The sequence below is a fragment of the Molossus molossus genome, unplaced genomic scaffold (genome assembly GCF_014108415.1).
Source record: "Molossus molossus isolate mMolMol1 unplaced genomic scaffold, mMolMol1.p scaffold_m16_p_8, whole genome shotgun sequence".
NCBI lineage: Eukaryota > Metazoa > Chordata > Mammalia > Chiroptera > Molossidae > Molossus > Molossus molossus.
Genome location: NW_023425402.1, coordinates 59,797,283 through 60,085,640, shown reverse-complemented (window position 1 = coordinate 60,085,640; position 288,358 = coordinate 59,797,283). Strand labels below are relative to the sequence as shown.

Sequence of the window (288,358 nt, the reverse complement as noted above, 5' to 3'; positions counted from 1 at the left end):
TTTTCAATGAAAGTACAGCATACTTTCCAAAAAAACATGAGAAACCTAAAAGGAGACAGAGTCCAAATTTCATTTTTGTTCTCATGTGACTCTTTAATAAAGATGGATTGAAATACTTTTTGGAAGGTATCATATGTATGTGTTGAAATGTGTAATCTTATTATTACAGACTTTGCAACAGTAAAGTATCCTTTTTAGTTTATGTTCTGACTTGTTAGTATTTGAATAGGGACACTGTAAAAAGAAATATTTAAACTATCAGAGTAGAGTTATAGGAAAACAATAAAGGCCTGCAGACACTGTTGTAGCTTGAATTTTCACCCCCTCTCCAAAGTGGGCAGCTGGAGATGAGGGTGCTTCTCAGAACACACTCATTCTGAGAAAGCCAGGACAGAAATATCCTTAAGAAGATGCCTTTGACCCACAACAAAGGAAAAGGTTTGGATATGGAGTCGATGGCTTGATCTTGAGACGTTATATTTTGGAAACTCTTTTTATCTTGTAATATCACCACCTTCTCACCTGCCAGTGAAAATGCACTTTCCCAAATGTGGCATAGTCTCTCAACCCAAGGGACATCTATCATGTTTATTTTCACTATTTGCCAAGACCTACCTCTTCTTCTCCACTTTTCTTTTTCTTCACACTTACTTCATTATTTATTATCTCAGTACAGAGACTTTCTTGACCTTAGGATACCTTTCCAAAACTGGGTTCTCTATGTTACATCCTACTTACTAAACCACATTACCTTTATATGCTTGCCTAAATTCTCAAATTCTTTTGGTGTTATAGGTATGGTAAAATTTTGCTGATTGTCGTAAGATAAACTTTCCTGGAAGTTTTCCATCCTGGTCCACAAGTGAATTCTTTCTATTGAATCACTCCAGTTTGCTAATGGATCTTTTAGGATCAGCGACAAGTAGAGACTGGGTGTGTCTACATATTGAATATATTGGTTTTTTTCAAGACCCCTATTGACATGAAAAGTCCACAAAGTACAGTCACCATCCAATAGGTAGTGGTTCTCAACCTGGGGGTCGTGACCCCTTTAGGGGTCAAATGACCCTTTCACAGGGGTCGCCTAAGACACAACAGTAGCAAAATTATAGTTATGAAGTAGCAACAAAAATAAGTTTATGGTTGGGGGTCACCACAACATGATGAACTGTTTTGAAAGGTTGCGGCCTTAGGAAGGTTGAGGCCTTAGGAAGGTTGAGAACCACTGCAATAAGGTGTTAATAGGTATGGTGAAAAACAATTAAGTGTGTGACTTTAATTTAACATTGTTTTGTTGTCCTATGTTTTCTTCCAATGTTTTTATGTATATGTTAATAGAGGTGGAGGTAAAGATGGTAGCTCCGAAGGCAGTTGTATTCTTTTGTGACAAAAACCAATATTAACGTTATCCGGATTTTACTTCAAAAATTTCCCTTCAGTATTCTTGTGTATCTAAGAACCCAAATGGGAAGAAAGAATTTTGCAAAACAAGTTAAAAATGATTTCCCTAAGTACAATACTGTGCTATTCAATGTATGGACAACCTGGGAATGTTTGGTACATATTTTCCCTAGTTCTTCACTCTAAAGAGCACTGCTGACACTGGAGAGTGAGTGAGTGGATGGAGATGAGCAGGAGATAAAATAGGATAGCTTGGAAAACACTAGATCATGCAGGACCTTGTAGAACACGGCAAGTAGTTTTCTTATACTCAAAATACAATGAAAAACTAGTAAAGGCTCTGTAGAGAAGGATGCAATCATATTTGAACCTTAAAATGAATACTTGAGCCGCTGCAAACAGCATGCGTAGAAGTGCAGGGAACAGTTAGGAGGTTATTATAGTACAGGAGGAACCTAGGGCAAGGGTGAGCAAAATGGCAGTAGAGATAGATGGCGTGGCGGATGAATTTAAGATCTCTGTTGGAGCAGTTAGAATAATTAATGTGTGGGATTAAGAAAGGAAAGGTGCCCTGGCCGGTTTGGCTCAGTGGTTAGGGCATCAGCCTGCGGTCCTGAGAGACCCAGGTTGGGTTCCCGCTAAGGGCATGTACTTCGGTTGCAGTTTGTCCCCGGCCCTGGTTGGTTGTGCGGGTGGCACCCATTCGATGTGTCCCTTTCACGTCGATGTTTCTCTTTCTCTCTCTTCCTCTCTCTCCCTCCCACTCTATCTGTACAAAAAATGGAAAAATGTCCTCAGGTGAGATAAAAAAAAAAGAAATAAAGAAAGAAAAGGAATCAAGGTTTCTAGCTTGAACAACTAAATAAATAGTGACACCATGTTCTGATAAGGAGAAGACTGAGAAGAAACAAATTTGAGCGAGAAAATCACAGATCACATTATTTACTGGACAGTATACATTTGAACTCTCTATGAGAAATCTAAATGAAATTGTCAGATAGGTCATGACATGTCTGGCTTGCACTAGAGATCTACAGGAGAAACATCAGCTCTTCTAAAATATCATCTAAGACCATGAGAATGGGATAATATCACAGAGAGATAGAGAAGAAAAGTCCTAGAACCGAAAACCAAGGTTCTTAAAAATATATGCTAAATCCAAACACTTTTCCCACCTAATCTTTGCTGCCCCAGTCATCTCTCACCTTGCCTATTCGAAGCTACTATATCTCTCACCTCCTACAATCTATTTTGAAACATAGGAGCAAGATGTCCTGGGGAAAATTAAGTTAGAAGTGCTCTAAACCCTCCTCAAGTCAGAAAACGAGTTATTGACATGGACCAGTGAGAACCTGCCTGATCTGGCCAACAGTTACATCTTGGACTTACTCTCCTTCCGTCTCAGCCAGCCATAGTGCTCACCTTACCATTGCTTATCTCCGCCAGATGGCCTCCTGCCTGACTGCATTTGAGCTACTGTCCTGTCTGGAACACTGTTCCCCTGTTCATGTGTGTGTCTCAACCTTTTGCCTTCTTCTAGTTTCCACTCAAATAGTACCTCAGTGATGATTTCTGCAAATCCCAAGGCCCCTCACTATAGGCCTGTGACCTATTCAGTTGTGCAGGACCCCAACCTTAAAAAGACCCACTGCCTCACTGGCATCTCTGCTGCTGTCTCACAATTCAATAATATTTATACAAGGGGCTCTGAATTTTTATTTTGCACTGGGCTCCAGAATTTATGTAGCCGTTTCTGGGACCACAAGTGTTAATCTACTCCTTCCTCCCTACTCTGTTTTATTTTTCTCCACAATATATCTTAACATTTAATCCACTGTGTTCTATTATTTGATTATTGTATCCCTCTATCAAAACTTCACAGGAGCAGGACAACGAAAATATTGTTCATTGTTGTGTCTCCAGTGCTTTTATGACTGGCACACTGTAGATGTACAATCAGGGTTTTCAAATGAAAGAATGAATAAATGATTGAATAAACTCTGATGCCAGGGGTTTAGAGAAGAAAGAACAAGCGAAGGCCACTGTGATGGAGCAGTCAAAAGTGGGAGACATGTCAGGAGTGTTTCCAATCAAAATGTAGAGAATACTATTCCAAAAGGAAGTATAGTCAAATGTGGTGAAAACTACTGAGGGGCCAAGCCACCAATGCAGCCAACATGGTATTTGCTATCGATCTTGAAAAAAGCAATTTATGTAAGCATAGTGGTGGGGATCAAAGACAAATGGGTATACACGGGTGAGAGCAAATAGAAGCTAAGGAAGAATTGTTTTTTAATAAATTAGAAGAATCTCTATGGTGTTGATTTATTTATCATGTATATTCCATGGATCTGTCTATCCAAATAGAGAACATCATTGTAGTTATGTAAAACTGACCTCCACAACATTTATTTTTACCCTACACCTATAAAACTCCAATTAATACAGTATTCTTTCTAGACTTTATTTCAATCTCTGCTATTTTTAAACACTTCTGGGGAAAGAGATGAAAAAGTATAAACCTTTTCTCTGTACTCTGGAGCTTTCAATGTAATTATGAAAATACGACAAACATCAAGTCAAAAACCTACATCTAAATAACATTTCAAGGCAACCTACAAGAAATATCACAAATGCTATACACAATAAATTATTTGTAACCAACCATAATTACAGTTAAGGTAGCAGAGGAGAAAAAGACTGGGGTGGTTAATCAAAATTTTAAAATATAGGTAGATTTTAAAAGTAATTTGAAAGAATTAATATTATATTTGTAGTCAAAAAATGTTAAAAAATATTCCACAATTTTGGGGGAATCAGGATTCTGAAAAATTAGATCGGAAAGTGCAAGGTTGATTGAGGGAGCCAGATTCTGAACTACGTTCATTTGGAATGGAGAGTTTAGGAAGATGAGAACTTGAATAGATTGGGAACTTGCATGTGACACTACGAACAACATGGTGTCATGAAAATAATATTTACATTTGAGTCACATTGACGAATATTTTTAAAATTTTTTTTCTTTATTGATTTTAGAGACAGAGGAAGGAAGAGGGAGAGAGAGATGGAAACATCAATGAGAAAGAACATCGATTGGTCGCCTCCTGCATGCCCCGCACTGAGGATTTGGCCCACAACCTGGGCATGTGCCCTCACTAAGAATCAAACTGGCAACTCCTTGGTGCATGGGTCAGTGCTCAATCACTGAGCCACACTGGCCAGGCCCATCGGTGAATATTTTCATCCTGTTGCTGCTCCCATTAACAGAGTAATGTCAGACTATAGAAATGCACCATCTTCCAGCTAGAACACATTAAAGGTGGCATAATGTTATTTAACTTAATGGTTTGATGTCAAGATTAAATTCACTAAAGCAAGTAGTTTAATGCACCTGATATATAACTGGTTTCAGTATATATTGGTTAATTCCCACACACATCCAGCATCATGTTACAGATACTTTAAATGTTTAAGATTGGTTGTTTATAATCTAGGTAGAGGGGAATAATTAAAGATTTCTGAATAGGCAGGCAATAAGCTCAAAAGTGAGCCTTTTTTGAGATTAATCTACTTTTGTTGTGCAGAAAATTAGAAGACTGAAAGAGCAGCTCTTACATGTACAATGTGATGAATTTTTTCCAAATGTATAGTACACACTACCTAGATTTAGACATTGAACATTTATCAGCCACACAGATCTCTTCTCAATGTTTTCCCTCAGCACTAACCTGCACTTCTCCACAAGGTAGCCAGTATTCAGTAATTATCATCCGAATGTTTTGCTTAGTTTCGAATTTTACATAAATAAAATCACACAGCATTCACTCTTTTTTGTACGGATTTTTTCACTTTATAGCTATAAGGTTCACCCACGTTGATGAATGTGGCAGTAGTGATACCATTGTAACTAGCTAGTCATTAATAATAGGAAAGGAGCAAAAGAGAGGCCAAGCAGTTATAATAAGCATGGCCATTTGGGCAGCTTCACCATACAGCTGCAACTTTACACTCCCTAGGGAACCACTGGTCTGTTTCCCACAGATCACTGAGGGAAGGAACTGGACAAAGAGGAAGATGGACACATGCGCAGTGAGTTGGGATGAAGCAGGAAGAGTGCTTTCCAATCAAACCTGGAAACAGAGATCATTGGTAGAGGAGACAGGGCCAATACACACCCATAAAAATCTGAGAATACGTGATCTTCTAGACAAAGGCATTCTCACTGTCCTGGCTCTTGGCTCTCTGGTTCCTTTGGCTTTGCTTCTGCCCGTGTTCCCTCCTTAGCCATGTGGCCATAAGGATACCACATGCAATAGACTGATGCACTGAAGCTGGAAACACAGATGAAGTTAGGCTGATACTGGACTGGACCCTGTTCTAACATGGACCCAAAACTCCAGGTAATGCTTTAATCCTAGTTGGGCTGAAGTCACAGCTACACTGATTCCATGGTGGGCCAGAGGGAAATGAAACTTTGGAAACAGGAATTTAATTCCATAGAAATAAAGCTTTCTACTATATCTCATCCTCCTGTGCTAGTCTCAGGAAATCCTTTTTCTTGTTATGTTATAAGAAGCCCACTCCTACTAGCTACCACTGGGGATGAGGAGAGCTCCTCACCAATAACAGAAGTTAATTTTTTCCTTGCAGTTTACGATCCCATTGTACAAATACATCACAATCTGTTTATAACTAAGAAATAAGTGCTTCCAATTTTTAGCCACTATGAATAGTACTGCTGTAAACATTCTTGTGCATCTTATTTGGTGTACAAATGTGCACTTCTATTGGGTATATATATTGAAACTGAATTACTTGAATTATATGTAGTATGTGTTGAGTATTCACTAAATCAATCCAGCTATTTTATAAGTAAAGCTTCTAGAAGATAAAAAAGGAACATATTTTAATAACCTTATAGGAAGCAAATAGTTCCTTAATTTTTTTTAAATACACCACTAACTACAAAGGGAAAGATTGAAAAATTGATCTTTACTAAAATTAAGACTTTCAGTTTATTAAAAGTCACCTTTAATAGAGTGAAAAGCAAGACATAATGGCCAAACATGATTTGAGTTCATTTATTTAACAAAAGACTCATATCCAGAATATCTAAAAAACTCATTAATACATAAAACATAATAAAAACAAAACCAGACAACCCAACTTAAAAAAAAGTAGGCCAAAAGAAAAAAAAATAAAATAGGCTCCTCACGACAGGAGCTATCCCATGGCTGAGAACCCCTAAAAAGGCATTTCACTTTACTAGTCATCAGTAAATTAGATCCATGATAAAATATGACTGCTAACGCACCAAAATATTTAGAATAAAAAAGGTTGAGAATATCCCTCATTGGAAGGAGACAGAGTAACTGCGACTCACATGCCCTGCTGATAGGTGCGTAAGTTGATACAACAATTTTATTCATTTTTTTTTTTTTATATCTTGTGGGTCATGCAAAACATATCTTCATGCTGAATCTAGCTAGGACTGCTGATTTTCAATCTCTGCGAACTCCTTCATGTAACAGATACGGACCCTGAGGCACAAAGAAGTTAATTGAAGTTTAATTCAAGGTCAAATAGCTGGAACACGTGTCTCCTGCCTGCTCAATCGGTGTTTTTTCTGCCACACAGTGTGGCTTTCTCTAAGTGAGCAGACAGGAAGTAAAGAGTAAAGTACAATGCTTTGAAATTTAACATATTTCTCATTGTGCAAGTAAAATCCATTTCATGCAATCTTAAATGAATGAAAGGAATTTAAATCAAATGTATTACAATTCTGCTAAGGAAGTTTTAGGATTAAAATAGTAATAATAGTAAGCCTAGAACCACCTATTAGAGATTAGAATTTTGAAGGTTCAAACACAAAAGCCTTTCATAAAAAGATATCTGGGTATTAGTCTCTATTGTTTTCATACATTTGAAAGAACTTAATAACCCACTTAATTATTTTTTTTTTTCTGGAGTACAAATGAACTCTTCCAAAAAGATCAATTAAATAATAGAAGAGGCATCTTTTTATTATAGGGGTTTCTTGAGAATTTACTGCATTAGAGTTAATTCCCTTGCCATTATTGAGGAAATAGTATGGTTGTGTTAGAGTTTCAAAATTTCTACTAATGTAGGAACAGAATTTCTTGGCAGATTAAACAATAGACTTTTTGGAAACACTGAAGTAGTCTTAAAAAAATAAAGATGATATTTAAAATTGGTCCATCTTTAACCAGAAAGTTTTTTTTTCTTACTGCAAGAAAGCTTTTAATTTCACATTTAGTGAGATGAATTATTGTTTTCTTTTGCATAGGAATTTTATCTATAAAGGCTTGAATAAATTAGTTATATTTTTAAAGGCATAGACAGAACTACTACTTCTTCAGTAATTTTCTAGTTAAATGTCTCTTCCACTTATTGTGTTAAATTTTTGTGTTAAATTAAAATAAAATAGATAATCTGAAGCTAGTAAATCAGAAAGACCATCTAAAAGGCTTTAAAATGTCCAGTGAGCTTCTCTAAATTTCTAAGAGAATGTTTAAGTATTTCAATGATACTAAAAATTTTCAGTTCACTGATGAAATTCTACCAATCACTGAAACAATAAATGCAAATCATGTACAATTAGTTGGAGCCATCATTTTGAAAAAAAAAAAGAACAAGTGATCATAGAGTATTCTTCCTGTGGGACAATAAAAGAGCTCACACTTTCCCACAAATATTAGTTCACATATAAAATGACCTACTGGGCTTTTCCCAGTTAACAAAACTACATGTGTTGGCTGTATAAAGGGCAAGGAGCCAAAACATCAGAAAGAGCTAAAAGAAGAAGGAAATGAATTTTCGAAGCACATTGTGTAAAACTTTGTAGAAAACTTTTATTCACTGCTATTAATCCTTCACTTTGATGAGAAATGTATTCAATCATGATTCCTTTTTAAGAAAATGTTCTCAGCTTTTTAATACACTAATTGTAAGACTTTTTTTAGACTTTAAATATCTGCTTTAAAGTACTTAGAACAACTAGTTACATTCATTTGAACCCATCTATTTGCCAAAGAGTGGAAGAAAAGAGAAAGTATTCTGACAGAGTTAGATTAAATAATTTATTTCCTTGGAATAGCTAACAAACAAACACAGAATAGACCTTTAGTTTTTTAATCCTCCCCTGAGGATATTTTTCTCTTTATTATAAGATAGAGTAAGAGGGAGGAAGAGAGAGAGAGAATGAGAGAGAGAGAGAGAGAGAGGAGAGAGAGAAAGAGAGAGAGGGGGAGAGAGAGAGAGAGAGAGAGAGAGAGAGAGAGAGAGAGAGAGAGAGAGAGAAACATTGTCTCCTACACAACACAGGCCCTTGATCAGAATCAAACCCAGGACTCTTTGGTCCTCAGGCTGACATTCTAACCACTGAGCCAAACTGGCCAGGGCTTGACCTTTAGTTTTTTCCCCAAGGTTTTCAACATACTAATGTTTCTATAATATCATTTACATGGTTTCAAATATCTATAATTGATCAGCATACTAGAAGGAGCATTGCAATTTCACCATGACCTGAGAATCTGATCCTTTTCTTTTCCTCTTTTTCCATTCCTCCTTTCTTCCTCAAGAACTACACAAATACACAGCGAGAAAGAGATCAAGGCACATATTCAAGACAGGACTCAGTATATTATCAGTTTATTTCCTAATAAACAGATATGTGTACTTTCATCAATGGTTTCTTACCAGTTCATAAACCAGATTTATAAACTGGTTTTTGGACAAAACTAAGTAGACTGAAAATAATCTTGTCGTTCTCTTTGTTTTGTTTTTGAGTTATAATTTATTCAATAGAAATTTAAAGTTTTAACTGGGAGTGACTTATTTAGAAGAGCCATACCCAAAAATGGAGAGGAGAAACAAGTAAGTTTACGTGCACATAAAATTTTCCCTAATATTTGGAGCAAACCCTTAAAGCTGGGGATAAAGTCAAACCAATTTATCATGGATTTGACTTGAAAAAATTCCCCACAACTTTATATACTATAAGAGTCAAATAGACCTAAACATAGAGTTTAGGTCTTAAAATTAGTAATCCCAGGTTGAGAATCCCTAGGATTCTCTTAACCTGTTTCAAAGGAAAACAAAAATTAAGGGGATGCTGATACGATGCGCTCACTCAACCCCTTGAAAGTTCTCCAATAAGCTTGATCAGACCCTCAGAAGAAACCTGGGTTGCTACTGTCTTCCTGAACACCTACTGAGTTTCTAAAAGCAGGGGAGAACCCTTACAACCAACCTCTTCCCACTGAATCACTCCCTATTCTGGGCTATCTTCTACGTCGATTACTGGTACGCCCTCTGTTCCACTCAAGGTGATAAAAATCAGCCCTATGTGTCATTTATCCTTATGTTCTCTACAGAGCTTCTGGTATTTGGCGAGAGAGGCATACACAGGACCTTATAGGTATTTGGGGTAATATAATTGGGTGATATACTTTTTTTATTGAATAGTTTATAAATGTTTATTAAATGTCAGTAATCTTTACAAAGCAAATATTAACAGCAAAAGGCAAAAATTTTGATATAATTTTTAAAAATATTTTTTTCTCTATTGATTTTTTGGGGGGAGGGAAGAAGAGAGAGATAGAAACATCAATGAGAGAGAACATTGACTGGCTACCTCCTGCATGGCCCCCACTGGTGATAAGGCCCACAACCTGGGCATGTGCCCTGACAAAGAATCGAACCGGTAACCTCTTGGTGCATGGGTCGATACTCAACCACTGAGCCACACTGGCCAGGCTTGATATACTTTTGATTCAAGTTATATTCTACTCTTCATACTTCTGCTGAATATATTTCTGTTACACAAGCTACTTAAATTCTTGATATTTTTTTTTTGAGCAACACATACAATAATGCCATGTAATTGCTACATTACAAATATTTTAGTTACTTTCACTTTATACTAATAGCAGTAGTAAATCTGACCCTCCCAGCATTTTCTCACTGCTTTTGTCAAGCAGTGAGTGTAGGAAAAAACGTGATGCAGTAAAAATATCTGGAGCTATTCTGGTTCCTGTTCTGCCATGATATAACTCTGGGCCCTTAAACCCATCTACTGACATCTCAAAAGGTGTTTGTTCATAAAGGACAGATAATATTTCACAGGACGGATATTAATCCCACAAGAGTACGTATGTAGTTTGTAATGAGTAGTGAGTAATGAAACTATACAAAACTGTTAAATACTAAAATTGCAGCTGGGTGGTCTTGGGAAAATCATTTGACCCTCTGTATTCCCATTTTCTTATTTATAAAATATGAACTGGTTGATCCCTAAGGTACTTTTTGATGCCAGCTTTAAATTTGTACTTATTTATACTTCATAATTTGATTAAAAATGAAACTGAAGGGCAGAGAAAGGAGCATATGGTTGGTCATCGCCATGGGTGACATAGTTCAGGTCCCATGAATAAAAGCGGAGGTTTCAGCAGACTGGAAAAGTAAGAGAGATTTCTGAGAGCATGTGCAGACAGCAGTCTGGGCTGACACTAAGCAAGGATTAAGAGACATCTTACCTTTGAATCTAGCCATCTACTCACATTACCCATCATTTCATCCTGTTCTTTTAATATGCAATGCATTTGCCTGAGCCCTTTGGCAAAATGTTTTTGTCTTTGATTATTCAAGAAGAATGTTTCCACACCAGCTGGCAACTATGGTTCCTTATGCAAAATCCAAATTGTTTTTCAAGATCTATTCTTCTACCTCTCCAAGACAACAGAGCCTCTCATACTTTCCTTCTCAGGTCATTTTTTCACATCTTCAGACAGTTCTTTTTCATTAACATTCAAAATTCATAGAAATCTTTTCTCATACATCCCAAACAACATAAAAGAACCAGCAATTCCACATTAAATGTTTTATTAGTCACAAGTCAATGCGTTATCCGTTGGTAGATAAAAATTGACAACGGGATACAAAAACACAGAGAGAAGATGTTCTTAACCTTCGTTCTTTCAACACAAAGTCAGACCTGATTAGATAACTAATGTAAAATCACCTGGTATAAGAAAGAAGACAAAATACAATAGGAAAAGAGGAGTGGACAATTACTTTTTAAAGATTAGGTTAATTAAAATAAATATGTGAGACCATATTCTCTTATGCTACATATTATTGCTGATCTACTAAATACTAGTTTGGGAGGTCTGGGAAGGATCTAAGTACCTTTGGACTAGAAAGAGAGGAATATGAAGTACTGAAATTTACAATAGAAAATTAGAAACCTAACTGACCAGTGAGTTGTTGTACAGATTCTAGTTCCTCCTCTCAAAAGTTAAGTTTGCTTGATAAAAAATTCATATTCTTGCAATGAAATTATTTGTAATTGTAATCGTGTCTTTCACAATATTTGCTTGATAAAAAATTCATATTCTTGCAATGAAATTATTTGTATTTGTAATCGTGTCTTTCACAATATTTTGCTGTCTTGTGTAGCATCAAACAAATTTTGAGAGAGTGGGAGCATCAACAAGCTATTTTGACAAACTTCTTGTCAGGCGTTGGCATTGCAAGTATTGTGCAGGACCCACCCATGATGACAACGGGCAGGGAGGGAACTTCCCTCACAATTAGCTCACATGGAACCTTACATAGTAAACTGGCCAGGACACTGGTTCAGAAGTTAGTGAAGGAAGAAAAATAGCCACAGCCTCTATCACCTTCCTCTGTGCCTTGACAACCTTGACTTTTGTCATGGACTCGTCAACATAGAACCGTCAAACTGATGCTGCCTGTTTGGCCCCACAAAGTTCTTGCTGAGAGATATCAAATGAAGCAGTTTGGCTCTAAGTTTAAGAGCTGACGTAGGTAGCAGGTAGTCCAGGTCAGCAGACTCTTAACATGGAGCCAGCCGGATGATCGCGGGCACTTTTCCAGTGGCTCAATTACTAGAAAATACGTCAGGTGTACTGGGGAACTTGAGTCTTTCTGCTTCCATCATGGCTCTTCTACCTGGAATGCTGTAGGAGTTTTAATTTGAAATTGTCTAGCATTATATCTATTAAGTGAGTCATAGCTTTTTATTATTCATTAGGTACCATAAATATACAAAATTAGGCATCCATTTTTAATGAAAGATAATGTTTTGAAAGGTAATAATGAGTCAAGAAAATGCATACATATTAACTGCCTTTTTAAAAATCAAATTTTGTCTTTTTCTCCATTTGAAATATCTCCACCTTTCTCCAAAGGTTAGCATGTCAGTCAGGTAGGATGAAAGAATGTAGAGGTGATGATACAATGAAGTAAGTTTTCTAGGCATTTGCACAAAGCCACTTAAAACAGGATGTATCTGGAGGGAAAAATTCTCAATAACTTCACTCTTGCGTGCATGTTTACTTTATACATAATGCAAATCGTGATGGAAGCATGCTTATTGTTATCCATTTACTTCATCAGAATGGTGTCATTTATATTAAAGCTAATGTGCCTTATGGAATCTTTAAGTCATTTAGATGTATTTTTGTAAAAGCAGAACTGTCTTGCACATGAGACATCGTACTAAGAATCAAGGGATTTGCTACATAGTCCCAGAGGATTTTTCTGGATACCGCCTCAATGTCTTAGTTCCTGGGTGAACAAAATTACAGACCTACATTTAAAATTAATGGTTAATATAAAAGAGTATTTCTTTTGGTTAAGATTCATTCTCTTCTTAACTTCCTCCATGGTAGTGACTGCTTCCTATGTAACTTTCTTGCTCGCACTGTATGAACATAGTCCTACAAGTTATTGAATGAATAGTAAGCAGGAGGTAATCAGCAATTTCTTCCTTGAACTGAAGGGTTAACTATAGTTTTCTAAGGTGTACAATATATTTATGTGATACATTTATGTTACAACATGTTTACTACTTTCTTTTATCTTATAACCATATTTTTAAGAGCAAGCAAACAAAAGTAATCCCATAAAAGAGAAAAAGAGCAAAGTAGGCGAAGAGTATAGTAATAGTTTTAAAATATTTTAATGTAGGATAAAAAATTTTTAAAATACAAAATATTTTAATTTAGGGTAGTAGATTATAGTATCTATGTTTACATACAAATGCAAGGATTTAAATCACATTATGTTAGAAAAGGTCTATGATCAGTGATTTCAGCTAAGTATAAAAATTAAAAGTTACATATATCTTTGAGATTTAAAAACACTCAGATTCTGCATCTTTTGATTAGTGTTGGTGATTTTTTTTTAAGTTAGAGTTTTTTGCTTAAAAGCCCGTGTCCTCTAAAATCTAAGGCATGTGCACAGTAGCAGATGCTTCTCTCGATAATGCAAATCAGTTGCTGTGGTCTGCTTTAGTAAATGCAGTGATTTCTGACTGGCCTCAGCCCCATGTCAGCCAGTGGTGCGAGTCACACATAGGATACCACACACTTGTTTCTTTTCTCCTAATTAAATTACAAAAAAAAAAAAAAGATGTAGAAATTTTATTTCCACTGAACTGACTACTCTGTTTCAAAATGAGCAAATTTAGAGAGAAAAATAAAACTCCGAGGAAGAAGAATATGAGTAATGTTTAAAAATTGAAATTTATAAAGACGTAGGAGGTAGTATAAGGAAAAATTCTCTCCAAAATTTATTTGTAACATTTACTGTGTGCTAACACATTACTTAAGTCTACCTACGAGATGTATGGTTTTGGTAAACCCAACAGTCTATCTTAATAATGAAGACTACCAAAACTACCAAAACTTACTGCCTATCATTGTTAAAAGTATTTAACTTAAAAGTTCTTTACACTTGTCAAGAACTCCCATTAGATTTAAATTTAAAAATCTGAATATAACAGAGCCATATGTTTATAAAAAAATTATTATATAGAGAGCTGAATACAGGGACATCATAGTTATAAAATATAAAATTATATCTGTTTTTCACTGTCTGCATAAATGAGACTCTTTTAGTGTAAGAGCAATAATTCAAACATAATTAATGTAGTTCTCTAATTTAAAAACTTGTTTTTAAATGTGACATTGAACAAGTATCTCATGTCTTAAAAATATTTTACATCTTTATTTTGTAACATTCAAGCATATCCCAAATTTTACATGAACCTCCTGACTGCCAAACTATGCTTCCCTATTTTTCATCAAAGAGACTGAAGACAAACTACAAATAAGCAGCTATTCAACCCGCTTGATGTACTTCAATGCATCTCAGGGAATCATAACGTCTAAAACATTTATATTAGTCAGCTGTTCTTAGGCCTTTATTTTCTTTTTTTCAATTTTTTAATTTTATAATTTGTTGAGAGAAATTTAAATTAAAACAAATGGAGAATAACCTTTTTATTTTCTCTTTGCAGTGTTAATTTGGCATTTACTCTCTTCTCTGCAGGCTCTCACTAGTGCATGTTGTTACTCTGTCCTTGGGGATCCTTTCTATATGTAGACAGGTCAGGGCTCAGACTTTATTAGTGATTTCTTTGATGAGCAAGAGATCCTAAACATGTAAAACAGGTAAAAAATGGAATTTGTTGATCAAAATGGGAGTTGAAACCACTGAGATTTTTCACAAAGACATTATGAAGGATAAAAAAATTAGGCTTGCTTGAAAACTCTTAAAATTAGAAATAGTGTAAAACTGAATGGATCTAGGTACTGAACAGATGCTCTCTCATATATATTTAGTGGGTTACATATCACCTAGGTTATTGGAAATCTGTTGATCTGCATACATAAATAACAAACTTAAAGTCCTCAAATATATGTTCTATGTATACACCATTTTATTTCACATATGCTATACCTGCAGTTATAGAGAGCAAAAGATACCTTCCTTGGGAGAAGATATAATAACTACATTGTCAACAATGTAAAGAGACTAAAGAAAGTCTATTAACTGCTAATAAGGAAAACATAATATATAACACTGTACCAGTTAGCTATCCTACCAACATCTTCCCAATCTATAACCTTATCTTCCATTACCAGACTCAATATTAACCATTTTTTACATTTTTACAAAAGGAACTCTACACATACATGGGGAAAGTTTTTAGTTATTATTTCCTTCTTTTTGTGGGGAGAGTGAAGAGAGAATGTTTGTTCAAATAATGTTAGCTGGCTCTAAACACCAATAGGCACCTTCCACAAACAGAAAATTTCTATTAATTCATATGTTCATTCTTAATTTCTATTGTCTATATTAAGTATAGATAATAAAGCTTAAGCAAATTTTTGGAATAAAGCTGATTTAGTGTCTGTTTGTTGTCTATTTTTAAAAGGCTTTAGAGACTTTACACCTTATTTTCTTAATAGATAATCAAGGTTTTCAGTCTATTAAATGATTAGCTTTCCCATTAGATGGCCAAGGTTTATTAATTTACATCAAACTATAGCTACCATTTTACCACTCATATATATCACATATTCTGTTCCTAACTATTTTCCTTTTCTATCAAAGTATCCAAAAGCTGAAATAGAACATTCATACTTTGGGGATAATCAGCTTACCTTTCAACTTGGAATTTCTGAGATTTTCAGTGAGATGAATCCACACAAATATCCCTGACCTTGTCTCTTAGAATTATATTCCACTAATCATGAATCTAAGTTGGCACTTTGTTAGCAGAACTAATAAAAATACATAAAGAAATAAATGGTTAAAGAAGAAAGTAGGTCTGTGTCTGAAGCATCAAATAAGTTTTTAAAAGTCAAATTATCTTCCAATTAGTGCCATTCATTTGTCCCAACACATTTATTGTACTACATGTATACAGTCAGGTAGTTAAACAGCAAAAACCAAGCTGTAAATAAGGTACATTTTATAGATTATTTGTTCATAATTAAAACATACAAGCAGCTTTTAGCTATATTACTATTTAAGAAAATACTGAGCGTCATTATTAAAAGTGTTTCCAAGGTAGAATATTTGATGTTGCTTGTAACCACATAGCTGATTTTATTCCTATTATGAATGCACACTCAACATGTTTTCAATAAGTTAGCATTTGGGGTTTTCTGGGCACATAGCATTGTACTTACCACACTACCTCTGAATCCAACCTCACATTTGAAATATTAATCTCTCCGAAGAGTGGTTTATTCCTGCTGTTGAGGTCATTTTTTATTTATTCTTTTTAATAACCTCATGAATAGTTTCACTTGGCCTTCGCTTCATATCTTGCTAACTTGGCTTTGGGCTTTCTTTTCTGACACACTAATGGAATAACCATCTTGGTTTTTTTCTGTTTTGTTTTTTTTCCCCCTATTCTCTATTGTCCAAACAACAAAAACCACAGGAAAAGATAAAAGTTAGAAGACAAAAATTTTGAGAGGCCTAAGAAGAATCATACATTTGCAAACATGTAAATTACACATTTGGAAACATGCAAGGCTTCGGTCAGTACACATATGTTTGAACTACTTAGTCAGATGAGAATTTTGCTTTAAGAATTTAAAAATTAATGGGAAAAAAAATGATTACACAGATTTTTATTCCTGGTACTGTTAGGCATGCGTTCCTCTTGCCCTAGAATTGCTTAAGTCTTAAACACAAGATACTATGTCATGTTCTCGTTGCCTTCTCTGATCTCTCCTGGAATTACATATGGGTTGATAACTGTACAGCTGTTCATTTAACAGTGTGGCCAGCTTCTGATCAATGGACCTATGCATACAGCTGAAATGATCAGTAAGTCTGAATGTGTAATCACAGAAAATGTCTTCTTTTACAAATCATCTATTTCTTTGTGTTTCAACAATGTTTACTACCACAAAAATTATATTGTTTGAAAATAAATGAAATAGGAAAATCAAAACTGTCTATTCACCAGATCACCTTTAACCTTTAATTATCAAGATTGAAATTGCAAGCTTGTTAACAAAACTGTCTTGTAAATAGCACATTCTATTAAGGGACTATATTTTTAGGAAACAGTCCAAATTTTCTTCAGCTGCCATATATTATCTTCAGATATTCTTCATAATAAATTTACAAAATATCAAGTTTACAAAATATCAAGAGGGAGAATATCAGTGGGGTCATCTAGAGGAACTGGAGCACAGCTGCTCTAAAAAAATTCAAAAGCTGCCCATTATTTTTTACCAGCTTAGTTCAAATTCCCAGCAAAACATAGGAAGTTTGTTTTTTTTGTTGTTGTTGTTAGTTTTATTTTTGTTTTGTTTGTTTGCTTTTAATTTATTTATTAATTTATTTTTGTTACAGATGTTTCTCCTTTTTCCCCCCAGACACCCTCCTCCCCATCCTGCCCTCCGTCAAGCATTGTTGTCTATGTCCATTGGTTATGTATACATGCATAAAAGTTCTTTGGTTTCCTTACTGATTATAGAGAGAGAGGAAGTAAGAGGGAGAGAAAGATAGAAACATCGAGGAGAGAGAACATCGATTGGCTACCTCCTGCGTGCCCCTCACTGGGGATTTGGTCCACAACCTGGGCATGTGTCTTGATCGGGAATCAAACTATCGACTTCTTGGTGCATGGGTTGATGCTCAACCACTGAGCCACACTGGCTGGACTAATTGGTACTTATTCTAATATGAACTTCAATAAAGTCATCTATAGAGGGTTCTCTTATTGAGCCTACTCTTATTTAGTAAACCCGTTAATTTGTTAATATACTAACTTTGGACCAAAGATTTCTTTAATTTTCTTTAGCTATCGATTCTACTTTTACCACAATTTTGCAAACAAACCACAAAATAATTTTTAGTTTTAATTCACACAAAAATAAATAAAATTACATATATATGTTCTGGAAATATGTGTTTTTGGTAAAAATAAACAGCTCAGTGCCATGTTCCTTCTATATTACTGGATGTTTTCATAGACTCTGAAGATTTTTATTGCTATCTATAAACTAATGTTAATCACAGTTTATCTCTAATTTTGACCTTATCTCCAACTGAGAACTCATATCTAACTGTCTCCTGGATGTCCTAACATCTAGTGCTGTGCGCATCATCTTTGCACCTAAAGTAGATCCTGCCCCATCAGATCTAAAGTCTGCAAATTAGACGCTTATAAGTCAACTCTGACTATTGTTCCTTTTCTCTTTTTAAAAGCCAATTTTTATATTATTGCATGTTATCTCTTAATTATGTTTTACAATTTATTATTATTTGTGTTCATAATAGTTGTCATTATTGTTACATTGTATAGTTCTACTTATACAAGTCATTCCCTGTCTTCATGCACTTGAAGAATGTACTTCCTCTGACTAAAATGCTATCCCCAACTTGCTTCAACTGATTGTTAAAGAACACTGGCTTGAAGTCAAAGCCAATTTCAACTCTGCCACTGATTAACTATACGTCGCTTGATATCTTGTTCATTCTCTTTTAGCCTAATAGGCACATATGTTAAATCGGCATTTAAAAATGGAATATCTATACACTTTATGAAGATTTTATAAGTATCAAATGAACTAGTATATACAGTGCACAGCAAAATAATCAATATGTAGTAAGCAATCAGAAAGTCTATTTTATTAATATTATTGGCACAATCTAAGTATTATCTCCTCTATGGATATTTCCATGAATCTTCAATCTCTGTTACTGCTTCTCCATAGGCTCCCATACTCATTTATGCCCATTTCTTAAATTGCTTGCTAGAATGTGTTGAAATTTTCTCTTCACGTGCTACTGTACTATAAGTTCTTCAGGAACAGAGATTCCTTTTTAATCATCTTTATATGCACTTAACATAACTCCTGGTACAAAGTGAGCATTCAGTAAATATTTGTTGAACCTGATTGCATAACCACAAAGTAATCAAAAGACTCTGAGAATTCTTATTAATATGTCAAAAATTAATAAATGAATGAACAAATGAATGAACATTTATTAAATATCTTTGTGATAGGTACTCTGCTAGATACATACCAAAGGAAATACAGTAATCTAGTGAGATAATTATTATCATCTCCAATTTACAAGTAATATAATTAAGATTGAGTTTATGCCCAGATCATATTGCCAGTAAGAGTTATAAATCAAATTGCAATTTTCAGCTCCAAATTGAAATATTATTTATGAAAAATATAGCTCTATATTAAAATCAAATTATTGGTAAAATTGATAATTTCTGCTTTTCTCTGGATTAGAATTTTTAACTGAAAGTCTGAGGATAGCCTATGAAGGGTCCATAAATCTACAAAACCACGTGTAATTGTGTGTATGCATTATTTGCTGGAAATAGCATCTGTGGCTTTTATCGTATTTCTCAAAGTAGTTCATGACTTGAAAAAGGTTATGAAGCAATGTTTTAGATGATAGTTTTCATTTACTCAAAATATTTTATTAAACCAGTACACTTTATTTCTTACTACAATTTATTTGCCATTGACTTACATGTAAAACCAGTGTCCAATGCTAAAAATGTATGAACAATACAACTTAATTTTATGTTTCATAATTACAGTAAAACTACTTATTTCTACACCAATTTTTGAAAGTGATTATTAAGTCATAAATGTGACTTGGCCCACTAAGTAATCATGACTTTCAAAGTAAAACCTTATTTCACTTAAGCCAACAAATTTTCAAGAATCACCCATTTACATTAAAAAGTTATGCTGATGTCGTGGAGACATTTTGGTTGTCACAACTGTGGGTTTGGGAGATTTCCACTGGCATCAATAGGTATAACACCCATGGAGTGTTTGCTGGGCTCTCCTAACAAAGTGCCACAGACTGTGTGGCTTAAACAAGAGGAATCGTTTCCCCTCACAGTTCTGGAGGGTAGCTGTCCAAGATCAAGTCGTCAGTAGGTTGGTTTCCTCCGAGAGCTCTCTCCTTGGCTTGCAGTTGGCCACCCTCTCAATGTGTTCTCTTTGTTCTCACATCTGTGTGCTAACCTCCATTTATAGGGACACCAGGTACACTGGATCAGGGCCCATCCACGTGGCCTCATTTTATCCCAGTTACCACTTTAAAGACTCTATGTCCAAATACATTCACATCTGAGGTTCTGGGGCTTAGGACTTCAACATATACCTGATGTTGGGTGGACCCACAACTTAGCCCATAACATCCCACAATAAAGAATTATCCAGTTTATTAAAAAGTTGTGGTGCTTATATACAATGGAATATTACTCAGCCATAGAAAATAATGTAATATTACCATTTGCAACAACATGGATGGACCTAGAGAGTATTTATGCTAAGTGAAATAAGTCAGACAGAGAAAGACAAATACCATATGATTTCACTTATGTGGAATCTAAATAACTAAATAAAAGAACAAACAAAATAGAAACATATTCATAGATGCAACTGGTGGTTGCCAGAAGAGAGAGGGGAGAGGGAGCTAGGTGAAAAAAGGTGAAGGGAGTCCTGGCCAGCTTGGCTCAGTGGTTAGGGCATCGGCCCTCGGACCAAAGGGTTGATGGTTTGATTCCCAGTCAAAGGCACAAACCTGGGTTTCAGGTTAAATCCCCGGCCCCAGTTGGGGTCATGCAGGAAGCAACCTGTTGATGCATCTCTCTCACATCTATGTTTCTCTCTCTCTCTCCCCCTCCTTCCACTCAATCTAAAAATCAATAGAAAAATATCCTCAGGTGAAGATTAATAACAACAACAATAAAAGGTGAAGGGACTAAGAAGTACAAATTGGTAGCTATAAAATGGTCACAGGGATGTAAAATACAGCATAGGGAATATAGTTAATAATACTGTAATAACTATAGATGGTGTCAGGTAGGTACTTGAATTATCAGGGGGATTACTGTGTAAGTAATATAATTGTCTAACCAGAATACTATATATCTAAAGCTAATATAAAAGAATATTAAATATCAACTGTAATAAAAGTTTTTAATGAAAAAAATATGCTAATTACATAGCATATTATTTACAAAGAGATGTCCCAAAGAAATATATTTCACAATGTTTTGTTAGTGGTATATATATATATATATATATATATATATATATACACACACACACACACACACACACACACATATATGTAAACATTATCATTATCTATTTCAAAAAATATTTTAATGGAGAAGATTATAGTAGCTGGCCTTAAAAGTCCCTTTCAATATGGTACTATACTTTAATTTCTGATTCATGTGGATAATTCAGACTTTCTATTTTTTTAAAAACAACTATTACTCAAATAACTCATAAGTGTGCTCCTAAGAAATCTATGAAAATACCATCACATGCTTCTTCTGGGGCTGAGATGCCACATATATATTTATTCACCATCTTCTCACCTCTACCAGTTATTTACATAGCTCTGCCCCTTCCTATGTCTGAGACATCAGCAATAACACTGGTTGTCCATTAATGTCATTTATCTGCTTTCAATATTTCCTTGCCTTGGATTGGTCACTGTATAGGTAGTGTGTTTCATGGTCCTACCCATTTTCAATCTCCTTCTAACTTGTCATGGTATAGGTGCTAAAAAGCCCTAAAAATTATTTTTTTCAAACTCCCTTGAAGATTAAGGCCTGGGAACTCATTCAGTTTTCCCAAGAAAAACCCATACAGAAGAATTAGAAGCAGAAAGAAGCCTGGGAGCTTGTGTATCTCAAAAATAGATTGCATCTTCTGGCAAGTAAGGTGATGAAATCATTTGGTTCTTCTGGGGTTGCCGTGGCGGAGTGTTTTGGTCTTCACTTTGCAGAATCATGGGTGTCCTGTGGCAGGTGGTGAAGGCAGTGGCTCACCTTCAAAACAGAGTCACGTACTGCCCTCATCTCAGACAATAAGAGCTTGCACCTGAATGCAGATTAACACACTACTTCCTTATTGAGAAGACCTCACTATGAAACATTGTCAACCAAGCTAAACAGTTAGGGACACAGTTCATTTGCAATATGATACACTATCTGGGCTAGTAACAGGATGCAGATGAGCAGCTGGTCCACAGGCCACACCTTGAAGAGCACTACCCTAGGTGGTTGGGTATTTTTCCTAGTTGTGTTTACTCTGAGCTGCAATAGTGTCTAAACCTGATCCTTTGAGTTTTCAAAAGATTCTGTTTATTGTATAGTCTCTTTCTTCTTAAATTAGCTGCAAAGAAATCTGTTGTCTGTAACTAATACAGCTCTTACATGGGAATTTGTCCCTGATAATATTATGCAATGGTCAGAAAATATCAGACTGTAAGTCACACTATTATTTTAAATGCAGGCTTCAACTTGCATGTTATTTGCACTTTTAGGCCTTCACTTGCTTTTCAACAAATCTCACACTTCCTGCAGTGGTTACCACAACCTAACATTTCTTCTGTTCATGTAAATAATCCCTTAAAGAATATTGAGTTCTCAAATTGCCTCCATGATTTTTTTTACCTTCAGTATATCCTTTCTTGCCTGATTTGATATACGTTTTTTAAAGTTTAGGAGTGGCGATTGTTTAACAACTGTATTATACCTAAAATAACTATAGTTACATAACACTTGTTAAAATTTACATTCGTATAACCCTATTCACATCTAAAAAAACTCATATGTGTTTAAAAGCACAACAAATTCTGCACCTTTAAAGTGATCTAGGGGAGCATAAGAGCCCAGAGAAGGTCATACACTCCTAGATTAGCCAAATACAAACTGGGAACTTCCTGAAACTATTTGCCAATCAAATACATAGGCTCTCTCTGTCCTACCATGACTTCCCAGGGCTTTGTTCAATGTACACGATTTTAGATTCTGACTCTCTCAATCACATTAAATAGAAAAAGTATCTGAAGTGTTTGTCATTGGAAACACTCCCGTGGCTACAGGTCACTGTCTCTGATGGAACTCCTCTGGGATTCACGGAGGACTGACTAGACAAGTCCGCCTTCTGGTTATTTTACTAAGGACTGAGGAGCAAATTGGACATTGAAAATCATTGACCTCTGGAAACAAAGCTCAGAACATTTTTGTTATAAGATGAGAATTGATGGCATTACAAAAATGTGAAGTAGGAAAGAAAACCAAATGTCACTTCAGATGCTGAACTCACCACAGCCTTTCTACAAAGTAAGAAAAAGAAAGTTCCCCTGCTTGGCCAGGAGTGATTATAGGAATTTATAAGATTTAAAATATATTTTAATTTTAAACAGAACACAGAATTGTTTTAAAAAATAATTGGCATTTGAATAAATAAGAAGCGGCCATCCCTTGACACTTTCTATCCACTACCCGAATTATCTACTCTCAACAATTAGGCACGTCTCCTTTTCACCTTTTCTTTTTTTAATGGAAATAAAGGATACTCAATTTCCCAGGTACTCCCCGATGTTTCTCAGCCCTCCTTGCAGTTAGGCAAGTCCATTTAACTGATTGTGTCTATAAATGAGCAGAAATAACTGTCCCATCCAAGCAAAGACTGTGCTGAACATCCGGTACTGTCCTCCAGTTTCTTTTCCTTCTGCCAGATCAACCAATCAACCTTTTGTTCAGGTGGCAGAGCAGAGGATTGAAGGGTCAGGATCCCTGGGTCCCTGGGGAACACAGTTGCCCTGTAGAGTCACCCACATTCACAATGAACTCACAACACAAAAACCACACATTCTTGTTGCTTTAAATCACTGAGATTTAAAGATTGTATCTTCCCATAGAAAAAACTTTCCTGTCCTGATAACTAAGCCTCATGCGTATAACATACATATATAGAAATGAACAAGAGCATATAAAATACTCTCATTGTTGGTCCTTCAAAGTTGAGATGGTAGTATAATACTAATTTACAATTTGCTTTCACAAACAACAGTATATTTTGGTTATCTATGCCTGAGAGAATTTAATATCTTTAGTATTAACAAAGCATGTAATGAGCAGCGGATTCTCAGAACAAATATTCACTTCAAAAATGGTTGAATATTTACAACCATACTATAATATCCATTCAATCAAATGATGATCTGTGATAATATTGATGATCAAAGCCTATTTTATAGTTCCTATAATTAATTATATTAAAATAAACATTGTAGCTCATAATACATTTGAAGTTCATTTAAAAGATTTGTTTTCATCATTTAAGATCACCATTAAAATGTTATTCTTCCGAGCATACGTGTTTTATAAAGAACAAGTAAAACTTGCAAAACATTGTTTTCTGTTTCTGTCAGGTGATAGTTAGAGTGAGTTTTGTTCCCAGGTTGTCTAATGGACACAGGTATCCAAGAGTAGCAGAGAGAGAGAGATGTCAGGATTTGGGGGCCCAAACACAAGAAAACCCTACCTGTCCCCAAATTTTAAAATCTAAAACTATGTATTAAGTTGTTATTGGTTCCTATTTCAGTTAAAATGATCATCAGAAGAGCACCAATAACTATTTGTATTCCTAAATCTTAGGCTGTCAATATGGTGAGAATCTGGAGATTGTTCAATTAAATGTGAATGGATTTTGTTTAATTCTGGGAGAATGTTTGATAGATTCATCTGCAAGTAACTGTCAGCTTTATGCTTCGTTGGGTTCATCCAGTAACTTGTTTTTCTTTCCACACAAGTGATTCTTTTAGCAAAAGTAAGGAAATTTACAAAGTCACCCAACCAACCAGTTTGGTTAAGTGGACGTCTTTAAACCTGCCATTCAAGTGACTTCAACAAACATTATTGCAGTTGCTAGTATGAACTTGACCTTAAAAAATAAGTGGCTGGAGGATTATCTGGTGTATTACTCAATAAACTGTATCATCGAGCCACCCAGACTTTGAAAGCCGTAGGATGTGGTAGTGTTGTTTTCATATCCTGTTTTTAGTATGATCAAATGTTTCATAGGCCCTGCTCAGAGAGTTCCTTTTCTTCTGCACATTATGTCCCAGTATGAGTACTTTATTCCAGAAGACTATATTTTATAGCTCTTGTCTGTTCCATAAGTTTGGATGGGTTACAGGTCTGCAAACACAAAACATTTACTTTCTGCACTCTCCAACAAAAGAAAATTTGGTTGGCTCTGCCAAGGCCTACCTTCTCTAAAAATGTCCTAAATAGAGAAGTCTTATTCAAAAATATAAAGGAAAACACCAAAAACAAACTTTTTAGTTTGTGGGAAGGAAAAGTGAGTGAGAACCTAAAGCATAAACCAGCTATTTTTATGGAAACATGGTGATGTTTTTCACTGAGCTCATCTGAGGAAATTCACATGTCCCAGCGGGAGTCGTCAATGGACTCCACTGACAGCAGTTCAGTCTGTTCCCCAGTCAGGACGTAGACCCCTCATTGGAAGAAAGAGCACACTTTCTTTGTGGCTCTATAATCACCCAAGTCCACGAAGTTCTACCCAGAAAAGGTTACAAAGAGAACTATGAGCTAACGCATGGCATTGTATTTTATTTACTGTACTATCCCCAGCATAGAATGCATTTGCCATTTTTTTATAATGTAATTAGTTGTCAGAGTCACAGTGTAAGAAGGGCCAAGGGCCAGTTTCAAGCAGAAGTGAGTAAATACCTTCACTGTTCAAACTATGGCTCAGATTCCAGCAACACTGGCATCACCTGAGAACTTATTAGAAATGTAGAATCTTGGGTCTGGCCCCAGACCTACTAAATTAGAGTCTGTGTTATAACAAGATCACCAGGTTGTTTACAAATCACACTGAAGTTTGGGCAGCCCAGGACTGAACCAGAACTTCCTGTTGATTTCTCCATAATGAACCTTCCCTTGTATTCATGGTTTAGGGGCTTAGGTTCTCATAGAAAACTACTCCAAATTGCATTTATTTACTCAGTCGAGACATGAACATTTATTATATGCCAGAGACACTTCTAGGCTTTTCTCAATACAGACAAAAATCCTTCTTTAGCATAGCCATAGAGCTTAAATCCAACAAATAAAGCATATGACTTCCACAGAAAAATGTTGATGCATCATCCTTGTTAATTCTTTGGTGAAGCAGCATAATTTAAACAAATAGTAGGTCCTAGCATCCAATAATTACTTATTGATAGGGTACATATTACATTCAATCTTTGCTCTTTACCTTTTCAGAGGGGGAGAAATGGTGGCATTATCTAAATAGCTATGAACAAATCAGTATTTTACGTAGAGTAATCTTTTTCTTTGGATATCTATTTCCAGGGTAATCCCTGGAGAAGAAGCATGAAAACATGTAATCAGTCACAGAGCACTAAATAAGAAAATAATTGCAAAATTACACTTCACAGAGAAAATGATTAGTTCTAAGGCAAAACATGTACTTCTATAAATTGTGAGTTAACTTATTTTTCACCTTTGGACATTGGTCTTACATTTCTAAAAGTAAGTCCCATTACACAGTTAAACCCATAAGAAAAACCAGAACAAATCAGTGATGCCATGTATTAACCTTAGCTACGTGGTACACAGAACTATGATGGCATTGTTAATATTTCAGTTAGTATTTCGGTATTCAGTAATGAGCTAACTCATTCATAAGTCTCAGTGTCAAACTTCAAGAAGAATAAAAATAACATAAGCTATATAAAAGATAAGCTGTTCCCCATCATTTTACATATTTTTACAAATCCACAACATGCACTTGCACATGCTGTCTTGGGCGAGACATTGGTGATTATGTTGGTAATGAATAGAAGAATAAAAACATTTAAAGTTATGCATCCCAGATGTAAAATTATTATATATAAATAAGAGCTTCTGGAAGAGCCTTCTTTTCCCCACATTTGCTAAGTATGCACATGGTTCTTGTTTTTATTCTTATTATGGAATTTTCGGGAATCCTACTTGTTTCAGAAACTCAAACGAATTTGAGATTTCAACAAAGGTGCATTGAGTGTCTTCTATGAATCCATGAGAAACTCTCTAAAAACAAGTGGATAGAGACTCATATGATTAGCTAAGTTCTGTCCTAGACTGGGTTATCAACTACACTTACAAAAATTAGGGACAGCGGCATGAAGAAGAGCATGGTTGAATTTGGTGGCAGTATGTTTATGACACACAAATATAGGTTTGATGATGAGAATAAAAGAGTTTCTACAAATGTAGAAAAAGACTGACTTTTCTGTAGTCATGGTAACAAGTAGCCACTAACTAAGCATCTACAGATGTCAACCCACTTGCACCTGAGAATTTGTCTGGGCCTGTCCTCCACATTTCCCCAGAACCCATGTGAAGTCAGCGCTCTGCTCTGCTCTACTCGGAGAGACTGTGCCTGAACAACATAGCTTTTGTGTGTCAATTCAGCTTTGCGCTTTTTATTGTAGGTATTGCATGATCGTCTTATCTCTTAGACTGTTCAGTGTCTTCCTAGGAGAGGATTCTGTGATGCCCTCCTACTGAACTGTAAATTCCCCTCAAATTGTGTGATCTGCAGCATCAAGCATTAACTGGGAGCTTGTTAGAAATGCAAATTCTTTAGCGGTTCCCAATCTTGTCAGACTAAAAATCTCTTTAACAAACCCTGCTGGCAATTTTTGTACTTGCTCAAGTTTGACAAACACCAATAGGAAGCACATAGCCCACAAGTTATTGAGCCAAAATTCAAATTCTATCTATTTGACCTTGGTAATTTACATAACTGTGTATTGGCTTCCTAAATAATTGGGGATAACATAGTACTTAACTTCTAAGGTTATGGTAAAGATTAAAGAACATAATGATTTTAAAGTGTTTAACCTGGCATGTCATAACTGCTGCATGATTGCTGGTTATTTCATTATATTTATTATTGTTATCCATTATAAAACCAACCATGTGTAACTTCATACATTTCCTGATAACTATATGGAGGTACATGCAAGTTATTTACAAAAATAGATTGCATTTTCTATAGCTACTTACTCTGATGGATAATCTATTTTGGCTGAGTTGATAAAGTTGCCATACATTTGCAAATTAATTTAGAGGTTCTACTCTAATTCTATTACCTAAGTAATTTCAGTCCCTCTCCTTTCTTTCATAATCAAACTATCAGACTTCACTGTTAGTTGTTCCTGGGTGTATTCTTTTCTTCCCACCACAGTCCTTTAATTTTATTCACTTCTCTTCCCAAATCCTCACAGGACAAGACTCTTGGCATCCATCTGGTTATCTCCCTCTCCCCTTGTCCTTTCCTGTACCCCACCATGAGACCATTATACCATCATCAGCCTCCTCTCTCACTCACAGCCATGTGGCCCCCCACACCTAGGCTTTCCTGGAATAATTTAGTGCTTATTGGAATTGCTTTTGCATTGAGTCCCTTAGGTTTCAAAAGTCCTCATTTCCTAACCTCCAGAATTCACACATTTTAAGTTTCATTGCTCACGACTATTTCCTCTTTCTATATCCTGTGGTCTCTCTTATGTCTTTGCTTGTCTTTGTTTATTGTCTTTCCTCAAGTGTTTTCTTTGGATAGCATACTTGCATGGCAAACAGTCTGAGTTTTTACATTAACAAGAAAATGACCGAGTATAGGATTTTTTGCATGCTGGTCCCTTATTCCCTGTAGAGTCATAAATGATTTCCTATTGTCTATTAGCTTCCAATGTCAAATAGCAAGGCTTATGCAAGTGTGATTATTTTTCCTTTGCTGATAACTTGTTCCCCTAAGTTAGAAACACATTATTATTCTTTATCCTTGGAGTTCACACCTTTTGCAAGGATTTACTGGGTTGTGTATCTCTTCTTTTTAAATCAGTCTGGAACTGCCCTTCCTGGTGTGGCTTGATGGTTACAGCATCATGCTGCACACTAAAGGGTTGCAGGTTTGATCCCCAGCCCCAGTGGGGGTGAGTGCGGGAGGCAACCAATCTATGTGTCCCTCTCATATCAATATTCCTCTCTTCCTCTCTCTCTCCCTTCTCCCTTCCTTCCCTTGCACTTCTCTAAGAAGAAAGAAAAAAAGAAAGAAAGAAAGAAAGAAAGAAAGAAAGAAAGAAAGAAAGAAAGAAAGAAAGAAAGAAAGAAAATGAAAGAAATATTCTCAAGTGAGGATTGACAAAAATAAGTAAATAAATCAGCCTGGAACTTAGTCAGATTTTTTCATTTCTGAACTCAACTCCTTCCTTGGTTCAGAAAAATTGATTTCTAAGGTTGTTTGGTAGTTACCTCTTTCCAATCCACTCCTTTTTCCTCCTTCTAAATCACCTTTGACTATTCTTTTTCCTACACTTATTCTCCCAGTTTCTTTTTCCTTTGTGATTTCTCTTTATTTTTCTTTTCTGTGGTTTGAGATATTTCCTATACTGAAATCATCCAATCTCAACAATGACTATTCTCCCTTTTAATATATTTAATTTGTTAGTTCCAAAATCAGGGACTTTTTTCTGTGTGTGTGTGTGTGTGTGTGTGTGTGTTTGATTTGTATCTTTCAATTCCTTCTTCCTTTCCTTTTTTTTTTTTTTTTTTTAATTCAGTTGCTCATTTTACCCATGTCACTGAGCATGCATTCTAAATTTCAAGCTGATCTTCACCTCTCTGGCTACTATCAGTTATTTTCTCAAACAGCTCACTGGACTCAGTTCTGGTGGCTGGAGTTTATTTAGAGCAGGAATTCTCTAGAGGATAAAAGGCCAAAGGGTCATCTCTCTCTCTCTCTCTTTAAACCTCAGCATGTCCTTAATGGCAGGCGATTAGCCTCTTCCTGAGAAAACAGAATGGCCTCTCTTTTTTCTGTTTTCCCTGAACTCTCACAGATGCAGGATTAGGGAAGACTCAATAAAATGAGTTCTAGCCTTTCCAGGGGCAAGCTGACTAGGGTCACTTGTACGGAGTAATCGTACACCTTCTTTGGAACAAGTGTCCACGCATCCCAACCCTGGGCTCCTATCAGGCCCACCACTCACCTGCCCATTCCTCTAGGCTTGATGCTGTTCCTTAGTCAACTGAGTAGCCAACGTGAGAGGAACCTAAGCAGAGCCAAGGACCCACCCACCCTTAGTCACTTACCAGTCTCAGTAGCTACCAGGCTCAGAAGTTCAAATATCTTGCAGTCGAGAGAAGGAGGAAAAAGGGATCCTTAAGTTGCTTTTTTGTTTTGTTGCTTAGCTTGGGAGCTATGAGCTAGGAAAGAAATACTGTGCCAAAAGAGCCAACAATGTATTAAATATATAATAAACTAAGGCGTTAGAGTTCAAATGAACATGGCACTTACATAAGGCAGAATAAGACAGAATGGGGGTCATTGTTAATTGCTTACTCAAGAAACACCACTTTCCCTCTCCTTCTTTACACCAAAACCGCCATTTTTCTCAGATGATCACCATCTCACAGGCTTGATGGAGAGGACCTCTCCTCCCCGAGTGAATCATGACCAATACAAGATCGTCATGGGGGTGTCAATACCTTTGTCAGTGTCTGGTTGAGGCATGCATGTGTGACTTCAGTCCTGGGGGAGGAAATCTCTTCAGTGGCTTCTGGAAAAGGTTTCATCATTAATAAAAATAGATACATATGGGGAAATGTTGCTCATTCATTAGATATCTTTGTGTTTCCTGCAACTAATTCCTGAATTTACCAACTTTGGTTGCATTCTTCTTTTGCAAACTGTCTAACTCTTTATTATTGGAACACTTTTTATGGGTCTTCTGACACTTGCTGCTAAAACAGTCTACATATTGTAAAAATAAATGTGTGTTGTAAAACAGAACTTTGGGGTCAGATTTAAATAAAAATGGAAACTGTAACTTATTTAATCACATGAAGTCAACTCTTTCATCAGAGGTTCACCTACTTCACTCATTTGTGATATTACACTTAACAGTTTATATAAAATCCTCATGGAGGCCTGCATGTATTAGTACTACCTGTAGTTGTCCCACACGGGTGAGAAAATCAACTCTTCACCCCAAATTTTGTCCAGATATTGAAACAGATTATACCATGCCTGCACTAAGAGGGTATGAAAAGGCTTATTACTCACACAATGAGGTCCTCTGGGAAAGAAAGGATGGTTTCCAAGCAAGTTTGACAATAATGTATGAGGGACAGGAGGGGCAATTGACTTGGGGATTAATAATGTTTAGTGTGTGTCTTTGGTGAGGGTTCCCAGGAAACAGACAGAGGTTTAGTAGTTCGAACCTCCCACTGGCACAAGATAGGGAGTGTGAGAGCCTTCTCGTGGATTTTCCAAGAAGTGGGGCAGAAATGGAAAAAAAGGGGTGGGGTTTGAAACCTGTCAGAGACCAAACCTCAAAAAGCAAAGTCAAAATCTATTACAGATGTGCATTTAATGTCCCCTCCCCCACTTTGTCATTTCCAGTGATACATCATGAAACAATGATTAGGGATTCCTTTTAGAGAGGTAGAGAAAAATGGGATCTTGATAAGAAAAATAATCTCTATTCCCATCAGTTTAAATATGTCATTTTTGCAAGGAACATAAAACACACGAATTCATTTACATATCGCCTAATACTGATGTTGGTGTCCTATCAGATCTCACTTTAATTCTTTTAAAATTTATCTTTATTGTTGAAAGTGTTACAGATGTCTCCCTCCCCCTCCTCCACCACTGAGCCACCCTGCCCCCACCCATCCTCCCCAGGCCTTCACTGCACTGCTGTCTCTGTCCGTGGGTTATGCATCTATGCATGTAAATTCTCTGGAATAAGAACAACGTGCGGATCACAGATAGATAGTAAACAGATGAATAAATGAAGAATGACTGAGCGAATGCTTTCCTGTTGGTCTGCATAGCTTCTACATTTAACTTCTAGCAGTCTGAACATGTTGTTAGGCAGATGCTAAAAGGAAACTTTCTTTTTTTACGATGTGCTTTTGTTTGAGATCTGTTTAGTCTTCCTCCATATTGACATTTAACCAAAATCTTTTGCAAACGTAAAACCAAAGTAAACAGCATGCTAAGAGCACTGGTGTTTCTTTCTCTTTTCTGGAAGTTTATTCCATGACATTCCAGCCAGTACTTGTGAGCACACAGCTCTGTGCTGCAGAGACCGGGGCTCGCTGCCTGAGTTCGCACGGAGGCAAGGGGGGAAGGCTCTGGTTTGCACATTCCTCTCCATTTGCTGTAAAGATCAAAAAGAAGCATGTGGCAATCTTGTACTTTAATGGCGCAAAGATGAGTGATTATGCGCTTTTGGCCTTCTGTTGCCTTTTAGACACAGCATGTAGATACCGGGTGTTTAAAATATTGGTGACTCAGTCAGTTATCCCTCACTCCGTTCAGAAGGGATGAGTGCTCATTAGAACCATCTCTGCCAAAATTGACTAGGTATGCTGTGCAAAGATTTTGCTATCTGCTTCTTTCCAAGCTGTCACACAATATTGTCAGCGCAATTTTTTATACGTTCTCCTTTTACTCTATCTCAAAATTAATGTATTTTTTCAGGTCACTGTCACAAGCTTTTGAAATAAAAAAGCAAGTGGAACAAGCTTCTTTGACTCACTATGCTCTTGACCTCAGGCAAGCCTTCACTGCCAACGCCACCGCCCCTCCCACCATGCTTTCCCTTCCCTGCTTCACAAACGATTCTAAACACCTGCACACCCGTCATGACCAACACACGCCCGCTATATTCTACTTACACAACACACCACAATCTGTTTCCTATTTCAGTAGGGATGAGCAAACATGAGTTTACTTTCCAAGCTAGTCTGCAGTCACTCAATCAGTTACCAATACTCCATAATTAGTCTGGTAGCCTGTGGTCCAAACTTTCTTTAGCTTATAAAGAATTATGAGACTAGACCACTGGGCTGGAGATTTGTCCTTAGCAGTGACAGGAAGAGGCAAAGCTCAGGGTTTTTTTAGAGCAAACAGTTTAAGCAAAATAGAGACAGAGTCATAGATAGAGAGGAGGCTGACACCTGTGGGGGGAGGGGCTGGGAAGAGGGAGATCCAGCAAAAAAGTAAGAGAGAAAACTCAGGGACACAGACAACGAGGTGGTGATTGCTGGGGCACGGAGGGTGGGGGGAAGTGGACGAGAGTATAGGAGGATAAATGATGGTGGACAGTACAGTGTACAGATGATGTGCTGTAGAACTGTGCACCTGAACCCTGTATAATATTGTTAACCAGTGTCACCCCAATAAGTTCAGTAAAAAAGAAAAAAAAAATTCTAACTATGCTTTACACCATGTGACTTTTCCCTCCCTTCCACATTAATTTGAAGTCGAAGCTAGGAAAAGGAAAACAAGTTCCATATTGGCCACTGGTTTGTCCTTGTGTTAGTATGGTTCAGTTACTGACAGACTATGCATCTCTGTTTCTTCAGTTGTAGTATCAGGTGTTGATTTCTAAAGTCCTTTTCAGCTCCCATCTTCAATCAAGGTGGCTGCATCTTTCTGTTCCCTTTCCTCCCAGGATGTCTCTTGAGCTTGGTTGTCTTTTTTTTTAGTCCTCTCCTCCATTTGAGGTTGTTCTTTAAGGTGATATCTCTCACAAACAAATGTGGGAGAGATTGAAAAAGGGAACCAGAGTCCCCAGAGAAACAGCCCTGTCTCCGTACCAGTGGACCAAACACTAACGTGAGATACCAAAGAAGTCTTAGCCTTTTAGATATCCCTGTTGAAAAACAGGAGAGAAAAAAAATAAACACAAGTACTTTCACTTTTGCTCCAGAGTATTCTAATATTTTTCACAGATTTAGAGAGGCTGGCAGAATTTATAGAAGGTTTGGACTTCTTTCCTCTGGAAAAAAAAACTAATAAAAACCCTAAAGCCAATACATTTTTTCTCAGCAAGCTTTAATACAGTAAACACCTCGAGTGAATATATGTGCATAAACCAGGAAACAAACAGCAAGTTTACATAGATATCTGGTGATTTCCATGTTTTCCTCAGGTGTTTGCTTACCTCAAACCACAATATGTGGTCATTTGGTTTTATTTCACTTTATGATTATCGCAACTTTACAAAACTGGGTACAAACACTTTAACAACAATCCCCCCCCTCTGTGGCCAATGCCAAAATTTTTACTACCATTCCTCTTGATATAAATATAGTTTTACAGCCCTCCTCTCTAAAAAACAAAATTACTAAAGAAGTGTCCAAGTAGAATTCTTTATATGATGTCAGGTACCTGGGGCAGCTGGTTTAAATCGTTCTGGCCATAAGGAAGTCATGTGCCCTAAACAAGCCCACAGCGCTTCTCCTCTACCTGGCTGTGCAGTCACTTGACCTATCAGAAAATCGATCTTTATGCTTTTTATTGCCACCTTTGTCAAACTCCTCTTGCAAACATGCATCATTCTTGAGCTTAAGCCCTCAGAGTGTCTCGTGGAGACCACCCCTGAGCAGCTGTCAACTGATATTCAGCTAAGATCTCCTCATTTCAGTCAATCGCCAAATATATATTGATAGCTTATGTCTATGGGCAAAGCACTAGTCTCAGTGCTAGGAAGATATGAAAGAATAAAAAGATGAATTCCTACTCTCAGGGAGATCAGAATTGATTTGGAAAGATAAAATTCACACATACATGGAACAGCTAAGGACTGGTATCAGATAATTTATAGCCAAGACCTAAATCATGTAGTTCAGATAATAATTATGCTAAGAAATTGGAAAAGTGAGAGATCAATAAAAAGCCTTTGTTTATTTATTTGAATATGTTTTTATTGATTTTTTTAGAGAGAGGAAGGGAGAGAGAGAAACATCAATCGCTGCTTCCTGCACGCCCCGTACTGGGGATCCGGCCTGCAACCCAGGGTAGGGGCCCTGAGTGGGAATCAGACCAGGACCGCTTAGTCCATGGGATGACACTCAATCCACTGAGCCACACCTGCCAGGCCAATAAAGAGCCTTTGACAATCCTTTCACGAATCCTAAGGAACCCAAGCTTGAGACAGAGAAACTGCAATGTAGGTAGTTGTGTGTACTATTTAATGGTAAATTCCTGTTTGACTTATTCACCTAGGTCATGTGTAATTGAATATTCAAATTCAATGCTTTCTTTTATAAACCAATTTCTCCTCTTCTTTCCTTTCATCTCCCACTCTTCCTTCCTTCCCTTATCTCTCTTATTTCTCTCTTTCATTCTCTCTCATCTGACAGAGATTTGTCCAGGGATATTTCAGTGACTTTTGCTGGGTGGGGTCATCAAGATAGCAATTCTTCTCAGAAAAATAATTTTAAAACTTCAAATGCTTAAATTTTCTCATATTAAGGCCAGATTTTTTCTTCCTTTACTTAAGGCTTTACTACAACACAGAGGATAAATGTTATTGTAAAACCATTTGAGGCATCATTGCTGTGAAGTCTGTGTGTAAAATGTTAACCAAGAAGGGTGATTTAAAAGAGGGATATCTGGGGTAGGAAAGCAGGGGAAGGGCATTAGAGGGGGGAAATGGTTTAGACAAGAAGAAAATGTGTTCCCTAAAAGATGATCCTCTGCAGTAGCAGAGTGAGAACGTTGATGCCCAAATAGGGTGGTCTTCTCTTAGAGAAAGAGAAGAGACAGAGAAGAGAGAAGATGGTGATTGCGCGTAGAGGTGCTACAGGGAAGTTATCTCATAAACAGACTCATACAAATTAAGGACAGTCTCTTAAGTTGTACAAATGGGACTTTATCACTCCTTCAGGCTTCATTTATTTTACCATTTTTGTTCTCCATTCTTGTGAAAAAACAGTGATTATCACCATCAAGAAGGCAGAGTATTCTGTTGTCACTTGTTTGTGTTGCATTTTGTTTGTGTTTTGATTTGTTCACATATTCAGTGAAGGAAAGTCTATCCAGCAGGACTCTGACACATGAGCTTATGAACTGCGTTTTGGAACATTCAAGAAGAGTTGAACAGGTTGAGATGAACATGCACACATACACAATCCTCAGTGCTACTTATTTTTCATTTTTGTGTATCAGAACCAAATAAGGCAGCCACAATTGCTATTTCCTTTTTTTATTATTATTAATTTATTTTTCTTACAGATGTTTCTCCTTTTTTTCCCCATTGATACCCTCCTCCCCATCCCCCCACCCCGTACCTGGCTCTGTTGTCTGTGTCCATCGGTTATGTGCACATGCATGTAAGTTCTGTGGTTTATCTCTTCCCTCCCTCCGCTATTTCTAAAATCAAAGCAACACAGACTTTCCACTCACAACATGATTTACTTGCGCTACAAAATAAAGACTGTTCTTGCTCTTTTCTTGAAAACTTCACTTCAGGGACAGAGAAGCAAACAATTTGGGAGCTCTGCTTAATTATTATTATGTATGTCCATACAGAACAATGAGTTTTATTATCATAGACCTGTAAGAAATACCAGCAAAAAAGTTCATCATATAGTCTATGGGTATCTGAGAAATTTGAAATTAATATCCAAAAACATGGGAGAGAAATAAACCAAGTACAGTTCACCCCTGAACACTGAAGGGTTCAGGGCGCTGACCTCTGCAAAGTCGAAAATCTGAGTATAACTTTGCCCAAAAACTTAACTAATAATAACCTACTATTGATCAGGAGCTCTACTGATAATATAACCAGTAGATTAAACATATTTTGTATGTTTAAGTATTATATACAGTATTCTTACAATAAAGTAAGCTAGAAAAGAGAAAATGTTATGAAGAAAAGCATAAGGGCCCCAGCTGGTTTGGCTCAGCGGTTAGAGCATCGGCCCACGGACCAATGAGTTGCAGGTTTGATTTCATTCAAGGGCAGGAACCTCAGTTGTGATTCCTCCCGACCCTGGAGCACTCACTCGATGTATCCCTTTCACATTGATCTCTCTCTCTCTCTCTCTCTCTCTCTCTCTCTCTCTTGCTCTCTCTCTCTCTCCCACTCTATCTAAACAAAAATGGAAAAATGGAAACGTGTCCTCAGATGAGGATAAAAAAAAAAAAATCATAAAGGAGAGAAAATACATTTATAGTATTTGTTTAAAAAAAAAACCACTCAGAAGTGGACCTGTGCAGTTCAAGCCTGTGTTGCACAAGGGTCAAGGGTAAAACAAAAACAACTATTTAAAAAGAATGTGCCTACTGAAAACTATAGAACAATGATGTGTACTACTTTGCTAGTGCCTTAATATTTATATTCAATTTGTGTGCTAATAAGTTAAATCTCATCTAAAATTCAATTTTAAGTAGTTCCTAGAAGAGCATAGATTTACTAATTGAGATTTTTTAAATATTGTGATACCTTAGAAGAGTAAGTTAGGAAAGTTTTCTAAATTCACATTTATAATAGCTTGCAGAAACAAGTCTTTTAAGATAAGTAACTTTCACCCTGGCGGTTTGGCTAAGCGGTTAGAGGATCAGCCAGTGGACCAGAGTCCTGGGTTGAGTTCTGACTAAGGGCACGTACCTCGGTTGCAGTTTGGTCCCAGTTGGGGTTGTGTGGGTGGCAACCAGTCGACGTGTTTCTCTCACATCAATGGTTCTCTCTTTCTTCCCTCCTCTCTCCCTCCCGCTCTATCTGAAGATAAATGCAAAAATGGCCTCGGGTGAGGATGAAAAAAAAAGATAAGTAACTTCCATATATGAGGGAATATGAGCATTTAATATTTAACTTAAAAGACAGACACCTTACACTTCTATAGAAGAATCGAGAGCCATTTGGAGAGCCACTTACTTAAGTGTTTTACACTGAAATATACTCAGAGGAAAAAGAATTACAGAAGTTATAAAGTCACACATTTTTCTTTTTCATCATTTCTGCCATTGGCGATAGCTTAAGGAAGAAAGCCTTTAACTAGGATTAAAAATATCAAATGTTCTATTAGGTGACATTAAGTGTAATGAAATCTCAAGGTTGAATTAATTTTGTAGCTTCCCTATCACTCCAAAGATTACTATCTCAATAACGAGCATCAATAGTCAACGCAAGAAGATTTGAATAATTGGTGATCAATCATGACAATTGGGTGACTTCATCCTTTCCAAGCCTTAAAACCTTAGAGATTTTGTTTAGGAAAAATAAATAGAAAAACCTAACTATAGCTAGGTATGAGTTTAATTCGACTCTTTGAAAGTAATGTCTAACCTTGCATTTCAAATTGTCATTATACCATGATAAGCACATGAGAATTTTATGGGCTTGGTAGTAACTCTTTTAAGAATGTTTCATATCACTGAAAGTAATACATTTAACTACTAGTTAAACAACCTCATAAAATTCTCAGAGATAAGATTTCATAAAACTTGGACAGCAGTAGAGATGAAAAAAATTTCATCTTAATGAAATTCCATGACAGCCATCATATTTCTGTGTGAAATAATTTCACACAGAAGACATGTGACATCGAAGTATCTAAATCAGGATGAGTGCGACTTGGAGCAGAAGCCCACCACTGAGAAGCGTTTTTACAAATTCTCTCCTCAAGACCAGCCCTCCACGAAAATAAAAATATTTACACATCTATTTAGTCAGTGGCAAACAGAGAGGAAACCATCTGGCCATTCGAATCAGTGTAAATTGCCCAACCACTCTTGTGAAAAGAGGAAGCTAGTCAAATTAAATGCTTATTTTGTTTTGCAGCTAAACAATTGTCCTGAACTGTAATCATAAAATCCACATTTGCAGTATCAAATAAACAAAAGCAAATCAGTGAAGAAAACTGGTTTTTGTGTAGTAATTGACAAGAGGATTAGCATTTCAGTGGATCCGATTTCCTAAACCTCCTCATTCCTGATAACAGCCTCAGCCGTGAGGTGACACACCAAAAAGCATAAATTATCTAAAGCTGGAGATAAGCAGAGGCCATTTGGGGGTTCTGAGTGCAATATAAATAGATGCAAAACAGTAGGAGAACCAGCCCATCCAAAACCTCAGGATTAGCTGTGAGCTCTGACTCCTTTGCCATTGTTAGCCGTGATTTATCATCAGACAGTAACAGAGACTCGGCCTTATCTGTGATAATTCAATGGCTTAATGGCAGTACCTTTATCTGGAGGTCATAATTAAGCTTGTTTGATCAGGCTCAGAACAAGCACCTATGCTGTGCTTTAGCCCTAACTATTGCTTTTGGTGTCGGGGGTATAACATAATAAGAACATCACTGGAAATGACATTAGTAATTTTGTTCAAGTGCTGGGGCAAGTTATTACTTATCTATAAAACGGAATCCCCCAAATGAAGAACAATGCATTCCAAATTTAGAAACTTCTGTGCAATTTAGAGTTTAAAAAAGTAGCTTTGGTCTCAAGTGCTTGGACCTAAAACCGATCTGAATATAAAACAAAATGAAGAAATACTGTAACATTATCTTCAACTAATAAAAGCAAATGCTAATTAAAAGGAAAAATGAACATTTATTGCATCCTACAATTGAAATATCTTAACAAACTTCAAATTTCTCTTCAAACGTAATAGAAATTATAGGCATTAATTCAAACAGACATAATAAAACCTCATTAAACCTGAAATTACTGGATGGAAGTTTCATTTGATTTTAAGAAATATCTGAGCTATTAAATATTTTTAAATAAATTATATTTTATTACTATAAAGTACTTAGCATAATTTGAACTAGCTGTTTTATATTTCTAAAAAGAGATTATGTCAGCTCTAAAATTAATAGGATATCTTGAATGTAGCAGTACCATTTGGTAGCAAATCATGAGTATATTAAAACACACAGAACAGATTTGTTCTTTAACTTGTTAGAAATGTACTTATAATTACTTTATGTACAATACGTTTTTTTCTTTAAAATAAGCGTGGGTAAATTTTATATTGGTTAAGTATAATTATTTACAAATTCTGACTTAAGGTATAATAAATCTACGATGTCTTTCAGCATTTGATTTTAGGTATTCATCACCTCTGAGTGTTTTATGAAATTAAATAAAAATTCCTTCATAAAATATTTTCTCACAAAACTTAATTGATTTGATGGATACTCAGTTCCATTTCTTTTTATATATAATACGAATTTTTTTTAAGTTCTCTCCTACCAATGTTTAACAAGTTCTGACAGACTAATATACCTACAGCAAAGTCAGATGCTTTAGGCTCCAGTGAAGGTTCTGTCACAGGCTATGTGACCTTCTGCAAATTAATTAATCTCTCTAAGCTTTCATTTTCTCCTCTGTTGAAGGAATCACAACACCCCATGGTGGTGCTGTGAGACTCCAATAAGAAAACCCATGGGAAGTGTTTTGCACAATGACCACACCACCACAGGTCACACTGGATGCTGACTCTTGGTTTGGTCCTCCTTCTCCACCTCCTTCTTATCTTCACCTAGCCAAGAACTTAAGCTTAATTTCTTTAAAAATGAAGATACTACCGTGGCCGGTTTGGCTCAGCGGTTAGAGCATTGGCCTGCGGTCCAGAGAGACCCGGGTTTGGTTCCCGCTAAGGACACGTACCTCGGTTGCAGTTTGTCCCCGGCCCTGGTTGGTTGTGCAGGTGGCAGCCACTCAATGTGTCCCTTTCATGTCGATATTTCTCTCTCTCTCTCTCTCTTTCTCTCTCTCTCCCCCCCCCCCACTCTATCTGAACAAAAAATGGAAGAATGTCCTCGGGTGAGGATAAAAATAAAAAAAAAGAGAGAGAGGATACTAGGAAATTTAAGAAAACTAGATGTTAAAAATGATCAAATAGATGAGAAAGTCAATACAATAGTCAAAAGTAACTAACTTAATCAATTTAACTGTCTCTTTTTCTGAATAATAACCGTTTCAAAAGCTTGAGTATTTTTCCTTTGGTAATCTCAGACACCTCAATCTCTTTCTTCTTCCCAGAATTATATTTATAACCTCTTGAGTAAGTTATCAGAAGAAAACATATATGCACAATGTATTATTATCATGCATATGTTAATGTAGATGCATATATGTGGGTCAGATATAACCTTCTTTTTACTAAATATGAGATTTTTTTTGTGCAGCCAGTGTGGCTCAGTGGTTAAGTATCAACACATGCATCAGGGCACATGCCCGAGTTGTGGGCTAAATCCTCAGTGGGGGGCATGCAGGTGGTGGTCAGTTGATGTTCTCTCTCATCAATGTTTCTATCTCTCTCTCTCCCTTACACTCTCTCTAAACTCAATCAAGAAAAAATAATTTTTTTAAAGAATTTTTCATGTTCTCAGTAAGAAGCTCATTATTGCATAGTAATTAAAATATATATTATAATTATATACTTATTTATTTTAATTACATACTTATATATAATCACATGTTTAAAATTATATATCAATATGTATTTATACATTATAATCACTATAATGTACATATCATGAAAAGGGGTTGTTTGAATGGTGATATATGATTATTTACCTTGAAAACTCTATTCTTGTCAGACCCTAAGTAAAAGTTTCAGTATACAGGATCAGAGGGTTTAGTCACCTTGGTTCTTAGAAAACAATTGAAGCATTAAAAATGTGGGCTTTCCTAGCTGATGTTGGAATCTCAAGTCCTATATGAGACCATGCATGCCCCGAAGTTCCAAAGCCTCTGAGCACTGGAGGGATCACCACAAATCAATCTCAGGAGCCCCATGTGATCCACAAAGGTGGAGGACAATCCCGCACTCTCTTCCCAGATGGTGAATATTTTGTTAAATGTACCCTGAAGAGTATTTTATTTTACATCTTACTCCTTAATTAGAAATACCAATAAAACCATGTAGGAATCAGAATTGAGAACGCACAGCCACTTTCTGGGTTACGCTGTTTTTTTGTTTTTTGTTTTTCTCTAGGAGAAAGTCCTTCACTCAAAAATTATTTTTCTTTTTTTAAATTAATTTATTTTTTGTTATAGATGTTTCTCCTTTTTTTCCCCATCGACACCTTTGCCCCATCCCCCTGACCCCATCCCCAGTTTTGTTGTCCGTGTCCATTGGTTATGCGTACATGCATGTAAGTTCTGTGGTTTCTCTCTTTCCTCCCCACACAATCCCCTTTTTTGAGTGTTGTCAGTCTGTACATTACTTCCACATCTCTGGGTCAACCCTATTCCTCAGACTGTTATGTTCATTATATTCCACAAATAAGTGAGATCATGTGATATTTGTCTTTCTCTGCTTGGCTTGTTTCACTTAGGATGATACTTTCAAGGTAGCTCCATGTTGTTTCAAAGGTTACGAGATCATTCTTTCTTACAGCTGTATAGTACTCCATTGTGTATATGTACCACTTATTTTGATCCATTTGTCTACTGATGGACACTTGGGCTGTTTCCAGATCTTAGCTATTGTAAATAGTGCTGCTACGAACATGGGGGTACATATATTCTTTCTGTTAGGTGTTTCAGGCTTCTTAGGGTATATTCCTAGAAGTGGGATCACTGGATCAAATGGAAGTTCAATTTTTAATTTTTTGAGGTAACACCTTATTGTTTTCCATAGTGGCTGCACCAATCTGCATTCCCACCATCAGTGTATTAGAGTCTCCTTTTCTCCACACCCTCGCCAACACTTGTTTGATGATTCGTTGATGGCGGCCATTCTGATAGGTGTGAGGTGATACCTCATTGTTGTTTTCACTCAAGAATTCTTAAGGGCAAAAAGAAGGTAAAAAGGAGATTCAGGTTGGATTGTTACCAGTTTTCCAAGTATCACATGTATATGGGTAAGTTAAAGGTCATCTGTTCCATCTACCAATCTAATAACCTGATTTTTTTCTCTTTAAACCCTAGTAAGTTGTTGGCACTGTGTGCTTGAACACATCCCCTGATATGGAGCTTTCTATCTCATAAAGCAGGTCCTTCTCTCTTTGAACTCTCTTGCTAAAAGTTGTTCTAATGTTTTCTGTAACCTCTATTTGTAAGTATCACTTGTTCTTCCACTAGATTTACATTAAGCAATCCAATTATCTATCTAAAAGGACTTTGAACACTTGAAATTATATAGCATATCTCACATGATATTTTTCTACAGGATGCTAATTCATAGCATGAGTTTGAAAGTCCATACCAAATAAATCAGAATTCTGGGGTGAGAGCCAGGCATTAGAATTTTTTAAAAACCTCCAAGTGATTCCAGTGTGTAGCAATGTTTGAGAATCTAACACTGAACTTGTCAACCCATTACTAATATCAGACATCACAATTTTTAAAAATCTGATAAATGAAAATGGTATTCTACTGGTGATTTTAAAATTGATATGTCTAATTATTACTGAGGTTGACCACAGTTTTATATGCTTATTGACACTCTGAAGTTGTTATCTGTGGTTGCCTCTTCATGTCACTGGACCATATTTTTCATGGGTTGCTTACTCTGTTTTATTTATTAGAAGTCTTATAGTCTATTGATATTGAGTTATCTACATTACAGATATTTTCTAGCTGTCACTTACCTTTAAATTTTTTTTTTAAATGGGACATTTTGTTTGGTATTGCAGAATTTTTATTGCATGTACTCTCGTGGTTTGCTTAAAAAGCTTTTTCTATTTCCAAAGAAAATTTACTTTTTGTAATGTCAAGTTGGCCAATTTATGAACATAATGTAATTCTTTATTTATTTAGGCTTTATATTGTATCTTTTAATAAAATGTTGTTTGATTAACTTCTACATATTTATTGAACATTTTCTACTGTATTATTTTTGGTTATTCCCAGTATAGAAGGCTAATGTGGATTTTTGGCTACTTTTTTTAATCCAGCAATTTTTCTGAGTCTTTTAATGGTTTTAATAGCTTTTCTGTTTATGAACAATGGTTTCTATAAAAATTACCAAATTATCTGGAAATAATGACAATATTATCTTTTTTATTTCATATAGCTTATCATGCTGTCTTTTCCAGGACCCTCCGTTATATTGCCTCCAACAGGGGCAATATCAAAAATCCATGTCTTCTTCTAAAACTTAAAGATAATATTTCTAAAATGTCTTATCTATTTGCTTTGGGTTTTGGGGAGACAACTTTTATTAGGTTAAGAAATTTCCTGTTTATTCTTGCTTTCTATAGTCCTTTATCATAAATAAGTACTGAAAAAATTTCAAATGACTTGACTGCATGTATGAAAAGGTATGCAATGTTTTTTTTATTAATATAGTATAAAATATTGAGAAATATACCCTTACCTTTTCATGAAAAATACTCAGTTATTGTATATCCTGCTCTTTTTGATCAATTAAAAATAATTTGTAATTTTGACTCTATATTCATTTGAAAATTGGCTGTAATTTTGTTTTCTTAGATAGTTTTACATCAAAGTTATACTTACATAATTAAATGAATTAGAGACACTTTTCCCAATTTAATATATGATTTAATTTCTGAAGCATCTTGACAAAGAGAAAGAGAATCTGTTTCATTGAACTTTTAATAGTATTTATCTGTAATACTCACTAGGCCTAGGAGTATTTGAAGAGAATGATTTTTTAATTAGATTCAGATTTCTGTATTGATTATCAATCTATTCATATTTGTTTTATTTCTTACACCAATTTGGGTCTTTTATTACCTTACCTAAGTTTACTCATATTTTCAAGTTTATTGACATGTAATTATACATAATATTCTTTATGATTTTATATACTTATTTTACCTAAGGTTATTTTTTCCTTTTTATTCGATATTTGGTCTATTAAATCTGGTTTATGAGGTGCTTAACATATTAATTCTGCTTCATGTGGCAGTCCATGGAATTTTTAATGTATTTTTCATGATACTGACCTCCTTCAGTGAGGCTGATGATTCTAGGTTATGGTGTAATGTTCTGCAACAGTGTTATCCTATTCTGGCCTTTGGCCAACACATATATGGCATGTTAAGAAGCATGCTCATTTTCTAGGATACTGGAATTCCTTTGCTTTGGCAGCTAGTTCTCAGGAACTCTGCTAAAAGTGCTTTTATCTGGTTTCTTAAAAGCTTCAGGAATACCAGGCAAGGACTTGACCTGCCAAGAAAGATGTCCATCGTCCCTGTCTGCCATGACCTGAGGTGCTGCTGGTCAGATTTTCTTAGCTTGGAGCCAGTGGCTTATAGACATGAGCAATTCCAGCTCCTCTCCCTCCTTTACTGGCTTCAGTGCCTAGGAGAAGTTGAGGATGAAAGTCCTTGTATTCAGTCAGGGAAAACTTAAAAACAGAATGGAACAACCTAGATCCTGTCAAGATTGTTAGAAATCAATAGATTTATATTATCTGCTATAAGCCTGTGGCCTCTAGACCAAAATTTCTAACTTCGGAAAGAATAGAGACACCTTATTACTTTCTTTTCCTTAATCAGCTTTCTGGTAAGTTTTTTGTACTTTTTACTAGAAACTTTTTTTGTTTGTTTATCTGGTATGCTCAAATGTGTTTTTTAAATTGATAAACTATTCATCCACAGTTACTAAATTACTATCTATTATATGAACTTATATTCTAAGGCTACTGCTCAAGTTATATTTCATTAGGTGGGACAAGTTTACATATTTGCCTTTGAGGAAACACCCCTACAATGTTTACTAAACTTCAAATTTCTCAATGTCAGGAGATTCCCTCTTAGAATATAATCTTTCTTTCCAAACTGTACATATATTTCACAAAGATTATCATTTCCATTATAGTATTAGCCTAGTCCAACTACTTAGCTCTGATGAAAGTCACAGGGTGTGTGTCAAGGCAATAGGGATGTTCATAATCCACAGAACTCTAACAACATTATCATGTAACATTACAGAGTTTAAATATTTTTAAAGGAATTTTCAATCTGGGCTATGGGCCTTTGCCTTACATGTCTATCTTTTTCTAGGTATGCTTTAGGAATAGCAGAAATTTTAACATCGTAGGAAAATTCTAACCAGTCTCTCTTCGGCCATATACTTACCACACTGGATATGTCCAAGTGTTCTGAAACATCTTGTTCACTTTCATACCATATCTATACTCATTACACTCATTATATTTCCAAATCCATAATTAGTTCTGACGATCTACACTTATTTTTGCACCATGAGCCTAGAAAAATCACAGCCAGTGTCCAGGGGTAATAATTGGGCATTAGCAAAAATATGCAGCCAAAGAGGGTTGTTAGCTAATCCCAAGCAGTTCCAACATGTAAGAGGTAGATTCTCAGTCCACAGACATAGGTGTGCACCAGAATGTATGCTCTGTGAGGTCAAATATGTTTGCCTGTTTTTCCTTCACTTCTGACCTAAGTCCCTAAAACTGTGCCTAGAACAAAGGAGATAATAAATAAATGTTTTTTTGAGTGGATAAAACATCATTTTATTTTTTAAACCTCATCTAAATTCTAATTTCAATTGAGATGGCTGAAATTTAATCTCAGTTATGCTTAGCACTTTTGTGACGCTGAGTTTGTGTCAAGGGGCTGAAATCTACTCAGATTCCAGGCATAAGATCTGTGCTGAGAAAAGGCATGGATTTTGTTTGTTTTATTTTGTTTCGCTGAACTAATATAAGAACAATTTCAAGACATGCACATGTTCACAATTCGACTAAAGATGAATACTTGTGGAGGTTAAATCTAGAAGGTATCTCTCTGCTCTCTACTTTTGAGTTCATGGGAAGCGTGTTGCAAACAGATTCAGGACATTGATGGGGCCTGGATGGGATGTTGAAATTGGAGAAATCTTGTTTCCATCCCCACTGAATAGGACAGAGAGGCTCCCTCCATGTAGCATAACAGGGATGCCTACCCAATTACTGTACTAGAAATGGGATTATCACACAGACGGTCACATATCATGTTCTTAAATGCTTGTCTATTTCTTTGCAATAGTCAGGACAAAGACTCTGTGTGGTAGTTAACTGTTTCTTGAAGTTGAAGGGTACAGTCCTGACCCAGTGAAAGTCAAAGAAAGTGATTTATGACAGCTCTTTTTCTTGGTGGTAAAATTTAGAAAGAAATAAGAACAAAGTGCTCTGACACCTCTGAGAGAGTAAAACACTCACAATTTACAAAATAAGTGCTTCAGGTGACCTATGACCAAACTGACAGCCTCTTTGAAAGCAGATATAAGTTGCCAAGATACAGAGAAAAGTTACAAGAGATGACATTTTTGACACCAGCCACATCAAAGGCATTGCCCTAAGAAAAGACCAATTAGTTCTCTGAGACATATCTAAATTCAAGTGGAATGATTGATGGGCATCACAACCTTTTTTTTTTTTTAACTCCTAGTAGTTTCTGATATTATATGGGTCAAAATGGAAAAAGTAAAGGCTGGGATATATGATTGAAGTTTCTGGGAACACTGACCTTGAGGATGATCTCTCCAAAGATTTCCTTGAGGAGAATGTTTAAAATTTTTTCATTGATGCTTATTTAATTAATATAGGTAACAGCCAAATCCGTTCTATGTATTCCGACTTGGTCACTAAATGAATGGATGAAGTGCTATTTGAAGAGCAAGAAGGAGGAAGGGGAGAGGGAGGAAGAGAAGGAGAAACAGGAGTGAAGGAGACCACCATGATCATAGTCAGCATTACAGCCGGAATCCCTTTGGTAAACATCAAAAGTAGAAGAAGATCTTTTACTCCTTTGGGGGGGGGGGGCACTAAATCTAGGCAAGTTAATTAACATAATAATGTCTAATTCATGTATCATCTTCTTTTATATTGTTGGATTAGATCTTTCCATGTGAATGGTTGCAAGAAAGAAACTATGGTAATTATATTTGCTGTTATTGATGTGTTTTTTTTTAAATAATTTTTCTATATTGATTTTAGAGGGATAGGAAGGGAGAAGGAGAAAGAGATAGAAACATTGGGGTGAGAGAACATCGATTGGTTTTCTCCTGCATGCCCCACTGGGAATTTGGCCCACAACCTGGGCATGTGCCCTGACCAGGAATCGAACTGGTGACCTCTTGGTGCATGGGTCGATGCTCAACCACTGAGCCACATCCGCTAGGGTATTTTTTATTTTTTTTAATTGATTTTGGAGACAGGAAGGGAGAAGGAAAGAAAGAAACATCAATGTGAGAGAGAAACATCAGTTGGGAGAGCCACAGGGGATCCAACCCGCAACCTGGGTATTTGTCTTGATCAGGGATCAAACCCACGACCCTTCAGTACATTAAATGATGCTCCAACCATTTGAGCCACACTGGCCAGAGATGTTCTTTAAAGAAGATTAATTGCAAGTGGTAAAATAGACAAATTAGACTTTCAAATAAAAATGTAATCATGAAAATATTATTTTACTATTCTCTTTAAACAAGGAATCACAGTTTGGATTTGAGTACTTAAATCTGGTTATCATTGTGCACTTTGAGGCTGGGCTTAAAACATGACTCTTCTCTTGACAATTATTCTGAGTGTTTGTCAATCTTCTACTTTAAATTCCTATAACTAATACTGGTGCTATTTTTTATTATTTATTATTTTTATACTAGAAATACATGCAAGCAATTTTTTTGTAAAGACTTGATTAATATAGAAATAACAAGAACAAAATATAAATGTTCCATTCACCCCTCTTACACTTATGCTGATTCCCTCTTTCCTCATTAGAAGTAACCACTAACAAAAGATTAAGTACCTTCTTTTAACCCCTATTCCTATGCATTCACACACACACTCACACGCACACACGCACACACACACACACGTCCTTTGTCCTTTTGTTTGTTACATTATTGGAAGTACATTGCATTATTTTAAGACTTTATTTTTTCTTCATTGTCTTAAGATCTCTCCATGTCAATATTTATAGGTACACGTTCTCATTGTTCACTGTTGCATATAATTTCTTTTTATAGATGTGCTATAATTTATATAACTGCTCACCTAAAAAGCACAATTTATTTCATTTTTCCTATTTCAAACAATGCTGCCAAGAGCAATTGTACATTTATCTTTATGAGGACATCATTCAGCTGTTAACATTCACATTAATGGAAATCAAGGATGTAGATTATGATGAGAACATGGTTAAGTATGCTATCAATTTTTCTTTCATAAGAAAATATAGGTATTTAAAGAAAGAGAAGCTTTTATAGTTTTAACCTCATTAAAAGGAATAATATTTATTATCAAATGTTTCGAAGTCATCTGTCTTTTAAAATAAGTTTATATCCAACATTTCGATGTAAATAATTTTATATAATATATTGTATGGAGTGTGGTTTTAGATAATTTCTTAAGCCAATAGAACGCCAGATATTATCAAAGTTTGAATTATACTGTTTTTATAGTATAATTTTGTTTTAATAGTGATGTTTAAGCATATCTTCAGGAATAGGCTGAAAGTAAACTTTTCGTTTTGAGCCAAGGAATGAGGGATTAAATTGATATTTATGGAGTTGCTATTATTTGGCAAACACATGAAATCTTAATTCCAATCCTCAAATAAACTTTATGAGGTAGATGTTTTTTACTTTGCTTCATACCTGTGCCTATGGTTCACAATTATAATATATATATATATATATATATATATATATATATATATATTTTTTTTTTTTAGTCAGGAGTTCCTGTTGTATTAGAAGAAGCCATTTTTATATCAGCTAAAATTTTAAACATTCCAACTTGGTATCAATCTAGAGTGTGTTTATTCAGCCTGCCCACACCCCTGTAACCAGTCCTCTGAGTGTATGACCATGCTATTAAAGGCCTTGCTGAAACCAAGGTGTACTTTGCACACAGAATTCTCCAATGTACCCGCCTAATAACTTAGCGACGAGAGGAAGCCAAGCACCGCTGCTCATCTGACTCAGAATAACTGGGCATGTGACCGTTTCTTTTTCTTGTTTTAGAAACTCAAGTCCATTTTCTGATGTTACCCAGTTTGTTACTGGCATAGGGTGTCCTAACTCTGCTTCTGCCATTTCTCTTGACTATTCAGAAGGAATTTGGCATCTCCCGTCATCTGGCAATTCCCCTTCCCTGCGATATTTCAGAGTGGAGACGAGGCTTTTGCGGTCACAATGACAAATAATAGCACTTCGAGGGCAGGATCTGTATGGTTTTTCTCCCTGCTGTAAGAACATATGCTTAAAAGAGTGCTGGCACCTGGTAGGTACTCAGAAAACATTTACTGAATCAAGGAATGAATTGCTACACGGACCTGGGATTGAATTGGCTTCTGCCTAAAGACCTGAATTTAAGATACTTAAGGGCCATCTTATTACCATGCATTTTTTTCTTTTCTGTTCTGAATTTAAATTTATTCTTAACACTATTTTACTATTTCTAGTGTGAAGAGTCTCCTTTGTAGAAAGACTTGATACAGATATTAAGACAGAATGAAATCACGTGAGAGAGCTTTCGGGATGACAACCCTGTTGCCTTGTCAGGCGCTTCTCTCCGGAAAGGTTGCTCGGTTCCACAGCTCCATGTGACTGCTTTTCCCAAGTAGGCTTTTATCCCTGCTGAGTTCAGTGTCAGAGACCCGGCCAGAGCCATTCATTTCACAACTGTCAGGAGAGTGCAAAGTTAAACGTCCCCTGCTGACACTTGCCTCACCTTTAAACCGGAGGGCTGTGGTGGCCACGGACACAGGTGCGCCTCTCTCAGGTAAGGTGACCCCAGGGGAAAATATACCGTGGTCCTTCAGGATCCCTGCCTTCCTGTGATGCCCCACAGAGACGCTTTCTGTCACTTCAGGTTTCCAGTTTCCTAAAAATACCTTCAGAACCACACAGAAAGATTGGAAGTCATCCAATCCTAAAGACTTTATCAATGTTTAAAGCTGTAAAAGATCTCAACACTCAGGAAACGAGGAACAGACAGGTCTGTTATTTGGCTGATTGTAAGTGATTAATTAAGCCTATTAATCTCCTAGGCCCAAAGGTATGTCATAAATATAAAAGAAAAGTTAGAGTATATATGTTCATAATCTTTCTTTCACAAAACACATGACCATACATACACAAACACACAGCATTTTATTATGAGGTTTTTATTTTTAAGTGCTTGAAGGCAGGCCTTTTTAATCTTATCTATGAGGTGAGTAAAGAAGAATTTGACAGAAGACCAGAAAATCTGTATTGATTTACATTAGAAAAGCAGAGACATCCAGCAATATAGGTGGGGAGAGAAAGAGACACTCTTACTCAGGCTGGGTCTGGAGAGAGTTCCAGGGTATCATTAGTGGTGGGGTCCAGCTGAAGGGGTATTTGGGGGAGATAAGTCAGTTATGAATGGAATTCCTGTCTGGTATATCCCATGTCTCTCTATAGAAATGCTCAAAATGATTTTTAACTCTCTTTTAAACACTGGTTAATATTAGGTTTATATTTTTTGTTTTCTTAATCTAAAACAGATAAATGAAACCTTGCCTGGACTGGATAAAGACGGGTACTATATTCTAACTTATAAAAGAAAATGCTAAGGCTTATACTTCCAGCCAAATGGAGCAATATGTAACAAACTTATGTTTTTAACTAAAGCAAACAAATAAACCAAAAAAGGTGGGGAGAGGATATAAGAAACTGTGGACCACAAAGAACAGTGATCTCTTGGAGACTGGAAACCAATAAGGGGAGCCCTACTACCACCTCAACTTTCTGCTTTAGAGGGTTTTCAGACTGCAGTTAGGGAAGGGACCCCTAGCAGAGCCTGGCAGACTTCCTGAGTTGAAGAGATCAAGCTGAGAGTCTGGGGAGACCAAAGTACTGGAGCAGGCAGAAAGCACCCAGTGAGATAACTAAAGAGCTAAAGAGAGTCCTTCTTGACTATTCTGCATAGTATTGATAAACACATCTGAGTAAGAAAATTACCCAATGCCAGGTAAAGAAATATGCCAACAGATTAGAGACATCAGTGCCTAGTGCTCATACAAACTGGGAATAGTTATATTTACAAGATGTTTTATATAAGCCTCATAGTAACCACAAAGGAAAAACACAGTAGATATACAAAAGATAAAGATGTTAAGACTTATTATAAAGAAAGCAACAGTAATTAAGACAGTGTAGTATTGGCATAGAGATGGACAAATAGGTCACTGGAACTGACTAAAGAGTTTAGATATAGACTCATACATGTGAACAACTGATATTTAACATGGTTCGAAAGATCGATGGAGAAAAGATAATCTTTTAAATAAATGTTATTAAAATAATTGAATATCCATATGCAAAAACTCAAGACATCATTAGAACCATATTAAAAATTAGTTCAAAATATATCACAATCTTCAATATAAAACCTTTACTATAAAACCTATAGAGAAAAACAAAAGAGAATATTTTATGAACTTGAGTTAAGCAATAATTTCTGAAATATAACAAAAAATATGACATATAAAAGATTTTATCAAATTGAACTTCAAAATTTAAAAGTTCTCTTCAAAAGATACTGTTAAGGGAGAATGATAAGACAAGCTACTGACTGGGAGAAAATATTTGCAAATTAAGTATCTGATAAAGAACTTTTATCCAGAATATATACAAATCCTTTATAAGTCAATAGTAAGAAAAACCCCCAATTAATAAAATGGATCAAAGATCTGAACAGATACTTCACCAAAATAAGCTTGTGGACTTGGTAAATAAGCCTAAGAAAGACATTCAACATCCTTCGTCATGGCGGAAAACTAAAATGACCTACTAATACTACTACGCACATATTAGAATGTCTAAAATTAAAATATCTGATCACATTAAGTGCTGGTGTGGATGAGAAGCAGCTGTACATTGCTGTTGGGAATAGGAAATTGTGCAACCACTTTGGAGAACAGTTTGTCACTTTCTTAGAAAGTTAAACATATTAAGACCATATGATCCAGCTATTCCACTCCTGCATGTAATCCCAAGAGAAATGAAGGTATTCACACAAATTTTCATACAAATTTTTGTATACAATTGTTCAGAGCAACTTTATCTCCAACGGTCAGAAAACAACTCAAATATCTTGAACAGCTGAAAGAATGAATAATTTGTGATGTATCTGTCCAGTGGAATGTTACTTAATAATAAAAATAAATGAACTATATATTTAAAACTGCAAATGATTATGCTGAGTGATAGAATCCATACAAAAAAAAAACCACAGTACATTCTACCTGTTTTTATATTTTATGAAATTCTAGAAAATGCAAATCAATCTTTAGTGACAGATGGAAGATCAGTGGTTGACTGGGGATGGGAAAAATGGTGGCCTTCTGGGAAGATTATAAAAGTACGTCAGGAAACTTTTTCCAGTGACACAATATTCATTATTTATATTGTGGGGATGTTTTCATAGATTTACACATCAGTCAAAATCTTCAAATTTTATATTTTAAATATGTGCATCTTATTGTATGTGAATTGAATGCTAATTTGGCTGTTTTTAAATAAAATTTAAAAATTTTTGAAAAATTTTATTAAATTTAAAAGAAGAAAGAAGAGGCCCAGCCCATGTGGCTCAGTAGTTGAGCATCGACCCAGGCACCAAGAGGTCATCGGTTTGATTCCTGGTCAGGGCACATGCCCAGGTTGTGGGCCTGATCCCCAGTCGGGGGCATGTAGGAGGCAGCCAATCGATGTTCTCTCTCATTGATGTTTCTGTGTCTCTCTCCCTCTCCCTTCCTCTCTCTCTAAAATTAATAAAGAAAAAAGTTTTAAAAAGAAACAAAGAAGAGGAGAACAGAAGAAGGATAAGGAGACCTAGAAAAATACTCCTAATTCAGTAGGATAATGGTAGAATGTCTGGCATTGTGTCTCTAAATCCCGGGTGCTCTCCACTTATGCTGTATACAAAAGAATCTGATCCCCTACTCCCGTATTGGTAGTGGCTCCTACAAGCTAATGAGTTACAATAACCTTGTCCTTAACTGGACCAAGGTAAAATTAGGTTTGCTTCTAGAATTTTTGCACATCGGTCTGGCATTTTTATGTATAAAATATTCTTCATTGTTCTTATTAATAAAAGCCACAATAGAAAAGCAAATTCCAATCAATACACTTTACATATTCTGATTTTCTTTAAATAACCTCAAAAATACAACTTTCAGAAGAACGTGGCCCAGAAGATTAAGTTATGAGAATAGTTGTTATAAAATAAGGAAAACTATATATATATATAATTTAGATACTGGAGCAAGAATGAACAAATCATGACCAATGGAGAAAAAAAAAAACAAAAGCTTATAAAAATTTTCTTTCATTCTTTGTTTGCCACAAAATGTTAGCAAAATATAGTTTAAACAGTGGGAAGTGTTAGCTTATTTGTGACCACTTCATAACTTCATAGTAACATCCTCTTTAAACCCAAATTTGTGTTTTGTTTCTATGGCAAGTTTATATCATTGTTTAAAGAAATTATTCTTAAAATTACAAGTTGAGAAAATGAAAAACCATGCTGTGAATTTACAGTGAGATATGTAGATATATGCTGGAGACTGTGCATTTCACAGATTACTTGGCAATCTTCTGATTGTTAACGTTTCTTCAGAAATAAATGCAGATGGCCAAATTTTATCAAAGAACTTGCAGATTTCTTTTTTGTACTGAGGTTTGTAAATATTTTTTTACATCTCACAATAATACTCTGTATATCTAAGGTTAAGAAAAGACCTGAACTCATGTCATTTAACCTACTAATCCTTGTGTTTCCTGATGTTCATTGCATGTGGGAGGAATTGCAGATGATCAAGTATTTGATGGGTCATGGAACCTACTTTTAACATCTAAATTTTGTTCTTAAAAATAAAATCTTAAGCTATAATAAAGTTTTGATTTGATATTGTTAATTGAGGTAAGATAATATCAGTTTTCCATAGGGCTTCAGATGGGGTAGACAGGTGAGGAGAGTGGCCATGAGCTACGGTGGAGGGAAAGTTCTGGAAGGAACACCAAAGAGAGTATAGATTGTACATGTACAGATGCTCACAACTCTGTCTCCCAATCCACATGCTCCTCCGCAATGACGCCTTGGTCTTCCCGACTAAAAAGTGCAGTCTATTCCTCCACTTCATACAAATGGTTGCAGAAATAATGGTATGTGTTTCCAGGCACTGACCTTATCCAGCCTGGGAGCATCTGCTTCCTTCTTCATGGAAGCTCTGTGCCTTGTCATCAGTGGGACTGCCTAGGAGCACCAGGCGGGAAAACACTCGATCATGTAGCGAGGCCCCTAGAGGATGAGACACTGTGGAGAGGGAGAGAGAGGCCAAGGCTCACTGAGATACCAGACATGTGAGCGAAGAAGCCACATTGGAAATGCATCTTGCAGCCCAGCTGCCCCAGATGACATCACACGGACCAGAAGCAAACCTCCTATCCACAGTTTTTCCAAGTTCATGACATACAACATTATGAGTAAAATAAAACGGTTGGTAGAAATCATGAAGTTTTAAAATAGTGTTTTTGTTTTCTAGCAATAAGTAATTAAAACAAAAATTATATTTTGAAATAAGGTTCTGCTGTAACAAAACCTGAACAAATAGCTTTTGCTTTGCAACCAGAAGTCGGGCAGATGCTAAAAGAGGCCTCAACAATAGAAATAAAATTTTTTTAAAATTTAAAAAGTAAGAAGAGACTTTAGTAGACTATTAATGAAGAATGAGGGCACTGTTATCATGAAGGAGAAAAGACACCCTCTGTTATATTATGGAACAAAATCTGACAATACTGCCACCTAGAATAACACAGAAAATAAAATGCACCTGCCTGGTTTGTTCTGCTAAGGAGGTTTCCAGGCACAACAATGAAAGTTATAACTTTTTATTTATTAATTTATTTATTTTGACAGCATGGTAAAGAGAGAGAGAAATGAAGTTAAAATGGAACTATAGAGGATCTAAGATAGTTTTTCTTTTCAGTCAGGTAAGAGTTTTTCAAAGTAAAAAAAAAAAAAAAAGGCCTCAGGGTAAAAGTAAAGTCAAGGGTGCAATGCTAAGATCCTTTTGCTGAGAACTCAGGAAGATTTAAAGGTCTGTTCAAAGCCTGAAAGAAATAAACAAGGAGGCCGCTCTGAGTGTTGAGGATATGCCTTTTAGACACCGGGCTAGACAAAGGATCTTTATGGATCCTGAGGAAGTTGTCCCACAGCACCTCGACTCTCAGGGTAGGGAACCTGTATCTAAGAGATTAACAGTTTTGGCTTTTGTCTAATAGAGTAAACCCCAATGTGATTTCTAAGAAGCTCATGAAGTTTGTAAGAGAATTTTACGTGTTAGCTCGGATTGAAAAAGACAGAGACAGGTCAAAATTTTAAAAAGAAGCCTGGGACCCCAGTCGCCCAGGGCAGGAGCAGGCTGAGAAAGCTACAGAACCGCAAATACAGCCCGAAGACCGCAGTCCAGAGAGCAGAGCCTGAACCACACAGAGCACGCCCAGGAAGCGGAGTCGGGCCTGCTTAAGGAAAAGGCAACAGGCACCTGGCAAGATTTCAGAAATGTCCGAGTCCAATGATACTCCGTATATCCCACTTCACATCCTTCACCTTTGGCCCTGGACCGTTTACTACATGCATCCTATTCAGGCGTCAGCATTGTGGGTTGAGTGTTCGGGAGGCAGACGACTCGACTCCTCAGTCTCAGGTCTCAGACCGAGAGCAGCTGCGCTTGAGAAACCCCTGCACACCGGGGCCTGCTTCCAACGGTGAGCTCCTGGACTCTGAGCCAATGCCACACTGGAACAAGAACACGCAGGTCTAGAGATGGGGCTGAGTGTGCTTTGCGTGTGGGAGAGATGTGCATTATAACAAGAGGCAGGCGGGTAGATAGACTCACTCCTCCCTGAACATTACTGCTTTTCAGATCAAGAGGGAGAGTCTAATGCCCTCCTCCACTTTGAACGGGATGGACGAATCCCAGTGACGTAACTGATAGAAGATAGTGGAAATGACATTTGGCCCTCCTGGGGCTCAATCATAGAAGGCTTTCGGTCCTATTGGAGCTTCTTGGAATCTGCCCTGATGACACCACATGAATCAGGGACAAACCTCCCATCTGAGTTCTACCCAAGTTCCCAACATTCAAAGCTGTGAGCAAAGTAAAATGGGTGTTGTAATATAGCATATAATACATTTACAATATAACTACGTATATATTATATGTTATAATATATAATTGTTGTTGTAACCTCTCTCAAAACCTAGGAGCCATGCAGTTGAAAACTCAAAAGTCACATCCAGTCACAGTCACATGTCAGCAACCCTGGAGGAGTGCTCAGCCCGCAGCAGCCTACCTGCCAGTCACAGGAGTAGCCATCCTGGGTGTTCAGCCCGGCAGACACTCGGGTGACCGTTCGCTGTAGTCACTATCTGCCTGCAACATGAGAGATGCTGTAAGAGATAATAAATTGTTGTTTTAAGTCATTAAGGCTTGGGAGAATTTGCTACGCAACAGTAGATAACCTACCAAAAGATTTGTTTTGTCAGAAAGGAATTGCTACTTCAGAGATGTGGCAGTTGACACCTGTTCACATCTCAAATTATAACAGACCCTGGAGATCACCCAACATCCTTTCTCTCCCTTTGCTAAACATCGTTGACTAAGGAGCCCAGTGCTTTGCAGTGTGGAAGATACCCGTCTCTCCAGTTGTGAAGAAAAAATGTGAATTATCCGCATGACTTGTGGTCTGGGTAGTGCAAATGTTTGCATATACAATGCTCCTCAAGATAACAATAATGGATTCTAAGGTTGCCTACCGTGAATTTTATTTTAAAGTGAGATGTGTATGGAAAGCACATGGGGAAAATAGTTTCAGTTTAAGTTGTTGGACGGGCAACACATTTTAAAAGAAACACTTCCCTTTATCTCTTTCTGGAATATGACAGATAAAGCATTTAGAATGTGTCCCAGTGGATGTTTCTGGCACATGAAAACTCCCCCCAAAGGATTGCCGTTCTTTAGGAGTGAAACCAAACCAGTCCTAGGTAAAGCATCTGTGGTCTTGGGGATTCTTGCCCCTAAAACCCCTGCTATATTGGTAGCCCGACTACACTGCTCTTCCCAGGATGCTGACAGGTGAGGAACCTGCTTCTTTGTCACCCTCCTGGAATCTGGCCTAGTGAAAGGCTCGAAACGGCTGCTCAGATGGCTGCTGGACGAGAGCGCATCTTCAGAAGGCAGAGAATGGAAAACCAGGCTGCACTGCATTTCTGCCTCGGGCGAGGTTCTTTAGGTGGGTTATACCTGTCAGTCTATAGTCCCAGAGGAACGTTCCACGTTAGCAAGCGTCATTGCTTTTCAGAAATCCCCAGCATGCATGACTGAGTGGAAGGAGAAGTGGCGGAAAGGTGGTTTTTCAGGGGAAAGATTGGTTTGGTTACTGAGTTTATTTAAAGTCACAACTTGCCATGAAAACACCTGGGAGGCCCTGGGAGGTGAAGATCATGAGAGCAGAGGTCCGGTTTTTTTAAAAACAGGCAGGAAATGAGAGGTTAAAAAAGCAGGAAGCCAGAGCCTGGAAAGTCAGCTGGAGCCAGAGGAGACATCAACAGTGACAGGGAACCAGTTACAGGGGGACAAGAAAGAACCAGCAGGAAACTAGCCAGGTAGGTCGTGAAAGCCAAGTGGGCAGCAAGGAGTCCCAGGTGGTCCTGCAGGGGTTTCTTGGCAGGTCTGGAAATAGTCTAACATGTGGGTAATGCCAATCACCCTGACAATGCAAATAGAAAGCTTTTCTTTTAGTCCATCTATTCATAAAATATAAGTATTTATCAACTGCCTATGATGAATTCAGTGCCAGAGTGCTGGGGATATGACACATCCAGGCAGACCTAGTCATTTTTTTCACAGAACTTATATTCTAGCTCGGCCAGTGTGGCTCAGTGGCTGAGCGTCAACCCATGCACCAAGAGGTCACTGGTTCAATTCCCGGTCAGGGCACATGCCCAGGTTGTGGGCCTGATCCCAATGGGGAGCATGCAGGAGGTGGCCAGTCAATGTTCTCTCTCATCGATGTTTCAATCTTTCTATCACTCTCTCTTCCCCTCTCTCTAAAATCAATAAAGAAAAACAATTTTTGAACTTATATTCTAGGGCAAATGGACTGAGTTGACTAGTCACACAAGAGCTGTGCAGCTCTTGGAAGGTTGGCAAAGAGAGTACTTCTGGGCCACTGATTTATTTCCCCCCAGCTCAGGGCCCATTTCACTGGCCTTTGTCCTGTCTAGAGATGACCACCCAGCAGTTTCCAAAAGGATGAGATTGGAATCCTCACCCACTGTGGCAGGAGCAAACTGGGGAGTGGAAGCCAACCAAGGATGGCCACTTCATGACGGCTGTCACCGCACAGCATGGGGAAGCTTCGCACATCTCAGCACAAAGGGTCCTCGCTGCTGGAGCAGAGCGACCGCTGCTCCGGGTGCTCCCACCAAGGAAGGCTGAGCCGGTGGTGGATGGCCGCTCTTATGAGGGTGTCAAAGCAGAACTTTCTCTAGGCATTTCTGAATGTGGAGTAGCAACACGGCAATTCTGAGTAATTTTGTTAAGAACAAATAGAGCAGAGCTTATTGCCCTCTGCGAAAGGTCACCTGTATCCCCCCCTGATTCGGAGGCTCAGTCTGTGGGCCTGGTATGCTCCCATATCTCTTTTAAGCTCTGTACTCTGACTTCAACCTCCCCAGACACCACCAATGCCCTCGGCAGGTTACCATGCCAGCAGAGGCTGCTTCTAAATGATGCCCATGTTTAAAAAACAGCAACAACCGTGAAAGAAAAGCCTATGAGCGACTGGCACTGACCAATGTTTCTCTCCTAAGCTCGGCGTCTAATGACAGCCTTGCCTCCTTTGGGCACACTGTTTCATAGCTTCCTCCGATTGTAACCTGAGTATGGATGAGAAACCTGTTCTCATATCACAGCAATAGAATTTGCGAAGTGTAAATAAGGAGTGGAAAGAATAGCTGACCATACATAGCGAGCAAGCTGAAGCAACAAGGTAGAAAAAAAATCACAATACAAAGAAAAACAAATGCCCATATCCTCATATCCTAGTATGGATCAAAAGTGATCCTCTTCTCTCCATTTTTTTTAAAATTATAGTTTGGGAAGCCTTGTAAGTTCTCATTCAGAGAAAGAAAAATAATCAGTGGTTTAAATTTAACATTTACAGTCAAACCTTGATTTGAATCTCAGTTCTGTCCCACGCTCGCCGTGTGGTTTTGAGAGAGAGATTTAATCACGATGTATATCTCCATTTTACCACCTACAAAATGGATGGAATAATCTTACTACTCTTATCAGGCAACATATAACTCATGAGAAGCTTCTGACGTATACGGAACCCTCAAAAAAATGGTCGTGAAATTGCTGTGTGACGAGCCACCTGCAGTGGTGTTAAGGCAGGTCTGCAAAGAGTGTGCATTCCTGACAGCAGCAGCTGGCGGGTGAGGCGGGCAGAGCCGCACCGTGTCCTGCCCCCAGAAGGCCTGCAGACGGTGCCTGCTCTTATGCCTCTCCTCCTTACATGGCATAGATCGGTCCCACTGTCTCTGGGCAGTAGTGTGTTTGTGTGCATCCTACTATGTCAGAGAAAGATGAAGAAAGAGGCTCTGTTAACATTACTGAAGATTTGAACCGGCCCCTCCCTGCACTAGTATGGAACAGCCACACACGATGGAGATTCTAGGAGGAATCCGAGAAAAGGGTATAGTGGGCGTGGGACACCCTGGTTGCTCAGTTTGCTTCATCAGTTTGCGGTATTTGCAGTTTACCTGTGGACGATGGTATGGATTTTTGAATTTACCAAAATCAACACTCACAAAATACTGGGCTTAAAAAAGATTTCTGCCAGGTGAGTCTGACTGGTGATAAAACTAATGATGCCAACACCAGGGAACAAAAAGAATGCCGCAGATGAGATCACTACCGTGAGTCTCCCGAAGGCCACCCAAATTGACATTGTGGCTACTTCTCCCATGAGAGTGGCAGGCATGGCGCGCACCTGTCTGTTCTCCCTGTGAGACCGAGCTGGCTGTGGGGCTGCGAGGAGCTGTTCGCTGACAGCCTCTGGGCATCTGTGCTGTCTGCCTCTGCTCTCTCCTGGCAGCCCCCAGCGATGACCAGCCCTGCAGAGCAGAGGGCCTGGACATTTCTGCACAATGCAGGACTCCTCCAAAGGTATTCTTTGCTCTGGTGCTTCCTTTTGGGGTGCTGCAGACATTTTCAGGTCTGCAAGTCAGTCAGAGATGCTCCCTGCCCCATCCATCCTGCTTCTCCCCACCTCTGCCCTCACCTCTGCCTTTCCTTTCACAGTGTCCGCTTTGCATGGCATTGTGGTCAAAGGCTTCTTTGCTCTTTGCTTCATTCTTTTTCTGCCTTTCACAAGTGTTATCCCCAGTAAAACATTGAACTCTTAACTCCATCTCAGCTGTGCTTCCCAGAGAACCCGCATCACAGGGAGTTTTTGCAAAATGACTAAGAACTGAAACTTGACACCTGGAAATTGGGTTTCCACAGGAACTGAATTAAATTAGTACTTGTTTCCTTTTCTTTTGCTTATTTAGTTGTCTACTTTTTGTTTCCTTTAATAACCAAAATTCTTATTGCTTATAGACTTTTTTCACAGTATTGTTCACATAGAATCTTGGCAGATTTACTATTGAAGCACATCTGTCCATTGCATTTTTATGATGCTTCCTTAACTTACCTCCAAACTAATTTTTCAATGGGTAAATAATTTTTTAAATATGAAATCAAGTATTTTAAAAATGTTTACTCAGTGCCAGGCACCACGAAGGTCCTGGGGCATCTGCATTAGCCCCACAGCCAAGGTTTCCTGCATCTGTGGTATCACATGCTCCTGAGAAAAGACAGGCCGCAAGCAAGCCAACGGCCTGTTCGGAGCACTGCTCCAACCTCCAACCATGTGATTCCGGTCTCTGTTCTAAGGACACCTTACACAGGCCGTCTATAAAAATTTCATCTCAAATAGCTTTTCTCCATTTATCTTGCTGACTGTTTCTTCTGTGCCCTTATTGCATTAGGGACTATATTTATTTGCTTATTGCTTTATGTATTGCCTGCTTGAAGGCAAACTTTGCCCCAATCCCCAGGTACTATACTGCAGAGTGATGTTCTCCTGGGCTGGACCTCATCTCCGGTCACATTATGAGGTAAAAACAATGATACTTTGACTAGAAGTTGTTCCCACTAAAGTTAAACAGACCAGGAGTTATTTGGAATATAAAGTTGTATTTGTTATTGATATGATAAACTTCTTTCTTGAGCATTTTTCTCCTCGAGAAGTTGGGTAATAATAGTATGAAGCTATGACAAAAGGAAACATTTAATGTATTTTATCTTGAGGTAATTATTTAAACTGTCCACACTCGTGTATGTTTTAGATGTCCCACTTTATAAATAAATGTATAAATATTGTGAGTAAGTATTTAAAAGATTTTCCCCCATAGGACATACATTCAAATACATTTGATGGGCACTGCTGTAAACATGAGTTTTAAATTGTTTAATATGATACGAAATGTGAAGACTTGAATTGTGTCCCCCACCCCAAATTCTTATGTTGAATTCTTAACCCCAGTACTTCAGAATATGACAGTATTTGGAGAGGACATATGGTCTCTAAAGAGGTGATTCAGTTCAAATAAGGTCACTAGTGTAGGCCCAATTCAATATGACTAATGTCCTTCTAAGAAGAAAAAAATTGGTCACAGAAAGACAGTAAAAGAAGACCATATGGAGACACTGGGAGAAGACAGCTATCTACAAACCAAGGAGAGAGGTCTCAGAGGAGACCAACCTTGTCAACACCTTGATCTCGGGCTCCCAGCCTACAAAATGGTGAGAAAATAAATTTCTGTAGTTTAAGCCACCCAGTCAGTCTGTGGTGTTTGTTATGGCAGCCCTAGCAAACTAATACAGATGATACAGATTTCTGTAAAATTCTACATGAATTTGCCCTTACTCTTCCCATATACTTGGTGACTTCCCTTTTTATACATAACTTGTTATAGATATTTAAGTTCTGATATTTAAAAATTATTATTTAATACAAATAATACATTATTTAAATTATCTATCCTTCCCAGCTGGTGTGGCTCAGTGGTTGAGCATCAACCCAGGGACCAAGAAGTCCCTGGTTCAATTCTTGGTCAGGGCACATGCCTAGGTTTTGGGTTTAATCACCAGGGGGGGGGGTGCAGGAGGCAGCTAATTGATGTGTCTCTCTCATCGATGTTTCTATCTCTCTCTAAAAATCAATAAAAACATATCTAAGCCCGGACGGTGTGGCTCAGTGGTTGAAAATGGACACATGCACGAAGAGGTTGCCGGTTCGATTCCCGGTCAGGGCACATGCCCAGGTTGTGGGCCAAATTCTCAGTAGGGGGCATGTAGGAGGCAGCCAATTGATGTTCTCTCTCATAGATGTTTCTATCTCTCTCTCCCTCTCCCTTCTTCTCTCTCTCTGAAATCAATAAAGAAAAAAAAAATATTTTTAACTATTTAAAAAATTATCTATCCCTGCATCTGTAAATCTTCAGAAATAAATGAGTTATTTTAAGTTTGAGACCCATATATATGTATGAATAGATAGAGCTATATAGAGATATATACAATTAAATATTTATGTTAAGTTTTTAAAACTTTTATAATTATAAAGTTGTCCATTTTTAGTAATTAGTGTAAATGGAAAAATCCACTGCTGAAATGAAATGGTTTGGGGAAAAAATGTAAATATTCTTTCCCAAATTGCAGAGTTTGTTTTGTGCATGCTATGGAAATCCATCTGCTTCTACTGGAATTGAAACTAAATAGATTGCTAGGGACATATCACTCAGAAAAGCCAACCTTTTTCGGTCTGTCTGGTGAGACACTGGGCTCAGGATTATGAATGTGTGTTATCAAAAATGCTGAAAAATGGCTCTGGCTCAGCTATGACCCAACATCAAGCATCTTGTAGACGCTGTTGAAACACTAGCATTGCCAAATGAAACCGATACCCAGAAACAAAGAAAAAGATTGGATTTTGTTCTACTTTCTGTGACAAACCAGTCACAAAATCTGTAAAACAATACAGCTCCAGAACTGATGGACTCTAGCCAGGATTTAATATGAAATATATATATATATACATATGGTTAGAAATTCTCCAGCTAAATTATTTGCAAATTCCTGGGTAAAAAGCAATTTACTACAGACGTTGAGATGAGCCAAGCCAGCATTAATACAAAAGAAAAATAAACCAGCTAAGGAATGTTCTTTTATACCCACCAATATCCTTAGGACCCAGTCCAAGGTTTTGGTTGACTTTTTGGCTCGCAGATTAGAAGGTTATTTAATGGTGTGAATCAAAGTGTGGACTCTTATTCAGAAGGATAACATTATTAATAATTTTATTGCATGCCATACATCTCAATCATCATAGTGGACAAAAAGGCACAGATGTTTCATTAGATGTTAAAAAGGAATTTATTAAGTTAATTGCCATGTAAGTTTAACATTTAGTAAAATGTCTAATAGTAAGTAAATCTTTCCAGAAGATTAAGATATAAACTTCAAGAGAGAAGCCTAACATCAATATTCACTATCTTTCATTTCTCTTCTCTCATTCTGCCTTGAACCTACTTCAATAAATATTTCGCTCCACCATTTCACAAACACTACCCTTACTGAGATTACCCTTGGTCAGTTCCCAGTCCTCATTTCATTTGACTTATCAGTGACATTTGATAGAGTTGATCACTCCTTCCTGCAGGAAGTCCCTTTGTTCTCTATCTCCCAGCACAATACTCTCTTGTGATTTTCTTCCTACCTCCTTGTTCTCCTTCGGCGGCTCCTCTTCCTCTCTCCGGCCTCAGAAGTGCCCCACATTCATCCTTGGCCCATTCTTGATCAACACTCATTCTTGACAATTGCAACCAGTTTTATAGCTTTCCTTGCCATCTTCATAGCTATGGAAATCCATCTGCTTCTACTGGAATTGAAACTAAATAGATTGCCTTCTGAACATATATGCCAGCCTCAGTGTCTGCCCTAAACCTCAGACCCACCTATCAAACTACTTCTTTCCACCTCCCACAGTATTCTGTGGATAGCAAATAGCTTCCCACAGTCAGCCTCTCCAAAAACACACTGACTTCTACCTAACCCCAAACAGTATTCCCCATGTGTTCATAGGGCCTTACTCTTTTCATTTGTTCAGTCCTGTGAGTCACCCGTTACTACTCTGCTTCTTTAGCTCACAGTCTACTTCAACCAGTGTAAATTAGGTGGTCTCTACCTTCAAAATATATCCATGATCTAATTCTTCTTACCATCTCCACCACTGCTACCTGCTTCAAGCTACCATCATCTCTCCCTTGAAACTTGTTTCATTAGGTGCTCAGGCTGTGCCACAGGATCGGATTGGATATAACAAGAATGCAGCCAAGGTCAAAGGCAGATAAGTATCACCCAGGGAGGAGACCAGTGCATGACTTGAGGTCACTGAGAACAGACCACATGCACACCAGGCTCAAGTGGTACAGCAAGAGGAGAGAGAACAAAAGGCCCCACTTCTTGCAAGGTGTCAGTCCTCCATGAACAGTGGACCCATTCCCCAGGCCAGGTGGGCATGCAACTCACTTCATGCTGCAGTAGAAAGACCTCAATCCCGGTCCTGAAATACGAAAATCTGGGGGCATATATGAGGGCCACTGAAATGGACATAGCCAAGCAGTTCCAAGGAAAGTTTACATGTGCCTGACTTGAAGGAACAGGGGTGTCTTGAGTGTGTTCTGAATGCTTTGCATGCAATTCAATTTATGAGCTTCCCAGGGCATCCTGTACAGAGCACAGAGAAGGCACACTATGCTACGATATTACTATTACCCTGCTCCTGCGCTGATAGTATTCTCCAGAGAGTAGACAGCGTAATCCTAAAACAGTGCATCAGGGTACAGCACTTCTCTGTTCAACCCCCAGTGCCTCACCACTTCACACCAGAAATCCAAAGCTGTCCCAGTGGCCAAGAAGATTCTACATCACCTATATCCCCTGTTACCTTTCAGATAATCTACTGATCTCTGTTTACTTACCCTTATCGTTCCTCAAATTTATCCAGCTTGTTCCCATGCTAAAGCTTTGCATTTGCTCTTCCTGCAATACCTCTGACTGGAATCTTCTTGCTCATTCACCTCCATTAAAATTTGCTTAAATACTGACTTCTCACAGGATTTTCCTGACCATCCTATTTAAAACTGACACACATTCTCAGGCCCTTCAACAAAGTCTATAATCCTTTTTCCCTTTTCTAATGTATTCTTCTTCACAGCATTTACCAACCTCTAACAAACAACATAGTTTATTTAACCCCTTTGTTTGTTCATTTGTTGCCTCTTTCAAGACCAGAAGGTAAAGAATACAAGTTTACGTGGACTTCAATTCACTGCTACGATCCAGCTTAGAACATTGCCTCTTGCACAGGGCAGGCTTTCAAAAACAGTTGTTGAATATATGCAAACGGAATGTATTCAGAATATGTGCCTCTATTATTGTATTCACTTCTGCCAGTTGGAAATATGTGTTATATCAGAAACCCCTTGTAATAATGGTTTGAAGGGCAATATTAGTAGTTACTTATTGATCACTAAATATGTTTTAAGATTATTCAGTTATTCATAAAATTTACTCATTTCATTCTTACAAAAGCCCGTGGAGGCAAATACCATCATCATCTCATTTTCTAGATGAGGAAACCAAGGGATAAATAAACTGGGTGTGCAGAGTTTCAGAATTAGTAGGTGCTATATATGGGATATGAATACTAAGTCTAGTTTTAGCATTTACATTCTTAAACACCGAGATACATTACCTCTTCACAGTAGGGTATTAAAAGTCATGTTAAATGTTAAGAACAATTTTATTTTCTAGTGACAACAATCCAAGCCAAATTAGTTGACAGACTAAAAGGAGATTATTGTCACTTTTTTTTTTTATCCTCACCCGAGGATATTTTTCCATTTTTTGTACAGATAGAGTGGGAGGGGGAGAGAGGAAGGGAGAGAGAGAGAGAAACATCGACGTGAAGGGACACATCGAGTGGCTGCCACCCGCACGACCAACCAGGGCCGGGGACAAACTGCAACCGAAGTACGTGCCCTTAGCGGGAACCGAACCTGGGTCTCTCCAGACCGCAGGCCGACGCTCTAACCGCTGAGCCAAACCGGCCAGGGCTATTGTCACTTTTAACAGAACTAGAACTGGTCTCCGTCACTCAAGGGACTCAAATTTTACCTTCAGGACTTTCTTGCCCCTTATGTAACCTCTGCTTTCCTGAACATGTTTCCTTCACTACTTTTTTTCCTTGCATGTAGATGTTTCTCACAAGGCAGCAGGTGAGAGGAGCTTGGCAATAGCATTTGAGTCATAAAATCCCAGTTTAACAACTCTTGATAAGGAAAGAGTTACTGTCGTCAACATTAGTGTGCAACATGCTGATTGTCCCTCTTCAGTGAGATGTCCTTGCTCCAGCGTGGTAGCCAGGTGGTGGTTTTCCATGGCTGGTCGGGCCTGGAGCCCATACCCATTCCTGTGGCTAATTGAGAGGGGTCTTTCAATTGGCCGACCACCAGAACCACACACAGTTTCCAAAGGAAGGTTGTGAGCGGTGAGAAAACAAAAGCTGTTTGTCCGTTGTCTCCTATTTATAGGGGGTCAGAGTGTTTGATCTTTGGAAAAATTAATATAAGAAATAATAACCAATATTATAACAGTTTCATAGTTAGACCACTGAGACATCATTCCATGGGTCCTCATGACAGTATTTAACTATTTGACTAAATAAATTAATATATCAAAGTGGGCCATGTTTAGTCCGATGGAATAAGTAGATCAAAGCCCCGGACCATTCATTCAAACCTGTGTACCTAAAGTACAAATCACAAATTCAATTAAAAACTTGTAGTAAGTAGATAAAAAACAATTTTAAAAAAAGTCACAAATTTTTAAAAATGTTGAAGAAAAAAATTACTCTCGGGGTGCCATGAGGATGAGGCAGTGACCAATACCTGGCAGAATATCACCAAGGGTTCTGCATGAGAAGAACTGAGGCAGTTATGGACAGAACCTGAAGTGTGCTCATGTTGGGTCTGTGTCTGTCGCGCTGACATGCTGTGTGTCACCGTGCTCGTGGCCTGTGCCGTTGCTCTCCAGAGGCTACTCAGGAGAGGACTAACAATGGGCCACAGACACCAATGTGCTGGGTAGCACCTTCTTTTGCCTTCTCCAACGTGCTTGGAATCATTAACCAAATTTGAAATGATAGACTGAGCACCTACGCCCTCTTAAATTAAATGTAAGAATATTCATGAAAGTATGGGAGGGAAATTTTTCAGATATGAATATTTTCTTAACACAGTAAAAATAATTTTAAAAACATGGATGAACACATGCATGTGCATATGGGACTAGACTTATCTTTGAATCCATAGGATAGAATAAATGTTTAGTAATTCTCCAACTAGTTCCGTCCAGACATTAAGGAGAATCTCTAAAGTCTCAAATTAGAAGATTCACTCTCTCAATTTTCTACTTAGTATTAACGTTCTCTATGTCCACCTTTATAATCAAGCCTGTTTATATTTTAAATAATAAAAAACATCTATTTATGTGCCTTGTGCAGGTACTCCATAAACTTTAACTTTCATTTCTCTCAACAACTTCGTGAGGTAGGTATTATTATTCCAGTTTTTAGATGACAACACTTTCTCTCAAGGGTGCCAAATGATTTCCCAAAGCCTCAGAGCTAGTTCGTGGTAGAGTTGAGATTTTAACTTTTCCTCTGCAAACACTATTTAAATGCTCATAAAGGAAGAACAACATATCTTGGGGTACTCCCAGGAGGAAGAGGGGTGTTTAGTGAAGAACTGGGAAGCGCTTTCACAGGACCAGTGTGTGCAGGACACAAGATAAACACCAAGGGGCCACTGGGCATCTGGTCCAAGGGCCCTTTGCAGGGAACGTGTTTGGCTAATGCACAGGCTGTGTAGTAAGGTGATATTTAGTCTCATTATGGAGAATTTTCATCACAAATGAGTTTATATGCCTACTTTGATGATCCTGGTGATTGACCCACTTATTAAACATTTGCTCCATGCCAGGCAATTACTATGTTTTCGCTCACATAGTGATAACCAGATGGGAGTATGTCTTGACACTGGGTGACTCCAATGGAACTGGCGTTACTCGGGCTCTCTGCTCTTCATGGCGCCACACTGAGCTCAGAGCCTACCGTAACCAAGGGACATTACAGACCTATGAGTCCCCCCTCACACACTCTATCCTGATGTCTGAAATTTCCAACAAGCATAACCATTCTTACTTTTAATTTTGTATGATTTATTATAACATTATTTATTATAAGAAATTCTACTAAATTGCCAAAAGACAATTCTTTGGCAAAGGCCAGATGAGAAACCGTGGATACAAAACTGTCAGATTAAAGGTCCAAACTAGTACTCAGGAGCCAGACTAGAGCACAGAAATGTTTGGTCAAGTGCAAGAACAGCATGAAGACTGGTGGCGTGAACCAGGCTTTCTTACTCTCTGACTTCCTGGGAGGCGGACGCGCCTCACCCCCTAGGCCAGCTCCCCGGGCCACCCCAGGATGAGAGACCAGACCCGTGGAAGTTTCACGGCTGCTTCAGGAAATTAAGAGACAAACAAGAATCTTGCCCAGAGGAAAAGGTGTCTTAACTTACACCTGTGTTCCCACACAGAAAAGGTCTGGTCTAAATCCAGACACCAGTAATTTGTGTAGATTATAAAAGGGGCAAAAGGTACAGTAATATGTTCATATTGACCTATGCATGTGAAAAAACTAATTTGGATCCACTGTGAGAACACTGACCGGCATGCAGAGCCCCATCGCTGTGCGGACAGAATAACCCTCTCCGTGAAGGCGTCTGCCCTTGGCTTCCTCCTCTGGCTCCTTGCTGACGACGATATGCTAAGTGCTGCAGTGAGCGCTGGGTGACAGGCGAGGGCTGGAGATAACAGGCAACTATATAACCTTGTCCCAGCCTCATGACTGCTAAAGAGCTCTTGTTGAACTTGTCTCTTTGAAAGGAGGAAAAAAAAAAAAAGGCATTTTGAAACTGATATGTATACCCAAAACTCATATCAAATCTGACACATCAGATACACATTCAAACTACTATGCTGGGCCACGATAATAATTATTCTGACTGTCGGTATCATTGTGTTCACACTATTACCCAGAAAAATTGCACCTTGAGATTGTTGTGTTGATTCAGATTTGAATCTATGCTTGTCTAGAGCATATAGAGATTCCAAAATAAATTCAGAATTCTTCCTCAGTAGAAGATACAATATCGGACATATCTCTAAAGCAAAATTAAACTAAAACATAATTTAGTGACTCAGGAGAACAGAACTTGAGTTAAACTTGGTGTTTTTTCACTAGCAGGGTTTTGAAAAAGTTATTTCATTTTTCTGCCTTTGTATCTGTTAATGTTAATAATAAGAGCAATAAACAAAAGACAATAGGTTGGGTATAGCATAGGTTTTATTTCCTTAAAAAAGTCTTAGCAAATACTAAGTCTATCTAAGAGTGCCAGTATGAGGATATGGTTATTCTATTATTTGTGTAATAAATATGCAGACAGGTCAGTATTATGATATTTTCAGAAGGAAAACTGGGGAGATAGTTTGAAATCCTCACATGGGAAAGTCAGAATATTAGACATAATCAGGAGCTCAGACCATGTAATTAGTGGTTCTCAAAATATGGTCTCAGCAGCATCAGCACCATTTGGGAACTTAGACATGTAAATCCCCCTACCTGATCTCAAACCCAGGGAATCAGAAACTCGGGTGGCGTCCAGCAGTCTGTCTGTATCTAACAGGCCCTCCTGGTGACTGTGATGTCCCTTTGAGACGACTGACCTAATTCCAGGTCTTCACTTGACAGATGAGGAAACTAAGACTCAGAGCCGTTAGCAGATTCATTGCTTTGGGCAAGGAAATGAGAAACCAAGTCTCTTTGCTCGTGCTGTGTCTTCCTTTCACACCTATGCTTTTCTTTAAAGAATCCGTGAGAAGTTAGAAGTGTGTCCGGGCTGCAGGGTGGAAGCCGGGGCAGACCCACAGTTTTGGGACCGTGTGTGTCTTGAGGATTTCAGCCTGGGATCATTCTCACAGTCCTGCCGCCCCAGCGTCCTGTTACAACTGGAAGGCACTAATAAAATTAGTTGCAGGCATCTGTATTTCATGACTAGAAAATTACTATAGACTTTTCTGCTCTCTAAAATTTTAAGTTGATTGCAATTTTTCTCATATTTTATGCCAGGTATGCTCTTTTCTGCCCAAAGTAACATAAATCATGCTTCTCGCATTTTACTATATACACTGAGAAGATAGTCATTTTATTGATTATTCACTTGTCACAATGTTTTCACGTTGCTTATTGAATTTTATTAAATTTTCTTTTAATATTTTAAAGCTGTAAGCTACTAACCTATCTTTATTTTTCTTTAATTGGAAGGTATTTAAAAAATAAACCCATCACTAAACAAGCATGAAATAAAGATAATTTGTAAATAAAGTATTTCTTAATTTACATTGAAATGTAAGATATTCACTTTCTGTGGCTCTGGAAATCTCTTATGACAACACTGTAGAGATGCATGCCTCTATTTCTCCCCCAGTCTGGCAGGGGGTCACTTAGAATCAGGAAAGCAGGAAAAAAGCAAATAATTTTAGTGAATTTATGCAGAGAGGAGTATGACGTTTCAGAGTGAAATACAGCCATCAGGGTTGTAAGCCCTTGAATGTGCTACTTAACTGCTCTAGAACTTGGTTTTCTCATTTGTGGACTGAGAATGATGATACTGTCTGCCTCCCAGAATTGTGATGATAAATATAAAAAAAAACCACATATTAAGCCTAGAAATCTACTTTCCTACAGATGGCTATGACATAATGCTCAGCAGTAAATATCTATTGAAATTTAGCTATTAGATGTATGTGCTTTTTTATCTCATCAAAACACTACATAATCCTACGTGTGTATTCCTCACTTTTGAGTATGTGTGTGTGAGTGTGTTTGTACGTTCAGCAACTTTTTTTTTCTTTCATTGATTTTAGAGAGACAAGAAGGGAGAGGGAGAGAGAGATAGAAACATCAATGAGAGAGAACATTGACTGACCACCCCCTGCATGCCCCCCACTGGGGATTGGGCCCACAACCTGGGCATATGCCCTGACTGGGAATCGAACTGGCAACCTCTTGGTGCACGGGTTGATGCTCAACCACTGAGCCACACCAGCCAGGCTTCAGCAACATCTCTTAATTGAGGATAGTTTTTATGCCATAATTCTGTTTATGTATAGTAATACTTCTGATATTGTTTTTAATTTGTACTTAAAATGCAGTATATTAATTTTTAAGTAGTAACTCTTTTTAGAGTTTATAGACAATTAACTTATTAGAGATGCCATCTAAAATGTATGCCAAGTTCTATCTGCAATTATGGAATGACAATAATTTACATGAGGAACTGGAGGAACTGGTGAGCTTTGGTGTTGCCTTAGCCTATCAGAATACATATCACCTGTGAATGTAGCTACTAGAAAAACCTAACAGCTGTTGGAGTTATTTATTGTCCTTGAAAGGAAACAGTTATGGGTTAAGCTGTTTGAGTTTGATGTACCGAAGAGCCTGGCCTCTCTCACTGGTGTGACTGTGAAAAAATAGGAAAATAAAGTAAGAATGTGGGGTTTAAACTTCAAATGAGCAATAAATATACTCCTATTATATTTATGAGTTCACATTCTTTGTTGTTGTTATTTGTTTTTTTGTTATTGTTAATCCTCACCTGAGGATATTTTTCCATTCATTTTTTAGAGAGAGGAAGGGAGGGAGAGAGAGAGAAAAAAACATCCATGTGTCTTCAATTGGTTGCCTCCCACAGGACCCCAACTGGGACTAAGGATCATACCTGCAACCCAGGTACATACCCTTGACTGGGAATCGAACTCACGTTCCTTCTCTCTGTAGGCCGTGGCTCTAACCGCTGAGCAAAACAGGCCAGGGCTGAGATCAAATACTTTTGAGAAAACAAAACCTCAATAATTTATATGCATATGGTAATTATTCAAAAAGAAACTTTAGTACTCAAAATGTCTATGTATTTATTGTGAAAAAAAATTGGGTTTTGTTAACTGTAATCCATTTATGTAAAAATAAAAACTGCATGTAAATGAAAGCAAGTATTTGGTTAAAAATAAAATTAACACACATTCATGTTTCTAAATATCTGGATCACATATTACATTGACCAATAACAGTGACTGGAATTTAATCTTTTCTTCGGCATGTTTAGATGTTACACACACGACTAACGTCTGGTCTTAATTACATTACAACGTATTGAGTCTGGTTTTTGGAGTTAATCTATCTAGCTTAACTTAGAAATCCTGGCTCACAGTGTTTTCTCTGTGTAAACTTGGGAAATCATTTGACCTCTCTAATCCTATTTCCATATCTAGAAAATGGGAATAACAAAATTCTTACCTTACTGAGTTTTAGGAGATATAGTTGAAATAATCCATGTACCATGTTTAGCAAATTCTTGACAAAATGTTAACTGTTACTATTAGCAGAACATTAATTATCATTATTTTTATTATTGAATATTAAATATATTTGAAAATAAGGAAAACAGATAAGCTCTAGAGTGTCTGATGTTAATAAATTACATTTGTAGTATTGATTATACATGTATATCTAAAGAAAACTTCTAATATTTATAATATTAGGTATCACAAAACAATTGCACAACTATGAAGTCTCTGGAAATTTCTGGCTCATTTTAGCCCATGTACTATGGTCCTAAACATATTTATTTACCTCACAGGTATCTAATAAAATTCCATCAAACTTTATAAGCATTTTCTGAAAATTTCTTATAAAGAAATTACAAAGCATTATTATTATATGAAGAGGCAAATTCATGATGACTATTATAAAGTTAAATTGGTAGACTTACACAGAATCATTTAGAATTCTGGAATAACCTTCGTGGGGGAAAAGTCATAGGCTCTGATAGTCTACATGGTATAGAGTTACCTGCAGGGAAATATATGTATTATATCATGAATCTTTTATAAACCTGAAGGTTGTAGTCAAATTACCGAAAACAATTTTATGACAATAATAAACATATTATCTGTTGATCCAGAGGGATGATCTCAACTTTCCATTTCTTGGCCGAGGAGGATTAACATAATTAAGATGAATGCACTTCTTCTTCCCCATGCATTCCTCCACTGTAGACATGTCTAAAGCTTTATGAAAAATCATGAGACAGAGGCAACTGTTTCATTTTTCCTGAGGTTATGAGGGGTGGGAGTGGAAAGAAGACTTGCTAGTGATCATCATTCATATAATTTCTTTTAAGTAAGGAAAGAGCTGGAAGAGTGTTACCCTGGCCCATCCCAAAGCCTGTAAATCCCAGGTCTAAGCCAGTGGTTTCCAAACTTTGCTGCACAATGAAATCACCTGGATTTAAGAAAAGAAAAATCCCATTGAGCAGATTGCACCCAGAGGAACTCTATCAAAATGCTGCGGGAGCGAGCAAGCCATCAATCAGTATTTTTAAAAGACGCTCCAGTGGATTTTTCTGTGTCCATGATGAGGAGTCAACTGGTTTAAATGTGAGCTTGGAGCCCTCAACTCTAGACACCACTCCTCTGTTCCTACGTATAGCATCAGTTTGCAAACTTAAAATTTCTTCATTAAAACAAACATTTAGGTAAGATCATTTGGAGTTGTCTCATTTCTACAAAATTTGGCTATTCTATGAAATGATATATAAGTGGGAAACACATGCAAATAATACTAGTATCTGGAACGATTTCAAATTTTCTGAGAAACACATCAGGGATGCTGAAGAAGAAGTGGGGTGCTAGCCCTTGTGGAACTGACGAGAGAATTAGAATATTTAATGTATAGCTTATTAGGTAGTGGGAACTTTGTTCCCAAATATAAACAAGAAAACTATTTTCCTACATAGATTATTTTTAAGTAAAATTATTTGTTTTAAATGTCAGCGTCCCTCCAGGATTTTGATAAATGATTCCTATCTGACCACAGCGTGAGAGATTGTTAGTCATCAGAGAGGTCTGACCAAACATGCTTCTCTTTATTTCCAGAGACTGATAAGGAATTCGCAAATGTTTCTTGATAGTGCAATCAAAATTGTTTTAGGTAAATATGGAAATTTTATTTTTCTCAAGATGATCTTAGACTATCTAATACTACCCAATTTGTTTGCTTTATGTAATTATTTTTGTTTGTTTTCTGTGATGGGTTTGTTTTTTTTTTTAATTTATATAGCAAGACTAACTTTTTTTTTTTTAGCTTTAAAATCTGTATGACGAAGTTACATCCATTTTACCTGAAAAAATAGTTAAGACATGAAAAGTTGTAAAAAAATGAAGTATTTCAAGCAAGTGAAAGAAAGACATTAGAAAACATTCAACATTGCAAGCTTGGTAATTAGGTGGAGATGCCTCCAAAAAAGTAGGGACTCGCCACTGGAGTTCTGCAGTATGGAAGTCAGGACAACACTGTTTCCCACGTCTTAGTAAAAGAAGGAAAGTCCAACTACTCGAAGTTGAAAGCCAATTTTAAAGCTTTTCCCAATATTTCAAATGTTGATTTTGCCTAGCATAGCATTAGTGCAGCAGGATAGTAAGGTCAATTACCGCTTGTGATCCAACTGAAGTTTGCAACTTCTATTGTAAAATAATCATAGAAGGATGGGGCATAGATACTTTATTTGCATTTTATTGTTTATCTGAAGCTCTTTGCATAGTTATTCAAATAGATTCTCTTTTATATGCTGAACTGTGCATGAAGGCAAGATATTTTTCCTACTGGTGACACAATATACAATGCTTATCAAGATAAAAGAGAGGAGGACAGTTGTGTTTTTCTATGATTTTTATGATTCTGCCCACAGGAAAGAAATGGGTTTTGTAAACCTATGCAGTTTTAGAAAGGCAGGCTATTGGTATACTTACTTAAAATTAACTTTCAGTCAGTTGTGGTGAAAGGAATGGGAATTTGGGCAAAATGGGAAATTGAGTTATAAAACCAATAATTAAGTTTTTCTCTTTCTTTAGCTTTCATCAAGTTTTGAAAGGCAGTTAAACTATTGTCATGTCCACACTACCTGGGCCATAGGTTTGTAAAAGGTCTGAGCTGGTAGGAGATCACATGCACAGCACAAGGCCAATGTAGAGCAAAGTAGCTTTATTGTATGTGCGTGGGTGCAGGTGGGCTGAGCCCAAAAGGGTTTGTCATTGAATAACAGTTGGGGTGTAGGTTATATACTCTACTTTTAGCTTCTGGCAGTTCCTGCTGATGTACTCTGCCTGGCCCATTGTCCAATTTGAGTTGGACTGATCTGGTATCTCGTCCTGTATCTGCTGGGTGATTTATTGTCTTGCAGATAATCCAGATAGTCCATACTCAACAAATGGCCGCCCAAAGGTCATGCAAGCAACACAATTTTTCATAGTTTACGCCTCTTGCAAGCTTTTACCTATACCCCTTAAAACATTACTAACCCTTTCAGTTTGGATTATGGTTATAAGCACCAGGCTATCATTTGCACTCACATTCACTTGATTCAATGAGCTTATTTCGTGTGTGTGTGTGTGTTATGCGTGTGGTTTCATCAATATACATCTGCGTCAACAACTAACTGGTTTTTTCCTATTTCACCTTGACTTTTTTTTTCTTTTTTTACTTAGATTCTATACATTTGTGTAATCAGCTGAGTTTTAGTAAATACTGTTAACTCTGAGTAATTGAAATATTTTTTATATATCTTTAAACACCTGGTATCCTGATTATATCATGGGTTTAGGGGCTACTGATGGAGACTAGATGTTTCATTTCGGTTTCCCTACAGAAAGACTTCTGCTGATCGTAACAAACATTAGATGTGGTAGTAATAAAGGACCTTGGCTGCCACACCCTGGTTGCTCCCTCCTGGAAAAGCAATTTTGGGTGGGGATAGACTAAAAAAATTTGCTCCTTCAGCTTGCTTGGGAAAAAGAGGCTAGCCAGGGTTGTCATGTACACTGTGGAGGAAGATATGGTCACGGCTACACCTTCCTGGGCTGCCACCATTTCTGTTTCTGAGGACAGAGACTGGTAAACCAAAGGAAAGGTGTGTTCTATACCCCAGAGTGTATTGTTGCGCCCTTGGTGCGTTCAAGGGGAGGAAAGAAACGGTGTGTTATTTTAGCAGACAATATACTGCTTTCTCTCTCTACCTCTTTTTCTCAAAAGCAGCACTTTGAAGCAGGTATTTTAGCTCTGTTTGGCTGGTGATGAAACAAGTTCAAAAAGTTTGAGGGGTTTTCTTAAAGTCACAGTTAGCAAGAGGTCCCACCTGCACTGTAAACACAATGGGTCTCACTCCACGATCTATGCAACTGTCTTGTCTGCCACTGCGCTGGATGGGATTTAAGAAACCCCCAGTTCACATTCATAGCCTGAGGCAGGGCCTAAGCTGGTTTTCTTCCTTTCTTTCTGGACTCCATGGTTTGCTCTGGAAATCTACATATTTGGGTATAGATCCTTCTTTCAAGTTTTCTGAAGCTGTTTTTGAATTTTCTACATATTTTATCATTAACTCTCCTATAATCACAGGGCTCTGTGGCCTAGCAAAATGCGTGGCATTTAAATTACCCTCAGCAAAGTCTTTTTGGATGTTTACAATGAGGTGTACCTTTCTCCCATAAGTCTCTACCCATTATTGTACAAATACTGAGGGGTCTCTAGTCACAGAGCTTAGTTAGTGGAAATAATAGCAACCAGGTAACCTTTTAAGATCTTTACATATGTTAATGTATTTAATTCCAAGAGCAACTGACAAAACAGAATCTATCATTCCCATTTAACAAAGGAGAAAACAAGGCAAAATGTAGCTATCAGTTAGCTCAAGGTCACGTCACTATCCCTAGTAATTGGTAGAACTGGGATTTGAAAGTAAAACCAAAATAGTTTCCTACCTTCTTGAGATACAAACATCACTAACCTCTGTCTCTAGCCACGCTCAAGTATTCGGAGGATGCCTGCCTTGCTCAGACTTGTTATAGTTTGACTAAGAATAGAAAAGACTTGGCATATCTCGGAATCCCATGAAGGTAACAATTTCACACATCTACTTCTGAAATGAAAACAGGGACTACTCTCACCTTTTGCCATCAGATTTTGAAAAGTCAAAATGAGAAAGAATGTTGCAAACTTGATAACCAAAGGTTTGGGTTTTGGGGAACAGAATTGCAGGAGAGTTAGAAAACAGAAAAAATGCAAATCAGTACATAATATGCCTTATATTATCAGAAGTTATATGAATACACATGATAACCGTTATAATTTTATTGTCAAAGCTGGAGAAACTACCAAGTGAGTCAAGTTTATTTCAATAACTTTTTGAATCATGTTTCTTTGGTCTCAATAGTGTTTATGTATTAATTTATTCAGCCACAATAATTGTGAAGTGGTTAGCTTTAAAGCATTGCTATTTATACATATGCATACATATCCCTACCTGTCTGAAATATATCAACATCAAAAGATAGTAATGCAGTCTATTTTATTTTAAATGGAGTGAGCTATTTGAAAATCCAGTAACAGACAAATGAACAAAATCTCAGAGATGCCAGTCATCTTCTTATCTGATGTTCAAATAATCTGAAACCTGGTGAGAAGGGTCAGAAAAGGCCTGCTGTGGTTGAGTTTGATGTGAATATTTACATCCATGTTGTAAACCTCTAAAATTATACAGTGCCTAAAAGCAATGTTGACCCAAACTTAGCCATGTTGTTCTGCTCTACTCCTATGGCTGACATTTCAAGATGAGCAAACCCTCGGTAATACCATTACCCAACACCCCACACAGTGCTAAACCTACAAGCGTAATTAGACATGTATACAGATGAGATTAAAATAAAGAAATCAAAATATACTGTGCCCTGGAGCACTACCAAACAAGCAAACTATTTATTCATGCAGCAGTTACAGTTGTTAAATCCAGGCAGTTTACACTTGTGCTGAGTAACACCCACCTCCTATCACCTAGGGGCCAACACACAGAATTCATGATGGCCAAGACACTCCAGGTGGGCTCTAAGAGCAGATAAATGGTATGTAGTTTAGAGAGTAGGGGATGTGATTTAGAGTTTATGGGATTAAGAGACCTTGCAGGTTACATGCTGCAAGGTCAAAGGAAGCTTTAGAAGCTAAAAAGAAAAACCTTGAATTTGAACCTGTGCTTGACTGGAAGCCACTGAACTGAAAGCAAAGTAGATGAATCCTCAGACCATATAATGTACAAGTTATAAGGCTTGAAAAGCCACAATGGAGTTAGGAAATACTAACCAGATCAGAAGAAAATATACCAAAAGCATTAATACATTAAAAACCCATCAATATCTTTTCCTAAACACATATATCTGAACTGACCAAGCTAAATTGAAACTACCAGAAAACATCTAGCAAGAAGATAGTATTCAAATTCAATTCAAATAAATAAAATCATCATAATGTTATTTTCAAGTTGTTCCATGTTATTTAAAGCTCATTTGTCTGCTTAATTTCATGTGTTCTTCAAAAAATTACTGTTAAAAATATAAAAAGCAAGGCTGATATGCCAAATGGATAACCTGAATTTCAAAGAATTTAATTGTCTGTCAATGTCAAGGAATCAGTAAATGATGGAACCAGGGCTAATACTTCTACATCTGAGTGCTTCTCTTTCCTCTACTTTGGTTATTCTTATTCTCATTAAAAGGGAAGGTATTAAGTTTATATGGAGTAACATATAATGATAGTTAAAATTTAGTGGTCAAAATAGAAATACTATGAAACAAGTTTGAAATGTATTTATTTAACCTCAATGGCAGCTACATGGTGATTCATTTAGACAAAATGATTATGTACCTGCCATGTGCAAGGCACTTTTTATTTAGCCTATGTGCAATTCTGGGTAAATATAAGGAAAGAAAGACCCCTTGCAACAGCTTCATGGCTATGGTTCACGCACAGAGAAACTTTGCACTGCTACAATAGAAAATTAAATCTTTACAGCAAGAAAGAAAGAAACGTGTGATATTTTTAGTTTTGAAAAAGGCAAAAGCATGTAATTGAATGTATGTCTCTAGTAACTTATTTTGGTTTTTATAATTAACTCATTGAATGTATGAAAGCAGTAGATACAAAACCTCTTCAACCCTATTCCCAAACACACTGCCCAAACAGGTCACAAGGTCTGCTGCTGCTTTTGGGAGCAGAAAACAGCAGTAGAGTGAGGATTATATAAGCACATGTTTAGTCTATTTAACTCAGCATACATACATAAATGAATGATAAGTCATGAAGATATGCATTTTAAGAATATTAAGTTTAAGAAAACAGGCTAATTGCTGAATGTGATGTTGCCTTGCACTAAGGCCATACAGATCTCTTGCCAAAGGAAAGAAGTAGCTATGAGGCTAGGGAAATACATGAGCTGGTTACTTGATTTATTTGGAAAAAGATGGGAAAGAGAAATATACAGATATTATGGCAATGGCCCTATTTTCAGTAGTCAGAATAGTATTTTGGAATAATGAATTTATAATTATGTATTTGTTTCCCAATAAAAAATGTGAGTAGTTAATTGAATATAAATATGATGCTTTTATACAACCAGAAATTAAGATGTGACCCTCAATTGCTGATGTCATTTGGATTATGTGTCCCTGTAAGGTGTGTAGGCCACTGTGGTCGTGAGACTCCAGATGGGGTCATGCATTTTCTCAGGTCAATGAAGAGCTACATGAGGAATGGCACAGCGCAGCATCTGGGAAACTTCTGTGACATTGAAAAGAGACATTACATCAGCAGAATGAAAGTGATTAAGAGGCTCAGCACTGTGGAATGGTCCTCATGCATTAAGTTAAGACTTATTGCTAGAGTATCAGTCCCTGGCTTGAGGGTCATGTGACTCTCAATCACTCAACACACTTGTTCTGAATCTGCAAGGCGCTAGGCACTCTCCCAGGTTTGAAATAAAAATATGAGTTAAATGAAACTTCTACTACCTATCTCTGAGGCAACAATAATTGAGAGACAAACAACATAAAATATTGTATAACTGGGTAATAAAAACTAGAGAAGGTTTTCTGACTTCTTGATGGAATAAAGCCGTGCAGAAATCTTTCCACTACTTTAACAACAGTAATGAAAAATAATTTAAAACATATATTTAGATGAGACAAAATGTAAATTAGCACATAAACATATACATATATTAGCCACAGCAATTAGATATGAAGAAAAAATAAAGGGGATCCAAACTGGAAAGGAGGAAGTAAAACTGTCATTATTTGCAGATGACATGATATTGTACATAGAAAACCCTAAAGACTCCATCAAAAATCTACGAGACTTAATAAATGAATTTGGGAAAGTAGCAGGATACAGAATTAACGTCAAAAATCAATGGCATTCTCATACACCAATGATGAAATCACAGAAAGAGAAACTAAAAAGATAATCCCATTTACCATCACAGCAAAAAAATTGATACCTAGGAATAAACTTAACCAAAGAAATAAAGAACCTCTTCACAGAAAACTACAGGTCATTTAAAAAAGAAATAGAAGAAGATATAAAAAAGTGAAACCACATACCCTGTTCATGGATTGGAAGAATTAACATTATTAAAATGTCCATACTACCCAAAGCAATCTATAGATTCAATGCAATCCCCATCAAAATAACAACGACATACTTCACAGAACTAGAACAAACACTCCGAAAGTTTTTATGGAACCAAAAAAGACCCCAGATAGCCACAGAACTCTTGAAAAAGAAGAACAAAGTAGAAGGGATCACATTACCAGATTTTAGGTTACACTACAAAACCACTGTAATCAAAACAGCCTGGTACTGGCACAAGAACAGGCAGATAGATCAATGGAACAGAATAGAGAACCCAGAAATTGACCCAAGACAATATGCTCAATTAATATTTGACAAAGTTAGCAAGAGCACACAGTGGAGTCAAGAGAGTCTCTTCAATAAATGGTGTCAGAAAAATTGTACAGCTACTTGCAAAAAATGAAGCTAGAACATAAATTTACATCATACATGAGAATAAACTCAAAATAGATAAAAGACTTAAATATAACTCATGAATCCATAAAAATTCTAGAAGAAAATGTAGGCAACAAAATCTCAGACATCACACGCAGCAGAATTTTTACTGATACATCACCTAAGGCAACAGAAACAAAGGAAAAAAATGAACACATGGGACTATATCAAACTAAAAAGCTTCTGCACAGCAAAAGAAACAACCATCAAAATAAAAAGGGATCCCACTATATGGGACCATAATCGCTAATGATGCATCAGATAAGAGGTTATTTCCAAAATATATAGAGTGCTCATACAACTCAACAAAAGGAAGACAAAGAACCCAATTAAAAAATGAGCAGAGGATCTAAATAGACATCTCTCCAAACAGGACATACAAATGGCCAAGAGATATATGAAGAAATGCTCAACATCACTAATCTCAGAGAGATGCAAATTAAGACAACTATGAGGTATCACCTCACACCTTCAGAAAGGCCACCATTAACAAATTATCAAATAACAAGTGTTGGTGAGGGTGTGGAGAAAAGGGGACTCTAGTGCACTGCTGGTGGGAATGCAGACTGGTGCAGCCACTGTGAAAAACACTATAACGTTACCTCAAAAAGTTCAAAATGGAACGGCCATTTGACCCAGTGATCCAACTTCTAGGAATATACCCTAAGAAACCTGAAACACCAATCAGAAAGAATATATGCACCCCTATGTTCATAGCAGCACTATTTACAATAGCTAAGATCTGGAAACAGCCCAAGTGTCCATCAGTAGATAAGTGGATTAAAAAGTTGTGGTGCATGTGCACAATGGAATACAATGCAGCTGTAAGAAAGAAAGATCTCTAATCCTTTGAGATGGCATGGAAGAACCTGGAGAGTATTATGCTAAGTGAAACAAGCCAAGCAGAGAAAGACAAATATCACATGATCTCACTTATTTGTGGAATATAATGAACTAAATAAACTGTTGAACAAAATAACCCAGAGACGTGGAAGTGGGGTACAGACTGACAAGCCTCAGAGGAGGGGGATTGATGGGGGAGATAAACCACGGAATTTACATGCATATATGCATGACCAATGAACCTAGACAACAAAGCTTGGGATGGGGTGGGAGTGAAGGGAGGATGATGTCAATGTGGGAAAAATGAGAAACATCTGTAACAAAAACAAATTAATAAATAGGAAAAGAAAAAAAAACATATACATATAATTTTTATAACTCAGAATGCAATGTTTATTAGCAAAAAGATGTTTTGTCATATAGTTTTCCAGAGGTATATTCAAGTCGTGGAAGAAGATGCATACAAAACAACAACAATAATAAAAAAGACATTGTAGACTGGCCAGTGTGGCTCAGGAGTAGCATCAACCCATACACCAAGAGCTCTCTGGTTCAATTCCTGGTCAGGGCACATGCCCAGGTTGTGGGCCAAATCCCCAGTGGGGGGCATGCAGGAGGCAGCCAAGGGGCGTTCTTTCTCATCCATGTTTCTATGTCTCTCTCCCTCTCCCTTCCTCGCTCTCTCAAATCAATTAAAAAAAGACATTGTAATATTAATTATAAATTGAGGAGGGTGGTGTACGTTTTTCCCCAAAAATAACTTTTTTTGTTCAGCATTTGTTTTAAAGATAATTACGTCTTCTTGTTTTGAGGTGTCGTAATAGAAGCTGTGCCAGCCTTTACATCTACGTTGGGCTCAGTAAATACTGGGAGAAATAAAATGTATTCACTGCTCCCCTCAGAGAACTGGTGATGAGAGGCGAGTGTAAAGGAGCTTTGGATGCCAAATACACAGGAGTCTGCGTCGGCAGGTGCTAATGGTGGCGATCACAGGAGAGGGTCCCAGTGGTGAATGCTAAGTCACAGGATTGAGTGCAGTGCTCTGATCAGTAAGGGGCCGTTACTCAGTCTTTTAAACTGGAGGGAAACATATTTTGTGTTGAAAAATGACTCTGAAAGTCATAATTAAAAAAAAAAAAATTAGTGGAAGAAAAGCATATTGGAGAGAGTGACTTTAATCAACGTGAGAGATGACCAAAGCCTAATTCGGGGCAGTGGCTGGGAGTGTGGTTGCAGATTACAGAGACATGGAGGGCCAGAGTCAGCTGTGAGCAACTGCTCACGGCCAGAATAAAGTCTGAGGTTTTGGGTACTGATTTAACAGCAACGTTTAATGATGATTAGAAAAATAAATAAATAACTGAGAAAAAGATTAGAATGAGATATGGGGCAAAAATATATAATTTATATTGAAAAATGCATTTGTAAGTTTATTCACAGTTCACAACAGTATGCTTAAAAGTGTTTATTAAATAGAACAAAATGCAGAGAAAAAATATTTCCCAAAGAAATTGTTGAGAGCTAACATATATTGAGCATTTAATATTGTTATAAGTATTTTCCAAGTATCAATTGACAGATTTAACAATGCTTGAAGTGAGTACTATTTATGCCCATTTTACAGTAAGAGAAGAGGAAAGATAGAGAAATGAAATCATTTTCTCTGGGTTTCTCATGTAGTGATAGGAATTAGTCCCACATGGTTTGGCTTCAAACTCTGAAGTCATCCAGGACTCTACATCTTCATGATAAAGATGCTAATCAGATTTACAGGCTGGCCCACAACAGTCGGCTTTATTATATTTTTACTTAACTGTAGAAACACTGATACTATCTTGAGGTTGAGCACTGGAATGAGGAAATTTTTCATTACAGACAAAGAAAAATATCACTTTCCCTTGTCTAGGCCTACTTTAAACATGGTCACGACTGCATCTCACATATTTTTGCAGAATACTGTTCCTTAAAAAAAAAAAACCATTCTCATTATGTCTTTGCTTCACCAAATAAGATATGGGTAAATAGCCCTTCATTGTTTTTCTCTCATCAGGTCCAATTCCTTCTACTTGATTTCAAATTTTTCTTTAATCTTGCTCTGTTATTTATAACCAGTGATACCTCTTAGGTTGAACATCTGGAAGGTACTGCTATTTGATGCATCCTCGTCTTGTTTACTAATCAGCTCCTCCTACCTCCCTGTCTCACAGGAGTCCACCTGTCTGAGCTCTCTGCTCAGTCCCTTGGGGCCTGCCTGCCGCCCCAGCCGATCACAGAAGCATTCATCCATGCTCTGAAATTACTTTTCTCCCTCCACACCGTTTTACTACCTCCTTCACTGCGCCCCATCCGTCCTTCAGAGCACCTGATCCTGGCTATCCTTTTAAGACAAAAAACAAATTGAATTAATTTGCATATCAAGGATTCTAAAATGTTTATAGAGTCTCTACTGAGTGCCAGAGACTGTCAAGTCCCAAAGGACATAATGCAAAGGTTTCCATTTGGCTTCTGCCCTCCAAGAGTACTTGATCTCGTGGAAGAGACACACACCGGTGGTCTGACACAGCCCAGTAGGATAACCACGGCACCAGCAGCGTAACACACACGGGGGGGGGGGGGGGGCAGCATTCTGGCTCCTGGGCGGCGGTGGAGACCTGGAGGAAGCCGTGAGGGAGTGTGAGAATGAAGAGCAGAGGTAGAAAAGCACGGAAGTGTATATTCTATTGCCCTGATCCAGAAATAAAGAGTAATTAATTCACATTTCCACCACGACCCTTTTTAGGTTAGAATTGCTAATAGCTCTATATTGCCTTTCCACTGAGACTCAGCTTCTCCTTTCTGACTGTAGATTTCCTGTAATTCATCTATGTCTTTTTTTAAAATTGAAAGGGGGAGAGTGAGAGAGAGAGAGAGAAACATAGATCGGTTGCCTCCTGCACACTGGCCAGGGTTATTTATGCCTTTTTTTTTTATCCTCACCCGAGGACATTTTCCCCTTGTTTTTTCAGATAGAGTGGGAGGAAGAGAAAGAGAGAGAAACATCGACATGAAAGGGACACATTGAGTGGTTGCCACCTGCATGACCCAACCAGGGCCGGGGACAAACTGCAACAGAGGTACATACCCTTAGAGGGAACTGAACCCGGGTCTCTCTGGACCGCAGGCCGATGCTCTAACCACCGAGCGACACCGGCCAGGGCTATTTATACCTTTTATATACAATATTATTTGGTGTTTGCTGGCTTTGTTTTGTGAATAGATCAGCAGATCTATTGCTCCTTGTTCTGCGGACTGCATGCTACAACTAACCTAACAGGTAGTCCTTTACCAGGAGAGGAACCATGGAAACAGCAGCAGTATGTGCATTGTGCATTTACTTCTGCCCATTTCTCAGGTAAAGCTAAGCAGGTCTGTTTGTAGCATCAGGTTCCTGTTGTTTGTGTGAAGCTGGGTTCTGGTGAATACACCTGGAGCTTGGGGTGCAACCTGAGAAGATCTAGTGAAAGCATGGAAGAACAATAAGGCATGGCCAACAAATCTTCTGCCCGGCAGGTCCCCTACAAACACTTGTGCCGATGTCAGAGCTGAAGAAAGGTATGGGTCTCTTTCATCTGGAGGGAGCACATTTTAGCCTCATATTTGTCCAGTTTTCAATGTTAACAGTGCATGTCTCCAGTAAATTGACAGAGGGATACCAGATTAAACTTAGAACTTTCTCTTGTAATTTGCTCTACAGTCTACCCATCAGTGTAATAAAAAGCATTCTTGAATCATTTGCCTCATATCTGTGAATTGTGAAATATTTTTACAAGCACGTGATTGATAGGAACACTAGTCCTGCAAATGTAGTTTAATTTTCTCTATTCATCTTTCTGGAGTTTGTTTTCCAGTCATTCACTTTATTTAGTTTTGGCTACACAGTGGAATGATGAGACCTGAGGAGTATATGTTTGTCCTATACTACGTCAGAGCCAACATCACTTAGAACAAATGTGCCCATTTCTTCCTATGAGTTTTAAGATCTATGATTAATGACACATTAAAAATATATTGTGGATTCTTATACATAAAATCTACAAATATACTTAATTAAAGGCTGTGAATTTCAAAAGGGGAAACAAACCTAATCTTCAGCAGTAGAAACCTGGGATATTTGAAATAATTACATTCACGTTGCAAGTTATATTTGATTGAGCTTTATTTGCTATTCATGAAGGTTTAGAACAGACACCACCTCACTTGTTACTGTTCCCAAATCATCAAATACTGGAATTTAGAAATCCTACTACTGTTACATACTTAAAGTGCCATTACTTACCTACACAGGATGATATAACACTAGACTACAGCTACATATTGCTACGTACCAAACTTGGTGCAATAGGCCTAATGCGATCAATTAATTACATTTAGTATTCTAACCTCAAGATCAATCAGAAGAGCCTTTTATTCTTTAATTATAGATTTAATTAGATTCAATCACTGAACTTGAAAAGAAAACACCCCATTACAAGACTTAAATTTAATGAGGCTCACAGGAGCATTCCATTGAAATATTTTATTCTCCTGTCCACATTCTTCAAATCATGTGGAGATGCATTGGACAGAACAGTGCCAACCACCAGGTAGGGGCTGCTGAAGGATCTGGCAGAAAGCCAAGAGGATGCTGTTGCCTTCTGAGCAGCTGGAAAGTTTGCCAGTCACCATGAACTCACTGTCATTTATCATTTGTTCCTATTAGTGGTTTGATCTTCTGCATTTAGAAATTTGATCACCTTTGCTTTATGTGTCTTGCTTTCAGCAATTTATCTCAAAATTGATATTGAATATTCAATGCAGTTAACATTATAATACAAAGGGTAACAAACAGTAGAAGATCAAAAGCCTTCAACAAAAAGTGGTTACTGATGATTACCATTAGGATTGAATCTCATTTTTACTTAGTGAGAGAACTTATATAGCCTTAATAATGGCTTTATCATTAAAAACATTATTTTTCTTTATTGATTTTTTTGTTTGTTTGTTTGAGAGAGAGAGGGAGAGATAGAAACATCTATAAGAGACAACCTCGATTGGCCACCTCCCGCATGATCCCCAATGGGGATCGGGCCCACAACCTGGGCGTGTGTCCTAACCAGGAATTGAACCAGCAACCTCTTGGTGCATGGGTCAATGCTCAACCACTGAGCCACACCAGCTGGGTAATGGCTTTATTATTTTGAAAGAAAAAGAGTGCTGGTAATACAGTGTATTTTTGTGCCACTTATGAATCCAGTACTTAGGAGATCATTTTGAGTGCCCTTCCTTGTTTCAGACTATACACTGTGTGAACGTAACAGGGGATTGCTTGTTGAATGGTCAGGGATAGCCAAGAATTTAAGATTATTTGCATTTCAGTTCCGCTTAGCCTGAGCCTCAGCATCACAGGTGTGACAACCAGCGACAACACTCCTCTGGTATTTGCCTGTTTGGTATTTGTTAAGAGCTTGTGGAGCTTACGATGGTGATGCTGTAAAAAAGGGAGTGTTTAGTTTTCTTTAGTTCCGGTGCAAGTTGAAATGATCACTGTGTCAGTGTCAATGGTCAACTCAGTTCTCAGTCAGACCATCAGAGAGCTCAATTTTTCCATTTGCTTTGGACCCTACTTTTGCATCCTGCAGAATCTGAAATGCAAAAACGCTCCAAGTTGCTGTATTACATCAAATGGATACACTATCATCTGGGCCCAATGATGAAATATTACCTTCCCCATGCAAATATTCTTGTTAGTTCCATGTAGTTGTAGTTCCAAAAAGAAACAAAAACAAGGTTTTAACTGAAGTATCCGACAGTACGGCTCTTTGAAGACATTTTCTTAACTTGCTATTCCGTAAAAAGTGGAATTAAGTTGTGTGCAAGAGGATGAGAAGATGCAGAAGATATTAATTCTCTTTATATTCTGAGGGGTCCACTAAAATATTTCAATAAAACCTTTACTCTAAACATCTCCCTTCAAGATATTGTGTAAGAAAATAAAGGTTGAGTAAGGGACATAAAGGAATCCGCCAATGATTGGAGACAGGATTTTCTTTACATTGTCTAATAGACTCGTTTATTATTTTAAGCTGGTAAAAAGAGACTTATGATTCGTGTTGAAGAAAGAGTTATTTGTGCTTGATACATTGAAGACACTGTTCAAAAGCAGTTTGTCCTTATAAAAGGATGACCCCTGTAGTAATTCTTAGGCAAGGAGGGACAAATTTCAACCAACAAAAAGCACATCTCGCCCCGAGTTCCCCATGATTCTCCACATATAGCAAAAAAATACACATCAGTAATTTATTTGAACATGCACATCTGTGAGTAGCACAGTTCTAGGCTACTCAGGAAACAAAAGGGAGAATATCAGCATTTCCTAAATAAAAAAAAATTAAAAAAAAAGAGGTGAATTACACCATTTTAATTGTCTTAAAAACACGGATAAGAGGAGCAATTAAAATATAGTCCTAAATAGTACTAGCTAATGTAGATTACATAAGTATACAATATGATTCAACTAATAGTGCTCTGACACGCATAAACCACCAGTTCTAGTAAACAAGGCCCAGATCAATTGCTGAGAAGATGCTAGATTCAGATGTCATCCACGTTACTTTTATTTCAGTACTGAACGCAAAGCACGAGTCAGGTGTGATGACTGTCCTAAAAAAGGCGGCTCTATCAAAGCAAGGAGGCCCTTTCCATTTGCATTTTTATAACCTTTGAAGTCTATTTTTGACATTTGCTTTCTCTACTTTTCCTCCCCTGAGCACTAATTTATCAAAAAAAAAAAAAAAAAAATTCAAGGTGCAAGTTGTACATTCTTATTGTTATACATTTCATCTCTTTCTGGAAGAGACTATTACAATCAGCATCACAAAGTTAATTCTTTTTCTCTGAATATGTTTCACACACATGTATTTCAAAATCATAATGTTGATTGGGAAAAGAAACCTACAAACGAGAATGATGTCATCATACATTTCCTATTGTGCTGTGTGTCTTTCCCATCCCTTCTCCCCTTTCCCTGTAAAGAGCTGTAAAAAATTTAAGGCAGATGAGGTATATTGCTGAAGAAAAAGTTATTTTTGAAAAAAAAAACTCAAAAAAAACTTTTATTCTGCCCTTCTACTCAAGAAAGACACTCAACTATAAATCTAGAAAAAAGCAGGAAAGACACCGTTTGCATGTACCATACTATGTCTTCTATTTCTAGAATGGCTTTTTGTTAATTTAATTTTAATAGAAAAAATAAGCACCTTAAGCTATGAACAAGAAAAGAACTTCATTATCAGTGAGTCTAGAATCCAAACGGAATTAAGAACACTCACTCAAACTCTTTCATTCATTCCCACAAAGGCCAATGCTACTGATTAGAATTGTAAAGTGCTGTACTTAGTATAAACACTTGTATACACTGCAGACACTGGAAAATAACCCTCAAGCACATTGTGTTATAGTTCCAAAAATATATTTACAGTCTATTACAAAGATTACAAATGGAAGTGTCTAGGTGACTATATTATGCTGATTAAAATTATTTTACAGATTATTTTTCTTTAGGGACAAAAAACATTTTAGTGAAATTAAAATGATTTTTCTAGTCAATAAAAAATAAATTAAAATATCAAATAACACTATACAGTGATTTAAAAGAGAGAGAGAGAGAGGAAAAAAAAAAAAAAAAGGTAGGGAGGGCTTGGGAAGCAATCCACTTGAATGTTTCTATAGCCATCTTTGGTCCTAAATGTGGGAAAACACATTATGTAGCACTGAAAATACCTGTTCTTTTGTGATGCTCTGCAAGTAAAATAGAAAAATATAGTGCATTTTCAATGTATTCAGAGCCCACTACAGAGAAATGTGTGTACAAAACAAGACAGTATAAATAAAATTTACAAGTTTTACAAAGGAACATTTACAGATTTTGTTTCTGTTGTTTGTTTGCTTGCTTGTGGATGCCCACATTACCAAACAAGACCAATTATGACCGATCCCTGGGATCTTCCACTAGTAAAATCATTATAAACAGCCCAATTCTCTTTGGAAGTACAACAGTTCAATTCCGGGGTAGTTCATGATTTTCATAACTTTTGAAAGCAGTACTCACAATATGTATACATTCCTGAAATAGCTATAAAGACACATTTAATTATTGCTTATGAAGTTCTAACATGTAATCAAATAATATGGAATAATAAATAAAACTTAAAAAAGGTCAGATCCTTCACCTCTTTCTTCTATGGTAAAAAGTGTTCTTTCACTTAAAGTTCTCATATTAGTGTTCACAAATGAAAGAATTTCTTCTTTCCTTTAACTGCATTGGTGATATCCTGTGCAGCAAATTTGTTTTGAAAGGTGAAAATTGTGAACTGCCCCTTGTATCATGCTTCAGAGTTCTAATGTAAAACTTAATTCTTTCTTCTTGTGTTTGGACTGCATTAAACAGAACAGGATATAAAATGTTTGCCAGCGATTTCTCCTAAATCTCCTAATGTCACGACATTGAAAAAATCTAGATGTGCTCACACTAAATTCAGATAACACTGGATAGTTCTTGTCTCAGACACTTGCCTTCACCGACATTCTTTAGATGAAGTGCCCCATACTTTTTTTTATTGTCAAAAACCTACAATTTGAATTTCTTTTTTAGTAAATTCTGTCTAGTAAAATCACTCTATAAACAATCAGTTAAAAGTGCCTTATAGTATTTATAGATCATTATTGCTTTTTTCATTGAAAAGATAGTGTTGTCTGCTCTTTACAAAAAATTTTCTTTTTAAAAAATATCAGTGCTCTTGGCAACTCGCCTTTTCTTGACTACCTGCCAGTTAGCAAACAATATCAAAACAGCACTGATCAAACAAAATAAAATGGCACAAAAAAGAATACCAATGTTCTGACAGAGATATCTTCTTCAATCATGCTGTTTTTTTTTTCTTCTTCAAATTGGAGATTCTTTCAAAAGTACCCAGTGTAGTAATGTGTCATAGATCAACACTAAAAAGGTCCAAAGCTATAAACAACTTTCTAAAACAAAGTCCTTATGAAGAACAAACAGATGATTTTTAAAAAGGAATAGTCTGAAATCACATATTTAAGGAAAATATTTCATTGATTTTTAACAATAAGATCATGATTTTATTTGACAAATATATTCTTTTTTAAATTCTTTATGTACATTTTTAAAAAGTCTATAAGATAAAAAGGAGGTTAGAGAGCTCAAGGTGTTTGGATGTTTTTCAGGTAGTACTTTGTTTATTGTCACTGCTGTTTTCCTGGCCACCAGTGGTGGATCCTAAATTCCCTTTTTATATATTCTGGTGGCACTTAGGAGTTCAAGTTTATAGGTGCTTCTTAAATCTTCTCTTCACTGGAGGAAGGACCCAGGACATCAACTGTCTTCTAGCAGCATTCTATGCGTATACTGAAGGCCAGACTGTGCTCTCCCAGTCAGTAAGCTCCCTCATAAGGGAGAAATGCTTATCACACTTGGATGCCAGTTCCATGTAAATGTAGCATCTGTGCTCTCATAGTCTGAATGCTGCTCATGATTTTCTTTTGATGGCCAACCAGTGTGATCCCTAAACTCATCACATCCCTGAAAAACACAAATGCATTTTTTATTAGTTACCTTACCAAGAATGTATTTGGTATTAAACTGTCACCAACTCTTTAATTAAATAGTCTGTGTATCTTATCTTAGAGCCTTTGGGTATTATGATCACATTCCCCTGGGCCAGATTCCCTGGGGCATCAACATTGTCCTTTGTGGAAACTTAACTGCCCAGGCTCTCATTTTGCCAAGATAAGTTACTTTGAAAGTGATTTGAAAGTTTATAAAAGAAATTATCAAAATCTTAAAATTATTATTTACTCAGGGTAAGATCAGGAAATGTTATTTGAAATGTTGTATTCTTGAACCTAAGTGAAGTTTAAAAATTTTAACTATTAAAATAAAACATAGAATGAATAGAAACACCTCTGGGCTCTCTCTAGTAGATCAAGCATCATCAATGACCATAAAACATTTTATACTCATTTTAATTACATGGCTTCTGAGCATATTATTGGTTGTATACTTACTTTCTGTTCAGTTTAAACATTTGGCTGCATTTCAGAAAAAACAATTTTTTTAAAGAGTACAATACCCTTACCCATGTTTAGCAGTTTCAATCTGACAGAAGCTAACTGGATCTGTGTATGTACTTTTACCTTTGCTAACAGCCATTGAGCCTCAGCTTAGGTATTCAATCAGCTAAAATACAGCAACAGAGCAGCACTGCACTAAGACCAGGAGAGACACAGTCTTCCAGGGAAGTAGATGGCTTTGGAGAGACAGGCATAATCATGCCAGCTCACCCACGTGGTGATGGGCAGAAAACGAAAGATAACGTGCACAATGCATGTGCTTAAATTCCTGTACGTGCCATTTCCTGACATGCCAGGATCCGACTGCTGGCCTTCATCTCCTCTGAAAAGTGGGAAATGCTCTCACAACAGCATGTAAAAGGGCCCCCACTCATAGAACCCTGATGACTGTTTCCCATTCCAAACACACTGACAGAGAGGAAATGCATCACCCAAAAGAGTTATTTATGTAGCAGCCGAGGAAGCCAAGGTTGAGATGTATATGGAATAGATTTCATAAGATCACATAATCAGTACTGGAGCCAAATAAAAAAATTAGTTTTAACTTCCAGTTCACAGCACTTTCCAAATTGTTTTATCAGGTGATTCTTAAGGTTAAAAAAATTTGACTCAATTAATCACACTTTTCAATAGGTAAGTTAAACTAAACTCTTAGTTACAGAGAATTAAATTAAGCTTCCTTTGATCTCTTCAGAAAATAATCATATTGAATGTCATTATGTATTCTGGTACTGGGTTTGAAACTGTGAGATTTTTAATGTTTGATACTAATGTGGTGAAAAAAATCCTCCTTTTCAATGAAGAAAGATTAGGAACCTAAATGATACAGTGGTTAGTAAAAAAAAAAGAAAGTCTCACTAAATGATGTTTAGAACACTGGCTATAGAGAAAATTAGTTAACACTTAACAGCTGAGTCAGTTTAGTGAAAATATTTAAATTCTCTGAGCCTCAGCCTTGTTGTGTGTGAAACTATTGACTAAATTTAAAAAAATTGTTGCTGTGAGGATTAAAAAAATATACAGTATGTTAAAAGGTCTATTTAGCATAATGCCTGGCACATAGTAGGCACTTATTACAGACATACTTTTGTCCCTGCCATTGTGGTTCATGCCTCTTTAATGTAATTCTACTATATAAAGCTTAGATTGTACCTGATACATTCCTAAATATAATTTTCAAAGTGTAAGCTTACTCAATAGTCATTCTGGCAACTGATTCAAGGGAGTTGTAGCCGGCTGCTGTGAAGTTATCTTTATATCTTTCCATCTTAATAGCTTGTAGCCATTCTCCAACGGAACAAAAGGCAGTGAAGTCAGGAGTGTTTTGATCCAGAAGAGGACTTATTGGCCTAGATAAGAAGAAAACAGAAAAATAAACTTTTTTCAATAACTACTAAGGAAAAATGTCCCATACAAAATAAAGTTATATAGAATAAAATCACATATTTTAACTGATGTTATAATAAAAATATACAGATATGCTAATAAAATATAATGTATAAAGGTCACCCAATAAGTGCAGACTCCAAAATTTATATTATATTTATAATTGATGACCACCAGATTGCATCTTCCATGCATTTTTAAAAGTACAGCCAACAATATTTGTGATCAGTAAATATTTGTTCATTTGCTTCTCCCAACATAACTGGGAGTAAAGGATGTGCATCTGGCTGTGGACTGACTTGTTCAGACCATGAGGGTACTATGAAGAACACAAGTATACACTGTACCGATGGCACCCTTATGAGCACCCTGTGAGTTTACACCTCCACAAGGGCCGGCCTCTCCGTACAGACCACAGTATCAGCTTTACCTGACAGCTGAAGCTGAGTCACTACCAATATGCACTCCAATGGAGGAAGTCAAGTGCAAAGAATGGAGTGCTTCAGACTCTTTAACTGTACCTCTTTAATCACATATTGAATTATTTTTATAAATGTTAATTCCAGAAAGTTATTTTACTAAGTAACTCACAGTAAACCAATAAAATAGAAAATATGTAACAAGTTAGGGCAATAGTACTACAAAGCCATAAAATAATAATAATAATAATAATAATAATGATAATAATGATTTGAAATGTAAAATGCCATCTAATCACAAAATCCAATTAAATTTTTTTTTCTAAATGTCAGCCACTGATATCTATCATAACTTTAAAGAAACAAAAACAATAATAATTGATAGGTCTTTTAAATGCTAATTCAATTGAGGTAAGCCATCTGAAACGAAAAAAAAATTAAAACTTTTATAGACACAAGAGATTTATAAGGATTTGTAATTTCACACAAATGTCACTTGGCCATGGGGTGGGGCTGAGGAGATGAATGCTTCATGCGAATATTTTAATTTCTCCCAGATTCCATCCCCTTGGGTAATTCTTACCTACTACAGGTCCCCAAGGGTGTTTTCAGACTGTTTGGGTTTCGAATCATTTTGTCTAGAATTCCAACGATCTGCTCAAACTTGGGCCTTTCTGAGCGCTCCTTCTGCCAACAGTCCAGCATCAGCTGGTGCAGGCCAGCCGGGCAGTCCATGGGTGCCGGCAAGCGGTAACCTTCTTCTATTGCTTTTATCACCTAATAGCAAAAGGACATTAAAAATATTACTGCCTGAGCTTCAATGATAATTTAATGAACTGCCCAGGAGGCACAGTGATTTATCCTGACAAAAGTGAAGCACACTGTTTTGCAACACTCTTTTTTTCCCCTGAAACATGAATATTAAGCATGTTATGAAGGGGTGCATGAAGCGTAGGATATGATGACATTTTCTAGCTAATTCAGCAATAGGCAGCAGCGGTTAAGTTCGCTCAGGGTACAATAGATGGACATCTTTTAATGTCATCTCAGAAGTTTTCAAAAGGAAATATGTTATGAAACTATAAGTTCAACGTATGTGAATGTACTATGAGAGAAAATATTACCAAGCACACTATTATTTTAAATAATCTGAAGCTTATATGCTTAAAAAGTGCAGTGCTATAAGATACAATGGTGTGCTGAAGCCAATTTGTGCAGGTTCATGGGGGTGATTCAATAACTCTGCAGCTCCAAGTTTAGGGTCCTCACTCACACTGGCAGGCTGAACTCAGCCTTGTGGGGGGAGAGGTGGAAAAGGATTACACTAGGAAACTGAGAAAGGTCATGAATCAGGCATTTCCCAATCAGAGTCCCGGTTGTTAAACTTTTATCAGCCTATCACTGCACGTTTATCTCTAATAACAGCCTAAAATGCTATTTAAAGCAAGCTTTGAATGTTAATGAAAAATAGGCTTTCATGAAAATTTGTATGTAGCAATTAGAAATTCTAGAATTTACTTATTCAGATATTTACAAATTATTTATACGAAAAGATAGATTTAAATATCAGAAGTTGTTACAAATCTGAGCAGCACAAACAAAATAATAGGAAGGGAAACAATACAAATAAGGACATGCAAAACATTATAATATTCAAGGGGGATTAACAAATCCTTTGATACTGACACAATAATAGTAGAAACAGAAGAAAAACTAACTGAAAAAAAAGGTGACCTTGAGTTTTTGAAGAAAATGGGCCAAAAGTAGGCAGACAATAAGCTAGCTTTATGAATTGTTGATAAACTTAGTATTTGTAGGGAATTACATCCTTAGATGCTTGTTGACATTCAAAAACAGGACATTCAAATGTAAAAGGTTGTAGGATGGAATGAATAAAGTAGCTGGCATCAACAATTTTTAGAGGAAATCCTTTGTAAAAGAAAAAAAGAGTCCACTTGAATTTAAGACAAATCTCTATATGCAAATTATTCAAGTTTAAAAGGTAAACAGGTTAACTTAATTACAGTAATTTTTCAGAAATATTGTACGTATAAAATCCTCAGCCCAAGTTCTCCCCTGATCACTATGACTTATACATTGGTTTACTAGACATCCTCATCTGGATTTTCCATAGGCATCTCATATGTCATACACAAATGGCAACTCTGTCAAGATCCCAAATACGTAACTATAGGAGGAATTAAATTTAGAGGCAAACAATTTCACATGGCTTTTGTACAACAATCCTGTGAAAGCACTATTCTTAAATTCAAAAGTGTTCTATGTTTAAACAGTTTAGATAAAAGTAAAAATATTGGAGGAGGGTCAATAAGGGAACAAAAGGAGGGACATCTTTAATACTTTCAACCATAAAGATACTATTTTAAAAAAGAAACTGATGGCATTTTTTAATTATTTATTTTTTTAATATTTTAATTGATTTTTTAGAGAGAAAGGAAGAGAAAAACATTGACGTAAGAGAGATACATCGATCAGATGGCCTTTTGCATGCCCCCGACCAGGAAGTGAGCCTGCAACCCGGGCATGTGCACTGACCGGGAGGAACCGGAACCTCTCAGTCTATGGGACAACACTGAATCCTCTGAGCCACACCAGATAGGCAAGATAATTTTTTTTTTTTTTTAAGTAAAAAGACTGTACTTTGGAAAGCTGGGTTAAGTTATTTAAACAAATTACATATAAGTAAATAAAAACTTCTAAAATTTTATGTATTCAAAATGACCAAATAATAAACAATTGGGGGCATTTTCCATTGCGAAAGGAGTGGCCTTCCTTGTATTTGAACACATGCAGGATGTTTCTGATTGGACAGGACTTCATTCCCATGCCCATGACATCGGTGCAGTCTTATTACCACCTCCTGGCCTGACTCCCTGCTTGTAGTTTGTGACCCTACAGATGTCCAGAAAGAAGCAATGCAGGTAGAATCAGCTTTCCATTTTTCTTTCCCTCTGAATAATCTTTTAAAATGTAAACCTAAATCTTATGATCCTCCTGACATAATACTCTTCAACAGCTAGCTCTCAGTAGGTTTCTTTAGTTCTGAACACAAGAAATTCTTGTCTTTGTGCAATGAACACAGTTTAGTACTATTAAAGACTCTTACAGGAATAAAATAGTTACTAAATCTCTGTACTTGTCTTATTGCATTATAGAAATTACATGATTCCTATCATTATAGCAGAGAAACAACATTTATCACAATCTAAAAAGAAACTTGTAGCTCTTGAAAATACAGTGGTTCACACATTTTTAAAAGAAGCATCAACAATATATAACAGTTAAAATAAAAGATACTCTGGGCTGGGAATCGATTTGGGACCCCACTACCCTTACCTATAGGAGCACCCTAGAGATACTTGCTGGGGACCTTGGCCTCTATGGAGCACAATTTGGTATACATACCATTTGAGGATAAACCAGCCAACAGTGGATCACTCAGGCACAAACTGAACCTAGAGGTTCTGCAGTTATTAATTTGGTTAGCTTCATTATATTTCCAATTGGGAAAATAAGGATTACTTTCTGCAGATTGTTACACATTCTTGGAAACAACAAGGTACACAGGTAAGACAGATGAACCTAGACTTATGAGCATTTTGTCATTATGCATGTAATCCATTTAAAAAATAATTTTGTGCAATCACCAGACACACCTTGGTTTTGCCTGTCCAGATCTAGCATTAGTGTTGTAACAAAAGTCAAAGAAAAAACATTCCTAAACAATTTCTAATTCTAGATCGTTCCCTGTGGAATAAGAAGCGACAAGGGTAAATGCCATCCGGAAAATCCACTGGGATACAATAGGGAGTACTTCGGTATATTCTGTAAAAAAACACTTAAGAATAAACACCCATGTTGTTTGTTGAAAAGTGTGGCAGTGTGGTTATAATATGACCACTGTAATGAAGAGAAAAAGCAGCACAGAATGGCCCACGGTAATGGGCCTGTATTAACTCAACATGGATGTAACATGATTGGCTTCTACTCTCTGCTCATGCCCATTTTCATTCCCTCACCTTCACATAGCATAACCCACATTCTATACAATCAAATATTTCCAACCCCACTTACAAGATTATGAAAGCTTTACCAAAAAAAAATCATACTTTTGTTTCTATCTTAATATAAAAACATACAAAGACATAAATGAGCAGTGGCTTTTTAAAAAAATTGAGGGCTCACAATTTAGATGAACACAAATTTAATAACAATGTATTATATTTTTGAAGCTCTTAAATGTCTTAAAATATGAACCACTTGAAGAATTTGTCCTTATTCCCATATTTTTAATTTATTATTATTATTTATTTCCTATGTCCCATATTTTTATAGAAACTTATTTTTAAACCATCATTATGACTTCTACTAGTAAAATTAAAATTTTACTGGCCTAACTCAAAGTGAGAAGAAATAACTTTTTTAAGTACTATATATAGAAAAAAATCTAATCTATACAATGAAGAATTTCAAACTTTGAGTAAAAATTTTATTTGAATTAAGACACACATTCAATGAAAATATAGCTGCTGTGAATGCCAATCAAGAGTATTTTTAATTTCTGTAATATTTATTATATTTGATTGTATTTTACATATGTAAAGATTTTTCTCCAGGTTTTGAAGAAGAATGAAAAGAAACTTACTTAGAATGCTCAGCCTTGATTTTAATAGCAAATTACTAGATTCTAACTGCTTCCACTTAGTTGAAATTTGAGAAAGTTATAAGCACATGAAAATACAATGAGCATTCATGCAAGTGTTAATCAAGTCATAAAGCATTTGGGTGTAGGTATAGTATACCTATGCATGTTATCTTTTCCCAAGGTTTTCTTGCTCATGGACATGTCTAGAGTGTAACTAAATCTTCCTGGCAACTAACTATTGACCTCACTGACTTTTACAATGCCCCTTTTCTATTTCTTCAGAGCGATCACAGAAACCTCCCTTTATTCAGCATTCGTCCTGGAATTTTGTGAACTTGCTTATAAACATAACCATCAATTTACTGCTTATTTTCATGGCATCTCATTAAAAGTCCTTTAAAATCTAAGGCATTTGATAGTTGGGGGCTTTCTACATTTCTAGCAACTACATTTAAACACTATAAAGTGAATTGATTCACTTAAATCAATCTAGGCTAATTAAAAAATATATCTGAAGATCTGATGAAAGCAAACTTTGCAGTAAAATGCAATAAACTCACTCATACACAAGATCTCCATATGCATGAGGGTGTTCAGAGATCTCAAGTCTTTACTAGAGACTCCAAGTAAAAAAAAAAAAATTATCTAGAGATTTTTTTCTATTCTTTTACCAGAATAAAATTGTTTTAAATTATCCAGGTTTTTTTTTTTTTTTACCATTTTAATATTGAAAATTATACGTATAAATGCTCAAATAGCAAGCACTTCAACAATACAAGTATGAAATAATAAATATTACACTATAAGAGGAACATTAACATCAATTTCATTACAAACACTGAACTTCATAGGTAATCTCTTACTATTACACAAACTTGTGGCTGAATTTAATAATTGAGACCTTCAAAATTAAAAAAAGATGGTTCTAAATGTTCTATGTCAGAATGAAACTTTCTTCTAGACATAATTTAATCAACAAAATATGAATTCTTGATATACTAATAATATTTTCATGATATTTAATTTTCAAAACACAAAAACAAACAAAGAATTAATACTTAGGAAATTCTAAAAATGGAAATTGGAGATATTTATTTTTTTCTTCTTAACTATTTCTATTACTTGTTTTTAGAAGTTAAGTGAACTTTGAATTTAAGTTATCTTATATTCCTGTCATTCCCTTTATGTTTGAATCTAGTACAGAAGGAGGGTGTCAAAAGAAATGAAACTCTACTGAGTGTCTAGGGAATATAAATATTTCTCTTTTCTCTGCCCCAAGGATTTGTTTGCTCTCATTTTGACAACCGTGAAATCTTTGACACTGAGAACTGTCAAATATTAACAACTTTGCCTCTGTCAAATGGATTCATCATTTACACTTTTATCTTTGAAAAATGGAAACAAAAAACAAAAATAATAAATTAAAATTAAAAAGTTTCATGTCATCTCTCAATTTAAAATACCAAAAGATTTAAATGAATAAAAACTTCACCTTTTCAGACTGTGAACATTGCAGGTAATGCAGAAATTTGTAGGGGAATATATTGAAGATAACTTTACCAACAATCTGACTTGACTTTAATTGTCTAAAAATAACTATATGTTTTAAGAATCATAGAAACTTGATATGGAAAATTCTAAAATCAAAACAAAGATATTGATTTAATATAGCAATGTTCATGATCTCTTTTTGAAAAATAACACAATTTTAACTTTAGACAGCTCCACTTATTTTTTACTCTACTCTCAAGAACATGCATTTATAACATTTTCAAATTCCTTCAAAAAAGCCTTCAATTGATTTTTTCCAACATAACCTTTATTTTGAATCACTACCAATGTGTGCATCTCTGTTACAGGAAAGTGAGTCTAACGTTGGTCCCCACACACCTTGCTACGCTTTTGTTTCTGAACTTGCCATTGTGTTCCCTTGGAGAATTTTCTCATCAACTATAAATCAAGGTCTTCAGATTTCTAGTTCCTAGGTTTACACTTTTTCTACTTTTACCTAAATTTCACTCACATTGTCAATAAGTTGAATGATATCACTCTGCCAGTATTTGAAAGTTTTCAACCTATAAAGATGTCAATTTAATAAAAAATTTTTTTTCAACCTAATAGAAGCAAAAATTCACATTCACTTATCTGATAAATGGTCTTTTTATAAATGATCTTTTGGTATGAGATGTATATCTCCCTAAAATACTATCAGCTTCTTCTATCAAAGAATAATAGCATATTTCATGTCTTAGTATGTAACAGGATACACATTAATGAACACTATGTTTTTTTAAGAAATTCCAAAATACTTCCATTGTGATTACATTCTAAAATATCACTATGAAACACTTACCAATATTAATCATAAAATCTAGATTGTCTCATGAAATGAAAATTAAATTAAGCCAATCAACAATACTTTAAACAGATTTTCTCAGAACACTAAAAAGAAAAATAAGCTTCAAAGACAAAACAAACAACAACCCTACAATCCCACAGTCTTCTTTCCCCTCCTCTCCACTAGCGATTCTTTTGCTCGTGTGACTCCCACGATAGCTGTGCAAGCAAAGCCTCCTTACCTTCAGTAAGGAGGAAATAGCCTGTGTAGGCTTCCAGTATATCCAGAGAATTTAAATTAAAATAAAACAAACACAATTCTTCAAAGTGAAAACCAAAATTAAACTGATTGAACCACTAACTTATTGTAATTATTGTGGTAATTTGTGGTATTAATTGTGTAAACTCAGCGATTGTATTTTTGTAATTTTATAGAAGTTTCTTCCTATGAGCCATTACCTACATGTTCCAATAATAATAAATACTAATGTATTAAATTCTTTTTGTTTAAATAGTGTAACACCTACATCTTGATTTGACATGTCCCAATAAGGCCTTTCTCCGTAAGACATCACTTCCCACATGACTATGCCATAGCTCCATACATCACTGGCGGATGTGAATTTCCGGTACTGGATGGCTTCAGGTGCTGTCCACCTTACTGGAATTTTCCCACCCTGTTATAAAAAGAAATCAACATTTTAAATATGTATAATAACTTATAAATCATTTATAGCAGAATCATAAAGCTACCATTAAACATCTGTATATTTGGTTGGCAATTCAGCAGTATCACGCCTATCCATCTTGAATCTCTCTCTAAGTGCGTCATTTAAAGTTACTAATCTGCTTTTTAAGATCATTACAAGATATTATTTTTAAGGCAACTCGATTTAATGAGCTTTATGTGGTCTCAGGAAAGAGTCTAGTCAAAAAACAATGACAAATTATGTAAAATAACTACTAAAGTGGAATAAAATATGGGGTATTAAGTAAATTTTCACATAGTTCCCTTGTATCTAATCTCACAAAAGTTATAAGGTTTAGCATATTTAATATTCTTTTAAAATATTTACTTAAAAATAGAATTCTATATATATTTTTGCTACAAATATAAGTGCTAGTAACTAGATGTTGTATGTAACTATATAGTATATTATTTGTATGAACAGTCCAATATGAGATAAACTGCTGTCATTCTTATCATTATTTCTTCTCTTATCCTATATGTAGATTGTAAAAACAACAACGATTCTCCCAAAAGGAAAAATCAGTAACAAAAAATAAGCTGTAATCAATTTGCCTCTTTTTTCTTGTTAATTTTGTACTAGTAAGCTTTGCTTTCTTGGTAGAAAAATCTCAGGAATATGAAGAGATGCAGTAATAGACTTTTTCTTACAGTCGTTGTATAGACAGCTTCTGGATCGTCCTCTATAACCCGGGAAAGGCCAAAATCTGACACTTTACAAACGAGATTGCTGTTGACAAGAATATTGCGAGCTGCGAGGTCCCTGTGAACATATCCCATATCGGCCAAATATCTCATTCCAGCAGCAATTCCTCTCAGCATTCCCACTAACTGAATGACTGTAAATTGCCCGTCGTGTTTCTACAGAAAGACAAAAATAAAAATCAAGTTAACTTTGCTGTCAAGAGAACGAAATCCCCACGAAAAAGTCTGCACACCAGTCATTACTATTCTATAATAGGAATTATTAAATAATTTTTTATATAATACAGACATTTGTGGAAAAGGTAACAAATGTTAGTTTAACCAATAATCAAATAATACAATATAGAGTTTTAGTAATTAGCTATTTATATTGATATGTTATGAAAATAATAGTTTCAGATTATACAAATCTAAAAGTATATGCTAGTTTTTAGGTGAAAATTAGTAAGTAGAAAATCCAAATGTATACCTGGCAGCTAAACATTTTTCCTATTAGCTAAATATTATATAAATAATCTAAAAATGTATAAAGACACATATATTAAAATATTTTCTCAAAAAAACAAAGGGGGAGAATTTTTTTGAATACAGATAAAGAGAAACGAAGTAGAAAAAGATTGTACTGGCTCCTTTGTTTTCATTTTATACTTTTCCTGGTTTTGTAATTAGTAGAAACATTACTTGCAACAAAGAGTCTCTAAAACAGATGTACTAGCAAACAGGATTGAACACTATATGCAACCGGACTGGCTATCACATATTGTTAATCTATTATAACCCACAGATTTCTCCAACATATTATAAATATGATGCATAAGGACACGTTTGAGTTAACTAGCTAGGCGACGCTTTCGTCCAGAGAGCTTAGCTATGCATATCATAAACACGCAGCAAGACAAATTTCTCTAAATCTTCTGAAGGCTTGTAAGTCTGAGTTGAATGTATCATTATAGTGCATGTATGATAACTCCGTGTGTCCTCGTATTGCTTAGATTATTTTCTGTTTGCTATTAAAAAAATGTTAACGTGTTCATACCTTTAGGTGAAAAGTTTCTGAGAATAAAAATATATATGTTTACATATTTAGAATTTATCATTCACAAAAATAATCAAACACTATTAATTTTAACCATGTTACTAATTCTACATTTTATACTCAGTATTCACATAACAGTATAATAGAAATGGTTCCACAGCGCAGAACCGGCATCATGGTGCCAACATTAAATGGTTATTTTACATTTTAGTCTTTTCTGTATTACTTTTGTATTTCATTTGTACTTGTACTAGAAAAGTAAAAGGCTACTCTACAACCTGTACTCAAATTACAAGGCTTCAGCTATCCTCTGTACTTGAGGTAGCATATTAATGAAAACTATTTTTTCAACTACACTGTATTACTTGAATGATCAAAAAGATTCCAGTTCAATCCAGTATAAAGACTCTGATTTTTAATCTGCTTTTCAAAGACAACTTTCTAACCTGTTAAAATTTATAATGTTCACACTTTACACTGAAAAAAAAAGTTCAGGAAGCTACAGCAGCCTTACCTGCACCAATTTTGGTAGCATGCATACAAGAGATTTAGAATGGGAGAATAATTTTGCTACTTACCCTGAGAAATGCATCTAGGGCTCCATTTTCCATGAATTCTATTACAATCATGACTGGTTTCCCTAAAATTAAAAATATGCATACGTTAAAAAAATAAAAATGTTGCTTCAGAAACTGCAACCTCAACTTCAGGATTATTTCCTTGCTCATCCCAGAGAAAACAAAAGGTGCTCTTTTGAAAGACTGAACAATGAGCTGTAAGTGTTTTGAATGTTTCTAGTGCCACTGCTAAGGTCAAATAGTCCTTATATGTCTGGAAGAGGGTCATAATTCATAAAATTAAACAACAAAAATCAGTATGTTCCTCTGACTTCTGCTCTGGGAACAAAACTCAGAGAAAATGACGCTTTGTATAAAATATTAAGACTAAACTGTATGACTCCTATTGCTTTTGAGCTAAATGAGAATATCTATCAGCTGCCCTATCAGATTTATTCTTTTTTTTTTTATCCTCACCTGAGGACATTTTTTCTATTTTTTGTTCAGATAGAGTGTGGGAGGGAGAGAGAGAGAGAAACATCGACGTGAAAGGGACATGTCGAGTGGTTGCCACCCACACGACCCAACCAGGGCCGGGGACAAACTGCAACTGAGGTACATGCCCTTAGCGGGAACCGAACCCGGGTCTCTCAGGACCGCAGGCCGACGCTCTAACCACTGAGCCAAACCGGCCAGGGCCAGATTTATTCTTTAATTCTAATCCTGCATTCATTGGATTGTTTTCCCCCTGAGGTGGTGGCACAACAGAATTGTTTACTCAGTCCATACCAAGAAAAACATTCATTTAGAATATCCAATATGTTCATAATTTGATTTTTTTATTATGTATGAAATGACACTCATTTCTGCCAGTCCACTTGATAAATAAAAGACATAATCAATACCTACCTCTTGTAACAACCCCTTCCAAATGTACAACATTTGGGTGGTCAAACTGCCCCATGATGCTTGCTTCACATAAGAAGTCTCGCCTTTGTTTTTCAGTGTAACCGACCTTCAGGGTTTTTATGGCCACTGCCACATCCCTTTTCCCTGGAAGTTTCAAGCGGCCACTGCAAACTTCTCCAAATTCTCCTGAAGTAACAGAACAGACAGATGTGTTTCAATTTCAGAAACATTTCCTCTGTCAAAGTAAATGCAAATAATTTTTTAAAAGCACTTTTAAGCTTTTCTAACCTATTTTACACAAGCTACTGTTTTTTTAACTGAATTAACAAAAATGCTTTCAGAAACAAAACTTAGATTTGAAATATGTTGTATAAGTTTCACTGGCCACTAAAGGGAAGGGCACATCAGCAAATGCTATACATTGCTACTCCTTTTACGGGTCAAGGGGCAAAGGTTCTTCAAGATTAGGAGTCTGGAATCCATATGCACTATGACTACTAGATTAAAGGGACTTGGAGTGAAAAATGTAAAATTATTATGAAAACACACTGATTGCATAGAGTATAATATTCTTTTTTAATAATTCATACATATTCATTTTCTACTTGAAATTAAATAGTACAAGGACTCCTTAGTACCTACAGATACAGGAAAAAAGTACAAAAATGCAAGTTTAGCAAGAAGATGATAAATCAAGTGAGAGGAAATGTATTCCAGCAAAATTTTAAAATATTTTAATTTTTAAAAATATCAAGTCATTTCTTGAACTACAGGCCAAAACTTAAAAAATAGCTTACAAAAAAAACCAAAAAAACAGTATCTTAAAAATCCAACAGGAGACAAAAGATACACAGATTCTCTGTGCCACGTGCTTCTTTTCAACTTTTTTTTTTTCCTTAAGATTTCATAAACAAGCACAGCCTCATTGCTTCCAACAGTTCAGGTAAATGCAGAAGTTCATACTTGAGGTATAATTATTTGCCTGTCATTATGATGTATGACTTTCGATCTTGGCTAAATGGAAGAGCTGAATAAGGAAGCTACAGCAGCCTTACCTGCACCAATCACACGCTCAATTTTAATACAGGAGGCATCTAGCTCCTTGGCGAATTGATGGACAGCTCTATTTGGGTCCTCATAGGTTTCGGGGTCAATGTAGGTTTTGGTGCCTGGAAATTTAACTGTAATGATGTAAGAAAGCATGACTGTGATGAAGCAAAGCACTTATTGTGCAGTCAGCCCAGGAATTTCATTATGCAGAGTGCTCCTTGGAACAGTGAACTTGCTTCCACATCACCTGATTCGCAGCAGTTTTAACGACTACTTCACTCTGCTGGCGTATAGGTGTTACCTGCAAGCTTCTATAAGTGACATAGGATCCAGCTCATGGGTTACTAACTGAATTGCTTTTCCAGTAAATCAACAAAATACATCACCAAAATTCTCTGACATGACTTATCAGACTGGAGGTTTAATTAAATTCACTGCTATCATGGCATAGTTCAAGCCATATTGAATTAGTAATGGACTTAGAAACACATTTGTAAATCTATCAGTCAGTCACTCAATCAAATATATACACTGGGAAGAGAAGACATTTCATATACAGGTAGCCTACTACACTGACAGCAATATTAACAACATTTAGACATCTTACTTATTCTTTTGGTTTATTTTTTTAAAGACCAACCATTGTTGACATATACATAAAATTAATACAAGATTTGAGGGCCACTATCACAGACTCAGAGAGAAATCTACTAAAAACACAATTTCATCTTTACCTTACAGGAAAATAGAGGCCAGAATGTACAAAGTCCAGAGTAAAGTTAGGAAATGTACAATATTCTTGGGATCTGCTAACCATGTATGACACAGTTGGAAAGAGGAATGGTTTATATGAACTTTCAATTATAAGGCTCTGGAAAGAGGCAGTCAATGCCTCCGAAAAGGTAGTCAAGATTCAAACAACATAGAATCATAAAAGTTGCAAAAGTTAAAATCTTCAAATGCTCCCAGAAGCATGCAGGTAACAGATAATGCTGTCAACTTTAAATCAAATTCAATTACAATAATGTATTCCAAATCAATCATCCGGTTAAAGACAAAGATAAGGTAGGCATATATTTGGTTATAGTAATGCAATGAAAAGAATTACACTATATCCTCACAAAAACTTTATTGTTTTTAACAAAGCCACTGAACAATCTTTTCATGAAATCTCACTATTTGGAGAACAATATATTTCTTTATGTATCACACTGCAGCCTAACTGTGTTTATGTCATCACATTAAATTAAAATTATATTTTAAAAATAAACACATAACAAACAAAAAGAAGCAGAATGTATAAAGAAAAATGGGATTTAAAAATCTTGATTTATTCTGCTGTAGTTGATTGTTTATCCAAAATTGATTGTCTTAAACAATTATTGTTGCAGTTTATAAAACTGACAGATGCTCATTTGTTACTAAAGCTGAATATGGAAAAACAAAAAACAAGAAGAAAAGAGAGAGGGGATAGAAAGAGAAAAGAGAGAAGAAGGAGTACAGGGAAGAGGGGGAAAGAGAAAAAGAGAGAAGGGAAGAAAACAATAGGTTAACCTCCTGATTGGCAGGCGGATGGAGAATGAGCCACCTTCTCCCTTTTTATTCTTTTCATCGTATTTTTTTTTTGGTTTGGTTTTGTGATAAGGGAGCTAGAGTGGAGGTAACCTTCTGCATCTCAAATGGGGTCTCTGATGGTTCTTTATTCAAGCTGTCATAAAACATTTTGACAGGCCACAGCAATTTTGGCATAAAAACATGAAATACTGCCCAGCTTGGATTCAAAGACATTGTTAGAAGAAATGGTAGGAGGAAACAAAATGTAAATTGGAATTGCTTCACTAAACTCCATTGTGTTTATATCTTTAAGTGTAGCACTTGGGGACATAGAGAGTTGAGGATGCCTGGACATCCTATTAAATTCAGTGCTCTAAAAGCTAGTTAAACGGCTGCTTTCATGTTTCCGTAAAAATTCAATCTGGTGTCTTAGCACCTAAGGAAATTGTTTGTATACTAAAGGAATAAAAGGACACCAACTTGTAAAGAGCTGGTGACCACAGTGTTGTACTTGACATATTTTAGATACAGTCATAAAATCAAGTAAAATGCCTGGTTCTCATCAAATCATAAGAAAAGATATTCTTGTGAAAGGGGTGATTCAAAAATATCAAGGATTTACCAGAGCAGGATATGTTAAGTGCACTTTGTTTCATTATTCATTTAAAAACGGATTTTTGAAATGACAAAACAGTGGCAATTTCTGACTATTCTGGTCTAGTGCTTGTCTCCCTTTAAGACGCTGAGCTTTTTTGTGTTTTAGTAGCTCACTTACATTTGTCATGAATGTTAAATATCGTAAAACCACCATTGATATTTTTGCTCTGGAGATGAAAACTGTATATTCAAGCTTATATTGTCTACATCGACCATGCAGTGCTCTCTTTTTCTAATTACAAACGGAATGTCAAATGTAAAAAAGGCAAATGGCATTAACATATTAAAACTGAGTGATGACAATTAAGCATAAGGCTATACATGTCTTATAGAAGCCATATTCCAGTTTCCCTCCTGCATTAACCTGCAAGCTAACACCAGATAAACTAAAATGTATTTGATAATTTTGAGATGTCTCAAAACACTCAGTAAAGGGAACAGAAGTGTCACACTGGCTGAGGCCATATTCAATGATTCCGCCATCAGATAATTCACAGATGGGCAGAATCAGGGATTCCAGGAACTACAGCTTTATGTTACTCTTCTATATACGTTTTAAACTGGATGTAAAAATTTAGGCATTCAAGTTTGGATCCTCTTTTTCCTAACTGCGGAAGTGTTAAAAATACTCTCTCACGTCATGAGAAGGAAGGAGGGTAGACTCCATTTTTACTGTGCGTCCTCTTACTGAACTCTGCCTGTGGCACTCTCCTCCCTGAGGATCACTCCTCGCAGAAAATCAGGGCTGGGCCAGCAAAGGAAGTGGCCACATCGGGAGCATATCTTATCATCTCAGAGGGGGAGGTGATGGAATCACATTATTCAGTAGTACTCAAGGGGAGATTCAAATTTTATGAGACTTGAGCCTTTTGCAACTGGGATACCCTCTTTACGTAAAAATAAATGATGCACACAAAATTCCTAGGGCTTCCCCAGGTCCCTAACAGGGGTCTGTGAGAGTGAGGGGCTCTGAAGCGGAGACTTCATAACAAAGCCACCTCTGGTCACACCTGTTCCTTTCATTCGCAGTATTCCGAATTCCCTTCCTGCCTTCAGTGGTTGGAATCCTAGAGTCTCATAAGTCAATTTGGATATATATGATCTAAAACCACTTCTATTTTGAAAACCGAAGTCATGGTAACTGCTGGTTCACCAAATAAGAACACAATAAAGAAACTCAGAAATGAAAATAATAGCATTCCGGTTTGCATCTTTAAACAACACATTTTCTTGATTGATGCTCATATAATCTTGAAATTTTAGAATGGGTAGATGACAATATCTTCTTAGATACTGACATAATAATTTTATAAATAACATAATAATACATATCATTCTATACTATACAGGATGTATCTATCCATGAAAAATTCTAGTAAAGATTATTGCTACTAAGAAAAATAATAAATAAAATTGTTCTTAATAGTTTCAAGGATTATCAGAACTAAATCATTTGATTGTTAGTTTTTTACTTTGGATGTGTAAAGTCCTAACATTAACTCATAAGACTCTTACTTTCCCCCCTTGCCATCCACGTTGAAGAAGAATAAGAGTAATGCAGATGGACATCTACTTTCTTGGTTCCCTAAGCCTTCTTCCGAATATGATTTCTAAAATGAACTTTTAAGAATCAGGTAACCCAAATCCACAGGAAAACATTGGAGGATTAAATCCCATTTTTATACTTTTTATGCTGGTAAAAATATCTACCAGTGATAGACAATGCATATTAACTGAAAAGAAAGAGGTTCCTTAGCCTCATTCACTGGGTGGGAAATTCTTCTAACTCAATATCAATTCCTTAGCTAGAACATGGGCCATGCCACATTTAACGGATTATTATTAGAATAGTAGGAAACATTTGGGCAAAGTTTGCAAAAGGAAAGATTGTGACATAAAAACAGCCTAATACCCTGCAGTTATATGAAAATTTCTTATGAGGTTACACTTTAGAATATATTTTATTTTTTAAAAAATTCACATGATATGACTTTCATTCTAAATATATCATCAAATGTTTTAAAGCAATACTTCGAGCTCATTATATAATTTCAAGCATGATGCATTAGGAACTTTATCATGCTGATATTAACAACCATGTTTCTGTGTTAACTGGGATACATAGAAGTGAAGAAAAGCCAAACACTTACAATGAAAGTAAAGCTCTTCATCCCCTTCTTGGTCAGCTTTGCTATAACCACAGTGCCTTAGGGAAAAAAAAAATCAAATTTGTGACAAACACAATCAATGATCTTACTATATATATTTAAAATTCAGTAAAATATACCTTAATTATTTTACAACATGCTAGTTAGATCTATTAATCAAATACAAAAACTTCCTGTCCATGGTTATAAAGGTAAAAATAATATAGCAATTCATAAGATTAAAAAAGGCACAGAATATAAAGTATTTGTGTAAGACAATATAGAGGAACATACTTTGTTGAGTTAGATTTATGAGTGAGTAATCATTTGCTTATACTTTTTTTTTTTTTCCTGGAAAACAACAGATTTTAAATGGTTCCACAACCATTAACTAAATGAAGACATCTACCCAATAGAAGTGGCGATACTCATCCTCTTAAACTAAAGGCTATGATTAAGTTCAAAGTATTTTGACCTTGGGAGTATGAAAACTTACTGACTTTTAATGTTTCATATCAAACAAAAGTGTCTGCATTTACTATTCTAATGTACTAAACAATAAGTAAGGGTGACATAATTCTGAAAAATCAATACACTTTATCATAGAGATTAGAATAAATTTGTGTTCTACCTTCTTCCAATGATGAAGCCAAAGACCATGAACACCAGAATGATGGTTCCTGCCACGGCAACCACAGCAATGATAATAACAGGGTTCTGTTCACTGGAGACGGCTGTAGCTAGAAATAGAGAAAGAGGCTCAGAAACACTCTATACCATGCAAGAACTTGAGAGGTTAAACAAAATCTTCAAGAGACATCTATGCTATCGAATTCACCTCTAATTTTAAATACATACATTATTTTGAAAAGAGGTAAATTTAAATGTTTATTTTTGCATTTTAAAGAAGTGATAAGGACAACACTTTCATCTATTTTATATTCCTCAGCTATAAAAGAAACCTGTAACATGCCTTATTGAATGTTTAGCTTCTGCCTCATTGTTGGAAACTTAGTTATGAGTTAGAGATAGAGATCTTTGATCTACAATTTGTTATTATCCCTATTTTTTCTCAGCAAGGTATTTGATCCCTCTATGTCTTTTTTTTCTGGCTTATAAAAAAGAAACCAAAATACACACTCTACATTTTTCAAAGCACCTTAAGTACTTTATCTTTTATATTATCAATATAAAATAAAAATAATTATGTGATCATAGTGAGTCATCACGAATTTATAATGCACCATAATTAAGGAAGAAGAGCAGAATTACTTGTATGAATTTGACCAAATATGCAACACATATACATGAGAGTTTAAGATTATAGAGAAGGTTAGCTATTTATTAAAGAGCAAACTTTCTGCAAGTACTTTAAAAAACATTTTAACATTATCGAATTGTAGACACTTTCTGTATGAGGCGAAGTGATTCTTCTATGCTCATTAAGGCAAGCCCAGCGGGACTTTCTGAGTGTCTCTCTGGGAACAGTATATGTTTACATGTCCTTCAAAGTAGCCTCTGATTCCAATTCTTCATCAAGTCACATGGCCTTCCTACTTCCTCTTTGCAAATTAGTGCCGTTTTACTTATATCGCAATTATCATATGTTCTCCAGAGTATTACATTTCAGGGCCAGTATAGGCTTCATAAAATAACCAAAGAAATACAAAACAATAAAAATATATTACAATAAATTATTCAGTTGCAAATATCATGTACTATATAATGTCCAGCTAATATGGTTTGCTTATTTCTGAAATAATCAATGGCTGTAATCCTTAATTTATAGCAGGATGGAAAATACTATCCCTTCTTGCTGGTGGCAAGGGACTAGGTCTCCAGAGCAATAAATTACATGCAGGCAGAGTATATCTTGCCACAGCATAAAGTGTTTTTCTTTTGTATTGGCCTTCCTTTAGTTTACCCATGTCTTCCTTCTTTTGATAACAAATCTCTTAATTTTGTATACCTATGCTAACTATAGATAGTCTTTACCCTGAAAAACAGTATAAACCACTTGGGTATAATAATTTCTGAACAAAGGTATGATACAAACTGCCCAACTCCACACCTGCTGATTTACTCTCCAAAGGAGAAAAACAAGGGGGGGGCGGGGGGTGGTGTAGCAACTTTTAAGCTTTATTTCTGAATTACAGCTCAACAAAGAAAAGACTTCAAGTATTTTTGTTTGGTTGGTTTGGTTTGGTTGTTTTTGTTTTTATCTGTCTCTCTATATATTAAGAGAGAAAAAAAGAATGAAGCAGTCTGTTCATGAAGAAGGAAAAATTATACACATATGTGTACACATTATTTCCATTCAATCTGTGTCTCATGGGTCTAATCCTTTGCTTGTCTTAGGTTCAGTTTTGCCCTTAGATTCAGAAACAGAACTCCAATGATACAACTGTACTCAGGTGAATGATGAAATAGAGTTTGTGAATGTTTATTTATACATTTTTATATATAGTCAGGGTCACATTTTAATCTTTCCATAGTCAACATTTATGGTTAATATTTTCAACTATTTCCTGGGCAATAATTTTTAAAACTGATTTATAATCAACATACCATGATTTAAAAATGATAAAAACAGTAGAGTTGATTTTGCACAGAAGGGGCTTTCTGGATGTATGCACAATGGAATAATCTGTTTAACTTGTCTTTTGAAGCAGTGTTCAAGTGACTTGTCTCCAGTGGCATCTTCCCTCTGGCTCTCCTTCTTAGCATAGTGAGTCACCGTTTCCTGACACTCTAAGAGCATCAGGCTATGCACTCCACTGGCACTTAATTGTAGGGCCTGCATTTGTACACATGTCTGTCTTTCACTAAACTTTAAATTGAAAGTATTAACTATGTCATGTGTCTGTGCATCCCTGATTCTTAGCCCAGCATGTTGTGCTACATCAGTATTTCTCATAGGATGGTTTGGGAACCATTGATGGTCCCTCAAGAGCTCTCCAGTGACCTGCACTGTCAAAACTATTTTCACATAATATGATGCAATTTGACTTTTTTACCCACATATGCTCACAAGTGCACAGAGGTTTCCAGAAGTTATATGACATGGGACGATGTCATCACCCTGACGGCCAATGAAATGTGTTTTAAATATTTTTTAGTTTGAATTTCTAATGTGGTGAATATTGATAGATATAATCCAAATAATCAAAATGTCTTTTCAGATCCTCCATATTTTTAATAGCCTGTAAGGGTTCCTGAGACCAAAAAGTTTGAAATAGTTGTGCTCAATAATAGAAGCTGACACTTGAGACTCTGTGTGCTGGGCACTGGACTTGGCATTGTGTGTACGCTAATTTATTGAATCCTCAGAATACCCTGTGACTTGGGTACAGCTATCCTAGCAACTAGGGTACAGAGAAGCAGTTCATCCAAAGTCCCACGTCTGGACATGGCAGAGCTGGGATGTGAAAGCAGGAATATGTCTACTTGCACTGACTAATAAGGATGATCTATTCTAAACTAATGACTGTGAGGTATTCATTCTTTGCTTACTCATTGTGTGTCTTCTGTGTGTCAAGCACTATGGAAGACACTGGAAAGGTAATAGTTAAAAAAGGAGATATGGCCCTGGCCGGTTTGGCTCAGCGGTTAGAGCATCCACCTGCGGTCCGGAGAGACCCGGGTTCGGTTCCCGCTAAGGGCATGTACCTTGGTTGCGGTTTGTCCCCGGCCCTGGTTGGTTGTGCGGGTGGCAGCCACTCGATGTGTCCCTTTCACATCGATGTTTCCCTCTCTCTCTCTTCCTCTCTCTCCCTCCCACTCTGTCTGTACAAAAAATGGAAAAATGTCCTCGGATGAGGATTAAAAAAAATAATAATAATAAAAAAAAAGGAGATATGATAATTCTTTCATCAACTTTGTATTCTAGTGGAAGAGAATATTCTCATGCTAAAAATCGCCAAATTCTTTTCAATACAAAAATCCATTTTTAACAGTTATTTCATGTGATGATTCAGGATCCACTACTTCATCTTTGAGTTGTACTTGCTTCATTTTTAAATAATGAATCTCAGCACACAATAAACAATAGTTTAGACAGATTCAAACCTATTTGGAAAATATTTTGAAATCTATTTTGAAAATATATTTTACAATGTTATGAAAACATTTTGCAAGTTTTTAAACCTAAAGATTTAAGTGATAAAAATAAAAAATGGATAGGTCAATGTGGGATAACTAACTGATGTTTTTAACTTAAGTTTAAACTACTCATTAGAATATGAAAAAATAGCATTTGAAATGTTTTATTACATAAGAAATCACAAATATCATGAGACAATCTAAATTGAAGACTACGATAACACATTTAACACAAAAACACTCAAATATTTTAATGTTGAAATCTTAGCTTAAAATTCTTTAATGTTTTTGGGGCCATTGAACTTATTCTCATTTTTAATCTTGCATACTCCATTTCAAAAATAATAATGAATAGCCCTGGCCAGTTTGGCTTGGTGGTTGGAGTGTTGGCCTGTGGTCCAGAGAGACCCGGGTTCGGTTCCCGCTAAGGGCACATACCTCAGTTGCAGTTTGTCCCCAGTCTTGGTTGGTCGTGTGGGTGGCAGCCACTCGATGTGTCCCTTTCATTTCAATATTTCTCTCTCTCTCTCTCTCTCTCTCTCTCTCTCTCTCCCACTCTATCTGAACAAAAAGTGGAAAAAGATCCTCGGGTGAGGATAAAAATTAATTGATTAATTAATAATAATCACAAAGAATAATGGTAACTTTCTAAAATTGATACTTTTGTTGCTACAATTATATAAAATAATTCATATTTTCAAATTTACTTCAATATGTTTTATTATTTGAGATTCCAAGAGTTCCTGCTTAGTTTAAAAATAAAAAAATTTGAAGGACAAATACTGTTACCAAATTTAACAATTATTAGGTAATGTAAAGGATATTTATGAATTTGTTCTACCTTTTAAAGATATATGAAAATATTTTTCGGATGTCAAATAATTCTTTGATCAAAATTGTGTTAATTTATATAAAAACACCTTATTAAAATTGAGGAAAGAAAATCATATAATATTTTTTTGCTCATTCTAGTTTAGAATTTTGTGGGGATGTCATATTGGCAAGATGGTGATGAAGTAATGGCTGGTGAACCATCGTCTGAGTGGCAGCATCAGGAGAAAGGAAAAATTTCATAATACAGAAACACATGCTGAGACATCAGCCAGCTGAAGAACAACCAGGAGGGGTACGCAAGCCTTCTGAACTTGCACTCTGATGAAAAACTAGGACTTCATCCCAAGGTACAGCTGCTTAGCTGCGATCCACTATAGACTCATGTGCTGTTGTGTTCCTATAGCGCATTGTGAAACACAAGCAAATGATAGGGGGATTCATACACCGAGGACATTTTATTTTTAAGCTGAGTGGTAGATATAGAGATATTCCTTTAAATGCACTAAAAATTTCATATATATTTTCCATATATTCTTTGGTATGCTTAAAATATTTCACACACAAAAAAGGATGATTAAAATAAAAATAAAAATAAATGAAAGTGCTAAGATCTTCCTGAACTCAATTTTTGAAATTATTGCTAAAGGGCAAGTAAATTAAATGAACACAAATTCTTAAATATCGTGTTTCTCTGGTCTACCCTGGTGTACATCCTGGGTTCACCTGGGGTTGATGTAAAGAAATAGCTTTCACTGACACAACTAGAATACATTCATTTTGGGATCTGTAAAACTAGCCTGCATATTGAACAAGTCCTACTTCTGTTCCTAACATTGTCCTTTTCAAATAAAGCTAGTATGTATTTTTTAAAATATATTTTTATTGATTTTTTTAGAGAGAGAAGAAGGGAAAGAGAGATGAAACGTCTATGTGAAAGAGAAACATAGATGGGCTGCCTCCTGCATGCCCCCCAACTGGGTTCAAGCCTGCCATCCAGGCGTGTGCCCTGACTGGGAATTGAACTGGGACCTCTCAGTCCATGGGATGATGCTCAATCCACTGAGCCACACCAGCTGGGCAAACCCAGTATGTATTAAAGAGACTAATTTAAATCACCAGTTTCTAACATTGTAAAACCAAACAGTACATTTTAAATTATTATTCTGAAGAACATTTACAAAGTACATATATGTACATATATATTCACACTTGAGAGCAAAAATTATCTTGAACCAAGTCATCATCCTCAAAAAAAAAAAAAAAAAAAAAAAAAAAGTCAGTTAGAGAGTAAGAATCCAAATCAAAGGTGGTAATTACCTTCAAACATTTTACCTGTAGCTTCCTCTAGTGTAGCAACATCAAGTCTGGGACTGTAGTTTCCATAACCAGCAGCAGTAAAAGCCCGAATCTGGAAAACATACACTGTTCCTGGCTTCAGGTTATTAATGGAGGCTGAAGTGGACTTGGTTTTTACTGTCGAGTAGGTACGTTCCCTTTGATCCTAGAAACAATAAATACATGGTATATTTAATTGTGATTGCAACCAGGCAGTTTGACAACCAACTTTTTTTTTTTTTTTTCTTTTTTTTTTGTCCTCACCCGAGGACATTTTTCCATTTTTTTGTACAGATAGAGTGGGAGGGAGAGAGAGAGAGAGAAACATCGACGTGAAAGAGACACATCGAGTGGCTGCCACCCGCACAACCAACCAGGGCCGGGGACAAACTGCAACCGAGGTACATGCCCTTAGCGGGAACCGAACCCGGGCCTCTCAGGACCGCAGGCCGACGCTCTAACCGCTGAGCCAAACTGGCCAGGGCTGACAACCAACTTTTGCAATTTATTTCAATTTACTGCATTGTTATTTTAAAGGGTACATTGTATAATCTGTGGAATATTGTACATTGAGTTGTTTCTCAAATAATATAAAATGTAAATGTGAACACATGTCTTTGTTCTATAAATTTCAAAAAGAAATAATTTTGTTAAAACATTTATGATATTTTGAGCTTTTGCTTTGTTGGTAGAGGGCAGAGTGGCAAGAACTATTTAGCCATAAAGAAAATCAAATGTCCTAATGACCAAGTTACGGTACACCTGAAAAATCTATGGTTTAGTAGAGGTCTTCATAATAAAGTTATTTTAATATTTTTCTTGAATGTTATACAGTAGGCAAAAAACTGTATGCTAAAATGAAGAAAGCTATTAAATCAAGAAATTTAGTTAATACCACTACCATAGTGCAGTGATTTTCAAACTGTGTGCTTCCAAGAATTTTTAAAACATGCAATACCTGACTATACAGTCAGGGGCACTGACCTTTTTTCCCTTAGGTTGTCAAATAAAAAAAATGAGAATAGCCAACACAATAATAAGTCGGGTGTGAATGTCCTATCTTGAACCATAAATATATAGGTCACATAATAGAGCTGAATCTTATTTGTTACATTGCATAATAAGGTTGAATCTGATTGGTCAATTCTTGGTACTAGAAATCCTATATATAAGTATAGGCAACTGATTTTTTTCAAAAGTGATTTTGGAGCAAATAGTGTAATTACTATTATTCGTTTTTGTTTGTTTGTTTGTTTGTTTTGGTAAATCAACCAAAATTATACCCATTTTTTTTTTTGGTCAGATTGGCAAAAAATAAATTTTTGGTGTGCCACAGTATTTTATTAATTAGTTTGTGTGTTGTGAGATGAAAAGGGTTGAAAATTGCTACCATAGTGACATTATCAATTGTTTTCATTAAAAACTATATTTCTAACAGAATTAACCACCTTTACAATACAGTATTTAAAGGGATATTTTAAATGAAAAGTATCAATATAAAAATAAAAGTATTGTATAATTTATGTCAACAATATTTTAAATAATATAGTTTAGTTCAATTTCCTCATTTTTCAGATATATAAACTGAGGCTTACAGAATTTAAACATGTGTTTATCATATCTATGATAAGACAAAGAATAAAACAAATTTAAAAATTCAAGAATATGAAAATTCCATTGAAACATTAAATGAATACAAATTTAAAGCTTAATTGATATGCCTCTAATAGGCTATTTATGAAAAAATTTAGAAAAATTACTCATCCAAATATACAATTTTAGAGTTTCTTATTTGTTCTATAGTAAATACCTGTGTTCAACTGTGACTGTCAATAAAATTACTCATTGAAATCTAAAAATGACAGTCTGGTTGTCAGATTTGTCTTCACACTGGTATTTACAAAAGTATAAATAAATTTATATTTAAACTGGATTTATGATTTATAGTGAAACTGATTCGTGATTGTCTTCATTATAATAGTTCATAAAAATTATAGTTGGTATTATAAACATAAATTTATCTAAAGAAAACAAGGTACAACTAACATTAGAAGACATGATATAAATCATATATTTACATACATTACAATTATTCTCTTTTAATGATTACCTAATTTGTAGGTTCAACAAATGTACACATATTTTGTTTCCATGATACAAAATAAAAAAGTATTTGAAAAAATTTATTCTAGAGTAAAGATTTGCAAAATATTTTGTTCATTGTGAGAAATTTCACCACATAACTTTCACTTTCAAAATGTATTTTATTACTTTTGAAGTCAGATGTCATTTCAGAAGGAATTATAACTGTTAGAGCTCTTTAGAAAGCAGATATAAAAGCAACATTAAAAACAAGGATTCCTTCAGAAACACACTTGAAGGGACAAACAATGTGTTCCCTAGTACAAGATGAGGTATTGAAAATATAACTTTTGCAGTGGGGTCACATTTTTAAAGGAAATTATAAGTCAAAAATTGTAAACTTAATCTGGACATTGAAACTAATTTAAACTATCTGTTTTTTCTTCAAAAGGAAAAACATCTATCACTAATGTACCATGTGCATGTTAATTTTTCATTAAGCTCCTATTTTGAAATGCTGTCTGGATGGTTAAAATGGTTACATGTATATTACAGCACTTTGGCTAACTCATGTAAGTCAATAACAGTAACACAGTAGTACTATTACTACTAGTAATAACAATAGTTCCCATGTTTCAAACTTTGAACCAGGTCCTTCTGTGAGGCAGAGCTGACACGGTAATTTGAGAGTGGGATACACCCAGCTCCCCCACCCTCCAGATGGGTCAGGAGCAAACACCTCATATGCTTAAATATATCACTATTTATTAAAATTTAGCCACTATGGAGATTAAAGGGGCAGTGTTTGGGTTTCAGCCACACGATTTTTCATGGAGAGAGGAATGTAAAGAAGTGGTTGGGGACATGATTAACATAACATAGATGAAGTAAATTTCAGGAAGAATTCAAAGGAGTGGAATATTATCATCCAATTTTAAAATTTAGAGAATAATACAAAGTTATAGCAGAAAATTTTTATATCTTTTTATTACTAAATAATTTGAGGTCACTATCATTATCAATAAAACCACACAAATAAAATAAGTCATTAATGGTCCAAACAGACATCCTAAAAGAAATATTTTTCAAAAATGCACCAGGTGGTGTGGTTTCGGTGGTACTGAAAGCATCCTCCACCTAATTATTATGATTTCAAAAAATGAATAAACAAATACACGACTTGTGTAACAGAAATTTAAAATACAGAAATTATAATTATAATAATGAACTAGGGTCCAAGGAGATATTTACCCAAACTGGCTAAAATTAACTATGAATTTTGAAGTACCTCCAAACAGTTGGCATTAGGACCGCCTTTAGTCTACAGCACAGGAGGATGACATGAGACACCCATCGCTGTATATTTCCTGTTCTTAGCACTTACTTTCTCGTAATACTTGATTTCATATTCGGTGATGACTCCATTGGGATGCTCCGGCTCCTGCCAGGAAAGCTCCACACTCCGCTGTAGCACTCTCTCCTTCATTACTCCGCTCACTTGCGAGGGAGCTGTTTGGACAAGATGTGTCAATAAACAATGAGAAAATTCACTGGATGCCTCAAATCAAATGTCACAACTGATCAGTTCCATGCTGTGCCAGTTTCATTAAGGTAAAAGAAAGCACCTTTTCATAGCTCACAATTCAGAGGCTAATGAATATTCAAACAGGACCTTATTACTGTTCATAAACCTTAATAGAAATTTAAATTAAAGTGCAAACAGCAGAAGATAGCATTGTTCAAGTTAGTGAAAAATGGAAATGATGGGGCTGAGAATGACAATTAAGCAAATGAATGCTAATTAAGGCTACAAAATATGATTTCAGATTAATCTCCAGTGATAAACTAAGTCCAAATATTTATTTCACATGCAACAGCAATACACTTACAGAAGAAAAAAACAATTTAATATCGTGCAAGAAAAAGTATATGAAATGGCTACTTTCATCTTCAATGAAAGGTATTACACTTTAAAAAAAAATGTTTTATGTCTCATGTGTGTGTGTATTCCCAAAGAATTCCAATTAACCTTGAAAAAAAATTTTTTACACTTCATTCGGTCAAGGGCAAGAAAATGCTAAAGCTGCTGGTATTCAAATATGTGTGTGAAAACACATACATACTCTTGCACATGTAATTTATACTTACGTAACCTAGGCCTCAAGCTTTGATAGAAGCAGTTCAAACTATAATTTTGCTTTCTCTTTCTATATAGATAATAATATGCCTAGAGTTCTTTCATTCTAATTAGTGGCATATACTCTTTTTGGTAGCTAAGACTGTGGAATGCAGCAAACTAATTTGCTCTGTCTAATTTGCTCAGTGATGATTAACTAGTTGTCTTCTCTGTCTAAATGAGTAGCTGCACTGGCTTGGCCGAATTTCAGGGAGGTCATTATGTTCCATGTATCATGCTCCATCTCATTCTGTAAAATATTTTCAGGCTGTTAATTTAATTTTCAGATGTCCAAATTTGTTAATAATCCTGCTGACAGAAAAGCAATTATATGGGGCCAAAGCTATTTAAGCAAGCTTCTGATGTTTATCCCTGTGGCTTTATTTTGTTTCTTCTACTTTTTAATATTTTCTTGTATTGATGTCTAGAAAAATACATTTTTCACTTCCTTCTGGCTTGGCGGATGTAAAGGAAGGACATGAAGATGCACGACTCCCATTTCCTCTCAGATTACTAACAAAAGCATAACTAGGGAAGATTAAGTGGAACAACTTTCGCTTTCGGGGGATGCAGCTGAAGTACTCAACACACTGTGTTTGCAGAATAAATGTGTTTCGGATATGTTTTCAATGAAGCAAATTTCTAATAAGAAACCTTATTTTTGCCACCACTCTTAAAACGTGACCATATACATGCAGTGAAGAAGAACCTGTTTCTAAAGTGAGTTTTCTCTCCACCCAGCCCATCGTGATGTTCAAGAGGCTGCTTCCTCAAGCCATACCCTTGGGTAACAAACCCCAACTAATCGTAAAGAGAGATTTTATTTAGCAAATAATCTCTAATACTGTACATTACTTAAAATCATTCAGAAAAATCTGTATTCTAACTCTAATTAGTAAAAAATAGAATGCAGCACAGGTAAAAATACTGTAACACCCAACGCATGAAATTATCCAATAACGCTGCTGGTTTACAACATGTTGTGTGCCATGTGAAACAGGTTAGCTGAAAATAGGTTAGAGAGCTAATAGGTGCCAATCTCTAGGTATCATTCGAATAGCACACATGGCTTAATACTATTTCCAGTTAAGTCAAACTGCAAGTCATTTTGATTAGTTTCTGTCCTTAAATATTAAGGTAAAGGAGGCAGGAGACACTGAATTCTCCAAGGTATGGAGGAGACTTGGTGTATAAATTTACTTCTTTTAGTTTCTGAAATGTTGCAGCAAGATCTAAGTATAGACTGAGACTTGATTTCTGCAAGTTGCACACTAAAATTATATTCATTGTTTCATCATGGAAAACACATTTACCAATAAAATTATGGTTGTTGGAGGTTAAGGAGAAATACGTAAAAATACTTTTCAAACAGATAGCACTTTGAAACTCACATGTTGTAACTAATAGTACAGTAAACCACATTTCCCCCCTCCTCGTTTGCACAAGAAGCCACATCTGTAAGTGACTATTCCCCCGATTTTCTATATATTTCCTTTAAAAAAAAAATTATCCCTTGGTGATACGATAGCAAATCACATGTTTAAGACGATCAGAGACAGAAGTATTAGCCCATGGCTCTTGAGAATAGATAAGTTGCATGATAGGAAAAAATCCCTGCCTTACGTCCTTCAAATACAATATTTTGGTGCAGAAAAACTGATAATATTTCCCCTTGAGTTTCAATATCTTAGGCATAAAGGATATAAAACTCAAAAGATACACAGCTAAGCTAGTCAGATTCTAATAGGTTCATTATTTTTAGATACATTTATATGTACAAGTAAAATTGAAGCTGAATAAAATACTCTAATCTTAAAACTCTATGATTTTTATAGTGAGTATAGATGATCTACTAAATTAAACACATTGTTACAATTTCACTAAAAATATACTCACGCTTACACTAAAATATTCAAACAATTAAATTATATACATAGTTAACAACTAATTAGGTACTATGACCTTTAAATTATAATTTCCACAATTATAAAAGTGAAATAAAATATATTATAATTAGCCCTGGCTGGTTGCTAAATGGTTAGAGCGTCGGCCTGCGATCCAGAGAGACCTGGGTTCGGTTCCTGCTAAGGGCACATACCTCGATTACAATTTGTCCCTGGCCCTGGTTGGGTGGTGCGGGTGGCAACCACTTGATGTGTCCCTTTCAAGTCGAAGTTTCTCTCTCTCTCTCTCTCCCTCCCACTCTATCTGAATAAAAAATGGAAAAATGTCCTCAGGTGAGGATAAAAAATAAATAAATACATACATATATATTTTATATATATTATAATTAGAATTGATGTGAAGTTAATAAGTAGTAACCAACAATAATAAATTCCCTGAATTTGAAAAAGTAGGAGAACAAATACATCATATAGAGCAGCTTTTAAACATGAATTTTTAATAGGGTTTCTAACAAATGATTAACAGATTCATTTCTCACCTATGTTTCTAGAAATATAAAAAATTAATTTTAACTGAAGAAACAGATGAAACATTTTTGCCCTTAAAGATCTTCATGACTTATTGGGGACATATCCGGAATCTCTGCAAATGACAGTGAAAGGTGACCTTAGAAAATTCAGAAGAAGGGTCCTGTGGTTCAAAGGAATAAATTTCAATAACACAGAAATAAGGTTGATAAAGTTGATGCAACAGGAAAAAGAAATCTACTAACACGAGGAAGGTCAATTTGTGGACTGGCTTTGTTAGTGTGAGCCTTGGAATAAAAACACAATCAACAAGAATGGCTGGTTTATGAACAGATCTGAACCAATCAACATTTTACAGATTTTGTGCTTCAAGCACACATGCACGACTTTTGATCTTAATCAATTTCTAATTAAAATACAAAAGATACATTTAAATTTAGAGATAAAATAAGATTTATAAAGGCTTGATTTCCCCCCTAAAATGTTAAATTTACCTGCATGTATGGAAAAATTTCATAGCAGAACGTGGAGGGAAAAAGACTATTTTAAAACAGTGTAGGAGGCGAACAGTCCTCCAAAGATGTCCACAGTCTAATCTCTGGAATGCGTGAATATGCAACAGTATATGGCAAAATGGACTTACAGATGGAATTAAGGTTGTAGATCTTACAATAAAGTTATTGTCCTGGATTCTCCCCAGTGGGTCCAATCCACTCACTTCAGCCCTTAAGAGCGGAGAAATTTCTCTAGCCAGGGTCAGAGAGGTGCTGCTGAAGGAGAAGCCAGAGAGATGTGAAGCAGAAGAGGGTAGCAGCCTGTCAGAGGCACTACATGGGAAACAGGAGAAGATGTGGGGACAGCTTTCAGGATCAAAGACTGGTCCCAGCTGACAGAGGCAGGGAAATGGAGACCTCAGTCCTGCAAGTGCAAAGGCCCTGAATTCTGACAACAACATGAATGAGCTTGGAAGTGGGCTTTGCCTAGAGTCTCCAGATAAGAGCCCAGCCCAGCTGACCACATGACTTCACCCAGTGAGCCTGTCAATCGCGCATCCAGCTGAGAACCCTACTGGGCCAGACTTCTGACCCATAGAGCTGGGAGATAATAAAGAGGTATTATTTTTAAGTTTTTGTAGCAATTGTTATGGTAGCAATAGAAAACCAGTACATATAGAGAGTAAAGCAAAAAACAGACTAACTGGTCTATTTATAGTCTATAAAAAAAGGTTAGTCATAGGATAGTTTAATAATGTGATATGTCAAACTTCATGCTGCAATAACACAAAGTCAAGAAACGTTGATCTTAACACTCAAAACACAGTGTTTTATAGGAAAGAAATCATTATACATTTAAAAAACATTCTGTGTGGTAGAACTTCACTGAAGCTCAGGAATTTTATTTTGGATTTAAAAAGTAATTTATTTATACTAGTTGCCATTGTTACTACACTTAAATGCTCTCATTCAATTTCTACAAAGAATGGTGAGTGAAAAATAATATTTGTATTTCTAAAGAACACAATGAGGTAAGATGGGTCAACAAGCATAAAATGACCTTTTGCCATGTATTTCAAGTTGTTAAATCTATTGACATTTGTTAGGTTTCCATTACATTAAAAAAAACATGAAAATGAACAAATCTTTAGAACAGTCAAATGCAAATCTGACAATAACAGAATAATAGTCTCTACTGAACACTTTTGTTGCTACACAGTATGGAATTCATTTTTTAGCAATCCTTTGAAATCATAAATATGTGTATTATGAGATGCTTAATATTTTATAACACACAACTGTTAGCCTCCTTACTCTTCCCCACAGGTGTTTTATTTTTGCACTACAGAAAAAAAAAACATAAAAACATATATATTTATTTGAATAGCAAAACACTAGGCCTCAAGGACACAGTTGAGTATCATGTAACATATCAATTCCATTTGGGGTATGTAGGAATATGTGAAAAAAGGTCTAATATGTAATTGCACTGAATTTTAATGTCCTGATTGTAAACAAAGGGATTAGTAATAACATTATGAGCAAGCAATATAAAATTCTACTTAACAAAAAAAAGCACAGGAACTAAGGGCAATTGAGCCCACCGCATTTATGAGCAATCCATTTGTAATACATGTCTGTCAAATTACTTTTGGTTAGAGAGAAGCGTGATTTGTAGCTAAAACAAACATAGACTCTCATTCTATAATAAACAGTTGAGAAAATAAAATCACTAGAAAATTAATGTATCTTTTTCACAATTAAATTGTTATTTGCATTGCTAGCTGTTTAATATACTGATTAGGATGATTTTTATTCAAAAATGTAAAATACACAAATATAATAAATAAGATCTATCACAAAATTAATTTCAAAGTGTATTTAAGCATAATAACTGAAAAGAAAACTTTAAGAGTAAAACTAAGATCTGAAATTTCTGTGGAAAATAAAAGAAAGAATATGGTGTTGAACTGAAAAAGCAGGACAAAATGGCACCTGGACTGAAGTTCCAGTCAAGTATATTTTTAAATTAAGTCAGCACATTTTCAGTAGGGTAATATAACATAAGGGGGGCTACCAAAGTCAGTATCCTACCATTCGTTTAACCAAGAAGAGCCTTGTTCTTTAAAGCAATAATTACAACATGATCAGACCATACATCCTTCTGAGAATAAAGTTTTCTCTATTATCTATCATCAGATGATTAGTAACCAATTGTTTGGATACTTAATAAATTAGTATAGGAGTTAGTACCTCCTGGAAAAATCTCTAGGTAAAATGTGCTAAGGTCAAACAAGTGAGGGTTGTGGAGAAAAGCTACTGTGGCCACTGGTAAATCCTAAACACATACTGCGCCCACTGCTAATCTCAGTTTAGGTATTGACTAACATTTTAACTGCTGAGGGTTTATTTGTAAATCCTGGTGCATTTGTATTTTCACAGAATTTCAATGTAATTGTAACTTTGAATGTAAAATAAATAAAACAGTATTTTGAAAACAGTAAGTATAAGTTATTGGCCTATGAAGAGATAGAAAGAAACTTAATCAGATAAACACCTACATCAGCAAGCATTTGATTGTTTTGCTGCTTAGCTGACATTTTTTTCTTAGAAAACTTTTCTAGATGAAAGAAGCATTTCTTTTTCGTTAGAGACTTCTTGATGATTTTCTCTCTGTTGCAAGGTACATATACTGGCATTTTCAGTAGCAATGTCTTTTAAAAGTAGTCTAGCATTAATCTAAATACCCTTTACTGTTACACTAAAATGTGTAGAAGGTAAGATATCTGTAACAACATTTTATTAATTTCTGTGAAAGCTTTATTTGTTTAGAATTTCAACAAATAATTTTTCACGATGATAATAGTATAAACAAAGAATTATGTGGGCTGCAAAGATGATGAGGCCATAGTTCTCATTTTCAAGGAAATTTTCATATAGAAAACAAGTTAGAATGTAAATGTACTCAATTTGAATGCACAATTAAACATTATAGCTTAGATAAAATATGAACCAAGTGCTAGCAAATTCTTGGGAGGCAGTAAACAGCAAAACACACATACCCTATAACTCAGTGTTTGACTGGTATAAGTATATATTTAAACTAATTATCAGGAATGTTGCCATCATGTCTCTAACCTGCAAGAGTCAACTTTGTATCAATCAATAATAACAAAGCCAGGTTCAAGATTGGGCTCATGATTTTCTCTCTAGTGGCCTCCATCAATAAGTCATAACTCATTGAATCATCCTTCCTCTGCTTCAGCTAATACAGAATTTTCTTTTCTTTTCTTTTTTTTATTTTTATTAATTAATTTTTGTTACAGATGTTTCTCCTTTTCCCCCTACTGATTCCCCCCTCCCTCTCCCTCCCTGCCCTGTCCCCAGCTTTGTTGTCCATGTCCATTGTTCATGCATACATGCATATAAGTTCTGTGGTTTATCTCTCCCCACCACCCCCTTTTCTGGGGATGGTCAGTCTGTACCCCACTTCCACGTCTCTGGGACTACCCCATTCCTCAGACTGTTATGTTCATTATATTCCACAATTAAGTGAGATCATATGATACTTGTCTTTCTCTGTTTGGCTTGTTTCACTTAGGATGATACTTTCCAGGTCTCTCCATGTAGTCTCAAAGGATAAGAGATCTTTCTTTCTTACAGATGTATAGTATTCCATTGTGTATATGTACCACAGCTTTTTTATCCATTCATCTACTGATGGACACTTGGGCTGTTTCCAGATCTTAGCTATTGTAAATAGTGCTGCTACAAACATGGGGGTACATATACAGAATTTTGTTTTCAATTATAGTTTACATTCAATATTATTCTGTTTTAATTTCAGATAAACAGCATACTAACTAGAAAATCATGCACTTTTACAGAGTGGTGCCCCCGATGTTTCAAGCACCCATATGGCTCCACACATAGTAATGATGATACCACTGACCATATTCCCACGATGTAATCTACATGGCCTGTGACTACTCTGTCACTACCAATTTGTACTTCTTAATCCCTTCACCGTTTTTCACACAGCCAGCAAATCTCTGCTCCTCTATCAACTGTCAGTTTGTTCTTTGTATCTATGAATCTGTTTCTATTCTGTTTGTTAGTTTATTTTGTCCTTTAGATTCCACAACTAAGTGTAATCATAACGTGTTTATATTTCTCTGTCTGACCTATTTCACTCAGCATAATACCCTCTAGGTCCAGCCATGCTGTTGCAAAAGATAGAACTACATTCTTTTTTAAGGCCAAGTAGTATTCCACTGTGTAAATGCACCACAACTTTTTTATCAACTCATCTGCTGATGGGCACTTGGGTTGCTTCCATATCTTGTCTCTTGTAAATAATGCTGCAGTGAACATAGGATTGGAAATATTCTTTTGACTTAGTATATTGTGTTCCTTTATATAAATACCCAGAAATAGAATCCCTGGGTCATAAGGCAATTTCATTTTAAATTTTTTTGAGAAACCTCCACACTGTTTTCCATAGTGGGTGCACCAATCTGCATTCCCACCATCAGTACTAGGGTTCCCTTTTCTCCACATCCTTGCCAACAATTGTTGTTTGTTAATTTATTGATGGTAGCCATTCTGACAGGCGTGACGTAGTATCTCATTATGGTTTTGATTTAATACAGATTTTTTTTTTAAACATGTTTCCATTGTTGACAGTACCACACAATATAACATTTAATTATTTTACAGTTGTCTATCTCTTCGGTTATTCTGATATTCCTTGAAGGCAGGGGATTTAGAAAAGTAGGGGAGTGTAGGACTGGAGAGCATGGGCCCAGGTTTGCACCTGAGTTCCACCACTTATTTGCAAATTGTGTGACCTTGAACAAGAACTGAACTTCCCTGGTGCCTCAGCTTTCTCAGATTTAAAATAGCTATAATCAGATTGCATACTTCATAGATAGTATTGTTCTACAAATTTAATATATACATACATATTAAACACTGAAAACCATTTCTGGCACCTGGTGGGAACTCAGAAAATATATATTATGTATTGTTATCCTATACTTTGTATTACACTTACTGATACCTGAGACCTATTCCAGAATACTCTTGTTCTGAGATCAAATTAAGATATCAATATTTTTCAAATGCTCCTCAGATGAAGCTGACCTACACCTGAGTTTGTGAACACTTTCTTTGAAAGAAACTGGCAAGAACATAAATTATGATTTCAAGGTGGGATTCTAGTTTTCTACATAAAAATTGCTGGCAAATTTTAGACTTTAAAATATTATATTGATAGTTTTTATTAAATTTCTGTATGTTAGGAATGACCAATTTCTATAATTTATGCTCCGTATTTTATATATACTAGTAAGACATATATGTTAAGTAATTTGGAAGGAACTTATGATTGTAAAAGCAACAAGACACATCAAAAGGGAAAAGGATGAACAACACACATCCTTTTCAAAATATTATAATCCATAAAATTAAGAGAAAAGTACAGATGAAGCAATCTCATCTATTTTGGGTGATGAGAAAACTAATATTTTTAATAATTTTTTAAAGCACTTTTAAATCTGGTCTATCAGGTCCCCTGACTCCATCTCTAATTTTCTATGAATCCATGGCTAATGACTACCTTATTTATAAGGTCAACTACATGACTATGGCCCATAGCTATACCATTTTAGTAATGAAAGTAAAATAAAATAAAATAAAATAAAATAAAATATAAAATAAAATAAAATAAAATAAAATATCACACACACACACACACACACACACACATACTTTTTAGTGACCAAAACCTTCCTTACAAGTCATCAGAATAACATTTTTATTTGTATATATTTTGTTTGACCTTGGAACATTTTTTTATAAAGAGAGAACTGTGTTATATTTCAATCATAAAAATATTTTAATACTAGTTGACAAATTTTAAGATGTTAGGTTAGTCCAAATATTTCTGTTATGAATATTTTTAGTTATACTTTTCATAACTAAATTCTTTATAAAAATATTCTTTCCATTAATTTATGTTAAACAATGTCAAAATTATCTTATGTTTGATATATTGTAACCATATTTTCTTATAATATCTACATGAGTGTAATCCTTTATTTAGACTAATAAGCTTAATTTATATTCTAGTATATAATATATATTATGAAAACATAAATTATTCTTATATTATGTAATAATACACACTAATATTCACGTAAATAATTTTGTGGATAAGTAAGCTCATTAGTTCCTCTTCCTAAATATCTACACAATATTTAAAATATTGTTCTGTGTATTATAACTACATTCTGGAACTTCACAGACATGGTTTACTTTTCAGGGTCAATAAAGCATGCATTTAAACAACATGCAGGTTGGTTATTAAGAGAAACATTGCTATGAGGAAGAATATTAAAGAAAGAGGAGAGGTGGGATTTGCCTTAAAGCACTATGTTAATCACATACAGTCAAAATAAATCATATATCCCATTAGAATAAAACTTGCATTACTAAATGCCAACTTTGTACTTACTATGTGACTACACTGCATTTATAACTCCCAAATCCTGTTCCAATATGTTTAAATGAATATAATGTATACAACAAAAATTTAAAAAATAAATGAAATAGAATAAAATTGAGTTCATCACATATATTTCATAAAAATGTTTGTTTCATGTATGTGTGTGTATGTATATACATATACCAAAATAAAGTATACAGTATGCATCTGTGAATTACTATTAAATTATTAAGTTTTTTGAAAGCCACTGCATTACATGATATATAATCGAGGGTATATTCTTTTACAGAGTGATATACATATGTGTAATGTGATACAATACAAAACATAGTTCAGCAAAAATAAGTTTGACAGTTTCATAATACACCATTCTTTTACTCTATCCCAAACTTCTTGATGATACTTGTAGGAAATGTATTCTATTGTATTCTGGCTGCTATCAACTTTATATTTTTCCACTTTATGGTTTCTTTTTATTTTATTTCTTCTCTTTGTGTCTTATGCTCTGGTATGAATTGTTTTTCAATATATTCTTTCTAGGCCTAAAACTCATATGTATTCAAATGAACCTAATTTCTGTTTTAAAAAATATGTTTTTATTGATTTGTTTAGAGAGAGAGGAAGGGAGAGAGAGATACAAACATCAGTGTGAGAGAAAAACATCAATCAGCTGCCTCCTGCACACCCCTTACTGGGGTTCAAGCCCGCAACCCGGGCATATGCCCTGACCAGGAATTGAACTGGGACCTCTCAGTCCATGGAATGACACTCAGTCCACTGACCGACACTGGCTGGGCCCAATCTAATTTCTTAAATATTATTTAACAATATTATTATTATTATTATTATTTTTTGCAGAAATTGTCCATTATACTATGCAGCGGTAAGAAAGAAAGATCTCTTATCCTTTGAGACGACATGGAGGGACCTGGAAAGTATTATCCTAAGTGAAAGAAGCCAAGCAGAGAAGGACAGATACCACATGATCTCACTTATATACGGAATATAATGAACATAACAGTCTGAGGAATACAGTAGACCCAGACACATGGAAGTGGGGCACAGACTGACATCCCTCAGAAGAGGGGATGGGGGGTGGGGGGGTGGGAAGAGATAAACCACAGAACTTATATGAATGTATGCATGACCAATGGACATGGACAACTAAGCCGGGGACAGGGTGGAGGGGGGGTGTGCCAATGGGGTAAAAAGGTAAAATATCTGTAACAAAAAAAATAAATAAATAAATAAAAATTTCAAAAAAAAAAAAAAAAAATCACCTTGGTGCTCCTCACAAGTAATTTGATTTTAACTTCCCATCCTATTATAAGTTGAATTATTGAAGGAGAAGAAGAAGAAAGAACAAAGGAAGAATATGAATGAACAGGAAGGAGGTGATGGAGGATGAGGAGGAGAATAGAAAAAGAAAAAGAAAGAAACTCAAATATCTGAAAACTCATTAAAATTACTTCATTTAAAATGTGCAGTTGAGCCCAGCTGGTGTGGCTCAGTGATTGACCCATGCACCAGGAGGTCACCAGTTCGATTCCCGGTCATGGCACATACCCAGGTTGTGGGCTGGATACCCAGTGGGGGGCATGCAAGAGGTGGCCAATCAGTGTGCTCTTTCATTGATGTTTCTCTGTCATTCTTACCCTCCTTCTAAAAATTAATAAAGAAAAAATTTTATTTTACTTTTTTTATCCTCACCCAAGGACATATTTGCATACATCTTCAGATAGAGTAGGAGGGAGAGGAGGAAGAGAGAGAGAGAAACATCGATATGAGAGAGACACATGGACTGGCTGCCACCCACAAGACCCAACTGGGGCCAGGAACAAATTGCAACTGAAGTACGTGCCCTTAGTGGGAACCGAATCCAGGTCTCTCTGGTCCGCAGGCCAACAGTCTAACGCTGAGCCAAACTGGTCAGGGCAAAAAAAATTTTTTTAAATGTGCAGTTAAAAAATGTTATCATCTCAATTGCTCCAGGTACTCTGAATATATTTTAGCTCCAAAGTGCATAGAGTTAAGAAATTCATCTTGCTTAAATGTGCCTTCTTAATGCCAGTCAAGATTTATTATTTCAAGAACCTACCACTTAGTTTAATGGAGTCTACTAAATACATTTCAACTAGCATTGCAGCTTGTATTTTAAAGTTGTTGCCTCACAATGTAAAGCTGCTGCCTAGAAATTTAGGCATAAAAGAAAACGACTTCAAATTTCCTAAACCTGTACTATGCCAATGGTGCAATATGGCATTAATTTACTACGTAATAGTTTAGCACCAAGAGAAAACTAATGCAGTTTCCTACAGTGGTCAATGCCTAAGGAGTCACTTCTTCCCCCTCCTCCCCCCGAATGCTGAGCATCTAGTTTTACTAATTTATAAGTAAGTCTGGTTCAAAAGTTAATTTGTAGTTTAGTTGTTTGAAATTGGACTTCATTTCTCATAGGAACAGCATCATAAATAGCATTTAGATTCCCAGGTTAGCCCACAAACATAAAATATTGTAGATTTATACAGAAAAGGAATTATAACCATTTTGTTTTAATACAAGTAACTAGGCAAAACAAAAACCAATACAATGAATAAAATGTGTTTGTTCTTATACTGATTACAGGTGCTTCAATACAGTAATTAAGATCTTCCCAGCCTGAAACACCAATCAGAAAAAATATATCCACCCTTATGTTCATAGCAGCACTATTTACAATTGCTAAGATCTGGAAACAGCCCAAGTGTCCATCAATAGATGAGTGGATAATAAAGCTGTAGTACATGTACACCATGGAATACTATGCAGCTGTAAGAAAGAAAGATCTCTTATCCTTTGAGATGACATGGAGCGACCTGGAGAGTATTATGCTAAGTGAAATAAGCCAGTCAGAGAAAGACAAGTATCACATGATCTCACTTATTTGTGGAATATAATGAACAAAACAAACTGATGAACAAAATAGACCCAGAGACATAGAAGTTGGGTTCAGACTGACAAACCTCAGAGGAGGGGGAAGGGAGGAGGGAAGAGATAAACCAAAGAACTTATATGCATGTATATGAAACCAATGGACATAGGCAACAATGCTGGGTGGGGGGTGGGGAGGATTGGGAGGAGGATGTCAATGGGGGAAAAAAGGAGAAACATCTACAACAAAAGTAAACTAATTAAAAAATAAAATAAAATAAAAAAGATCTTCACACATCCTCATGTCTCTTTGCCAGAAACAGGACCTGATTGGCTTTGGCTTGACTCCTGACCCTTCCCTGGTATTGCCATGTATGGAGTTTTGACCTTATTCCTAAATAGTCTCCAGCTACCAGGAAATAACCATCTCAGTGACTACCTAGCACATAAATATATTTCACCTTTGATCAGAACAAAGGTCTAGGACCATGGACTGAAACTAGCTAGTCACCTGTTTCGGTAAACTAAGTTTCACTGAAACACAGCTGCATCCATCTGTTTACATACTGTCAAAGGCTGCTACCAAGATACAATTTCAGAGGTTAGGAACTGCAACAGAGAAAATATGGCCCACAAAGCATGAAACATTTATTATCTGGTCCTTTCAGGAAAAGTCTGTCTATCTCTGCAATACAGTCTGCTTGGCTGCAAGTAAAAATACCCCAAATAAACAGTGGTTTAAGGTTTGTTTGTTTGATTGTTTGTCTTATGTAAAAAGGAATACTCCACAAATAGGCAGTTGTTATTTTTTTTCAGTGGTTCAAGGATGTAAAGATAATTCTCATGGCCTTTCTCTCACGGTTGCAATACGCTGCTGCTGCTGCTACTATAAAGTATCACATCCAAGATGCAATGTGGGGATGCTCAGGATCTAAATTAGGGCAGCCAAGGTTTCCAGCAAACTCTAGCAATCTCCTGTGTAGATTTCATTCATCTCATTCCCTAGGTTGAACATGGATTGGTAAAATTTAAGCCAAGTGTATTGCTGGCCTAAATAAGTGACAGTAAATAAGGAAAAATAACTTTATAGTATGGAGGAAACTACCAGTGCCTGCCACCAGCATGTTCCCAATAGCAGGGAAGAGGGAGAGCATTTACTAACTTGATCCGCTCCCCCCCCCCCAACCTCCTCAATTACTTTCTCTTCTGAATATGTATAAAACAGAAAGAACCAAGGGAAGTGTTTCAGATTCCTAAGTGAAAGCACCAGATTATGGATGAAAAGTAAGGTTATGTAAATTAGGACTTGGAGAGATATTTATGATACCACTAAATCCTTATCTGTGAGGTTTAAGAGAAGTGAGACAGTTTTTTTTTTTTTCTCTTTGGCTGCATCAAATAGTTATTTCAGAGAGGCTTTTCCTTGTACCAGATGAAGAAAACCTGAACAGGGCAACAACCGCTATCCTGAAAGTCACCTCCAGCAATTTAAACAGATTTTCAGTGAGAGAGCCATTTACTAGGCAGCCTGAACACCATGTTAACTAAACATAAATACAGAACTCTTTATAAGAACGCATTTCAACAACATTATTCAATTTAACCATTATGTACTTGAGAAATTCCTATGTGAAGAAGCAAGTCTCAAATTGATTCACAGCACTAGCAAGGAACTCTCCACCATGCATATTTAGGCACTCAGGTTATGCTAAATACATGGATGAATATACTACACTGTAAAGTACTCTTCTCTTTTATATAATCAATAATGCCCTCTTCTTTGGATTCTTCCTAATAGTTTTTATTCCTTGCTTATATCCCTTTCCATCCGCTGAGGAGTTTCTCTTCTTCCCTTAACAGCCAATATGTCAACCAAGTTGTCCACATTCTTTTTCTCCACATCTTCAACTCCCATTTCTGCTCTAACCCTCTCCAATCTCGCTTCAGTCCACCTCATTCTATCCAGTGTGTTGCTCATAAGGCCACCAATGCCCTCATCTGACCACAGTCAAGTACTTTTGTCAGTGCTTACATTTCTTGGTCCTTGGTGGCATTAATTTTGTTAATCTTTCTCTCCTTTTCCCCTTGGCTTCCATGACTCACTCTTCCAGTTTTCCTGTGTGGCTATTTCTTTTGTTTCCTTAGCAAGCCTTTTCCCCTCAAACAATAGTCAATTTTTCTCAAGATCGCATAAAATGATGATCATTTTAACTAAGTAAATGCAAATTAAAACCATATTAAAATACCACTTGACATCCACTAGAATGGCTACAACAAAAAAGACAGATAATAACAAGTGTTGACAAGGATGTGGAAAAACTAGAGCTCTCAGACAGTCTTGTTGAAAATGTAAAAGGGGGCAAATTCTATGGTTAATGATTTCTGTAACGTTTAGCTATAGAAAAGTATTGTGAAATAAATGATTTGTACGTTCTCAAAGATATTTCTCATTTATATAAGACAGTCTCAGAAATTTTATTGACTTGAATTAATTCCATATTGAATAAAAGTATGGAATTAGTAGTAACTCTTCAGCTCTCTACTGAAACAATAGCCAATACATACATGAGAAATAGCATTAAATATTTCCTCAACTCTGTGGATCAACTTGCCAGGTCTAATTTTGAGGGACTACTGTTGCCATAGTTAATTTTTGTTATAAAATTCTGATAAAATTCAAATATATAATTTTCCTTTAAAATAGGAAAAACTCTTTCTTTTCCTCCTTATTTTTAGTTTTAGGTTATTTCATTTTAGATCTCTTTGCTTTAACTCAGCAGACTATCTATAAACTGTAACGAAGGTTTGAGAGTAAGTGTTGTTCCCTGAAAATAAAGCAATGCAGGGTTATGAGACCCTTCCATTACATATTCAGATAACAATCGTATCTCACTCAGTGCAATAGCAAGGCTCTTCAGGATGCCCAGTGTCATGGCATTTTCAGTTAGGGGTCTGGCAGAAAATTGCATAAATGATTCATTAAAGGTAATTCGACTTCCTGGTTATTATAAATCTTTCTTATTAGCATAACACATTAGCATACAACTGCAGAAAATAGATACAACATTGAAATATATCCCAACTGTCTACGTTGCAAATATCACCCTGCTGATGTTCATTTAATATTTGCAATTCATTGATTGACAAATGCTTAATTGCTGTGTGAAATGAGTAAATTTTCTGTTTTGTCCAGTAATAAAATTTGTCCAGTGGTATACTTCCTTAGAAAACTGCATCATATTTCTGAACACACCTCTCATTTCTGTTCCACATTGTCTTGGATGGCAAACAAAAACACTTGTCTAACATATTTTGTGCTACATACCAAGGAGAAATAAAAGGCAGATTCCATATGGTTTGTACCTATTAAGAATGCATTTTGAATGAAAGATTCCTATATTGTTTTAAAATAAAAATTTTTTAGTTTAACAAGGTTCTGTGGTTTTTGTTTTGTTTTTAAGTCAAAGATAAGAAAGAATGACAAGCATCTCACCACACACCCAAGTAAAATATTTATAAAAGCTGCAAAATAAATTAATGTTTAATTACAAAATAACAGTTGCTAAGACATGCCACCAAATCAAGTCCCAACCCTGATGCCTATGAATAAGTGATTTCCACCATGTCCTGTTCTCAACAGGTTGGCTCAGCTCCTGTACACTCACACCTATGGCTTCTCTTCTGGAGTCAATCCATCCCATATGTGGCCTTCCTCTTTTCCTGTTGCCTTCTATTTTCCCCAGCATTACTGTCTTTTCCAAAGAACCCTACCTTCTCATGATGTGCTCAAAGTAGGACAGTTTCAGTTTGGTTATGCTGCAAATGTAACTCCATTTTGTCCCAGAGTTAAAAGAAAGAGTATTTTCAAATCGGTCTAAGTTAAATTTTATTTTTCATGCTTAAAATGAACCACCACCACATAATTAGGTATTGTTTATTTATATATATAATTATAGCAAATGGAAAAAAAGTGTATTGCTAAATATGCTCCTCCCTCCACTTCACAAGCTTTGGAGTCACACAGAAAAGATTCAACCTCAGCTTTCCTTACTAAACATAAATTAACAATCATGGCATTGGGTGCCTTGAGTTGTGTGAATATAGATATGTTATTTCATCTCACTGTGTGCCTCAGTTTTCTCATCTCTTGAATGGAGATAATATTATGAACTTTTAAGGGCCTGTTGAAGCATTCAATGAGAAAAGATGGGAAGAGCTTAGCATACTAAGTATAAAATAAATGGCTGCTGTCATAATAAGAGCACAGCATACAAAGTCTGCGGTGGTTGGCCTCTGCTTACTTTTCCAGCATCATTACCTATCATTTCCTTCTCATATCTATATGCAAGGATTACAAAATGTCTTGACGTTTCTTTAACAGGGAAAACTGTCCCTGTTTTTAACTGTACATTCCATTTCATGACTTCATGGCTATGACTGCCCGATTTCTTCTAAATGGAAATCCTTACACCCTAGTCTGCTAGCAAACTTCTCACAACTTCAAGAACACCAAAAGCTCAATTCCTCTGCACTTAGTATATACTTTAACTAGGGTAATTACCTGTTTATATCCCTTCCTCCCTTACTCAAATGAGCTCCACTGGAATAGAAATTGTATTTGTTCATGGTTACATCCCTAGACACTGCGCAGTACCAAACACAAAGCAGACACTTCACACATGCTTTGTGGAACAAAATGAATTTTTTTTTTTTTTTAATATTTGGGAAAGCAATGCATCTTCTTAAAGATTTAAAACAATTTTTACATGTGACTATAACAATATTTGCATCTCTATTTTCAATGCTGTTCAATATTGTTGATATTTCTTTAGTATTTTAAATATCAATGTCCGTCCAGACTGGTGATCCTCATTAGATTGACAGTAGCATATATAAATAGTTATTGGAAAGCTGCTAATTTTTTTTTAAAAGGCAGGTGAAATTAGCATTCTACTTGCATTGAAAGGTTTTCCTTACTTATTCAGTTAAGTTACTAAATGACAAAGCTGACCCTGTAAAGGGTTATGGAATACCACTGTGCTAAGCTATAAATATCTATTGCTTTAGATCAATATCCACAAAATTCCTCATTGTGTTTAAAGGCCCAGCATACTAAAGTAAGCACAAATAAAGCATCTATTTTACACTAACAATAACCTACAGAAAAGCAACTTCATTTCCTCAAAGTTTCATTTTGTAGTATAAAAATAACAGATTGCTTACAACTTCTATAAACACTAGGTGGATAGACAAACCACCCATTGTACCCGAGGTGAGAGGAGCAGAAGCTAGTGGAGAGGTATTCAGGTTAAGTCTATGTCCCTGCCAATACTCCACTCCTAATCTTTGGTTTAATTTTAGAGGAGATATAAACTCTATTTTGTTCTGATCTGTGCGAGCAAAGTGAGGGGTAAAGATGTTATCCTGTTAAGTTAGAATATATCTGTCAATTATGTAGACAAAATTAGTAATTCTGGATCTTGCAAAGTTCAAAAAAAAATAAACTTTTTTCCCTAATGATAAGTTTAAGATTTAAAAAAAATATATTGATAAAATCACGTACACTTAAAAGTTAAATTATTAAAAATACAGAAATATGTGAAAAAGACTCTGCAAAGCCATACATGATACATGATACATATAATTTTGTTATTCATAATTTAGTTTTTAAAATATCCTGTTACTTAAATTTATATTTCAAACAGTAAACATCTTGGTAATAATTTTAACATTAAAAAATATATACATTTTTTAGAATACAGTTATTTTAGTATCAAAAAGATTTTAATAAATTTTAAATTTTTTTGGTTTAAAATATGAGTGTTTCACAATATGAGGTAAGCTTCAGAAAGAAATGTAAAGTCAAATGAGCCATTCAAGAAAATTAGACATCAGGTTTATCTGTCATGTGTTTACAGTTAGCGCTCGCTCCCAAGATCATCTTTATGAAAGCTCTTACTCCTTTCTTTGACATATGAAAGAAAACATTGTCGTTCTTATGTGTTTTTTAGATCAATCTGTTGACACTGGTATCACACAACTTTGAACTGCTGTTGAGTTGTGTAACAAGTGACAATATCAACTCCCAAGACAGCTAAAATGCTAGCTGCATGATGCATCTTGACAGGTCAGACACAAACCTCATACACGCAAATGTGCAGCGCAATAAGCGAGCATCACAAAGAGTAAACAAAAGCTTCTATTACCTTGGGAGACATGTTTATATTCTCTGGAAAAGATGTTATGTTTTAATTATTGTTCCTCTGTCTTATCTTTGTTGAGGTTCAGCTCAGGCACTGTATTTTTTTCAGTAGCAAAATGTTTGTCACCTGCCTGTGAATAAAAACCCTGGCCAGTAGGTACTGCTGTTTGTAAATGACTCCCAAAGGCAACAAGACATCATTGTCTCAGGTGGGCTACTCATTTAGTTTCTGTTTTTTTCTTCTCCCACTATTCATCTATGGTGACAAGTGTCAATTATGGACAGGAGATTTATGGGACAGGAAGGATAAAGCCCAATTTACAAATCATTTCCTGAGCAAGCAGACAGGTGCAATGACAGAGCGGGCTTGCTGTAATTGAATTTCTTGCTGCTATCTACTCAGTCACAAGAAGATGTCAACCTCAAGGATATTAGCTGTGGAAAAACTCTTAATATGCTATGATTTTGAATGTGGAGATGACAAAATAGCCGGGGTTTTAACCTGGAACTCAGAATGGAATATACTAAAGTAATTTTTTTTCATGTAAAAATAAGGATTTTCCTGACCCCTTAAATGGACAGTTCATCAGGGACAATGTGTCAAGGTAGGCTAACTTTAAATCCAATGGCAATTATGGTTAAAAAAAGAAACTCCATCCAGATGTATCTAAAAGTTTATTTATATATAACTACTAATATACTAAAACTGAAAAATATTTGTTGCAGAAATGCACATTTTTTTCATGGGTAACTAGTTTGAATCTTGCTATTAATGGGAATGTTTTCCATCATATGACTATGGTGTTATAAACTTGTAGTTAAATGTTGCCTTGTTGTAAAGAATATACAAATATATATCATAGGAATCTATGATTATATTAATTGTAGTTTAAAAGCTCTCAAAAATGTACATACCTTATTTAATTATTAATTTTACAGGCTTAGTTTAATGCTTATGTTAATAGCAAAGTTTCACATATGGCATTGATAAGTGACAGTTCTGGAGGTCTACAGAAAGTATAATACAACCAGTACTGTTACTTTGCTTGCACACGTTTTATTAAAACTAGACTGGCTCATTTAGTGGCTATCTTCTCAAAGTTTAAGATTTAAATGTTTCAAATTCATTTTTTTTTTCTCAAAAAAAATTTCAAATCCTACAAAATGTGATAACTTCTTGAAATGGGGGGCACTTTGGACAAACTTTACCAAAGAAAATTTTCTAAACTCCTACTTATTCTAAAAACATGTTATCCAACAGTCATTGTTTTCTAATAGATGTTTAAGTTAATTTCCATTTTTATTTATAATTGATTGCAGATAATGATCCAGTGAATCATTTGAACATGTGTGTCTAGAATTTAATTAGTAAGAGAATTTTCAGTTTGATAGATGTTGCTACATCACTCTAGTTCAACATGAAATTTATAAAATTTTCCATTTTTCTGTGTTCTAGACTATAGTTGATATTACTGTGATTTTACTTAACATTTTATTCTTATGTATTAAATCATGTTATATTGCTGTTCACTTTTATACTTCCCTAACTTTGTTGATTTATTGGTTATTCTTATTTCATCAATTTCATATATTTGATAAGTTGTTTTTTCTTTTTTTAGTATTTTGTGATTTTCCTCCTTTTTTTTTTTTTCTTTTTCTTTTTTTTTTTTTTAAATAAGCACTGGGCACTACTCCTTTGTCAAACATATATAACATTTCCTCCTACTGTGAGGCTTTTATTTTTTCTCTTTTCACTTTTACAGTCTATTTTAGCAATCTTATATGGGCTGGGTTTCCTGGAAATTCCTACTCTAATCAAAGGTCATAAAGAAAACCCTCTATATTTTCTTCAAAATGGCTTGTTACATTTTCTTTTCACAATTATACTTATTCTATGAAATTGGTTTTTATTTATTGTGTGTGGTACAATAAATGGTGTTATAGTACTTTTAGCTTATTTAATTATATCTCCTCTGTAATATATCATATTTCTATATACGTTTGAGATATTTGTTCTGTTTTCTTAGGCTACTTATCTGTGCTTTTGCTGAGAGCATATTTTTAATTCCATAGCTTTATAATAATCTCCACATCTTTTTCTTCAAAATAGTTTTAGTTATCTGTACACATTTTGTCTTTTTCATTCAATTCAGAAACTTAAATTAATTTGTTACTTTTACACACATTCTATTGAAAATTTAATTATAATTGCATTGAATATAAAAATTCATTTGAGAAGTCCTGATATATTTATTGCACAAAGACTTCCAAAGCAATAAATATTGTCAGCCTTCCTATATTTTTAGGTCTTTATGTCATTTGAAAATGTTTTGTACTTTTTAAAAATATAAAATCTTGCATAACACATGGTCTCTTGTAAATTTCTATTTATTTCTACAACTGTCAAATGCATTTTAAAATTATGTTTTCACATTGGCCATTATTTATTTCCAACTACCGAATGCTGCACACTGAGGAAGGTACCCTATATAATTACCTAATTTAATTGTCAAAACAGTCCTTGGAGAAGGCATTTTAACCATGTTATAGATAGGAAACATAAAAATAATTTAAATTGAATAAGGTCACTAAATCTATAACACTAAGAACATAAAGTAGGTCTAACTCATTTTTCTCTCAGAGGAAAGTGAGCTTAATTATTTGCAGGTTTTTGCATATGAATCTTAGGAAAAAAATTTTTCAACCAAAGTTCTCTGTGTTGGGGCCTTAAAGACCCCAAACCACATTTTATAAGTTTTTGTGCTGCCTCTCTTCTCAGACCTCCTCTTTTGTTGATGTCCTATCTAGTCCTGAGCTAATAACTGGATTAGGTCCCCTATTCCAGAAGTGACTGTAATTCTATGTAGCCATTCCAAACCAAAGGAGGATTTTGAGAACTGGGAGGTTCTTTATAAGTGCAAGTTGCCACTAGTTATTAAAATAAAAGCTTTCTCATATACAAACTTGTCAGCAATAGCACTTAGTGACCTACAGGGCAGCTATTTACTAAAAACAGGAACTCAGTAATTGAGGTCCCTATATACTGTATCTCCAAGCCTGCACAAAAATACTGCACAAGGCTTGAGTTAAATGCTTTTTAAGCTACTAGAGTTTTTAAGCGACTAAAAGCTTTTTGAGCTACTTCGGCATATGTCTCTGTCAAAAATACCCAGTTGGCCCTTATTTCCATTATGACATTTTATAGGGAATTCCCAATTGATGAAAGTTGGAATTACCTTAGTTGGGGTGGGAACAGAATTAGCCCTCAAGTTAACAAGCTTTAGCGTTAGGTATGTGTCATTTCAGAGATTTTCTTTCCAGGAGGTGTTTGGTAGACCAGGTGGATCCTGTTATAGAGAAGCTGTTTCTATGACTTCTGCCTCCTCTGTTTTTGTCCTACTGTGATCTTTATGTTGACCACAACCTAATGTAATTCAGCGGTGAAGAAAAGTTCTGACTTCAGGGTATGTGGAATAAGGATATAAATTATGATTTTTAGAGCATAGGTTTTTTATTTTTATTTTTTAAGGCTTTATAAAACTTTCTTGATTATAACTTAAGGTTTGGTTCCCCCTCACAGACTTGGTCCCAATTTGCAACACAGACATAGAATGTTGGAATCAGAATGGTTTTTGGTGCACTAGAATTTAATTTCCATCAGGACAGGGACTTGGACTTAGTCACTGCTACACATGCAGCAAACAAGTATGCTAGTAGGGTCACTGTAGGAGCAGAGTCATTATATTAAAATATATTTTTCTAATTCAATATGTTGAATTTTATAGCTGAGGACACTGAGACTCCAAAGAGTGAAGTAACTTGTCCAAGGCAAATGGTAACTTAGTAGGGAAATGAATCAGAACTCCATTCTTCTTGTATATGGTCAGCTGGTTTCCTTAATGTCAAATTACTGCTAACTGGGCAGCCACAGATAACACTTACCTGATCCACGTATCAGCACTACAAAGAACAGAAAGAAAGAACATTCCCACTTACAGGTGCCTTTTTGTTACAGAGTTGGCCCACTGGACAAGGTGTGAGGCACTTTCAAGAAATTCTCAGTTGAGTAAATTTAGGCTGAGAAAAAGTACATAATCAATTGTTCATAATGCCACATTTTATGATGTTTAAAATACAGCCCATATTTATATATTTTATGAAATGAAAAGTCAGCTTTCTTACTGTAGACTTAGTCTTACAGTTCTGAAAGTCAAACAGCTATTTTATTTTCCTTCAAATACAAAATTAATTTAAGAATAATCACTGAGGAATAAACCTAAGAAATCAACAGGACTTATATGAAGAAAATAATATAATTAAATAAAAGGAATAGAATGTGTTCTGGGAAGACTTCATGATGGACAGATATCTACTGTATTCATATTAACACATAAATTCAATAAAATGACCATTCAATGTAAACTCCAAAATAATTAAAATCTATAATTAAAATCTAAAATAATTAAAATCTGTAAGAAAAATCTAATTATAAAATCTATAATTAAAACAATGTCATATTAGCCAATAAAACAAACAGTGAAGAATTACACTAGACTTAGAAAGATCCACAAATAGGCTCCAGCATCTACATGGCTGCAGCATAAAATTTTAGCATTTTAAATACTGTGAGAAATAAATTTTGCAATAAATAGTATCAAAGCATCTAAAATACTAGTGGGAGTAGGGAGTTAAAGATACTTTCACATGGTATACAAAATATATTGTTGATAACTTAAACTTTTAACATAAAATCTAAGCCATTTACTAAAAGAACATATGAACAAGTATTTTTATGAATACAGTTTTTTAAAGCATGATAATACAGCTGTAACCACTAAGCAAAAGACAGACTCATAAAAATTTGTATGTCAACAGTAACATATATAAAGTTGAAAGACAACAAACTGGAAATATACTTTACTTATTTCATTATATCTATAAATACTTAATGTGATAGATTAAAATATATTTATCTGCTTCCAAGGAACTTATAACCTAATGGGGGTAAGGATTTATACAGGAAATAATATGAATAAGTTAAATATATACTGTGCTAATAGTGAGACATGTTAACCAAAAAAAAAAAAAAAAGAAAAAGAAATAAGGCAGAGTGGAGATATGGAAAATATTATTGATCACTGAAATTTTAGATCTATCACACAGATTACCTTAAGAACTAAAACTTTACCATACATTGCTTTTAAAAAACAAAATGAAAAAAAAAAAGGAGACAAAAGTTCACAAATCAGCATAGTATCTACTCTGCATTTTTTAATTAAATAGGTTTTTACTGGAGATTTTTCATTTCATAATTTAATCTGTAGAAAGGCAGATTAATGATTCTGGAGAAACGGGAGGTGAAGGTGTACTTTGGAAGTATGACTGTCTAGAGGAGCTCCACCTATCTTCTAAGCCACCTTTTCCCACGAATCGTTCCCCCTGATTTTCTTTGGCTGAACTGTCAAGCATTGTCTGTGGAAACCTGACTGCCACTTAATATGCTTCTCACATGCTGCAAAACATCAATGTCTGAGAAACGAACAGGAGAAAGATGGTTTTGTATCTGATGTTAAAGACATACCTCACTGCACTCAAATAAAGAGAACAGAGCAACATTTTCTGATTACATCACAGCATCCAAAAAGAAAAGAGAAAATGACTAATAGGCATTCTAGGATGGAAGGGCCATTACCCATAAGTCCCCAGTCTTAGACACTTGTTCAAACTACATGTTGTGAAAGAACATAGAGGCACCTGGGCCTTTCTGGTTTATTCTTCGTTCTAGATGGAGACAGAAAAGCAGTCTCTATTGTTCTGCCTGTATAGACAAGGTACACTGATGACTGTGTAAAGAAGCCTCTTGGAGCTGCTAATGCTGGTAGCAATGCTTGTGTCCATTCCGCTCCAGCCTCCCACACCACATCAGTGATCTCTTACTGAAGGCACCACACCACCTACTTTATTCTAGATGCTCTAGGTGATCTAAAAATGATTGATTATACCTTACATCTGTGACTAATGGATAATATAACTAGGTTAAGTAAGAAATAAGTAGAGAAAATAAGATGTATGCCTTAAAGAATGGCATGGACCCTTTCAGAGGAGGATCCTGTAAAACTCTAGGTCAGATTATGTGATTCCCAGCTAGAACTCTCCAATGGCTTCCCAACTACCTCAGTAAAAAAGCCAAGTCCTTAGCATAGCTACTGACTTCACTGCCTACTACTTAACCTCCCTGTGCTTTTTAGTGAAAGTCTTCTTCTGGCTATTGCCAGAACTCAGCAGGCGTGATCCAGACTCAGCTTCGCATGTGGTGTTCCCTCCATCCGTTCCTTAGATATGTGCACGGTTTGCTCTCTTTCCTCCTCCTTGCTAGTAATGTCCCCTTCTTCTTACTGTTATTTAAAATTATCTATCAGCCCCCGCCTCACCTTCCCATTTCTGCTCCCTATTCCTGTTTATTAGTTTCTAGACCACACACAGTTCATTCATTTATTTTGTTGGTCATCTCCACCCATAACTATAGAAATTATTTGAAAAATAAATATTTTAAAAATAAATTGTAGCACCATGAGGGCTAAAATTTTTGTCATTTTTCCCCACAAATATTTCTATAGCTTCCCCATTACCTCTCCCTGATATGAAATACATATGTATAGAATCAATGAAAAATTTATAGGGTTCATGGAAGAAAAGCATGAGCTGGATTTAATGAGGCAAGGTTTGATTAAGCAGAGCAAACAGTATATGGCAAGAAGGAAAGTAAAAGGTGATGATTGTGAAAAGAGAAATTATGCAAGGAGATGCCCAAGGAATGATGTGAGAGGCGAAGGCAGTTCTGCTATACAGAACTGTGTGGACTAACATCTCCTAATAGTTCCATGGTGTATGGTGGTTGCGAATCCCTTTTTGTAAGGAATCTTTCCTTTTACAATTTCTTTATAACCATGAGGAGCCACATGTGCAATTCCAACCTAAAACACCCATAGAAGAGAAAAATACTTCTTTGGTAACAAAAAAGCATAATACATATAATTAAGCAATTTACTGACAAATAACTAGTTATTGTGAAAGTGGATTACTTTATAATTCTTCATAAATTTTAATGCTAATTTAGACTTATTAGACATATTTAGGTTACTGTGAAAAAAATAACTGTCAAACAAAAATCACAAGTCATTAATTTATTATATTAGCAATGGGAATAGATATTGGCAACTAAGCAAAACATTTTTTTTCTGTTGTCAATACCTCCATTAGTGCTATCTTTGCAAACTTACAGACATACATTTAAAAAAGCTTTCCTTGCCCTGGCCAGTTTGACTCAGTGGTTAGAGCGTCTGCCCGCGGTCCAGAGAGACCCAGGTTCAGTTCCTGCTAAGAGCATGTACCTCGGTTGCAGTTTGTCCCCGGCCCTGATTGGGTCGTGTGGGTGGCAGCCACTCTATGTGTTCCTTTCACTTCGATGTTTCTCTCTCTCTCTTCCTCCCTCCCACTCTACCTGAACAAACAATGGAAAATGTCCTCGGGTGAGGATAAAAAAAAAAAAAAAAAAGGTTTCCTCCTATATATCCTAAATATTCACATAGAGGTAACAGTATGTAATATAGTCACATTACTTTCAGTAGCAGATATTCCATTAATACCAAATCTTTTTGCTTTAAAATAAATCAATGTGTATAATGAATGTCACAATAAAATACAGAATAAAATCTATCTTAGTCCAAAAATGTGAAAATTCTCATTAATATTTTTCCATAAAAGAAAAATTAGTGTGGAAATAAATATCTATGCTAAATCATACTATTTAAATAAGTCCAAACATGTCTCTCACTTGAAAATAACTTTTAAAAAGTATGATTTGACTGGAGAATTGTGGAAGAAGCCTACATTCTTCTCTAGCCTCATAAATCCTCCCATGAATCCCAGCTGAATGAGTATTTTGCTGATGTGCCAGAAATCATATTGAGAATTTTACATTTTACCTCATTTAATGGGATAAAGGGATCATAATGTTAGATTCTGTGGAAATGAAAATACAAAGAATGTACTCAGAAAGTTTGCCAAATAGCAAGTTCCTACAAAGTACCAAAGGTTTTAGGAATATATTCTCTCTACCCAAATGGATTTAATTAAAGTAAATAGTAATTTCTGTTGATGTAGCCAACTCCCTAAATGTGTGCATGACACAGTAGTATGGACCCAAAAAGTATATCACTAGAGAAATTAGAGTAAAACAAATACCGAAAGCTGGGTGGTATTTCATGTAACCTATGTTAAACTGAACTGAATATAGTCTTTCTTTCCTTTTTTTTTTAACTCTGAAACTAATTCCAATGTTTAACAAAATGCAGGGTAAATACGTTGCTTTTCCCTTCCCTGATTTCTAAGCTGAATTCCATGTGGAGTTCAAATGTATTTCTATATTCATGAAATATGTAAATAATATATACTTTCTATAAATAATCTAACTAAATTTTCTAATGGTTAAGACTATCCGCACTCAGTTTATTTCCAACTACACTAAAAGTTGAACTAAATTCTATGACCTACAGTGGGAAACCTAGGTTTTGCTTCACAGGTAAGAGAAATGAACTCTCTTGAAGGAGGAAAAAAATCTATATGTGAAGATAAACCAAATAATTGAATTCTTTTAGTAGCAATTACTATTTAACAGAAAATACCATAGTAGATATATATACTTAGAATTATTTGTATCTCAATATAACCTTAATAGAATAATATATAAAAGTAAAATTATAAATAATGTTATAGTTGAACACAATTTAAACGTAAGTGGTAAAAATGAAATCAGAATGCAAATGATCAATTCTAAATAAACTGCATATCTTTACAAAGAAAACACTTAATCACTATATTAACCAAATGTTAGACTCTATGTATTTTCTGTGTTAGAATATCAGTTTGATAATATGTGGTAAATAAAAGAATTCACTATGATGACAAACACATATTTCTAGCTGAGAAGACTCTGTCTACACTATATAGCAGAAATAAATCAAATAAAATAAATCTTGAAATTTATTCAGATAATGAACTGAGTTGTTCAGACTCTGATAACAAATTTTGAATAACCTTTCTTGCTGTATTTTAAAATCTTTCCTTGAACTAACTTACATCCATAATAACTTAGGAACAAGTATTTTGAAAGAAAATTATTTAACTTAATCCTTTTTTCTCCCTAAAATAGAAAGTCACTAAAGGGCTGAAATTATTCAGTGAAAACAAAAATTACTATTTTTAAATTTTACACTGCATACAATTTTTGATTCAAGTTTATTTGTGTTCTTAATTAATATAAATTTAATTTCATAGTGTTCAGATGAGGCAGTTAGTAGTGGAAAAATAAGAACAAGTATGGTAAAATACAAATGTACTTATGCTACATATTAACATAGACCAATCGTGATGCCTGTGGTCCTTATACCCGGATGACTGTGTGATCATGTCCTGTCCTTTTCATCCTGGGGAAAGCCCAAAAACATTCTTTGAGTCTGGATGGAACCAGTAAGATTTACTAATAACAAAAGTACCTTTTATAATAAAAAAATTCTAATTAGTTCTCAAATATCAATATTTCTTTACAATGAATATGGATATGGGCATTTTTGTTCAGATGTCAACACTATCAAAATAAAGAGAGAACATTATCCTGAATTCTCCTATTTGCAGTGTCTTGGTGAAGGGTGTAGGGTGGAGAGAGATTGTGTGAGCAGAATAAGCTTACAGTATCAGGCTAACAGTACTGGAGTCACAGAAACCTGACACTATCCAAATAGAAAGCATATTCTTTGTATCTCATGAAATGCTGACCATTTGAATTCTTTTGAGGTTTAATCACTACTGAGTGATATGCTACATGATAACTCAAACTCTTCTCAGGCTCTAACTAACCATCACTTCCCTCTTGCTTGGGATACCAGAATCTTCTTTGTGGCTCACCATGGAGCTAAGCATACTGATTCTTCAATACCTCCTCCTGCTACAATGTAACAGATTTCAATACACAAAAGAAAAAAATATCTTTGCTGTTATAATTAGTAGAACCAATGTACTATTAATTCTGATAATAAAGGTTCACGTACATGTAGATTTATTTATTCATTTGAAATAATTTTTAAAATATTTTTTTCTTTTTCAATTAGAGTTTATATACAATATTATATTCATTTCAGGTGTATAACATAGTGATTAGACATTGATATAACTTACAAAGTGATCACCCCAATAAATCTATTACCATCTAACACCATACATAGCTATTACAATATTATTGATTTTATTTCCTATGCCATATTTTACATCCCGTGGCTATTTTGTTACTATCAATTTTTACTTAATCCCTTTCCTTTTTTCACCCATTCCCCCAACCCCTCTACCATCTGGCAAACTCCAAAATGTTCTGTGTATCTATGACTTGTTTCTGTTTTGTTTGTTCCCTTATTTTATTTTTTTAAATTTCACATAGAAGTGAAATCATATGACATTTAAAAAACACAATTAGTTTTAAAATTTTATAGATAATTCAAATACCTTAATAATTTCAGGGATCTTTTTCTTGAAAGTATATACAAGTAGAATAACAATTTCTGAAATTTTTCATAATATTATGGCTACTTTAAAAATGTTCTATATTATATACATTACCATTAAAAAGTTAATCTTGGTAAAAAATGATGGCTTATAAAAATGATCACTTTATTTAAACAATGCAAAAAGTCTCTGGTGCCTAATAAAGCTAAACAAAGACATCTTTATTACATATGCCATTTAAATAAAATCTATTTTTTAAATTTCATAAATTATGGTCCTATAAAATTTATAAAATTAAACATAAATATGTAAGAAATGAATACATACCTACCCAAATATTATACTATTATAAAATATTTGATCATAAAACATTTTATTCTTGAGATAAATAGGAGAACAAAATAAATATTCATGTAGATACTAGCAATTAAAAGCACTAACAAACTTCTGATATTAATAGCATTTGTAGTTGTACAATTAAATGAACAATGAGATAAATGTTTTGTTAAATTCACTAACATAAGAAAATATTTTTCAGCTTTCATACTTTTTAAAGTACAACAAAGAAAGTGAGATCAGGGGTATGGAGAATAAGTTTTAAGAGGCAGATTTTAACCGCGTTAGTCACTTTATAACTGGTTCAGAGTCCTTAATCCCTGGACGGCTTTATTGCTTTATCAGACATCTAACAAGTGCATTTAAAGAGACTTAAAAGAGCTATGTTTTTGAAAAGTCTGCAATAAAGATGAATTATTATAATTAATTTACATTTTCATGCTGCTGAATTTTGGGATAAATTACTTGGCCTATGACATGAGTCAGGTTCATATAAATTTTGATTATGGCCTCAATAAAAAAAAATAAACCCCTCACCTCCCAAGTGATTTTTCAGTGTCATTATGAAACACACTAAAAACTGAATGAAAATAAGCAATGAAAAAAATCTTCCAAATACATGATATTAATTTTTTACATAGTGTTACACTCTATAATCTCATAAAAGTTAAAAACAAAGCAAAACAAAACTCACAGCAGGTTCTCCTATTCTGTTACATACAGTGTACACTGAAATAACCCCTTTGTAAAATAATTTAAGAAGAAGCACCAAGTCTCTGAGCAATATTCTTTCTGTAAATAGATGCTAATATATAAAGGGTATATCTGTAGAGAAATATGAAGGGATTATCAATAGTGGTAAGGGGTTGAAACAGTCTATATAATAAAACCACTGAAAATAATGTTTTCAAGAAATAATTCATTTCACGAGATAAATGATACTATGTAGTACTGAGGAAAAAGTAGCATACAAAATCAAATATATACTATTAATGAAAATTTGGGAAAATTTGAACAACGGGTGATTTTTTTTCTTGTTTGTACAATGTACATATTTGGATTCCATATTTTCTATAGCAAACACATATTGCTTTTATAGCCAGAAACAATTAATGTTATTATCAGAGAACCCATATTGTAAAACATTCTTATTTGGCACAGTCAAGGACACAAGCAAAATTTAATATAGATACCCAAGCAGAATAAAATTTATCTTTTTTTGGGGGGGGGGGATAGAAACATCTATGTGAGAAAGAAACATTGATCGGCTGCCTCCTGCAAGCCCTCTAACTGGGGATCGAGTCTGCAACCCGGGCATGTGCCCTGACCAGGAATTGAACCAGGACTTCGCAGTCCATGGGATGACGCTCAATCCACTGAGCCACACAGGCTGGCAAAGTATATTCACTTTTAAAAATAATAACCAAATATAGGTGTTTTAACACTGCTAAATTAAAACCAAAGTATTTGCCATTTGATTTCTAAATTTAAAGAAACAAAATTTTTTCAAAAATAGGAATTAAATCATCAGCGTTAAATATTCTTCAGAGATGGCACAGATAGTATAAATACTCAAACAAAAGTTTCCTTAGCCTGTAACAATGTGATGGTCAAAGAAGAGGACCAGACTGAGGGAAGGTGGTCTTAGTGTGGAAAAGATGGAAATTTGGGGCAATAGTACCATACCTAACACAAGGAACCAAACACAGATGACAGCACACACATTAGACATAAAGAAGAATTTAGGGATGGTCTTTCTCTTCCTCATCTTTTCTATTTCTATGTCCTATTCTATATTCTCACTCCTTTTAGCTCTTTTCTTTTCAATTCTTCTGCTTATGTCTTATAGTCTATACTTCTCCCTCCATTATTTTTCTGTTCCATCATTAATCTTATCCCTCTCTTCATCAAGTTCTCCCACTGCGCGGTTTCTGTAAGATGCGAGTGCCATTTGACAATAGCCTTCTCAACATGCATGGTACTGGCTATTAAGAGTTTTTGAAAGATAGTCATAGTGAAACAATCTTATTGTGTTCATATCCCTCCCCGCCCCAGGCTAAACAAGCATATTCCATAGAAAATATTTATTTTCAGTCAGGAAAATATCTTAAAGTATTTTGGTATTTTAAATACATAAATATAAATTATATTAGAAAATAAATGTTAAGAAATTTCAGTTTGGTTATTGATCTCTTCTTTAAAAAAATGTTATATGGAAAAAATCCTATATGATTCTGCCTGTATTATCACTACTTGATTATATGATGGCACAGTAATCATCCTAAATACTACTCTGTGATTCCAGTTTCAGAGATGAAGACTTTTATGCTGGGATTAGCATTTAACCGGTAATATAAGGATATCTGACTGTGAAGAACCAGAGGCACTTTCCAAGACCTGCCCAGCCCCCACATCTGCTAACCTGTCTCAGAATCATGAATTCAAACATTCACAGAATCTTAGTTCAAACAACAGAGTAGCAAGTCCGCCTTATATACATGACCTACAACCACAACCAAACAGAACCCAAAACTGAAAACCATGTTAATGGGCATAATTCTAAGAACACAAGTAATTTGGAGGGGGGAGATGGCTGGGGAGAAAGATAAAATGTTCACTCAAGAGAACTGAATTCTGACATAATGTTATATGTCAATTATAGTTTAATTTAAAAAACCCTGGATTTTTGCCCTGGCCAGTGTGGCTCAATCAGTGGGAGCATCAATCTGTGCACTGAAAGGTTGCAAGTTCAATTTCTGGTCAGGGCACATCCAGAGAGCAACAACCGACCCACGTTCTTGATCACATCAATGTTTCTTTCTTTTCTTTCTCTCCCTCCCCTCCCCTCCCCTCCCCTCCCCTCCCCTCCCGTCCCCTCCTCTCTCCTCTCTCCCCCTCATCCCTTCTCTAAAATCAATAAGTATATCCTTGAGTGAGGATTAAAAACAATAATTTAAAAAATCGCCCAATTTTGCATTTAAATATATTTTAGCTGATAATATCATGAAACTAAAGTGTGGGCTTTATAAAATATTGTATTATTTAATAAATATTGTAAAGATTTTAGTAAATTTTTCTTAAAATATTAAAAATCACTGTGATATATGCAGAGTTAAAAATAACATTAAGCTAACAATAAGCTTTCCTTAAATAAATAGCATTAAATGATGAGTCTACAAGTGGATATATGCAATTTCAAAATCTAAAAAACCAGAATATTAAATTCTTTCACTGGGTTTAAGTCCATGATTAAAATATGTCATTTAGGCACTGGCACTGAATAAAAACTCTGATAATTTCTTCTAAGCTGTGTGTCAAATATCTTATAGATATACTCCTAATTACACAACGAAGAACATAATCATAGGAACATTCAGCAGTTGTGTGGTCTAGCTCTGTCTTCAGGGACCCAAGTCTTACAAATTTAAGCAATTTAAAGATAAAATACTTAATGCTTAACAATCCAAAAATGACCAAAAACAAGCTCCATCTCCCTTTAAACAATGGTTCACTTTGATTTCAGCTAAATTCTCTGGGTGTGTAAAGCCATGATCAACTCTTTTTTGTATTTGGGAAAAAAAAAAAAAGTCTCTGTAACTTTAGTTTTGCTCTTGTGAATACATGATCCAACTTCTTGCTGCATACTATTCAATATGCCCATTTTTAAACTCTAAAATGAATACCTTGATTATCTACTGATCTTTCCTTGTTCAACTTTTTACCTATGGCGAACCATGTGTTTGCCTTACCAATTTCATGGCCTATGAAGCTATTTAAGCTTCTCATGTGTTCTTTTACTTATCCTAAAAATGCTGATAATTCACTCTGTTTTTTATTCTTCTTTTAAAGAAAGAGCTTATGTTTTATAAAAAGAACTCTACTGTAGGAGTAGATCTCCCAGACTGGGTACCCCAAAATATAGCTCTACTGGTTATGAAAAAGTCAATTTGATTGGTCCTACTGTAGAAATTAAAGTTCTCCTGAGTCGAAATAAATAAATAAATAAAGGTTAATCTAAGCTCCTAACTTTTTTGAAAGTGGTTGAGAGGGTACAATGAAAAAAATTTACCAGGAAGAGAATGATTTATTTATGCCATCATAGGAAGGTTCTGGACTACCATAGTTTTGATAATAGAGTGAAGCCAACAGATAATTAGATGAGCCTACTTAATCTCTCATACCATGACTGGTAAGGCAGGCGGGGGTTGATTTTTTAAAAATATTTTCTATTTAATAATGCATACGTAGCAGATTAACTATGTTTAAGAGTAAGGGCATAACATCTCCTTTCCAACTTAATAAATAACAATGTTGAAAACAAAATCTTTATAAATTTTTAATTTGCTGAACTGAACATGTCAAATAGTTTAAAACATTAGAGTGTACTCTTATAGAATCAATCTGAAAATATTTAGGGTTTTTCCTTGTGGAGCTACAGATATTTTTAGAGACCTGAATGCTACCGTTTTGGTATTGTTTGCATTGGATTATATACTATTATAGAATTTCTAAATTTTGTGCAATACAATTTCAATGTGAGTATCTACACTTAACTTTTTCAGCATTATCTATTCTTGTAAATGTCTACTTATCAGGTCCCAAGTTGCTTATTTCATATGCAATTATGTAATCATTTACACATAAAATAACTGAATAAAATAATTACTATTTATGCCAGCCATGGTAAAAATGACTAAGTAAACCTAAGGCATATATTTTTACTATATCTGACTATATTTTAGAATAATTATATATTTTTAGTGCCTTCCTATAGATTGTTGAGTGTCTACATTATATAAATTAATGCTGTTCATTTTAAGATTATCTGGGCATTATTTTTTTATATATAGCTTCTGAATATATAAGTGATGTAGATATAAAAACAAATTTTGAAAACATTGAGAAGTTGGATGGAAAATAATAATTAGCCTTTACAAGAGAAAACTAAACCACAGCCTTAAGATGGAATGTAGTAATTTCACATTTGTAGATTTAGTAAAACTACCTGCTGTGTTTACTAGGGTCAGTTCTCCCTAGGTGCTCTTTGCCAAATAAATAATAATGTGCTAGACACTTCGGATTTCCTTTCTACTATTTGCCAGGATGAGAGCAAGGTCCAGGCTTTATTCTCTACTGTGTAAATTGTAAGTTTGCTTGGGTAGGCATAAAGCAATCTTGCCACAATCCCATCACCTTCTGGCTCTGGAATTTATTATAGGGATTTAAAAAAATATTTACGATTTTAGTTATGTTTAAAATAAACTAATGTGAAAATGAATTCACATTTCTCCATGAACGATAGGTGGAAGTCAGTCCTAGATATAATTCACAACAGAAGCTAGCCTAAAAACAAGGTTGTTCAAAAAGGAAAAGTTCTAATTTGAGGGACACAGTTATATAGGACCCAGTTTTGTGCTTGTCTTGGTACTTTTTATATATGATTTATGAGCCATATACATTTGTCAGAGTATCTCGTTTTAACATTAGCAAAGTGATTAATCCAACTATGAACTACCTTTTAATAAGGCCCTGTACTAGAAAATTTTAGTCTTAAGCAGAGTTTATACCTGGTTACAGAGTTATACATAATTACAAATTTAAATATTAACTGTTTTGGCAGAACCAATTTGACCAGAATTAAAGCATAGTTAAGTTGCATTCTCCTCGCACGTCAGTGCTACCTGCCCCAATCCCTTTAGCTCGTATAAAAGTAGAAATCCTTGACCCTGTCTAGCACCTACAATATGTGAAACTGCTTCCTGCTGCCATCACAGCTGGCTTGAGATCCCTGGGAGTGTCATTAGCTACAGAAAGAGATGAAATAGCTAATGAGGTGACAATAAGAGTTGGAACTCTTCATCTCCCTTTAAGTAAGCCATCCAGTAATCATAGCTCTTCTTTCTACCTTCACACCTTCTTCATAATCATTGTCTGCATCTATGATCTACCTTTTGATCACATATCACACTGTGAAGCCTAAAGAGGTAATCCAATTACAGAATTAACCTCAGAAGAAAAATGTTGTGTTTATAAGACATACTATACTCCAATGTGTTAATGTCACTCTCTTGTTAATTCATGGACTTCTAAAATGAAATAATATATATATGAATACACTAACACAAAGCTTGATACATAATATGGCTCTCAAAGTGTTCGTTTTTCTTCTTGCTGTTATTTTGCCTACAAATTCGAGCACAGTTTTCAATTCATGGCAGAATAAATTGGACTGCATGTCTCCATAGCTTGCCACGATGCTGCCATCTGCGTGGTGAGAAAGTGAAAGCTATGTGCAGAAAGAAGCTACTTAGAATTAGGCATCTTGGAGTCAGTGAGTTCGCTAATTCCCGGTATTTTAATGCAGATCAGTGGACGGGTGATATTTCTTAATGCAGTTTTCATTAGAAATAAAAAATGAACAGATAACCAAAGTATATATTTTTTAATAAAGGTAAGTGTATTTAACTTAAAAGATGTCCTTAATCATGAAATGTTATTTTATAATTTTATTTACACAGTTTTAAACACAATTTCAAGAAGTAGTGGATTATCAGGGTGCTCGCTTTGTAAATTATATAAATGTCTGATTACTATGTTGTATCCCTGAAACAAATACAATATTGTATTTCAAAAGTAATTACATTTTTTAAATAAAAGAAATAATGTAGATTAAAAACAATACTGTCATTTTCAAAAAAGGTTGTTTTTTCCCCCTTTCTTGTCCATATCATTACCCTTATGTTTTTTTGTTGTTTTTTTTTTAAACATTTAGCAACCAAGGTACGGGCCTCTAGTGGGAACCAAACCTGGGACTCTCTGGTCCGCAGGCTGGCGCTCTAACCGCTGAGCCAAACCCTGTAGGGCTTATTACTCTTATGTTGATATCATAGTGGAATTAGTCCTTAAAGCTTCACACAGTTTTCCTCATTTGCCAGCCTTTCCTTTTTTAACATTTTATTTTAAAGTTGCCTAAAATTCTAGAGTTAGGAAACTATTACTTGGTTGAAAGAAAAAAGTGGTGGTCTTTTCTGATAACTATAAGAAATTCTGTTGTCTTAATTTCTCAACCTTTGCTGTAATTTAAATTCTTAAATATCAATAATGTGTTTAAATAGTTCTTCTCCTACTAATATTACAATTCAATTCAAATGAACAAATATTTATTAAGAGTTTACTATATTCATACCATTCTTGTGTTAGGAAATGAAATCAACGAAAAGAAAGATCTATAGCCTCATGAAGCTTACATCACCCATAACAAAGACAGACCATAAACCTAACTAACAACTACAAAATTTTATAGGACAGAGGGTGAAAAGTGGTCAAGAAAAAAGAAACAGTGCAGCAGGGGTCAAGGTGTTAGAATATTAAAAAGCTACAAATTGTCATATTAAATAAGTAGTCCGATAGACCTCTCTGAGAGTTTAGCTTCTGAGCAATAATCTGAAGGAGATGAATTACCCAAATAGATATCAAGCTGAAAAAAAGTCTAAGGCAGCAAGAATAGGCAGAACAAAGACCCCAAGGTGGGAGCCTTCGGTGTACTTAAGGACCAGCAGAGACTGACCTGGATGGAGTGAGTGAATAAGGAGGGGCAATGGCAGGAGAGGGGACCGTGGATTATCAGTAGGTGTGGTAGGGAGCCGACCACATAGGCTTGGTGGACCTTCACTCTTGCTCTGAGTCATATGGGGAGTTACAGCAGCTTTCTGAGAAAAGGAATAAAATGGTCTATGCTTTAAAAAGGATCTAGCTTCCAGGTTGAGAATGGACCATCAGGGGCCAAGAGTAGAACAGAGACCCTACAAGGAAGTTTTGCAGTCATCCGGGTGAAAATGCTGGTGGCCTGGAAGAGCCAACAGCCACTAAGTGAAGAAAGCGGTCAAATTCTCTCTCTATATATATTTTATAACTATATACATATGCTGAGGGCAGAGTCCACAGAATTTCCTGGACTGCATATATTATCAACCAAGTATTAAAAATAATATAATAATCTTTATTTAGTAACCAATAACTGATAATTATAGGTTCACTTGAAAAATAATATGTATAAGGTAACAAAATAGTATATTTTATAATTCTTTTGAGTTGCTGTAGTAAGCTGAAAAACACATTTTCTATGCTGAGGATCCCTCTTATTAACACATATTTAGATGATGAATTGTGTATTAAAATGGGTAAAATACTGCAATAGAAAGTATGGTAGAAAATTAAAGATGAACTCAGTGGTGAAACCCATAATATGTATTGTGTGCTAGTATGAATGGGTTCCTCATTTAAGGAAGAGAAATTACTAATCCATTTCACTAATTAATTAACCTTCTTGTGAAGCTTTAGAAATTTTATCTGATATTATATTTTCATATCTGGTTTTATTTTACCTAGAAGTGCTTTAATAAATGCTATATTTTAATACTAAGAAGCTTCAGTATATTAGAATATTCTGCAGATATAACAAAAGCTTTGCAAAGCACTTTGATATATAAGTACAATTCGAATAAAGGTTTAGCATATTAGTTCTTTCATTCCAAAAGAGAATTCTTTTAAATTAACATTACATTACAGTGATAGGCAAAGTGATTAGAGACTAAATATGCTTGGCTATTTTAAAAGAATACAATCATTAGCACAAAATGATTTGTAAGGCAGTTTTAGTTCACTGGGGAAAAAAATCAATTCCCTTTCATATTTAGTAAATATATTTAAGAATATAGCTAGAAGCACCAGGTTTGGTAGACGTATAATGCTTACTTTTCTCTTGCATGATTTAAAAAGGATGATATTAGACAGAGATCGGATGTGCAATTAAAACTGAGGGAAATATATTTCATAAAAAAGAAATCTATTGCATTTTTATATAATATATGAAATTTCATGAGCATTAGTCAGAAAATATAATTTGGAAAATTGTATTTAAAGCTTACACAGTTTTAGTAGTATTTAATGCTTTAGAGACAAGATGGCCCAACACAATTAGCCCAGGCCTGAGGCAGCATTAAAGTGCTGAAATACAGGATTATAGGAGCTTACCAAGTCAGAAGTTTTCCTAAATAATTTTGATTAGTTAAAATATTATTCCCATGTAATAATTGCTAAATAAAACAGCAATGCTTTACTTACTTATGGTTAGTTAGGACTTTTTTAAAAAGCTGTGCAGTACAGAAACCATGCCCTGAGGGAGGTACACATAAATCTGTATTTTTATGTATCCCTATCCCTTTAAAGCAGTATAACTCAAATTGCTATATAAACATCTTGTATTATGTATTGAGTTCATAAGAATCACCTGCATACATACATATAAACAACGCATGCAACCGTGCTCTCTACCCAGTTATCTAGAAAAATCAAGATTTACTCACTGCGGGTCCCAGTACCTGCCTTTGTAACGAGCACCTAACATGAAATTTGGGGACATAACATTTTGAGTTCAAAGAATCAAAGAATGGGATATATACAACAGCAACACATTACTTGTTGATTGTGTATATATCAGTCCCAGTGGCTCAGAGTATGGTCTATAAAGATTCATGGAAAAAGGGAGACTTACGCAGACTTTTAAGGATAGGTAGAATATGAATGTGTGGAGGTGGGAGAGAGGCATTTCTGGTGAAGAGACTAGGTGAATAGGAAATAGTGAGAAAACAGTTACTAGATGACTCAGGTGGCAAAAGTAGCTGAGGCTTCACTGGATGGCAGGCTGGAGCATACACTGTGCTGCACCACCCAGAGCCCCAAGCATCTCTTCTTTGGTATTAAGTGTGTTGGTGACTTACAGCTTACTGCTGCGTGTCTTTCTGAAAATGGTTCTAGGATGACAAGAACCACCTGGGTCAAAGTCACACCCCCTGAGCAGGGGCATATCTAATGACCACTTAAGGGCAGATTGGGGGATGGCATAAAGGTCTGGCTTCTGGCCCCAACTGAGAAAACTCTACAGTTCCCTCCCAGCCCTAATCAATGGAATTGCCTAAAGCCATTGTTGGGGTAGAATCTTTACTCAGTAAATTCTTCTGCCCCATCCTGCTAAAACTCTACACCTACAGATGTTGATCTCAGGTGCGGTTCCCACAGGTGCAGTTCCCAATAAATTTCCTGCATACATACCTCTGAGTCAGATTCTATTTACCTTCAGAACTCAACCCACAATGCCTGTGTAGCTGTGGTGAAAAATTAATGCACTTCTCAGTTCCTTCCTATATAGCTATGGTGTCTGACACAGGTGGGGGCAATGTTTGTTTATAAACTGAATTATTAGGCAGAAATGATAAAACCTGAAGACTTCACTGAAACACCTAGATTTCTGGCTTCCTTCTGGAACTGACATGGCTGGCACCACTGGGCATGTACACATTTTCAGTACCCTTGACTTCCTTCAGAGGAGTCTTTCCTCTCCAGGTGCCCACGTCCACACAGCTCCTTATTGGCCTCAATATTTATGAGTCAAATGTTGAGAAATTTGTTTAAACTAATTGGTCAGTTACTCAGGTAAATCTCTAAACTATACCCTTTAAACCTTAATTTTGGTTTTTTGAAGTACTAGAAAATTAGAAAGACCATAAAGCATAGTGATTAAAAGCATGATTTAGAGTTTGATTCCTGCTTATGTGCAACCTTGGATTACTTTAGTGCTCTACACCTTTATCTTCACCCATAAAATAGGGAAATTAACATTACCTACATTATAGTAGTTTGTGAAGATTCACTGAAATAATGAATGCTAAGAACCTAATAAAGAACTTAGTACAGCCCTGGCCGGTTTGGCTCAGCGGTTAGAGTGTCGGCCTGCGGTACAGAGAGACCCGGGTTCGGTTCCCGCTAAGGGCATGTACCTCGGTTGCAGTTTGTCCCCGGCCCTGGTTGGTCGTGCGGGTGGCAGCCACTCGATGTGTCCCTTCACAACGATGTTTCTTTCTCTCTCTCTTCCTCTCTCTCCCTCCTGCTCTATCTGAACAAAAAATGGAAAAATGTCCTCAGGTGAGGATAAAAAAAAACAAAAACAAAAAAACAAAAAAAAAGAACTTAGTACAAAGTAAATTAAGCAATCACATTTTCATACCACACAGATGTACACACGCATTTATATATATATGTAAATATATATAAATATACATATATACACACACAGAATGGGCAAAATTAGGTTTTACAGTTGTGAGTATGTGAAATACAGAGTTTATTCTTGTATTACCATTTATTAATTATTGTATTATTTTCCATATGAACAACTGTAAACCTATTTTTGCCTACTCTATATATACATATCATTTATACTGTATGTAATTTATATATTAAATATCTATAATATACTATGTGTAACTTATACTGTAGAAAGTGATATAAACAAGCACATTTAATATAGGTCTTTAATGAGAGGAAATATAGTATTAATTAGTATTATTTTTTAAATTCAGGAAAAATTATTCCAATAAAAAAATTACATGAAGTCGACAGTAAGTACCTTTTATAGTCTATTCATAGCAATTCTTCTTCCTTGTTTTATAACATATAAAGTTCCCTGGAGAGGCCAAATGATTTTTTTATTTTACAGGGGTGCTTTACTGATAAATATATTACAGTTTTGCAGACACATATTCTTCCTTAAAGAATTTCTAAATCTGAATTGCATCATGCTCACTAAAGATAAGATAGTCCTGTTTTTGCCATCCCAGTGTTTTGGGAAGGGGATATTTTCAAGCAGTGCAGTTAGCTCTAGTTATATCACAGGCTGAATCAGGGAGTCATGTTAGTGACTATCTTATCCCGATTTACACCTTTAAAACTTGGGTTCCTAAATCATGAGTTCAGTCATTGGGTCAAATCAGGATCAAAACTTATGTTTGGATTCCGTGATTTATATAGATTTCTATGGTAAACCTTTCAAAAGTCACTTGCAGATACTTTTACTCACTATGATAAGCAGTTTCAAGTATTTAGAGCACATTCTGGTCCCCACTGTGTGTGTGTGTGTGTGTGTGTGCGTGCGTAACACATGTGAGTTTTAACAGATCTATTAAATATATTTGTTAAGCCCGGCTGGTGTGGCTCAGTGGTTGAGCATCGACCATGTACCAAGAGGTTGCTGGTTAGATTCTTGGTCAGGGCACATGCCCCGGTTGTGGGTCAAATCCCCAGTGAGGGCCATGCAGAAGGCAGCCAATCGATGTTCTCTCTTATCGATGTTTCTATCTCTCGATCCCTCTCCTTTCCTCTCTATCTAAAAAATAAATAAATATAGAAAAAAATTAAAATATATATTTATTAATGCTGCTTAGGTCTCATATAAAATAGCAGTCAATCAAATTGGTCATTTTCAGTGAATTTAATTTAAAAGCTTGAATTCAGATTTTACTAATACAGTATCTAAGGGCAAAGCTAACAAAAAAGATGATGTGAAAATTTTTTTAACTGCAATTATGGCTTTTCCCCACTGATCCCAATTCAAACAAATAACTTCTAATGTGTAACACAGAAGATTTTGAGTGCATGTACTTAAGAAGTTTGGTAAAATAGGTTATTGCTAAATATTCAGCTAAGAAAGAAATGAGTAAGTAGACTATATTAATCAAACAAATGTACACGCTCCATAACTTAGGAACATACATGTTATTATTTCATATGCAGTTGGCCTTTTATCCACCTCAGTGTGGGCTTAAATACTGGCATCCAATAGGGTGAAATGTTTTCAAATATATTTGGGACTCCTGCCATTCTTCCCCAAATGCTTTCCTTCTTTTTCTCAGTATTCTACTCATTATCCTCTGCCACTTCTTACAGTTTAGCTCTTGCAACCAAAATAATGATTTTAAGTATATAGAATATAAAGTTCTGGGAAATGTGCATGATTTTGTATGCTTACAGATATAGACTATTCATTAGGTACTAAATTTCAACACAAAGTAGCATGTGTTTCCTGGCCTACTGCAATCAAGATTTTGGAAAGCCAGCTGTTTGACAATTTTATTTACATATTCTCAGATTTTATATTTGAAGTGAAAAATTCCATCTGAGTTAAAATATATTCCTATGAGGGTAGAAAATCAGAAATGAGAGAACACTACCCCTAACTGATCCTACTGGCTTTCATATAGTGCTGCTCTTTGGCATCTTTCAGTTTGATATCGTTTTTGGATGTAGCTAAATGCCAGATACCCTGACAAACATATACTCTACCAGCTGGATCTCCATCTGCTCAACTAAACATTTTCACACCAAATCTGTATAAAAAGCTATATTTTCAAAGACAGTTATCTACAACTGAAATATTAAAATCTTAACTCCAGGAGTCCTTCCACTTACATATTTCACATGCATTTAATCACGAACACAAACCACCTCCAAGTGTTATCAGTGGTCTGCTTGCTCTATTTTATCAAAAGTTATCTTCCACCATCCAGAAAGGGGCAGACAAAGTCTTGAGCACAAGAAATGTTTCTGAGATTTGCACGGAAATATTGCTAGTGTCTTTTGATGTGTTTGCTTAAGGGGGAAAAAAAAAAAAAAACTATAAAATTAATGTTAATGGATAGTAGTTTTTAAAAACCTGCATTATATGTCCTGGGATAACTTTATTTGCCTACATCTGAATTTATTAGCAAGAAATTCAATAGTTCAGAATCTTTTTAACTGGGCCTCAGTTATACAGAGTAGCCAAGGAAATCTCAAGTCATTAAAAAGGTTCCTACCTGAAAATCAAATTAATCGAAGACATTCTAAAGAATACTACATAAACCTCACATATTCTAGCTTGCGGAAGAATCATCTACAAACTATTATTAGATTTTAGGAAACCCAAGAGCAGATGAAAGGCATAAAGTATAATAATATAGTGGTACTGTCACTGAGACAAAAATAGGATCACAGAACTCACACAACATAATGAGGACAGTTTAGAAACAGGAAACTGCATACTCTCAGAACTGTGTACATCACTTTTAGACAACATTAATGGCCATGCTTCAACCAGTGTGTGTGTGGGGGGGGGCAAGTAAGAGGGGTTCATACTTTCAGATTAGAAAAGCATGGTCAAGAAAAGAATCGAAGATGTCTTCAAGATATACCCAGAGAAACACAAATCTGCATTTCTGAGCACCCAAGCAAGCACACTTCAAGCATTCAGAACTTTGAGAATTTTTTGTACAAAGCAAGTCCTTGGCCAGGAAGCAGCAGGAAATGTCTGTGTGCTCCTAGCAAGGGTAGAAGAGAGGTTCCTTTCGTAAGAGGGAGAAGGGGGACACGCAACCCTTTATCCATGGATTTCCCCTTACTATTCTATTCTCTACTTATTAATAACAATTCTTAAAAAAATTATTTCCAGTAAATATGCCTTTTCTAAGGCTGCGGTTATGCAGGATGAAAAATGGGTGTGGACGGGAGGAGAGTAAGATAGCGAGCACACAGAGATTTTCTCTAGGTATTTTACAGAAAAACACCTTTTAGCATTCATCTCTGAACTTCCCTAGAGAGGAAAAAAGAAAATCTAAGTCACAGTACATACAAACATCTATGTTGCAGACCAAAATTTCTTAAGAGTCTACCAGCAGAAAAAAATTAGAAGTGCCAAGTTTAATATATGTACATGGGAAAACACTTGCAAAAACATAGCTCGAGTCTAATCCTAAATTCTAAATGGGAGACCAGTGGAATTTAGAAATAAATGGCATTTATTTCATAGAAATGTCAACATTATGTCATCTCATAAATATTGTTTTAATAATCAAAACTCTTTAAATGAAAAACTCTTTGCCTATCCTTCTAAAAGAGACAGTGTACCTGTTTATCAAAACAAACTCCGGGACCTTTTCAGTGACATGATAACATAGGCCAAAACAGTGATGAGTATTTTACTCAAAATAAATATCTGGTAGGACCAGTTGTCTAAAAATTTCCATAATTGCAAGCTTTTTTTAAACTGGTAAAAATTAGGATACAACAGCCTCCTAAACTACACTGCTTCCCACTCTCCACACCAAGTCCTTATTTTGCCAAAATATGTCGACCTAGGGTACCCAGATAAAAAATAAAATATACAATTAGTAATTGAAATGTATAAAATAGTCCAACAAAATGAGCTACCACTTTTCTTAGTATTGAAAACAGGTAGACATTTAAAAATTGCAGTAAAAAAAGAAAAGATACTGTTTTGAACACACTGACATACTTAATATTTTACATTTACTCAGACGCACTTTTCTGAATCTGAATATACTTAATTGGCTTAAGCAAGGATTCTGAATCGTAGAAATATCAATGAAGAAAACTTGCTTAATTCAAGCATTTGCCAAGAAAAATCGTTATCATCCAACACAGGAGATTAAATAATTATCTGTTTTCTTTTCTGGCTCAAGATAGATGTAGAACTAATGCCTACGCTTAGTGAAAAAAATGACATAACATTTTGTCATTGCCATCAATGAGATCCATCAAAGTTTCAAGAACAATAATTCTAGATTTATAAACTGTCTGATGTCTTTACCAAACATTAGCCATACAGCAAATACTCTTTTCATAGCCTAAGAACATGTAATGAACATCTCTTAAGAATAAACTCAGAGTGAGAGTGGAGGGAAAAAGGAAGGAGACTGGGCTCTGTCTCCTTCAATAACCTAGGTTCTGTTGGACTCTATGACCATTTCATCACTAAATCCCCAGCTCTCTGCAAATTACCTGACAAATAGTAAGCACTCAATAAATGTTTGTTTAACAAATGAGTAAAAAACATAATCCGGATGTCAATATAACATTGCCATAATATTCAATGCCATTTAATCATATATAAGAAGTGATACTGAATGAACTTAATATGAGCATTAAATATCCAATGAATACTCTAGCTTGAACTTTCAAGAAAGGCTGCCATGTGATCCCAAATTCTCCATGTCTGATGATTTCCAGTAATTCACTGAAAATTAGAAGCAGGAGCAAGTACAGAAATCAATTTTTTAAAACCGAGAAACCATTTATTCCTTAAGTTTTAAAGTCAGAATGTATTCTCTCTTTCCACTTCATCACTTTTAGCGAGCAAGTCTCCTGTTACCGTGGGAATACACAGAGAACTGTGATCTCATCATCGCATATCACAGTTTGGGACTACAATTAGTTTATCTACTCCATGAACACAGAAATCTTGTCTTCCATGCATACTACTTAATCTCCAGTGGCGAACAGAGAGTCTGAAACCTCCCAGGCACGTAATATTTATTGAATAAGCAAATGAATGGACAGAAACAACAAATTGTAACTAAATAAAACTTTCTAAGATATAAACGTCATAGTTTTTTGAAGATTAATGTAAAATCTTCAGTTTTCTCTAAGTTAGATAAGCCCATTCTTTCAATTGGCATCCATAGTATACGACTGAGTTGCTTCGTAATTGGGCACAATACTCCCAAGTGGAGGTAACAAGTGTACAGCAGAGCTGAATGCCAGCCAACCTTTGCCTAAAGATTAGTGCAATCTAAGACATATGAGATGTTCTGATGGCCACTAGACTCATACTGAGTTCATTACATCCAAAGTTCAGTTCCCACTCCTCGCCTTGCAGGGCTATTAACATTTGTTTGACACAGATCACTGCCTCCTTGAAACACTTTCTTTGTTTTCAGGGCATTAAACAGAATTTTCCTCCTATCTGACTGGCTGTTCATTCTGTGTCACTTTTTCTGATTGTTCTTTATCACCCAGTGTCCTGGCACTCAGATCTAAACCTTCTTTTTAAATTTCATCTATACTAACTCTAGTATCTCATTACTTTAATTTCCATATCTATGCTGATAATGCCAGATTTATATCACTAACCCAGACCACACACGTGAACACCTAGAAGCAATTCTAGGCATTCTAAACTGAGCATGTCCAAAACTGAGGTCTTAAACTTCTCGTTCAAGCTTGTCCCCTGCAAATCTGCTGTTCCTGGAAAGAGCCCTTCGTTGTATTCTCACGATCCATGTCATTGAAATGAACCAAGAAATAAAATGTAAAAAATCTGACCGTGGGTAAAAAAGCAAACAAACCAAAAAATCATGTCCCCCTGCATCTGAGTTATTAGCAACATCACCTTTTCAGTTGCTCAGGCTAAAATACTCTGAGTCGCTCTTGTTTTCTCTCTTTCTCTCATGGCTCACATTCCACAGTCAACTAATCTTGTTGACTCTATATTCAAAGTGTATCCAGACTCCAACCACCAGTTCTTATCAGCCCCTTGCTAATAGTCTGCACAAGCCAACTTCACCACTCTTCTAGAGGACTGCAATAGCCTCCCAAACTAATCTCCTGCTTCCGTCCTTGAGCCCCTCTTATCTATTCTTAACATAGCTGCCAAATGATATTGTTAAAATAGAAGGAGACTGATGTCACTCCTCTGTTCAATACCCAGTGGCTTTCTATCTCCATCTAAAGCCAGTGGTTATAATAACCTACAAGGACCAACGCAGCAGCCTCCAACCTCATTAACACTCTGAATTTTACTTCTGCTCTCGACTGTCACCCCCACCAGAGAGACCCACCTCTCTGTGAACATGCCATGTGTGTTCTTTCCTCCAGACCTTGCACACCCTGCACCTCTGACTGAAACACTCTTTCTCCTTTTGGTTTTGCTTTTGTGTCTTTCTCAGGTTTTTATTCAATTGCCATCTTCTCAATGAAGCCTTTCTGACAACCTTTTAAAAACTTGAACCCTCTGAAACTCTGCTTGTGCATTTCCTACATCGTCTAATTTTTAAATATTTTACACATTAAATATACTTTTGTCTATTCTACCCTGTGTATCAAATTCCCACTAATAGCTAAAGGCAGATTTTTTTTTTTTTACTACTGCTTTTCCCAGCACCTAAAACAATGCATGAAACTTATGAATGCTAAATAAAGATTTTTGAATGATAAAAGAATGAATGAAAGTTTTAAGAGAAAACAATTCACTACTGAATTTTCACCAGTTGAAAGAATTTTGGTGTGATGGAATCCACACTGTCCTAGAAGTACACCATATGTCACACTCTACTGATTTTTCCCCTCTCAAAATAGAGGTAGCTGGTCTTATCCAGCATTATTATCTTTGGATAACAAGATTTCTCCTAGGACATTGGTTCCTGAGTTATAGCAATTTTAAAGCGTAAGAGGGTCACTGTTCACTCTGGGAAACAACACATTCTCATTAGAGAATTCCCATGGGAGCTTTACATAATGAATTCAGACCCTCTAAGCACACAACTTAATGGTAGGAGAAAGATTCTCTGGGGACAGAGGAGTGAAAGATGGCATTGTCTCTTTAAGCAAACTACACACCATGGTCAAAATAATGCTTTGATTAAACAAAAAATAGGCAAAGTTTCTAATTAAAGACAAAATTTTAAGAAGCATGAGGAAAAAAAGGGCATACTCTATAGAAGAAACTAACCAAAACTGCACTATAAAAATCCATGCTCATCTTTCATTATTAAGACCAACCTGTAGCAAGAACACCAAAATTATGGAAGTCTCATCATTTTGACACACACAAAGAACTATCTCCTCGTGAAACTGAGGTTGATAAAGTAATGTGCATTGTTGCTATGATTAATTTTAACTTTTGTCTCAATGAGAAATTTTATATTTTAGTATTAGTTACACTGAATAAATATATTCCTTCTTCAGATCTCTACTGTAATGATACTGTAAAACTACAGAGTATATTTCTAAATTCTGAATGAGGTAATGGCCACAAAACATTTATCATTTATCTTTTAAGCAAAATAACTAAAATTTTAATTGCTGATTATTATTAGTGGTAGTTTTTTATTTCAGACATAAAAGTTTGAAAATTTCTGTCAGTTAACATCTAAGCCAGACCATAAGCAATGTGAATGCAAATGTAGAAAAGAAATTGTCATTTTTAGACACATGAGCACAGCAATTGCATATGGTTCAAGAGATCTTCTAAGAATTTTACTCCAAACCTAATAAAAAAATGTGAGTGCTATACCATAAATTGTGAAATCTGACATATTTGATTTTTTTAATGTACTTTCCAATTAGCTATTCTTTGTAGACTTTTGAAAAGAAGGGGACGTTTCCCAAAGTATATATTGCACCCATTAGAAAGTATGGCTGATGTTAATTACATTTTGGTAACTCTAAATATAAGATCATCTTTCTGTATGCATAATCTAAGCCATACAATGAGAATGTGGCACAATTGGCATGTAAAACCAAGTCTTCTTGCTGGAGGGCTCATCATCTTTCCAGTACACTCAATAGCTGAAGCAAAATAAAAACAAAAACAAAAACAAAAAACAAAAAACCAACAAAGACTCATGTTTGGAGCAGAAGATATTACGCAATAATATTGAATTAAATTACTACGATACCTTAGAGATATTGCAGGTTCGGTTCTAAACCGCTGAAGAAAGTGAATATTGCAATGAAGTGAGATGTAATAATTTTGGCCCATGGAAGGTCTTGCCTTCAATTTGTTTAAAAAAAAAAAAATCTGTGAAGTACAATAAAATGAAGCACAAAAAATTGAGCTCTGTCTGTACTACAATATAAACTCTCACCTAAAGTATAACCAGACCTACCATTTTACATTGGTGAAAAGAAAAACTATGCTTTGGGAGAAAGGGAGAAAAATGTCACAGCCAGTGGGATAAGGGAAGATTACTAAAGGAAATTGGAATAAACCTTGTTACACAATGTTAAACATAGTCATTAAAGGTCTTTTTGAAATAGTGCATAAGGTAGTAATCATAGTAAGAAGATGACTCCCTTTGAGGGCAAAACATTTTATTTCTCTTCTTCTTTGTTAGTTTGGGCATCAGTCTAGAAGGTATCTCAAAAGGGGCCAAAGGTTTACTGACTACTTACTCTGGAACTAGTCTTAGTGATACTGTTGTAATACGCTGGTTATTAATTAATTAACAGGAAAGAAGCAGGGGTAAGGGACTGGATAACAGACACATGCCCAGTAAGGTCTAGGTGACATGGGAAGAAGCTTACCTATCAGTCACACCTAGGAGCAAGTCAGTGGCCAGACTAGGCATGGCCACTGCAAATGCGGGAGATTTGATATTTAAACTCCTAAACAAAAGGAGTTCCCACTCTTGGTTCTCTTGTTGCAGGGAGACTGTTCCCTGCATTTGCCTGTGTGGCCCACAGCCATGTGGACTCCACACCATGAACTAATGGACTGTGACTAGCCTGCTGCTACGTTGGACTCAACTCCACCATATAATGGAAACTCTGGACACTGGCTCTGCTTCTAGCTCTGCTCAGTTCCCAGCCACCCCTTTTCCGGGACTGGACTAAGGGAAATGGGACTTTGGAAACCAAGGGATATAACTCTAAGCAAATGAAAATCACTTGTTCTCCCACATGAGTCTTAAAAATGTTTTTCTCAAGATGTTGCAAGAACTCCACTCCCACTAGCAAAGGAGAAACTCCATCAGTGCAATTTTACAGTAATATTAGGACTTTACAGTATGAAGAACATACACACTTAATGTTGAGTATTTTTTAAGTGGCTTTAATTAGAAAATCTGTCTGATCAAATTCACATTTGAAAGTGGGATTATAGATCAAACACTTCAGTACAGCAATGGCTATTTGAAAAAAAGTATTGCAAGTTTTGGAGTGTAAATTGGCAATATGTGAATGAAGTAAACCTATAAGGTTTAGGTTATAACTTTTGGCCAAAAAAAAAAAAAAGTGTAAATCAGAATTCTACAAATAGTGATATCACTGTACTTTAGAAACAGAAGTAAACAAAGAAGACCTTACTAGTTATTTGCTAGTTTTATTTTCCACATATATGTTCTCTTTACTATAGTAAGTAAAACCATGTTTTCTAAGGTCGCCAATGATTTCCTTCTCGCTAACTCAAAATGTCTTTTCTCAGTTTTCTTCACTCATAAACCCTTTCCAAATTCTGCAACTCTTGAACACATGCCTTCTTAGAATATGCAGATAATGTCTTTAGCAGAAAACAAATATAAAAATCATGATCTGGAGTTCACTCAAATCAAACATACACATAGGTCTTTTATTCTTTTAGATCTTATTTAGAAAGAGATTTCTTCTAGAATGCATAGTAGATTTATTTATGTACACACACATAAATGTTTTTCACAGAAGTGATCTTGGAGAGTTAAAGAAACAGTCTGAATAATGGAGAAAGAATTATTTCACTTGAAATATACCAGCTATTGAGGCAGTGGTGCTTTCTCACCCAATACATTCCTCAATGTAATGTGCATGTGGCAAATAGCAATGACACTACATTGTACATTTCGTTTATCAATGTATTATTTCTTCAAAGATATGTATTTTTCACTTTCTAGCTGTGAAACAGTGTCATTTTATCTGTTCCATAGTATCCACAAGCCAATACTGAACGAATAGGCTTTCATTATATTAACTCTACTTTAAGGGGAACATAGACAAATCTAATTCACATTTACTCATATAGTTTGATTCAATATAAATCATGTATTAATATATTTTCTCAAGAAATATGTATTACGCACCTACTATACACATAATATTGTTGTGTTTGACTCTAGAAAGCATGTTTAATAAGAGCACTTGTTTAAGAATAGTCTCACAGAATTGGACACCAAGTTTCCAGTGGAGGTCAGTGGAGCTGGTGGAAGCTGAGGTGTGGAAATGAATCAAGCACATGATAAGTAAAAATAAATAAAAAGTCTTGAGAAAATTAATAAATTAATAATAATGTCATAGAATATATTAAATAAAATAATGGAAATTATAACTTTTCTTACCTTCACTCTGGCAAGGTAAATTTCTGCTAATTCTAGCTATGACCAAAAAGAAAACACACTATAAAAATGATCAGTTATTTATAGAATGTGAACTTTAAGTATCTGTAATCATTAATCTGACATAATCAACAATAATGGCAAATGCCATTTCTTTCTTTGCTAGCTGGCTTGTATCTTTATTATATGTAGCTTCTATATAGGTTCTATATAGGTTAAATTTAATTTAATTTTGTGCTACATAGGAATATAGTTGACCAAGGCAAAAGTAAGTAAGTTTGTATAAATATTAGTACTGGTTTTGTGCATATTCTAATAATACTCCTTAATTTCTGAAGGCAAAAGCTAGAAATATATTTTTTAAATGCCTTAAGTTTTCAATACAATTAAGAAAATATTATTTAGGGTATTTTTGAACTTTCAAATAAACTGATATAATCAACAATATAATCTGGCAGAAATTTAAAGTAAATAAATTGTTGAAAGCGTTCATTTAAAATAAAAAATGTTGGTTCAAATTCATCAAAATAATATAAATTGATTTATATTTTTATTATATCAATTTTATATTTCTTTAGATAACTTTCTAACTTTCATATAATATACCTACAATTTAAAATACTTTCCAGTTACTGGAGAGCTGGAGAGCAAATTTAACATTTAATGCTGAAAACAATGTGCAAAGCAGCATGTTAGATGTTATCATTGCTTCTACTCTGTGCTGAAATCATCCATGCATTACAAATAGGAGGCTCTGAATCAAACCAACAAATCTAAAGGTTAAAAGTGTGATGAAAATAAATTTCTTTCCTTGATAACAACAAATAAATTTGCATGTTTCACCTTTACCCTTAATCCTAAAGAAATGTAGATCGTGATATGCCGACTGTATTTTGAAATTTTCCAGTGTGAGTATGTATCACATGTTTTTTGATAATGGACTTTTCCCCGCAGAAATAGGACAGCACAACTACAAAATCAGGAAAAGGAGATGTAATATAACCAAGAGCTGTGTGGCCCCACTGGTCATCTCACCCAACCACTTTACAGTCTGTCACCTTGGGCCATTTGCTTGCCTTCTGCCTGCGTTCTGACAAGTAACATGCGCCTTCACAACACTGTTGCTGAGTTTGATACCTAGGGAGTCAACAAACTGTTAACAGGCAGAACTGCATCCCTAAATATATTTTATGTAATTCTAATCTTTTTCTACTCCTGAAATGTATGGGTGTACTCAAGAAATATCATAAAAATTCTCTCTACTTCTGTTTTTAGTATTAGAATAAAATGAGAGTTTTCATCCAAAGTAAAGCATAATCATCTACACATGTAATGTATTATTTGTCCAGGGCTGTAATATAAGTTATTTGCCCTGACCAAATCTCGAACATGAATTCTATTTAAAATTTTACAATTTCATTGGTATTTACATTATAATTACAAAGAATTATTTAAAATTCTGGGTGTTATAAAGGACATAAGAAATTACCTTTTATTTTTCCCCAAAAAAATTGCACTGAAATAATTATATTAAAAAACACCTGTGTTTTGTGAAGGAGTCCACCAGAAAAGATAGAGTGGTAAGAAAAAGAAAGGGGCAACAGGGAAAAACCTATTGGGCCCACAAATTAACCCATAATTCAGTTGGGTTGAAATACTCTTCCAGCTTTTTTTTTTTAAATAGGTACCTGGAAACAAGTTGTACTTTCTAAATCCTTATGCTGATAACATTTTACTAACATAACTATAAATTATATCAATTTTCTTTGCATTTAGTAAAAACTTAGAGATATGGGAACTATTTTTTTTTTTTTTTTATCCTCACCCGAGGACATTTTTGCATTAATCTTCAGATAAAATGGGAGGCAGAGAGGGAAGACGAGAGAGAGAGAAACATCAATGTGAGAGTGACACATTGACTGGTTGCCACCCACACGGGACAAACTGCAACCGAGGTACGTGCCCTTAGTGGGAACCAAACCCGGGACTCTCTGCTCCACAGGCCAACGCTGTCACCGCTGAGCCAAACTTGCCAGGGCGGAACTATTTCTTTAATAATGAAAAAGAGATTATTAAGATACAAATCACTCAAGGGGAAACTCCTTTTTCATCCCTCTTTTCTAAAAGTTTAATTTATTTTTTTTTAATCCTCACAGAAGAATTTTTTTCCATTGATTTTTAGATACAGTGGAAGGGAGGTTGGCAGGGATTGGGGGAGAGAGAGAGGGAGAGGGGGTGAGAGAGAGACACCGATGTGAGAGAGACACATTGGTTGTGCCTCCAGTAAAACCCTGACTGGAACTGGGGATCAAACCTGCAAGCCAGGTACGTGCCCTTGATCTGGACTTGAACCCAAGACCCTTCAATCTGAGGGTCGATGTGCTAACGGCTGAGCCAAACCTGACAGGGCTCATCTCTTTATTTTCTACAGAGATGGTGGGCTACAGATCTGAACATGAATTCAGGATAGAGAGACACAGGATGCATCTTTCTATAACCTAGAAAAAAGGCACAGATATTATCCTTATCACTCAATGCCAAATGGATAATGTTTAATTATAATTTATATGTTTTAAAAGTATACTTATAAGTAGTATTACAAAAGGGGGGAAAAGTTAAACAGTTTACATAGTGTTTTGAGTAACAAAACATTTGAGCCTTTCAACTTCTGTAAGGCCTTTTGATATAAGGAAAAAATAATAACAACCATCATATAACTTTATTTACAACATTGCCCTTGAATTTTAGGGTTGCCCACAGGAACATTCCTTACACTCACCTCAATGACTTTATCATCAGTAAATTAGGCAAGTTCAAGGCATACATGATAAGTTTCAGATTCTATTCGTGATACATTACAAGTTGCTTCGACACAGTGTGTCCATCCCTTTGAAAATCTAGTGGGTAGTTAAATGTACAGCTAGACAATAAGAACAGAACAATTTTTTCCCCAAACCAGCTCCTTTAGCAGCTACCACTTAAGCAATCAGAGTAACCTCTTGCTTTGAATGGCATCCTTCTTCAAATTGAACAATTTTACCATAAATTTGAAGGATGTTTAGAGTTATACAAATTGGAAACCCTTTATAATACACCATAGGAAAGAAAGAAAACACAAAGAAGCTTGTATCAGCTGACCTGTTCCTTTCTTTGTTATCTATAGGGACAGGAATTGGGAGCATTAGGAAAAAGACATGTGTGATGTATAAACGAGTAATTAAAAGTGACCAGATGGTGTCCTTTACTGAATTTGGCTGAAGGCACATTCAGTACAGTGAGAATCTTCACAGAAGATATCCTAAACAACAGAAGACTGTATTGTGGCTTTGTTTTCAAATTCAGAATTCAAAACTTCACTTTTCCCCCACGGGAGACTGACTGAGAATACTAGAGAAAGATCCTCAAGGATAAGGTTGCTCAATAATGTCAAAGATGACCAGTGATCAAAAGCAAGGTTCCAGTGACCGCACACCATTTCCAAAAGGTCAAAATCACAAGATCTTGTAGTAAGTGGAGGTGTTTACACACTGGTTAAAAAGGATGTAACAAAAGACTCCACTTTTATTCTCTGGAAATGAGACCTATTTTTCTGTGGCTAGTTCTCTGGTCAAATCTACCCTTAGAAAAGGCTACCTTTACAAACATAAGTGCTGCTTTTTTATTCACTAAAATGTTTAAGCGTCTGAAGGAAAGAAATTCTGTTTTCAAAGGGCCTCTAACAACTACTTTTTAAAAACACTCATCCACATTTGTATAACTGTATTCAGTACATAATTGAGAGATTTCTGTCATAGAAAGCTAGCAGGAAAAGAAAATATTCCAATATTTTTCCATATCAAACAGGACAGTATCACAGACAAGTCTGTTGTTATTCTCACCACTGATCTCAAACCTGCAGCTCTCCAGTTAGATGTACCTCAGAGAGAGAAGTAAATATCACAGGATGAAAAAAGCAGCAGCATCCTGGAGGCAAAGAAATGAATTCTCAGGGAACAACTTGTTCTTTGTTCACCATTTATAGGATTCTAGTGATATTGGAATAGTGGTTTCATATTGTAGCGTATTTTTTTCCTGTACCTAGCTGCTCACCACCAAAACAAATGGGAAGGCAGGAAGGGCAGGAAAGAGAGAGAAAAAGAGAGGGTGGAGAGGGAAGACCAAAAAAGAAGAGACCTAACAGGTCAAACAGCATATAAGTCTAAAACAGGAGACTCAAGAATATTGTCACATTGCCAGAAATGCCCATCAATAACACCCCTTGGGGGGTAGAAATGTAAAAAGCAAAACAACTCTGAGTTATAGGTCAGTCAGGTACTGCTATCATTCACTATTCTGTCCAAAAATAGAATATATGTTCTTCTCCCTCCTTTTTTCCTCTTGTGTTTTATATCTCTTGGCTTCCTATTTCCTGCCCCTCTGCCCCCCACTAGTTTAAAGTAGTCTAAGCAGAGTGTGTGTGCATTAAGGTGTAGTGAAGGGCTCATTTTCTGGCCAACAAAGAAAGAACCAATGAAAAAGTGGAAACTAATCAGATACATTAAATGAGAACAATTTTCCGGCACTTAATAAGCTCATACAGAACCACACAAAAGAATATTCTCCTGATTCTAGACCATCTTTGAAGCACCAAACTTAAACTTTCTCTCTAAATTAATATTTCATTAAATCACATTTCTGCTAATCCCAGTTTATCATAAGTGGGCTTAAATTTCAAATATAGATGTTTTCAAATATTTAAAATTTCCTCAAAGTTATCAACTATATCTGAAGATTAAAAAGTAATAAAAAACAAATATGGGTCATTTTATATTCTTTTATTTAATGGAGATGCATACTGGAACATCTCTTTAAAAATTAAAGAGCTAAAGATTATTGTCAAGATTATTGACCTTCAAAAATCTTTTCAATTTATTTCTATCAAATCATCCTCTTCCAACTTTATATTATTTTATTCACAAAATAAAACAGAAATTGAGTACAGTAGTGGAAAAAGCCCTGTATTCTGATAAATAATAGTTAAATGAAATTATATGTAGATATAACATTTATTTATATATCTAGAGAATTAAGTTTTATGAAAAATTAAAGAAATGTTAAATTTTGTATAATCCATATCCATACACCTACAGTACCATAAGTTACCAACATATTTTCACACTATTTAATTTAAAATAAAGGAATAAAATATAACATTATTTACCATCACTTTCTAAAAGTATAACAATATGAAAACTAATTTATTGCACAATAGTGTCTTAAGAATCCAAAGTTAATTTTAAGAAATCAATTATATCTAATAGACCTCTTATTAATTCCTGGAATTACCTGAATTATGATGATTTTGCCCAGAAATAGGTTTATAGAAATTTCTAGTAATTGAGAGGGCTACATTTTGTGAGAATTAAGCCAACTTTAATTTGTAGTATAATCAACATTAGTTTGCTAACTTTATCAAGATTGTGCTTTGTCAGTAAAATGTATAGCATAGCTAGTCAAAACTCCCTTCTACTATATCAACACCACCAACTGAAAACTGCAAAGCATTTATATTTTATAAAACACTTTTTCATGTATTGCTTCACAAAATACTGAGATTAACTAGTAAATTATAGAGATTGCTGCCCAAGGTCAAAAAGCAACTTGGTAAACTGAACTGAAACATTCTGATTTGAAATCCAGAGTTCTAAGTCCAACTTGCCTGGCATGTCTTTTAAGTTTATTTTTCTCTATATGCACTGTTATATAAAAGCTGATTTTATTTTGATGTAGGTAAATAATCTGCTCAGCTCAATATATTTAGTGACTATGTAAACAGCCATGGCAATACATATTTTTGGTAAGTCCAAACACTGAGAAAAATCAACATCTAACAATATAGAGAAGAGAAGCAAAATATCTCAGATGAAATGTTTGTTGTTGTTATTTTTTAACAAACATTCCTAAAATTCTAAATTAGACCCTACTGATTCACTTTAAAATTTTATTCAAATAGTCTCTCTTATTTAAGGCTCAGTTCCTTCATTTGCAAACATTAAATTCTTTATATTTGCTATATTCACAATTCAAAATGGTGTAACAGGAAATAATACCATTTGCTGAAAAATATAAATTCTCATGATTCAAAGTGCCCAAAAGAAACTAAATGGTAAAGACAGCTGTAAAAAGGTCATAAATTATTTGTTTGGATATTAATATTTAAGAGGAAATCTAAGAGATACTATATAGCAAATTATTAGGGATAGTATATATTAATAGTATATTCACAGAGGAGAAAATTTCTTTAAAATTTATAATATGAATTTATACATATCCATACATGATATATACATATCTGTGTGTGCATGTGTGTAAGTGTATATAAATATGTGTGCATGTACACACTTTACTGAGGAATTTACAGTAGCGAACCATTCAGTAATGAATCTTCCTGACCAAGCTAAATCCTGAATTAAATTGTCTTGTAGTTTATAAGCAAGTTACATGAACATATCTAATCAAAATAATATTGAACTAAATTATTGCATCTCCATTCCAGAAATATTATAGATGATAAAATATGTTTATTCTTTCAATGAAATCACTGTGAATAAAAACAGAAGATTCATTTCTAAATGACAAGGGAAACAGATAAAAAATACAATGTGATTTTTACAAAGTAATGTTAATATATATTACATTAAAATGTGTTCAATTATTTTCATAAAAACAAAGGGCCAAATTGAAGTTACTCATTAAAAGATATTTTTAAAAAAATAAAGTTAAAGTTTAGCTGTGTAGAGTTTTGGTTTGATGATGAAATCCTTATAACTTATCATAACCTATAGCTTGTGGAGGCACAGGGCAGGGCTTTGTGGGACAGGTAAGGGCTGGAAGCAGAGATTTATGGAGTTAATTATATAGGGGTGATAGCAGAAGCTGGAAAAGTACTCATCTTTTCCCCAGTATCATCAGTCCAAATTTTTAAAAATATCTTATTGTGTAAACATTAATACCTATTTGGGCTACTACAGATTGGACTATTTTCTGCTAATCAGGCAAGCTATGCTTAAAATGTTGGATATTTAGATCGCCTTCAAGCAGACAGTCAATCTATTGATACATTTTAATTTGATTTTCAAGAAACTCCAGTATTTTTTCAAATGTTTTCAGAGTAGAGAAGATGCTACATAAACTATAAACATAATTTTTAAATTATAAATTTATAAAACATTTATGTGTTCAGTAAATTATGAATTAGACTATAACAGAAAGGCAAATTATAGAATTATTATATGTGTATGTGTGTAAACTAAGTTGGTAATATCAAGTTTTGGCATTAATCATGGTAAGTACTTGAATGAATATCATGAGAACAAAAAGATAGGGAAAACATAAAAGGTGAGATACCTTTTAACTCAGAATAAAGAAAATTGTAGAAAACAGAGTATATTGTAGAAAGCATGTTAATAATAAGTCATTCTAATTTTTATCTAACCATCTTTTGACCCCAAAATTTTAGGTGGTAACTGTGGCAAATTTATATCAGCAGATTGATACAGTTATCAATTTAGCACATATCACAACACACAAAATGACATGCAGATTGGCTACACCTAGAAGTGAAGGCTTTCATGATTATAATGATCTATAGGCTTTATTGTTTATGGAGTATACTTGTGATGTCAAATATAATTTAATCACAATATCTAAGACAAAAACTTCTAAGACATGATTCCAGCATTTGGAAGACCCCAGATCTCTTTCAGGGTCTGCGTGGTTAAAGACCCGAGACCCATTCAAGCACACATAATTCAGGAGGCCTGCCTGCCAGCAATAAAGGCCGAAATTGGATACTTGGTGAGATTAATTACCTAGATAGGGCTTGATAATGCAAGTCAAATGGGAATGTAATTAAAGTGCACCTTCCATGAAAATTATTCATTGCTGATGGATCAGGTGACAGATAAATCAAAAGGCATTTTACAAAAGCCTACAGGTTAACTTGAAGCAGGTCTTTCCTTTTTTATAAAACTCTGTAATTGCAGGTGTGGAATTCACTCTTGCTGTCCTATCCTCATCATGATACCATAAGACAAAAGGTAGACTATAATATAGCCTATTAGAAACAGAAGCCAATAGAAAAACCATTAGGATCATAGTTACAAACAAAGGTCAACTAGACTGGAACCAGTTGGCTGGCAGCATTCAGAAGAAAAGATCACTCCGTGTTCATACTATAATGGGGATGGCAACCATAAAAGAACAAGTGATGAATTAATCAGTTGACTAGTCCCCAGGGCACAATTCTTGCAGATGAAAGACATGCTGGGGTAATCAAACAGAGTTATAAATTAGATATATCGAATGGCATAAAATATTTTACATCATCATTTTTAAAGTCTTCTTGGATGTGCTATTAATTCTTTATTGTCAATACACATATTTACAGTCTACGAATAATAAAAAAATACACTGTTTTATAACAACAACATGGTAATTTCAGTTACCCAGAGGGATACTAAATCTAATTTCCATGTTTGGTTCTCTTAGGTGTGTTTATTACATACCCAAGAGCAGATAGATGAAACAAAATGTCCAATTAAATGATAGTTATTGAAAAATATGGCCTTACATGTTACTCATTTGCTGGCTCTAACTAATGAACACATTTTGCTTTTAGTAACCTGTATAAAGAAAATGCTAATGGTTTTCTTGTTTGCAAGCACAAACTAATGCTGAACAGCAAAACCATGCCATCTAGTAGACGGTATGTGGAATTCACACCAAAAAAAAGACAATTACTGTCAGGAAATAAATAATAACTTTTGCATAAAAGGTGAAATATTTTTGTTAGACAGAAATCTTTAAATAATAATGTAAATATTAATGTACTATTACAAACCGTAAAAACTATGTAACGTTTCCAAAAATTTACACTTTATGTTTTATTTAAACTTAAAAAAAAATATGGAGTCAAATTCTCCTCAATAAATCAGCCATCCCAGTATAAAATAAAAATCCTTCAAACGAAAAGACAATCAAAATAATCAAACCTATATATCCTATGGGCAATTAAAGGGCTCATCACAAGTGTTCTTACCCATTTTAATAAATACTTCTACTATCATTGTAAATAAAAATAAATCTTACAGAGAATTTCTTTCCACATGGGAAAGATTCAGAAGTAAGAAAATTCTTAGGCAAACACACAATTAGGTTTTAGGAATGTAAATTTGATACATGGGGCCCATTTATGTTTGAAGTGCTATAGGTAAATATATAAAAATACATCTGTCAGTGAATCCTGTTTATAGTTCTCCATTCCTAAAGGTTACTGATTAAAATTGAAAACAGGCATGGTCAATACCCAAAGCATTTTATCAGCACACATTGCTCTTTATGTTCCCTGCCGTTTCTAGCTAGTAACTTAATCCCAACCAAACTATAAAGTAAACTGTTCATGATTTGTCAGATTAGCTGATGCTTATCCAGAAAAATGGACTAAAAAAAAAAAAAGTCACCAGGATACTATAATTAAGATCCATTCATCCATTTCATCCCTGGATTGAAGAAAATAATGAAATATCAGAGTAGTCAGACAGCATTCTAAAGGAGGCTAGTTAGTATCTTTTCAAACATAACACCCGTATTTAATGCAGCAGTTGCACCAGAAGTGACTTACAAATCATATGAATATCTAAGGTCTGTTGAATGGCATCATGGCTTTCTGTTCTTTGTTTATGTAATTTTTTTATTTTTTTTATCCTCACCCGAGGACATTTTTCCATTTTTTTGTTCAGGTAGAGTGGGAGGAAGAGAGAGGAACAGAGAGAGAGAGAGAGAGAGAGAGAGAGAGAGAGAGAGAAACATCGATGTGAAAGGGACACATCGAGTGGCTGCCACCCGCACGACCGATCAGGGCCAGGGACAAACTGCAACCGAGGTACATGCTCTTAGCGGGAACCGAACCCGGGTCTCTCAGGACCGCAGGCCGACGCTCTAACCGCTGAGCCAAACCGGCCACGGCTATTTATGTAATTTTTAAAGGTAAATGAAATGTGACAAAAATTAAAGATAAAGGCTTAGTAGTATTAACATACTATAAATAGCAAGAATAAATTTTAAACTTTTCGGTGATATCCTAATTTTATATAAGGGAGTACATGATATGGGACATAATTTAAAATGTCTGGGAAAAAGAAAAGAAACTAGGACTAGAAAGAAATATGAAAACTAAAAGCACAACAAAGAATGTATGTATATAACTATGTAAACTACATATACATTATATATAGTAACAGACCTAATCTTTATGAGATGGGTGTAATAACCCATTTGATTTTATAGTAATATTTATATTAAGAATGATAAATATATTAGAGGAGACATTGTTTTAAATGCATAATTTATCTTTATACAATTAACAGCTTTTTGTTTATGACCCCTATTTCTGAGATTATCAGGTTCCCAACAGTAAAATTTATGTGAGGTTAAATTTGGGTTCTTGGTGATGTCAGGGATATGTGAAAATAGAACAAGATGTCAAAACAAGGAGAAAACAAGGTTATGATAATGTACTAGAAAAGAAAAGAGGCAGTCATTTTTTTTCCAATCCAAAATTCAGTCCCTGCCAGTCTGATAAATGTTGTATGAAATCAGCATAAAAAGTCATCTATTACAGTTCAATTCAGCCAACACTGAGCGCTTACACCACATATGCCAGAGTGTTAGGCTTTGTTTTCAACCATGACAAATATGATGATAACATCTTCTACCCCAAGTTGTCTATCAAACTTGTTTCTCAGAGCTCAAAATTGTCACATGCAATGGACTTTCTTTTTGTCTTTATTCTACTTTATCTATAACATTTTATTCTATGATCAACTGCCTTGAAATGTCCCCTCCTTCCTACTGTCACAGACCTCCTATCCAACAGGCCTTGGTATTCCCTTTTGGTCTTCATCATGTGCTTATCACATTCTGTGAGCTCCTAACTCTTAGTGTTTTAAAAACTGCTCACTCAAACTCTTCAGTTATACCTTCATCTTCTCTTCCCAAGAAAGGCCATTTGTTAACTCGCCTTCCAGAGGTTTATGATTCTAGATGTATAAAATTTATATTCCACTGCCATCCTAATGCCCATTCTCTTAGGAATATATATGCACTCATAAAATGAAGTTAAAAAGTACACATAGTGATAAGTGTGTGTGTGTGTGTGTGTGTGTATAAAATCCATCTATACATATAAATACATCAGATCACAGGATATAGCCTGATGTAACAGAAGGTAAAGGTGTTATGTTTAGAGTATTAGCACCACTTGAATAAAGTTTGATAATGAAATGGCTTTACCAAGTATTTTTTGCATTGATTATCATATATGGTTACCATTATGAATGCTAGGCCCAGACAATGATTTACATTTTTCCACATGCTGAAGTCCATGACCTAATATTATTAAAAATTGGGACACCAATTATGTGATGTCAACATGCTATGGATAATTAAGAACTATGTGCATTCAAGCTATGCTGTTTCTCAGATCTCCTTCTCTAGCCCTGTTTCTTAAACAAGGCTACAGGCTTGTATGTACATCTCTGTCATGCACTTTGTCATAGAACATATATCATCCATTCTGCCTTCTACCTGATTAATTTTGTGGGGCTGCAGTAATTATCCCTCCCTTTGTGACTGATCTCTTTGTAAATGGAGTGCAGAAAATGGGGATAATTTTTCCTGTTTGTTTGTTTGTTTGTTTTTGTTTGTTTTTACCTTATTTGATCCTTTTTCCTTGCTTTCAATAGTACGAAGGAGCCAAAGTTATAAACAGTTGAAATGGGAACAAGTAGCAATCAGGCATTTGCAGTAGTAATAACCAGATCTGAAAAGCAACATCTTGATAGTGTTCTCTCCTTTGCACTAATACTTAGATCAATTGGTTAAAACTGGTAATGATCCGCTTGGATCAATGTCTTCCTTGTAGCTCTAATTTATTGCATTGGTTGATTAGTACAAATGTTTTGGTGGGTGGCTCTGCATTACTCCACCAGATTGCTTGTCTGAATCAAATTTGCTTCAATTCATCACCAATGAAGCAAGGAATAAAAGAATCAACATTTACTCTCTCTTACCACTGGTACTGAAAAAAGAACAATAAATAACTGCTTGTTAATTTGAAGACTATCTCCTACCTTTTTCAAAGTTATGTCCCTCAGTTTATCCAGGGCTTGAAATAGTATATATATGGTTGGGTCTAGCAACCATATAGGAAATAGGACTGGGGGCAGGGGGCTAGTACCTAAGTATGTACTTCAAATTTATGGGCCCAAGTTTTTATTATCATCATCATCATCAATTCACATTATGTGTATTCATTTATATACAAATAATGTATTAAATTACCACCCACTGGCTTTTCATTCTCTGAAATGCAGCTTATTCATTTCTGACTATTAAATGAATTTTTTTCTGAAACTGTGTCTGTTTCAGAAAAAATAATCAATGCCATTCCTTTAACAACAGTTTGGGGAAATGGTTACAATAGTTCGCTCTATAGGAACTAAGCAAACAACTCACAGATAAAAACCTTTTTGTACTGTAAAACAGCATCAAGTAAATTAGATAACCAGTTTCGTACAACTAAGGAAAAATCACCTCTTAATTCAATTTGTATCATAAATGGATTAGTTAATATTCTTAGTGTAATAATGCTACACCATATCATATATATTTTGCTATTTTATTACTTAATTAATACCTCTAGAAAAAGAGACAATTCAATATATATTGACCCATATACACTGAAATATATTTGCATATCTTACTTAAGTCCATGCTATTAATTTGTTTTGGGTATATTTCCCCTAAAAGTAGAGTAGGTGGTCTGGTTAGTCACATTTCAGATATAGATTTTCTATATCTTAACTGAACAAACTTCTTGACTTTAAAAATAAAGTAGCTATTTCTTTATAGATAATCTTCCATATTAGCCATAAGCATTTTTAATTCGCTGCACTCTCTATTCAATAAACTGACAGTAGCAAAATAAAGGCTCTCCTATTAAGGAAAACACACATAATAAGAATTTCTTTACATAAGTCCATCAGTATGGACTATTCTAGGATAATGATTGTAATAGGCAGTCATGTATTTTTTGAAGAGCCTATTAAGAGGAAACTTAAATTTAATAAGTTACAAAATTATATCTCCAAAATATCAATTTATAAAAACTTTTTCACTAGAAAGTCCTGGAACAGCATTCAGTTCTTAATCATGCAGAAATTTCTAGTTTTAACATTGCCAAGAATCTGAAAAATTTGCTCAAACTTGAAAACTCAGGGATAAAACTCATACCTTATTTTGCATCAAATGTTCTACTACCATCAAGGTAGCATAACATATAATTTATTAGATAATAAATTGGTTGTTAAAAAAACTGATTGGAGCCCTGGCCGGTTTGGCTCAGCGGTTAGAGCATCGGCCTGCGGTCCTGAGAGACCCGGGTTCGGTTCCCGCTAAGGGCGCGTACCTCGGTTGCAGTTTGTCCCCGGCCCTGGTCGGTTGTGCGGGTGGCAGCCACTCGATGTGTTCCTTTCACATCGATGTTTCTCTCTCTCTCTCTCTCTGTTCCTCTCTCTCCCTCCCACTCTACCTGAACAAAAAATGGAAAAGTGTCCTCGGGTGAGGATAAAAAAAAAAAACAACAACAAAAAAAACTGCCTTGGATATCAAAAGAAATATATTACAGTTGGTCTTTTTTGCTACTTACCAATGCATTGCCCTAAATAAGTTTCACACTTTTCTGAGGAGGAAAAATTATAGAAATGTATAAGGTCTATAATTCCTACTCCTTGCTGCAGCCACAAAAGTATGCACACTTTAGCTATCTTCATGAATATGGATAATAAATACTTTCCATCAAAACAATAGTATAGAACTAAAGGCTCTTTCTGGCTTGTAGATGGCCACATTCTGACTGTGTACTCACATGGCCTTTCCCTGGTGCAAGAAGAGAGAGAGAGAGAGAGAGAGAGAGAGAGCAAGCACATGCTTTCTAGGGTCTCTTCTTATATGGACACTAAGCCTACAGGATCAGGGCCACAATCCTATAACCTCATATAATCTTAATTATCTCCTTATAATCTCTATGTTCAAATACAGTTCTATTAGGGGATAGGGCTTTAGCATAAGAATTTGTAGTGGGGGGACACAATTCAGTATTAAAACTAAACCAATGAATAAATTAGCTTTTCCCCCTGATATTAAATAGCATTATCCACAAAATAGCAATGCTGAAGTAAAAAATTTAAGAAAATATTAAGATGTATTAAATTGAAAATGAGAGGCTACTTAAAACACTTTATACTAAGTCAAATGTCTACAGAATCCTTCCATTGAACAGTCTGAAGATAAACTTCTCACCCTAACCCCAACATAAGCAGAAGTAGTTCATTACAAATATTTATAAAGGCAGAAAAGGGTGCATTTGACAACTGGCAAAGATACTGCGATTGAAGAACATAAAGATGTAGATGAAGGTGTGGGGATGAGAACAAAGGTTGTTCAGAACATTTACTTACAAATATTTTAACTAAGAAAAATCACATAACAATTCTATGCTATAGTCTGAAGCTGTCAAAAACTACTAAACAAAAAATATTGAAAACTGGTATCAGGTACTTAAAATAGTAGTCCTAAGCACTAATGAATATATCTCAAATCCCGGTTTCCATTCATGGTTCTACTACATTCTATGTCACATAAAAAGATAGAAATTATTTTTTCAGAAGATTGTCAAAATATGAATTCTAAGTTTCCAAATTAAAGGTTATTTGCATGTTAATATTTTATAATAGGATTACTTTAAGTTTTTTTTCTTAAATCTCTACTTAAATACCAAGTTATGGCTGAAAACATTTCAGTATTTGAAAATCATCCACAGTTTCAAGACCAATCATAAAATTTTTATACTTAAAATCATCTGATGTATTCAGTGCACAATTTAAATAAAATGAGGTTTAATTTGAATTAAACTAACCTTTAAATATTAATCTTGATAATCATATAGAGTTTCTTTTCATATTACAATACCATGTAAAGAGTTTATAAATTTGTTCAACAACAGATTTACTAAGCATGTACTCTGAGCCCAATATATTACAGGGACTAAAGAATAAGACTGACTAAGATGCCACTGTTTTGTTACATGAAGTCTAACAGGAAAGACAAACATTTCCCAGATAATATGTGAAGAATGTTATAAGAAAACGCATGAGCCCTGGCCGGGTCGCTCAGTTGGCTGGAGTGATGTCCCGTGAACCAAAATGGTTTCAAGTTCAATCCCTAGTCGGGGCATGTATGGTATGAAGGCAACTGCTTGATGTTTCTCTCTCACATAGATGTTTCTCTCTCTCTCTCTCTCAAAAGCGATAAGAAGATATCCTTGGATGAGGATTTAAAAAATGCATGAAATACTGTAAGACAGTATCACACAAAGACATAATTTTCTAAATTTCCATAATAAGTTTAGGACGGATGTAAAGATGCTGTGTAGGTATATGGGTCTTTACATATAAAGTGACCAGCCCATAGGAAGCACTCAGTAAGTTGTAGTTGTCAGTATTAATGTCAACATGATTGCATTTCCCATAATAAAAATGTTATTAAAAGAGTATCCCCAAATCTACTTTTATATATGTTTTAATTACTGATGACAAATAAGGAAAACTGTAAATGTACCTACATTTTATAATAATATGTTATAATAATTTAGTTACAATATTAAACTAATGGTGTCACAAAAATACTCAAACATTAAAAAATTAAATTTCACTTCAATTAAAAACTCCTATTTGCTAAGCAAAGCATATAAATTTCTAAAACATCATGCCCTATGGCATGGATCACCATGACTGGATTTGCTCTGCCTTTCAGCAGGTATATAAAATAACTGGAAACAAGCAGAAATGAGTATTTGGAATGCTTTACTGTTCAAAGAATCTCGTTCAGTAGATCGTTCTGTTGCAGACTGAGTACGTACGTGTATTTTAACTACATTAAAACTATTTCTATAAAATATTTTTGTAGCTGTTGTTGGTGATGGCTTTTCTTGCATTTATATCTTGTTTCACCTTATGGAGGCTATTCAATATAATCAGTAAATGCTCTCAAACAAGAAAATATTTTTTTTAACAACAAGAAAATATTTTGTTTTAACACCAAGTTTCCTTAAAATATAAACCCAGCCTATATATTCCTAAGAAATATAAAAATACATAAACTTAAATGGAATTAACTTATTTTACTTATAACTTGGACTACTGTTTTATTTTATTTTATTTTTGGAATACTATTTTAAATCATTGAAAAAAATAATCTGAGTTAATTTATGAGAAAAATAGTCACAGTTGAGTCATATTAATAAATATGTGTGAGGATATTCTGACAAATACAGGAAATGACTTCTAGTACTGTATTTTTTTTTTAAGTAATTTTGACTATGCATGTTATATCACCTAACTCTACACTTATATTTCATTCGACACTTTATATAAATGTTGCAGAAAGCTAAGTAAAGGGAATGCTAGAACAAATCTTAATTTTGACAGTGAAATAAGATTTGGGCATTTGAAAACATAAGGGAAATTAGTCAAATTAAGATATGCAGGGTTATTTTTATGGTTTCTTAAAGGACAATAAAATCATTGCCAAAAGGCAAATGCTATAGTTACCAGCGCTCTCTCCCAGAGATTACTTTTGTTATTAATATCCTCAGGAAATAACACTTCTTAGTAGGCGCCCTTTTTATTGAACAGTAATTCAGCACTAGGCTATTGAATTAATCTGCAAATTCCCATATAAAGGATTATAGAGCTAAATTCTTTAAGATAGCAGCCCACGATAAGATTACATAACAATAATTCTGAGGTAAACTGTGTACTTGATTGCAATAATCAAGGTCACCACTACACATTTTCCATGTGACCTTTGTAAGCCATACACTATAAACTTCAACGTTTTACCTGTAAATGTTACTAATACTTATCTTACCAACTTTACCAATTTACTTGATATTTTAATGAAATAATATGTGTATAAGTGCTATATGAAGCATTCATCCATATACACAAAATTTGTGATGAGGAAAATAATTTTCTTTTTTTAAAAGATACTGTAAAATAGTTTGGTAAAGAAATTAAGACATTTCTCTATACCACTATAGAATATGTGCTGACATTTTCTCATATTTTCAGAAATGTCTTCTGCATAGATACACAGTTAAATATATATACTTATCTATAGATCTATATACAAGTAACTACTATATGTAATACATCCAATATTCTGTGGAAGATTCACAAAGTTTAAAACTTAAGCCAGGTCAGTTATGTCATTTGCCTGATCAAAAACAAGGTTTGCCCTGGCCGGTTTGGCTCAGCGGTTAGGGTGTCGGCCCGCGGACCAGAGAGTCATAGGTTTGGTTCCCGCTAAGGGCACGTACCTTGGTTACAGTTTGCCCCGGACCTGGTTGGGGTCGTGTGGGTGTCAACCACTCGATGCATCTCTCTCACATGGATGTTTCTCTCTCTTCCTCCCTCTCCTTCCCGCTCTATCTGAAGATAAATGCAAAAATGTCCACAGGTGAGGATTTAAAACAAGGTTTTCCCTTTGTCTATCAGAAAGGTCTGTTTTCCTAAAAATTGTTTCCTATTATTCTTTCCCACAAATCTCTATTACAGTATCATAACAGTATTATCTAAACACACTCTGAACTTTTGCCCTTTTATTCTTTTGCATGATTTAACTCTCTGTAGTGGGTGTTGTGATAGACTGCCCACATTCCCCTTTGGTGAAGGACAAAGAACTTATTTTCCCAGCTGCGGAGAGAGCTGCCAGAAAGCAGAGCTCAGTTCCCTGTCCCTCTTTAGAATTCCTTTGAAAAACGACCCGTTGCTCCTTACGAGGGCAGCCTACAGCCAATGTCTGGACATCACAGAGGAATAAAAGCCTGCCACTCTCTTCAACTCTGGACAATCTGAAGGTCCCTTACAGGTGGAGAGCTCCCCATGGTGCAGGCTGAGGATAACAATGAGACTGAATCATAGCTCACATTTCTGCTCAGTAATACTCCCTACCCTTTCTTCTGATGGTGCTGCAGCTCCTGCACACTAGACTCCATCTCAGTGTTGCCTTCCTGGGAGCCCAATTTGGGAAATTAGATCCTCTTCCAAGAGGTTACAGTTTTCATCCCTATTTGCATCCCAATGCTTTCTATAGTTATCAATCCCATTAAAAATTACATTATCTGTATACATACTATTCAATTATCAATAACTGGCAATCAAGAATGCACAATGTACATTTTGTATTGTATCATGACTTTATCTATTTAATTATGGACATAAGATGGGATCTTAGAGGTCTTCTGTCCCAATGTCTCCATTAGTTAGGAGGGCTACATGAGTCCAAAGAAATTAAGTGACTCAACTATGACACTCTTTTTGATAAAATGTAAAAGTACCTGGAACATAGTAAGTGTTCAGTAACTAGTAACTCCCATTATTACTATTGTTATTATAATCGTTGAAGTATTCTAATATACCCCTTTAAAAACTCTAATAAATATAACTGGCATTAAGCTAAAATCTCAGTTTTTATAATATGAGGAGTCAAGTAGCATGATACCATTTCAGAAGAAAATTCAAGTTCAAAGAAGAAACATAACTTGCCTAAAAGTAAGTAATTGTCATCAAATATCAAACCCTAGCCTTTTATATTCATATCTCAATATTTTCCCACTTGTAAAATCATTTAACTTTTCTTCTGCATGACTAGTATCTTTGTTGAAATTGATGGTGCAACATTTGTGCTACAGCTAGAAATACAGAAAGAACTGTATTAGTGCATTTTTTTACACTAATAATAAACTACCAGGAAGGGAAACTAAGAAAAAATTCTCATTTACAGTTGCAGAAAAAATCAACAACCTAGGAATAAATTTAACCAAGGATGTAAAGACCTATGCTCTGAAAATTATAAGACACTAAAGAAAGAAACTGAAGAAGATACAAGTAAGTGGAAACGTATTCAACATTCATGGATAGGAAGAATTAACATAATTAAAATGTCCATACTACCCAAAGCAATCTATAGATTCAAAGCAATTCCTATCAAGATACAAATGGAATATTTCATAGAAGTAGAACAAATACTCAAAAAATTTATTTGGAACCACAAAGGACCCTAAATAGCCACAGCAATCTTGAGAAAGAAGAAAAAGGTTGGAGGAATCATGCTACCTGATATCAGAGTGTACTACAAGCCCTAGTAATGAAAACAACATAATACTGCCATACACAGATATACAGATCAATGGAACAGAATAAAGATCACAGAAATAAATCCACATCTTTATGGTTAATTAATATTTGACAAAGTAGTCTATTCAATTAATGGTGCTGGGAAAACTGGACATATATGTGCAAAAACTGAAACTAGACCACTTTTTACACTATATACAAGAATAAACTCAAAATGGATTAAAGACTTAAATGTTAGACTCAAAACCATAGAAATCCTGAAAGAAAATAAAGAAGTAAAATCTTGGAAATTTCTCATAGCAAATATTTTTTTTTAATCTATTTCCTTGTACAAGGGAAACAAAAGAAAAATAAACAAATGGGACTACATCAAACTATAATTTTTACACAGCAAAGGAAACCATCAACAAAATGAAAAGACAACCTACTGAATGGAAGAACATATTCCCTGATACATCCATTCAGGGGTTAATGTCCAAAATTTATAAAGAACGTATATAACTCAACACAAAAATAAAAAATAAAAAAACAACTGCAAAAATCCAATTAAAAATGGCAAAGGAACTGAACAAATTCTTTACCAAACAGGACATACAGTGGTCAGTAGCCATGAAAAGATGCTCAACATCACTAATCACCAGAAAAATGCAAATTAAAATCACAATGAGATACCACCTCATACCTGTCAGCATGGCTATCATCAATAAATCAACAAACAAGTGTTGGTGAGGATGTGGAGCAAAGGGAACCCTAGTGCACTGTTGTTGAGAATGCAGATTGGTGCAGCCACTCACTGTGGAAAACAGTTTGGAGTTTTCTAAAAAATTAAAATAAAAACAAAACTGTCTTATGACCTAGCGATTCCACTTCTGGGAATTTATCTAAAGAAACTTAAAACACTGATTTGAAATGATATGTGCACCCTATCTTCATTGCAGCATTCGTTAAAATGGCCATGATTTGGAAACAGCCCAAATGCCCATCAGGACATGAGTGGATATAAAAGCTGTGATATATTTACACAATGGAATACTTTTTGGCCATAAAAAAATGAAACCTTACCACTAGAGCAGCATGGATCACCTGGAGAGTATTAGGCTAAGTGAAATAAGTCAATCAGAGAAAGACAGATATCATATGATTTCACTTATATGCGGAATCTAATGAACAAAATAGAAAAAGACTCATAAATATAGAGAATAATAGACTGGCAGCTGTCAGAAGGGAAGGGAGGTGGGGGGCTGAGAGAAGAGTAAAAGGGGGTGGGGGGAGGTAAAATGAAAGAGGGGTTGAGGAAGGTGATAGAAAGAGACTTGACTTTGGGTGGTGAACACACAGTACAATATACAGATGATATATTATAGAATCGTACACTTGAAATCTGTATAATTTCATTAACCAATGTCACCCTAATTAAGTCAAAATTTTAAAAAAATTAATATAAAAACTATGTTCAATGATAAAGACACAGACAAACATAGTGTAATCACTGACCTGAAGAATAATTACTATGTCCTTTAAGTCTCTTTAGTGGAAAGACCACATTTAATAATTTTGTGATGTTTTTCTACCAAAGTTAAAATTGTCTAATTGTTTAAACGATCCCACAGTAATGATGGTATTACAGAAAGAGACCATAATTTTAGGGTGGCCTGTTTTTATTCACTTTCATACTTCTGCAAGCCATTTTTATGTTAATCCAGTTGGTCTGTGGATAGAACATAGTGGGGATTATAAAGTTTTACAGGGAGTGTTCCTCTTGAAGGCCTGGAATAGAACATATTTCTCTTTCTTCTGACAAATCCATACCATTCTGAAGCCCTAGACTGACGGACATCTTTTCTGTGAGGACTTTCCTTTCACCCCAAATAGACAGTTTTTCTTCAGGGTTTCGTATTCTGTTCCTAATGTTGCTCGAAACCATGAATCACTTTATACTCAAGGGCCCTGTCTTGAGTTGTGAAATACATATCTATCCTAATACAGTATGGGTTCCTCATAAGGATAGGACCATTCGTTACCTTCCTGTCCCAGCATTCTCTACAGTGCTTGACACATACTAGTCAGGACAGCTGGATGAATCAATACTTAAAAAGTGGTATTAAAGCCTGGCTGGTGTGGTTCAGTGGTTGAGCATTGACCCATGCACCAAGAGGTCGCCAGTTCGATTCCTGGTCAGGGCACATGGCCAGATTGTGGGCCAAATCCCCAGTGGAGGACGTACAGGAGGCAACCAATTGATGTTCTTTCTCAACGATGTTTCTATCTCTCTCTCCTTCTCCCTTCCTCTGTCTCTCAAATCGATTAAAAAATAAATTTAAAAAGTGGTATTAAATAGTCAGCTCTTACAAACACTTATGTAATTATTAAGACCATATTTGTTCGAGAGAGCCTTTCAATGTAAAGAAGAATGAGGACCATAATGCTATAAATCAATGTATATGTTTTCCCCTTCACTTATATATTTTAAAAATCTCTCCAATGTATATAAGTTTGATTCATGTGACTTCACTTTTAATTGGTCAATATCATTCCTAAAAAAAAGACAACAATAAAAAGTATATATTTCAGCCAGCTTATATAGGTCAGATGTTCCTGATAAGTAAATAGAAAAATTACCTAAATATGAATATAACTTATTATGCTTCTCATCTTGAAGCTAATTATTGGTCTAAATAAGAACCTCAGTCTTAAGATAATTTGTGACTAGCCAATAATCACATTTTATACAGACCAAACAAAATTGTTTTTTCCCTCCTCTGGTGTTGTAACACATCATTGCCAGTTTTGGGCCTCCCTAATATCCACGCCCCCCCCCCACACCCATACACACACATTGCAATAGATAAAGATTTTAGAATATGTTGCCTTGACATGTTCACAGAGTTATACAAAAAGAAGATTCAGCATTCAACCTGCTAATCACTGAAATAACATGTTTGTAATATTAAAGAGTTTTAAAGTTTTCTCTAATATTGTCTCATTTAACAAGATAATAAAAGAAGCTCGATATTGTTTTATCTCCATTTTACTCATAAAGAATTTTAGCGATACATCCATGAGCATATACCTCCTATGTGGCAGAACTAGGGCTGGAGCACAGATTCTTAACACCAGTAACTCTACTACTACCCTGATAGAGGGTCCTCAATGTATTTCCAGTTCCACAAACATTGGTATGGAGGGTCTTAAGCTCCAGACTCCAAACATAATAGAAAAGGAACAAAGTGTACACACTGTTTTTCAAACACTGGCTGATCATACTCCATGCTTACTCTTTATTCTTGCCCCACCCCCCACCCCCGCCACATGCAGATTCTTTTGTTTATACTAGGCATCAGTGGATTGCTGATGACGGGGATAACAAACCAGAGACTGAGGTTTAAATTCATTATTGAAGCAACTGCAGTAAAAACTAGGTAGGAGGTGATGCTGTTTGGTTAATGGAGAATGAGAATGTCAAGGATCACTGCAGGATTCCATGACAGTCATACACACGAACAAAGTTTCAAATCATTTCCCCTTTTTAAAAAAAATGCCCTAGATGTTCTGGCTCAGTTGTTAGCCTATCACCCCTGTGAATACAAGAGTGTCAGGTTCAGTTCCTGGTCAAGGGCATGTACTTGGGTTGAAGGTTCCCCCAACATGTGGGAGGCAACCGATTTATGTGTCTCTGTCATATTGATGTTTCTCTCTCTCTCGCTCTCTCACTTTCTTCCACTGTATCTAAAAAAAAAAAAAAAAAAAAAAAAAACCAATGGAAAAAATGTCCTTGGGTTAGGACTAACAAAAAATAAAAAATAAAAAGTAAATTAAAATTAATAAATTACCACAGATTGCCACCATATGTAATCGCTTTTTTTTTTTTTTTTTTTAAGTAGAAAAAGTTAACAGAAAAAACTAACAACGTAACTGAAAATTCATGGGTTTTTTAGTATTTAAGATGTAGGCGAGACTAGGCAATTGTGTATTACTATTTCAATATAAAAGTAAAAACCTAGTTTGCTTTTTACCTTTATTATATTTATTCTTCATAAAAAGTTTATAGGAATATAATTTACATACCATAAAATCACTCAGTTTAAGTACACAATTTAGTATTTTTAAAGTATATTTACAGAACTGTATAACCATCACAATCTGATTTTTGCACACTTAAATTACTTCCTCCCCATAAAAACAAACAAATCTAGTACACTCTGATCGAGAAGAGAATCAACTCCCAAAGCTATGTTACCTAACTACTGTGAGATATTTGATTTGAAAATTTATGGAAAATCTATGACCCATTTACCTGGTATAGTATAAACTTGAAAAATTAAACACCAACATTTAAAAAGCAAGAAAACCAATCTAAAATGTAACCTATTTGGGGTATCAGTTCAGCATCTGTATGTTGTATTAAAAAAATAAATTAAGATGTCCCTTTATGTACTTGATATCAGCAGGAATAAAGCAGTTATTATAGCTCAGTAGACCTCAGAGTCCTATTAATGGTTCCAAAGATAGTGTTAGTGTCGCAATCATGAACCTAAAGTGTCCCAAAAATATTCACTGCAGAGTTATGATGACAAATTTCAATATAAAGCAATAAAAGTAAAAATATGTAATGGCAACAGCATTTCAAAAGACTAGTAAATAGTATAGGGTAAATAAAATACAGCAATCCAAATATCAGTTAAATCAGTCATTTTGCCCAATGTTTAGAGATTTAAAAGTCTCTATGTTGTTTTACCTCCAGACTTCTGCATTTACAGGGGAGATCTGATTTGCAATAGGTTTTTAAATATCAAAAAGAAATCTTTAGAATAAGAAACTATTAATCTGTTTAAATGGTAAGCAGATATAATTTAAACAGGTAACTTTGTTAAAATTGGCATAGAAATAAAGAACAGATTAGTCTATGTCCAGGAATTTGAGATAATATTGGTTTTTGACAGTCATCCAAAGATCAAGAAGAACTTGTTATAAGTTTATTATGATGCTCACACAACTCAGGACTCCAGTGTAGATCCAATTTTATTAATGAAGATGACATAGCACTTGGCTACATCAGCTACATAGCATCTTCCTTCAGCAGCAAGAATTTTCAAGAGGTTGAGAAAGCCCTCAATTTATGAAACTTTCTTCAGTAATAATATTTTTCTGGAGCTTTAGAAAGTTCCCATTTATGAAACTTCCTTCCCAATTTGCATTTTCCAAAACATACTTATTAAAGCAAAGAATGACTGAACAGGGCATCTCAAATGCCAGTAGGAAAATAAGTGAAAATTGCTTTCAGGCTAAACTACAAGTTTGTACTCATGGTTATTACACATTCTAATTCATTTCTTTTGAAATCATCATGAGATCTACCAAATACTTATTTCAATATTATAAACATCAATATCATCACAAATCTCCTGATAAATTTAAAATTCCCTCATGCAAAATTTAAGCAGACTTGTCATAATTACAAATACCACATTGTATCTTGTAAAAAATCGGTTAACACCATGTGAAACAGTGCAGCCAACCCTTTCATTATTCCTAATTATCATGTAGCTTTTGATCATGAGTACATATCACACAAAATGGTGAAAATGCAGGTAACAGCCTGCATTTCAGTTTATGCAATATATCTACTCTCCTTCTCTAGATATTTAGAGTTTCTAGTCCAAGAGCAGTCCTAACTGGTTTACAATTTATCCCTTTTATTTCTCCTGCCAGATCTCTGGAGGAGATGTTAATGAGTCTAGTAATGGTTTAACAGGCAACAGGAGAAATAACAAAGAAAAGTTAAAAGGTGTGAATAATCAACAGGCTGGAATAATTGAGTTCTGTGTAGCCAAGTTAACCAAATATTCAAGCGAGACACCTCACTTAAGTACGACATTATTCACTTAGTAAAGGCAAACAAAAAAACATACCTGCTTGACCAGTGGTGACACTGACAGCTGCGAAAAGCCTCTGGGATCTGCTTAAGTCAGAAACTCCATTGACAGCTTCGACTTCAAAAGTATAATTAGCGTGCGCTAGCAGGTCCATGACAGTGACATAGTTATCCTCTAATCCAGTCTGCTGGGGCATGTATCCAATGTTACTCCCACAAGGAACACATTCGCCCTGCTCCCAACTGCACCGCTTACACAGTATTCTGTAGGTGACATCGTTTCTTCCCCCATTGTCCGCAGGAGGACTCCATTCCAAACTTACTGTGGTTTGGTTGATGTTGAAAATGAGGTTCTGTGGTGCAGATGGAGGCCCTTCGAAACCAAAAATAAACAAATAAACAAAAATAGGAAAAAAAAGCAAACAAAATGCACGAAAGGACCACGTGGGACATTAAACTAGGGACTCAATTACCATACAGAAAACTAGTTGAAATGCTTTCTTTCACATAAACATTTCATTACCTTTCCTAGAGAAGCCATATAAAAGCCTCCTTGAATTCACTTGGCAAGAGGCTTTATTTATTTTCCATTTAATATGTCAAAATGAAAACAGGATAACAACTGTCTTTGTACTTTTGCCACAGTCTTTAGCTACTTTTCTTCCAAGCAATTAAAAAAGAACAGTTAATGCACCTAAAAAAAAACAGTTGTGAAGTTGTTTAAAAATAGTTTTCCTTTTGACCATATAACAGAGAATACACCTATTCATTTTTAATGTGCCTGAGAATGATTTATAGGACTGTCTGGAATTTGGTTTGGATTGGGGTCTGTCAAACATTCATTAATTGAAGCACCAAGATGTGAGATTTGCTCTATTTAGTGACTAAATTTTAATTTAGAAACCATTACTTTTTAATCACATTTCAAATACATGTAAAACTCATAACATTTACATGTTATAATTCCTATTAAATAGATGGGAACATATTAAAATGCATCTTGATTTTTGCAGACATAAACATTACATTGAAGTAAGATGTATTTTACATTATTGTTTAGCCTTAGAGGTTCATGAAATATTTTTAAATATTTAACAATTAAGAATGTATTCCCAAATTCTAGGTCTATCTCAATAATGTCACAATAGTACAAACAAGAGAAGGGATCTGAAAGCCCTTTTTTAACTTTGCTGTGATAAACTTACTTGTGCATGCCACATATGGGGGGTCGGATGGAGCCCTGTAATATCCATCCTCACAGTCACATCTCGAAGCGCCTTCTTTATCAGAAAAACTGTGCGTTGGACAACGCGAGCACTGAAGATCTTGAGAGGAAGATTTGTAGAACCCCCGGCCACAGGCTAGGTATGCAAAAGAAAGGGAAAATGGAGACATGAGAGAAAGTAGACCTTTTTTTAATTTTAGTAATATTTAGCAAAGAATAAAATATGATTTGTGAAAAACAAGCTGTTTATGATAAAATTTTGTTTTAGTGTAGAGCAATAATCCAATTTTATAATGCTACATTTTAAGACAAAATAATAAAAACCAATGATACAGCAAACTTGAATCTATAGTTGGCATCAGTTCAAAGTTCAGAGCCGAAAACTGAACACAAGCATAATTTATTTAGACAAAATCTTAGGATATTTTGTTAAGAGTAACATTGATTTCAGGATAATTAAATTGTTTGTTGAACTGCATTAACACACTCAAACTTCTGTTTTCTTCATCAAATATAGCTGTAAATTAACATTTTGTGTTAATTTGATTTATAATGAAATAAATAAAAATAATTTTAATCACCTACTAGAAATAATAGTGTAAAAAATTTCATCTATAAATGATAGAAATGCATTCCTTTCAAATTTCCAGGAAACTTCAAAATATAATTTCAACCAATTTAACTTATAAGGCAGGTTGCTTTCCACTAAGTGAACTTCCTTGTTACTAAAAATAATGAAATCCAATAAATAGGAGAAATATATTCCACCAGAATTAAGGAGAAAGCCATCAACTGTAAATGGCAGAGAAATGTGTCTCCCCTGCTGAGAGGCTTAGGGTATAGTCACATTAACACAGCAACTGCTCTCAGCAATGAATAGACAGGTACAGAAAACATCTCTATCACCTCCTAGTGAACTTGTTCTTACTCACTTGCACCCGATTTGTGATTAAATCAAGTAATCTTGAGCCATTTTACTATCACTGAATATTTTATATATTTATTTTCGATTAAAATTTAGTAAACTAAATTTTTATTATCTCAATCATTTCCTATTCATAGATGGTATTATACATCGAATATAGTAATTAAATTTAATTTGTCCTTCATATTTTAGGATAAATATCTAAGTTTTAGTGACACTTATGACACTTAAATTTAATAGAAATTAATAAATCATATCTATAAAGATTAGTTAATACTGAACATGAATGCAAATATAACTTTTAATTTGTTATACTTAAGTTCATGTTCTTAACTTGGGTATTATTCAGTAACTTGATCATACTCTCACTCTTTGGTGAGAAAAACAACCTTATCTTATTGAGAAGGTATGTTTTCCAGGAAGAAAAAAAAAAGGTGAATCAGTCTCTACTTTTGTTCACATGCTGGATATTTAATGCATAATTCTGATATGCTTGAGAGCTCATAATCATCTTTGGAGTTTCAAGAAAATAAGACTGTTTTACATGAACAAGATGGATATTTTAGAGCTTAGAAACTTAATTTAAAGATATGTTATATTGTGATAGATAAATGTTAGATATGAAAAACAACTACAGTCATCTCTTTGTAAATATGTGATCTGCTACAGAGCTCAGAAACCAGTCTGCCTTCAGTCGGCTTCCTCAATTCATCCAAGAGGAAAACCCTCAACATATTACACAAAGAAGCTTAATGCATTTTCACATATTCTCAGTAGCAATTACCACAAATCTAAGGCACAAAGATAATGAGATTGATTACAAAATAATATAATAAAAAATATGATACTTAAAAATATTTCTAAAGATATGATCTTGCCACATAAAAGAATGGTGAACTGTGAGGCTAAAGAATTTAGTATGGATTTCCCTGGATGGAAATCCCTTTCTTTAAGTATTCACTGTGACTTGCTCTAAGTATTATCTGTAATTCAACATCCAGATATAATATCCATAAAATATAGAAGGCAATGCTATATTCACAACCTGCAGCTTGATAACATTCAAGCTCGGGGAATTAAAAAAGGAAAATAGAGACAGTAAGGAGAGAGAGAGAAAGAGACAATTACCAGGCAGCAAACTACCTAGTGGAATCGCTCCGAATTCTCATTCTCCCATTGTAAATAAAAGCTTCTAACTGAGGGCTTATTCTCATTTTCCTCACAAACAAGGAGGTATCTTTTTTACTCAACATACATGATTTGTAGAATATATCTGGTACCTAATGTAGAGAAATTTAAAATCCTTATCATTCAATTTATAAATTACATTAAATTATGTTACCACTTTAACAGATGGGAAACAGATTTGAAGCAAATGTAACCTGAGTTCTTCAAATAATTTCGTTTGTCTGCATTAAAACTGGATGTAGGACACAGGACTACTGATGCTCAACCATATGCTATTCCATCAGTGTTGACTGCTGGATAAGCCAAAGTTGAACATTTATTCAATGATTCTCAAGGGCTTTAGCAACCCTAAAAATTTTTCAATGTGTCCATATTGTCTTTAATTATAGCCCTTTACTAATTTGAAACTATCACTTTAATTTATAAAACTATGAAATAATATCCTAGCATATGTTACAGAAGAGATTAAATAAGTATTCTCAATTCCAGTATGAACGTTGGCACTAATGATTCCTGCAAGATTATGGAGTAGATGCATGGCTATTATTAAATAAATAATTATAGAAGCAATATTGGAAAAACGTGGTCATAAAAGTCTTGACATTTTTTCTCTGAAGTAGTATTTTGTTTTAGTTCAGTTACTATTGAAAATAATGAGTTATAACAAATAGTTTGACTTAACCTCTAAGGAAACTATTAATATAGAATTATTATAAAGAAGTACAGAAGTTCCCCCTTATCCATGGTTTCAGTTACCCACAGTGAATTGGCATGGCTCTATGATCCAGGATGACCCAAAGCAGATGATCCTCCTTCTGATACACTGTCAGGTCAAGAGTAGACTAACCACTGTCACACTGCCTACTTCATTCACCTCACTTCATCTCATCCTAGTGTCATCTCTCATCATCACAAGGAGACGGGTGGAGCACAACAGGATTTTAAGAGAACCCACATTCACAGAAGTTTCATTACAGTACATTGTTATAATTGTTTTATTTTATTATTAATGAGTATTGTTAATCTACTGTGCCTAAGTTATAAATTAAGCTTTATTATAGGTACATATATACAGAAAAAAAATACATAATGTATATAGGGTTTGGTACTATCCATGGTTTTGGACATCCATTGGAGGTCTTGGAACATGTCCCCTCAGATAAGAATGACTACTATACAAATTATTTGCAGCTATGGTATTAAGTCAAGAATATGCAACAATGTAAGCTGTGTCTCTTACATTAACAGTGAGCAATTGGGTGGTTAAAAAGTTTGGGAAGAAAGAAACAGATGCTCTTAAAATTAAAATTTTAGATGAAATATCTACATGAAATAGCTTCAGTAAAATGCTCAGTGACAGAAACTGGGGTGAAATGTCATATCTGAGAGTCAATCTCATAGGAAGAACTACATGAGTTCTCCAAACTAATCCCAAAAAGGCTACCTGGAAATCAAGGCAAATTCTTCTCTCTAAATGCAGCTGCTTATCTAAAAAGTACTAGTAAAACACTTTTATGGGTAAATGACTTTTGAAACCTCAATCAAAGACAAATTTCCTTCATACATAACTACAAAATATATAGAATTTACTTTCTAGAAATTGTACAATCACAGTTTTAAAACTTTTCTTTCTTTGCTTTATTTCTCAATTTGTTCAATGGCATCTGAACTCAAAGCAAACTTTAATTAATATAGTGTGTTGCTATGGTAAAGTTAGTTATAATAAAAAACATACCAATTTAATTTCCTGCCTTTTGATGTTTTTGCTTTTCTAAATGAACACTGTATTATTTTGTGTTTATATATGTTTTTCTTTTGTATTGAATTTATTGGGGTGACATTGGTTAATAAAATTATATAGGTTTCAGGTGTACAATTCTATAATACCTCATCTATATATTGCATGGTGTGTTCATCACCCCTTTAGGTAATGTTTCATTGTATTGATGAAAATTGGAAATATGTACAAAATTTTTTTTCAATATTTCAATGCTTTTGTTAAATAAAAGTCTTTCGCCTATTATTTTAATAACAGTAATTTTTCAGTGTTACCAGAAATGCCTGGGATTAATTCTTTTTACTTTTTTTTCTTGTTCAGCCCTTAGGGCCTTAATGAATAAAATAACAAATTCATTATCCTAGAGCCAAGAACCATAATCTTGTCAGATTTCATATACTAAGCAAATTTTCATTTAGTCTGTTCTTTAAATGGAAATATACCAAGGAAAAAGGGAACCAAGGAAGCATATGAAACTTCTGTTTACTGGACAGTAACATTATTATCTACTTCAATATATCCACTAAATTTATTACAATATACTATATTACAAGATCTGTTATAGTATCTACTGCAATGAAATAAATGTAATTTAATATATTTAATTTCAACTATTTTAAATAAGAATATTGTCCTATGTAACTAAATTGGTTCAAATAATATTTGGAATTTAAATTCCTTTAAAAAGAAAATAGAAGGCAATAGGGTTTCCCATGTATAAATAAATTACTTGAGTTATAATACTGCAACAAAATATATCTGAACAGAGAGATATTTATATATATAAGGGAACTGATACTGAATTCTTGTACTCTGATTTTCAGTTAAATTCTCCTAACAAGCGCACCTTCAATAGCTGTCTTCAATGGATGTCAAGTGTTTAAGTAATGGGGTGCCAGATCTTTGAGTATATATATGCATGAGGCAGTCCATGGAACAATTAGGATACTGGTTTAAAAACTCTGTGTTCTCAATGAACAATCCTAAAGCCCATCCAAATGCCATAGACAAATGTCTACCTTTTGAGCCAAGCAATTAGTTGAAATGGAATATCTCTTCCTTTTGAGTGAGAGTGCAGATACTCAGACTTGCCCTGGTTCTTTAGGCTTATTCCCTATAAGGGTAAACATAGGGGTTATCTTACCTGATTATATTTCTAAGGACTCTGTCCCAGAAAATGCACATATTTCTAGAGGTCTACAGTCAAGAAAGATTCCCTGGTCCTTAAGGGATATTTTCTTGGAAATCTTAAGTCCAGTTTCATCTCAGACATACTGGACACCATGCTGGATATCAAGGCACTGATAATCTATTATCTCAGTCAGCTCTGCTCCATGATTGCACATTAGGGATGCTTTCAAAAGCCACTACTGTCTTTTTGCCCTGTCACAGTAACTGAATCATAACTGGATCCTGGACATGTCTATATTTTAAAAAGATTCCAAGTTCTTACAATCATCATTCTGTAGGCCCCAGGTCTTTTCTCAGGCTATCCAAATCTAAAGAATGCATGATAACAAAATATCTCCACCATAAAGTTGATGAAGGAGGTAAAATGAGATACTGAGAAATCTAAAAATTAAAATTTTAAGAAAAATTATAATTCATGAATAAACCAATAAAAAAATAGGCAAAGCAACTGAATAGATATTTCTCAGTGGAAGATATAAAAATGGCCAAAAAACACTCAAAAAGATGCTCAACATCATTAGTCATCAGGGAAATGCAAATCAAAACCACAATGAAATGCCACTTATACCCCATAGAACGGCTATAATAACGAAGACAGATAAAACAAGGGTTGGTAAGAATATGGAGAAATAAGAATCTTGTGAGAAATGTAAAATGTTGCAGCCATTTTGAAAAAAAAAACTGGCACTTCTTCTAGCAGGGATGGGGAACGTCCGGCCCTGACCAACTATAGCAGGTTAATTTTTAAGTTGATAATTTGTATGGCCCGAGAATGATGTTATAATTATCCAAATGGCCTTTGGCAGAAAAAAGGTCTCCCACCCCTGTAAGGTTAAACATAGTTACCTTATTACCCAACAATTCCACTCCTTGGAATATACCCAAGAAAAATGGAAATATATAGCAACACAAAAACTTGTGTATAAACATTCATAGCAGACTTATTCATAATAACCAAAAAAAGTGGAAACAACCGAAATGCCCATCAAATAATAAATGAGTAAACACAATGGATTATTATTATTCAGCAATCAAAAGGAGTTAAATACTGACACATTACAATATGAATGAACCTTGAAAACAGTATGCCAGGCGAAGAAATCCAATCACAAAAAATTATATAATTCCATGTATGTGAAATATTCAGAATAGGCAAATCTATATAGAGAGAAAGTAGATTAAGGGTTGCTAAGGGTTGGAACAGTGAGGAGGAATGGCAAATGACTATTAATGGGTACAGGGTTTCTTTTGGGGGTGATGAAAATGTTCTCAAATTAATTTGCAGCGAGAGTTGTACAACTCTATGACTATATCAAAAACCACTGAATTGTTTACATTAATGGGTGACTCACATTGCATGTGAATTATATCTCAGTAGAGCTTTTATATATAATAAAATCCATTAATTATGCAACTTAAACCTAAACATTTAAATAAGCAAACAAAGAAAAAAGTACCAAATTTTATCTGTTGATTATACATTACTTTGCCTTTCTAACACATATATTCTATATTCATCTATTTCTATAAAGCTGTATTCAGGTAAAATAAATAAACCATAAATTATTTAAAAATTTGGAAAATCTATAATCAATATATTCGTTTTACCCATATAATTCTAGAGTCACATAAATAATAAATGTATCTTTTATCTGAGAAGTAGCAATTTTATCTGAGTAATTTTATAACTAAAAAGAAAAAGATTCTTATCCATACTAAACATATTTAGGGATTTTTTATACATTATCTACAATGTGAGTTTTGAGTGAATGTATGAATAGATCTTAAATATTCTTATTTTTTATTCACATCATTTTGCCAGACAAAGGCTGGCTTCCTTTCTTCCTAACCCTATCAATTCTTCTTCTATGAGCTAACTGAATGCAACTAGGTTCAGCTTCCTCAGGTCTTACTCTGTTTCCAGACTTGTGATTTTAAGCACAACTAAACTTTTTCTGAAGGAATTATGTGTATGTGTCTATGTGTAAAATATGAGGCTTTGCAGATGTTTCCGGCCACAGTTATGCAGCTGCAAAAAGTTTATTAATTATGAACTATAAGTAGATTGTTCTGTAATTGAAAGTTTCTGGGCTTTAATATTATTGTAGAATCTACATACATACAAAGCGAGAGATTCTAATGAATGCTGTTACTTTATTTATTACAGATGGACATTTTATTTAATTCAGGCAAAGTGAGTCTGTTTCCATAGGAGCTTTCAAATATTTGTGTCATATTAATGTCTAAGCTTCTATAACGCAAAAGGGAAAGAGCAGCTTGTAGAAATAGTACTCCCACTGCTCAAAGAGCTGACCTCATCTGGGACAGACAGACCCAGATTCTGTATTTTAATCCTATTGACAGTGCCTCGGTGGGAATAATTACAAAAGTCTGCCTGAAAGCCAGACCTCCTGTCACTGATATGCTATGATTTCTCACATTGAGAATGAACAGCGGGCAAGGAGGATAAAAACAACATGATGTAATTGAGTTTATTACAGTTTGTGAGGCACCCTCCAAATTACCCTACAACTAACTTGGAAGAGTTTAGAAAAGAAACGATGCACAATATGAAGTGTGTGATAGCAGGTGCTCAAGTGCTGAAAATAATCAGGGAAATTTTAAAACTGTAAAGAAAAAATTAATTTCAGAGTATTACTAAATAGGTGTCATTTATTTGTGTTATTTAATTTAGTACTTTTATTGATAGTATATAGTGGAAAAGAAATATATAAAATAAGAAGCCTTAAAAAGTTTTACTTTTAAGATTTAGACTGTCAAAGAAAATAAAGCATTATATAAACACAGTGTTTTCTCCTTTGTTAAAGTATCAGTTTGGAATATGCTAAAAATTTTGCTGAGGTCTGGCATTGAAATACTCTTTATTTTATCAGAATATTACCATAATTCTGCCCTACCGGTGCGGTTCAGTTGGTTGAGCATCATTCCATATACCAAGAGATCACTGGTTCAATTCCGGGTCACGGTAAATGCCCGGGTTGTGGGCTCTATCCCCAGTTAGGAGGTGTGCAGGAGGCAGCCAATATGTTCTGCTATCTCCCTTGCTCTCTAAAATCTATGAAATCGTATTTTTAGAAAAAGAATATCACCATAATTCTGTTGTCATTATAAAAATGATTCAAAGAAACAAAAAAATGTCAAGTTAGAATATTCAAAATCGCTTCTGTATTCTTATTCTACTTTATAAATATTAGGCTATGTTGAAGAGATAATGTGTTACAGCAAAAAAGAACTGGATTTTAACTGAAATGATCTGTGTTCAAATCTACTCCCCCAAACACTGACATTTAATTTGGACAAAGCCACCTCACATTTCTGGGCTTCCATGACTCTGTTTTCTTGTAGTTATCAAGTGCTAGAAACATACTACTATTTTGTTAAAGCACCCATACAACTTTCTTCAATAAAATACTGTAAAAACACATGTTTCTACCACCATCACCACACCCCCAAAATCCCACATGCAAATTAACACCCCCTTAAATCTTTCAGTGGTGCCTTAGCAAGACTGAGAGGGGCAGGTTCTAAAAGAGCATCCTGCCTCCTCCATGCCTCTGCCTAACATGTCCTCCAATTCTCACTGTGCCACTGTTGTCAAACCCTGTCTGTGTTTCCAGAGATGTGTGCATTCACTTTGATTCATACAAATCAGTACCCAGAAATAAAGTTTGAAAATTAAGTAAATTACTTAAAATCAACTCCCATAAAAGGAAAGATTCAAAGTGAAATCAGACACTTCTGAATCTCACTCAATATTGTTCTCATAGGTCTAATATGAAAGATCAGTCTACAGGTTAAAATTTTTAAAAAATTATCTATGAAATTTCAGCATTTAGTAACCCCACTGGAAAAGAACTAAATTTACAGTAATCTTAAATCTAATTTATGTGCATAGTTCAGTAGAATAGTTATGGGGTTCCCATGGATTAAAAACATTTAAATTAGAAGAAGCTAACTGACCAAATGAAAACATTCATTACTTATTTGTAGTAACTAAAAAATTTTTTTTGTTTCCCTTGCTGGTATGCTAAATGGTTAGAGCATTGGCCCTTAGACCAAAGGGCCTCAGGTTCTATTCCCTGGTTGCACCTTTGATCTCCAATTCTTGTTGGGGGACATGCTGGAGGCAACCAATTGATGTGTCTCTCTCTCACATCGATGTTTCTCTCCCCCCCCCTTTCCCTCGCACTCTCTCTAAAAATCAATGAAAAAAATCCTATTAAAATTTTTTTAATGTGGTTTATTTTTGACAGTATAATTTTATTTTTCTCAAAGACTTCCTTCAGGACATATCATCAAGAACAAGAGGCTGCAGCGAGAGAGGTCTTAAATGCAACTGGTCTCAGGAAGTTTCTAGACACGGGGTGCAAATTACTACAGCATTTATGCGGTCAAGTTCATTTTCAAACATTTCTCTTATATTTACTATAAGTTTTGTAATTTTAGTTTTATTATTCATTCTCATTGTGCTAAATTATTCCTCACATTTCTGAAAACATACCAAGAAAGGTCAGATAATGTAGGCTCTACATATAAAAAAATAATGTAAAATCCATGAGTGAGAATTCCTCTTTTAAAAGATGAATACTCTTGTTTTAACACAATCATTTTTCAAACATTTATTAAAAGATACAATTTATATTCTGATAATAAACACTGTTAATTTTACCGCATAAAGTCTCACTTCAACACTCTGAAAAGGCAATACGACTTGTCCGTTATATAAATGATCAGTATGGCTGCCCCTCCAGCATGTACTGCATGACCTTTGTAAATCTGTTGAACTTCTCTGAGCCCTGTTTTTCCATCTCTAGAAAAGAGAAACCTGATCACAAGATGACCTCATAATATTGTTGTGAATTGAAGCACATAATTCATGGGAAGAACTTAGCACAGTGCCTAGTGGAGAATACGTACTCCATAAATAACAGTTATGATCATGTCACAATGTAATTGCCATGCAAAGTTTTGCTCTCATTCTAGTTTCTACCTTGATAAACACTGAGCCACTTCCCCATTTCCAGATGAGTATGTATACAGACAAGAAACACAAATTATTGGGTAAATATAGCCAAATTAATCATTCCCTGATTAAATAATTATTGTTTGCCTATTCTTTGCATTGTCAGGCAATAGACCAAAGACATATCTGCTAAAAAAACAAATATGGTGATATCTAAATACCATATTACCTTTGACCTATAATCAAACAGTATGTAAAAGTATTTGATTATGTGTTTCAGCTAATTAAGATTGTGGTATTTCATACAAATTGTATAAATTATAAATATCATGCCTTCATTTGTATCTTTTACGATGTGATTAATGATCTCCTATTTCAGTAGTGAATATAGATTCTAAAGTCACCTTTCCTGCCAAGCTGTAGCATTTCACTGATGTGAGGTGAGAACCACTCAGTGCGGGTGGATGTGCAGGGAATGTGTGTAGGGAACATGACGGACCAATACTATTTAACCTGGAGAGCTATTTGTGGCAGTGATTGGCTTGCTTCTCAATGAGACTAATAGTGGATCTGGTAATAGCAGAATATTTCATAAGGGCAGTTTACTTCAATTCAAAGACCTCAGCTAGACAAGAACTATACATATACATATAAGCATTTGAGATGTTATTGTGTTTAATAAAGTGAACACTATTTTGTGAGTGATTTATCAATAACAGGTTTTTCTTCTGCAATATACTTAGATCTGCATATCTGTAGAAAAGTCTTTAAGACCCATCGCCAAAAGAATGAATCCCATCTTTATTTCTTAAAGAGCAGTCGTCCCATCTGAAGCAGTCTCAGACATGCACTGTCATCATCAGTGTTCCGCAATAATTTCAGAAACGACCATAACAAAATCACCAGTTGAAGCAATATTCTAGCTATTTTGTAAAGACTATATTTTTCTTATTTAGTCAGTTATAAAATGTGGATCAATACTAAGTCTTGTGAAGCAAATAACCCTAAAGCAGATTAATGCCGTTTGAACATGTGGGGAGATAAATAATTATTTCTGTTATGTCAGTAGAAAATTTTCCAAAGACCATAAAAAATCAGTTTACCCTGAAGCATGACATTTAAAAAAGATGCATCAGAACAATAAGGAGATTTACTCAATCCTTAACTTTTAGAAATAAAAGAAAATAACAGGCAGAATAAATCCTTATAACAAATGATGTTGCCGAGCTCAATGCTTTATTCGAAAAAGTTAGCTATGCACATACACAAAAAGCAAACAGACAAATACATATATACACAGGTGTCTATGTATATATTTACATATATATGAGATAAACATTCATTAGTGATATAATATAGTAAAATTCTGTAAGTGGATTCCCATACTTTCTACTCCTTATAACAAAATATCAATTTGTTGCTAATTTTTCCCTCTAAACCAAAAAATAATCTGTCACAGCTCTATTGTACTTATTCACTGTACACCCATAGCACTTGCAAAGAGATAATGTAGGTACTGCTAGAATATCTGTTAATATAATTTTTAGTCAAGTCTAGAAAACGTAGCTATGTTAAATATGAAAAAGATATCTAGTTTAGTTCTATATTTAAGAATAACTCATTCTTCAAACTCAAAAATAAGAGTATTCTAATTTTAGATAATCTAGAATTGCTATATGCTAGAGTGTACACAAATTCTTTCCTTTCTGGTAGTAATTTGGAACTAGACAGGCCACTATTGAAATAATTTTTTATAATTAACATTTCTATTGGAAAACAGGAATACCATGATGCCTAACACTATGAAAAATGATTTCAATTTATTTCTTACTGGCTCTCTTTCAAGTTTTAAAAACAATTATTGTATAGTAAACAAAAAACTCATTTTAACACAATAGACTATTACCTCTTTTCTTTTATTATGAGCACAACTATATGTGTGTGTGTGTGTGTATACACACACACACACACATATATTCATACATCTTTCTATACATTTTTATTTTTCAATTCAATTTCATATGTTGCTAAGATAAATTAATTAATTTAGTCTATGACTTATGACATATATATATATTACTTTACTTTTTTCAAGTTAAAACTTAAATGTAACAGGAAAACTGGACAAAAACATAAAGCACCTTAACATGAAGAGTGAGCTCAGAAAAGCACTACACAGCATTGGACTCAATATTTACACCTACATATTTCGATTTGAAACAATTGAATAATTTAGAAGTTTTCTCCAGGTAAAGGATAATAATGTAAATGAACATTTCCAAATAAATAATGTATTGAAAGTTCTCTAGAATATATTGATTGATTCTATTTCTACACTAATGGTGCTGTGATATAATATTATATACAGAAAGCTGATCATGCATAAAACCTCCCTAATTCATTAATTATAATCAAATAATCTCAAAACCTACCTAAAGGTTTGGAAATATAAATTTATACTAACCATAATACAGATAATAAGAAAGAAAAGAAAAAGTTTAAAGACTGTACCAGAATGAAATGGTGAAGAACATACAGAAGAAAAGCAGATGGCAGTCTGTGAAGACATACTGTCCAAGTGGAAGGGGTTAGATGATATTTTCAGAAGAGATTTATTTTTCAACATTTAAGCTGAATTATTCTTTGGGGTACATGTTCCACAAAAGCCTGATAAGACAATTAGTTGTATATATGTCTAAATAAACAGAACGTCTAAAATCCAAGGTGTGACTGACTTCGTCCTATGTAACTTAAGGATAATGTAGCATTTTATAAGAACTTGTGAAAAATATACTTTTGTGAGATGTATACCAATAGAAAAAATGGTGTATCTCATGCTTGAAAAGCTTTGTGAAAAGCTTTAATTTTATTTCACCATAATACCTATAGCATGGAAAGAGCAAGGGTCACCTGCACCAAAAGTGAGCAATTACAAAAGGAGAGAGGCTTAACCTTATTAGACTATGACTACCTCATTGCCATTTTTCAACATGATTACTTTGTAGTTTAAATTAGAGCTCACTTTTAAGTAAGAGTCATGAAAGGTAGATCTTTTCAAGCTATAGAAGTTAAAGAAATATGTCTAGAAGTGAAAGAAATAGTGTCAACACAAGTTTTGAAGTTCTTAGATTTTTCCCAAAATGAAATCCTTCTCTTATCATACAAATAGGCAGTATTGAGTTACATAACACATTTTGTAAAAGTAAAATTCAGAGCTGCATGGATTGCTCTTTACCTGTTACTCCATTGTCTTTCCTTTATAAAATTCCCATCTAAGTTATATCCCTAAAAGACATGCAATCTGTAGAATATTAAATTCCCCATCAAGAAAAGGCACAAAAATAATACAGAGTCTCACAAGAGGTATTTAAGTAGAGCATTATTATTCTATTTTGTTTATAGTCAGGCTCAAATTTAGAGATATTTATATCAAGGAGTAAACTATGTGGTGTTGAACTTCTGAAGAAAATTCATTACAAATATATTTGCTAAAATTCCAAACCACTCATCCTTAGTGAAGCTGTAACTGACCTCTAGTTTAGGCAACTGAATCCCTCCTCTCTCTTCCCATTTCTATAATTAAGTACTACATATATAAGATTTATATCCGTGTCAATATCTATATCTACATCTCTATCTTTATAACTCTATAGATCTAATGCAATCTTACAACATAGTTAACATAGTCTTCCAATTAAATATAAAAGTTAATTATATTTCACAAGAGTTTGGTCCTTTAAATTCTTCCATCTGAGTGGCATGCCTCACTAAGCAAGTCCTTGATACTGCCCAGAATGTTGGTGTTTTACATAAAGTTATGTAGACTGCAATTTTATTTGACAAAATAGAAGAAAGTTGTATTTCTGAAAAAGTATTGATGATTAAGAAAAAGTTTGTAGAACAGTAGAGAATAGTCTTTAAGAATGCAGGTTAGCCTTGACCGTTTTGGCTCAGCGGGGCTTGCGGAGCAGAGTCCTGGGTTTGATTCTGCTCAAGGGCACATACCTGCGCTGCAAGTTCAATCTCTGGCCCTCATCAGGGTCGTGCGGGAGGCACCAATCGATGTCTCTCTCTCACATTGATGTTCTCCCCCACCCCCCCACCCCCCCGCTAAGGAGCCAAACACCTCACGCTGAAACCCAAGGGTCAAATACTAGACCACTATAGATAAGAAAATGCCTAGAAATAATAACAGTTTTTTCCTAATAAATTGTTATATGGACTAAATTAAAGAATTTATAAGTGTCTAGCACATACTAAACACTTTATACATGTTAGTTAATATTATAATTATCATTATGTTATCATAGTAAAGAACACTATTTTTTTTAATTAAGATAATTTTGCTTCTACTACAACACAAAAACTGCTGAATATTCTCCAACATTTTTTCCAATAATCTGATTAACTGCATGAATATGTAAATCATGTAGCTAATCACATCTGAAAGTTTCAATTTAGGAATTCCTTTAATAGTTTCAACAACTAAAATAATCATGTATATTGAATTCTTTAACATAACATCATTAACATTTTTTTCACTGGAAAATTAACCTATTTTCCCTTCTGTCGTTTCTGTTCTGGATAAACCTGCTTTGTTTAGCCTGTTATTTAGGTAGAGATACAACTCTACCCTATACTGTATAATAAAAGGAAGTATGCCAAACACATTTCAATCCGTGCAACCTGTCATTTAATACCAAAATAAAGTAACATAAGAAAGACAGATAAAAACTCAGAGATTTGAAAGGGTAAGGAAAAGCTCCAGTATCTTGCAGGCAGCTAATACAGATATAACATTCAGTGAGAGAGAGAGAGAAATAATACAAAAAGCACAGATTTCTCTAATATAATTTTTTTCCAGTCAGTTCATATCATAATCCATATACATTTTAATATCAATCTGTCTTCCATCCACATTTGCAAAGTCTGACATTTTTTTTTCCTAAAGACTAGTAAGAAAAATGAAAGCTACTGTTCTCTTCCTTTATAACCACAAAAGGGGGGCGGGGTGCAAATTACAGTACTTTTAGGGCTAATTCTGTCCTTATTTCCCTTAGCCAGATGCCAACATGCTGGCATGATAAGAGATGTATGATACGTGCAGCTGAGAGAGGTGAGGCAGAAGAAGGTAGGGCCTGCTCATGATTACTAACACACCTAAAGATAAGAAGCAAGGACGAGAGATGACGCGCTCCAGGAAGCATGCCATACCATCACCAGCAGCAACCAAGTGAAAAACTGTGCTTTCTTTTTTTTTTGTCCTCACTCGAGGACATTTTTTGATATTTTTGTTCAGATAGAGTGGGAGGGAGAGAGAGAAAGAGAAACATCGATGTGAAAGGGACACATCGAGTGGCTGCCACCCGCACGACCAACCAGAGCCGGGGACAAACTGCAACCGAGGTACATGACCTTAGTGGGAACCAAACCCGGGTCTCTCTGGACCGCAGGCTGATGCTCTAACAGCTGAGCCAAACGGGCCAGGGCTGGTTTCATTTTCATATATTAATACAACATTGGGAGTCTGCAACAAACACCTGACATGAATCTTATACAAAAACAAATGATAATAATATATGAGAAGAAAAGGCCGAAGATGCTTCTCCCACCTACAGGAATATATGTGGCTGATTTTTTTTTTAAATCGTGCCCTTTCATTGTAAGATAAATATGCACTGTCTTCCATATCAGTGCATCTGAACAAAAAAAAGATACCCATACATATGTAAGTGCACACCCTATAACTGAAGCCTCGCCTCTGAGGATGTGTAAGTACTCTAACTCTTCAGTCCCCAACCCCAGGTCAAAGACGCAGGCAGAGTCACGTACTCTTGGAGGCCGATCCTCAAAACACAAATTAGTTGTTCATCCTTTCCATAGGTGCCTGTCTTCAATTCTGTTCCTTAAAAGGCTTTGCTTTCTGCTCTGGTCGGTTTTGCTCAGCAGTTAGAGCATCCGCCCGCAGACCAATGAGTCACGGGTTCGATTCCAGCCAAAGGCAGGTACCTTGGTTGCAGTATGTCCTCAACCCTGGTCTGGTCATGCAGGAGGCAACCAGTCGATGTGGCTCTATCACATCAATGTTTCTCTCTATCTCTCTCTGTCCCTCCCTCCCACTTTATCTGATGATAAATAGAAAAGTATCCTCAGGTGAGGAATAGAAAAAAAAAAAAGTATTTGCTTTATGAACCAAGTAGCCAGATGTCCTCACCACTTTGTTCTTAGCAGTATATAAGTGTATTCACATTGGTCTTTTACAGGTTATTAATAATGGCCAGGTAAAGATCTAGAAATAACTTACATGGGAATTACAAGGCTCTCATATATTACAAAGGTTTCCTATCAATGACAAGGGATATAAAATTTAATTCTGTCATGTACTACTTTTTAAGTAGAAGGTATTTTGGCCCCAAGACCTACTTCACAAATATTGCAGACGTTTTTCATTGTTCTAATTATAAGAGGGTGATATTACTGGCATCTGGTAGGTAGACATCAGAGATGCTGCTAAACATCTTTCCAAACAAAGAACGTCTGGCACAAAATGTCTATAGTGCTGCGGCTGAGCAGCCCTGTTTCCCTGCAAACAGGTATCTGTCAGTTTTATTTCGAGGTCTAGTCATCTCCTTGTTAGTAAGACTTTCCTAATTAAGCAAAGTAAAAAGGATCGTGGCTAGATTTTTTTCATATTTAAACAAAAATAGAAGATAACCTTGTTATAAAAGTTAGTTTTATCTTTCGTAAATTTTGTTTGCCAATTTCTCTAGCAAAAGCACTAATGCTAGGAAATTAACCTCATTTGATATTTCTGTAACAAAAAAATGTTTTGAAAAACCCAAAAAAGGGGCCAGAGATTGACAGGACAATTTTTATTACCACCTTCCCTTCACTCTTATCAGTGTCTCCTGTTTCAAACGCCCAGCTACATGTAAGGTGTCTCCCCTTATAACCTGAAATTCAAAAGGAAAACAAAAAAAAACAAAACCTTGAACTTGTCATTCCTTTAACAGGAAGAAGCCTGATGTTTCTACTTTCCTCTAACTCTCAGACTAAGCTAATCCCTGGCCCATTACTCTTTCAACACTGTCATTACAGTAACCCTGGGTCAAATGTTTATCACAGCTCATCTTATTTACTGTGCTCACTATCTTCCTGTAATCATTCACTTATTCATTCAACAAATACACTGAGTACTTCTTATCTCCTCATGAGAAGAATTACACAGTGCCTGGCCTTACAGAGCTCTCAGTCTAGTAGAAGCCACTAATTAAACAAGCAAGTATAATAAGTCAAACGTTTTAGGAAAGGGGGTCACTGTAAGGAACACCAATAGGTGGCATTTCCTCTTGAATAACTGAAACCTGTAGAATAAGTAAGAACCATTTTTTTTTTTTTTTTTTTACAAAAGGGTGTAAAGAGATTGTTCACAAAGAGCAAAGAAGAAAAAGATCACGGTGCAGTGGAGGCAATGACTGAACGTGAATGTGCTGTAATGCAGGATACCAGTGGAAGGGATGCAAGTGATGAGGCCAGAAAAGAAGGCGGGGTGGGGGGGTGGAGTTAAGAAGTTTTTACTTTAACCGCTAAGCCAAACTGGCCAGGGCCTAGAAGTTTTTACTTTAAAAGAAACAGAAAACCACTGAAGGATTTAAAGAAGAGAGTGCTGTGATAAGTCACATTTAGAAAGATCACTCTAGCCACAGCAGATTGGCAGGAAGCAGAAAAAGAATGAGAGAGGAGGCGGCAGTCGGGTTGCAGGTGGAAGAGGACGGTGAACTGTCTCAGGCCGCGGGTTTGTACAGAGAGAACTGGACATCCAGGAGACCTTGGAGGAAGCATCAAGAGATTTTCACTAGATAGCTTCCAGTCTCTACTCTCACACTTTCCAATTACCAGCACACAGCAGCAGATTCGGTTATGAAATACTGTAAATGAAAACGCAGTCTGATTTACAATAGCAAAGAGGTCCTCATCACATCATATGAGATGGGCAAGGCAAGCAAAAGTCCCTCATTTGACAGGATGAAAGTGGAGGCTCAGAGAGATCAAGTAATTTACACCAACTTATAATGTTACCAGGTAGTAAAAATAGGCTTAGAACCCAACTCCGTTTCCAAATCCACTTCTGTTCCCCCCAGATCCAGACCTCGGCCAGAGACTTGTGCTATGTGGTGTATTATTGCACACGCGGGCACCTGATTACTGCCAAGTATAATTTTCTAATAATTTCATAAAGGTACATATATAGTCAGTGACCATTTCACATAGAAATGGAAATAAAAAATGAACTCTTCTTATATTGAATATAACAAAATGAATGAAATCATAAATAGACATTTATATTAATATAAGTAATACAGGAAGAAGAGATCTAATAGCATTGTCCAGGCTAAAATTGTTTCACATGGGTTAGTTGGCAGTATGATCAGAACATAAATATTTAATGAAATATGAAAATCAAATTTGCCTTCATGCACGTTCACTCTAAACGCACATTAATTCTAGTGTAGTCAAAAAGTTGAATTGCCTCTTCCTCCAAAACATAATTTTTCTTTCCATTTAGCCGCACTTGACAAGTAATCCTATAAGGTGCTTTATATTTTCAGGTCTCAATTTGACTCCAAAAAAATTATAATTTATCAGTTTGCTATCATGAAATACAAAGTCCTGAGTTACAGTTTAACAGCTTAACTTCCAGGCAATATAATTACTTTTGTTAGAGGATATAACTACCAGTTACTCCCATATACATTTATTTTGAATATGATAGATAACAATAAATTTATATTTTTGAAAAGCTATAAAATATAAAAATACAGTTTAAAAAGTGACTACTTGGCTTATGATCTCACTTATATACGGAATATAATGAACATAACAGTCTGAGGAATACGGTAGACCCAGAAACATGGAAGTAGGGCACAGACTGACATCCTCAGAAGAGGGGGTGGGGGGTGGGAAGAGATAAACCACAGAACTTATATGCATGTATGCATGACCAATGGACATGGACAATAAAGCCGGGGACAGGGCGGGGGTAGGGGGGGAGGGGTGCCAATGGGGTAAAAAAGGAGAAACATCTGTAACAAAAAAATTGATTAAAAAATTTTTTTTAAAAAAGTGACTACTTGGAAACATATAAAATGTGTTGAAAGAGGAAGCCAAACACATTACATGAAAGATAATTATATAATTTATTATCCAAACCAGGACCCTTTCAAGAGTGAAAGAGGGGCTATTAATAATAACAACAAAATGAATGTCACCTTAATCACTATAATGAGATATAAACAAAAGGAAATGGCTTTCTAAGAGGCCCCCAAATTACAGTGATGAGTCCCTTAGTAAAATTAGTTTTCGAATACATACAACTATAATAATCAAACAACATACATATAACCAAAGTTCTGAAATTTGGAGATTTTGCATATTTTACTAGCCAGATCTTTTGCCAATGTTTTCAGAAGTGAGTTAGAATATATTTCACAGTAACAGTTTACTTAAAACTGGAAGAATTTTCTTTGTTTGCTTTTAACCTTCCCCCACACTAAAGTACTCTTGTTTAGTGCTAAAAACCTGGGATCCTTGCCACAGTTACAAAACAATCTCTAATACACTTACAAAATCTTACATTATTTCCATTGAACACTTTTCATTCTATAAGAAGAATACCCAATTAACTCTGCAAAGCAAAGCATACAAGGCCATCCAAGGCAAAGCCTATTATACCTCTCCTAATTCCTGCGCTTCAGTTCTAAGTAGCCACAGGACAAAGTAAATATTTCTGTAGGGGCAAAGAAAAATACTTTCACTCAAACTATTAAGGTGTGAGTGGAGAACAATAACCATTTACATTATGTGATACAAAAGCAATATGCCACCACAAAAGCATTCCTCCATGGATACCAGACATTTTAATCCGTTTTATAAAGAACAGGGGGTATTCAAGAGTTGAAACAGACACAGAATTTTTTAAGATGCCTGGAAAAAGAAATATCCATTAGTAAGCAAGATTCTCACTGGGATTGCATTTCTTGAATATTCTCCATCAAGGAGACGAGAATATCAGTTTTTACACTTTAGTCCAGGAAAGTGATAGTCTGAAATTAGAGCTGCTAAAAACAGGCAGGTACCGTGAAATTCAAGGAAATGCTGCATCAAGAAGCTAAAGGAACGGAGAAAGGATAAAATTCTCTTTATCCTCACAAAATTGGCACATTATTCTAAGTGAGGTAACAGGCAGAACCTCACCGCAGATTAAAAGAAATTTGAGGACAAATGTTTCATTCAGGAGGCCTTTCTATATAGCAGATAACTTTCCATCCAGTAAAGAAAAGCCTTGTCTTTTATTAACTCCATTTGAAGGTTTGCCTTACTATATAAAACTCCTCTTTTTTCACTTATTCATGAATGTATTGGCAAGTACCTCTACATCATTCATACTTATGAAATTCAACATGGCAGGTGGCCCTAATTTTTCACTGTAACTATTAAAAGCTCGGCAGAAGGTAACTGCCTTGTTTTCATTTTCCTTTTGTTTGTTTCAGTTACCACTAAGCAATCCCCCTGAACATTTTCAGGATGCATCCTCTTTAAAAGTAATGAAGTCCTCTTTAGAAAGAAATATGTAATAGATATTTCTGAAAAAAAAATTTACTGTTCTAATCACAGGTATATTTATTTCAAAGGATCACATTTGCTATTTACTTACATTGTTCCACATAATCTGTCCTTGACTACACATATATAAACTGAGAAAATTCTAAGGTGATAAATTTCAAGTTAAAAGGGAAATAAGCAATATAAGCAAGCTATTATTTTAAGTTATTAGATAGGTAATACATATTTCATTTTTATAATTGGGAACTAGAGAAATGGTGGGAAACGCAAGTAAGATCTAATACAATATGCCTTTGAAAGATCATATTGTGTTTCTCCTACCCTCTCTGAAACAAACGAAAGATTTCTATTCTAGAAAATCCTTTTTGTTTCAAAATATGTCCTAAAAAACAAGGACCTTTCAGTTTGACTTTTTTTTCCATAGGGCAGATAAACTGCTTCTTTTGGTATCGTGATTATTAACACATGTATGTAGTAATTCTGACAACTGAAGAATAGACATTAGCAAATTAATCACAAATTAAATCACAAAGTAAAAAGCTTAGAAACGTTATATCAAGGGTTGTTGAAACCAATGAGCTAATAAGTTAGGAGCAAAGATGATTACATTCTGGAACTCCGTGACAGATTACTCTTTTTTCTTTTCTTTTTCATATACCCTGTGATCCTCTCATCCCAATTCCTCTGCCCTTCTTTGGGGAGATAAATTGATAGCATCTCCATCTGTCAACAAGCACAGCCATACTTCAGCTATCATCATCAATCAAAACTATTTCATTTCCTAGTCACAAACTCTGAAATATCCCCCTTTGATCTCAGCCTTGGATCTTGTTGCTTTTCCACTTGAATCCTGCCTTTTTTCCCCATCTTTTTCAAAGACCCTAGAGGATCATTTCCTCAACTGTGTTTGCAAACATTGCTACAAATATCACTAGGAATTAATCACAATAAAAGGATTTATTGTAAAGTCAACTCTCCACTTCTATCAATCAAATAAGTTTAGAAAACTTTGAATACAAAACGTCTTTAACACCGACCTCTCAGAACATATAAACCCTCCAAAGAGGGGAGGGGGGTGATGTTTTGATGTGGACCACCCAAATAATTAGAGAAACTGGTATCCAGTATTCTAACAAGTTGATTTTGTCACTTATCTATTTTCTTCATGACAACTGTCTATGTTCTTTCCAGCCATTTTCTCACAATAGTGATTCACCGCTTGGCTCACTTAAATTTGATTTCTGCCCTGCCCACTCTCAGATGATGGAATGGGACACTGCTTACCCATAAGGTTCTCCTAGAAAACCTCTCTCACCAGGATTTAATCAAACTTGTTTTCCCAGCTTTTTCTACTACTACTATTTTTACAAATATCTCTGACAAGGGCCTAGCATGCCCAAGTCACTTTCAAGAGAAATCGCTAACAATGCACACAGCCACATTCGTTTCAAGGGAGAACCAGACTGCCTGGTTTTCTGATCCCACCAAGGATGAGAATTCAGCAAAAGTGGGTATTTAAATCTATTTTTCCTTCTTTGCCCACTGCATCCAATCGAAGTCTTTATCCTATTTTAAGAGTCAGCTTTAAGAATGCTCAATTTGATTAGCCCATTATATGATAGCAGAGTCTCATTCCCCAGTACCTTAAATTGTTTAGGTGATTCATATCATCTCATACAACATCTAATATATTTTCCAAACCCCTATTTTGTTCCTGGGATGTCACTCAGTAATACGTATGCATTATATAATTTAATATTGGCTATCACTCAGACTCTGCAGATGATATCATGATTCCTTAATTTCAGATGAGGAAACTGAGATTATGTGGGATTAAGTGATCTGTCCAAAGTTAAAACTAGTAAATAGTAGAATATGAATTTGGCTCCAAAGTGCTTGTTCTTCACCACTGAAATATAATAGCTTAGGCCATAGCTTAATTTTCATGAGATATACAAATAAAATATTTGAACTTCTAAGAGAGGGAAGATTGACATGACCATGAAAATTCAGAGTGGCCACCTGGAGGATTTAACACTTGCATTTTTGATGGACACACAATATATAAATATTTTATGAAGACGTGGAAGAAAAGGAGTATCAGGAAACTAAAACAAGCCCAATAAAAAATACTGAAACCAAAAAGTAAGAGCTACATTTAGAAATGATTGACAAACTAAGTTATTTGGCTGAAGTGAAGTGGTCTTACAAAGTATAGTGGTAAAAGATAAGCTCAAAAACCTCAAGTCATGTTTCATACTTAATATCTTGCTTTTATAGGTATTAGTTTTACCTCCATAATGTGTCTGTAACAATCCTTCCCTCCCATTCCCAGTAACAGGGTCTTCATTCAGCGTCTTTACTTTGAGTTGCTCCAAAGCACACTGTTGCTTTCAGCGTCTCACCTCTAATCCAGTCTTCAACTTCCTCTAAGTGACTACTACAGCACAACCTGGATTATATGGTCCCCCTTAAAAATCCTTGATAATGTCTCCATAACTACAGAAGATGGTATAAATCCCTTAATAGTGTAACATAGAAAGCTCTCTGTCCAAGATTTCATCCATCTTCCATTTTCCTAGCTTGATCACTATTTAATTCTTTTTGCATACACCCCAGCTATCTGATCACCAAATATGACCGGCAATTTCATACATGCCCCACCTTTACTCAGGCGTTCACTGGGCCTGGGAGTGCCTTTGTATGATTTCACGCGTGTCTATTAAAACTCAATGTACGGCCTGGCTGGTGTGGCTCAGTGGTTGAGTGTTGACCCATATACCAAGAGGTCACCGGTTCGATTCTTGGTCAGGGCACATGCCCAGGTTGTGGGCTCGATCCCCAGAGGGAGCATGCAGGAGGTGGTGAATGGATGTACGCTCTCATTGATGTTTCTATCTCTCTCTTCTCCTTTCCTCTCTCGCTAAAAATCAATTAAAAAAACAAACAAACTCAATGTACATACCACCTCCTGCAAGCCTTTATTTTTTCTACAGCTTAAATGGTTTCCTCACTTAATCAGAATATATACACAATTTACCGCTTTCTGACTTATTATATTTAAACACTTATACTTCAATGAAAATATAAAGTCTATCTAAATGCACAGAATAGATGCTCAGTACAGTTTCGTTTTTCTGGTTTGTTTTTCCAACTAATGGATGAGGAGATAAATTTGGAAAAAAGTGGTCAGCAAGAGCAGAAGTTTTCCTGGTGCAACTCTTACAGTGGACACCAGCTGCTGTGATAGGGAAACACAAGCTGTGGGGCAGCCTTTTCCATCCACTCTACTAATCACAAACTTCCCGCTGCCACAGACGCATCTACTACCAAAGTCCTCCAACATTATCTGTCACCTGAGCATCTGAGTAGAGAAGGCTCATCCACCAAAATTATACAGTCGTCCCTTGTTTATCATGATTAATCCGTTCCAGACTCTAGCGGTTGCACCTGACGTTGAAGGATTACTGGAGTGCTCGAATACATAGGCCTACAGTCCATACGTACAGTAATTTTAATTTTAATTGTAATACAGGGGTGTGTAATTGACTCAGACAACCGAGAGCACGCTGTATCATTTTCACTGTCTCGATCAACTTTTTTAATGAATATGTTTGACAAAACCACGACAGAGTGAAGCCGCAAAAATCAAAGCTCGAAGTGGCGAGGGACAACTGTACAGGACTAAGCAGTGTTCGAGGATGTGTGTTTAAATACCTTTTTAAAAAACTCATAAATTACACTTTATCATATGATTCACAAATAATGTATTTATAGTTTCTGTAGTTTTTTACAAAAACAAGTGTTAATTCCTTAAAACAAACTTATTGAAAGTTAGTCATGTAAGTTAAAAACTCTTTTTATTGGAACTAGGAAACACAGATTTTCAATATGTCACATCAGACAATCAAAAATTAGTTTCAGGACCAGTACAAGTGTATCTAATGGCAAGATTCAATATGCCATTAAAGATGATTGCTACAATATATTCACTTCCTTTTAGTAGTAAATTTTATAATTAATTTCAGTTTTTTACTGGAATACGCAATTATATACCAATTTATTTCTCACACAAAAAGAAATTTACTTTTGGGGGATTCATATGTAAAACCTATTAGAATTCATGCTACTCATTTACAGCTTATTCTATAAGTGATATCCATTTCCACAAAACAATGCAATTGACTGCAAATATATAATAGCTGATTAGTAACAGCTACAATTCAAGGACTAGTAACCTATAAGAATAAAATTATGTGTATATATGTACACACACAGAGTTTTAATATGTTACATTATAATATGTTTAAATAATCCACTTCTCTGTCATCCAGCAGTCAGATCATAAATGTTAAATACTTCATAAGCCTTTATCAGATGTATCCTTGTCAAATATGTTCTCCCATACAGTACATTCCCTTTTCATTTTAATGCTGGTTTCTTTTGCTCTGCAGAAGCTTTTAATTTGATGTAGTCCCATTTGTTTATTTTTCCCTTTGTTTTTCTTGTTCTAAGCAATATATTAGTGAAAATTCTGCCATATGAGTCATCTGAAATTTTGCTGCCTATGTTTCCTTCTAGGATTTTTATGGTTTAACGACTTACATTTAAGTCTTTTATTCATTTTGAGTTTATTCTGGTGCATAGTGTAAGTTAGTGGCTTAGTTGCATTTTTTCTTTTTTTTTTGCAAGGAGCTGGCCAATTTTCCCAACATCATTTATTGAAGCAACCCTCTTTACTCCCTTGTATGCCCTTGCCTCCTTTGTCAAACATTAATTGAACATAATGACTTGGGGTTAATTTCCAAAATATATAAAGCACTCATACAACTCAACAAAAGGAAGACAAACAATCCAATTCAAAAATGAGCAAAGAGCCCTGGCCGGTTTGGCTCAGCGGTTAGAGCGTCGGCCTGCGGTCCTGAGAGACCTGGGTTCGGTTCCCGGTAAGGGCGCGTACCTCGGTTGCAGTTTGTCCCCAGCCCTGGTCGGTTGTGTGGGTGGCAGCCACTCAATGTGTTCCTTTCACATCGATGTTTCTCTCTCTCTCTCTGTTCCTCTGTCTCCCCCCCACTCAACCTAAACAAAAAATGGAAAAATGTCCTCGGGTGAGGATAAAAAAAAAAAAAAAATGAGCAAAGAACCTATATAGACACTTATTCAAAGAGGACATAGAAATGGCTGAGAGACATTTGAAAAAATGTTCAATGTCATTATCATCAGAGACTATGAAGTACCACCTCACTCCTACGAGAATGGCTGCCATCAACAAATCCTCAAACAATAAGTGCTGGTGAAGGTGTGGAGAAAAGGGTACTTTAGTACACTGCTGGTGGGAAGGCAAACTGGTGCAGGCCACTATGGAAAAACAGTATGGAATTTCCTCAAAAAATTAAAAATAGAACTGCCATATGACCCAGTGATTCCACTCCTAGGAATATATCCTAAGAATCCTGAAACACCAATCAGAAAGAATATATGCACCCTTATGTTCATAGCAGCACTATTTACAATCACTAATATCTGGAAACAGCCCAACTCTCCATCAGTAGATGAGTGAATGAAAAACTGTGGTACATTTACACAATGGAATACTATGCAGCTGTAGAAAAGAAGGATCTCTTACCCTCTGATACAGCATGGGACCTGGAGAGTATTACACTAAGCAAAATAAGCCAGTCAGAGAAAGATAAGTATCACATGATCCCACATACATGTGAAATAAAATGAACAAAATAAACTGATGAACAAAATAGGTCCAGAGACACGAAACCAAGGAACAAACTGATAAATCTCAGAGGGAAGTGGGGTGGGCAGTGTGGGAAGAAACTAGTGGACACAGACAGCACGGTGAAGGCCTGGCAGTGGGGGGTGAGACAGGAGTGGGGTGAAGGGGGTATATGGGGGAAAAGAGGGAGACATCTGTAATACTTTCAACAATAAAGATAAATTTTAAATAAATAAATAAACAAATATCTCAAAAAATACTTCATAAATTTTAAACCCCACAAAGCCCCTGTTTTCCCTCTACATGTATGATGGTGCATTTACTATATTGGTCTGGATTGTGTTTTAAATAAATACTAAAATATTCCTGAAAATATGAAACCCTATACTTAACTAGACTTGTATCCCATATTTTTAAACAACAATTGAAAAAAGTGGATGTATCCCTCATGTTAATGGGAAAAAAAAGCAAAGCAAAGATGGGTTAATTGTGTCATGTTCTATTCGTGACCCTTTTTTTACTTTGAGAAATTATAGACAGATTAGATAGATTTGTGTGTGTGTGTGTGTATATATATATATATATATATATATATATATATAGTAATCCGTGATCAATGCAGATAACATAAAAATATAGAATAATCCAAGGAAAAATAAATATAACCAATACACCACAGGCAGAGGATCCATATTAACAATTTTATATATTTTCCCAGTCTTTTTCTAAAAGTGGTATCACACCTCTTTTTGCACTGCTTTTTACTTAGCCTAATATTGTTAACAATTTCCCATGTAAACAATTATAATTTAATGACATGATTTGACAGTCTATACAAGATTTCATCAGATGAACATCCTATAATTCTTTTAATTTCCTATTCTCAGACACTTAGGTTGGTATTCCCTTTTTCACAAAGGTCTTTTTCTTGTCTTGGAAGATAATCCATATTATCATGATCACAATTCCTTGTTGGTATTTAACTGTTAACTAGCAGTTAAATGAACACTGAATAAGAAATGTTCTGCTGTATAGAAGTTAACTAAATAACTACATTTATATGTTTAATCCTTCCTCTTCCATTTACTGAGTAGATAGGGTGAGTCAGATAGGGTGCTATTTGTAATGGATATAAAGAAATGCCAGCCCTGGCCGGTTTGGTTCAGCGGTTAGAGCATCCGCCTGCAGTCCGGAGAGACCCAGGTTCGGTTCCCGCTAAGGGCATGTACCTCGGTTGCAGTTTGTCCCCAGCCCTGGTTGGTCGTGCGGGTGGCAGCCACTCGATGTTTCCCTTTCACATCGATGTTTCCCTCTCTCTCTCTCTCTCTTCCTCTCTCTCCCCCCCACTCAACCTAAACAAAAAATGGAAAAATGTCCTCAGGTGAGGATTAAAAATAAATAAATAAATAAATAAATAAATAAATAAATAAATAAATGCCAGCCTGGCCGGTGTGGCTCAGTGGTTGAGCATTGACCCATGCACCAAGAGGTCGCCGGTTCGATTCCTGGTCAGGACACATGCCCAGTGGGGGCATGCAGAAAATGGCCAGTCAATGTTCTCTCTCATAGATGTTTCTCTCTCTCTCTCTCCCCCTTCCTTTCTCTCTATAATCAATACAGAAAAAATATTTAAAAAAAGAAATGCCATTATTCTGTAGTAACCTATAATTTAATGGGGCACATTACTATAAAGCTGATGTACACTGGAAACCTGACTGATTTCATGGCTATGGACTTGTGGGGACAGTAAGGGGAGTGGAAGATAAGAGTAGAAAAGCCGCCCTGGCCGGTTTGGCTCAGCGGTTAGAGCGTCGGCCTACGGTCCAGAGAGACCCTGGTTCAGTTCCCGCTAAGGGCACGTATCTCGGTTGCAGTTTGTCCCCAGCACTGGTTGGGTCGTGCAGGTGGCAACCACTTGATGTGTCGATGTTTCTCTCTCTCGGGTGAGGATACAAAAAAAAGAGTATAAAAGCCTTCCAAAAAGAGATAACAATCTAGGAAGAAAATTACAATATCTGAAGATCATAAGGGTAAATAAAGCATTTCAGATTCCTCAAATTATTCAGTATAGTTAAGTAAGGGGTATAAAAATAAACAGAGGCAAGTAAAAACTGGATTTTGAATAAGATGGTAAGGACTATCTTGGTAACTACTTGAGTAAATATGTTTAAAGAAAGCCATGACAGCCCTGGCCGGTTTGGCTCAGCGGTTAGAGCGTCGGCCTGCGGTCTGGAGAGACCCGGGTTCGGTTCCCGCTAAGGGCACGTACTTCGGTTGCAGTTTGTCCCCGGCCCTGGTCGGTCGTGCGGGTGGCAGCCACTCGATGTGTCCCTTTCATATCGATGTTTCTCTCTCTCTCTCTGTTCCTCTCTCTCCCTCCCACTCTACCTGAACAAAAAATAGAAAAATGTCCTCAGGTGAGGATTAAAAAAAGAAAGAAAGAAAGTCATGACATCATTGGTTTTGCATTTTAAAAAATTACTGTGGAGGGGAAGTAGAAAAAATATTAAAAGGGAACAGAGCAAAACCAAACACAAAAATTAGGAAGCCACTAATATTCTCTAAGGGAGACAAGACAAGGACTTAGTCTTAGACAGTGCAGTAGGATGGGGAAAACGGATTGGATAGACAGAGGACATTTTATGAAGGCAGAATAAATAAGGCTTCTGGATCACTTCTAGCCTCTTTACCAAAACAGACTTACAGTGAGCAATTTTTAGAATGACAACAATTCTAGCTAACATTTATTGATTTGTTTACCAGGTGTTAGATAGTGTACTACATGCTTGGCAAGCATCTCATTGTTATGCATATTTATCTTCAACTGTCCATGTGCAAGTACTGTACGTATATTAGATCATTTGATTCATACACAATCTCTTGAAATAGATACTGTTAATATTTCCCATTTTGAAAGTAGGAGACCAAGGACTTAAGAGATTAAGTAGTTTGCACAATCACACAGCTAGGTGGTGACTGATTCTGACCTTGTACCTCCGTGTATCTTTATTCCAGAAGAAATATTTTTAACCATTATTTGATTATATTAATTGGCTTATGTTCCCAATATGAAAAATGTCTCAAAAGGTCTCCTGAAAATGAAATACTTATTCACTCATCATGAAGTATGTATCACAATAAAGATGCATTAAATTTCTCTACAAAGGCAAAACAAGTAAAAATACTTAAAGATCTGGGCTAGAATTTTAATCTTAAAATTATGACATCAAAGTATATAATTACTATTCAGTTTCATTCTTTAAGTAGAAATCATTCTTCTTCTACTAAAAACTCACCTTAAAAATTATTTTAGTAGAATTTCTGAGTCCATAGCATTATTAAAAAAAAAAAAAATTATATAGGAAGAACAAAACTCTTCCTTACAGAAAAAAACAAACTATGAGATACAGGAGTAAGAAAATTAGAAAAATCAACCTTTTTTCAACTACCAATGTAATAAGTTATTTTACTTGCTATTATCAATGAATAATAAAATGAGTGAAAACTATCAAGGAATTGGAAAACTATAGTGTCTCTAAGTATCACTGCATAAATTATTGAATAATTACAAAGGGAAAACAGTAAATGTACCATAACATAAATTTAAACAAGTAATCAAACTTAACATCACAAATAAGGGGAAAAGTTGACACGATGCGATACAATTGTAAGTAAAACACATGAACTATGTTGTATCTCTGCCAAAAAATTTAACTTGAATCTAATAACGAGATAGCCAGGCCAATTCTATAATGTGGTATTATTCTAAGAAGTAATTGCTCTAGATTCTTTTTTTTTTTAAGTCAGTAAAGTGAAAAAAAAATAATTGCAGAAAAGTACTAGATTAAAAGGGAAAAAATGGCCCTGGCCGGTTTGGACAATGGTTAGAGCGTCGGCCTACGGTGCAGAGAGACCCGGGTTCGGTTCCCGCTAACGGCACGTACCTCAGTTGCAGTTTGTCCCCGGCCCTGGTTGGGTCATGTGGGTGGCAACCACTCGATGTGTTCCTTTCACATTGATGCTTTTTTTTTCTCTCTCTCTCCCTCTCACTTTATCTGAACAAAATACAGAAAAATGCCCTCGGGTGAGGATAAAAAAAAAGGGGGGGGGGGAATGTAATAATGAAACAATTATGAGATCTTTAAATGTATTGTGAATTGAAAAAAAAAATCAGCTCTAAGAGACAGATTGAGGCAAATGGAAAATTAACATATGACTACGTTATTAAACCTATTTGTTTGTTTGTTTATTGTTAATTCTCACCCACAGATATTTTTCCATTGATTTTTTTTTTAAATAAATTTTTTTTATTAATTTGAGAGAGAGAGGAAGGGAGAGGGAAATAGAAACATCGATGAGAGAGAACATGGATTGGATGCCTCCTGCATGCCCCAAACTGGGAATTGGGTCTACAACCTGGGCATGTGCCCTGACTGGGGATCAAACTGGTGACTTCTTAGTGCATGGGTCCACGCTCAGCCACTGAGCCACACCAGTTGGGCTTTCCATTGCTTTTAGATGGAGTGGAAGGAAGGGAGGGAGAGAGGAAGGGATAGAGAGAGAGAGAAAAACATCAATGTGAGTGAGACAAATCAGTTGGTTGCCCTGCACACCCAGGTTGATTGGAGATGGAATCCACAACACAGGTACATGCCCTTGATCAGAGTTGAACCAGCAACCCTTTGGTACTCAGGCCAACACTGTAATCACTGAGCCACACCAGCCAGGGCTAGATAAACTTTTAAATAAATATTAAAGTTCTTGCATTTGAAATATAGTATTATGTTTATGTAAAAATGTCTTTCTTTTGGGAAAAGTGCTAGAATATTTAAAAGTTAAATGTAATTATGTCAGTACCTTACTTTTAAATGGTTCAGCCAGAAAAAAATTATATATATGTGATACATAAATATATAATATACACATATATAAGACTGAGGATGAGGAAGCAAATAAAAATGTGGCAACATTTTAAAAACTGAAGAGTCTGAACCATTACACTGTTCATTAGGCTATTCTTTATACTTTTCTGTTAGTCTAACATTATAAAAGAAAAAAATTATAAAGTAAAAATTAATTTCTCAAATGGAGTTAATTTACTTCTTGATTGTTAGCATTATTAATTTTAAGTGTTTCTGGCAATCTATAAACTAATATAAATTTATCTCTCACTGACACATTTATCATAGTAATCTTTAAACAAAAAGCACTCAAGAAATGTTTATTGAACTAAATTGAATTGTTTTTATATTCCAAGCATCTTTTCCCAATAGCGTTTTTAGTACTGAATTCTTGTTAAAGCAAATATTTTTTGTTTGATCATCTACTCAGCATGAAGCATTGAAGAATCCCTAATCCCCCTATATATTATATTCCTGCCAGTTTCATCATTTTTCTCTGTAAAATGCATAAAATTTTGACAATAATTTAAATTGTCAACAAATATTTAAATCTAGCATAATAGAGCTTGTAGCCTTGATAAGAGTACAGTGTTATAAGAATAATCCATCTGGAATTGTATACCAGGTACTAACCCTCAGAGGTTCATAGAGATTCCAAAACAAGCCTCTCTTCCTTGAGGGCAAGAAAGGTCATTACGGGTATAAAAGTGTGAATGGAAACTTCACTGTCATCTTCATGTGAAAAACCACATGTGTGATACCACTGTCTAAGAAAGAAATAAACACATACCTGTTTGGCAATAGAGAAAACTAGAAAACACGTCCCAATATTCAAATGGTGAGACATAATTTATATGATGTTACCGAATAGAAAACAGATCGTCTTGATCTCCTCATGTCAGCTTTTATACTCTGGTAGAGCAAGGCACAGGGCTGAAGGGATGTAGCATGAATAGACCAGAATCCAAGGAAAAAATTCCTCAGTCACAAAGAAAAATATACAGATAAGAAAGCCTTTACTGCAAAGCCTGTGGGCCCAAGATAACTGTCTAAATATTGATGAATATATCTATAAAGTTATGAACAATATATACTTATAAATATATAACAGGAGAAAAAGTGGAAGGGAGGGAGAAAGAGAGAAAGGAGAAAGCTGGTTATTTAGTTAATGAGCTAAAGAGAAACAGAAAGAAATAATCCCCTATTCGAACTTAATTCTTCCTCATTGAACTTCCAGCTAATTGAAAACAGAATAAAATTTAATCTCCTCATGGTTTAGGAAACAGAAAATCTAAAACTAAAACCCATGATGTAAATTGTGATTGGATTTACCCATCGTAATGATTATACTTTGGAGCAGCAGTCAGCAACAGGCAATTTCCTTCAATATAAAATGACACAAATTTTTGTTCAAAATTCTGTTACGACCTAAATTTTTAAAAAATTATATAGTAGTTTCCCACTCTACAGAAAAAGCAATTTTTACACCCAAATTCTTCCACCTCAGGATTCTTTTACAACTGTCAAAAAAGCCACAGCTATGCTGACAAAGCTGTGCAGCGTAAACTCCAATCTACACATAACTTCAGAGACCTTCAGGTAGAGAAAGTAAAAATCACCCACTTTTCCTGACCTCAACATAAGTCAAGCTTCGCCAGAAATCCTTGATCCTGATAGTACAGTAAGAATCAAAAGTAAAATAGTAAAATCTACCATGCCCTCAAAGGGATGGTTACCTTTTCAGTTGTCCTGTGAAATGTCAGAGTAAATATTGGAACTGCTGGTTTATTTTTTCCTCCAGATTGAAACAAAGGGAAAAAACAACCCCCATGGCTCTCAGAGATGTCACTTTTTGCCTAATGATTCTTCAGTTGATTATACTACAATAGCCTGTCCCATTTTTCTTTTACTTTTTTAAACAGGAAAAACAAATAGAAAGCATTAAAACTTAATACTACCCACTACCAAAGAAAAGACTTACCTTAGAGAGAGGAGGGTTAAATGCAAAGTAATTTTTTTTTCATTTAAAAAAATATAAGCATGTCAAGCCCTCCTTTATACAATAATGCACAATTTATTATTTTAAAAACATGTCCACTTTGATATCCATTTCCCATGTAAGATCTTAAAAGCAAATAATAAAATGATAACATGTAAAATTGAGAATTAATTTTTACCTGAAACATGTTTCAATTTTTCTTTGAAAATAAATAGAAGCATTTTATTGGGAATAACTGTTTAACATTTTATATAGATTTACTTATTAAATAAGTCATAGCAATCTCTTTACAGATTACAAAATTAATACTAATGAGGACAAAATATCTCATTTCATTTAATATGTGGCAATAATAACAGTCAACTCTGGGAAAGGAAATACTGATTCTACAGTCTGATTAAATTTAAAGATCTTTGAAACTCATTTTAAGGCCTATTCTATTACATCATAATTCATACTGAAGTGGCATGATTTGGTTAGGCATCTTTAAGAGCCCTCTGTTACTGGCATCTTTTCTCAAATCATAGTCCTCAGAAATTATGGCTTTCTGACAGGACTCTAGGAATCCCAATTATGTCAGGAACTGTTTGGCTCCTAAAAATCTGAAATATAATCAATATTGTATGTAAACACAGTACCTAGTATAATGTTGAGTAATGTTGCTCAATGAGTGATTGTTATATTTGTACACAAGTGATGATTAGTACCTTCCTAGTCTTGAAGAAGCTTCCAATCTAGATAATGCCTCTAAGGATAAGCCGAGAAGTCCCGTGAGATGACACCAATGATCCAAATGATTCTACCAGGAATAATTTTAGAAAGTTACCGGAGGCCTTTGTGACACCACAACACACTGATGCTCATATTTAAAAAACCCTATATTGGGTTAGCAGGACTTACAGGACTGAGTTCTGCAAGTTCTAAGGGCAAAGGGGCTGAAACTTACTGAACAGCAGCATGAAATGACACTTTGGTTTCTAAAGTTGAGTGTTACTAATCGAATCTGACTCCTGCAGATCACCAAGTACAATTGGCCTTTTCAATTTACACTCAGGCACCTGGCTAAATCCATTAACCAGCGATTCCATGAAGCAAAATCCACTGCCTTTTAACCAATTCTTCCTTATTTTCTTCTACCATGGAAACTCTTTGAATGCTATTTCTAAAGAAATCCAAAAAATCCACGACAACGTAATATAAAAAATTTAAGCAAAATTGCATATGTACTCCAGACAGCTTTTCACAAATGTTTATGAGAGAGTTATTATATTGTGTAGATCATTTAGAGGGAAAAAAAAAAATCCCCAGGAGACTTCTATCATTTCTGAAGTAATTTGTGTGCATTTGTGTCCATTGGCTTTATCTGGAGAATTCTTTGTACAAGGTAATGCAATTCAAGATATTTCAAAATCAGCTTAATTTAGTCCACCCCTACCCCCACCATCATCACCACTAACAACAAACTTATGAAGTTACTCTGTCAGAGTACTCTTTTGCAAACAATTGATGCATTAACTGAATTTAGTATCTGTATGTGCAGATAGTGCCTATAATTCATAAAAAAAAAAGCTACAATTGTGTCTTATATGTACATGACTGTTAAATCCTGCGAAAGATAACATGAGACAGAGAGATGTCAGAACTCGGTAGAGTTACTATCAACAGGGATAATTTCTCTCTGGTCTTTGAGCATCGTTTTACCTAGAAGGGTGCTTGGATTCAGACAAATCTGAGGGGAAAAATAAAAATTGACTAAACACATGTTTAGTGTCTTTGTATGATGAGGTTCTGGAACAATGACAGGAGAAAACTTTATGTATGATCTCATCTGATTTTTGTTACTTGTAAAAAAAAAATAATAATATGTTGTACTGATCAAATTCTGTTTTTTCAAGTTTGGTAGAACAAAAATGTCTCCTCCTTTAATAAGTACAAATAAACAAGACTGATGAGGTGAACCAAAATCAATACACAGATTCCAAAAATTTGACCACTGTTTATTTTCAGTTCAAACATGATTGATGTCAATTAGATGCAGATCTGTCCTGCAGAGTCTCATAAAATCCAGCCTGTCAGATAGTGACCGTCCATGGAACTCTGAAAATTCAACGCTAGGCTTTAATATACTTTTCCCTAAATCCTCAAATTCCACACAGTTTTAAAAAAATAATTGTTTGATATTTATCACAAGTATTCTGTTTTTCTCTGTGGTGATGTTTTAGTTACAGGATACATAACTACTTAATATTGTTGCTATAATGAACATTTATGACCACTGGTACATTTTAACCCTTATTATTATAAGAATCTTCTTAAAAGTATTATGGAATATCCTTCAAACAAAAAAATATGCATAATATACAATTTAGAATATAGTCCTCAGTAAAAACATAATAGGAAAACCTTGCTTTATAGACTAAGAAATACTATTAGGTGGTAACGGAGATTACTAACTGAAAAGAAAAGGAGTTTTTAGACAATGTTTTAAAATGATCAAATAAAGCCTTTCTGACTTGCTCTGTAATTAAAGCAATCCACTTTTTATAATTATAAAGAAATATATTCTGCATCATTATGCTTTGAATGTGAACTAGTAACTCAGAATTTTCTGGAAGTCTATCTTTTATTAGTGAAAACGGTATCTTCTCTTCTGGGACCAGACAGTCACAGAAACTAAAGGAAGCGCAATAAGTGCTGTTCTGCATGTAAAAACATCGTGACATGTAAATAAAAATAACACAAAGTTAAATTGGTGTTAAAATGGTAAATCTGCGGCTATTGTGAAAATCAACCAAAAATATGGAGTGGCTGAAGGATACACGGGGGGAGGGGGGGCAAAGGTAGGTTTACAGTTGTTCATATGGAAAATAATACAGTCATTAATAAATGATTAATAAATACAAGAAATAAACTGTTTCACATACCCACAATTGTAAACCTACTTCTGCCCACTCCTGTATATTTGCTTACTTGATCAACAAAAACAAACATACACACACACACACACACACATAGGCTCCGTCTATCACTCACTTTTTCAAGTGTCAGATAACATTATTTCTCAAATGACACACACGGCTTCATTTGCTATGCATAAGGTCAGTGAATATTAGCTTCATTTACACTTGGCTGAGAATCAGTTGGTGTCAACAGAGAGGCTTAGTTTCTCCACTGAACAGGGTTAGAATCTGACAGAAAGCTGCCACTGAAGAAGATGGATGCTCTTCTGTGCTGACCCTACTCCCCTAAAGTGTCATAGTTTGGGTCTCTTTCCATCTCTGTAACAAAAGACCCTCTCTGAGCTTCCCAGTAGCCTTCAGCTTTATTGGTGCTAACAGGTCCAGACATTTTCATCGATTTGATTCTCCACCTTTTAAACACAAGAGCTTGCCCTTTTTGGCTAGCTAAACCTTGGCACAGATGTCTTTTTTCCTAACTACGTCTCTGCTATCTATTGGGAAGGATGCAATCAGACAGGCAAACATCATGTCAGCACGGAAAATGCTAAACTATTTATCTCAGTTTGCCAATGTCATTCGTCTGTAGAAATTAAATCTGAGATCATCTCAAGGTATACTTCCAAGTGGAAATTCAAAATCTCATGTCTATGTGCTGACTAGCATCTAAAATATATTATGCACAACTATTCAGTAGGTAGGAAAAAAGTGCTTTGGAGTCATATTATTTAAGCAATTATAGACAACCATATTTTAAAATGAATGTACATAAAAATATTCTATGTAATTTTCAGAACTCTATTTCCCCCCCATTTTTAGTGGCTAACCTGTGAAATATGGCCTTCCCTGACTAAAAAATACATTAAAATATTTACTATCTAACAAAGATGCTGTAATGATATAATAAATTACATGTTGCTTTGAGATGCTGACTGTGAGCTATTTTAATATGTTGGAGATTTGTTATTGATTTTGAATAATGTAAAAGAAACTAAACTCAAATTCAAATGTTCAAAAACACACTTGCAAACATGATAAAAAGTTATAGATTTAAAAAAATAAATATTGCATATATACGTATTTACAACTCTGAAGCTCTAAAATATTATAACTGCCAACATTATTTATTTCATTCAAAACATAATTTAACATATTTATATATCTAGAATTACAGTTAGCCAATAAATATGTGTATATATAAAATATACCAATCTAAGTAGTAAAAAAGAGAACTGAAAATAAAAGTAAATTTCACAAAAATAAATCTAAGTATTGTACCAATTATATTCAAATTAAACCTTTTATTAAATTGCAGACAAAATAAATGATCATTTTTCTCTACTTTGAAATGAAAACTATTAACCCTACATTAAATGATTCTGAAATTCTGTATGTTATTTTCACATGCTAATGCTTTCATCCAAATTGAGAAAATTGAAAAATTATAGTTGAAAATTATTAAAATTTCTGCAAACATTTTGATATATTAAAAACTACCATTAAAATAAATACACTTATTATGGTTGAGGAACCTATTAACAATATACAATGCTGATAGTCATTCAAGGAGAAATTCAAGAACAGTTCACTTTTATCTGTAATATCATATAGACTGTACATCAATGACTCTTAACTTTTCTTCTCTCAAGTAAATAGTATTTCTCTAAGAAAAGTTCCAATAATTTCAACTATGTATTTGCAAAGCAATGATCAATTTTTGTCTAATTTTATTTACTTATCTGTAAGACAAAATAAATAAAATAAAAACTCGTCCTCTAACTGTAAGCCAGAACACCAGGGATCGGATTTTTTAAAAAATCAAATCATTTATTACTCTTACTTGATAACTATGATGCTAAAAACCTAAAATTAATCTTAAAAATCAAATGAATCCTTGACACTATGCAATGTTTTTAAAAAATAAAAAGCAACAAGATTCTTCATGCTCTATCAGGTCCAGGATGGTTTTATGTATTCAACTGACCTAAGCAGCCTGCCTATGCAGATTCTCAGGACTATGTCCATCAATCAGGGTCAGCATTCCATCAGACTCCACTCTGATTCAAGTGACAGTCAGTTATCTATTGACATTAATGAATAATGAATTACCATGCTGTCTTGGTTTATATGAATAAAATGTATATTATTTTCAGTGTAGATTAGCCTATATGCACAAGCAGATTTGTTTTTTTTATTTGTTTGTGTGTTTTCATCTCATACATTAGAAAATGATATTTCAAAATGTGGTGCAATAAAAGATGTGCTTACCGTGAACTCTAGTATACATTAGTGCTTTGTTTTCCCCAAGTCAACCTTGTCTCAGCTTGTACCATATAAGCGTAAATGAGCTGTATTCACAGGCTCCTGAATATTTATGCTGTCTTTTACAGACCTAACACGGAGTTTGCTGTCTCTGCAATAGTGTATATAATGACAGAAAATCCTTAAAACACCAAAGATCAGAAGAAGTTGTGTCAGTATCCTAACCTTGCTCCTCTTTCAGATTCACCCGCCTTTCTGGAGGAAAAACTATCTAAATTATTAGTACACTCTCCCTTGTTGTTAAGTCTCCAGCTCTCTCTGATTTAAACACACAATAACAGAAATTGTTATATACGGCTTTTTGAAAAAATAAGGCTTAAGAACTTTAACTGATTAGGCATAATATACATATCCTGACTGAGCTCCTTTATGGTAATGACTGATAGAGATAGTTCTAGAATTATATAGTCACAGTCCAAATGCTACAAAAGAGACTATAATCAAAGTGTGGATTATTTTTTTAGTTCAATAAAAACAAGTCAGAATTCAAATTATGCAAGTTTTGCCATATATTATGATTCGTGATTTTCATTTTTAAATTTACTATTTTACCTTTCCATTATGAAACTCTCTTCTCAGTTTAATATTAAAAGTTTAATTTTATAAATTTTGTAAACAATGAACATTATCAATTATTTTGAAGAGGTAAAAACTGGATTTCTTATACCTAATTAAGAATCTTAACAGAAATGTAAGAGGATGACTTATAGCTGAAAACAGAAAGAGATGCCAGGATTAGATCACAACTTCACAATGATAATAAGTAAAAATTATTAATAAGGTTCAATAATTTTATTAATTGACAATTAATTTGTACAACATTGAATGATAATATGTAAAATCATTGTCATAAAAAGAGGGTGAAAGAGCAAAATGTTGCTGTTTTTATTTCAGTAAAGACAGAGGAGGGAAGAAAGATGTACTTTCACTATTTCAATCCACTCAATCGATGGGAAGGTATGTTCTAAAAAGTTTTAAATCAGGGAATAATGTCTTATTGGGAAATTTTATAAAAGGGAAAATGATCAAACCATTATGTTCAGCCTTGAAAAACACAGCACTCTCATACATAATATTTGTGCAGAATAACATTAGATACAGAAAGAGCATGGCTGAAGCAGCAAACTTAAAAAGTTCCTCTCAGGCTTCCCTTGCAAACTAAAACACTGTCTCAACATAATAAGCCTGGAGCCATATGTTTTCCCAGCTCCAACTCAGCCTGAATGCCTAAGCTTAGCATGTGTTAATTTTAAAGCGCAGTTTTGAAGAAAAGATTTTGCAGAAACCAGGACTGAGGGGCTGAAGTCTGAAGGAGATCTCATCAGAAATCACAAGGCTAAAAAGCAGTTTCTGGTTTCTCCAAAATTCTAGGTTTCTAATAATATAAGAGGTGGCCACTGTTCTCATTTTAAATTTTACATACACCTGTCACAATATCTAAAATGTCCTATTTGCTAAAATTCACCTTCTTATGATCTGGTAAAATACTATATTTGAAAATTTTTTAAAAAAAAAATCTACTCGAAAATCAAGAAGTAAAATTTGTTTGTAAAATGTTTTGCTTTCTAAGAGAAAATATGAAGGCATTGCTAAGGGAGTGTTATTTTACTTTGTTTTGTTTCTTTTTAAAATATACAATCATCCAAGAATATCCTTTATGAGTTTTCATCCTCCTCATAATTGTCAATTGAGTTTTTCACAAACAATAAACAACATCTTAACTATTCAGCACTTATAAACTAATAGATTAGTGCACAGCAATTTAGAAATCTAAAAATGGGTCAAGGACAAAATATACTTACTCTTTTTGTTACATATTGTTAACTTGTGTTTTTTCCCTGTATCTGGGGTAGAGGTTGGCAGTGTGAGTATGTGTATATATGTGTGCACAAGTATGTGTACATATTGTGGGTGCATTATGAAGCGGTAAAACCCTGGAAAGAATACGTTCTCATTTTACTTGGGAATCTGACATAAATGGCTTATGCGAACTATAAATGAGGGCTTTAGTTGTCCCATTTCTTAAAAAGAGAGAAAGAGACCAAAATCTCCTGTAATTTAACTTATGCAATCTTGAAATTACACTCAGACTCCAAGAATTTATTATTCTAATTTTCCTGGAAGAGATTATAACCTCAAGGAGTACAAGAATGTCCACAGAAGAGTTATGTTTAAATGTATGAGTTTGAGGTGGTAAATCAATTAAGATTATTTATTTAATCCATCTACTAGTTTAATTAATGTCATTAATTAAAGTGGTTAGGTAAGTTAATGCCCTTAGGTGTCATTGTCTGCATGGAAACTAGTTTGGGTAATGATAGTAAACCACTATTAAAATGAACATAACACATATAAATCACTTGAACTTACTAATACTACATTTATTTTTCTCAGAATAAACTTTCATTATATCTAATGATGCATTAGATACATTTCACCCCTCTACACTTACGTCCCTCTCTCTGCCCTTTTAGAAAGAGTGCTCTTCTTTAAAAGTAGTGGGTAATAGTAACATAACAGATGGTTGACCAACTTTATAAAATAATAAATGCAAGATATGTAAATAATTATATCTGATCAATATTATATTTTATTAATAACAGCATCACGTGCTCCACTCCCCAGATCTGGGTTTTCTATAAAATGCAGTAATTCAGGCTTCAATGTTAATGGCTTCACTGTAGGTCTTACGCCATCATAGGTGAGGGGCTAATCTAGGTGTTAATTGGGTGACATATGAAACAAAATATAAAACATAGTATGTGTCCTTTCAAAGCCTCCTGATTTTCTAATACACTGGAAACATGAGACAATATAATCACCAACAGTAAATATAAATGAATAAGCCAAATGAAAACATTCAAAATCCATAGTACAGTAGTCCCCTCTTATCTGGGGGAATATCTTTCACAATCCCCATGGATATTGTGGACAGTACTGAACCCTGTACATATATAGTGTTTTTTTTTTTCCTACACATACATACCTATGATAAAATTTAATTTATAAATTTGACACAATAAGAGTAATGACAATAACTAATAATAAAACAATTATAATATCCTGTAATAAAAGTTATATAAATGTGGCCTCTCTCGCTCAAAATATCTTTTTGTATTGTACAATATACTTATCTTTTCACTTAAAGGAAGCACTTTCCAGCTTCTCTTTGGCATATCCTAACTGCCAGCATCTCTACTTTTGCATTTTAGGACCATTATGAAATAAAACAAGGGTACCCTAAACACAAGCACAGTGGATCTGATCACTGAGATGGCTGCAAGAGACCAAGTGGGTAGCATGTATGGCGTGGATACTCTGGAGAAAGGAATGATTCACATCCCAAACGGGATGGAGAGAGATGGTGTGAGATTTCATCATGCCATTCATAATAGCATGCAATGGAAAAACATTTAAATTGTTTATTTTTGGAATTTTCCACTTAATATTTTCAGACTGTTGTTGACTATAGTTAACTAAAACTGTGAAAAGTTAAATCACAGATAAGGGAAAACTACCGTACATAAGATGTACCCATTACATTTTTTTCAAATTATTATACCTCAGAATGCATTTTCCCTGGTTTCCTTTGTCATTCATTGACCTCTGACTAAACAAAGTCCGCTAAATAATAAACCTCCCATACTTCCCCATAAGACCACAGAATTTGTGAGAAATAAATATATTTGTGATGATCCTACATTTAACTGAGGTATGTATTACTATGGGTTTCCCCGTGAAACTGTGTTACCTGGGATTAATACTATGACCTATGCACATACATACTCAGATTCTATAACTTTTAGCAAAGCTGATTTTCACGGGTAGAAAACAGAAAACAATGTCTATACCTCTCTAAATTCAAAGTTAATGGCTTTTGTTACGAGATTTTAAAAAATGCACATCATATATGCATGTAACCTTCTACTTTCCAAGTATAAACACTAGATGGATATCCTAATAAAGACATGCCTTCATAAAACTAAATTTGTGGGATATATTGCAGAGGATGGGATAACTTGAAGGTGAGAAAAAAACGAAATAAAAAGGAGTTTCCAAAATTTTCTTCCCTGACTCATGCAATGGATGTTTATGCACATAGAGAAAAATATAGAGCAGGGTTAAATTCCTCCCTTGAAGATAATATTACTGTTTGTACAAAATAAGACATTATACACAAGATCATAATAAATAAAATATTTTATAGATTATAATTTTAGTGACAATTACCTGAAAGGAAATGGCTAGAAGTTGGATACACAAATCAAATTAAATGCAAAATATTAAAGTATTATTGATTTGTATTATGACAATGCTTGCCAGAAATGAATGCCAATTTAAATTTCTACTAGAAATGTAAAAGAGTGAACATATACTTGCCAAAGTTAGGATAATGAGAAAAGTTCTACAGTTGTAAGCTGAGCTTATAAATCATAGAAAGTTAAATCAGACACGTTAATTTCAGACTTCCTTCTTTCATTATTTTTTTCATTTCCATCAGATCTTCCTTCTTCCTGTCCTTTATTTATTGACTGCATAAATGTACTGTGGGTGCACACAAAGATAAGTAAAAAGCAGTATAATTTAAAATGACATCTACAATGTAGTAGCAGAAAATTGTGATGATCCTACATTTAAGAATCACAATGATCTTTCTCCTTTTTTTTTTCTTTTACGGATAGAAGAAACTGACAACGCAGTTGTCCCTGGGGAAAAGGACTTGGGACTGGCACCTGGAGAGAGCATTCGGTCCAGATCTACGCACATTACCTACGCAAGAATGTCTTAAAGCAAGTATTCTGAGCTTCTGAAAGTGACTAATTTAAACAATAGGATAAAAATTGTAATGTAATGTAGTTATGCCTCAAATAGAAGAAATATATTTGGAAATGATACTAAATTTACATAATTCCCAATTTACAGAGTGTAATATAAGCTTAAGAATTGATGAGTTCTCAAGTTTTGTTTCTTTCGATTATTTTTTGCTTGTTTTGCAATTCATGAAAACATTTTTTAATATATAATTTGGAAGCAAAACGATATAATCTTATAACAAAAGTTACTTTCCCATATAAGGTAATCATAAATATATTTCAAGAATTCCTTATTTTAGATCATTGGAACTCTGTCTTTCTCAAGACATCGATATTAGTAAAGAAGATAAAAGGCTTTCATTTCATTAGAGGAGGGAGAAGTTGTAAAGGAACACATAGAAAGATCATGATACACAGAATGGAAATATGACAATGAATAGATATAGATAGATATACCATTTTCATAGAAATAAGTTCCTCATATCTGGAGCAGGCTCCTGTCCATGTTTGCTAGTTATTAGCATATCATCTTATATATGCTATGAGGATAGGAAATATAATAAAGGGTTCTTATACTCACAAAGTTTGAGACTAATCATACAGACTAGCCATACCCAACTAGAAATTAAATAGTCATATAAATTTAAAATAGAAAAAAATATTTAATTTGGCAATGAGTAGCATATGATTAAGTCTTTAAGAATATGAATAAACATTTATTGGAAGACTTATGCGGTGCAAGGAACTACTAGAGTGGGTAGGTACCAAACTGTAATTTTCCATCGTTAACAAGCTTAGAAGCTGTAAAAGAAAATCACAAATAACAATAAAATCAGACAGCATGTGATGATTCCCATAGGGAAAGAAAGGACAAAGTATAAATATTCACAAAGAAAGGTTATCTGTTACAGGCTATCTGTGGTATTTACTTAAAATTGTAAGTAAAGACAAAATATCCAAAGCCTGAAAGAAAGTAGGTGGCATGGCAGGTAGAAAAAGCAAGGTATGGTAAGAATAGGAGACGGGCACTCCAGTGACTGCCATCAGAATTCGGAAGACTTCGGTCAGTGAAGAAGTTGGGAAAGTGTAGGATTCAGGTACAATAGATCATTGTGAGAAGTCATGATAGTTTATTTGTTTTTCAGTTTGTTTGGGGCCAACTGTTAAGTAATAGAACAGTATAAAAACACCTACAGGTATGTTTAAGGGTAAAAGGAGAGACCAGAACCGGGCAGGGGGAGCAGGAGCTTCAAGTAAGATAAATATGTGATTGAAAGTTAGAAAAAAGATCAGGGTCACGTCAGAGGGACTTAAATGCCAGCCTAAAAAGTAGGAAAATTTTATTGGTAATTAGTAGCCTGAAGTTTTCTGAATAATAAACTGCCACTCTGTTGTGTTTTTGTGCTATGTGAAAAAAATAACTAGAATAGTAAAGAGGATGGCAAAGCAGATGAAATATTTAGGATACGGGGAAGATACATGTAAGTATGATGAAATTACTACAAAAGAATATGTTCAAATTTGTGTCACCTTTCAAAGATATCCTAAGAGAAGGTTTATTTTTATAAAAGACTGATAGGTAACATGCACATCTATAAAGATGAGACCCATGTACTGGTGACAAAGATTCCAGAGCACAATGGCCTTGATTAAACAGCAATCTGCCATTCCCTGTGTGACTCTCACTGTGCTTTGGTTTCCTTACATAAAAAAACACCCTGACTGGGTGGGTTAGTTGGTTGGAGCATCCTCCCATACACCAAAGGTTGCGGGTTTGATTCCCTGTCAGAGCACATGCCTGAATTACAGGTTCAATCCCTGGTCAAGATTTATACAGGAGGCAACCAATCAATCAATGTTTATTTGTTTCTCTCTCTCTCTCTCTCTCAAATCAATAAAAACATATCCTGCGGTGAGGATTTAAAAATAAAAAAGTGACATTCACCTAATATACAAATGTAACTTAATATATAAATATTGTAATACTTCGATAAGAGTATTTTTTCTCCTTTAAACAGTGATAATAGTTCCTACCTACCAGTGAGTTAGGAGCATCTCACTATAAAATTAAATGAATAGACGTGAAGTACTTAAAATAATGGGGACATCTGTAACAGTGTCAACAATTAAAATAAAGTTTTAAAAAAAATCAATAAATCTTGTCATCTATGAAGAACTAAATAATTAAAATCTATGACCTATTTTTGTTGAATGCCTTGAATCTCCTCCTTTTTAAATGATTTAAACTATACCTGCCAGTTACCACTGCTCTGTTTCCTGAGCCCTGTATTTAATATAGACACTAACTTAATTTAAAAACCTAATTTTGGAGATGCAATTCAATTTGTCTTTGTATGAACTATCAGGTTCCATATAACTTATAATTATATTGTTAAAAAAGTTCATAGACCCAGACAAGAGTATGAAGATTACCGGAGGGAAATGGGGATATGGGGACGTGGAAGAAGGTCAAGGGGGGATAAACGGTGAAGAAAGGAGACTTGACTTGACAGACAATACAACATATAGATGATGTATTATAGAACTGTACATCTAAAACCTATATAATTTTATTAACCAATGTCACCCCAATAAATTCAATTTAAAAAGTTAATGTTCAAGATATTTAAAAATACAGAGAACAAAAGATCAGCCACGATCCTACCACTCTTGACATGTAATGTAATATTTATGCTCCCATCTATTCATTTCCCAATGCATATATTGTATAATACTAAATATAAGTGTATACACAATTTAATTTTTTATTTTTCATTCAAAATTTCAATCTAACAGTTACAAATTCCTGTATCACACTGTTGATACTTTAAGTTAAATCAAGGTATTGCACTTAAGTTTGGACAATTAGGTTATTATTAATTGTATGTGGGGGGGGCTTATATAAAAAGTTATTTTCTTTTATAGAACTATTTTCTTAGGTAAATTAACAATGAGATTACTAGCTTAAAGGATACTGAACTGCCTGGCTGCTGTGGCTCAGTGGTTGAGCATTGACCCTTGCACCAAGATGTCTCCAGTTTGATTCCCAGTCAGGGCACATGCCCAGATTGTGGGCCCAATCCCCAGTGGGGGGCATGCAGGAGGCAGAGGATCAATGTTCTCTCTCATTGATGTTTCTATCTCTCTCTCCCTCTCCTTTCCTCTCTCTCTCTCAAAAAAAAAAAAAAAATTGATAAAGAAAACAATTTTTTTTTTTAAAGGATACTGAATTATTTGTGGCCCATGAGATCTATGTTCATGCACTCACTGCCATGAGAATGTGTTACTTTGCAAACTCACTGCATTATTAATAAAAAGATAATAGCAAGTATTCACTATTTGCTATATCTCAGATACTATTCTTAACATGCATCATTCCATTCAATTCTGACAAGTACCCTTTGAGGCATAGACAATTTTTATTAGCCCCATTTTATATCTAAGGAAATTAAGGCTTAGAAAGATTGTCCTAGTTTATATATCTGGTATATTCTGGAGCCAGAATTTAAAACTCTGTGTCTCCAGCATCAGAGCTACTAATTCTGTAGTGTATTTTACATTTCCATATATATTTGATTATAAATACTATAAAAACTCATTTTTTAAAATGAAAAGTAATGATACAAATTACATGCTTTGTATCACAAAAAGATACTACTTTTCTGTGGGGAAAACAAAACAAAACACAGTTTTCAAAAATATAATCAAGCAGAAATGTTATTAATGCTATTGAATTGCATATTTAATTTATTGAATAGTATATGTTACAAATCCATAAATTACATACTATTAAATTAATGACAGACTTCTTAATTTATTAGTAAAAATATTAAAGAATAACTATGATGGAAATTTCTTATAATAAAAATAAAAAATGTAGGATTATTTTAATTCGCCTTTACACAAAATCATAAAACAATTATAAATCTGTTTTAATTCAGAAATTAAAATTAAGCCATGTAAATAATAGAAGATCACGTGTCTATTTTCTGACATATGTACATGGAAACTGCATTACCTTTTTATATTTTTTTACACTTAGAATGACCATGTATTTTATCATCCAAATGAGAACACTTTTGAAAGCAAAAAGAAGCAGTGTGAATAAGTATAAAAAAATCCAGACAAATTAGGCATATGGTTTCCCTAGTTAGAATAAAGTTTCATTGGTTCTTCAGTAACTAAGTTGAAGTACAATACAAATATTAGAAAGCAGGGTGGTATAGTGGGGGAAAAAAAATACTTGAATTGGTAAACAGGATTCTGAGTTCTCCAATTTTATTCCTTATTAATAACCCTGGGTTTCAGTTTCTTCATATGTCAAAAGAGAAAAAAAAACACTTTCTACCTATCCTATCAGTGATGTTCTACAGATTAAATGAAAAAATCAACATGACTGTTTAATGTAAACTGCAAATTACCTATACAAATCCAAGTTATACCTCCAAGCTTCACACTTTGACAAATAACATTCTAATTTTAAATGGAATCAAGTTGTACAAAAGTTCCCAAAATTTTAAACTATATTTTAGAATATGATTTTATTAGTCTTTTGAAAATATTTATATATATATAAAATATAATCTGCTGTCAATATTTTAAATGATTATACTTTTTATCTAAGAATATATATTGGCTAGTTTAATAAAAGTGTCAACTTCTACGGTAATTTTTTTTAAAAGGATTTTTTGACAATAAAAGTATGTTAACTACCTAAAATTATGTATTTTTAAATGACTGTAAAAGGATGTCTTCATAAAAGCATTATATTAAAGAATCAGACAGAAGTTCTTCATATATTTGACTTGAGAAATATTTGGTTTTCAAATTTGAGTTATTTTTTTTAAAACTACAAAGAAAAAAAAACTCTTACATCAATCAAAACTATGATCAGTTTTTATAGTTGTTCATATTTCAGATTATACTCTAAAAACAACACAATGGTCTGCCACTCTAGAAAGTGTCCAGATAAACTTGCCTTCAAGTGGCTAACCACACTCATTTGGCTAGGGACCCACTAGCATCCTCTCCCAAACACTTCAGTTTTCCTCAATATGGGACTAGAATTTTTTTTCAAACTCTCAACAGGATCACTGGAAGGAAAGAGGAGAAATACTATAAAGGAGGCCTGGATTGATTCCAGGGCAAGTACTCTCAGCAAGATGCCAGGAATTATGCCAAGGGGGAAGAGATTTTGCAAATGAACATAATGCCATAGTTAAGCATAAGGTATTAATTCTTTTGTCAATATTATCAAGGTTAAAAAATAAGAAAGTTATCTGGTAAAAAATGTACTTAACTTACAAAAACACAGACACACTCTTTCACAGTTGAATGATGATAAGGAGGCATCTTTACTCCGTTAATCACATTTTCTTTAATGAACTCCTACTATTAATATCTAATTCCACCTATTCTAATGCATAATTACTGTAGATGACAGTGAAGTAATTTTATTTTATTTTTAAGTACCTTGGTGTATTTTTGCAGGTGACAGTAATTTTGGTATTCAGATGAGGTTCCAATTCTTGAAACCAAAATAAATGAATGTGAATAATTTTAATAGTACCACATTTAATGAAATGATTTTGCTCATTTGGAAGAAATTGGAGACTTTTCTTCAAAGTAAATATATCTCTTTACCACTGTTAAGGACTGCTTTTTTTAAGTTCCTGCTTACTTTTCTTAACAAGTAAATGTAGAAATCATATGAGTTAAATTACACAAAATGAAACAAAAAATAGTTTTCTTTAAAATCTTTAAACAGTAAAAGAGTAGGACCTTTAATGTTATTTCCTAGTATTTTCTTGGAGAAAATTTTATTGTGCACTTTTCTATGTATTACTGCTTTATTATGTTTTCCATTTTTACTTGTGCTAAAGTTTTATACTCCAAATCTTCATACTACTAAAACTGACTGCTCTTATAGTTAAACTGTAATAGTATGTTGTTAAAATTTTCTTATAATAGTTATTGTTGAATACACCATCATTTCCAAATAACTGTTGTTAACCTCTGGTCAATAAGAACATTGCCTTTCATTAAATTGATTAGTTAATTAAGAATATTTCTATACTTACCCAGTGCTTATTAGTAGTGGTAAATCTTCAGTTTTTGATTTCCACATACATGGAAACTGCAGGATTTTCTACTCTGTAAGAAATACTGCCAGCGACAGAAAGGGGAAGAGGACAGTAGGTAGACAGGTTTGACTCCTTCAGGAGTATAAAAGAAGGCTGCTATCTGGCCTATGGGACCTGAACCTGTAATATCTCCATTTATTTTACACAGAATGCACTTCACAATGTCACCTATGGAGAAGATGATAATTGAGTGCTGGGTCACAAGTATTTTATATGCTAGCGACCATCCACACGAACTATTTAATTCTTCAACCAGGAGAGAAAAATATACTTCTTCAGTTAGTCCATCTAAATAGTGCATCCAGTAGAAATATAATGTGAGGCACTGAGGACATTTTTGCATTTTTCTTCAGACAGAGAGGGAGGAAGAAAGAGAGAAACATCGATGTGAGGGAGACACAAGTGGTCACCACCCACACGACCCCACAGGGCTAGGGACAAACTGCGACCAAGGTACGTGCCCTTAGAGGGAACCAAACCCGAGACTCTCTGGGTTGTAACCATTGAGCCAAACCGGCCAGGGCATGTACGTATTTTTTAAAAATGTTTTTATTGATTTTAGAGAGAGAGGTAGGGAGAGGGAAAAACATCTTTTGGCTGCCTCCTGCACATCCCCTACCGGGGATCAAGTCAGCAACCCCGGCATGCGCCCTAATAGGGAATCTGACCCAAACCTTTTTTTTGTTACAGATGTTTCTCCTTTTTTACCCCATTGGCACCCCCCTCCCCATCCCCCCATCCCGTCCCCGGCTTTGTTGTCTATGTCCATTGGTTATGCATACATGCATATAAGTTCTGTGGTTTATCTCTTCCCACCCCCCCACCCCCTCTTCTGAGGGACGTCAGTCTGTGCCCTACTTCCATGTTTCTGGGTCTACCCTATTCCTCAGACTGTTATGTTCATTATATTCTGTATATAAGTGAGATCATGTGGTATTTGTCTTTTTCTGCTTGGCTTATTTCCCTTTTGGTGCACAGGATGACACCCAACTAACTGAGCCACCCCAGCCAGGACCACATATGTAAATTTTAAATTTCTAGGAGCCACATTAAAAGAGTAAAAAGAAACAGTTGAAATTAATTTTATTATTACTACATTTTATTCAACTTATCTACAAAAATTACTAATGATGTATGTTACATCATGGTTTTTTGTACTAAGCCTTTGAGGTCCAGAGTGTAATTTATACTTATAGCACATCTCAAATTTGAATGGTCACTTTTCAGAACCTAAAAGCAACTGGCTACCATATTGAACCACACAGATCTAAATACTCCCCCCCCCCCCCTTTATGGATTTGAGAGAGAAAGGAAGTGAGAGGGAGAAAGATAAAAACATCGATGAGAGAGAACACAGACTGGTAGCCTCCTGCATTCCCCCCACTGTGGATCGGGCCCACAACCTGGGCATGTGTCCTGACCAGGAATCAAACCTGAAACTGATGACCTCTTAGTGCATGGGTTGATGCTCAACCACTGAGCCACACCAGTCGGACTCTAAATACTTTCATTATTTCTTTAAATATTCTACCAGGAAGAGAATTTTATGGGGAAGTAATGTGATTTATACACCAAATTACTATTAGCAAGACATTTAAGTTCAACAGTGAAACAGAGTAATATTTGCTAGCATTCTCCTTGTTTTGTGATGGAAACTAGTGCAATATTGTTAAGAGCCCAGGCTCTGGAAGCAGAATGATCTGAGTTCGAATCTAAGCTAAGACAAACATTACTCACTAAAGTAACTACAAGCAAGCCATTTATCATTGGTAGCCCCAAAATTTCATTTTGTTCAACAGAGATGATAATGATATCTACCTCATTAAATGAACTAGTATATGTAGAGCAGATGGAAAAGTATCTGCACATACTATTACCCCCCAAAATTTAGTTATAAAACTGTTGTTAGTTACAGTCCTCTCTAAATTAAGTAATATTTGCAAATATTAAATTATGCAGCTGACTAGGACTAAAAGAATATAGAAGTTTTTGTGGGGAATGTATTATAAGTTACAAGTTAAAAGAGATATAAGTGATATAATCTTATAATAAGAAAATTATCAGGATATCCACAAACAGAAAAATATATATCAATTTTGAAAGTCCAGGTGATAGAGTTTTAAATTTAAAAAAATATACTGGTCAATTATTATAATCACATAATATTATGTAACAGAAAATCCAGTTTTACAAAGCATAGATTCACTAATTCATAGGCTATTATTGTTTAAAAACAAACAGAAAACGTCCAGCTGATATATTACAATAACTAAAACTTTACTTTGGTTTACCTCCACAAAAATGTGCTCTACTGTAACAGGAATACACTCATTTTATTATTTAGTCCAGAAAAGAAAGATGGCTTTGGCAGAAGTAACTTTAGAGATTTGTCAAGTGAAATGTGATGAGTTTGTATCAAAATTTTAGCATTTATAAAAAAAATATTTCTAAAAGTTTGCAAATGTATTTGTACTTGCCCTGTCAGTAGAACTCTTATTATCAGCCCATTAACCTACCTTTTCTGCTGCTCACAAGTCCAGAAGATAGGGGTTTCAAAACAAAAGGAACCACATATCATTAAATCCTGATTACTGTCACTTCACCTTCCTCTCTTAAATCTCATAGCTCAATGTGCAAATGTTCACTTCTATGTCAAGTATAGGGCAAATTAAATTTTAGTAACAGATACCATTATCGCCAATATTTATTACATACCCTTAGTGGAGATATCACAGTGAGGAATCACTGACAAGTTCAATAGTGACTTTGCTTAGGATCTACTGAATCAAGCTGCTGGTACAGAGAAGAGTCACATGTTCAAATAATTATTATTATTTAAAGACTTTGATTTCGAAGTAGAAAAAATACAAAGTAGAATTTTAATAGTGCATATTACTTACGTTCACAAGTGTCCCCTTTTTGCTGGTAGCCTGCTTTGCAGATACATTTTCCAATGGGCACTAACCATTCTCCTTCTGCACTGCAGTGCATCCTGGGGGAGTTTTCCGCCTCTTCCTCTGCACTGCTGACACATGTCCCTCGAACCTCAACTAAAGAGGAAAATTCTGAACCAGTCACTGTATCTGGAAAGATAGCTAAGTTCTCAATAATGGACCAGCACTTCTTGTAGTACACTTTGACAGAAACCAAAGCTATGCAAGCCCCTACATCCTGAAAGGCAAGATAGAATCCCTTTTTAGACAAAGGTCCAATCTCTCTCACCTCAGTATTAAGCTTCATCTTTCTTTCACCAAGGTCACCTTGGGTAAAACTTTCATCTGCAGCAATGGTGTCTATTTTTACATAGAGGTTTTCTCTTATATTCCTGCCAGTGTCGTAGTCTGTTTCATAATAGTACAAATTAAAGGTTTCCTTGCAAGTTCCCAATACTCCAGGAAGACTGTTACAATCCCTCAGGGTGAATTTCAATTCTACAAAAATCCTTTGTGCGTTGCCTTTTGAAATCCAGTTAGTCCGCAGCCAGTTGTTTTGGTTGGGCTCCATGACCTGGCACACCTGGTATGTTCGTATTGGGGTGTAGTTCTCATCCAAACCACTAATTTCTTCCCACTGTAAAATTAAATAAAGGTCATCAGTCATCCAGCAAAAAATAACATTTTGATTTTGAGAGTGCGTGAGGAATCTTTTACAGCACAAATGCGTATCTTTGAAAGAAGTGGATTCCTACCCTGACAAACCCTGGAACTTGAGACTAGAGATTTCTCACTTCAGGTTCATCCTTGTGGTGGAACATCATTCAGTTTGCTTGCATTGTTTGCACATACGATAAATATTTCATTTTGTTTAATATCTGTATGCTAGTGTATTATAGTAGTGTTTCTTTTTACATATTTGCTTATATCTGTGGTCTCCACTGAGTTTATATTTATGGACTAAAGTGCTCACCACAATTACTTATACTACAGTTTATCGCATATTCATATGGATACATGGCAGAATTTTTATAACTCAGTTGACATTTTAAGTGTAAACATTATATTTAAACTTAGAAAGTACCTAAAAACATAGGTAAGAAAATGCCAAGAGTACTCTGAAATGTAATAGCATTCCACTATATTCATAATGCGGACCTTTTTACAATCTTTTCAAAATGAGATATAAGAGTAACAGTTTACAGAGCTATTTATTTACTGCAGTGTTATCAATAATATTGTATATAAATCCACATAACTATAAAAATGTATTTGTATAAAAGTATGATTCATCTTTGTAAATAAATTGCTTTCAATAGAAAAATCAAATGTACATGGCAAATCAGCATCCTGAATCATATTTCAGTAATAAGTTTTGTGACAGGAAAAATATCAAATGTTTCAAAATGCCCATTCACATGCTGATATAATGCATGCTATAACAAACTCATATTACATATATTCACAAAAAGTGAAAATAAGATTGGCAGAATTTGCAATAATGTAAAGATTACTAAAACATGTATAATATTACCTATATCACTACTAGCAATTAAGTCATTTCAACTAAAGTAGCCCCAAAAGCCTAAAATAACAGCTGTTTATGTTCTTTCTTACCATCATTCAAAATGACCCACTTCATATTTATGCCGCCTTACTACTGTGAAATTGTCATCTACTTTATTTCTCTAATGTGAAATGCCAAATATAAAAATATATTATTATTGAAGTTCAAAGTCACATGGCACGCAATGTTTAAACTTCTGTTTCAAGAAAAGCACATGGGAAAATAAACTAATGAGTATGTGCTAATGAATTTTATCTGTAAAACTTGATCAGATTTATTTAAGTGCTCTACAAAGTAGTAATATCTACTTTTAAAACTATTTCTTAAAAAACTAACAATTGACAAACTAGCAATATACTATAATTCAGAAATGTCTTGTGTAATATTATATAACTGCTACAATTTTATTATATGTATAATCAAAGGTACTCAACTACAGTAAAGAACCCATTATCATGTTCAGTTTTTACTCAACACAACTCAAGTTTGTGATCAGCTAGTGATGTGGATATTTTCCTTTTGTTTTCATTAGCTGCTTATAACTTGCTTGAATAGCACTTAGCTAAATATACCCAAGTTCCTCCATTTAGACAGGTAGATTTTAGTCTCTAAATTAGATTGAAATTAGTAAAAGAAATAAAACTGGCAGTAGTATCCACTAAAATATCAAAAGCTCCAGAGATAAATGTGCTCTGCTTAATAATTTCCCAGTTTGAAGAAACCAAGGCTAGTTACTACAAAGGAATATATCTCAAGAATTCCTTTTTCTAACATTAAGAACAATTACATTACTTTGTTCTATCTATGAAAAGTCAACTTTACTAACCTATGAATCCTATTCATTATAATTTTTATTTAAAAATTGATTCCTGAGGGGAAAATTTTAAGACAACTATGTATATATAACAAATAGTGACACAACACAAATGCATTTAATGCAACCCATGTTTTATCATCTCATTTTTTGAGAAACTGCAATGATTTCTTTCTACACATGACACTATTGGGAAAGAAGTCTTAATTCGGATGTTGTGCTTTTATGGTTTGCTTATAAAAATATTTTCTGGAAACTTGTATCTTATAACAATTTATTTCCAATTAGATATTTAATCACATGTAAGCCCATCAATTTCATATGTGGAAAATGCTATCGATCATCATTTTCTAATATCTGTTGATTCCATCAGAAATGTAGGGTCAACTATTACAGATACTTTGGACTGACAGAGTGCCCATTTGAGTCCAAGATAACAGACAGTGAAAATTTATCACTTCGTGGATTACATGGATGAAATACTACAATCATGTATCAGTTTACTTCTCCTTAGAAATAAAAAAAAACACCTTCTATCTCTATTTGTTTTAATGGATGGGTGGTAGAAAATACGTTACATCTGTCATTGGCAAGAAAGGTGTTTCATTTTTTATTATGAATGTCTTCCTATAATGTATATTATTCTACTCATGGAAAACTTCCACTTGCATGAAAAGTATCGCACACCTACCTCAAACTTCATGTACTTTTTATATTTAATCTGTAAAATATTTGTCACTTTTGTAACTTATTTTTCCCCAATACAGAAAACTAAAGTAATATTAAGCAATCTCTCAGATATTAACTGAATGAAAAATCGGAATATTTTAAACAGATTTTCATCATTCACATTTTGCATTCTTAAACCCACTTCCACTTCATGACATTGATTTTATGATGTTCTTATACTCAAAAATCCCTTTTGGACTTTCGTTCTTCTCTTTGCAAAAATTGTTACACTTTTTATATCCTCACTTATACTTTATATTCTTTGATTCCAGATTTCTTACTGTGCCAAAGATTAACTTAAGGATCAATGGGGTATACTTTCCTTTCTCGGAGCCCTCTTCCTTAATAAGGGATGAAGTATGTGCCCTCTCTTACAATTAAAAAACCCAAGGACAAAGACATTAAACTAAATTTAAGTAAGTAATATTTTTCCTGAAATATGAAACATAATGGTTAAAAAATTGGGGAGAGAGGATTATGTATATTTTCATAGATTTTTAATTGACTGCTTCCACTCAAACTTATTATAACAGATTTTTACTGTAATGTGTGCATGCTTTGCCATTACTGCTGATGAATAGCAGATAGCACGATACAAATTTAGAGAATCCAAATAATCTTTTATAGCAAATTGTATGCTAAGAAATCGAGTATATCACATTTTTAGCTACCTTTTAAAGTATACTTGGAATGATGCTAAAACTGTTTTTAAACGAAGAAAAACAGCTTACACGCTGTTTTAAAGAACAACACACAACCTACCTGGGTATTATACTAAAGAAGTATAAAGCAGCTGGAGGGGTTTAAATGAGTTTGTGAAGGACTGTTCTCTGTAACTAGTTAGCATTTATAGCCTGGAACCTGAGGTATGATACGACATACAATAAGAACTCAAAAGATTACGGTTATAGTTTTTTTAAATCCATGTCCCTAAGCACTTAGTATACTTCCTTCTCTACTTAAAGACCTCAATGTTTCCTAACAAACACAACAAAATACTGAATAAGATATTTGGAATTAAAATTGTTTATATAAAGAATGTGGCCCAGCCGGTATGGCTCAGTGGTTGAGCATCGACCCATGCACCAAGAGGTTGCCAGTTCGATTTCTGGTCAGGATACATGCCAGGTTGAGGACCAAATCCCCAGCGCGGGGTATGCAGGAGGTGGCCAATCGATGTTCTCTCATTGATGTTTTTATCTCTCTCCCTCCTCCTTCCTCTCTCTCTAAAATCAATTTTTAAAATTAAAACTAAAACTAAAATAAATATAAAGAACATGAATAACTCGACCATGGAGAGTGGGAAATTCTTGTGTGTCTTACTTGAAAAAAAATAAAGGATGATCTTTTATGAGGGGAGGCACTTACCCCATTTGGTGGAGAGGAAATCCATTCCAACTCTGTTTGTTGTGCTTTAGAATCCAGCAGTAGTACTGAAAAAAAAAAAAAAGTTTTATTTCCCAACATTACATGAAAAAATTAAACACATTTGTAAAAGTTATTAAAATGAATCTAATTTTACTTAATTATCACTTTATCACTTAGATACATAGATAGTTATTTATATAAATCAATGATGAAATGAATACCTACCTACCTGATATATTACTTCACTTTGGGAGAAAATATATTAAAATACCATCTTATATTTCATATTTTTAATTAAAATATTAAAATAGATTTAAAAACTCAAAAGTAACATAAGAATGTAAAAATTGCTATGTGATGTATTGTTTCTACAGAAATTGTATGTTATAGAGTTTGTAAACCATTGAGCCCTCCAAATTTTGTCAAATATAATAACATGAACATAATAAAGTGTAACTCTACATTGCTTAAGATAGTGATTAATTTATAATATTCTGCCATAAGTAGTTCCCAGCACCTCTTGAGATTGCAGCTATTTTTTAAAGTGTTCACACACACTGTCTTCTCTGAATCCAAAATGAATATGATTAAAACCTATATTAAGCAATGTTATCCCGAGAAAAATAAACTATTATTTGCAAGGTATAGTTATTTCTGCGTTGGTCAAACATCTGTTTTCAATATTTCTTTTTTTAATTTCAAAAGATTTCAAAGCATTAGCTAATCTCAAAATGGTATATTTAAACTCTGAATTGACTATTTTTCTGATTTGTCTTTTTTAAAAGTTGTATTCCACTTTTATGCCATCAAAAATCATAATATAATTAACTTAAATTTATATAAATGTAATGAATGCTCCTGATACTGTAGTATTAATATAACATTTTAAAATGCCATACACCTTACTTCCAATTTGATATATCGTATTGCTTTTTAAGACAATTACCCCCCTAAAGAATTCACTGTTTGCTCAAACTGTTTTGTTACCTCAGTTTTTCTCTTTAAAAATATTTTTGACCCTACAACATTCTAACAAATGTATCAATTTATCCAAAAATAACAGTGAGTGTATTTTTGAGTATGTAAATAAGGTTAACATCCAGGCTCAGCAAAATGTTAAAATTTGACTTTAATAAAATGCATGCTTATATGAACTTTTAAATAAGCACTTGAAAAAATGTATTTTAAAGAAAATGAAAATTTATTATGCTTAAAAAACAGAACACATTGATTATGTGTCCAATTCCTTCACGCTAGTCAAGGTTATTTCCTATAACTGAAAAAAGTAGGTATAGATTGATACAGGGACACTTTTACAAAAATGTTTTGCACTTACGACACTATAGGGGACACCACAACAACACAAATTTTGATCATCAACACTTGACTCTCTTCCAAATGAGGAGTGGTAAAAACACACTTTTAAAGTGCAAGTTGTATTTCACACTTTGAACATCGATGAATCACTGAACTAGTGAATTTATACGAACTAATTTTTAAAGTTTATTTTGTTTTTGTCCTCCACAATAGATGAAGCACAAGAAAACAACGTGGGTGCCACGTACTCTTCTTTTGAGATGATTTATTTTATTTTCATTATTTTTTTGTCTTTTGTACTGACAAGAGCCAAGTGGGTTTTAAACCCTGGTGACCTTCCTGGGTCGTTTTTGACAGCGAAATGAGCATTTCGGACTGTTTATCGTCAGTCCGTTACCCTTCGGCATAGCCTGGGGTGGGAGCAGGGACCACAGCGGGGTGATGATGACAAACAAGTTGAGAAATAAACAAATAAGGACAAAACAGAAACCGGCCCCTGCCCGTGTAACCAGAAGCAGCTCTAAAGTGATCAGCGCGCCTCGCTCCCGGCCATCCGCTCCCTGGATGCACCGCCAGTGCACGCTTCGGCCTTCCGGCTCGGAGCCCCGGGGGCCATCCTCCCTTCGCGCCCGCGGAGGGGCGGCGGGACGGCCGACCGGGACCCGGGCGCCCAGACAGCTCGGGGACTCCGCGCCCTGCCGCCGCGGGCGGGCGGGGTGAGGGAGAGGGGCGTGAGGCTGCACGCCCCGGCGGAGCCAGCCAAGGGCCGCGCGGGCAGCGGCGAGCGGCAGGGGCGGGGCGGGGCCGCCGGCGGGGCGGGGCGGGGGCTGCCAGACGGGCGCGCCCGCCGCGCCGAGCATCATCCATTACTCCTCCGCCAGACCTCGGCCCTCCAGGGAGCCGGTGGCGCCCTCGCTCTGGAAGGAGACGGGAGAAGGAAAGAGGCTTTCGGGAAGCATCCCCTCTGAGGGAGCGGCGGCGGCGGCAGCTTTTACGAAGAGGAAAAAGAGAGCTGCACCTCACCTCCAGCCGTCCGATTCTGATTAGACCCGCGCTCGCAGTAGCGGGAACTGTCCGCCCGAGCGTAAATGTACGGTGAAAGGGGAGCAAGTGGGGAGGTCCCTAATCTACCTCCAACCACTCATCCACCCGGAGGCCGGGCACTGCTCCAGGCGGTTCCCAGCGCCCGTCAGTGAGCGCCCCGACCCGCCTCGGGGCTTTCTCGCTCCCAGACCCGCAGCTCCGGATAGCCGCAGCGCGCCGGGAGCGTCGCCACGGAGAAGCCGGGTGCAGTCGCCACCCCGCACACCTTTTAAATATCTCGCTTCAGCGGTTAAAGAATTCAGCTGCCGAGGGTATTCTGCGCCCAAAAGGGAAAGGCGAGCAGGCGAGCCAGTCTGGCTGCGGGAACCTCTCCCCCTAGTGATGCAGTTATTTATAGCTCAAACTCCAGCCCGCGTCTGCCCGAGCTCGGGCGCCAGGCTTCGCTGCCGCGGTGCAAACTTTTCCGCAGCTCCCGCTGTTCCGGAGGAACCGGGACAAGGTTCCAGGATTGAATGTTCCTAATCGCTAATATCATCCGAGTAGAAATGTGGGGTTTGGGTGTATTTGGGTTTGTGTTTCTAGCAGACGACGGTTCAGCTGCAAACGCGTAACCGGCAGTGTGGAATCACGGTTTTCTCTGAAAATATCTCTGAATGGGTTCAGCGTCGACTGAGGTTGCAGATGTGAAAATTGGGGTCAGAAGGTCAGGCTGGATCAAGAAGTAGGTCAAGACTTAGGTTTGGGGGTGGTTTGAGTGAACGAAGAGGGATGCACGAAGAGAACTGGGGGTAAAAATTATCACTGAATCACTAAGTTTTCAGGGATAGATGGAGCCGAGGACCGATATGTAGCCCCACCATCACCACCAGGATCTAAATCTACCACCAGAATCCTCCATCCTCTACGCTTCAGGAACAAGTAATGATCAGTATTCTGCTTTTAAATTTCAGAAAATCAACCTTAGACTTACAACCTAGAAGACACGGGGTTGGGCGGGGGCTAAACTGTGACACTGCTTGGAGCAAGGCATTTCCACTGACAGGATTTATTTTTCCCCAGCACCAACTACAGGCACCGAAAGGTATTTTACCTTCTGTCAGTGGTTCAAAGGCGAAGGAAAATATAACCATATACAAGCGTATCTGGCTGCCCAAATGAAATCTGCTCTCTTCTTCCACAGCTAGCCCTCTGGGTCCAGGTCTTTTGCAGGGTTTGACCACTCGGACTGAACTGCAGGACTTGGGACAGATGTTTGGGGACTTTCGGTCGCCTGGGCTGAAGCACGTTATCAGTAGCACAACCCTAGCCTGCCTTCTGCTTCCCCGGCCCGGCCGAGCCCGCTGGGCTCTGGCTGCCCCCAGCCGCCGGGACCTGCGCGCGGTTTGCGCTGAATGGAGACGTCCCCGGCCGTGAGGCGCACGCCCCTGGCCGGCTTCACCTCCGCCGCGTTATTGTTCCGCGTCGGCGGCCGAGCGCCAACCGCAGGCCCGCGCCGCCTCCTTCGACGCAAGGAACACTTCATTAGTAACCCGAGCGTTCGGAGCTTGTACAAGTCACGGCCCCTCTTGGAAGGCTCCGGACTTCAGCCACTCGCTGGTGGGCTGGCCGGGACACTAAAGGCTGCACGCTCCAATCTCCGACCAACTCCGGCCGCAGCTTAACCCACCAGAGGCGAACAGGGAGAGGAGGAAGGGGAGAGGACTAGAGGAAGAGATCTGACCCGCCCCGGGTCCTAGAGAATGAGCACGCCGACCGTCCTCCCCACCCCACCCCACCGCCTTCAGTGGCTGCTCACGCCCTCCAGACTGCCCGCGCCAAAAATCCCGCTCCCGTCGGGCCAACAGCACGGGGCGCGGGGCTGGAGGCGGCTGGGAGCAGCGCCCCTGGCCGGGCGCCCGCCCGCCAGGGGCAGCCCGAGCGTTGAGGGGGCGGGGAGCTAGCGGGGGAGGGTCACCCCGAGTCGGAGGCGCGGCCGGCAGCCCCGCGGACTAGCCGGCTCATGCAGGTAGACAGCTAAATAAATAAGTCAGAACAAACTTTCCTTTTCCATCACCTTACCTTCCTTTGCAGCCTGCGCCTCTCCGGTGTGTGCAAAACGGAGCAGCCAGATGTAGCATAAAATAATCCATGAAGGGTGCCGAGTTTGAAAAACCATGGTGCATGAGCAGGTTTTATTTTAGGTTTCAGTTGAGTCGCAGCTTTTTAAATGCTGTTTGCTCCGAAGTGGGTTCCTTTTCTTTTTCTCTTTTTTTTCTTTTTTTTTATTGCTCTCCTCGCATCGATTCCCCTTCTGGATCTCCGGGCGGTGGCTCCACGTTTAGCTTTTAAATTTTTTTCTCCCCTCCTGTTCGTTCACACCGTGTTCGCTGCCTGCAAGTCTCCGACTGCAGACCCGCCGCTTGCTCCACACTCCAATAATATCAATTAGGGGGGAGAAGGCGGGGCTCCAAGCGGAGAGCCTCCGCCACTCGGGCTGAGTGGCAGGGGCAGCCGGCCTGCCAGGGAGCGATTCCCAGGGCCGAGGGGCGGGTCCCCGCGAAACGGCCGCCCAGGCCGCGGGGGCGGGGTTCGAGGAGTGGACCAATCGGCGACGAGCGGAGTCAGGTTGCGGGTCCAGGATTCCCTCCAGGTTCTGGGCTCACTTGCTGGTGCTGGATGCTCGGTGAGGGAGGAGGTGGATGGCGGCCGAGGTGCGTGCTGCCGTGGCCACTCTGCTTTTAGCAACCGCAGCTTTCTTGGAGCAGAATCAATCCGAGAATAACGCAGTCAACTTACAGTCCTCTATAGCGTTACTCCTCAACATCTTATAGGAACCAGAGACACTGCAAGTGGTATCTCAGCTACCAAGCACGCAGCGGGGACAGTGAAATGAGCTGTGCCTTTAAATAAAGTGCCTTTTACTTTTTGTTGTTACAACCTCCGCGGGTCGGATAACTTTGTTCTTTTCCTTTCTTTAAGGGTTTCTACTTCTCTTTTTGTTACTCCAACGGCAGTCAGCTCTAGGCACCACCCAGCACAATCCCTGGAAGAATAAAAGTAACCACATGTATTATGTTCAAATAGTGTTTCGAGGAGTTTGCAGCAAGCTCTGGCAAAAGAAACAGAGGAAAAGGGAGTGGAGAAAGGGAGTCTTTTGTTTTAAGTATCCCTCTCACCCCGCCCTATCTTTTCACAATAGTTTGTTGGGTGAAAAGCAGGACTTTAAGAGAGAACCTTCAGAAGGTTCCGTTTTTTTTGTTTTTTTTGTTTTTGTTTGTTTTTTTTGTTTTGTTTTTTGTTTTGTTTTGTTTTTACGTTTATCATTTTCTGAGGTTTTCTTTAGATTTCCCCACTTTGATCGTTGCCCATTTCGCTGCATAAATTACATTTAATTTTAAAGAATGCAACTGCGCATTGAATTCATAAAATGAAACGTCGTTTGCAAATAGCAACTACTTTCCTATAATTATTCAGTAATTCTCTCTCAAAGGGAAACTGAGAATAAAAAGTGTATCCAACATTTCCAGTTGAATTAATCCAACTAAAAGTGTCTGGGACGAGTGTGCAGAGAGAAATAGGTTTACCGTTAGGGAGTTTGGGACTGCAATTCAAGAGGTGAGTAACATAATAAGAGGAAGAACTTTAAAACATTAATTGTCAAATCATCCATTTCAAAAGTCATGCAGAGTAACTTGATCACATGTTTAAGATGAGAATCATTTTCTTCTTTTCCTGTATCTCTTCCTTATAAAGGAAAATTTGTCATTCATGGTTTATCTTTATTTATGATAGGCACAAAGTTTGATCTCACCTAAGACTCCAAACCTTTCCTGTCTTTCTATCTGGAAATATAAAGTAAATTGAGTTATTTCTGGTGTTTTTAACATAGACTTCTCGGAGATGACAGATCTACATATTTTAAATTTTTATTTAAAAAATATAGTTTTTACTTGCTTAATGCAATTGCAAAAAAAGAAAGAAATGAAATTTCCTTCACCTCTAACCTCTCTGGTTCTGTAGGTTTTTTTTTTTTTTCACCCTTAATTGTTACTTTTTCCTAGCCATTACACCTATTAAGTATTTTAGAAATTATATATAAAATCATCCTAAGTGTCTTTTAAAGGATGCAAAGAAAATAAAACTATTTAATAAATTAATCTTGAAAAGAGACCCCCCCCCCCAAAAAAATGTAGAGTACATTTGTTACAGAGAAGATTAAGTGGTATTTACACAAACAGATGCTTTAAGAGTAAAAATTGTAAGGTAAAACATTAGCATTAAAAACATAAATCCCCACACATACGCTATAAAACTATTAATCTCAGAACCACAAACTCACACATACTAAACCACTTGTAATAGTTAAAATAATTCTCCAGGATTTCAACACTTTCCCCAGGGTCTCATCCCCACTTCTTAGAATGACACCAAGGTAGCCTTTAAAGTTTAAAATATTCCTTTCATCTATTGAATGACTAATACTCAGTGATGTGAATACAAATACTTTTCCATTAAACCAGGAAACCAAAGAAGTAACATCCTTCACTCTGATGAGTGTAGGTGGTATAGGGAGCTGCCTTATTGTGTCCCCTCTCTCTGTCAGACACAGGGGCATGTGCAGCCTTGCTTTTATTTTTAGAGGCAAGAAACTTCACATTAAATGCACATGTGCCAGACTGCTGACAGTTTTCTCTGCAGAGTTCCATAGTGATACTCATTTTATTACCAATCTTTTCTTTTCCTCCTCCTTCTCCTCCTCCTCCTGCTCCTCCTCCTCCTCATCCAGCTACTCCTTTTTCTTCTTTGGTATCTAGGCATATTGATAAAGAAGTCATGGCATTTAAATAAAAGGGAATGCTTTAGTCAAGAGGAGAATGTTCATTATGCAGTATTATACAGCATGTATATTTAGTATACAAATTGGTATTAGACTATGTTTGACTAGCAGCAAAGCATATAAGCCTATTTGTACATGAAGCCATTGCAATGAAAAATAATCAGTTTATAAAACTTGCATATTTTAAAATAACATTTAATAGCTAATCACTTTATAAAACCTTTGAAATGGTTTATTTTAGCTTCATATTTATGATTTTTGCAAATTTTTTCCAAAGCAAATTGTAAGAAGCACTATATAAATGCATGTGTTTATATAAAATAAGTTAGACAAGAAGTCATTTTCCTGAGCAATACCAAATGGTGTATATAGCCAACATATGTAAGACAAAGCAGAGATTGTGAAAACTATTTCTTAATTTTTATGTATTCATTGTATAATGCAATTGCCTACATATATTTAGATAATTTTAAATAAATGGAAAAAAGGAACTGAAACCTTAATATTTCTATTCATATTCCATCTTTTGAAACATCTATCATAAATATATAGTAGAAAGATGAAAAATGCCTACTTTCATATTCAAAGATAATATACTCAATATTTATGTATCATGTTATTTTTATATAATTAATAATAATCACATATAACTGTACATATATAAAAATAAATGTACAAATTCAAGACACATCAAATGAGGGTACAGAAGTTATCTTATTTTAATTTGCTTCAGCACTAACATTTATGTCACTGTTTATCTCTGGGAGACATTCTGAGATTTTAAGAGAAAAATAGTTACTTAGTAAATTGTAAAGACTTCAGAAAATAAGTTCCATGAATTTTCAAATAAAAGCCTTTGTGTGTGTGTGTGTGTGTGTGTGTGTGTGTGGTGGATGTAGTAAAGGAATCTTTAGAGGGTAGGGGAACAACCTAAGACTTTAGTATGTTACAAATTTAAGGTATCAAACTAAATAGTTAACAACAGCAACAGTGAAATCAAAGGGCTGTTTAGGAACCTCCTACTTTTGCATTTACTGTCTAAATGCATTCACAGCTGGTAAATGTGAAAATAGAAGTTCATCACAGAAAAGGGGGTAATATAAACTGAATTAGAAAAGGTATGGTGCAGAAGAAACTGATTATAAACAGAAAAGAAACATTATGTCTCAGTTAATAGATATTAAAGAAAATTGGGTTCTCTGTAATTTCAGTCAAAATGTAAACCTTTTTTCAACTGTGCAGAAAAATCACTTACATATTTACATTGGCATGATTTATGTAGTGTATATAAAATATTTATTTGTAGTCTAATGTGAAAAATATACATAAGCTAAGCTCATTTATAAAAAGTAATAATTTAATTTATTCTTCTAAGTTTAGTCTTAGCTAGCCCTATCGAAAGGCAGGGGTCAGAAATTAAATCATAAGTAAAGACTATATTTTGTGACTTTATAGAAGTTCATTCACTTTTGTGAGGTCAGATAAATTGTAATGTTCCGAAGATTAAAATTATAATTATTTAACTGCAATTTCTGAGTTAATTTAAAACAGCTTAAAAAGTAAAAATATAATTTATATCAAATTATAAGAGTCCAGTTAAATATTGCTAAATTGTCCATCTGAAATTTTCTCATTACTTACAATATTCAAAAGTGAAAATATTAAAATATAAAGTTTATTATTTGAATTATATTTTAACAACTAATATAGCAGAAAATGTTGCACATTATACTCAAAATCACCACACATTCCTTACACTTCAGAATATTTTTTCTTTTTAATTTGATTTTGCCTGGGGAGGTACTTCCTTTCCATTATTTACACCTTGTTTTGTTGTAAATCACTAGCACCATTAGGAAGAATTAGCTTAATTATACAAATTACTTCTACAAACTTTCATGGTTTCTCATCTTGCAATTCCTGAGCTCTTCAAACCCAGTGTATTTTTAGGTGTCAAGGAGATCTGTGATAATTCAGTGACCACCAGGGGGCACCACAATCTCTGGGTGTACTGACCAATCAAGTCCATACTAAATAAGGATGGGGTAATTATGAAATTATATAAATATATAATTATGTATAATATCTATACAATCTTTTATATAATTAATATTATTGATACTGTTATCCTCCCTGTACCTATGTCAGCCTACTAAAGACCTTCATAAAAATGTGTGAGATATTCTATGACCTATTTCAGTCTAAAGAGGCCAAGCTAACTGAAGGGGCTCCAGAGGCAGCTTAGAAGGTGAGTTATATTGCAGAAAAACGCTCTCCAATTTTTAAAAACTAAATATCTGAGGAACTCTGGTAGTCCACAGGTACTGTCTTACTTACTTTGCACCCACTTAACTCCCCGTGCCAAGGTGGGATTGAGCGTCTCTCAGACTTGACAATTCTGAATTTTTAAAGATCGTGTGAAGTTCCTAGAACGCCCTAACTTGAAGAGCATTTTAGAGACCACTTCCCTCCCTAGTTTTCTGCCACCGTTAATACTAAAAATAACATCGTATCCAAATTTGCCCGGCTACTCTCAAAGAGGTCTAAGATAAGGTCTAAACAATAGGAGTTTCTATGTGTCAAAGTAATTTAGAAACAGAGTTTCTATGTTATGGGGAAAACAATTCATGAATAGTTTCCCCTAGCTGTAAAATAGAAAGCTGGGGGTACTTTCTACACTAAGGGTGGAATTCTAGACGCTGCCGAAAGTGGTGCCTAATACTACCCTTGACTGGACATGCAGAGTTGTTCTCTACAGAGGAACTGTGAGCATTGGTGTGATACAAAGACTTTCCTGGTAGGAGAGAGATCACAATTCCCCAATTTAAACCCATTTGAGATTCAATCATGTTAGAAGCTCCGAAATATTAGGATGGTTCTGACTGAGAACAAAATGTGCCTAAGAGTCTCAAAGAAGTACCCGTTGTTTTTGTTAATCTTCACCTGACGATATTTTTCTTTTTCTTTTTTTAATCTACACCTAGGACATTTTTGCATTTATCTTTCGGATAGAACTGGAGGGACAAAGGGAGGAAGAGAGAAAGAGAAACATGTGAGAGAGACACATAGAGTGGTCGCCATCCACACGACCCCCCGACCTGGCGGGGGAGGAACCGCAACCGAGGTCCTGCCCTTAGCGGGAATCCAACCACAACTCATTGGTCTGCAGGCCAACACTCCACCGCTGAGCCAAACCGGCTAGGACAAGAAGTACTGGTAAGAGAAAGAATCCTGTGCTTGAAATTTGTTCTGTGGAGACATACCTGCGGCTCAAAGGCCTTCTGGACCCATCAACCCAGGCGTGGTGTTTCTAATGAGTAAGTATGAAATGAAAGAGCTGTATACCACTGTAGCTAAAATGTGGAATGAGTCCACAGCTGGGGAGGGATCTATAGAACAAGGCAACACTGGATCAATTCTGTGTAAAGCCAGTTTTCGAACGAATACATTATGGCAGTGATGAAAATAAAGCTGCTAGTGGGCTGAACATACCAATCATTAGAAGATATCTGCTGCCTTGGGCTGAGTACTCGAGTTTTTAGAACACTGTGGAGAAGAGAAAGCTTCAAGAAGGAGATGCTAGGTTTCCCCTTAGGTTGGACAATCCAACTTAAAATAAATAAGTGACTCTATTTCTTCTTGATGACATGGATCAAAATGATTACAGAATCACAGTCTAAATAACACAGTATTCCTGAAATAAAATAATGACGGAAGCCTCAGATAAAAATAACATTTTCAAGTATTTATTTTAAATATTTACAATGGCACGGGGGGTATAAGCAGACAAAACATAGCCCAACACTCAAGAGACCTAACACCCCACAGGATTCCTTTGTGACTCATGTTTCGTTTTAGAAAAGCAGAGGAGGTCATCTGTTTAGAGAAATAGGTAACGAACCAATTTTACTCCGTGTTGATTTCAGCCATATCAAAACGATGATGTCTTCATAATCATTCTATTGACCATAAACCGCAAGATGAGTCAGTGCACAATAAGGCTTTTATCATCTGACTTGTACAAAATTGTTTTCTTTTCCTTTCTCTGCACTCAGATCAGATTTTTTTTAAATCATGAAAATGTATACTCCATCTCAGATTCTATGAGGTTATTACTATTGTTTTGTTTTATAGATGCATTGCTTTAGCTAAAGCTACAGAATTAACCTGGCACATTCTTTGATTTTACATTGATGAAATGACTGAGGTCAATCTCAGTTTAATGAAGTATTTTAATATCTGATCATCACTTTCTCTGCAAACTCTAGTAGCAAAATTTGGAAAAGGCAAACTCTAGTGGCAAAGTCTGGAAAACTAAAGATGTGAAAAACATGGAAGACACTGGACTTGTTTAAGGGTAGATGATAACCACAAAAGAGAAAACCTATTTTGTCTACCTCACAAGTTCAGAGAAAGAAGAAATTATCCTGCATTCCAATAAAGAAGGACAGGACCGCCCTGGCCAGTTTGGCTCAGCGGTTAGAGCATTGGCCTGCGGTCCTGAGAGACCCGGGTTCAGTTCCCGCTAAGGGCATGTACCTCGGTGGCAGTTTGTCCCCGGCCCTGGTTGGGTCATATGGGTGGCAACCACTCGACGTGTCCCTTCACGTCGATGTTTCTCTCCCTCTCTCTCTCCCTCCCACTCTATCTGAACAAAAAATGAAAAAATGTCCTCGGGTGAGGTTAAAAAAAAAAAAGGACAGGACCCCCTATGAGCATTCTCTCACATCTCAACATGGATTTAATGTTTCTATACTATCACATCTCTGTATTTATCTGTAATACACATATCTGTATTTATCTAACAATTTATCATATATTTACATCTACTTTGCATTATATTTTTAGAGAACGATTATTTTCTAAGTTTGAATAAAGATATGCTATAATTATATGCATGTCTTCAGATACTTTCGGGAAATTGCAGTATATCATCACATCTAAGATAAGTTGTGTCCATTTCAGAGAATAACAGCTGTGATTCAATCAGTATACTTGCTCCCAAGACTATGCAGCAGGATGGTGAAGAATGGTGAATAAAAAAGGGAGGAGGGGAGTAGTTCCAAGCTTTGGTCAATGTTAGAGTTTTACCTTTTTAAATATTGCAAACTTTTACTTTTAAAAATTACTTTAGTCCCTGGCTGGTAGCTCAGTTGGTTAGAACATTTTCCCCATATGTATGCCAACGTTGTGGGTTTGATCCCCAGTCAGAGTATATACAAGAATCAACCAATTGCCCAGCTGGTGTGGTTCAGTGGACTGAGCATCATCTCGTAGACTGAGAGGTCCCAGTTCAATTCCCAGTGTACATGCCCAGGTTGCAGGCTCAGTCCCTGGTGGAGGGTATGCAGGAGACAGCCCATTGATGTTTCTGTCACACATCGATGTTTCTCTCTCTCTCTCTCTCTCTCTAAAAAATCAATAAAAAATATTTTAAATTATTTTTTTTAAAAGAATCAACCGATGAATGTATAAATAAATGGAACAACAAATCAATGATTTTGATCTCTCTCTCTCCCTCTCTCTCTCTGTTTCTCTCTCTCTCTTTCAAAAATCAATAAAGTAAAAACTTGCTTTATGCTTTATATTTTTATATTCGCCCATTTACATGTCTTTAATAAAGTTTAAGCCTTAAAGAAATATATTCATTTTTTTACCAGAAATTAAAGCATAAGTTTTAGTGTTACAGAAATGTAACACTAAACCTTTAAAGTTGTATATGAAATTTTAATATGATATATATATATTTATACAATTGTGCACAATGTATACTTTTTATTTTCTCATATTTAGAGATTACCAAGGAATGCATTCTCTAGCAATAGCTGTTATTCAGCCCTGGCCGGTTTGGCTCAGCGGTTAGAGCATCAGCCTGCGGTCCACAGAGACCCGGGTTCGGTTCCCGCTAAGGGCACGTACCTTGGCTGCAGTTTGTCCCCGGCCCTGGTTGGGTTGTGTGGGTGGCGGCCACTCGATGTGTCCCTTTCACATCGATGTTTCTCTCTCTTCCTCTCTCTCCTTCCTGCTCTATCTGAGTAAAAAATGGAAAAATGTCCTCGGGTGAGGATAAAAAAAAAAAAAAAAAAAAAAAAAAAAAAAAAAAAAATAGCTGTTATTCAAAGTTTAATTTTTTCAGAGATTATCATTATAAGGCATTTATCCCAAAGTTAAAAGTAAATGCTTATTATGTCACATTTATTTATTTAAAGGTTTCTAATTTGAATAATGAATACAGATCTTGAAATATTCTGTAACTCAGATGCACATATAATGCATTATTTTCAAGATCTATGTGGCTCACAGACTTTGAATTATTCTCTCTACACTAGTAGAAGCCAATTTGCTTTCACCTTGATCCCTATGAAAACTAAGCCTAGTATTAGGAAGGCAGATGTCAAGGACCATTCATTTTTTAATCAAGGTCTATATTTGGTTTTCTAAATCTGGTATTCCAATTCTTACCTTGGCCCATAAGTGTGAGGCCCTTAAGTAAACTTCCCACTACCCCATCCCTCTAATGAGATCCTTGTCCTAGAACCTAGCCCTATGCCTTATGCCACTTAAGCTTAACTACCTGCTGACAAGCCATCTTGATATGAACCACCTGCCATCTGCCTGGATAATAACTGTTCTTCAGTGCCTTTTTATGCTTGCCACCTACCATGTTTTCCTGAATGTGTCTAATGTCAATGATTAACATGTGATGCTATTTTTATTATCAAAATATTTATTGGATAATATACTACCTGCCTTTCTAGACTACTTCATCACTTTCAGATTTGGGTATTTCCCTTGGCAAGCCTAGGTGTGTCTGATTCCAGTCCTGACTCCTTCCACTGCAGAACATTCTTCTACGTGTATTTATTTATTTATCGAATTTATTGGGGTAACATTGGTTAATAAAATTATATAGGTTTCAGGTCTACAATTCTATAATACAACATCTGTATGTTGTATCAAGTCAAGTTTCCTTCTATCACCAATTTATCCCCACTTTACCCCCTTCTACCTCCCTCCAGTCCCCCTTTTCCTCTGGCAATCATCATACTGTTGCCTGTGTCCATGAGTCTTTCTCTCTTTACTTTGCTTAATCCCTTCACACTTCTCCCCAGCCACTAACCCATCCCTTCTGACAGCTGTCAATCTGTTCTCTGTATCCATAGACTATCTCCACTTTTTTTGTTAGTTTATTTTGATCATTAGATTCTACATGCAAGTATAATCATATGTACTTGTTTTTCTCTAACTGGCTTATTTCACTTAGAGAATACTCTCCAGGTCCATCCATGCGGTTGTGAAAAGTAAGGTTTCCTTCTTTTTTTATGAATGAGTAGTATCCCATTGTGTAAATATACCACAGCTTTTTTATCCACTCATCTATTGATGGGCACTTGGGCTGCTTCCAAATCTTGGCTATTGTAAATAATGCTGCAGTGAAGATAAGGGTGTTATATTTCTCAAATTAAGGTTTTGGGTGTCTTTGGATATATTCTCAAAAATGGAATTTCTAGGTCATAAAGCAGCCAACATCATACTCCATGGACAAAAACTACACGCATGTTCCTTAATGTCAGGAAGAAGACAAGGATGTTCAGTTTCACCACTCTTATTCAACATAGTACCAGATGTTTTGTCCACAACAATCAGACAAGAAGAAGAAATAAAAGGCATTCAAATAGGAAAGGAAGAAGTAAAACTGTCATTATTTGCAGATGACATGATACTGTATATAGAGAACCCTAAAAATTTCATTAAAAAAACTACTAGAACTAATAAATGAATTCTGTAAAGTAGCAGGACACAAAATAATACCCAGAAATCAGTTGCATTTTTTTTTTTTTTTTTTTATCCTCACCCGAGGATATTTTTCCATTTTTTGTACAGATAGAGTGGGAGGGAGAGAGAGAGAGAGAAACATCGACGTGAAGGGACACATCGAGTGGCTGCCACCCGCACGACCAACCAGGGCCGGGGACAAACTGCAACCGAAGTACGTGCCCTTAGCGGGAACCGAACCCGGGTCTCTCCGGACCGCAGGCCGACGCTCTAACCGCTGAGCCAAACTGGCCAGGGCTCAGTTGCATTTTTATACACCGATAACAAACTCTCAGGAAGAGAAATTAAGAAAACAGTCCCATTCACAATTGCTTCAAAAAGGATAAACTACCTAGAAATAAATATAACCAAGGATGTAAAAAACCTGTACTCAGAAAAGTATAAGACACTAAAGAAAAAAATTGAAGTAGCTACAGAAAAGTGGAAGCATGTACCATGTTCATGGATTGGAAAAATGAACATAATTAAAATGTCCATATTACCCAAAGCAATCTATAAATTCAATGCAGTTCCTTTCAAGATAACAATGGCATATTTTACAGAAGTATAACAAATATTCTAAAACTTTATATGGACCTACAAAAGACCCTGAGTACACACACCGATCTTATAATTAAAAATGTTGTAGTAGCCACATTAAAATGTTAAGAAGAAATAGGTAAGGGAGATGTTGGCCAGAGCGTACAAACTTCCAGTTAAATGGTGAATACATTCTGAGGATCTAATGTGCAGCATGTGACTATAGTTAACACTGTTACATACCTGAAAGTTGTTAAGAGAGTCTGTCTTAAATGTTCTTATCATAAAAAACCGGCTGTAATTTTGTGAGGTGATGAATGTGTTAACTAACCTGATTGTAGTAATCATTCCACAGTATACATTTTCTAAATCATCAGGCTGGAAACTTTAAACATATACAATATCATTTGTCAATTATATGCCAACAGAGCTGTAAAAAAATTAAATAAAGAGTATAATTCATTATATTAATACATTTTATTTAACCTAATATGTCAAGATATTATTATTGCACTAGCCACATTTCAAGTGTTCAATAGCCACATGTGCCTAGTGGCTACCCTGTTGGATATAGAGTATATCAGAGTGACCTAGAAGTTTTGTTTTAACACAGCTTGTTAGTTCTGTCTGGGTTTCTGAACAGTAGGCCTTGGGTGAGGCCTGACAATCTGCAGGACTAACAGATTTTGAAGTGATTCTTTTGCTTTTGAATTTGCTATCGCACCACAAGAGCCACTGCTTTGGAGCATTGTTTATTTTAATGTTTACTGTTTACTGTTTATTGAAATCACTTAGGAAGGTTTTAACATGCTGCTACCTGGATCCGACTCCTAGAAATTTTGACTTAATTTGGGTGAAAGGAGGCCTTGGCTTGGGTTTTTAAAAAGATTCTCAGGTGATTTGTTAAACTTTTCATTTTTAAAGAATTATAGATTCACAGAAGTTGCAAAAAAAAAAAAAAATACAAAGGACAGTGTACCATTTACAAAGTTTCCTTCAGTATTAACATCTCCCCAAATGACTGTACAAGATTAAAACCGTGAAACTGACACCAGTACAATCCACAGAGCATAATAAGATGTGACTAATTTTACATGCACTCATTCGTGTGTGTGTGTGTGTGTGTTTCAATGGGATTTTATTCCACAGGTAGTTTAATATAGCCACCACCATAATCCACAAACAGGAGTGTTGCATCGCCACAAAGATCCCACATGCTCCTTTTTTGCAGTTCCGCTCACCTCCTCTCTCCAGCATTCCTAAACCTTAGCAACCATTAATATCTTATCCATCTCTATCATTTTGTAATTTCAAGAATGTTATACAAATGGAATCATATACAGTATGTGCCGTTTTGAAACTGGCCATTTTCACTCAGCATAAGTTCATCCAAGCTGTTGAGAATGTTAACAGTTCGTTCTTTTCATTGATGAGAAGCATCCCATTGTATGAATTTACCACAGTTTATTTACTCATGCACCCATTGAAGGACATTTGGATTGTTTCCAGATTTTGATCACTATAAATAAAGCTATGAACCTTGATGTACAGGCTTTTATATCACCATAAGTTTTTATTTCTCTGATATAATACCCAAGAGTGCAACTGCTGGGTCACAGGGTAAGCACACGTTTAGTTGTGTATGAAATTGAATCTGCTATACTCATTTTCAGTGTGGCTGTACCACATTACATTATCTTTTTGATTATTTTTATTGGTCCTAGAGAGAGAGAGAGAAACATCTATTGGTTGCCTCCTGCACGCACCCTAATTAGGTATCAAACACACAACCTGGGCATGTGCCCTGACCGGGAATCAAACCCACCATCTCTTGGTGTACAGGATGACTCTCCAACTAATGGAGCCACATTGGCCAGGGCTCATACATTGCTGATTCTGATCAGCAATGTATGAGTGATCCAGTTTTCTGCATCTTTGTCACATTTGGCATTATCACCATTTCTTTCTTAGCCACTCATTTAAGTAAGTAGTAATATCTCATTTTGTAACTTGCATTTCATTAATGGTTAATGATATTGAATATGTTCCTTTGTGCTTATTTGCCATATTTTTATCCTCTTCAGTGAAATACCTATTCATATCATTTTCCCCCTATTTTCTAATTAGATTGTTTTGTTTTTGTATATTGAATTTTGAGAGGGGTGTGTGTGTGTGTGTGTGTGTGTGTGTGTGTATGTTTATGTATTCTAGATGCAAGACCTTTTATGGATATGTGGTTTACAAAACGTATCTCCTAGTTTGTGGCTTATTTCATTCTCTTCACAAGGTCTTTCATAGAGAAAAATTTTAAATTTTGTTGAGCTCCAACTTGTCAATTTTTTTCTGTTATGAATTATACTTTTGTTGTCAAGCCTAAAATCTCTTTGCTTGCCCTATGCTTAAAACTTCCCCCCAAGGTTCTTTACTAAATATTTGGTAGTTTTAAATTTTACATCTGTGGTGCTTTTGAGTTAATGTTTTTGCATGAGATATGACATTTAGGTTAAAGTTAATTTATTTGGACCCATGCTTCAATTGCTCCAGCACCATTTGTTCAAAACACTTTCCCGGGAAAGTTTGAAAACCACTGTGAACTTCGGCAGATTGATACGTTTGCATCTACCTCCCCCTTCTGGCTCATTCTACAAGTCATTAATTAGTATGTTGCAATCATCTCACGTTCCATACTTCCTAACACACACAGAGTATGGCTAATCTGAGTATACTGCGTTGAGGTTTAGATTTATCAATACATTCCTTCACTTTTCTTCTCCACCTCCCTTTCTTTCTTCTTTTCCTTTTATTTTCCTCCCTCATCTTTCTTTTACTCTCCCATTCTGTCCTTTTCACAGCAAGACTAGGTTGCATGTACTGAGGATACAGCAATGAACAAATTATTCTTGTCTTCATGGAACTTATACTCTGCGAGGTTAAGGCAAGTGATGTGAAAAGCTCAAAATAGTACAGATTCGGAGACTAATAAGTTTTGCAAACTAGTGAATGTTGGTAACATTATAAAGTTCATTAAAAGAGAAAACTACTGTAAGTCAAGATGTAAGCCAAGTCCCTTTTCAGGAAGTGTGCACACACACACAAAGATGTCTTATAATAGGATCTTTATCATCAGTGTTTGTATTGAAATGGAGTGTTTCTGAAAACAAGCAGCAGTGTTGTTCTAGTAAGAGGCTGAACTAACTCTGAAAAGGACTGGTCTCTCTCTCTCTCTCTCTCTCTCTATATATATATATATATACACACACACACACACACACACACACACATATGTATATATATATAGATATATATTGACATGGAGAACAATTTTCTATATATCCATATTTAAATATGAAGCAGGTACAAGAACACATTCAAGGGCTGAATCTGGGACATGCTTAAGGAGAGTACATATTTTTGTAATATGAATCTAGTTTTATTCTTTAATGCTCAGTTATCCTCATAATAGACTATATTAAGCATGTACTTGTTGATCACTATTTTCAAAATGTAATTGAACAAATTAAGAAGCAAAAAAGGCCAAAAGGTAGCCCACTAAAATAAAAAATTGACATAAAAGTGAATACATATTGTGATTGATTGCATTAAGTCAAATTCCTATCCTAACTCAGCCCTTCTTGACATTCAAATGCCACTGACAAAACTCACTTTGCATCTGCCAGGACAAGGCTGAAGTTCCTTGCAAGAAAAATATCTTAAAAGGAAGACTGTAAAGCCCAAGTTTCCAATAGAGTTCCCTGTCAGAGTTTGATAGAGCAAGATCCTTTTAATTTATTGCACAGACTTACGCCTTGGTAGAAGTCCATTTTGCAGTTGGGTTTTATACATGCATCTGCAATTGGCCAGAAAGACATACTCCTTATGCCCGCAGCAGGTTAACCTGTTCTGTACAACCAAAGAGCTGCCCATCAATAAATTCTGTATGTTGCAGATCCCACAGTCTATAAGTCATTTTTAATAACCTTGTCTGAATTTGGATGATCAGGTGAATGTAGTTGCAAAATGCTGTAACTATATCATTGTCTTTCATAGACAAATAGACTTCACTGGCAGGAAAAAGAATTATTCAATCTACTAATGACTTGCCATGTGTACTATCTGGACAATCTGGGAAATATGTCTGTTTTAATGTCATGTTTCCCAGCAGGAGATCTTTATTGGTTTATGGTTTTTGGTGTAAATTTCTTGGTATTATGTTTATTCGATGGTTATCTCAGTTCTGTGTATGTTTTTGTATAACCCTGTCTCTGTCTTGTCGTATCATCACATAACCTCACATAGTGCTCCTTAAATTTTCTGAGCACTTGTTCTATTCCGTGTTTTCATTATACAGAAGCTGATGATGAATTTTCTTTTTCATTTCACCATTTACATTCATTCATTTTTTTTTTCAAAGGTTTTCAATAACTATAGCTTCAATAACTCAGGCCAAAGTTCCAAGACCATACTGTTAAAAAAAATTGTATGAAAGGAAAAAACAATTGATAGTGCCTGTTCACTAACTGAATGTGATTTTTGTAATAAGTCCAGCTCTGTGTCCCAGGCATATATCTTCAAAACAAATATTATTCAGGAAACACTATCAAAAAGGTTATTGTTTTCAATGTTGAAAGATACATAATAATACATGCATGCATATCTAGGGTCAAATCCCAGCCCCATACTTACTTGCTTTGTGATTTAGGGCATGTCTCTTCTAGCTGTTGAATATAATAAGTTTCCTCATTTGTCTAAAGGACATAAAAATATGTATCTCTCAAAGTAATTGTAACAACCTGAAATGATGAATGTAACTCATGGAACACAATATTTTGCAGTCAAATTTTATAAAAGTTGTCTTTTAGCAAAAAGATTAGGCCAGTACATAAATATGAATACTTACTAGACTAATTGATATGAAGAACAATTTTCTAAATGGGCCCAGATTCTGACTCTATCAGAATCTCAAGCATCCCAAATTAGTGCCTCATTCTCTCCAGTCTCCCCTGTTTCTTGCTTGGAACTAGTTATAAATCTTTGCCATGCTGGAACCCCTAATGTATCTATGGTAGGTTTGAGGAGCCCCAATCCCTGAATCCTTCTATGGAATGGACACTGGATTGATCTGTACCATTCTGCCCAAAACTTCTAGGACCCCGGTACAACAGACTTATCTAAATGGTGTTAGTGCTTAGAAGGGTGAGAACATCCTGTGTTTCTGCTCCTGGCCTGTGCTTAATGAATTATTTTCTTCTTCTTGCCAATTCAAATTTCTAGTGGCCTCTCCTCAGTCTCTATCTTCTGCTGTGACGATTCGCAAACTACCCTTCTATTTCAGAAGGATTTACCTTGTATTTTATTTCATTGTAAATTGTTTTTTAAATAAGATAAAAATCACATGAGTCACCACAGCCAATTAAATAATGTCAAGATCTATGAAGAAATGTTGAGCCCTGGCCGGTTTGGCTCAGCGGTTAGAGCATCGGCCTGTGGTACAGAGAGACCGGGTTCGGTTCCCGCTAAGGGCACGTACCTCGGTTGCAGTTTGTCCCCGGCCCTGGTTGGTCGTGCGGGTGGCAGCCACTCGATGTGTCCCTTTCATGTCGATGTTTCTCTCTCTCTCTCTTCCTCTCTCTCCCTCCCGCTCTATCTGAACAAACAAACAAACAAACAAACAAAAATAGAAAAATGTCCTTGGGTGAGGATGAAAAAAAAAAGAAATGTTGATAATTTCTCAATACCTTTACTTACCTCCCAAATGTCAATGCAATACCATATAAATATGCTAACATTTGGGGGTGTTTCTAACCACAGCCTTATCCATCCTTCTGCAATCATATGGTCACTTTTCTTAGGTTTATGAAATTGTTTTAACAAAAGTCATAACATCTGAGCCTGTAACTGTTTTTTTTTTTTTTTTTTTCATTTAATAATACATTAAAGGATTCTCTTCCATAAATAAAAATTGCTCTTCTAATATTTTAATTTATATTTAAAATGTAAACTTTAAATGCATTTCAAAATTAATTTTGCATATGGTGAGAGATTGGGCTCCACCTTTATTTTTTCATGGGTGTCTAGCTGCTTAAACAGCTACCCAATGTTGTGAATTGTCATATATATGTAATCTACTTCTGAAATCTCTATTCTGTTTCACTTAATTATTTATCCTTATCAGAAGGTGTTTTTAAAAATTTATTTTTAGAGACAGAGGGAGGGAGGGAGAGACACACACACACACACACACACAGAGAAGAGAGAGAGAGAGAGAGAGAGAGACATCGATGTGAGAGAGAAACATTGATCAGTTGTTTTCCGTATTCACCCCAACTAGGGACTGAACCCACAACCTACATATGGACTCTGGCCAGGAGTCGACCCCACAACCTTTTGGTGTACAGGATGATGACCTAATCAACTGAGCCATCCTTCCAGGGTTAGCTGATTTATTTTTATCTTCCCATGCCCAACACAGATTTTTATTACAAAATGTCTTAGAGCAAGCATTTTTAGTATTTAGGAAAGCTAGTATTTTTTTAAAGAATATTTTTCTCACTCAATATTCTTTTTAAAAAAATTTTGTTACCTCTTCATAGACACTTATTATTATATAAATTTTTTTACATTTTACCACATTAAAAATTGTGTTGAGCCCTGGCCGGTTTGGCTCAGCGGTTGGAGTGTTGGCCTATGGACCAGAGAGTCCTGGGTTCAGTTCCCGCTAAGGGCACGTACCTCGGTTGCAGTTTGTTCCCGGCCCCAGTTGGGGTCATGTAGGTGGCAACCAGTTGATGTGTCTCTCTCACATTGATATTTCTCTCTCTCTTTTCCTCCCTCTCTCCCTCCAGTTTTATCTGAAAGATGAATGCAAAAAAATGTCCTTGGGTGAGAATAATAAAAAAAAAAAAAATTGTGTTGAATTGGTGACTGAATTAAAATTAAACTAATTAAAATAATATAAAACATTCTTATCCAGAGAAAAGTATATTTCTGCCATTGTCCAGATTTTGCCTTATTTCTTTTAACAATATTTTATGATTTCCTTCACATAAGTGCCATACTTATAAGAATTATTCCTGAATTTTGTAATTTTCAAAATTGTCCTTGGGATATCAATTTTTAGCCCTATTTTTTAACTTGTTATTGGGGATTGTCTATGGACCTTTGCATATTGTTTTGATATATACCCAATTTATTGAATTCTATTTTTTTTTCTTTATTGATTTTAGAGAGATAGAAACATTGATGAGAAAGAACATCAGTCAGCCACCTCCTGCATGCCTCACCCTGGAGATTTGGTCCACAACCTAGGCATGTGCCCCAACTGGGAATCAAACCAGTAATCTTGTGGTGGATGGGGCGACAATCAACCACTGAGCAACACTGCCAGGCTTGAGTTTTATTTTTAATTCTACACTATAGTATCTCTTGGATTTTGGGGGTATATATCATACATAATGTATATAAATATACTTTTATTTCTCCAATATTTAAAAAGTTTCTCTTCTAGTTCCAATTGCATTAACTAAACTGTCCAAAGTAATTATCATAACAATATCTTGTTTTTGACTTCTGTGTTATGGTTTTAACATTTACCATTCACTGTAATGGTAGGTTTTGGTAAATATCTGTTAGCAATGTTTGTCAGGTTAAATCATTTCCTTCTATTTCTGTTATAATTAGAGATTTTATATGTAATGTTTATTGAACTGTATTGGACTTTGTATAATCACATGAATTTTTTATTAAATAGATATCCTGATTTTGATCCTTCCCTATTTAGCCTTTGTGTATCATATTTTTGTCTGTTTCTTTGTTCACTTTTAGTTTTATGAAAGTGAAGTTCATGTAACATTTTTTAGGTCAATGCACTGGTATGCAGTACTTTTACAATGTCCTGCAACTCTCACCTTTATCTAGTTTTACAACCTTTTAGTCACCCAAAAGGAAACCCTTAAGCAGTTCCTCTCCATTCTCATTCTTCCCTCTCCCACCCACAGACACCAATCTCTTCTGTCTCTCTGCATGCGTTTGACCTATTCTGTGTATTTCCCATAGATAGAATTATTCAATATGTGTTGTTTTGTGACTGATTTCTCTCACTTAGCATAATTTTTTTAAAGATTCAATCCAGTTGTAGCATGTGTCAGGACTTCATTATGTTTTATGGCTGACTAATATTCCATTGTATACCACAATTTGTTTATCCATTCATCCTTTTGTTGGATTTTTACCTTTTAACTATTATAAACAGTGTACTATGAACATGCCTGAATATATACTCATTTAAGTACCTATTTTTATTTCTCTTGGGTATATATTGAGTGGATTTGCTGGGTTGGATGACATTTTATATTTAACTTTTTGAGGAATTCTCAAACTGTTTCCATAATACCTGAATCCCATTTTACATTTCCACTAGCAACGTTTGGCAGTTTACTTTCTCTAGTAGGTTACACTCTCCAGTCTTAAAGTTGAATCATTTAATACCTTTCTTGTAAGTTATCATGGAGAGGAATCACTAAGTTACCTTCTGCTCGAGCATGAGTAGGCCTCCCTCTGCTTACTTGCCTCTTTTACATGAAGAAGAAAGTTTTTTGTTCCATCAGCCTACATTAGAGATAGAAGAAGAGAGGAGAGATACCCAACTTTATTTAGATACAGACAGGACACAGTATCATCCATCCATCCATCAGTGTCTTTGAGAATTCTGATCTGCCCTGGCCAGTTTGGCTCAGCAGTTAGAGCCTGCGGCCCAGAGAGACCTGGGTTCGGTTCCTGCTAAGGGCACATACCTCAGCTGTAGTTTGCCCCTGGCCCTGGACCATTCGGGAGGTGTCCCTTTCATGTTGATGTTTCTCTCTCTCTCTCTCTCTCTCTCTCTCTCTCTCTCTCTCTCTCTCTCCCTCCCACTCTATTTGAACAAAAAATGGAAAAATGTCCTCAGGTGATGATTAAAAAAAAAAGAATTCTGATCTATCCTTTCTCATCAAGAAAGAGTAATTATCTTGCTAGACTCATTTCCATTCTGAGCAGAAAGTTAGTACAAACATTTATTTTGTTTCAGATTCTTATATTTTTACTTTCCCCACTTCTAGCTCACTCTCTTATCTTATTTCTTAAAAGGATTCATACCTTTCTTTTAACATCCACATCTTAAAAATAAAATAGAGTTTGAGAGAATATATATAGATGTAAGTGTAATGATTTCTTAATTTTCTTAAATAATTTAAGAAAACTGTCAGTAGCTCATGCCTCTAATTATTTTCTTTTAAAGCAACAATGCATTTCTAACTTAGTAACTCAGATTTAGATTGCCCTCCTCCCACTCCCTTACCCTCCAAGTTAGTGGTAATTGCAGGAACATTTATTTAATATATACCACCAGGTAAAGTTCATATTTAAACAACTGCCTGTATGGGAGAGCATAATTGCCAATGATATATCAGATAAGGGGTTAATTTCCAATATATAGAGAGTGCTCATATATCTCAACAAAAGGAAGACAAAGAACCCAAATAAAAATGGACAGAGGAACTAAATAGACACCTCTCCAAACAGGACATACAAATGGCTAAGAGACATATGAAGAAATGCTCAACATCACTAATCATCAGAGAGATGCAAATTAAAACAACAATCAGGTATCACCTCACACCTGTCAGAATGGCCGCCATCAACAAAGCATCAAACAACAAGTGTTGGCGAGGGTGTGGAGAACAGGGGACTCTAGTATACTGCTGGTGGGAATGCAGACTGGTGCAGCCACTATGGAAAACAATATGGTGTTACTCAAAAAATTAAAAATTGAACTTCCATTTGACCCAGTGATCCCACTTCTAGGAATATACCCTAAGAAGCCTGAAACACCAATCAGAAAGAATATATGTACCCTCATGTTTATAGCAGCACTATTTACAATAACTAAGACCTGGAAACAGCCCAAATGTCCACCAGTAAACGGATGGATAAAAAAGCAGTGGTACATATACACAATGGAGTACTATGCAGCTGTAAGAAAGAAAGATCTCTTATTCTTTGAGACAACATGGAGGGTCCTGGAAAATATTAACCTAAGGGAAACAAGCCAAACAGAGAAAGACAAGTATCATATGATCTCACTTATTTGTGGACTATAATTAACATAACAGTCTGAGGAATGGGGTAATCCCAGAGACGTGGAAGTGGGATACAGACAGACAATCCCCAGAAGAGGGGGTGGTGGGGGAGAGATAAACCACAGAACTTATATGCATGTATGCATGAACAATGGACATGGACAACAAAGCTGAGGACAGGGCGGGGAGGGAGGGGGAGGGGGGAAGTCAGTGGAGGGAAAAGGAGAAACAACTGTAATAAAAATAAATTAATTAATTAAAAAATAATAATAATAAAATTATGTGTGCATAAAAAAAAAACAACTGCATACTAGAGAAATTCAAAGGAAGACTTGAATTTAAACAGAGTTTATAAAATGACAAACACTGTCCCATGTTACTTTGGGGTGTATGAGACTTCCCTTTGCTGTAAGATTTTGTTGCTATTTATCACAATGTGCATGCACTTGTGTCTCCTTTGAGTTAAATGAAATCTTCAAAAAGAATTCTACATGGTTAAAGCCCAATTTGAGAAAACAAGGCTAATCAAATAGTGCTTTGCAGAGTTTTAATAAGAAGCTCTTTGAAACATAATAATTTTATTAGTTGAAATCAAAGTTATGCTACTTCCAGCATTAGGTAAAACTAATATATAATAATAAGAGTTGGATCAATGTAAACTTGCAAATTGCATGAACTATTTAATGCGATCCAAAAAAGCAAATTCCAACCCATTATCAGACATGAAGAGAAATAAATGAAGGAAAACTGAATGATTAAATGCTTTCATCTGGAAATTTGATTTCAATATTCAGAAACTCTACAATTCTGTTAATTCATCATGGTCTTTGTTTATTACTAATAAATTAGTGTGCTGATGGAAAGAATTCATTACCCTATCTGCACACTTCACTAGTTGCAGGTCATTTATTTCTGTGTTATCTGGTGAGACTAAAACAGCTGTAATTACATTGTTAAACATTGATTAATAAGCAACTCTCATCACTTATAAAAGAAACATGTAAAATGTGTATTCTTTCAAGTAGTTAGCTTAAAGTTTTACTTTCCCCTTGGGAATAAAGAATTTCAGAATACCATTAATATCTTCCTGAGCAAACTCGATTTGCTTTTGCAGCTGCTTCCAGTCACACCTATGAAACCCGATTACCAAAAAGAATTTAGTTACACTAAAGAAACTCATCGTAGCCACAAAATAATATTAACTCCCTGAAATTAACGTTGAAAACATAATTTTTAGTTATTTTTCTTTAATTTAATGTTAAAAGTGTACCCAATCAAAGCTGCGTTTTTATTTCCTCTATTCTGATGAACACATCCATTGCGGTTTGGAATTCAAATATTTTACAGATTGGCAGTACTTCAGCCAGAAGCATATTAAAAAAACTCTGTAGTTACTGTTTATTAGGTTTGCAGTATAATCAAGTTGATTTAAGTGTTACCAGAACATTATTACATGTCAGATATTTTGATTATCATTAACAGTACACAAGCAGACTCTCTCTGACACACGAGCAAATTATACAATTTCCTTTCCATCAATACCATAGCACATAAAGTGGTAATTTAAGAAACGGCTTTCTGGTGGATGTTTTAAGCATAACCCAACTGAATTCATGACTTCTTAATAAAGTGCCTTTTGTGCTGTCAAAAACTCATCTTGAAATTTGAGGTGCTGTGTGTAGTCTCTTGTGCCTTTGTCACTGAACTAACTGCTGCCACTAATTTTCTCACACTCATATGTGAGTGTCAGGATCTTTAAAGAGGTAGCTGCCATTTTTAGGCAGGGTGGTAGTGGGGCAGGAGCTGAGGTGAGACTTACAGGATCTAATCCCAGTTCTGTTGCTCAAAAGTGACTTGGAGAAGTGACCTAAACTCTCTTATTATGAGAATGAAAGGAGATAATTCCAAAATGTGGCCAGCACAGTGCATTTGACTTACAGTAGAAATATATTAAAATATCTAAGCAGAGTCATCAGTCATCCAACTGCTTAGATTTTTAAGACTTCCAGTACAGTCTTTCTGTTTCTCAAATATCTCAACTAACAGCTGGCCTCTGATACAGTTATACACATCTCATTTAATTCAAATATTAGAATTAAAATGTTTAGAATGAAAATATTTGTAAAGATGAGTATTGAGATAAAAATATACAACACATAAAAAAGACAGGAAGTGATTGGGGGGGGGGGGACTCTGGATGAGGACAGAGTCATGGCGATCGGAGAACTAAGGCACCAAGAAGGGGACTGAGTGGCTGGGTAAAAAAGGACAGGACAAATGGGAACAGGTCCAGGTCACGTGTGCAATGGCATGACCCTACCTACTTACTCCCCGGGGAAAGCTGTTATCATCCAACTAGCAACTCAGCGTCGAAAACAGGAACCACATACTTTAGGATGCTCCAGTACACATAACAGAAGCCAACAAGAGCATTTGTTGGAAGGATTTTTGGAGTTTATGTAATTGTCGAGAAGCTGGACGGCTAGATTAGGGAAATGGATTGAATTAAAGGCTTTCCACTAGGAAGAGTATAGAAATGTTTTTAGTAAGAGTAGCCTGGTAAGGCAGCTACTGCCGCTGCTAAGAAAATGACCAGAGCTTTATCTCTAGAATAAATCCAAACTCCGTGGTCAATATTGCTTACTTCCTCCAAATTTAGAGTCCCGGGAGGACACATTTCTATTTTGCCATCTTAGGTCCAGAGACTGTTCTTAGTGGACCGAGGGCTTCAAGAGGAAATGTCGGCTCCTCTGGCTTCATAGTCAAAGCAGCAGGAGCACTTTTACCCACTTCACCACAGAGACAATAACAATAGCAATTCCCTCAAAATAAGAAATGACGTTGGATGCTATTTAGAAAAACCCAACAAACCATGAGGCTATCGTACCTGTCTTATGCGTGAATCTTCCAAACAGTGAGAGAGGTAAAATCAATCATTTCTATTGTTGATAGAAGATCCATCTCATTGTTTGAAGAAAATGCAGTAAAGCAGGGTCTGGGCAACTTGCTGAAGGAAAACATTTATTTTCTTTGTGGAGGATGTGCTAGACGTGTCTGTTTGCCCCTTCTCTGCTCTGTGCTAGGGAAGGCTGAATTTTATGGACATGTCAACTGGTCTCCCTTGTCTTCTGATTGGTTTAGAAAGAGAGAGAAAAGGCCAGATATTGGAGATATGGAGGACAAAGAGTGTGAAATATATCTTCTCCTAGCCCCTTTCCTGTCAGTCTTCATTCTGGTTGGCTGTAGCTATTTTTCTCTTAAAGACACAGGTCCTGTCCTGTCCTTTTCCTACAGTTACATGTTTACCTGGGTTCTAGTAAATATTTCCTCTCTGTATTAACTCTGGCCTGGGTCTTCTTTACACTGCCATGAGCTGTCCCATTCTTAATTGTTTTCCTTTAACTGTGATGAAGCCTCTGTACAATAGTTTCTTCCATTGATTGTCTTCACCAATAGTCTTTTGAGTATGCCATTGGTTTCCTGCCATAGACTGACTGATACAGGTGAGGGGCAAGACAGGTCATTTGCTCTGAATGGACTTATTACTGTTACACAAATGTATTTGTTAGTATTTGGGTGAGAAAATAATCTGTAAAATCTTGGGCATATACATGATTTTACTAATGCATTTTTTTCCATTCCTATAAAATTAAGATAAATCAGTTTCAATATCAAGTAAAAAAATACACTGTAGTTTTGTCTTTTTTTTAACCCTCATCCAAGGACATTTTTGTATTTTTATCTTCAGATAGAGCGGGAGGGAGAGACAGAGGAAGAGAGAGAGAAAAACATTGATATGAGAGAGACACATCAACTGGCTGCCACCCACACAACCCCTACCAGGACTGGGGACAAACTGCAGCCATGGACAAACTGCAGCCGAGGTATGTGCCCTTAGTGGGAACCGAACCTGAGACTCTCTGGTCCGTGGGCCAACACTCTTAACTTCTGAGCCAAACCAGCCAAGGCACACTTCAGTCTTACCTTGAAGTTGGTTTATTTCAAGTCCTATCTCTCCTCATATTAAAATAATGTTCTAGAATAAAGTATGAGTTGTTGTTCACTTTACCAATCCCTCTTTTTGTGTGATATGTGTATCCTGAAAATACAATTTATTTAAATTCAAGTTTAAGAATTCATTTATAATTTGGTATATTAATTTCTACTTTTTCCACAAACTTAAATATAAAATAATTTAAAAATTGTTTTTGAATGCATTTATGTGCTCTATCATAGATTAAACTTTTCAAAAACACAAAAATTCATGTACTAAAAGAATGTTTTGGACTACTTGTATCTTTTTTCTCACGTTTCATTCCCCTAAAGTGTACTACAATCTAATCCCTGTTGAAATAACAATAATCTTCATGGCTTTTTCTGTGTGTGGTTTTATTTAGTACTTTATACAGCATAAGTTTTGTTCATCCCTAGCCAATTGTGTGTGTGTTTGTGTGTGTGTTTGCTTAGTACTAACTTTAAAATGAATAATTATGTTTTTGCAAAATGTATTTTTATTATAGAAAAATAGTTCAAAATTATGTAGATTGAAGTTGAAAACCATTTATATTTTAAGAAAATGTTCTATTTAGTGGAATTATTTATTCAAGTGATTAAGTCAAATTAAGATGCATTAGAGTATTTCATAGGGTACATACAGTTTAAAAAATTTTTCATGGAAATTTTGTCCTTAAAACATATGAAACCTGGAAGATGGCATTGGGCAGGATCAGAGGGAGGATGGATGTGTGAGAGAGTGAGCGAGTGTGTGAGAGAGTGTGAGTGAATGTGAAGGTGGACAGCCAAACCTGAGCAGTGCAGAGCCTTGGAGCAGAAAGTTCCTGTGCTGTGCATGGAGCAGCCGGCTACCTCGGTAAGCGGCCCTTCAGGGCGCTTCTCCCTGTATTGCAGGGAGGTCCCACCATTTTGGAAGATCCCAGCAACCTGAGCCCATCAGTACATCTGGCACCATAGGACCAGTGGACACTCTGTGTCAACACAGACAAGTGCACAGTAGTGGAGCTCCCAAGGTGCTGGTCACGGAAGCCACAGACAGCCAGGAGCCCAGCACCATCCCCCATAATAGCAGCACAAGCAGAGTGGAGATATACCCTCAGCAACAGAGGCTGGGGAGCAGATATCCATCCCCAGGCAACAGGAGCACAGACCAGCAGCTGAGACCCATCCCCAAAAACTACAGCATAAGCTGAGCAGGAGTTGAGTCCCACAGGGCAGCAGCACTCCCTAGTCGACAGCGGCAGGACCCAGGCCTCCACAGATGTCTGTGCGGTCCAGCAGTTCACAAGAGCAGTGGGAAGCCAGAGCCCGAGAGAGACTGGTACGATCCAGCTGCCCGCCTGCAGGAACCGCAGGGTGCGGGGGAACCAGAGAGGCCTGTGTGACCCAGCAGGGACTGTGTCACCTAGTCACCCACAGGACCTCTGGGGTGCTGAAGCACCAGAGAGGCCAGATTTCAGGTTATACTACAAAGCCACTGTACTCAAAACAGCCTGGTACTGGCACAAGAACAGACACATAGACCAATGGAACAGAACAGAGAACCCAGAAATGGACCCAAGGCAATATGCTCAATTAATATTTGACAAAGATGGCAAGAGCATACAGTAGGGTAAGACAACCTCTTTAATGAATGTTGTTGGGAAAATTGGACAGCTACATGCAAAAAAAATGAAACTAGATCATCGACTTACACCATACACAAGAAGAAACTCAAAATGGATAAAAGACTTAAAGGTGGCTCATGAATTCATAAAAATCCTAGAAAAAAATGTAGGCAACAAAAATTTAGACATCATACGCAGCAGAATTTTCACTGATACATCACCTAAAGCAACAGAAACAGAAGAGAAAATGAACACATGGGACTACATCAAACTCAAAAGCTTCTGCACAGCAAAAGATACAATCATCAAAATGAAAAAGCAACCCACTGTATGGGAGAGCATAATCCCCAGAAGAGAAGGTGGTGGGGAGAGATAAACCACAGAACTTATATGCATGTATGCATGAACAATAGACATGGACAGCAAAGCTGGGGACAGGGCGGGGAGGGAGGGGGACAGAGGAATCAGTGGGGGGAAAAGGAGAAACATCTGTAACAAAAATAAATTATTTAATTACAAAAGAAACAAAAAACTTTTTAGTTCAAAAAAAAGGAAAAAAACAAATTAAACCTAATTGTAAGCTTTCTGTGGATAGCAATTAAAATCCACATTAAGAAGGATATTAGCAATTTAGTTCCAGTAACAAAAATATTTTACATATTTTTAAAAGGTGAAATA

General features: G+C 35.4%; 1 protein-coding gene across 6 annotated transcripts; it reads right to left on the bottom strand.

Moving 5' to 3' along the window:
* Positions 1 to 89,063: 89,063 nt before the first annotated feature.
* On the bottom strand, positions 89,064 to 261,074 carry EPHA7 (EPH receptor A7). Of its 6 annotated transcripts, none has more exons than XM_036248100.1 (17): positions 260,835 to 261,074; positions 256,416 to 256,480; positions 251,905 to 252,574; positions 199,433 to 199,588; positions 198,265 to 198,600; positions 121,078 to 121,202; positions 117,594 to 117,777; positions 111,973 to 112,081; positions 111,345 to 111,400; positions 106,989 to 107,114; positions 105,934 to 106,119; positions 105,046 to 105,107; positions 103,378 to 103,587; positions 102,506 to 102,655; positions 95,559 to 95,752; positions 94,364 to 94,519; positions 89,064 to 92,619 (listed from the first exon to the last, which is right to left on the bottom strand). In XM_036248100.1, the coding sequence occupies exons 1-17, from the start codon at positions 260,929 to 260,931 to the stop codon at positions 92,505 to 92,507; spliced, it is 2,997 nt and encodes a 998-aa protein (XP_036103993.1). In that variant the 5' UTR covers positions 260,932 to 261,074; the 3' UTR covers positions 89,064 to 92,504. The 6 variants fall into 6 exon arrangements, with proteins under 6 accessions (XP_036103993.1, XP_036103994.1, XP_036103995.1 ...); XM_036248101.1 differs by having other exon boundaries at positions 92,505 to 92,619; positions 106,989 to 107,102; XM_036248102.1 differs by having other exon boundaries at positions 92,505 to 92,619; positions 117,609 to 117,777.
* Between the last annotated feature and the right edge of the window lie 27,284 nt (positions 261,075 to 288,358).

What these genes read in the sequence shown, in the direction of transcription:
- EPHA7 (XM_036248100.1), bottom strand. Translation starts at nt 260,931, where the DNA reads ATGGTTTTTCAAACTCGGCACCCTTCATGGATTATTTTATGCTACATC. An exon ending in AAAAGGGGACACTTGTGAAC is followed by an intron (nt 199,589 to 251,904) that starts GTAAGTAATATG and finishes TTGCATACCTAG; the next exon opens with CCTGTGGCCGGGGGTTCTAC. An exon ending in CCCATATGTGGCATGCACAA is followed by an intron (nt 198,601 to 199,432) that starts GTAAGTTTATCA and finishes TTGGTTTCGAAG; the next exon opens with GGCCTCCATCTGCACCACAG.